Source organism: Cydia splendana, chromosome 21 (genome assembly GCF_910591565.1).
Source record: "Cydia splendana chromosome 21, ilCydSple1.2, whole genome shotgun sequence".
Classification (NCBI taxonomy): Eukaryota; Metazoa; Arthropoda; class Insecta; order Lepidoptera; family Tortricidae; genus Cydia; species Cydia splendana.
Genome location: NC_085980.1, coordinates 2,690,134 through 2,925,755, shown reverse-complemented (window position 1 = coordinate 2,925,755; position 235,622 = coordinate 2,690,134). Strand labels below are relative to the sequence as shown.

The 235,622-nt window shown below is 38.8% G+C and overlaps 8 protein-coding genes across 8 annotated transcripts; 5 read left to right on the top strand and 3 right to left on the bottom strand.

Moving 5' to 3' along the window:
• The first annotated feature begins 25,378 nt into the window (after positions 1–25,378).
• On the top strand, positions 25,379–32,085 carry LOC134801138 (uncharacterized). Its single transcript, XM_063773677.1, has 5 exons — positions 25,379–25,560; positions 28,667–28,876; positions 29,776–29,877; positions 30,586–30,731; positions 31,186–32,085. Exons 1-5 carry the CDS (start codon positions 25,443–25,445, stop codon positions 31,912–31,914), a joined length of 1,305 nt encoding a protein of 434 aa, XP_063629747.1. The 5' UTR covers positions 25,379–25,442; the 3' UTR covers positions 31,915–32,085.
• LOC134801109 (uncharacterized) lies at positions 32,035–90,006 on the bottom strand. The gene is made up of 17 exons (XM_063773637.1): positions 89,857–90,006; positions 80,221–80,507; positions 79,673–79,842; positions 76,251–76,390; positions 75,155–75,323; positions 73,530–73,691; positions 71,098–71,222; positions 70,637–70,713; positions 69,390–69,471; positions 66,465–66,524; positions 64,826–64,905; positions 64,144–64,215; positions 62,917–62,989; positions 53,163–53,292; positions 52,167–52,376; positions 51,210–51,324; positions 32,035–32,213 (listed from the first exon to the last, which is right to left on the bottom strand). The coding sequence occupies exons 2-17, from the start codon at positions 80,505–80,507 to the stop codon at positions 32,093–32,095; spliced, it is 2,073 nt and encodes a 690-aa protein (XP_063629707.1). The 5' UTR covers positions 89,857–90,006; the 3' UTR covers positions 32,035–32,092.
• On the top strand, positions 80,944–100,914 carry LOC134801095 (serine/arginine repetitive matrix protein 2). Its single transcript, XM_063773616.1, has 8 exons — positions 80,944–81,225; positions 90,252–90,439; positions 90,866–92,185; positions 92,260–94,712; positions 98,077–98,208; positions 98,717–98,857; positions 99,677–99,813; positions 100,394–100,914. Exons 2-8 carry the CDS (start codon positions 90,254–90,256, stop codon positions 100,537–100,539), a joined length of 4,515 nt encoding a protein of 1,504 aa, XP_063629686.1. The 5' UTR covers positions 80,944–81,225; positions 90,252–90,253; the 3' UTR covers positions 100,540–100,914.
• Positions 100,915–115,501: 14,587 nt separating this feature from the next.
• LOC134801181 (large neutral amino acids transporter small subunit 1) lies at positions 115,502–164,572 on the bottom strand. Its single transcript, XM_063773728.1, has 13 exons — positions 164,457–164,572; positions 150,902–151,139; positions 143,491–143,634; positions 135,063–135,165; positions 133,955–134,080; positions 123,474–123,567; positions 122,935–123,076; positions 121,254–121,384; positions 120,625–120,793; positions 119,707–119,800; positions 118,925–119,083; positions 116,124–116,179; positions 115,502–115,783 (listed from the first exon to the last, which is right to left on the bottom strand). Coding segments are annotated over exons 1-13 (1,461 nt in total). The 5' UTR covers positions 164,459–164,572; the 3' UTR covers positions 115,502–115,780.
• Positions 164,573–170,662: 6,090 nt separating this feature from the next.
• Positions 170,663–184,818, top strand: LOC134801230 (NADPH-dependent diflavin oxidoreductase 1). The gene is made up of 8 exons (XM_063773762.1): positions 170,663–171,110; positions 171,329–171,618; positions 172,083–172,266; positions 179,576–179,796; positions 180,158–180,283; positions 181,584–181,733; positions 183,953–184,179; positions 184,597–184,818. Exons 1-8 carry the CDS (start codon positions 170,726–170,728, stop codon positions 184,790–184,792), a joined length of 1,779 nt encoding a protein of 592 aa, XP_063629832.1. The 5' UTR covers positions 170,663–170,725; the 3' UTR covers positions 184,793–184,818.
• Positions 172,613–178,522, top strand: LOC134801231 (U3 small nucleolar ribonucleoprotein protein IMP4). Its single transcript, XM_063773763.1, has 6 exons — positions 172,613–172,904; positions 174,981–175,143; positions 175,752–175,884; positions 176,349–176,487; positions 176,934–177,055; positions 178,315–178,522. The coding sequence occupies exons 1-6, from the start codon at positions 172,718–172,720 to the stop codon at positions 178,504–178,506; spliced, it is 936 nt and encodes a 311-aa protein (XP_063629833.1). The 5' UTR covers positions 172,613–172,717; the 3' UTR covers positions 178,507–178,522.
• Positions 184,819–185,545: 727 nt separating the features above from the next.
• Positions 185,546–207,077, bottom strand: LOC134801179 (protein fem-1 homolog A). The gene is made up of 13 exons (XM_063773726.1): positions 206,816–207,077; positions 205,536–205,686; positions 204,281–204,456; positions 203,179–203,296; positions 202,226–202,390; positions 198,088–198,304; positions 197,249–197,328; positions 196,632–196,699; positions 194,924–195,024; positions 194,543–194,662; positions 191,363–191,496; positions 188,502–188,676; positions 185,546–187,729 (listed from the first exon to the last, which is right to left on the bottom strand). The coding sequence occupies exons 1-13, from the start codon at positions 206,980–206,982 to the stop codon at positions 187,416–187,418; spliced, it is 1,986 nt and encodes a 661-aa protein (XP_063629796.1). The 5' UTR covers positions 206,983–207,077; the 3' UTR covers positions 185,546–187,415.
• Positions 207,078–207,583: 506 nt separating this feature from the next.
• Positions 207,584–234,139, top strand: LOC134801074 (uncharacterized). The gene is made up of 8 exons (XM_063773596.1): positions 207,584–207,753; positions 207,828–207,986; positions 208,568–208,759; positions 210,502–210,697; positions 219,986–220,101; positions 221,080–221,365; positions 222,267–222,439; positions 233,678–234,139. The coding sequence occupies exons 1-8, from the start codon at positions 207,658–207,660 to the stop codon at positions 234,080–234,082; spliced, it is 1,623 nt and encodes a 540-aa protein (XP_063629666.1). The 5' UTR covers positions 207,584–207,657; the 3' UTR covers positions 234,083–234,139.
• The last annotated feature ends 1,483 nt before the right edge of the window (positions 234,140–235,622 follow it).

Below are 235,622 nucleotides of genomic sequence, written 5' to 3'. Positions count from 1 at the left end.
ACTCCGTACCGTAAGCACTAGGCAACATTGTTAGTGAGATGATATCGAATCATGCCATAACCACAACGGTGCTATATTAATAAAATACTGGACATTGTCTGAGGTGTGACCTACTGAGACAAATTTCACAGACTTGGCGGTTGCACTAAAATTTAAAGAATGACATTGACTTCCCTTCCCTTCCCTTTCCCTTTAATTCCCTTAAATATTTGTTTAATAATTGTATTTTTAATAATAATTTGGAATTTAGAATAATATGAGATATTTAATAAATACGTTTTTGTTTAAGTACCAATTTTTTTCACAAAGTTTTTTTACATACTTTCCACAAAAAATAAAAATAATGTCAATCGGGACATGTTTCATGCTAAAAGCGGGGTTGCGTCAGGGGGAGAGGATGGGACATTAGTGTGCGTAAAGCACCACACCCAAAGGTATCATACTACATTCATTGAAGCTGGCTATCTGGCTATAATTTGTTTTTCAAAAAACACAATTTGACCGAATCATTTTATTATCTATCGATTATACAGTGTCGTCACCAGGGTAAGTATGTCGGAGCAGCCAAGGTCTTCACAAAAATCTGAACAAAGCCTCTATTGTCAATATCCTAAAGTGCATATCCAGATATTCTCCGTTATATTTAATGGCGACTTTACCGATAAATTGTACTGCAAATCCCTGAAGGCAAAAGCTGTCAATAGTTAACTGTACTCTTGACAAACAGCAACATAACTGTCCATAGGTGGACCTTATGCCTTCTGTAATAAGGTTCACGAACTGTCAGTTAACTGTTCTATTCAACTACACAAAGCCAATGTCAATAATCAATGTCCAGACAAACAATCTCTTAAGAAAATAACTGTCTTCAAGTTTGTTCGGAAAGTGGACCCGTTCTCCGTACAAATATAGTCTCTATTTTCCTCTCTGGACATTGAAAAAAAGGTTTTTACACAATTTCATGCGAATTAACCATATATCTATGTCATTTTGTTATTTTGAATTTTTTTAACTATTGTAGGAATTAGCAGCGAAAAACCAATTGCACACAATTTTGTGGAATTCAATCAATCAATCAATCAATCAATCGTTTATTGATAACAAGCGTTACACGTCATTTAACATTTTCTGTTTAGCACACTTTACATTCCATTAAAGATTACAATTATAAATATAAATATGTCGTCATTCATTTAGAAATTAAATTACATTAAACTAAATTTAAATTATTAGGTATCATTAAATTATAAAATATAAAAATGAATAATGTCACAGGCATTTGGAATATTACGTTAGTCTATTCGATTTATAAATTCATCTACTGAGTAAAAAGCTTTCTCTATTAAGTACTCCTTGAGCTTGGTTATAAATATGGTGTCAGACATTTCAACTAGTTTTAAGTCATTGGGCAGTCATTCGTCCACTATCCTCTTTAAGTCCTGCAACTCATCCGATTTACATTGTAAACGAGACTTTGATTCGTAAAGCATAAAGTCGAAATTTAAATGATCGTAAGAGCTTAAAGTAATAACGAGAAATGTCGAATGTTTACCGACAAAGCTTTATGACAAGTTCCGTTATTCAAAAACTTCTAAGAGCTTAAGCCTAGTGTAACTAGATCTCTCAGTTCATAATAAACATTCATTCAGAGGGTCAGAATTATACTGTTTTTTGTTGGTGGAGTTTACAGACAGCCGCTAAGTGGAAACAACTTATTGGAAACTTTTGTTCGGAGGGCCATCTGCTGACCTCAAAATACCCATACATCTTCAACTATGTCTCTATCCTCCGTGATCCATTCTATAATCTACTCGTCGCGTGGGGCTATTTGTAAATTGTAATATAACAGCAGCAGGGGTGCGAAACTCCTGACTTCGGGCAAACTCGGCTCCGTTCGGCTCAGCATTGCTCCGAGCAATTGTTAGGGTTGACACAGCTTGACGTCCCTTTGCAGGTACGACCACAGATAAGATAATGGCTTGAATTTTGTCAACCCTAAATAGCCGAAAGGGATAGTGCCATACTTTAGAAAGGGACAGCATGATTCGACCCTGAACGGCCGTCAAACTTCGGTTTTGTAGGAAGTTTCCTTTCTGTACGGTAGTACTATTATTTATTCTGTGACAGCAGTAATAAGGGACGTGGTGTGGGTTATCGTTTCATATAAATTCCATATAGGCAAATCATTTTGACAGTTCTAAAAAAGAAACTGATTTGATTAGTTAAGGGGCCCACTGATTAACAGTCCGCCGGACGGTATCGGCATGTCAGTTAGAACAAAATTTTGACAGTTCCGAACAACTGACAGGCCGATACCGTCCGGTGGACTGTTAATCAGTGGGCCCCTTAAAATAGGTAAGTACCCTGTTAATAGAGCGATTGCCCGGTTATCTAGAACCACGATACGAGTTCATCTCACCCAACATACATTTTTCCTAGAGATGCACCGGATATTCGGTTACTATCCGGTATCCGGCCTATCCGGCCAATATTTTAATATACGGCTGGATACCGGATAGAGCCCTACAATCCGGCCGGATACCGGATAGATAACATTGTTGATTTCGGAGTAAACAAATTGAATTTAAGAAACAGTCACAGTCATAATCGTAGTTGTTTATTATTTTAAAACAATTTAAACGTTCCATTGACTTGCACGTGCACTCATTTCCAACCTAAAAATTTGTCCGCTCGAATATTCACTAGGAAACAGGTCAAACCTGCAGAATGCACACCTGAAAAACCGAAATGTAGGTATAGTTTCGCTGGCCGAATATTCGGCGGCCGGATACCGGATATTCGGCCTGAGCATCGGCCGAATATCCGTTATCCAGCCAAACAACTATTCGTTGCATCTCTAATTTTTCCACATTACATTATTTAAAAAAAAATCTTTTTTTTTTGGAAGTCCGTTAAAGCTATGCGACAACTTGTCGCCGACAAGTGTCATTTACCCTGTCTGAGTAATCGATCACTTTCACTAGCGATAGGTACGAGTATAACCGGTCTCCATTAACAATATATTTTGTTATTCTATTGTAAGTAAATAAGTGATAATAGTACATTGTGCAACGTGGGGGGTAAGCGAGATTATGTAAACGAGGTCTATAAGGAGTTAAAGACTCGAGTTTACAATATGCTTACCCCCGGAGTTAGCAACAATGTTTTTCATCACACTTGCGAAGAAAAAACTAAATTTTAAGCGAAATCATTCTTAAATACGGTGACATTTCAAACATTCGTCCGCCATATTGTCTTGTTTTGGCAGGTTAGGATTCGAAGGCACAGACCCACCCGGATTCAGCCATAATCGAAAATTGTGTAAAAATAATTTAAACGGCTATTAAATTAATCAAATTAAATATTTTTAAACATACACATAAAAAATAATTTATAAACGTCAGTATTTTCAATGTAAAACTCAAACTACTTTTTTCGTATAAATTAGTGACATAATTAAAAACAAAGCCATATAACTCACTCGTGAGTTATAGCTTTTTTTTTCAGAATCTATAACTCCCGCGGAAACAATATAGGCCTTTGTCCTTCAGTACACCTGCATGAAATAAGATCTTTTTCGAGCAAGTGTGATGAAAAAGAAGTAAAACTATGTACCTACCCATATAACCATTCCAGTCGCAGAATCACAAAGTGGTAACTAAATGTCAGATGTGTCGTAACAGAGTCCACACAATGTGTCTAGAATTGTTTCGAAACAAAGTGTCGTCGCCGTGTCTACACTTTTCCGTAACAAGGTGTCGACACATTTGTGTGCACTTTGCGTGCGGTTTGCGACTAAATCTGACAGCAAATTTGTGACAGCAAATGTCAATATAAAATACCTCTTGAAAACCAAGGTTTGTCAAACTACTATTAGTGTCTCGTGTGCTCGTAATTCTAGTAAGTCATCATGGGCAATGCAAATGATAATAATCGACCGAAACCAAATAAACACCCAACACCCGTCAACCTTTTACAGAAAAGTTTTTAAAGAAATTCAATAAGCTACTTAGGTCAGGCAACGAATGCTCCAAAAGTTGTAGAGGGAAATGCTCGGAACACAATTTTTGACTCCGTAACTCGGTTTGACAAGTTAGGAGGTGAACATATCAAAAGTCCCCGGCCGTAGCCCTTGAGCGGGGGGGAGAGAGGGGGCTTTGAAGGTCCCATTTTCCGGTTTTTCGATTATATCTCGGAAACTATGCATCTCAGCGACATGGCCACTTATACAAAATGAAAGTTAATTTAATTTGTTATAAGTTTATTCCGACAATTTTTTCGATATGTTGAATAGTTTTTGTGATATCCGCTCTTGAAAGTTTATTTAGGGCTCTCAATTTTATCTTGATATATCTATATCAGTGAAGGTGCTAGGCCGTGTTTGGTATCGTTTTCGTATAAATCTGGGGTGCTGAATCCATTTAAGATATCACATTGACACCATTCCACAAAATAAAAATAAATCTTTTTAGGGTTCCGTACCTCAAAAGGAAAAAACGGAACCCTTATAGGATCACTCGTGCGTCTGTATGTATGTCCGTCTGAATACACAAAATAGTTCTTTACATATAGATGACAGGAAAACCTATTAGAAATGTGCAGTCAAGCGCGAGTCGGACTTAATGTACGGAACCCTTAATACGCGAGTCCGACTCGCACTTGGCCGGTTTTTTTGAAACTCTTCTTGACGCTTAACCGCTGAACCGATTTCGTTGAAATTTGGTATAGAAATAGTTTGCGTCCCGGAACAGGACATAGGATAGATCTTATAACCAAAATCATCTTTTGAAGGTGTGAAAAGTGGCGTGGAAATTTGTACGGGAAATCAATAACCGCTGAACCGATTTATATGAAATTTGGGATGGTCTACATCTTTGATTTAGTTAAAAATGATGAAAAAACATGACTTCAAACCTAAACTTAAACAGTATTCTTCAAGAAGTCAATTCTGAATTCCCCCCTACACCTCATTTCACACCTTTAAAGGATGATTTTTGAGATAACTTATTATATCCTGTCTCGGGACTCAAAATATATGTGTACCAAATTTAAATTAAAACTGTTCAGCAGTTTAAGCGTGAAGAGGAGTTTAAAAGAAAGTATTTTAATAAGTTTATATGTTTTTACTTCGGAATGGTGTCAATGTGATACCTTAACTAAATTTGGTACTGCGAATTTATACGAAAACGATACCAAACATGGCCTCGTAGCTTTACTGTTGTAGAAGTCAAAATAAAATTGAGAGCCCTGAATTCTTATTACTTGGCCAAACTTGTGTAGAAGGAAAAGGTAAAATAAAAGACTTCGGCAGGAATATAAGACACAAATATATATTTTTTTTGCGTTACTATTTCATTCATCAAATATAAACATACCTTGATTATACTATTCTAGTGAGATCCTCATAGATAAACAAAAACATTTACTTAAAAAATTACAAGGTCGAAATGTCACGGAACTTGTGAGAGTAATATGTGAAAAATATAAACTTTTATGACAAAAAAAATCTGGACACAATTTAAGAATCACCCAATTGCGTCGAGGAATCATCTGTATTTTTGCTTGTTTCATTACCTCCTCGCTTCTTTTTTGTCCTTTGTATTCTGTAGCAATTTGTTAGATCTGAAAATAAAGATAACTTGCGTCGTCACGGATGTCGATTTATAGGTTTTAGGGAGTGCAGAATTCGAAAACGATGATCATTTTATAATCCAAGATGGCGGCTACGTATTTTGTCATAAAAGTGGAATCCAAAATAGTCATCATTTTCGAAATCTGCGCCCCCAGAAACCTATAAAACGACATCCATGACGACTTTTATGACATAGTGCATGGCCGCCATCTTGGAATCCAAAATAGTCATCATTTTCGAAATCTGCGCCCCCTAAAACCTATAAAACGATATCCATGACGACTTTTATGACATAGTGCATTGCCGCCATTTTTAAATTGAAAATGTTATCATTTTCGAAATCTGCGCCCCCCAAAACCTATAAAACGACACCCATGACGACTTTTATGACATAGTGCATGGCCGCCATTTTGGATTCCAAAATGGTCATCATTTTCGAAAGCGGGGCCCCCTAAAACCTATAAAACGACACCCATGACGACTTTTATGACATAGTGCATGGCCGCCATTTTGGATTCCAAAATGGTCATCATTTTCAAAATTGGGGCCCCCTAAAACGTATAAAACGACATCCATGACGACTTTTATGACACAGTGCATGGCCGCCATTTCGGATTCCAAAATGATCATTATTTTCGAAATCGGCACTCCCTAAAACCTATATATCGACACCCATCTCGACTTTTATGACAAAGTGTTTTGCTACCATCTGCATGCAAGACATTTCTATTATTTTTACGTACAAAAATGGCCCCCTGTCAACTTTCAATCGAGATTTAATCGAAAATTTATTCGATTAATATTCAGATTAATTCAATTTCAATCTATGTTAGGTCGACTAAACTAATCGCGATTAAAATTTGAGAATTAACTTTTTTTATTCCATTAATTAGTCAAATAAACAGTTAATCGATTAATGCCCATCTCTGGCCACGGCATTTTTACACTTTGAGAATATCTGAAAACAAATCAACACAAGGAGCCATTTTGCAAATCCAGTAACTTTGTTATTACTTTTGACAGCGCGTGTCATGTGTCAACACAGAGTCGACACAAAGTCGAAACATTGCAACTACTTTATGACTGCAATATTTCTCAGCCTTAAACCATATTTATACATCATAATTAACAAGTTTGGTAGTATGTAAAGCGTTATTTCTGTTATTTAAGTATAGTATACGCATCGAAGTACTAAAAATGCTTCAAATAATATAGTTATGAACACAGGCACTGAGAAGTAAACAATTTCATTTCCGGCTAAACTACAACAATGTGGTGGCGCGTTGATTATATTACACTTAGTTTATCAAATCACTCGAGCAGTTTAATTCCCCATAATAATTTAAGTCATATTGTAATATAAATGCAAACAGTATATAATTACGTCTTGTAATCCGTTTAAGAGATGGCGTATTAATGTCACTTATTTTTATTTAAGTATTTTTCCATCTGACAGTTTCCATTTGACAGGAACAAAATGAACGAATGAACGAATGATTTTGGCATAAAGTAGTCGCAAACCCGAAACAATGTGTGCACACGGCGACCACACTTTATGTCACTTTGTGTCATGTGTCGACCCTTCCCCATTTCTGGTAACTGTGTCGACACGGCGACGACTCTGCGACTGGAATTGTGACCGAAACAGACGGTGTCGACACAAGATGTGTCAACACCGCGTCGTAACGGCGACTGGAAATGGTTGTATGGGTACTTACTTACAGACATGTTATAAATAGTTGCATAGTTAAAGGCGAAATGGGTGAAAGTACCGTAAAATGGGGTGAGTAGGTGCAAAACTGACATTCAAACCTCGATAACATTTTATTTTTACATATGCAAACTGAATGGTGTATATAATAAGTGTTCCAGACGTTTGTATTTTAGTTTTTATTTTATTTTGGGTAGTTCCATTTCATAACTTTGACGATAAACAGGAAATCCCTCCTCACCCTGTAGTCTTTCGTATTTGGGGTGAGTTGGGTTTTCATACAAAGGTGCTTTTGGAAGATTGTTTGATCGATTTGTTTTTATTATGAGTATTATTATAGCTCCATTTTAAATTGGAATACATTATTTTTGTAGCAGTAGCCTTAAAATCCCATCTCACCCCCCTTTCATTCCTTCTCTCCCCATTCATAACCCAACTCTCCCCGCGAACTCTACTCACCCCATTTTATGGTACCGTCAGTTATAGGGTAATATGTTGTTTTATTGTTTTTAACCCCTAACGCAAAAAGAGGGATGTTGTTTGTTTGCCGCCAATGTTTGTATATATGTCTGTCTGTAGCATCGTAGCTCTCCAACGAATGGACCGATTTCCGGTTTTTTTTACGTGAAAGCGAGTTTCCTTGCGGTGGTCCTTAACTAACTATGTTTGATAGAAATCGATACAGTAGTTTAAAGAGTACCTATCAGCTGTTTTCCATAATGATGTACCTAATGCATTTTTGGCATAAAATTGTTTTTTTTGGGGAGGGGATTTTTTTATATTTTAAATTTAATAGTTAACCTATCTTGTCATTAGGACTGATGTCACGATCCTCAGCATTGAGGGAACGACTGATGATGATGATGATGATCTTGTCATTATATCATTTTGGCCACGTTACCCGCTTAGCTTCTGCTCCTGACTGTACAACCCATTGTTATATTTTCCAAAAATGTCCACTTCTGTCACTTTCAATCACGACAGTCCTAATATGTTTATAGAAATTATTTCTTATGCATATTTGGTGTCGAGAAAGCGCGGTCATTCTACTTGAGTTGTTACGTCACAAGTTTTTGAGTTGACTGTACCTTGTTATTCTGCTATTGTAAAGACATATAAATCTTCGTCGTTGTAATATGAATCTTCTTCATAACGAAATAGAGTAGATATTCCTTTAAAAACTAATAGTGTCGTCTATTCGCACTGTCGTCACAATATGGGTTTATTTTAGTAGTTTAGCTGTTTTGTTGGACGATGGCGTTTGAATAGGCGAAATGCAAGTTCCGTTTTAGAAATTTAGATAGGTAAGCTTGTAGACAGTATTTTAACTCTAACGACTGATTTGGTAATAAGTTATTACCAATTTACTAATAACCGTTAGGTTAGGTTAGGTTATTACTAATAACCGTTAGGAGACTTGTTTTGAAATTCAATTCAAAAGGAAAAATCCTCGGGCACGATTAGAACTCGCAATTTTAAGATACCGGCCTTAATCACTCTACCAAAGAGAATTTGAAATAGAGAGTTACTGTCATGGTAAATTATGTAGCAGTACATTTACTGCCATCTTTTGACAGAAGATTAAAACTGTTAGAACGCCATTTGACTTTGATCATTATTCTTTACTTATTTTTTATTTTGATTTTTTTATTAATTTACTTTGACAATGCGCCAATGAATATTCTCTTTGGCTCTACTAACTGAGCTACTATTTAGCAAATTTTGACAAATATTATTAATTTACTAGTACTAATAGTGGATATGCGAGCTGTGATGTAGGCTTCGCCAGCATAGCTTAAAATGTATGGCTCCACCATTTTGAAAAGAAACGAAGAATCGATAACAAAAAAATCTCTTTAATCATCGAACCTGCACCCAACATTTCAAGAGAATCGGTTAAGAAAAGCCGCAGACTGCAGAGGAGAACATCGGGACATACGAAAGCATTTTTTGCCCTACCTGAAACAGAGACCTTTGCTAACGCTCAGTCAATTATGTATCTAACCGCTTCATACCCACATTATCCTAGAATTCAAGCCTTTACAGATGACATGACACATCAAATCAAAAGCTGCATAAGTAGAAAGTGCAATTTCACAAAATGCACCAGTCCCGTTTATCGTCCAATTTATCTTGAGCCCTCTTGAACTATCAACACGTCTTGTATTATAGGATTTATAGGTATTGTGGCATAGACCAAGGAATATTAAAACAAGTATAATAGTGTAATACTTTTTCTACTCGGCTCTTCTCATCTTTGAATTAGGATTAAGGGTCGGTTGCACCGAACTGTTTATCATCGTTATAGACTTCGCTAAATTTTATTCTATGGAAAGTTTCATAGTAAACCGCCGCGGCGCGCCGGGTGACGTTGATCAGTCTGTCAAATTCGGATGGTGCAACTGGCACTAAGACTAAGAAATTACTAGCAACCCGCCCCGCCTTCGCACGAGTAAACGCAGGTGAGCCAGCGATGCTAAATAGTGTATATAGTTACTCGAGTGTCGTAGAGACCTATTATTGCATTCGAAAGATTAGGCGATAAGAATAAAAAAGGTAATATAATATATGTATATGTGGAGTTCGTTAGTTAATAACAAGGGTATGTTAATCTGCCGTTGGTCTGCGTCACAGAACACCCGACTAGAAACCTAATATTGGCCATTTTGTTCGCGACGCAAATCACCAAACTGTGAGGCGCGGGAGGGGTGCTCCCGACGTTGCGATTGGTCGTGGCGCGCTGACACGTGTAAGCGTAGGGATGGGACATGTTCATTACTTGCAGTGGTACTTTTTTTTTATTATTATTTTTTTATTTTTTATCTTTCAAATTGTAATATTTGGCTAGACTTATATCGACCAGGATCTGAACCGAAACTCTGAAAACTGATGTAATATTTGAATTTTTAAATACTTAAATTGACCAAACCTTAATTTATATTATTACTATCTGTACATATTATTGTTAATGTTATTTTCTGTTTGACAATGTATAATCATTACTGAATAAAGGAATATGAATAATATGAATATGAATACCAATGGTACCGTAATCTGTTGCGGTAAAATAATTGTTATCAATAAAGTCCACAGATTAATTACTTCAGAATATTCATACAATATAATCATTCATTAGGTACTTTAAAAATGTATCTAAAAATGTTACTTTGCATATTATTAATGAGCTAAGATTGTAAACATAAGAAAAACTGTAACGATTTCGATGAAATTTGCTATATGGGGGTTTACGGAGGCGAGGCGTTTTAACTCTAGGAAAACGCGCATTTTAGATTTTTTATGTTTGCTGTGCAAAGCTCGGTCTCTCAGATATTCACTACAGTAGTACCGTTGAGGCACCACGTCACTGACACAAAGGCAAAAGCCGCTATACACCAATGCATGCATGCTAATGAAAAATACTGTATTATTTTCCTAGTCTAATTCATACTAAACAACCATGCATAATCTATTTAAAGCATCTAAGTACCTACGTTTACGAATAAACCGACGCGACAATTTTGTATATGATCCCAGCACATCTGTAAAATTAGTTTGGTTACGGCAATAACATAAACAAATATAAAATAATATAAATGTGTAATAAATTTCACATTTCGTCGGAGTCCATTTCAGTTCATCATCAGGTCCATCTCGTGACCCAAGACCTTACTGCTCACCTAGAGGATTCTAATAAACCCACACAACATGTGTCTATCACAAACCAACACCGATTTCCCTCGCACTTCTTCAAAGTTCATCATCAGGTCCAGCTCGTGGCCCCCCACCTTACTGCTCACCTAGAGGATTCTAATAAACCCACACAACATGTGTCTATCACAAACCAACACCGAGTTCCCTCGCACTTCTTCAAAGTTCATCATCAGGTCCATCTCGTGCCCCCCCACCGTACTGCTCACCTAGAGGATTCTAACAAACCCACACAACATGTGTCTATCACAAACCATCACCGAGTTCCCTTGCACTTCTTCAAAATTCATCATCAGGTCCATCTCGTGACCTAACTGCTCACCTGGCTTCTTAAAAAAAAATTACATCATTCATTTATTATTAATAAATCAATCATGAATTTCAAAAATACACTTTGGTGGCAAACGCAGCCTATGGAAACTATACTACTAACTAATGGCGCTTGCAACTAAGAGAATGTCACATGGGCGTTGCTCTGAAAACCTGCTAAAATATGATCATTTTCTTATTTTGATGCTACTTCAATAATGGTACTACTAACTAAAAACTAAACTACATACTACATATACCCACTAAGATAAACTACCAACTGCCTAATTAAAACTATAGATTTTACAGATCAATTTTATTTATTCTCAATTAAAAATGAAAGAGAATCACAATTATCTTTTACATTTCTTAAAATGGTACAATATGGTTCGAGCGAAAGCACGAATTTACCGCAATTGACAAAACCATCACCGTCACATCACTAGTTGTTGACGTGAAAGGGATAGCACATTGCATTTTCAAGTTGACGGAAAAGGACGGGCTACTTCACTGCCGCTCAGTACAACCATATTGACCAGTATAAAATGAACCCCGCGGACAAGAAATAATTTTCAACAAAATAGTGATTTTGACTTACCTGTGGAATGTTATTCCATCTGTTTATAACTGGAAGTCTTAGATGACTTGCCACACCATTTCACACTGCAAAATCCCATGATTTGAATAAATTGCGATTTATTTTCGTAAACACGCGCACACTGTTAACAGGTCGTGAATTTGGACGCAACTGATCGGAGCGGCGCGCGTGAAATATTTTATAAGCGCTATTGCTCGCACGAGTGGAGGCCGCGAGTCGTCCTATAAGCTATGTCTATAGGGGTTGGTCTGTGGTCTGCGTTGACATGGCCAGGGTCATACGGAAGGATAGAAAATTAGAAAAGAAAAATTTATTCGAGCGCGTCAGATATTCAAAGGGGATGTTATGAAATGTGGACCCTACAAAAGTGTCTATTTCAATATTCCGCAAGAAAAACCGCCATCTTTATTATCTTAGTTAACTCATATCACTATTGTAAAAAAATAATAGGAAGCGTGCATGAACTATAGGGGGCAGCATAGGAGCCGTCACATTTTTGGCGCGAGGCGTAAATGTGAAGTTTATGCTTCCGATGTTGCCGACAAGATGGCAGAACCTACTAATATGCACAAGAAAACGTACGAAAACGGTAGATGGCAGCACTTGCTTTGGCAATGTACATGTTTATGTTTCCGATTCAGGCCACAAGATGGCAGACCCTCCAACGCGCACGGTCCCTATTAATTACACGTCTTAGTATGCCTTTGCCTATGGTTATTGTTATTGTCAGTAGTGGAGAGCAAAGCTCAATTTGTGCTGGACTAGTTAAAATGCATTGAACTGTACAGTTAGCACTTTCTCTTAGTTGATGGAGGCTGAGTCGATTTGTAACATTGAATGCTTAACAATGTCTACTTTGTAATGTAGTTACTCTAAAAACACTGTGATGTCTTTTGAATACTGTATAGACCAAAGATAATGGAAACACACAGATAGTTCTCTCCTTGTCTTAAAAATGAAACTCGTGAAAATATCGGTAGGTGACGTTACGAGCCTCGTTCAAAACAATAAATTGTTGAAATCGATGAATTATCGTACTTTACTGCAGAAAATCATCATTTTCATTTATTTTTTGCATTATTATGTTAAATTATCGTCACATCATATACGAAATAACAAATTCCCATTTGATAATTTTGAACATCCGCAAAGGATTTCGACTTTAATTTTATCATACCAAAGAGAATAGATAGTATAGAGGGGTCCTGTCATTGTAAATTTTGTAGTCACAGTAAATTTACTGCCATCTATCGACACACCACTAAAACTCAAAATGAAAATGTATAAAACTATCAAAAAATGTATATACTTATATGGATAAATGATTTTATTATTTTTATATGATTTTGACCCATGTTCATTCACTGATACCTATGTGTTATTAAATTAATAATAATTAAATTGTTAAATATAAAACGGTGTCGTCAACGTCACCTAGCCGAGCATAGGCCAAAGGTGTGTGCGCCATCTATCCGAGAATGACTTTTTCTTGTTTTCCGAGGCACGTTTTTTCCTTAGACTTTATTCATCTTATACGGAGTTACATATGTCTTTGATCATACGAAGTCACCGTATTTCCTACGTAAAGGGGCATGCTATTGACAGGCAATTCCAATAGACGGCGCAATAATCATAAATATTTGCGGTTCTAACTTTGGTATAGACAATTAGCAAATTTTCACTCCAACTGCAAGTAAGAAATTAGGTCTATTAAAGAGTTTCACTTTTTCGAATTTTCTATTTTCATGTCATTCGCTCGAATTTTAGTTCCCACTAAGGGGTTGTGCACAAATCACGCGAGGTATTTTCGGCTACTTTTTGACCCCCCCTCCCCCCTGGTGATATTTGGTGAGGTTTTTCGCTACCCCCCCCTCCCCCCACACAACCTCACGTGTATTTTTTTGGAATTTGTTTCATTCGACCTAATCACCTAATTGTATAAAAATTCGAATAAAATTGTATTGTATATAGAAAATCTTGTTTATTTTTCTATTTTCGTTAAATAGACTCGCTATTTTGAAGTGCAGAGTGAAGATTTATGTTTAACGAAACCGAGAAAAAGTATCTACTCATGTGGTAGGTGTTTCTTTTTCATAGTTTCGTTCAGGGATGTTACGGAGCTCCGGTTCCGTTTCCGTTAAGGCGGAACTTCCGTTTGGTATTACACATCCGTTTCTGTTCCGGTTCCGTTATGTTTGAAACGGAAGTTATAACGGATGTCAATGCTTCGTGCGGCGACGGCGTACATCAAAAACAAACAGGTTCATACCAGTCATTCGCTCATCGCCCCGCTTGCCACGTGCTACGCTAATTTGTTGTTTGTTTGTATACTTTGTTTTATTCGTGTTATTAAAATTAAAATCGTATGTGTTCTGTTGTGTACTGACTACTGACTGTATGTAGTGTGTGTGGTGAATGTTAGTGTGTAAAAAAACGCACAATGAAGCCGAAATCAAGTTCGATTTGGAACTATTTTGATGAAGTAAGTGGGGACACGGCTAAGTGTAAACTTTGTCTGAAGGTTTATTCAGTTATAAAAGACCTCGGTATTTGGTTCGACTCAAAGCTCTCCTTTACAGCTCACTACAACTATATAGTCGAAAAAGCATTTAGACTATTAGGATTTATTTTTAGAACCATAAAACCTTTTAAGAATGCCAAAAGTATTTTAATAATTTACCGCGCCCTAATTAGAAGTTCTTTAGAATACTGTTCCGCAGTATGGTCACCGCACTACAACACCCACATAGATCGCATCGAGTCTGTTCAAAGAAAATTTTTACGCCATCTAGTATTTAAATTGCGCCTTTAAAATAAACTACCCACATATAACAATAGACTGCACCATTTCAAAATTAATAGTTTGCAAAATCAAAGACATATTAACGAATTATTACTTCTACATAAAATTATTCACAATAAAATAGATTCTGACCTTATTAGTAACATACAATTCCGGGTGTACCATAAACCATGCCGTAACCCAACTCAGTTTTTAGTTCCAGCTGCTTCAAATAATGTTTCACAACATAGTCCCCTGGCTCGTATATGCACTTCTTATAACAAGATTTGTAATGATGTAGACATTTTTCATTTAAGTTGTAATAGATTTAGAAACAGTGTAACAAAATTATCACATACCTAGTTAAGTACATGATCTCACCTTAATTTTAAGATTGTTAAAGTAATTGTTAAGTATTAAATATTATAATTTCTAATGAATGTTGTGCTTGGTAGTTATTGAAATGTAAATTTAGTACTATAAGTTTAACATAATATTAAGACGCATGTATCCAATTTACATTTTGTTACCTCGCCTTGAAATAAAGAAATAAGAAATAAAGAAATAAGACGGCCGAAAAAAAAAAAAAAAAAAAAAAAAGGGTAAAACGACTACATCATTAAAAAGTCAGGCTCCGATTCTAGTTCCGGTTCCGTTTTCGGTTCCGTTTCCGTTTACGGTTCCGTTTCCGTTTTCGGTTCGTTAAAATAAATTGAAAACATCTGTTTCCGTTTTCGGTTCCGATAAAACCACATCCGTTACATCCCTGGTTTCGTTCCCCCCCTCCCCCAACGTGATCTATCGTGATTTTTTCGTGACCCCACCCCCTATCGAACCTCGCGTGATTTGTGCACAAGTCCTAATGAAAAAATATTATAGGTAGGGCAAAAAAAAATACTAGAGCCGGACCACGCTAAGTTTTCATACTAAGTGCTACCTACGTCAAGTATGGATACATATGCGTTCTTACTGCAAAGTTAGTGCAAAATTAGAGTTAGACCAAGATAAGTCTGCAACGATTTTGGATTTTGGGGCATTTGTACTGCACACCGCAGTCAGAATTTCGCAGAAGTTTGACGTTTAAAATAACACTTGCACTGCGAGTGCTATCAATATCGTTACAGACTTATCTTGGTCTAACTCTAGAGTGGTTAGATAAGTAGAGTCAAGTAAAGTATATATAGTTTGTCAAAGGACTGTTCCATTTCAAACATAGATAGAAAGAATCATACTATCTTTGTCTTACACTAGTACTAGAACCCAAAAGAAAAGGGTGAGTGAATTTTTTTGTTGTTATTTACTGACAAATTTGGTTTTGACCAACTATACAGGGCATAGATTTAATATATAGAGATCCCGTCTCAGCGAGCTGTCACTGTTGCCACTTTTGTTTAGTGTACGATTAACAATGAGGCCCACCTTGCTGTAGCCATGTCGATAAAGTCATATCGATAAACTATCGACATTTCTTGCAATTTTAATTTTACTTCAAAGGTTTAACGATACCTAAAATGAACAAAAACGCTTTTATTCTTTATTGTGGTTATCAGATCACAATTTTATCATCACGCCCCAGCAGGGAACCAAGGGAAAGTTCAGATATTTAATTAAAATACATAAATACCTACAAAAATATTGGTTCCGCAATAATTGAATTATTTTATTACATTATAATATATTCATTATCCATTAGCATTTCAATTATGTTCATGTTTAACGAAGATATTGAAGCATCAATTAATCGCTATTTCGTTCCGCTGTATAGCGTTTATCGATACATAAAATGATTAAAATCGACTTTTCACATCCCTAAAAGAGCACACATATACGCTTTTACGCACACATACACAGTGTAACTAGCCGTAGGACCTATCTATAAATATAAAACATTTAATTAGTAAACAGCCTTTATTATAAAATTGAATTAGTCTTTATTCATATTCCAATATAAATATCAAAGTTAAAACGTTTGAAAACAACGCCATCTGTACACCGCGAAGGGAATTAAGTACATAACAAGTTACGTATTGACGTTGAAGCGTTATCAACAAATCACCTAACGTTCAAGTAGTTGCGTGAGAAATTTCATAGATGGCTTTAAGGTATGATGGAATCATAGTCAATCAAAAGTAAATCTTAAACGTGAGATACAAGGACTACACAGAGAACGTGTCGATTCAGACCATTAGTTCTGAAGTATCAAATGTCCGACATATGAGCGAGTCCGAGATATTTCATCATGCAAAATTAAGTTTTAAGTAAAAGACGTAAGGATTACATTAGGAAATTATAATCTGGATTTATAGGTAATTCATTGACGAATAGGTATAATTCCAAGAACTAATGTCGCCGTTAGGTAGTCCGACTTACGAAGGAGCGCAGGTGTGTTCATATCTCGGACATAATTCTTGGAAGAAATGTCGGGGATAGGTATTTTACGCAGGTGCAGCGCAGGTGGGCTTGTAACTCGGACATAATTCTTGGAGAAAATGTCGGGGATAAGCAGGTGCGACACAGGTGTTGTGTCCGTGATAGCATGTCCGAGATAGGGAAAAATCATATAAATAGGCTGAAGGGAGAGGTCGCGAGTTTAGTTTATCTTCAGCATCCGGACCGACACCTGACTTTGGTTTTCATAAGTGCGTCAAAATTACTGGTGAGTGGAAAAACTCTGTTCATTTTTCTAATTGTTTGGCTTTATCGAGGAAAAGACTATGTCTTGATCTCATAGAGTTAATATTTGGAATTCGTATCTTTGTTTGGCATTGTGGAGACAATGTTTTGTTTCCATATGTTTAAGCTTGGGTATTATTCGAGCGGAGTATTTTCACTTTTGCTATTAATTTTTAATAGGAGTTTTGTAACGAAGGTTTAGGGTCTAGTGAATACTCTGATCGTGCTATCTATCGTTGGCTTTCGGGGACGAAAGTTTTCGGAGAGCTAGAGTTAGAAGATGTGTTATTGTTCGGACAGTGCGGGGTCAATACTTCGTAACGTTGGAACTTAATACATCTGTACTGAGTATTTCATTATCATTCTGGGCCTTCGTGACATAGTGATTAATTTGATTAATTTTAGTTATTTGCTTTAAATATAATGTCTATTATATGACATTATCATTGAGTAATTGAGGTTAATTGTTTGAAAATTGTATCTGAAAACTCCTAGACTATTTTATATGTTTTGAAACCAGATCAGTGTCTAGACAGACAGTTTGTCTAGCCTTTCATCTGTTATCCTAACGGTGACAAACGACAGATGGAAGGAGGTTTTTCCTTTTACCAAGATAAGGGTTGACTTGGCATTGTCTTTTTACCAACACAGACAGTGAAATATCTCTCCCTTCCTGGCCTCCAATGTCCAACTGATAGACTAAAATGAGGGCGTCACGTGCGCGCCGTTGGGAGTAATCTCTGCTCATTTGAAACCTACAGTATTTGGAGACCTTGTATATTAAATATATTTATTTATACCATTCGTAGACACAATAGGGTCATTCTACCCGAGTTGCCTCCCGGACTTTGTGCCAAATGCCTCGGGGGGGAATAATAACACGAGCCTATAGGTTGCATTTTCAGAATCGCTCGCTGAATGAATACAGATTTAATGTAGGGACTACACTTGCGTATATTACAAAGCATTAGGTCGATGGTAAGAACGAACTATGCTTTGAATGTACTAGATCAGGGACAATGGGTAGGGTTAGGGTAGAATCACACACTCATTTTGTTGTTTATTAGGGTTCTTTTTAGGTCTGGACTATAAAATTGATATGGTTGATATATATTTATCTTTAAGGGTTTAAAAATATGGTTTCTTTATCCTAAAAAATGCGTGTTTAAAAGGTAAAGGTTCTACTGTCTAAATCTTCTTATTTTCTAATGTATATGGGGATCATTAACGGTTTTATAAAATTTTATTTCTATTTCTGGTTTTCTGGTGTAGAGGCGAGGTACTGAGTAGTTCAACCTATTTTTCATGGTATTTCATAATCAATACTTAAATATCAAGCTGGGTTTAGGAGTGCAGGCTAGTCTGAGATGGAAGGATCGAAGATTGGTTCTGTTTTAGGGACCCCTTTGGCAGACAAGAGTAGTCCAATGGGAATTTTGAGTGAAATAATGCTCATCTTGATATTTCAGTCTCATAAAACATGTATAGTTAGCAAATAAACTCGGTACTTCGTTTATACATTTAGAGAACTAGGAATTCTGTCTAGATTATCAGCTCTGGGGAATGGGATTAAGGGATTAGCATCCCTAGCTTTTGAATATAAAAAAGATGAGTAATTTCGATGACTGATGAATACTTGGCGCTTCTCTTCGTCGTCATCTAGGTACGCATAGGTTCCGGAGCGTTGGTCATAGCCCGTCTGGCTAAAGAGGTAGGGTAGGTGCTCCGATTGATGTGGTTTTCGGACTAAGAGCTCCCAGACCTGCATCGAAATATAGAGGTGGTAGTCGTTTAGAAGATGATAGTTAAATATAATTATCTTTAAAATACTAGGGAGTAAATGAGCTTACCTCAGGAGTGCTGCCTCTATAGTACCCCGGGAGCTTAATAGGCGTAGCAGGATTTTACCAAAAACATATTTAAATTCATATTATATTTAAATATTTTATCAATAACATTTATACCTCTCCTAGAGATTCGTTGAATATTCTGTGTCTGTGACTCAATTAAAATAATCATTAAATGATTCTTTAATAACATAATAAAACATATCTTCAGTACCATAATCATTTGCTTATAATCTAGGTAAAATAAAGTAAAATTGGAGTCCAAAATATAGTTGTTACTCATTAAAGAATCTAGGGTATCTCGGTTCACTTCAGAGGGGTCCTAACTACTAGACTAGACGATCACGTGGCCAATTATTAGAATAATTAGGGAATTATGTATTTATATATTTAATTTATAAGGGTTAGAGGGTGGAGAGAGTTACAACAGCCTGGGCGCATCTAAAAAGGCAACACTTGATTTGAAGTCCATCTTATCAACAGTACCTATGGTTGTCCTTTTTTGACAAACGGCATTTTTAAAAGAGCGAGGAGAGAGAAATGATACTAGTTGCTGCGCCGTGAAAGAGAACTGAAAACGTTAGGCCCTTGATACAGGGTGATTCATGAGACTTGAGCAGGACTAATCCTGCACACTCAGTAACTGATAATTGATCGATCACCGTCGTATTTAGGAGAAACAACCACACTTTTTCCTATTTTTTAACTTTTTGGATAGGGCAAATTTAATTATCTACAATCATGGTCACCCTACAAGACCTAATTAATAAACATAAAACCTCTTTAACCGTAATGACAGGCATTTTGATTACGAAGAAAATGATCCGAACTGTCAAACTTGATTAAAAGTAACCAGACCGTGACAGTGATGACATTCAATTTGACACAGAATATCGGTAGTTTAGTATTCTAATTTTAGGGTGACCAATGACCATGCATGTCGTAAATAAATGAATAACTTTTTTTTTTCAACACTACTAGAAAATTAACGTTAACCTCACTAATACTGATACGAAGCAGTTGCTTATAATTTACGAAATGCGCAGTGTTAGTCCTGCTCACGTCTCCTGAATCACTACATATTAGAGTAGGTAGAGTTCCTTGAGTCGGACCAAAAAAAGTCTGCAGCGGATTTGATAGCCCACGCAGTGCAAGTGTCATTTATACGTCATAATTTCATAGAAGTTTGACGTTTAAAATGACACTTGCACTGCGTGGGCTATCAAAATCGCTGCAGAGTTTTCTCGGTCTGTGTGAGAACTTCTCCTCTCACACTAAACTAATCACTGAAAACACTGTGTATAACGAAATACTTTAATATCAAATACAACACAATAAAATAATACAATTACAATAAAAACAGCCTCCGCTGACAATATTATTTTCTCGAACAGAGAACCGTCATAACATTCTATTCAAACATCCTTCAAGATTCAAACCAGCCAGTCTGTCAACAATTGCCTAGGCCTCTTTGCTCTAACACTCCTCCTCAATTGTTTTCCCTCAGACATCCTATCCTCATCCAAACTCTCCTGGTTCCTTTCACTCTGACTAACGAACAACCTTTAACACACACCCATCTCTCTACGACAAAAATCATGCTTCTCTCTAACAACGGCTTTTGTCAAGACATCAGCAACCATTCGCTTTGTTTCTAAGTACGCCAGCGAAATTGCACCATTTTCGATTGCTTCTCTAATAAAATGGTAGCGAACATCAACATGCTTAGTCTGCTGATGTTGCACTGGGTTTTGTGCAATTGCCATAGCGGATTGGCTGTCCGTATGTATTGTTATGGGCGACTCCTCTTTTCCCATAATTTCTGTAAGGAACCTTTGAAGGAATATGGCTTCTTTGGCAGCTTCGGATAGGCTCATATATTCAGCCTCAGCTGTTGATAAAGCTATACTCCTTTGTTTGGTACTTTGCCATGAAATGGCTCCCTTTGCCATCATGAAGACATTGCCGGAATATGACTTTCTGTCAACAAGGTTTCCACCATGATCTGCATCGGCAAATCCTCGTATATATCCGTATGTCATGTCCTTGGAGTACTTGAGTCCCATGCTTTTCGTACCTTTAAGATACCTCAGTATTCTCTTTGTAGCAGTCCAGTGAACTTCCTCATAGTAGTTACAAAACTGACTCATAAAATTTACTGAATGTGCTATGTCAGGTCTAGAACACACAGCTATATACATCAGTGATCCTATCAGCTCTCTGTAGGGTATACTCTCATCAGGTGTATATGGCTCTTGTGGTTTCTGAAAACGTTGGCCTGGAACTCCTGGTGTACTAACTGGCTTGCAGTTTTCCATTTTAAACCTACGAAGGACTTTGTCTATGTATTCCTCTTGGTCGATTTGGATATTTCCGTTTTCTTGTTTAATTCGCATTCCAAGAAACAGTTCGGCCTTTCCCAAATCCTTCATCTCAAATTTTGCCTTCAGTCCATCTTTAACATTTTCCATCTCAATCTTGTTGTTATATAGTATCAAGATGTCATCTACATATACAGCTAGGATTATCGTGTCCTTTTCTGTTTTTCTTATATAAACACACGACTCATTTTTACATCGTTTGAAGTTAAGGCTCTCCAGCTCAACGTGTAACTTCAAATTCCAAGATCTTGGTGCTTGCTTAAGTCCATATAGGGATTTCTGGATAAGACACACGTAGTCTTCCTTCCCTTCCTCTTCGAAATGTGGTGGTTGACGCATGAAGACTCTCTCATTAAGACTTCCATTTAGAAACGCGGTTTTTACGTCCATGTGATCAATTTGTAGACCGAGATTAGCCGCTAAAGCTAGAAGAAGTCTCATTGAACTGTGTCGCACTACCGGTGAGAAAGTCTCGTCGTAATCTATGCCTTTTCTCTGGCTAAAGCCGCGTGCAACCAAGCGAGCTTTGTAACGAGTTTTATTCCCCGCCTCCTTTTTGATTCTAAATATCCATTTGGAATCAACAACGTTGCTTGCTTGTTCAGGCTTTACTAGAATCCACGTTCCGTTTGTCTTCAGTGCGTCAAGCTCCTCCTTAATCGCATCTCTCCATTGTTGAGCATCCTTTCTGGATAATGCCTCTTGCACTGTAAGCGGATCATCCACCTCTGATGTCGCTTGGTAGGTTACATAATCAGGTAACTGAACAGGTTTTCTGTCTCTGAGTGGATATCTCCTTTCTTCCACTAAAGGTTCAACTGGTGTATCTCTATTCTCTTCAGCTGGTAAAAGTTCTACTGATATATCTCTATTTTCTTCATCTGATCTCTCTTCAGACGAAGCCCAGTTTTCTTCACAATCAGATATTTCAATATGAGCATCATGACCTCCATCATTTAACTCCAGGTTCTCTACCTGAACCCTTTGCTCTTGCTGAACATTTTGCTGTAGAGTTTCCCGTTGCTGAACATTATCTCTTTGCTGTGGAGTTACCGGTTGCTGTACATGATCTTCTAGGTTAATTGTAACGTGCTGCTTCTTCTCAGGATCATGAGCCCTTGCACCTCCTTCATATTTTTGGCTCTCGAAAAATACTACATTTCGGGCTCTATGCAGCTCTCCATTTGAAGGATCTATCAGCCGGTACCCTTTTGACTCTTCGCAATATCCTACAAATACCAGCTCTTTACTCTTCGGATCCCACTTGGTTCTCTTTTGATCTGGTATGTGCATATATGCCTTGCATCCGAAGACCTTGAGATGACTTAGATCTGTCTTTCGTCCAGTCCACATCTCTTCTGGCGTCATCTCCTTTACCGCTATAGTAGGACTTCTATTTTTTAAGTATACAGCAGTGTTTACTGCTTCGGCCCAAAAACTGACGGGAAGTCCTGCCTCTTGTAACATTGCTCGGCTCTTATCGGCAATCGTCCGATTTGCACGTTCGGCTACACCATTTTGTTCAGGCGTGTATGTAATGGTTAGCTGATGCCTTATGCCATGTTCTTTGAGGTAGGCATCCACTCTCTTGTTTACGTATTCAGTTCCATTGTCAGTTCTTATTACTTTCACTTTCTTTCCTGTTTGCCTCTCTGCTAAATTTATAAACTCTTTTATTTTTTCAAACGCTTCACTTTTAGCTTCAAGAAAATATACGAAAGTTTTTTGCGAGTAGTCATCGATAAAAGTTATATAGTACCTATGACCCCCAATAGACTTAGCACTCATTGGCCCGCTAATGTCCGAATGAATTAGCTCGAGGAGCTCTCCAGCTCTCGTAGCCTGGTTACGTTTAAATGGTTGCCTAGTCTGCTTGCCCATCAAGCAGGCTACGCAGTCTATTTTGTAGTTAGTAATGTTTGAAAAACTCACCCCTGTTGCCATTTTGTCTCTCAATAAAGTCAGGTTACGTACACTCAAGTGCGCCATCCTTTTATGCCAAAGCTCCATCTCGTTTCCAATTGTAGACGCCAGTGCAACTGCCTGCGAGGAACATGTCAGTTTATAAATGCCCCTATCATGCTTTCCGGTTACACATGGGTGCCCATTTATAGAACATTCATCAGCATTATAAATTTGGCAACCTTTTTTATTAAAAACCACAACCTTATTTTTAGTATTGACCATATTGCTCACACTAAGTAAATTTGAAGACAAGTCTGGTACATACATCACATTACTGATACTAATATCAAGTGAACCATCCTCTACAATACCAAACCCTTCTCCAAAAACCTTACCTCCATTCGCGCAACTCACTTCTACCTCTTTGTCAAAGTTCACAAACTTATCCATCCAGTCCTTCCTGAAACTCATATGTCCTGACGCTCCTGAATCTATTATCCACTCGTCTTGATGAGTCTTCTCTCGATCTACACTGCTTAGTGCTGTCGCCATATGATTCCTCTTCGATTGACGTGGATTGTGTGGACAGTCACAAGCTTTATGCGGTCCCTCGCAAATGAAGCATTTGACAGTCCTCTTCTCTTTGGACTCTTTGGACTCTTTGTTCCTCTGAACAAATTTCTTATGAGTGTTGTGATGCTTTGATGAAGTGAGCGCTGAGCTTGAACTAGGCTTGTTACTTGGGCCTGCACTCATTTTGTTCTCATTGAGTTGCAGCAGTTTTGTTTTAACATAGTCCGAAGTTAAGGTTATGTTCGCGCTCTCCAGCGCCAACCTCATAGGCGCATATTCCTCAGGTAGGCCTTGTAGCATGAGTGCTGCTAGTAATTCATCATCGATTTCTTTATCTAAGTCTGCTAGTTGGTTGCTAACTTGCATCAGTTCAGTTATATATTCAGTTATTGAATTAAACATGTTCAATTTTAGGCTCACTAGCCTTGACAACAATCTACATCTATTGTTGATACCTTTATCTTCGTAAGCTGCTTTCAGATTATTCCACGTCTCGTACGCCGTAGTAGCTTTACGCACGTGCACCTTGCACTGACTCTCGATCAGTAAACATATTTTGGTTCGCGCTCTCTGATCGTTTCTCTTTGCCGTAGCATTTGTAGTGTCAGCAACTGCCTCAATATACTGCCACAAATCATCGTGCACCAATATGCACTCCATGTCAAACTTCCAGGTATTCCAGTTATTGTTACCTTGCAATTTCTCTATGCTCGGGAGCCCCGGTCCCGCATTCGACATGTTGGTACTCATTGTGTTGTTACTCGAACGAACGTAGGACGTTTTAGGTAGGTAGTTCTTACCGCCGTATTCCTCTAGATCCAACATAAAATATTTCTCTCTGAGCTTTACACTAGTGTTGTACCTTGTTCATGATTAGATCGATCAGATTTTTGGAAATCGTGCTTCCCATAACCTGTGAGAACTTCTCTTCTCACACTAAACTAATCACTGAAAACACTGTGTATAACGAAATACTTTAATATCAAATACAACACAATAAAATAATACAATTACAATAAAAACAGCCTCCGCTGACAATATTATTTTCTCGAACAGAGAACCGTCATAACATTCTATTCAAACATCCTTCAAGATTCAAACCAGCCAGTCTGTCAACAATTGCCTAGGCCTCTTTGCTCTAACAGTCTGACTCTAAGTAGAATTCCCAGTTAACTGTTAAAAAATGCGAACTCTTTACATTCGCACCTCATTTACATATAATAATACTGGCCTTTAAAAACACTGCACGTTGTCACTCCGAATGTCAAACATTTACGTCAATCACAAACGCAAAAATTGCACATAAACGGAAAATACAAAATCATGTCGGCATTCAATGCCCCCATCCCGCTATCAGATATCGAAGCAGTATTAGCGTGGGTGGATAACTTCAAATTGTCGAGGCCTACAAAGAAGATAAACAGGGATTTCTCTGATGCCGGTTAGTAACATTGAGTTGTTAGGTATTACTTCATATACTTACAGAAGCCATAATACCAGGCCTGCTAGCATGAGTTGCGTTCTCTTGCGCGACTTCAAGTATGGTATTTTCGCGCCGCGCGCGTTTCGCGAAAATGAGGCGCGGAGGGCTGTGTTCAGCGTTGAATAAAAAGTATAAATAATGGAGATATAGTTCTGGAAGTATGGAATGTTTGAATGGAAATATCCTCCTCTTTTATAACACATATTTTTAGGAGTATTATCTCTATTTTTCACCGTTTTCCGTTTCTCGAACAGACTATAAATTCCTTAGCGCCACTTGCACCATTAACCCCGGTTTAGTGGGATTAGCGATTGCAAATCCGTGAACATTTTTCAAATCCGGATTTTCGGATTTTGGTTTGACCGAAATCCGAAGTTCGGATTCAATCCGGATTTTAAGAAAGGAATATGTGGCATAAAGGCAAAGTGAAACAAACAATCAAATTAAGTTGTTTTTAATAAAAATAAAAAACAGAATGCGTACACTGCTACGCCAATAACAAAATCTTTAAAAAACAATAAAAACAAAATACATACGTACACTCCCAAGTAACAAAAGGTTCTATAACTAAGGCATTTTATCACCAAACAGTGATATAGTAGGCCTATAATGGTAACCATTGTGACTGCTTGTACTATAAAGGTTTTTAACAAAGCGTTTTGTTTCTATAAGATTAAAGACCTTTTAAGTACAATAATTAAGCTCTTAGAACGCTTATAGGATCATACAAAAGAATCTTTAAAGTGCTGCACTGTAATAGATATGCAAAAAGCGATTATGGTACTATTTAATACTATAGACGACTTTACTGATGCTTTTATGTACCTATTTTGCACTAATAATGCGTCAAAGTAACTTTTATAGTAGTAGTATTGTAGCAGTATCGTAAACACTATTAGAGGATCAATCTGCACTATAAAAGGACTTTGCACGACCATTACGTAACGTTTTAGCTTTTTAAAAGCTCTCTTAACATCGCTATAAGGCTAGAAGAGTTCTCTAAAAGTCATGAAAGTTTTTCTATAGTGCTATATAGTACCATAAAAGTTACCTGGTACGTTGCTAAATAACTTAAATCGTAACTTAAAAAATGGCTGCTGTTTTCTGCCGTAATATCACATTAGCGGCACGGCTGGAGCCTATGTGTACTATAGCAGCCACAGTTGCAACAAGTCCTTATTTTATTAATTTAAATTTAATTAAAACATGAAAATTATGAGAGCGCATTGTCAAATTTGAAAGCAGCATAATGATTCTATCGATACAATTATTTTCGCATGTACAATGTACCGGCATAGTAACGGTCCACAAATGCTTTTTAGTACATCCTTTTTATTACCTAAATACAAATGTCACTTTAAGAAACAATGGCGAATGAACTTATTTAATATTTTAGGCACCCACGACGCAAGTATGATAAAAAAGATCACGGAATAGTTTACGGTGCAAAATAGCACTATAAACATGTTTCATTGGTTACTTTTATAATTCCAAATTGCGACATAAACGTTGCAGACGGTGTTCTGCCTTTTCGCAGAACTATTTTTGGCGGAATTTCATTTGCAAACCAACATTTCGCCGACGTTTCACTTTGACAACTAACGATTAGCAAATTTTTGTATGGCAACGTTTCAATTGGTAGAATTATTGTAAAGCAGATTATTATAACGCCTCTAAACTTTTGGGAGACTTATCTTTTGTCAAATCTTTCACTTGGTCGAACAACTCTTGGACGAATAACGTTTCGTTGGAGCTACAATTCGCTTTTCATACATTAGGCAAGTTACAAATAAGAAAAAGATACATACCAAACAATCAAAAATGGCCGAGTTGTTGTACTTTTTATAATGTATATTTTAATATTTGAAGCCAGTGGCAGCGAGCGAGCGAAGCGAGCGAGCAAGACCTTCCTGGGCAGAGCCGACTTGGATATGGTTAGGTTAGAAGAATAAGGCGGGAGCTTTGCTCCCGCCTTAGTCTTCGAGGTTATTTTTTTTTTCAACAACCCAAAAAACGTATTTACACAGCAACATTCGGGTCAAATATCTCGGCCATTTTTGATTTTAGAGGAAAGTTTATTAAGAAAAAAGTGATTATTTCAACAAAATCATGTAAATTATTCTAAGTGTTTTGAAACCCCTATGTTTTTCTGTTACTCAAAAAAAAAATTAAAGTCCCAGAAACGGCCCCCCTTTGGTACAGTACAGTGACCAGTGACCAAATGAAACAATTGGTAAACAATAAACAACTAAGTGTATATTATGCCAACTAAAACATTCTACGACATGAAAGATGGCATTTTGAAAATTGGCATTATAAAACACAGATCAAACGTTTAGTTGGTAAGTGTGCGGTTGGCAAATGAAAAAAAAAGATTTGAAAAGTTGGGAAATGAAGTTTTCGGCGAAATAAAAATCCGCCAAACGTGAGTTGGGAAGTGATAATCGGCCATACCATTTTCGGCGATAAATAAGAGAACCGTTGCAGACAGCACTATTTTAGTACTAAAGAGCGTTTCTCGTCACTTTTACATTTCAACCATAGAGCTGATTTATCACCGTGAGAGCCTTTATGTAATGTTTATAGAATAAATCAGTGATAAAACTAGGGCCTATCTGGGGTTTTGTAAACGTTTACAACACCATTATAGTGCTAATCATGAACACTAATTAGCACGCTCCAAAACGTTCTCAGGACTTTTATAGTACCAAATTTTGTTACTTGGGCTGCTACGCCAATAAAAAAAGCGGACGCGGGGCAAGCATACAGGTGCGAGCGAATGCGCGACGCACAATGCCCGGCTGGCAATAGCTCTCCCGCGTTACCGCTTCATGTGCACCGCTTTTTATTTCGCATTAGCATTAATTTTGAGCAAATTAGTACTGGTGGGAAAAAATCCGAAAAACCGGTTTTTTCTTTTCAAAATCCGAATTTTAAAACGGATTTTCAAACGCTCCGAAATCCGGATTTTTGAACTTCGAATAATCCGGATTGCAATCACTAAGTGGGATGGTGCAAGTGGCGCTTAATTATCAAACATTTAACCAAGCCATTTCCTAAACAGTGCTCCTCGCCGAAATCCTCAGCGTGTACTACCCAAAGCTGGTTGAGATGCACAACTACCCTCCCCGCAACAGCCACGCGCTGAAGCTCAACAACTGGATGACGCTCAACAGGAAAGTGTTGAGGAAGCTAAAGCTCAATCTGTGCTGCTCAACGATGGAGCAACTTTCCAATTGCGCGCCGGGAGTTATTGAGCGCGTGCTTATTATGGGTAAATTAAATTCATATTTATTCCTTGATGATGATGATATCGTGCTATCCCTCATCAGGGACATAGGGCTCTCAGAAGGGATTTCCATTTTTCGCGGTCCAGCGCGGCCTCCTCCAACTCCGCCCAGCCGAGGCCAACGGTTGCAGCCTCCTTTTCCAATGTGCGCCTCCAGGTGGTAGGTACGTGGGCGACCTTGCCCTCTTTTTGTTTTCCATCGTATTTCTCGGAAACGTTCGTATTTGTTATGCTACTTCAGTCAACTTCAGTACTTTTTGTACAGAGATTGATTGAAATAGCAAGACACGTTCGTACGATTCCGTGAAAATACGATGGAAAATAATTATGCACTACTTACATCAATAACGTAATGGCACCAGTGACCAGCAGGGAACTCGTCGCTAGTCATTTCATCATTCACCTGTTTTCTTTTCATATCACCTTTTCTTGGAATTTCCTTTTATTTTCTTTGTTTTGAATTGTTTGAAGCCCTGGTGGCCTAGCGGTAACAGCGTGCGACGTTCTATCCGGAGGTTGCAGGCTTAAACCTCGGCTCGTACCAATGAGTTTCTCGGAACTCATGTACGAAATATCATTTGATATTTACCAGTCGCTTTTCGATGAAGGAAAACAATGTGAGGAAACCGGACTAATCCCAAGAAACGCCTAGTTTCCCCTCTGGGTTGGAAGGTCATATGGCAGTCGTTTTCGTAAAAACTATTGCCTACGCTAAATCTCAGGATTAGTTGCCAAGCGGACCCCAGGCTCCCATGAGCCTAGGCAAAAAGCCGGGATAACGCTAGGAAGATGATGTTTTGAATTGTTTGAAGAGTTCCACACCACAAATCTGCCAAGCAGGCCCTACACCAAAGTAACTGAACATTTTCATTTATGGGTTCCAGTTAAAGACAAAATTCGTCGAGACGAAGAACTGAACAAGTCGAAGGAAGGCGAAGGGCCATTGGACAGCGGCGGCAGCTACTATGAGGCCTGTGGCGATGATGGTTAGTCCAACGAGAGTTGAAGAGTTTATCAGGAATGTATAGACCGCCTTTTTACAGACGTAAAGGGGCCCACAGATTACCAGTTCGCCGGACGATATCAGCCTGTCAGTCATTTGGAGATGTCAAATTTTGCGTTTAACTGACAGGCTGATATCGTCCGGCGAACTGGTAATCTGTGGGCCCGTCGCAGTCAGGTGCCAAAGTTGACGTTTATTGACGTGAATTCCCATGTCGTTGTCGCGTCGATAGCTACGTTTATCGTAAGAAAAGAGTTTAAGTTATTCAAAAAACACATCTTACATTCATAGAATTTGAGTCGCGAGTTTTTTATACCATTTAAAAATTGAAGGCCTATTCAAAAAGATGTCAGTATCATTTTTCAAGAGATAAGTTTTTATATTCATCATCATCATCATTCTTCATCTACCTATCCAAAAGTCTTTAATTATACTGTAATCTTACAAGTACTAGGAATTCGTGTTTTTTAGACAATTAGGACAGCAATTAGCGATTTCGATGTAAAAGTTGCCTAGTATGACCCACACTTTTACACAAAGTTTTTTTTATCCTAGCCTACTTTGGTGTCCCACTGCTGAACAAAGGCCTCCCCTCGTTTTCTCCACTCGACCCTGTCATCGGCATTTTTTTTCGGCACAAAGTATATAAACGCTAAACGGTGAAAAAAGTCTGTATTTATTATGTATACAGAACACGTGCTGGTGGTACCAGTGAAGTCCAGGGTGAACGGGGTCCTGGAGACCATTCAGCAGAAGGTGGTCAGCCACGACACATTCCTCGCGCTAAAGCTGGAGCTCAAGGACTTGCAGGAGTGCAACGATGTTCTTAAAAACAAGGTATCATTATTTTCTTCGTCTTATACCTACTTCTTCGCACGGCCTCAGTGGCTTCTCACTGATTTCTTTTTTTTCCTCTTCTGCCTACTTCGCATTAGATATTTTCTTACGTCAATGTTTTTTTAAGTGGCGCTACTTTCTGGCACCCTCTCTCCTTCTTCTCCTTCAATACAATACAATAGTAAAGTGACAAAAAATCGTTGTGGCAATGTCCACATGGATACTAGCTGTCTAAAAATGACTAATTTCTATTTTAGAACCATTTTCCTCGATTTGTAACCAAAGTAAGATCTTACAATGACATTTGCGATAGACTTCATTTCACTAACTCCTTTCCATTTCAGTCTGTACATCTGTCTTACTATCTCGACATGCAATTTCGTTTCATTTCAATGACTAGGAAAAATGCAATTGGTCTCTCTTGTAAATTTTATGTTATAATATTCTTTTCCAGGTGGAACATTTAGACAACTTGATCAAATTAAAAGATCAGCGAATAGATGAACTACAGAAACAGCTGGAGAGGAAACAAACCAGGCGAAAGGAGGTTGAAGCCCTTGTAAACAGCTTATCTATTCCTATTGAATCTTCCCCGCCCTCCCCCAAGATCTCTGATTCAGTGCCTCTTCTGAGCAAGTCAGCGTCACTTAAATTCAATGAATCTAGTAAAATCCCAGATAATAAACCCATAGAAGAGGTTAAATTGATAAAGTCTGAAGATACATCCAAAGATGAAGTCAAATTGATAAAATCTGAAAATAACATATCTCCAAAATATAGTGCAACCAAACCAATGGTGGGCAAAGTTGAATCTGTTAGTAAAATACCTAAGTTGGAAGAGTTTTACTTTAGAGACACGTCTAAAACTAAGACTGATGACAAAAGATCCGAAGAAAGAATATTGAAAGTCGAGTCGATGGATTCTCTTAGAAACACTAGCAATTCGAAACACAGTTTGATGAAATTAAGTACGTTGGATATTAAAGTAGCAGAGTATGAGGTTGATGTCGACAATGTTGAATCAAAAGTGTTCAAGGAGTTTGAAATGCATGAGCAAAGATCAGAAGAATATATGGACGAGTTCAAAGATAGTGTGGAAGATGTTGTGATTACCATTGAGGATAGCATCAAGAAGGAAGTAAAAGAAATAACAAACACATCTGTTGAAGAAAATTATACCTGAATTGAACTTGTCCGTACCTGTGTACTAATTTATTTCATTTGTGATTGCCTTTAGTTTATACAACGTTATTAGTGTTGTTCACATTGTTTCAATTAGGGTTAGAATAATTTATACAGCGTGTTTTATTAGAATTTTAATGTTTGTAATAAAGTTTATAAAAGATAGACATAATGTTTTTTTAACACTGAGGGTTGGGTTGGAACAAGTCTAGCATGCTGGGATGCTTTCTCAGGATGTTCTTTATCTCTTGTACTCTTTGCTTCTTGAATTCGTCTTTGCCTTTTGTTTCTTTACTATACCTGAAAGGATATTCATTTTAGCATTAACCTATCATATTGTGTATGTTGTTAAAAATCTTCGGTTGACACCTCGGTTGTGGTGCACCTACATATAAAACTGAAAATATCGTTAAGAATCCTGACTGAATTTTCAATCATCTTTTTGCATTTTTTAACGAGAATATTTTTTTCTTCTCTATACAGTATATAGTAGAAGAGCCGGCCGCAAAATTTCTAACCGACTTGATACCACGATGAAATGCACAATGGTTTCCCAGAAAAGTTATGCTAAGTCCGAATTCGATAGTCTGCCACGGCGGAACTTGCCGAAAGTACGAAAAAGAAGGCCACTTCCGGTGCGAAAAAAGGGGCTGATTTAACCCATCTGATACCGAGATAGTAGTTATGGCAGCAGTTAGAAATTTACATGTAGACACAGAAAAGCGAAGTCTGCCACTATTTTTTTTGCCGGAAGTGCTTGGCAGACGCTCTCAAAGGTGACCATCGGGACCCCTAAATTAACCCATCTGATACCACCATGAAACCAATGCCAGTCGGTAGGTATGAACTCTCATGTCAGGAATATATAAGTCTGCCAAGGCTTTTCCTGCCGAAACACCATGGCAGACGAGATTATGTAAGCAAGGTCGCCATCGGTTACCCTACACTAACCCATCTGATACCACCATGAAACCAATTCCATTCGGTAGGTATGAACCCCCATTTTAGGAATATATAAGTCTGCCAAGGTTTTTCCTGCCGAAACACCTTGGCAGACGAGATTATAAGCAAGATGACCATCGGTTACCGTACACTAACCCATCTGATACCGCCATGAAACCAATTCCAGTCGGTAGGTATGAACCCTCATTTCATGAATATATAAGTCTGCCAAGGCCTTTCCTGCCGAAACTCCTTGACAGACGAGATTATGTAAGCAACATCCGCATCCGTGGGACCGGTATACGTGATTACTGTAGGCTTATTTATTACTTTATGCTTTTACATATTTGTATATTATTATGTTATTAATGAAATATATTTATAATTTATTAAACCTATACCTAATACATTGGGAATTCATTACCTGCTTACGGCAGTAGTAGGGAGTAGTGGGTGAGTTCTGGCTCACTTAGCCAGGCCAACAGTCCCTCCCCCTTTTTTCCCTTGTTGAGGCCCTGCAACCTTACCTTGAACCCAACCTAATGTCATTGTAGCTCGAATCTAACCTAATCTATTTTTATTGCTTTTAGAAAATATTCTAATAACAATTATCTACTTTTGCAAAGTTAAATGTTGAATTCTTTATTTCGCAAAATGGAATTTTAATGTGACTATAATGTATGTGCAATCTACTTAGAAACTGGGTTTAGAAATATAAAAACACACATTTTATATAGGATAATAAGTTTATTCAAGTAATATTCTGAACATATGAGATATAGTAACATCATTACTTATTCTGTGTACAGTGGAGAAAACATGCAAGTTGACATTTTTCGTTTTAAAATAAAGATAAACTAAACAGTATTTGCCACAAACCGATGTTAAAAAACTTTGCAGTTGTTGGTTGGCATAATACCATCTCTTACAATTTCTCTTCATTAACATTTTATGATACCTTCCTGTTTTTATTTACTTAATTTAATTTTTTACTTTTTATGTGATCGGTACTTCATTTATTTTAGATTTTGGGCTAATATTAGTTTGTTAACCGACTTCCAAATCTCAAAGAAGGAGGTTATCAATTCGGTTGTATGTTTTTTTTATTTTTAATTTTTTTTATGTTTGTTACTCTATATCTCCGTCATTCCTGGACCGATTTTGAAAATTAGTTTTTTGATTGTATGTATATGCATACAGATTGGTTCCGTTTTTGTCAAAACCCAGTTCTGATGATGGGATCCATGAGGAATCGAGGGAACTCCTCAAATTTTAAACGCATACATATAGTGATTTTTGGGTTTTTATCATCAAATTAAGCATACACATTCAAAAAAGTGACATTTGATGAAGTGCAACTGCTGATGATGATCAGAACGGAACTCTTCAACGACGCATAGTTCACGTTTGGCGATTTGTCGTCTTCGTTATGTTTGTTAAGCAAGTCAAGTTTTTAAGCCACATTTTTGTCAAGCTCGAGTTCTGATGATGGGATCCATGAGGAATCGAGGGAACTCCTCAAATATTAAAGGCATGCGTATAGACATTTTTGTATTTTCATCAGAAAATCAAGGATTTTCATTAAAAACTGGCGCATTTGATGAAGTGGAACTGCTGATGATGACCAGAACAGAACTCTTCAACCACGCATAGTTCACGTTTGGCGATTTTTCCTCTTCGTTATGTTTGTTAAGCAAGTCAAGTTTTAAAGCCACATTTTTGTCAAGCTCGAGTTCTAATGATGGGATCCATAAGGAATCGAGGGAACTCCTCAAATATAAAAGGCATAAGTATAGATTTGTTTTCAGCGTTTTAATAACAACACCGAATCTTACATCAAGCGCTCTCCTAAATTCTTTTGGAAATATGTCAAATCTAAACGGGGAGGCTCTAATTACCCTAATTGTTTCAATTTAGGTAGTAATCACTACAACAGTAGCATGGATATCTGTAATGCGTTTAATACATTTTTTGAGTGTTTTTGATACCTCAAACTCCTCTTATAACCTTAACAATAGTTCTATGAGCAGCAATCAGTGCGATGCAATGTCCGGAATCGATGTAACTTGCGAGATCGTGTTAAGTTTCTTAAAGCGACTAGATAAAACTAAGGGACCTGGTTGTGACGGCGTTCCACCTATCTTTTTATCTTCTTGTGCTGAGAGCCTTGCATGCCCACTAACCATTCTATTTCAACGATCTTTAAAGGACTGTATTTTCCCCTCCATCTGGAAAAGGGCCCACATTATTCCTATATATAAAAAAGGTTCAAAGTCCAATATCGAGAATTATCGACCTATCTCTATCCTCAATACCATAGGAAAGCTTTTTGAATCCATAATTTTTAAACAAATTTACCCCCTTGTCTCTTGTGGGATCTCGGATAAACAGCACGGTTTTCTAAAGGGACGTTCTACAGTTTCCAACCTAGCTTGCTTCACGAATCATGTTTTAACAGAAATGGAAGGAGGCGGTCAAGTCGACGTGATATACACAGACTTTGAAAAAGCGTTCGATCGTGTCAACCATGCTATACTTCTCATGAAGCTTGAAGCACTCGGAATTCATGGCGACTTGCTCAGATGGGTCAAATCATACCTCACTAATCGTTCCCAAGCTGTAGTTCTTGGCGGCTATAGGTCTGATTACATTAATATTCCCTCCGGCGTGCCCCAAGGCTCCTCTCTTTTATAATGCTTATATATACGATATTAATACATGTTTTGTAACCGCACGCCATTTATTATATGCAGATGATAAAAAAGTATTCATGCGTGTTAATCAAATCAATCAATCAAAAATATACTTTATTCATGTAGGCCTAGCAACAAGCTCTTATGAATCGTAATTAATCTTAATCTAATTATCAGAGCAATTTATTGATGTTAATATTATTCCATAATAAAATTGGATTATTATACATATCAAATTTAACACTAAGAATTTCACAAAAGAATCGTCAAACATTAAAAAGATTGTATAAAAAAATACTAGTCTAGAATTTCTAGAATAAAATCTAAATGTCAAAAAAAAGCATAAGTAACAAAAGAAGTAGATAGTATTACTTACATCGGAATATCCATTTCCTCATCAATAATCAAATGTACCTAATAAATAAATAATCATTTCGAATAACAATTAATCCCACGTTGTAATATCATTCATGTAGTCTTGTGTGGTATAATAAGCTTTAGAAATAAGTTTACGCTTTACATAATTCTTAAATTTATTAATAGATAATTCAGTAATATTGTTTGGAAGTTTATTATAAAATCTTACACAATTACCCATGAATGATTTTTTAATTTTATGGAGCCGAGTGAAGGGCACTGCGAGCTTATGTTTATTTCTAGTATTAATATTATGAATTTCACAATTTTTCCTAAAATTTACAATATTTTTATGTACATACAGAATATTCTCATAAATGTATTGACAGTGCACTGTCATTATGTCAATTTCCTTAAATTTATCTCTAAGTGAGTCTCTATGGTTCATTTTGTATATTGCTCGAATAGCCCTCTTCTGCAGAACAAAAATGGTATTTATCTCTGAAGCACCGCCCCACAGTAAAATACCATATGCCATAATGCTATGGAAGTAACTAAAATATACTAATCGAGCTGTTTTCACGTCAGTTAACTGACGGATTTTGCTCACTGCAAAAGCTGCAGAGCTCAGTCTATTCGAAAGAGTAGCAATATGGGGACCCCACTGGAGTTTAGAATCTAAAGTTATACCAAGAAAAACTGTACTATCAACTAATTCCAATTCCTCATCCTTCACAATGACACTTGTTTGCACATGCCTTACGTTACTACTAGTGACAAACTTAATACATTTAGTCTTTTTCTCATTTAACAATAAATTATTAACATTGAACCAATTTACTACTTTTGAAATGGCATTGTTTACATCATTGTAAGCTTGTTGCTGTCGTTTGACTTTGAAAATAAGTGAGGTGTCGTCTGCAAACAATACTATATCATGGTGGGTCTTAACAAGGAATGGCAAGTCATTTATGTAGATAAGGAACAGGAAAGGCCCCAATATTGACCCCTGTGGTACACCCATAGAGACCAATGACCCAGGTGATCGCTGTCCATTCACATCGACCCTTTGTATTCTACCATTTAAGTAGGACTTAAGTAAATTCAGTGCCGATCCTCTAACTCCGTAATAATGAAGTTTCCTGATTAATGTTTCATGACAAACACAGTCGAAGGCCTTAGATAAATCACAGAAGACACCTAAAGCATCTCGTGACTCCTCCCAGGCATCGAAAATATGCTTAATTAGCTCAACACCGGCATCGGTTGTTGAGCGACCCCGTGTAAAACCAAACTGCTTATTATGCATCAAATTATTAACGTTAAAATGTCGTACTAATTGAGAAAGAACTAATTTTTCAAAAATCTTGCTAAATGTTGGTAGCACAGATATCGGTCTAAAGTTAGTGGGGTCAGAGCTGCTACCAGATTTAAATAAAGGAATTACTTTACTATGTTTCATTAGATCAGGAAACTCGCCGCAATCAACACTGTTGTTAAATATAACTACCAAGTCAGGCGCTACAATTTCAACTAAGGATTTGACAGCATGGACAGAGACTCCCCAGAGGTCATTAGTTTTTTTGACATTAATTGATTTAAACGCCTTTATTACATCTGAGGTACAAACATGTTCAAAATGAAGGTCTCCACAACACTCTGGAGCGTTATGTTTTAATAATGTAACAGCAGATGAGGGTGATGAATTTAAATCCTTAGTTGTGGATACTGGTACCTCGGTGAAAAATTTTTCAAATTCTGTAGCTACTTCTAAATTGGAATCTATAATTTTGTTATCAATGTTTAGTTTAAGCTCTTTAATTGTGTGTTTAGAGCGACCAGTCTCCACATTTATAACTTTCCAGGTTGCTTTAACAATGTCGGAACTACTTTTTATTTTCTGACTTAAATAATTTCGCTTAGCTATATGACAATCTACTTTAAACTTCTTCGAATACTCCTTCACATGTTCTTTAAATTCATCACTCTGATTAAACCGCCGTTCCTCATATAAGGCATACAGTTCACGTCTTCTTTGATGTAAGTCCGCAGTAGCCCACTCACTAAAAACTGATGCACCACTAACTACGACCGATTTTGAGGTGAATATCGCATTATAATGATCCATAAAAGTGTGAAAGAATGAATTATACATACTATTAGGACTCATATCGGAAGACAAAAAGGGTAGCGCCTGAACTAAACTTAGCTTCATTCTTTCCACGCGGTCCGAGGTTACTGGTACAAAAGTTATTTGTTTTCTCATGGTATTTTTCCTTAATGCCTCAAATACCATTAATTGACCTAAGTGGTCTGATTCTAAATTGCTGATAACTTTTTTAGCAATAGGAAAAATATCTGTGAAAATATTATCTATACAGGTTGCACTAGTAGCAGTCACTCTAGTGGGCTCCATAAACATGTGGTTGAGATTACAAGATTTAAAAAGATTCAATAATCTACAAGACATTGTTGAATTTTCCATAATATTTACATTAAAGTCGCCGCATATAAGCAATTTCTTACTAGAAGATGATATTTTAAGTAGGGCAGATTCCATTATGTTTTCAAATAATTCAAAATTACTTAATGGCGGCCTATACACACAGACAACAATAAATTGCTCTAATTCTACTGCACTTAGTTCTATAGTCCGTTCAACAGACATGGATACAATGTCCTTACGTTCCTTAAATTTTAACTGACTATTTAATATAATTAATGACCCACCATGTATGGAACTAAGTCTGGTGAACGAACTTCCCGCCTGGTGATTATTAAATTGGGGCATTAATTCATTATTATTTAACCAATGTTCAGTAAGACATAAAATATCAATATTAAAATCATTCAAAAAAAGTTCTATCTGTAAATTTTTTCCTCTAATACATTGAATATTTTGATGCACCAGGTGGATATACTTTCCATGTTTGCAGTATTTTTCATTATATTTATTTAAAACTAAATTGCCAGAGACAGAATCTTTTGTCTTAACACCTAGTTTAAATCTATTAAATCATTAGCAGACTGCGAACTCCTGCAAAATGATCTTAATAACCTAGTCGAGTATTACTTCCGTAATAAGATAACAATAAGTGTTAATAAGTGTCAGTGTATAAGTTTTACTCGAAGTCTTAAGCCATTTAATTACTCATACCACTTTAATGGCGTAGCGGTGAACAGAGTCGATGTTGTGCGTGACCTAAGTGTAATTCTAGATTCTAAAATGAGAATGAGAAATCACGTTGACAAAATGATCTTAATAACCTAGTCGAGTATTACTTCCGTAATAAGATAACAATAAGTGTTAATAAGTGTCAGTGTATAAGTTTTACTCGAAGTCTTAAGCCATTTAATTACTCATACCACTTTAATGGCGTAGCGGTGAACAGAGTCGATGTTGTGCGTGACCTAAGTGTAATTCTAGATTCTAAAATGAGAATGAGAAATCACGTTGACTCCATTATTAACAGATCATATCGCAGTTTAGGCTTCGTCATGAGGACCTGTAAACCTTTTCATAGCTTGTCATGTCTAAAAGTCGTATATTACGCATATGTGAGATCCATCCTTGAATATGCATCACCTATCTGGTCAGTTTGTTACGCTGTTCATAAAGACCGCATCGAAAAAATTCAAAAAAAAATTGTAGCTCATTTAAATTTTAAATTTAAGAAACCATCTGCTGGGTACAAAGGTAATTCCCGGGAATATAACCTACTTTCACTTGAAGCTAGGCGCAAATTAGCTGATATGAGTCTACTTTTCGATATAACTAGAAATCGTTTAGACTGCCCTGAATTATTATCTGGTCTAACGTTTCGAGTTCCAAGACGTCGAACTCGACATACAACTCTATTTCATGTTCCCTTCCACTCCACTAACTATGGTTCTAACGCCGTGTTATCACGGATCCCTCACTTGTATAACACTGAATTCTGCACTGCCGATCCTTTTGTAGGTTCTAAAAATAAATTCAAAAAATATATATATTCCATTTTGTTCAAAGAAAATTAACATAAAATCAGTTTCTGTTTTTATTACTATTGTGTTTCTACATTTAACTTCAGTACTGGTACTAATTGCTCCTTAAATAAATACATACATTTTATTACAACATCTCTTTATATCATAAGATCATAATTTTTTTAAGCTATGTGTTCCTGGTTGCCAGGGAAATGCAGTTAGTTGTACGTTCAGGTAGGTGTACTTTTTAGATTCTAACTCCTATAATAATTCTATGAACAATAAACTTTCAGTTTGAATAACTACTACATTATGATGTTTATCTTGATATTTTTGGGAACGTCTGCTGGTGTCTGATTTTCAACTAATGCAATGTCATGGTTTTGTTTTGTATTAGAAGTAGGTATTTTTAACTAGATTACTTATACATTTTACAACCGGTTTATACATTTTACAACCGGTTTATAGTATTTCTAGCGTATCGAGCATTTGTGTGTATTGTACATTCTCATTGTTTTCTTATCTTTGTTATTTTTAATCGTTATATAATGTAACTCAATGGATGACTGTTACTGGCCTTAATTTTATGTAAGCATTAATATGTCTTAGTTATATTTACGGCTGTTGTTATCCTGAATACCAATAAATAAAAAATAAAATATTTGTTTTTTGTATTTTCATCATAAAATCAAGCATTTACATTAAAAACTGTCGCATTTGATGAAGTGGAACTGCTGATGATGACCAGAACAAAACTCTTCAACGACGCATAGTACACGTTTGGTGATTTCTAATTTCGATTTTGACTTGGACTGCGACCCGGACTCGGACCCAGAACCGGACTCATACCCGGATCCGGTTCGGACCCGGACTCGGACCCGGACTTGGAATCGAACTCGGACCCGGACTCGGACTCGGACACGGACTCGGACTCGGACTCGGACTCGGACCCGGACCCGGACTCGGAACCGGACTCGGAACCGGACTCGGACTCGGACCCGGACACGGACTCGGACACGGATTCGGACCCGGACTCGGACTCAGACTCGGACCCGGACTCGGACCCGGACCTTGACCCGGAAAACCACTATAATATATATTATATTATAATTATTATTATTACACGTAAATTTGTTCACGAAGAAACCGTGTACCGACTCTTCATGCCATTATATTTTTAATTTGCTGTTATTCTCTACAAATCGACACTAAAAGTATCAAAATATCAAAATATGGAGTTCCGTTTGAGAAAGAAGCAAAACAATTTTGTCTTTGACAGTAATTGAATTATTGTGTGATTTTGAAAGCTAGACAATTCAAGATTTATATTTTTACTCACAAAGACAACACAGAAATTCAATCTCAAATGTAAACCTTCGAACAATTTCCATACATTGACGACATCACTCAAAATTCTTCTTCAAGTCAGATGCCCGCTGGGGCTGCACCGGAGCACACGTATAATTCTTCAAATAAAAATGACAGCTTGATTTGACATTAAATCATATACGCACACGAGAAAGTATACCAGTAGATAAATTGTATTTCAAAAAATAGGGTACATAAATATCAGCTCGCGTCTCCTTTAAATTTGATTTGCTGTTATTTACGGGTCATAATGGTTGAAAACCTCAGTAAACTATCTTAAAACAATACGATTACAGTCGAATTTAAGTATTATGTTCCTTCAAATCAAAACTCGCTTAAAATGAAAAAAGTTTAAAGACTCATCCTTTACTGATTGGGATTAATTTTCATTTTGCGTCATTTTAAAAACGTATTTGACTTCTGTACGTCAATTAATTTTGATGACAATTGTAATCTTGTAATATATTATAGAACTTTTATCTTAAAATATTGCCTATTAACAGGAAGCGTTATGTAATTCGTATAAGTAATACCTGAAAGTCTTGTACCTAGATCTGTAATACCATGGATTGCGACGAATAAATGATTATGATTATGCCGTTCGTTCCGTCTATATGTATAATGCGTGTACGTGCTGTTCTCTGAAAATCTTCAAGAAAAAATAACGGCTAGACCAGCACGAAGTACTAGCGAGTTTTTACGGCTTTGGAGACCGAGATAAAGCTTACAGGGCAATACCGCTGTGGCCTGGTTATTGTTATGTATACCTATGTATCGAATGTTTTTAAAAAAATTTACTATAAAAAGCAATGTTTTATTTCGATTAGGTCTACATTTTGTGCATATTGTATATCTGAAGTATTTTCGTACTAAACTTGAAACTTTCGTTGAAACTAAATAAAATAATTATTCCTAATATACAGTCACCTGCAATTTATGTTACACAACACACAACGAAGGCCGCAAAAATATCTGACACGATCTTATTTGTAGAACCATAAGAGCATGTCATATATTTTTGCGGCCTTCGAAGAGTAGGTACCGGTCATTATCACCAACTTTGCCCGCATTTAAAAAAAACACGAATTTCTCAAAAAAAAAACAAATCGTAATTACTTTTTTTGCTCAGCACGTCCATTGTGATCAAACGCATCAGTTTATTTGAAGAAAAAATATTTTTATCGTGTTTTTACCCATTTTTTTGCGTTTTAGAGGGTGGGCAAAGATATCCGGAGTTTTCGCCAACATTGCCCACGTCAATTTGGTATTCAAATACAGCTCGTATGATGATGATGTCTAAGGATCACTGGTTTTGGGCAATCCTACCATTCCCTGTTAATAACTTAGCGATAAGTGTAAAAACTTTTAAATAAATTTGCTGGGCAATGTTGCCTACCCGTTTTTGCTCATTTCCATATAAGGCTCGCCTAAGCATTTTACAAAGGCTAGGGTTGTCACTTTTGAGAAAATCTGTTACAATAGTTTAATGGCCAAAAATATGATTTTTGCTGTGTTTTTCATTAGTTAACGGGATAAAACATCTAAGTAAAGGATAATAAGACAAATTAAATACAGTATATATTTATAAACTTACTTTAGTGTACAAACATAACCTTATTTTACATGCGAAGTTGGGTAAATTAGATGAAAGTGACAACCCTAATCCGTTTTTGGTGGTGGGCAATGTTGGTATGGATGCCAAATCACCGGATTACTTTGCCCACCGCTAAAACTCACTAAAAATTACAAATTAAAGATATCTTATTGATACTGTTTTAACACCCCCTGGCACTGATTAAAATAACCGACTTGGTTCCACATTACATCTCAAAACTTTTTGAAGTGAAAATTTCTTTAGCGGCGTGTAATAGTGCCCTTGCGGCCTATTTGCTGAATAAATGTTGAAGTTTGAAGTTTGCATGCCAAGTTTCGTGCTTTCTGCCGGATGGGACAGGATTTAGGATGGGTCAGACCAGGACCGCATTTTTGCAGGTTCATCTTTTATTAGCCAGACTCTACCTCCATACTAAATCGAGCTAAGGAGTCGCACTATAAAGAAATATTGAACATTTTCTTTCAAGTTGATATACAGGGTGTCCATGCATTAGGGTATTTATATTAAATATTCAATAATTTATTCATAAAATCAATACAATTTTACACGTCAATGGTATTTAGAACCAGTATACAAAGTATCATAACAAATTACGATTTTTTTACTTTGGAGCAACCTGTATGTGTTAGTAGCTCCTGAGGTAATAAATAGTATGACTAGATTTTGCCCTGTGCGCGGGGCCCGAGGGCCCCGCGGTCTTCTTGTAGTTTGTTGTTGGTGCTGTTGTTTTTGTTGTAGTAGTAGTAGTAGTAGTTTGTTTTCCAAAGGGAAAAAGAAATAAAGTTGTACTTTTGCTAGGACGAAAAGATCCGCGTTAAAGCACTACATTCCCGCAGCTCGGCCTGGCCTCGCGTGCTTGGGAACTCGTAAGGGACGCTCTGGGCCTTCGGCCCTACTCGGAGCTCGGCCTTCGTCCTTCGCTGGGTTTCGAAGCTCAGCGTCGGGCCTTCGGCCCGCCGCTTCGCTTATTAAAACAGTTGGGAGGGTTGGTTTTGCTTCGGGGCTTAAGCGGGAAGTTGGAGCTTAAACACGACCCAATAGGAAAAGTGTCTTAGACAAGCGAAACGGCGGGCCGAAGGCCGAAGGCCGTAGGCCAACTTCCCCCTCTCGTGTGACGCTTCGGGCCTTCGGCCCTACGCGGAGCTCGGCCTTCGGCCTTCGCGAGCCTCGACGCTTCGCCGTCGGGCCTTCGGCCCGCCGGCTTCGCTTATCAAGACAGTTGACTTTGTAGAACGCTTGGGGGAACTGCATTCACGCAACTCGGCCTTCGGCCTCGCGTTTTGGGAGTCGGGGTGGAGGCTCCGGGCCTTCGGCCCTCCGCCGGGGTCGGCCTTCGGCCTCCCGGCCTGAAGCTCGCCCTTCGGGCTCGCTTAACACACTTTTTGTATAGGATTTTGCTTTGTTCGTCATTCCCGCAGCTCGGCCTTCGGCCTCGCCCAAAATTACTGGGGGTGGGGCACGCTTGGATATTCGGGGTGAAGCTCCGGGCCTGACGGCCCTACGCGGGGTCGGCCTTCGGCCTCCCGGCCTGAAGCTCGCCCTTCGGGCTCGCTTAACCTACTTGGAAATTTGAATTTTGCCCTTGTCGCCCGCCATTTTGGATTTTTCCAAAAATTTTTTTTACATGGTAATGCTGGGCCCCCTAGCTCGCCGCATGCCAAATCTCAGCGCACTCGGACCAACTTGAAAAATTAAAAAAAAAAGTCGGCCATTTTGAATTTTTTTAAATGCAGTTTGCTTTGTTTCGGGGCCCTCTATGACATTTGGTCGAGCACCCCCCACCTACCTCGCACCGTTTGAAAGTTGCCATACAAAATTAAAATGACCATTATTTCCGCCATCTTGGATTTTTTCCAAAAATTTTTTTTTTCATAGGAATCTAGAGGCTTCTATCTCTCGCCATGCCAAATCTCAGCGCGCTCGGACCAACTTGAAAAAATAAAATAAAAAAGTCGGCCCGTTTGAAAATTTTTAAATGCAGTTAGTTTATTTTGTCTCGGGGCCCTCTATGACATTTGGTCGAGCACCTATCTCGCACCGTTTAAAAGTTGCCATACAAAATAAAAGGGGCCATTTTTTCCGCCATCTTGGATTTTTTCGAAAAAATTTTTTCCCATACGAATCTAGAGGACCCCGAGATTCCGTGACCAAAATTTCAGCGCGCTAGGACAAACTTGAAAAAATAAAAAAAAAAAGTCAGCCATTTTGAAAAAAAATGGCGGCGTCAAAAACTGCCAGGGTCCTCTATGACATTTGGTCGAGCACCCTCCACCTACCTCCCACCGTTTGGCCGGGCCGTCGAACATTTTTCTGACCGGAAGCGGTAGGCCAAAAGTCGGAATTTTCTCAAGTCACGAGACCGCCCTCTATACGACCGTACCAAAGTCTAACACCCCACGAACCTCCTTCTGGGAGAACAATCATGTCAATTAATCAGTCGTGTTGCAGCTTTAAATAAGATTAATTATTAATTATTAAATTATTACATTAAATTAAATTAATTAAAACTTTCTTCGACCGTTTTGATTATCTTTTTTATTTATGACATTAATAAGATTCTGACTTTTGACAAATGTCATCATTGCCGCACATTTTCAAACAAATTGTCAAAAGCACTGCCAATGATTAATACAGTATGTTTCTTTTTGTTGTCGATTATTGGAATTAACTTTTGTTTGATAATTTAATGTTTTATCTTTTGTTCTAATTAAAAAGAAATTACCGTTAGAGCATTTCTGAGAAGTAACCCTATGTGGGATTTCAGGGTTTGTCCAATGGCTAAGGTCACCCTGTATTTAAAAACGTAAACGTTAAAGTTTTTGGGATATATGTATAGTAGACTATTAGTAGAAGAGCCGGCCGCAAATTTTCTAACCGACTTGATACCACGATGAAATGCACAATGGTTTCCCATAAAAGTGATGCTAAGACCGAATTCGATAGTCTGCCACGGCGGAACTTGCCGAAAGTACGAAAAAGAAGGCCACTTCCGGTGCGAAAAAAGGGGGCTGATTTAACCCATCTGATACCGAAATAATAGTAATGGCAGCAGTTAGAAATTTACATGTAGACACAGAAAAGCGAAGTCTGCCAGTATTTTTTTTGCCGGAAGTGCTTGGCAGACGCTCTCAAAGGTGGCCACCAGGACCCCTAATTTAACCCATCTGATACCACCATGAAACCAATTCCAGTCGGTAGGTATGAACCCTCATGTCAGGAATATATAAGTCTGCCAAGGCTTTTCCTGCCGAAACACCTTGGCAGACGAGATTATGTGAGCAAGGTAACCATCGGTTACCCTACACTAACCCATCTGATACCACCATGAAACCAATTCCAGTCGGTAGGTATGAACCCCCATTTTAGGAATATATAAGTCTGCCAAGGTTTTTCCTGCCGAAACACCTTGGCAGACGAGATTATAAGCAAGATGACCATCGGTTACCGTACACTAACCCATCTGATACCGCGATGAAACCAATTCCAGTCGGTAGGTATGAACCCTCATTTCAGGAATATATAAGTCTGCCAGGGCTTTTCCTGCCGAAACACCTTGGCAGACGAGATTATGTTAGCAAGGTGTACATCAGTTACCCTATATCAACCCATCTGATACCACCATGAAACCAATTCCTGTCGGTAGGTATGAACCCCCATTTCAGGAATATATAAGTCTGCCAAGGCTTTTCCTGCCGAAACACCTTGGCAGACGAGATTATAAGCAAGATGACTATCGGTTACCGTACATTAACCCATCTGATACCACCATGAAACCAATTCCAGTCGGTAGGTATGAACCCTCATTTCAGGAATATATAAGTCTGCCAAGGCCTTTCCTGCCGAAACACCTTGGCAGACGAGATTATATTAGCAAGATGTACATCAGTTACATGAAACCAATTCCAGTCAGTAGGTATGAACCCGCATTTCAGGAATATATAAGTCTGCCAAGGCTCGGTCTTACCCATCTGATACCTTGTTTGACAAGACCAGTCTGCCAAGTCAAGTCTGCCAAGGCAAGTCTGCCAAGGCCTTGGCATACTTATATATTCCTGAAATGCGGGTTCATACCTACTGTCTGGAATTGGTTTCATGTAACTGATGTACATCTTGCTAACATAATCTCGTCTGCCAAGGTGTTTCGGCAGGAAAGGCCTTGGCAGACTAATATATTCCTGAAATGAGGGTTCATACCTACCGACTGGAATTGGTTTCATGGTGGTATCAGATGGGTTAGTATACGGTAACCGATGGTCATCTTGCTTATAATCTCGTCTGCCAAGGTGTTTCGGCAGGAAAAGCCTTGGCAGACTTATATATTCCTGAAATGGGGGTTCATACCTACCGACAGGAATTGGTTTCATGGTGGTATCAGATAGGTTGATGTAGGGTAACTGATGTGCACCTTGCTAACATAATCTCGTCTGCCAAGGTGTTTCGGCAGGAAAAGCCCTGGCAGACTTATATATTCCTGAAATGAGGGTTCATACCTACCGACTGGAATTGGTTTCATCGCGGTATCAGATGGGTTAGTGTACGGTAACCGATGGTCATCTTGCTTATAATCTCGTCTGCCAAGGTGTTTCGGCAGGAAAAACCATGGCAGACTTATGTATTCCTAAAATGGGGGTTCATACCTACCGACTGGAATTGGTTTCATGGTGGTATCAGATGGGTTAGTGTAGGGTAACCGATGGTTACCTTGCTCACATAATCTCGTCTGCCAAGGTGTTTCGGCAGGAAAAGCCTTGGCAGACTTATATATTCCTGACATGAGGGTTCATATCTACCGACTGGAATTGGTTTCATGGTGGTATCAGATGGGTTAAATTAGGGGTCCTGGTGGCCACCTTTGAGAGCGTCTGCCAAGCACTTCCGGCAAAAAAAATACTGGCAGACTTCGCTTTTCTGTGTCTACATGTAAATTTCTAACTGCTGCCATTACTATTATTTCGGTATCAGATGGGTTAAATCAGCCCCCTTTTTTCGCACCGGAAGTGGCCTTCTTTTTCGTACTTTCGGCAAGTTCCGCCGTGGCAGACTATCGAATTCGGTCTTAGCATCACTTTTATGGGAAACCATTGTGCATTTCATCGTGGTATCAAGTCGGTTAGAAAATTTGCGGCCGGCTCTTCTACTATATTTATACTCCACATTGATACCATAAGAAGTTAATAAAACTGCCTGAAAGTTAGAGAGGACTATGGAGGAGATTACTGTTTACTAGCTTTTGACTTAACTCCTGGCCCCTGTTTCACCAACGTGACAGGTGCGACGAATTGTAAAATCACTGTTGCTGACGTCACAGGCATCCATGAACTACGGTTACCGCTTACCATCGGGCGGGCCGTATTCCTGTTTGCCACCATCATTGTATTATTAAAAAAAAACTTTATGATATCGGAAAAAAAACAGATATTTCTCTTGCTAAGTTTATGACAATTGTCACAGAAACACTGCAATTGTCACGAAATTCCGACATAACTCATTACCTGTCAAGAATTACCTACAATTCTTCTAGATCTTTGACAATTGTCAGAAACTTCACAGGAGAAATATCTGTTTTTTTCCGATATAATGAAGTTTTTTTTAAATAATACAATGATGGTGGCAAACAGGAATACGGCCCGCCCGATGGTAAGTGGTAATCGTAGCCCATGGATGCCTGTGACGTCAGCGATAGTGATTTTACAATTCGACGCACCTGTCACCGATGTGAAATTGGGGCCTGGCCTCTATTTCACTACGGTGTCAGGTGCGACACTTGTCGACATCACAGTTGGTACTGACGTTACAGGCCTCCATAGGCTACGGTAACCGCTTACCATCAGACGGGCGGTGTGCTTGTTTGCCACCAACATGTTAATAAAATAAAAACTCCATTATATCGCCAAATACTAAGTACTTATTTTGCGAAGCTAATGACAATTGTCACAAGAAACACGACAATTGTCGGTAATTCTTGACAGCAAATGAGTTCTGTGTAATACTATATGAGTAAAATGAATATAGGCGTGGAATCGAATGTATTTGCAGCCAACAAAATGCCAATGTTTGTTCAGCTACCTGTTCACCTGTTTAAATTGCTTATTATCAATTTAGATCCGGATTTTAAACCTGGCTGACATCGGATAGCCATTTATATTGATGTCAATGGTGTTGGTGAATATTTTAATTCATTCGGACGAAAACCGGAAGGTTGGTTGGGTATCATAAAATGTTCATGGAGAGAAATTGTAAAGGCCCCAGTACACAATGGGCCATTGCCGGCCACTCCAAGGGACGCAGCCATGCGGTAGAATGAGATAGCAATATCATTTGCTCCCTCTAACGCATAAATGCGTCCCTTGGAATGGCCGGCGATGGCCCATTGTGTACTGGGGCCTTAAGATATGGTATTGTAATCAACAACTGCAAAGTTTTTTTTACATCGGTTTGTGGCAAATACTGTTTAGTTTATCTTTATTTTAAAACGAAAAATGTCAACTTGCATGTTTTCTCCACTGTACACAGAATAAGTAATGATGTTACTATATCTCATATATCCTATTATCCTATATAAAATGTGTGTTTTTATATTTCTAAACCCAGTTTCTAAGTAGATTGCACATACATTATAGTCACATTAAAATTCCATTTTGCGAAATAAAGAATTCAACATTTAACTTTGCAAAAGTAGATAATTGTTATTAGAATATTTTCTAAAAGCAATAAAAATAGATTAGGTTAGATTCGAGCTACAATGACATTAGGTTGGGTTCAAGGTAAGGTTGCAGGGCCTCAACAAGGGAAAAAAGGGGGAGGGACTGTTGGCCTGGCTAAGTGAGCCAGAACTCACCCACTACTCCCTACTACTGCCGTAAGCAGGTAATGAATTCCCAATGTATTAGGTATAGGTTTAATAAATTATAAATATATTTCATTAATAACATAATAATATACAAATATGTAAAAGCATAAAGTAATAAATAAGCCTACAGTAATCACGTATACCGGTCCCACGGATGCGGATGTTGCTTACATAATCTCGTCTGTCAAGTAGTTTTGGCAGGAAAGGCCTTGGCAGACTTAAAAATTTCCGAAATGAGGATTCATACCTACCGACTGGAATTGGTTTCATGGAGGTATCAGATGGGTTAATGTAGGGTAACTGATGTACACCTTGCTAACATAATCTCGTCTGCCAAGGTGTTTCGGCAGGAAAAGCCTTGGCAGACTTATATATTCATGAAATGAGGGTTCATACCTACCGACTGGAATTGGTTTCATGGCGGTATCAGATGGGTTAGTGTACGGTAACCGATGGTCATCTTGCTTATAATCTCGTCTGCCAAGGTGTTTCGGCAGGAAAAACCTTGGCAGACTTATATATTCCTAAAATGGGGGTTCATACCTACCGAATGGAATTGGTTTCATGGTGGTATCAGATGGGTTAGTGTAGGGTAACCGATGGCGACCTTGCTTACATAATCTCGTCTGCCATGGTGTTTCGGCAGGAAAAGCCTTGGCAGACTTATATATTCCTGACATGAGAGTTCATACCTACCGACTGGCATTGGTTTCATGGTGGTATCAGATGGGTTAATTTAGGGGTCCCGATGGTCACCTTTGAGAGCGTCTGCCAAGCACTTCCGGCAAAAAAAATAGTGGCAGACTTCGCTTTTCTGTGTCTACATGTAAATTTCTAACTGCTGCCATAACTACTATCTCGGTATCAGATGGGTTAAATCAGCCCCTTTTTTCGCACCGGAAGTGGCCTTCTTTTTCGTACTTTCGGCAAGTTCCGCCGTGGCAGACTATCGAATTCGGACTTAGCATAACTTTTCTGGGAAACCATTGTGCATTTCATCGTGGTATCAAGTCGGTTAGAAATTTTGCGGCCGGCTCTTCTACCATATAAATAACCGCGATATGAACCCACGATTTTTGACCACACACATATTTAACAATAGTGAGATAGTAACAATGACATATTATTTTACCAGCAAGAGAGGAATTAAGGATTTTTTTCAAATCTTATAGAAAACATCGTTCAACGAAATCAAAGTCAAAGACGACCTTATCGCTAACGAGCGGTCTCTTCCAGGCGAGAAAAAACTACCTTTCGCGTTAGTTACGTTGAACCAAAGTCGAACTATCATAGGGACCATCATTCGACGCTAGATATCTACAAATGTCAGGATGTACCTAGTGCATAATCCCATCGTATTTTCACGAAAACGTACGAACGTGTCTTGTTCATTCAGTTAGTCTTGGTACAAAAAGTACTGACGTTGACTGAAGTAGCATGACGAATACGAACGTTTCCGTGAAAATACGATGGAAAACAATTATGCACTACATCTGTATACTTACGAATGCTTGCTCTCTTGCCCCACTACTTTGAACCGGTCGAACATGATATTCTGGTTGTAGAAGCATTCCTTCGTGATCTCGTCCAGGGCCTCTTTCATCGGGATGAGGTCTTCCACTGGAATAATTGTAAATTATTAACATTAATGAGTAGCGCTGGTGGCCTAGCGGTAAGAGCGTGCGACTTTCAATCCGGAGGTCGAGGGTTCAAACTCCGCCGGCTCGTACCAATGAGTTTTTCGGAACTTACAAATGTATCTACGCAATGTTATTTGATATTTGCCAGTCGCTTTTCGATGAAGGTAAACATCGTGAGGAAACCAGACTAAGATCCCATGAGCCGTGGCAAAATGCCGGGATAACGCGAGGAAGAAGAAGATTAACATTTTTGACAGAATTGTACTGCACATAAGTTTCAAGAAGACAAGGGGCTCTTCTTTGCACGGAGAATGCCTGTCAGCCAATGAAACAGCTGTCCACGTCATACCGAATTGTAAAGGTGAAGCTACACAGGCTCAAATCCTTGATACACCGAGGTCATTTTAGGAAGCCTGCGGAGACACATCAAGAGGGTCCTGCGCTTCTAGATCTAAGCATCCAGCATGGTACCATAACTTCCACCAAATCGTCTAACCATATTCTGGCCAGCCTATTACCCTCATGGCATTTTCGGTTACCACTCCAAAACTTAGTTTCCATCGAACGTTTCCCAATTAAGTGGGTGTCAGTTTTATAGCTGTATTTGCTTCTAAACGAAACTCTAAAGATCCCCGTCGTGCTAGAAGCAAGAGAGGGATAAGGGTCCTTGCAAGTGCAAGGCGGCAGTTCAGTGATCACTTGTATGTCCGTCAACAATGACACGAGGACCCAAAACCGAAGAGTATTGCGAAGATTGACGAGGAAAGAGGACCCCAAAAATGGGATGTGGCTAGACACAGAAAGATTTGCTTCTAAACTAACCTCTAAAAACCCTAGCAGTACTAGACGCAGCAGACGGATAAGGGCCCATGCAACTGCAAAGCGGGAGCCCCGTGATCAGCTCGTCAGAAGTCTGCACGCCAACGCCATTGACCGCTTTTTCGAAATCTGGTTCAGACGCTCTGTCTTCTTCTTCAGGCGCGTGTCTTTTCTGCTTTTGTTCTAAGCGGTGCTTTAGTATTTGCAGTTGTTCTGTGGATGAGAACATTTAGGTATATTTATTATTATTGGGGTGCTGTGGGTCTTTGAGTGCCACTTCGAGTTCGACCAAGCTGTGATCTATTGTGACGGCCCTTTAAAGTTCACTACTAATGCTCGTTGAATCCAGGAAATTCCAGATTCTTTGGGCCGTAATGCTTTGTACCTCATAGGGTTTCAGTATGTGTCGCCCTAGGTAGGTACTTCTTTTTGACATTAGTGGTCCGCAGGAACAGAGAATGTGCAAAGCAGTCTCCTCTGACTCCTGGCAGAACCTGCATGTCGCATCATGTTTTTTTCCTATTTGAAACATGTGTTTGTTCAAAACAACATTTAGAGGTTAAGTTCAGATCGTTGTATTTCCTTTTATAAATTCTTGGTGAACATTATTGAAATAAATGTACACAAAAACTGAGTTCGACGCAGTTTTAGTTGATATAAACTGCAGAACCGCAGCTACAATTATGTTTTTGTCTATTTCTCTGTTAATATTTGATCCAAATAAATTTAATTCTGATATAATAAGACAGTACTTGTTAGAAAAAAGTATAGCTTGGTGAATTTGTACTATTTGTGGTAGTATACCTAGACTAGGCTTAATGATGATGATAAGTACTCGCTAGAAGAACGTGTCTCATACACAGCGAAGGTGTTTTCATAAATCATGCCGACACTTCTCGTCTATCGGTTCTCTTTTTCCTTCTCTCTCTTACTCTATCTCTAACATGCAGATGTCGAACTACTAGTTGACGAATAAAGAATGACCAATTGACCACTCACCAGGAGAACATGTCTCATACTCAGCGAAGGTTTGCTCAAAAAGCATGTAAGGACTCGAACGCATGTAAGCTGGTAATGAACGCATAAAGGAATCCACTTGCATTCGCTGGCATTTGTCTATGGGGCAGATCTGTCAAAAGAAACCATTGAAAGTTAAGTAATGGCATTTGTGGGCATCGGCAATATTTTCAAAGGGTCTCGCGTTTAACACATTTAAGACCCTGGTGAAGCTAGGGCAGATGCAGTTCTATGTTCGTTCTGTTAGCATTAGAAAGAAGGTAAGCGATCTTGACATGTCTTTTAATTGAAAAACGCTTTTTAAAAATCAGTAACTATGAGTGATTCTCAAAATAGTGGCATCTTAACCTGTCATCGAGTTTTTGAATTGAATGTATGTTTATTTGCTCTTTTTCATATGAAACAAAAATGTATCTAGATAAACTAAAACAATGTTTATCGAGGCCAAGTCATTATATTTATTTAAATTTAATACTTATAAAAAAATAAAGAGTAGCACTTTTTACTGTAACCTACTGTCCAAAAGCATCGCTCTTCCAGTTTTAGTTCTTTAGATTTTATAAGCACCAATTTATGTAAATAAAACAATAATAATGTAATGTGTATTAGGGTGGAGCGAAATCCAAAATTCTTGAATATTGCAATGGAACCCCTCTAAAAGGATGTCTAATTTTTTATTATTTAAGGGAAAAAAAATAAAAAAAATATTGGTACTTATATACTTTTAGCCCTCTACTATTCGATTATATTATATATAGCAATATATGTATATTTTTAATAAATTTAATTTATGCTTTTTTTTTATGACAAGTATTATTCATTAAATAACATCTTTTTCTTACAGATATACTCGATTTCTATACTTATTTTTGTTTATAACGTATATTTTTATGACACGGGAAAACCACGTAAATAGTGGTTTTATGGAAAATGCCCTTTAACCCGGATATTGTGCACAAACTGGAGTTTACAACCCATAACAGAATCGTGAAAACTATTTTAAACATGATAAGATAATAAAAAGAATATTAATATAAGTATAATTCGCTCCTTGAGAAACACAGTGTCATTAAGCGAAAAACGTGTTTTTTGGGTACAGAGATTTGAAAATTTCGAAATCTTCAAACGTCTAAAAATGCCGTACTAGTGATAGAAGTAAGTTTTTTTTGCTATGTTTTGTTAGATTTTTAACTAAGCTTGTTAGCCATTAGAGTAAATTGTGTTTGTTTTGTTTAATTTCTAAGATAATTGAATTAAAAGAAAATTGTAATGTCACTTTTCCGTTTATTTTTGTTTAATGTCACTTGACGTCTTCGCAATATTGATTCAATTTCTGGAAAAGTGACACTATATCCAGTTATTTGAAATAACTTAACCTTTATTTCAATGAAAAAGCGCAAATAGCACCATTTTACATTGATGTCAATTAATATTTATTAAAGTAAGCGACTTTCAGTCTCAAAAATTAGCAAATTAGACTATTTTTTCTTTAAAACTAGAATATTCTTAGCTTGTTTTGTTTGGCCAAATTTTTACGATCTAAAATTACCAAAGTAAATAAACAAAGGGGAGGATAATAATTGAGGGATGGGATGTAAGGCTGCAGTACCGTCTTTACCATAAGGGCACACGGGGCCCGTGCCCAGGGCCCCCATCCTCAGGGGGCCCCGAAGGACAGACAGTAACAGTATATTTAATTACCCATAATAAATAGAAGATCATAGCAGAAAAATGTTAGTTTACTTAATTAGCTTTCTTTACTTTCCAAAAGGGCCCCAAATTCTTATGTGCCCAGGGGTCCCAGCATAGTTTAAGACGGCCCTGTGTAAGGGGCCCAAATGCCATGTTACGGATCCCAAACCAGCCTCTCCTGCTCGTGGTCACCCTGTTGAATAACAAACGAGCCTCTGGCGATCCAACAACCCGCACTGGACCAGCATGGTGGGCTTATGGTCCAATCTCATTTGACATCTACGACTCCTCGGTACGGCGCTAAGTGCCCTGTAAAAGTGGTGCTAAGAATCCCCGGGCGGAAGATACCCACAAAAAGATTTTAATGGCCCATGCAAGAAAAAAGAACTCCAACACCTATAAAGGCCGCCCTTTGATTAACGAAGAGCGTCTCACTGATCTGAAACACGGCGTAAAAGAAATTAATGGGGTTGTCAGAAGTTCGACGAGAAGAATGGGCGTACGCAGCATTTTTTAAGGGGTGGGGCAGAAGTAGGGGAGGCTGGGTACGTTGTAGCAGGGTGCGGTTGAAACGGAAATTCTTAGCTTATGGTCAGAGACCAGGGTGGGGCAACTGCCCCACCTTGCCCCACCGTGGGTACGCCTATGACGAGAAGGCGTGAATCGTTTACCATTTTGGAACAGCCTGCGGACAATATGGAGTAGGCTTTGTCGTCACAAAGAAGTGGAAGGACAACATTGTCGGATTATCAAATTACTCCGACAAGGTGGCTGTGTTGACGTTAAGTATATCCCAAAGCCAAAGTCATATAGACCAGGTACATTAAGCCCAATCAAAACCTAGGCATCGACATCATCACATTGCGATGATAAGATTGAAGAATATTACGAGATTATTACTAGTGTCCGACCGAAGGTTCGGTTTCGGTTTCGGTTTCGGCCAGTTTCGGCCAAAAAATCATGTTTCGGCTGTAGTTTCGGTTTCGGCCAAAAAACGGCCGAACCTTTCGGCCGGGCCGAAACTGACGAAATGGTACTTCGGACAAAGACCAAAAGTTGGGAAATAAGTAGGACAACAATATTAATACATATCTACATATACTGATTCATGTATAGTTTGTATAGGTACAGAAAGTAATTGGTTTATTATAAAACACAATTCGGCTAATGAGAGCGCCACTGGACGGTCGACGCAGTCTTAAGAGGCTGTCAATACTTATAACGCGCACACTGTCTAATTGTATCGGAGTGAATGAGATAGCACTGTCGCACGTAGCCGTTGGCCGAGTATCAGCTCGGCCCGAGTCGAACGATGTCTTTTTCGCTCTTATTCAGTCATTTTTCTATCTACCTCTAATGGCAAATTTTAAGCGAGGCTAAAGGCTACGCTCAACTAGGGCCGCAAAGTTGATTTTCTCAATAGTTAATATTTTGCGAAGCTGAACAGCTGACTATTGATTAAAACGAAGAAAAAACCTTAAAAGTGTCCCCAGTACAGTTTTTCATACGAATGCTCGACCTTAGTCTCACTTTTTACCTCAATTTACCATTGGTTTGTGTTCCACATGTCCTCTACTTCAGCTTAGCCTTTGGCCTCGCTGCGCCATGCTCGGCCTGCGGTCTCGCTTTTTAATACAATGGACATTGGTTGGAGTCTGTGCTTAACTACTTATCCTGAAGCCTGAAGCACGGCTTTGACTTCGCATGAAAGTTCGCCTCACTGGGCCACTTCGGACTTTTAGGCCCAGGTGTAGATCGGTACCCGGCCTTGCGATATTGTTAACAAAAAATTTCGCGCTCGCTGCGCTCGCGTTTTTGGTTGGTTTTATGGTTGACCCTGTATCTACATGTTAGCTTGACTGGTGAATGAATAGAGTTAGACCAAGAAGATTCTGCAATGATTTTGGTAGCATACGCAGTGCTACTAGTGCAAATGTTATTTATACGTCATCATTTCATAGAAGTTTTGACGTTTAAAGTAACACTTGCACTGCATGTCTTATCAAAATCGTTGCAGAATTATCTTGGTCTAACTCTAGTAATTTTCTTAAAAAACTGCTTAAGTAACATCAATTTAAAGGACATTGGGTGTTGACAGCCCCATAATATGTGTGTAAAAGCGGTTTTATGAGATTTTTTCAACGATTTTAACAAGTCTACAAAAGTTTCGGTTTCGGTTTCGGTTTCGGCCGAAACTAGAGCCAAAGCCGAACATTCGGTTTCGGTTTCGGTTTCGGCAAAAAAACATGTTTCGGTCGGACACTAATTATTACCCCCTAAATAAATCTAACGACGAAAAGCAGGAAACATGGACCATTGTTCTTGGTGATTTCAATGCTAAAGTCAGATCCAGCACAGATTGAATAAAGCCGACATAGTTGGACCACATATGGCCTTGGCAGCAGAAACGACCGTAGTTCTCGGCCTATTCCATTTGCCTTTGGTCAAAACTTGAGCGTAACTAATTCCTTCTTTCTCAAAAAACCTCAAAGTCGCTGGATCTGGACGTGAAGTCCTGGCGGAATATGACACACGAAATTGACTACTTATATATTTTCGTCAGACAAAAGTTTAATTAGGGATTTATTTAGGTAGGTATTACGTACAATCAATCGGTTTAAATTTAGTTCCGATCACAGACCCGTGAGAGTAGAAATAAAGTTTAAGACTTAAATCCACCGTAAGCAAAATTAATTCATAAATAGGTAAAACACCTAAACAGAGGCACACTCTTATTTGTATCCACGATCAGTTTAACTTTGAATTACGAAGTAATTTTGACACCTTGCAAGAAGACACCACAAATACACATTCAGAAATTCAAATTCAAAATAACAACATTATAAATACATAGTTTAGAAACAGCCAGTAGCAAAATTAAACCAACCCGGAAAAACAATAAAAAACTCACAAGCGACACATTACATTATTGAATGTATATATAGAACTAGCTCTTCTGATGGGGGTACGAACAAGGTACGAATTCTTCGTCATCATCAGTATTAACTTTACTACCTACTAAAAGAGTAGTATTAACTTTATTAAAATAGCTTTAAACTTTGTTGTATTGAATTGCATTGAGACATTTTCTACTGTAACGGGAATGTTACACATACCAACCTATTTCCACAGTTAGTTCAATAGGGCTCCTAATGTGGCTATATCTATCTAATTATAAATAGTCATCTAGTAGGTATCCATAATACAAGTCCATTATGAACCTTATTGAACAAATACAACACAGTGACATTAAACAACGAGTGACATTCATTAACCACACCGTTATAAGCGTTCTGTACCCGTTGTAGTGGCTTTATTTCATTTAAGTACGCCAAGTGTCGCTAGGGTAAACTAAGCTAGGAAATTGACACTACACAGATAATGACGATTGACCTGCTAAAACTCCTGTCAGCTTCTTAAAATCACAATGTCACTTAAAGTAAAAGAACAGTACGTTTTTATTTTTAGTCAGCATTATGGCTTCGAGTTTTAAGCAAAACCGTCATTATAGATATAATGTCACTTTACTTATCTCAAAACGTTAAAAAATGCAAAAGTACAATAGTACAAAAGTACAAAAATGCAAAAGTACAGTAAAAAAATGCAAATATACAAGTGTTCTTAAAGGGAAAAGTACAATATTGCTTTAAATTGAGTTTTGATTTTGATACCATATTATAAGTTCAAAGTGACATAGGGTAAGACCTCCAGTGAATGAACACTTAAGGAATTATCCAAGTTTGAAAAATCATTTCTCAGCATTCATTAATAATTTCAATAATTATCTGCAATTTAATGAATCCTCATTTAATAAATAAGAAAGTAATTTCTGCGATTTTTTACTACTTTCATAGTTTTTGAGTTATAGCAGAATTTATCAAAAAGTATCCAAAAACCTAATGAATGAACATAAAAACTAGTGAATGAACACCGCAAAATCCAGTGAATGAACATCATTTAGATATTTTTAATCAGCTTTAAAAAAACATTTTTAACACTATAAACGTTTCCAGCTCTATTTTAGTAGGTATAGCGAAAGCGTTCATATATTTTTATCCCCTCCATATTGATTACAAATAGATTAGAATGTAATAAAATGATGGTTATTCACCAGAACCTATTACATATTATTAAGAAAAAGAGAATCAATCTTTAAAACAAGACACAATCAGCATTTTCTGATGAAAAAAGTTAGGATTAGCAAATAATGCTTAAAATAATAAACTTGTCATTGCATTGTTCGTGGTTACATTGTTCAAACATAGAATTAGTAGAAATCTTATAAATGAACACCCCAAATGTTGTATTGTTCATACATAGGCATGAAAAATCCAGTAAATGGACTATAGAAATTTTGTTTGTTCCAATATTGGCTGAAAGAATCAGAATCATTTTCTATGCAGGATCACAAAAAACAAGCTCAATACCAATTCGTTTACACATAAATTTAGAAAAAAAATTATATCTAGGAGACACCAGTAAATGAACACACCGTTCATTTACTGGTTTCAGAACATTTGATAAGCCAGTATTGGAACTATAAAAAATGAAGACTTAATCACATAATACGTCGACAAAGTGTACATTTGTAGAAGGTTTAACTCTTAATCTAACCAAATAACCAAACTTTGTACAGGTAAACATTAAATAAGCACTTCATATGTTGCTCCAAAGGTACACTGTTCTTATCTGGGATATAATTTTTGCATACAAAACTTCAAAACCAGAAATACGTAAACTTCAAACGCCAGTCACGTTCAAACTGGTCGAAAATAAATTTAGCAGGGGTTGAAATTGCATAGGAAATAGAGTTGTTAATAAGAAAAAAAATACGACAAGTGGTAGAAATTGCTATATTTCTTATTTTAGACAAAAAACGTGATTTTGTTCATTCACTGGGGGGTGTTCATTCACTGGAGGGTTTACCCTAGTACGTATAGATACACTATTTCTTATGAAAATTGACGTACTTACCATTGAATATCATAGATAACCGTCACTAACCAAAAAATTACAACTTACTTCCCTTTAATGACATTGTTCCCATGAGGCAGGCGCCTATTCCCTCTATTCGCCATAACGACATTAGCGCCCTCTGGTGGTTCTAATAGAGCTAGGGCGATAGGTGTCTTCGTATTGCGTGCGTTACGATTATATGAGCTAGATGGCGTTACTAACTCAAAAACCCCATTTTTTGGATAATGACGTTATGTTTCTCAAGGAGCGATTATATATGCCTAACATACGTGTGAACATGACCCAAAAAGGGCGTAAGCGACGCCGAAGGGCAAAATTTGACGCTAATTTAAACATATAAGTAACCCTTTTTTTGCAGTAAAATGATACTTTTCGTAATCAATAACATCGTTCCTTTGACACAAGAATGTCAAAAAAAAAATAACTTATATATTTTTTTTACACTGTAGCATTTTCCTGGTTTTGCATGAAATTGCTATTTAATATGAAATTTTGAAATTATATTATTTCATAAATATTGAAAAATGCACTAATATTTTGGTAATAACTTATTATACGCTTATTAAGTATTATATAATTTCAATAAAATGTACACATATTAGTGAAATAGTATATTTTAATAATTTATGAAAATTTACCTTTATTAATTTCTTTAGCGGCTGAGTAGAGGGCTAAAAGTAGTGTTGATTTTGAAACTTGATATAATCACTATAATCTACATGACAAACTGCAACTTTTGGTACCAGTTCCACATTGATAATCAAATTTTTATTTTTTTCCATACAACGACGCTCCACCCTAATGTGTATGTGTAATAGTAATGCTATATAATAACATAAACAATACCTTTTAAAATGTACTTTGCACAGGCCTTATATATATATATTTTTACAACAATATTCACGCACGAAGTTTGTCCAAGGATATTTTCTCTGTTAACCTGTACCAACCTGTACATGCGCGGTATTGCATCTGACTCATACACAGAAAAAAATATTTAGATCATAACTACTTATGGCAAAATATTAGGTAAGTATCAAGCTAACCACCGTAGGGTACCATTATGACCCAAGTGTCGTAGTTTCGTAGAGACAAGTGGTTAAAGGCAGAAATCTGGGGTTTTGTAACGGAATGTTAACTTTAACTTGTCTCGATTATTTTACGAATTTGGTATGGGGCCTAATGTAATAATATCATTTTAATATTGTATGAAGGTTTATTCATCTATGCTTAAAGTGAGACATTCGTATTATTATCCGTTCAAGGGAAAAAATAAAAATGAATGTATTTTTTACTGTAACCTGCTTAACTTTAACCTGTGTTCAATGTATAGGTTATTGTATGTCTTGAAAATAACTTCTTCATTTTCCGTTCCCTTTTGAAAATTTGGGGTACTTGAAGTGGTAAAACATATTTTTCATTATTAAAAGTAAAAAAAATACAAAAAAAGAAATTTTCATTAACTTTAACCTGTCGATGCTACTTTCTTGAGAATCACTCCTATTACAGTAGAATCCGCTTATAATGACATCGAAGGGAAGTGACAAAACGTCATACTAAGCGGATGTCATATAAAGCATAGTTGATTAACTTCTTATTTATGTTAATTATTCCAAATTAATTTCAAATTCCTTTTTGACAGATGAGTTTTATTAGCCTATTGTATCAATTATTAACTTGTCACCGAGAATCAAAACTAAAATAACTTAAACGCCACGCACGCACCCCTCCTCGCAGGGAAAGACGTGGGGGCGGCCACGAAAACCGGCAAATGTGTCAGTATAACCGGACATAATTTCATGAAAATAGGATTTATAGGTCATATTAAGCGGTTTGTCACTATAAGCGAAGTCATCTTATTCGAATTTGTCACAAATAATTTTATATGAAAACCAAACTTCGCACAGTAATGACGTCATAATAAGCGGTTGGTCAGTATATGCGGAGTCATAATAAACGGATTCCACGGTTCTCTTATTTATCGCCGAAAATGGTATGGCCGATTATCAGTTCCCAACTCACGTTTGGCGGAATTTTATTTCGCCGAATTTTCATTTCCCAACTTATCAAATTGTTTTTTTTTATTTGCCAACCGCACAGTTACCAACTAAACGTTTGGTCTGTGTTTTATAATGTAAATTTTCAAAATGCCAACTTTCATGTCGTAGAATGTTTTAGTTGGCATAATATACACTTAGTTGTTTTGTCTACCAATTGTTTCATTTGGTCAGACTGTACTGTACCAAAGGGGGGCCGTTTCTGGGACATCATCACTTTTTTCTTAATAAACTTTCCTCTAAAATCAAAAATGGCGGAGATATTTGACACGAAAGTTGGGATATTTGGCCCGAAAGTTGCTGTGTAATTACGTGTTTTGGGTTGTTGAAAAAAAAATAACCTCGAAGACTAAGGCGGGAGCAAAGCTAATCGTTAGTTGTCAATGTGAAATGTCGGTGTGAAATGTTTGTTGGCAAATGAAATTCCGCCAAAAATAGTTCTGCGAAAAGGGATTCCACCTTATGAAAGCAGAAGAATATAGATGATCGTATTAGATTCATAATTGTTACATATTTGCCGTGTCTTATTAAAACGTGTTTTTCAATTAAAAGACACATCAAGACCTACCTTTTTTCTAATAATAAAAAAAACGAACTATCTGTAGTGGGATGGTACAAGTGGCGCTAATTATTATTCTAGTTATGAGTTTAGAAAAATATCTACTTACCTACTGTTGTTCTAGACCCAGCCCAGAGCCCCAGTCTTCACAGATTAACGCTGCGTCTTACGCAAGCGAACAACTCGCGAACGCGACGCGGCGGGCCCAAGGCGTTCGCGTTCGCAACGAGATCGCCCACGTAGAACACTTCTATAGGTATCAAAGGATTGATTCACCCCGCGCCACATCGCTTCGCTTCGCGTTCGCGTGTTGTTCGCCTGCGTAGTACGCTGCGTAAGACATTTGTTCTGACAAAATAGTTCTTCTTAATGCTGGGCGTAATATGCACTTTTTGAACGCATCTTAGAGGGTTTATGATATGTGTGTGGAAAAGAGGGTTAAGTTACTTACTTTTTCATAATGAATTTTATGATCCGTATCTGCCTTGTGAGAGGGTATGACTAGCAGGCTGTCTTGAATGCTGCTGCAAAGGAAAAACAACAGTACTGTAGGCATCAGAAGTAAAGTCACAATTTTGAAATACTAAGAACCATTTTTATAATGAAAATAATTACGATTTTTTAGTTCACAAGAGTTGATTCGGATAGGAGGTACCCACGAACAATACGAACCATATTGTTCTATAGTTCGTTTTTTTTTGCATTAGAAAAAGACTGCGCGATCTTGACGTGTCTTTTAATTGAAAAACGCTTTTTAAAAATCAGTAACTATTACTTATGAAAGCAAAAAGAATGTAAATAATCATATATGATTTATAATTATTACATATTTGCCGTGACTTTTTTTTCAAAAGTGTTTTTCAATAAAAAGACACGTCAAGATTGTTTACCTTTTTTCTAATGCAAAAAGACGAATTAAGTCTATTCGGGTAATTCCGAATGTCGAAAGCTGTCGGATAATTCCGAAAAGAGACTTTTATTATGATGGAATTATGGGTGACTTTCATCTGAATTTCGGAATTATCCGAATTTCGGAATTCGGAATTACCCGAGTAAACCTATATCAAGTACCTTTAGTTTTAGTAGTATCTTTTGTGACAGTCAGCGTGCATGTCATTCCCTTCGCAAACTCCAATATTAAGGCTCCCTTTTCTCTCATTGTGCAAAACGTGCAAGAACCAACCAATAGCATTGGTTGTAATTGTAACCCAGCGCAGCCGAGAAGAGAACCAATGCGATTGGTAGGCAGTGTTGGCCGAAAGTTAATGCGAATTGAAAATGTTGGCCATTAACCATTATAAATTGAACCTTAAACCGTAACGGACGATTACGGACGATTACGGTTTAAGGTTCAATTTATAATGGTTTATGGCCAACATTTTCAATTCGCATTAACTTTCGGCCAACACTGTTGGTAGATAGATTCCTGCACGTCTCTTACTCATAGGAAAGGCAGCGTCTCACTCAGTGGCAAGGCAGCGTAAAACTTGATTACCCCTGTGGTTCTTTGAACTCCATAACCCCTGTGGTTCTTTGAACTCCATACCCCTGTGATTCTTTGAACTCCATAACCCCTGTGGTTCTTTGAACTCCATAACCCCTGTGGTTCTTTGAACTCCATAACCCCTGTGGTTCTTTGAACTCCATACCCCTATGGTTCTTTGAACTCTATACGTACTCTAAACCGTTTTTGGTGACCCCCGTAGGTTCCGCTTCATCGTAGGTCTCGTCAGACAGGCGCTGTTGGTCACTATAAAAAAAAAGATAATCATCAGTTGTCGGCCGTCCGAATAGGGAATATTACGCAAAACTCTGCGTAGAGGGCGTCACTAGCACAATCACAGGGCCTACCGCGAAACACGATAAGTAATCGAAAGTTCGGTTTCTGCCTCTTTATCACCCTTGCCTATTCGATCGATAGAGAGGCAGATAACCTGAGGCACCTGTAAACAAACCGCCTTGATACATCAATGTCGTAGTGAAAACTTGTCAAAAACTGTTTTAAGGCCTAGTATGTATAACTTACTCTATGGTTTACTGTGTTCACTAGTGCTGCACTCTGGCGGCAGAACATTGCAGTAATGCTCCCTATTGATTCCCACGGGCTGGCCTAATTTCGACGACGGTTTCAACGACAAAACAAAATTCAAAAAAACAAATTTCTATGCAGGGGGAGGGGGGTCACTTAACTTTGCAGCTTACTGTACACTCAGCACTCAGCAGCAGAAGTTGCTAAGCGGACGAGGTGTTCAAAATGACCTTGACACGCTCTTATTCTCTTAACAATAAAGTCGCGTCAAGATCTTTTTGAACGGCCCGCTTGGCAACTTCTGCTGTAGACTGTACAAAGTTGACCTTACCGGACTATTGGCTTGAACTCTTTTATATCGTTGGATTTTCCGGGCATGAACTCTTTCGGCAAATACTGCATACTCGACGACTAAAAACAAAACATTAAGAGTAGAGATGCACCGGATATTCGGTTACTATCCGGTATCCGGACAATAATTTAATATCCGGCCGGATACCGGATAGTGACCTATATTCCGGCCGGAGAGTAACATTGCTTGATTTCGGAGTAAACAAATTGGATCTAAGAAACAGTCACGGTCATAATTGTACCCGTTTATTATTTTAAAGCAATTTATACATTCCACTCGCACGCTCACAGCCTCACACTCATTTCGAACCTATTAAAGATGAGTCCGCATGAACCACGCGGACATTAACTACGGTCAAAACCTGAAGAACCGAAATGTAGGTATAATTCCGCCGGCCAAACAACTATCCGTTGCATCTGCATCTAACGTGCACACTAGCGCCACTGCTAAATAATCGTAATTGAGCGTTTTCCAAAAAAAATTACATTTCATTCATTGAATGTCTTCAAAATATTGAATTCTTGGGCTCGTTTTACTCAGAATCATTTGTACATACACGCCTAATACATGATAAAATGTGTCCCAAAATTTTGTATGAAAAAATATTTTTCCAGTGCGTCACGTTCATACAAAGGAAAAAAAAAATCATACAAAAATGTGACGATCTGGAAAGGAAATCTTGGGACACATTTTTCATGTATGAGGCGTGAATGTACAAATGCTTCTGAGTAAAATGAGCCCAAGAAGTCAATATTCTGAAGACATGAATATGAAATGTAAGTACTTTTTTTTTTGGAAAACGCTCAATTAATTAAATTTAACGAAAGATATTTAAAAAAACCGGGCAAGTGCGAGTCGGACTCGCGCACGAAGGGTTCCGTACCATAATACAAAAAAAAAAAAAAAAAAGCAAAAAAAAAAACGGTCACCCATCCAAATACTGACCACTCCCGACGTTGCTTAACTTTGGTCAAAAATCACGTTTGTTGTATGGGAGCCCCATTTAAATCTTTATTTTATTCTGTTTTTAGTATTTGTTGTTATAGCGGCAACAGAAATACATCATCTGTGAAAATTTCAACTGTCTAGCTATCACGGTTCGTGAGATACAGCCTGGTGACAGACGGACGGACGGACGGACGGACGGACGGACGGACGGACGGACGGACGGACGGACGGACGGACGGACGGACAGCGAAGTCTTAGTAATAGGGTCCCGTTTTACCCTTTGGGTACGGAACCCTAAAAAAGGGGGCCGCTACGTACTGTATTTTGTATTTAAGTAACTTTTGAATAGGTACAACAAACTAAGTAGTTTTTATGTTGCTGGATTCGTCAATCTATGCGTCCAAAGTTAAAATACGGTCGTTTTTGTTTTGAGTTCACAGATCGACGAATCCAGCAACATAAAAACTACATAGTTTGATGTGTTCAAAAGATACTTAAATACAAAATATAGTACGTATACGTAGCTGCCCCCTTTTTTAAATATCTTTAGTTAAATTGAAATAATCACGATTATTTAGCAGTGGCGCTAGTGTGCACGTAAAGATTATAACCTATTTAAATAGGTTTTATTCCTAGACCTAAGACGTAAACAACATTGAAAAACACTTACTCTGGTTCTTGCAATACAGATGGACATTTTTTTTACGTCACAGCCGCTCTTCTTTCCTCGCTGAAATTATGAAACAGCTTGAGTAGTTAATAGGTAGGTGGTAGGTTGGCTTAATACTCATAGGTAGGGGGCTGTTCATAAATTACTTACGTCATCTATTTTTGACGATTTTTGATCCCCCCCCCCCCTAAAAATCATGCTTCGAATGACCCCGTTTCCTCCTACGTCATGCTACTATCATCCGATGTCCAGACCCCCCCCCCCCTCAATTTGAAATGACGTAATTTATGAATAGCCCCTAGTGATAACCGATAAAGAGCTTTTGCGTGTGCAGCCCAACAATCGGTATTGGAAATGGTCACATCACTATTATATAGCGCGCCAAGGACCAGGGCTATAACCGCGAAAATCGAAGTTCGCAAATTGCGGGCATTTTTCTCTGTCACTCTAATTACGCCTTCATTGGAGTAAAAGAGAAAGATCCCCGCAATTTGCGAATTTCGGTTTTCGCGGTAGCCCCTCTGACGGTGACAGATGAGCTTCGCCGCAATGGCGGCGCGGCGTCGTAATGGGGCTGCCCGGTTATGTCTGTTTTATTATATTATAGTAGTTTATGTGACTGCTACATAATGAAAGGCATTAAAATACGAGTGTGGGTTTATGAAACGAATGAAATGAGTTTCATAATAGTATCACACGAGTGTTTTAATGCCTAATTATGTACAGTTACATACACTGCTTTATCTACACACATATTATAAACTTTCTATGATATATTCACTAACCTCATATTACAGCCGACATTGGGGCACTTTCCTCTCTGGCGGAACTCGCGGATATGAGATGGCGTCTCCGAAATATCTTTATCGTACATTTTACACGAAACTTTTGTTATAGTTACTTTAAAAACAACAAAACAAATTATTTTTTACTTACAAACTAATTAAAAGATAAACTGTACGTCAAATGGCGGCAAATGAAAACTTTTTTCACGCATGTCACGCATCCGTAGTTTTTTTTAATTCAAAGACAAACTAGAGTCGGGGTCGATTACCATATCGTCCGATACCAACTTACATGCGAGATTTGTCAATATTGTATGCAATTGTCATTTGATTTCGAATAAAACGTCATCTCGACTGATATTAGAATAGGGGTCAAATCAAATTGCTTTTTTTTTCAGAGATGTTCGAAATTTGAATGTCATTACCAAATCGATTTTGATAGAGTAATGAAGCTATTACCACATTTTCACAGATAATAAATTTGCTGTAACAAAACAGTTTATCGTAACGTGGGCCATTATTTACGGATTTTGAAGGCATCATAGAGAGTTTATGATATCTGTGTAGATAAAATCCTTTATTTGATGATGATTGGTGTTTTAGTTTAACAGTAGATAGAAATAAAAATACTTAAAGAAAATCTTACTTTACTCATTTTAGCGCCCATTGTACCCACTTAATTGGGCTTGCGCCGTCGTACCGAACCAAACGCTAATATCTCTCTGTCGAACTTATATTGAAGAGTGATAGAGACATTACCGTTTCGTTCGCTACGGCGAAACCGATTGGCAGAGAGAGAGACATGGAGATTTTTCTAGCACGAACGAGGCGATGTTAGTGACTAGTCACTTAATTCCTTCCGATATTTAGTTCATTCATTCTTGTTCATTTATTTCCAAATGTGGCCTTTGTATATGAAACTTATAAGATAGGTATCGATAAACTAAATATCGGAAGAAAGTCACTAGCGTCGCCGAGCGCTTTCCAAAAAAAATGTACATATCATTCATGTCTTCAAAATATTGACTTCTTGGGCTCATTTTACTCAGAATCATTTGTACCTACATTCACGCCTTATACATGAAAAAATGTGTCCCAAAATTTTGTATGGAAAAATACTTTCCCAGTGCGTCACGTTCCTACAAATAAAAAAAATGTGACGATCTGGAAAGGTAATCTTGGGACACATTCATCATTTCATGTATGAGGCGTGAATGTACAAATGATTCTGAGTAAAATGAGCCCAAGAAGTCAATATTTTGAAGATATGAATGAAATGTAGGTACATTTTTTTTGGAAAACGCTCTGCCTCGTTCGTGCTAGAAAAATATCTATGTCTACCGATTGGCATCTTGGTTAGGTCGGTAGGCCCTCTGATCTTTAAAGAAAAGCAGCTGCTAAAGAGTTTTACAGATGTGCATAATTGTTTTCCATCATATTTTTAGGGTTCCGTACCCAAAGGGTAAAACGGGACCCTATTACTAAGACTCCGCTGTCCGTCCGTCCGTCCGTCCGTCCGTCTGTCCGTCCGTCCGTCTGTCTGTCACCAGGCTGTATCTCACGAACCGTGATAGCTAGACAGTTGAAATTTTCACAGATGATGTATTTCTATTGCCGCTATAACAACAAATACTAAAAACAGAATAAATAAATATTTAAGTGGGGCTCCCATACAACAAACGTGATTTTTGACCGAAGTTAAGCAACGTCGGGCGGGGTCAGTACTTGGATGGGTGACCGTTTTTTTTTTTTGCTTTTTTTTGCATTATGGTACGGAACCCTTCGTGCGCGAGTCCGACTCGCACTTGCCCGGTTTTTTTCGGAAACGTTCGTATTTGTCATGCTACTTCTGTCAACTTCAGTACTTTTTGTACCGAGACTGACTGAAATAGCAAGACACGTTCGTAAGTACGTAACCGTGAAAATACGATGGAAAATAATAAAATTATACACTACATCTATGCCGATGGCGGGAGATCGTGCGAAGGGCTGTGTCCGCCTCTACTACCGATGCGGACGCCTCAACGTGACCACGACCGCTCTGCCAAGAGCGATACGATAGAGAAGAGAAGACATCTATACCGATACAATCAACGTTCGATCGTACAGTGTGAAAAGGCTTTAAGGGTATATAACTTACAATTTTGGTGGAGGAGGCGATCTCCATGGAGTCCCTCGCTGCAAGCAGGTTGGTTTTTGGTGGTAATAAGCCACTTGATGTGCTGAAAACAAAGTGAAAGTGATGAAAAAGCCTTGATGATTATCGGAACTTTAACAATATGACCAGAGAGAATTTAGGTATCTTATCGAGCAATGGCGCCATACCTTTGGTCTTTACTCGTTTATATGGCGACACCTTTTGATATTTAACAAATTTAACACATATCAGAGAAAGAATAAGGATCAAAGTCCTAAAAGGCGTTCTAAAAGGTTTAATGATGTGTCGAAAGATGGCAGTAAATTAACTGTGACTACAAAATTTGCCTTGGCAATACGCCTCTATACTAAATTCTCTTTGACATGACGTTCGTGCTAGGAAAATCTCTAGGTCTACTAGGGCTTCCAAATACTGGACTTCTTTCAATACCGGTATTAATACCGAAACTGTCTTCATCAATACCGCGACCCCGGGATCCCGGTATTGACTATGAATCGCTTAAAATTTTTGAGTTTTATAAAAAAGAGGCTCACTGTAACACCAGATATAAGAATAAGTAGAGAATAAGAATAATTTATTGAGAAAACCTTATTGCTAATGTTACATTATGCGTGAACTTTATGTATGTCCTTACTGTATGTCCTTAGCTTAGGATGTTAAACAATAATCGCCATCTGCAATAATTCTCATTTCACCCTCCATGTTGGCAATCATTTTATCCGCCTTGTTGACTTCACCAGTCACATTTTTAGTTCATGGTTCAACCCATTAAACCAGCCAACTATATTCAAATTTGCCACCAAAAATTCGTTTGCCATACTAGGTACAATGCCTTGCTCATTTCTTTCTACTTTTTGATATAATTTTAAGAACTAATTATATTAATATCATATCCTGAACATCAGAATTCATCACCAAATATTTATGTAACGCATATTATGCACAGATCTTGTTTCAATTAAATTATCTTCTTTAATTAAATGGGCAAGTAATCTTCTTGATATAGCCGAATTTAAAAAAAATATTGGATTTTAAACGGTATAATCGGCACATTTTCCTTGTTTTTGAAAATACCGGGATCCCGGTATTGCATTAAAAAATACCGGTATTGAAAAATGCGTTTAAACAGACGGGATCCCAGTATTTCGGGATCCCGGGATCCCGGTAATGGAAGCCCTAAGGTCTACTAATGAACGTATATTTTACCAAAAAGACAACATTTGACTCACATAATTTTCAGGATGGAACCCATATTACGCATTTCATTGCTGTTGGTGGTCATACGCCGTCCGTCGAATCTGGAAGACTGAAGTAAGAACGTTAAACACGGAGAATATCGTACATTGAACCGCCTGTTCCTATCTCTATCGCACGCGTGTAACCATATTGCTGTCCTGCCCATGGTGCCGGCTATCAGCATCAGTGGCGTAGCTAGGCGTGGGCGAATGGGGCCTTCGCCCACGGTCTCGCCTCGGTCGGCCTCGCAAAGCCAACCTTTTTATACTTACCTTGGGAAAGACACATTGAAAAGGGCCTCGCAGATTGTGGTTTCGCCCACGGCTCGAGTCGTTCTCCGCGACGGCCCGATATTCCCAGTTGTGACTTGTCCCCTGGCAACTGCTTCGGGTATTCATCCTTTATGACCATCTCGTTGGAAACTGGACCTTATCGTAATATAAACAAAGCTTACATCGCTAGAGTCGTTGTCCACGTGGCCTTGGCATTCCCACTTGTCCCCTGGCAAATGCTTCGGGTATTCATCTTTGATGACCTCAGCACGGGGACAGTCGGATTTCAGTAACATCTCGTTGAAAACTGGAAGGAAAGAGTAGTAAAAATAAAATAGAATATTCATTCTTTCATTCATTCATTCGTTCAAAAATCTTACACAAATCGACCTAGCCCCAATATTAGCCCTACAGTAAGCTCAATGAGGCTATTGAGGCTTATAGTGTGGGTACTTGGTTTTGCGAGCCACATTAGGGCATTTCATAATCCGGATAAGAATTGTTGTTGGAGTCGCCATTGCCGGATACGGCAAGGAAGGAAGAGAGAGAGAGAGAGAGAGAGAGACTAGAATAGATGACATAAACAATATAAAAATAGATAAATACCTAATTACATAGAAAACATGATAAAATGTGGCTTGCCCTTAGTTATGGGTTCTTATGCTCATGAACAGTGATCGGAATAGACAGAGTATATTTACCTACACTTGGTAGAACAAAGTCATGAAGTGGAGACTTCCTTGCGATAAAAATTTTTCCGGGACTTCCCGGATTTAAGAATCAGTAAAATAAATAAAATCTCATAATGTATCCCCAATGTACGTAAAATTAAATAGTAACCACAAGACTACAAGTTTGTACTAGTTTACGAGTGATAATATAACATTATTGTATTTATATTATTTCAAACTTGTCCGTCTCTTTTACGCCAATACCAGCTGTGTTTAAGTGAAAGAGATAGAAATAACAGTATTACTATTTACTATGTTAATTGTACTTTCCATTGTTATCGTCTAAAAGACAAAGCAGATGTCGTTATCACTTATCGCTGTTACCTGCAACCCTTTTTATGCATTAAATAGAAAGTTGACATCTGCCGGCCTAGCCAAGGTTACAATAGCTATCGCTTCGACAACGAAAAGCATTATGTCTCTCTATCACTCTTCCATATTAGTGTGACAGTGACAGTTGCGTTTCGATCGCTACGGAGCGTAAGCGATTCGCATCTTGGCTACGCGGCCAGTTTCTTACTATCCCTTGTCGAGTACGTACGGAAGTGTAGATACTGTGTTTTTTGAATATTTGACATTTGCTTGTTTACTGGAATTTCGCCTGCTATACTTGATTACACACGGCCTGTACTCGGACACCGATTTTGCTTTGATTGGATTTGGCGATTACTGGATACTGAAAACACCACGGATACTGCAAAAGTACCAAGTTTCAAGGTGAGATAATGTATTTATTATTTAACATTTTTATCCTTTTCATTGTGTGTATAATCGAAAGTAAGAAAATAAAGGCTGAAATATATGGTCACGAACTATGACTATTGACTTGAGTCACTTGCCTATGTTCATAATTTGGCCGTGTAATGTATTAAACCTACATACATAATACTTACCGTACTGTACCTACATAAATAGACACGTGTAAGCTTGTAACGATTTAAATCAAAAATATATGCGAAAAACACTGGTGTGTACTTGCCAGACTACAACTAAATTTGAGAAAACGGTTGTAAACTGTACTCGGAGTTTGAAGTTTGTACCTTAAAATGGGGTTTTGTGTTATTTGCAAGTTTGCACGTGTTGATTTTGATGGGAATTTGCAGCTTTGCTACACAAAGTTCAGCTCTTCGATTATGCGCGTCTCAAATATTTTTAATATTTGTACAAATATGTTTTGTGCATACTTCCGACCAAAAATCGCTCGTTAGTATGAACATGCGTACGCATGCGTTCAGCGACGACGACGCGTAAGCGTCTTCAAACTAACGAGCGGTTTTTGGTCGGCTAGATTGAGTTGCAATGTTATTTATATTTAGACTTAATAAAATAGTAATAACTTTGTACATAAAGAGAGTTTATTAAAAATAAATTTAGAAGAATCCGTTTATATATTGGTTGTTTTATTTTATGCCTATTTATTGTTTTGAAGCAGTTTGCATTGTTTTTTGTACTATTCAGAACAATATTAATTATTCGGTAAATTCCCGGGACTTTAGTCCCGCAAAAAAATTTTGTCGTAAGGAAGTCTCCACTTTTTATCTATGTTCTACCAAGTGTAGGTAATACTCTGCCTATTTCGATCACTGCTCATGAAGCATGAATAATAAAGAGGGTTCGAACATATAAAACATTTTCCATGCATAGACATGGTGTATCTTAGGGATTCCCGAATTGTTTCGCTTCGAGCCTCAAATGAAAAGATGGCGGGCCGAGTAATATTACCGATACAATAATAGTAGGAATGAGAAATACCTCATGATGTTCTAGGCCAGGCCTTTCTGAAGCTTAGCCTTCGGCCTCGCATGAAAGCGCGTAGATTTTCTTATCATAAAAAACTGGGAAATGTGTTGGAGCACTAGTGTAAGTATTGTAGATATTCTTACCATAATCTTTCCACTTAGGCGGTGCAGACTTCAGAGTTTCATTAGCAGAAGCGACGACCTGCCGGCGCTGCGGGGGTCGGAACTCGGCCATGTCTCCGAACACGACGAACGGTTTGCACGGGGAGTCGAGCAGCTCCCACCACCTCTTATCTTCTTTTACACCTAAATAAAACATTGTAATGGCAGGTGTCCGACCTCTCTACAATAGCCCAGTCTCATTGTCCACCGAAACTTCAATCTATAGACCGGTATCCGTATACCCACTCTTCACTTTTTCTACAATACTTACCTAGTCCCAATGCCTGCTGAGACCAGTTCATGGGTGTCTATTGTTGCGTCTATGAACGGGTTCCAGCAGGCGTTCTACATGACATTAAAGCTCTCCAAGGGGCCTCTGCGTGTTGGATCTATATCCTCGCGTAAGCCTATCAGAGACCGGAATTTCCGGCCCCTGAAATCCAAGGAGAAGCAAAATAATCAAAGTGATGTTAGAATGAATTAAGAATAACAAATAAAACTTTGAATGTATTAATTACTCTTGCCAGTGGCGTACCTACCTAGGCGTGGGCGTGGGTGGGCCTCGCAAAGCCAACCTTTTTATTACCATGGGAAAACACATTGAAAAGGGCCTCGTAGATGTGGTTTTCGCCCACCGCTAGATTGGTATACGCTACGCCACTGTCTCTTGCTTATGGAGTAGGTAGGTATAGCGAGATTTTTAAATTTTATGATGAAACTTATTTGCACAATTCAGAAATTTACAAATGGCTGAGTTCTGAGATGGCAAACTATTAGCGTTTTGGAAATTTGATATGCGAAGGGAGCAGGGCCTACCGCTACCGCGAAAAACGTTCAACGTGTTGCCTCCTTGTCGCACAGGGAGGCAACACGTCGAACGTGGTTTGCGGTAAGCCCTCAGTATACCGGGTGTGGCCTGTAACATGATCAAAAAATTAAACTGTAGGCTGTACTCCTCATACTGACCAACATTTGTTCAGCGACTTTTAAAAATAACTTGTGGTTTGATTTTTAATACACTTTAAAGTTTATTCTAAGACGCAATGTATTGCGAATTTTGTTATGTTTAAGGCGTGACAAGCAACGTCAATCACAATGATATGGCGTGGCGATGGCGTCCATTGAAAATAATATTTATTTTGTATGAAAAATAGGGAGTCTAAATACTTCATAATTTTTAAAAGTTGTAGAACAAAAGTGTCACCGTTTGAGGAGTACAATCTATGTTTTAATTATTTGCTCGTGTTACAGGCCACACCGTGTATACACACTCATTATCTGCCTGTCTCAGGGTCTCTCGATGAGTGTCTACAGCCGACACTTGTAGGTATATAAAATGCGACCCTGACCCCGTAGACAACATGCCAATCGCTATCGCTCCGTAGCGAACGAAATGCAACCGTCACCGTCACACTAATATGGAAGAGCGATAGAGAGACACAAAGCGATTCGATGGCGAAGCGCAAGCGATTGTCACCTTGGCTAGGCCGCCTGGTCTAGGTACACTGGCGTTCAAAAGTGAATGGAGATGTTTCAACCGTAATATTAAGGCATTACGGTCGATATCTATCCATGCACTTTTGAACGCCACTGTACTTGATTCTTACCATCTTCGTCTACCACCGTTTCTTCTTCTCCATCTTCTTCACACGTGCACGGGTCTTCCTCAGGGTCGTCGACGATGGAGGCCTTTGTCCTCAACAGGGCTGGCACGTCAAACACGTACTGGTTGGACTCAGGGGTGCCGCCGGCGAAGTGGTAAACGTATTCTTGGAACTACATTATTAGAGAATAGGTAGTGTCAATTTTATTCTTTTGTGCTGAGCTTTCCGACTGAACATCTGAACGCCAAGGAGGAGTTTTGGCCGAAGAGTGTCAAGTTCCGGCGGTTCCGCGGCAGGCAGGCGGCAGGCTCCTTGACACTGCGGGGTTCCGAACCGCATAGCAAGCAGCCATAATTGTGTGTTTTTAGTTTTAAGATATATTTTATAATAATGTATGCTAGTTTTAAGGTAGGTATTTATCTATCGGTCAGTTGCTTGAAAATAAAGATTTTCATTCATTCCTTCATATGTAGGTATTGTGCGATACTTCTAACAAAGTGTCCGTCGTGTCAGTCGTGTGTGATAAGGTAGGTATTGCGCCGAGCAGGTGATATAGGGAAAGGCCACACACACACAACAACACAACACGGAATAGAATTGTTATGGAAATAAGTAAAAAATCTACGTCCTATCGAATTTCTTAATTATAAAAATTGTCATTAATATTCAAAATTTACTATCTCTCCTCCACAGGACAGGCATTGCCTAGTGTGGAGGTCAGTAAAAACTGTACCCATCTGAATATTCATTTAGAACTAAACATTTTTTATTTATTTATCGTCGATTTTAATCAAAGTGCCTTGTTAATTTTATGATCAATGCAAAAAGTCGTCTATGAGTATTCTGTAAGGCGCTATTAAAGTTAATATACCATTATTTTCTATTATAAGTATTTATATTATATCTATTTATTATACAATCAATGAGCATCGACTATCGACACAAAAGCATTCGTCATTTGTTCTTAACTTTAAATTTGCCCTTATTTCCCACAAAAAGTAAAAAAACAAAAACAAAGTGTATATGTATAAAATGTTGATCCAAAAAATATGTATGGTTGAAACAAATAATTAAATTGATTTTCCCTTCCTCAAAGTACCTCTTTGATGATGCTTTTCATTTTCTGTCGCCACTCGTGGTCCACTCGAGCAGCTGTCTTGTACCCTCGAGACAGGTGGAGTATGAGGCGCTGGCCTTCCGTGAGGATGTCTTGGAGGGTGAGGATGTACTTGGTGTACTCTAGAACAATGGGGGGGGGGGGGGGGTCAGATAAATAAGGGACATTAGCAATGGTCGTGGTTTTGAAGTGAAAACTTCTTTAGCGGCGCTGAGCACTTTTTGAGTGGGGAAAAAATGATAAACTCGAGACAGCGTAACGCGTAACGCGTAACGCGCTGACGTCATGTGTGACGGACAATATTATTCACCAAAGAACTTTAGTCATAACGTATCATAATCAGGCTCCAATTTCACCACGGTGACAGGTGCGACAATTGTAAAACATCACTGTTGCTGACGTCACAGGCATCCATGGGCTACGGTTACCGCTTACCATCGGGCGGGCCGTATTCCTGTTTGCCACCATCATTGTTTTATTTAAAAAAACTTTATTATATCGGAAAAAAACAGATATTTCTCTTGCTATGTTTATGACAATTGTCACAAGAAACACTACAATTGTCACGAAATTCCGACATATAACTCATTACCTGTCAAGAATTACCTACAATTCTTCTAAATCTTGACAATTGTCAGAAACTACGCAAAAGAAATATCTGTTTTATTCCGATATAATAAAGTTTTTTTTAATAATACAATGATGGTGGCAAACAGGAATACGGCCCGCCCGATGGTAAGTGGTAACCGTAGCCCATGGATGCCTGTGACGTCAGCAACAGTGATTTTACAATTGTCGCGCCTGTCACCGTGGTGAAATTGGGGCCTCAATTATTTAAAACTGGACTTTTATATTAAGCAATAAAGCAATGTTCTAATCTTGTACGGGCTGAAATACGAGGATCTCACAGTTACATTACTTTATATCACTCCAATATAATTCAATAAAGCTACATCTTGATGAAATCGCTAATAAAAGTGAACTCTAATACTGGTGAATAAAACTCAAAATATCATGACCAATATTTAGATGCGAGGTCTGCAAGGTAACTTTACAATTTCTATTCGAATTTTAAACAATTAACGCTACAAATTTAAGCTAAAGTTTTTCAATAGAAAGGAGGATGGGTCAATTATACATAGTGCTGCAGACATTTTGGACTAGTCATTGAGTTTTCACTTCTGTCGGCACTCCCGGAGTGCAACCCGTTGTTTTTTATCGTCTGTCACTATGCCTGTCACGATCTAACTAGAGTTACCCAAGCTACTTGGCGGCGATTTTGATAGTCCAGACTCCAGACTCAAGTGTTATTTTAAACGTCAAACTTCTATGAAATAATGATGTTTAACAAATAACACTTGCACAGTCTGGCATATCAAAATCGCTGCCAACTTAGCTTGGTCTAACTCTAAGTTCTAAGTAAGTTAATGCGAAAGGAACGCATGACGCGACCGGCGATAAAAACACGACCATGCTAACGCTGCGGTAATTTCATTCAAAGTCAAAGCATTATTCTAAGGCCTAACATTAGGCTACGGTACTAAGCGCTTAACATCAGGCGGGCCGTATGTTCGTTTGCCACCGACGTAGTATAAAATGTGGCCATAATTAGACAGCTGAAAGTACCTAGATGTTGTTTTGTGGTAACAGACCAAGTTAAGTTAGCAGCGATTTTGATATAGAAGTTTGACGTTTAAAATAAACACTTGCACAGCCTGGGCTATTAAAATCGCTGCCAACTTAGCTTGGTCTAACTTTTATCAACATAAGAACTATCTAAGCTGTAACGACATTTTAAGATCTCTATATGATTAATCCTCGTATGCCTATTAAGAGTAAGGCAACGCACATGTGACACTTCGAGTTAAACAGTGCTAAATGCGCTTTTATGCACTTTGCTTACAAGTGAACAAGTTTACATAATTTTCATCGTGAGTTAATTAATAATTAAATTAAACTAAGCCATTAAATTGAACGTACTTATAGCAAAAAACCTACGAATGAGTCAAGGAAAGTAGAAAAAGCGGCCAAGTGCGAGTCGGACTAAAAAAAACTACTTACTAGATCTCGTTCAAACCAATTTTCGGTGGAAGTTTGCATGGTAATGTAAATCATATATTTTTTTTGTGTTATCATTCTCTTATTTTAGAAGTTACAGGAGGGGGTACACATTTTACCACTTTAGAAGTGTCTCTCGCGCAAACTATTCAGTTTAGAAAAAAAATATATTAGAAACCTCAATGTCATTTTTGAAGACCTATCCATAGATACCCCACACGTATGGGTTCGATGAAAAAAAAATTTTGAGTTTTAGTTCATGGGGAACCCCCAAAATTGATTGTATTGTTTTCTATTTTGTGTGTGAAAATCGTAATGCGGTTCACAGAATACATCTACTTACCAAGTTTCAACAGTATAGTTCTTATAGTTTCGGAAAAAAGTGGCTGTGACATACGGACGGACAGACAGACATGACGAATCCATAAGGGTTCCGTTTTTTGCCATTAGGCTACGGAACCCTAAAAACTTAGTCTGAACTTAGTCATACAACATCAAACCCCTTTATTTAGCTTTTTCGTCACCTTTGTTTTGTTTGTATAGCCAGCCATTTTGCATAGTCAAACAAATTATACAATACTACAAAGGTCAATCACATAAAACCTCATGGCTACATTGCGAAATTCCTGCAAAAAATACGTAGATCTCTATAACACCGTAATAAAGCTTATTTTCGCGTAACAGTATCGCTAGAAAGCGGAGAGCCTACCGCGAATACCGAAGTTCGTAAATTGCAGGCATCTTTCTCTTTGACTCCAATTAAGGCATAATTAGAGTGACAGAGAAAGATGCCCGCATTTTGCGAACTTCGGCTTTCGCGGTAGGCCCCCAGATCATAAAAAAAGGTGGCATTGTCTTGTCTAGCGGCGAACGTCCGACAGCGTCCGTCATCCGACCGGCTAATTTCAGTCCGCTTGTGACCTTTTTGAACGGCTAAAGGCGCTTCACATGTGCTCGCAACTGTCAGATGCACGATAATCTCGCGTGGTGTTTTTTTGGTATGATTTTTCTCAAAACGTGTTTCTTTTTTCGATTCTTAATAATAGTGATCCATATTATTTAACATAATATAATTTTTATTTTACTGCTTGTTGTTCATATCAAAGTACAAGATCTCTTGCAAACATAGAATCCCTTGCAAATTGCAAATGTAGGTAATCAAATAGATACTTGGAATTATCTCCAACTAATTTATTCTATTATTGTTGACACTTTCTTTAATTCAGAGATTGATATTGATAAGGAACTATATAAAAAAAGTCAACGTTGTTATGTTTTGAAACAAAAATAAAATTTATGACTACGTATAGTTTCATTGAAAATGATATTGGATCATTAGTTCCTACCGGAAATAATCCTCATCTTTTCCAATTTCGCTTTCCTTCTTTCTGAGCACATAACATACATCAGACCGGTCAAGTTTTTACATTCTAGCTGTGTTTGTAGAGCTTGAATTTTCTCCTTCCTCTCCCTGTGAGCTTCCCGTAACATGTAACACGAGCGGACTTGTTCATGTCTGTAAGAACACAAACACTTTTGGACACTAAACTGAATATACTGCTACATACGAGATATTTCCGCATGAAATAAAAAATCACATTTTTTTACATTATTGTAAAGTCAGAGGCAAAAATAATATATTGCTATATTTATTATTCATTTGATTGGTATTTGTCAAGACTAAATCTTATCAGAAACTAGAAGATATTAAATTTAGCAGGATTCATTCATTAAATTCATCACTAGACTGCCCAGAAAACCCATTTTTAATATACCGGTCCTTACAAACAATAAGCCTTAAAAGTTTAGTCACTTGAACAATACAATCAACTATCACCTAATCTCAACTTAGCGATAAAAACATGAATAGAATTTCTCTTGTAACGTTACTTACTCCAGCACGAAGTCAAATCGTTCCCTTAGCATACCTAATTGTGTTTTTAATTCATTGTCAAATTCTGCTCTTAATTGAGCTTCTCTTTCAGCAAACAGAGCTTCGAGGTCTGCATCGCCATACTTTGTACCGGTTACGCTACCAGGTTTCCCAGAATAGATAGACTCCGTTTTGAATGAAACATCATCCTTTGAAACGAAAGCACTTGTTTTCTCTTCTCTAATCACCGACAGTCCATCTCCATCGGCGATTGTGACGCTACGTTCCCAAGATGAGCGTCGTGACATCTGAAATAATTATTGTATCAGATTCTTAATTCTTAATTAGTTTTGTTGCATTTTCTCAGATGCTACCATTTTTTTTAAAGTGAAGATTTTTAAATGGTCAGCTTTCCTCAAAACATTAAATAAACATCGCAATGCGACCGACAAAAGTGCTAAAATAAAGGAGAATCCATTACCGGCGGGACTTAAAAAAGCGTCCGGAATATTATAGGTACCTAGATAATGTTTCGCAGTTTATTATTACGCACGTAACAAGGATAGTTTAAACTGTTTACAACAAAAAAAGGTGCTGCTTTTATTTTGACCTGTGCAACTATTCAGAGAATCATTCCAATATCTACCCGGAATAAAACAATGGGTAGCCCAAAGCCCCAAACGACCCAAAGTCATTTTATTAGTGTTAAAGACAACTCTAAGACAAAAAATTACAGCCCTTGTGGTGTTTTCAATGTATGACATGTGTACGTGTGTTGAACCTCTTATCACATATTTTCTTAGTTGTGGCAACACCTAAATTTTGCAGTCGTGAAGTTCGTAACATGTGATGTTTCGTGAAAAGTGTTAATTTTTTACGAAAAACAATTAGTTATAGTGCCAAATCGTGTTTGAAAGTGTAAAGGATATATCAGTGTGAGTGTTTTTGGTGGTGTAATTTGTGATAGAGGCCTAAAAGTCCTCAAGTGCAAATTACATGGATAAAGCCGTCACCTGAGTCCGTAAGGTTAGTACTTTTTTCATCTGTTGTTTGTCCCAAAATAGATTTTTGTGCGGGTCGCAATGATATTTCAGTTTTGTTTGTGTAACGCCTTCATGTGACTTTTCAGTTTTTTCATGAGACCTTGAACTAGAAACCTGTATCAACCTTATTTCGTTATCAAGGTTAGGAGTAGCGCGCGGGCTTTCGTTTCACGCTGGGAATGTTTACATAGATTTCTCCTTATAAACTCTTAAAAACTTAGAAAACCGCTTAAATAAACTTAATTTAGAAATTTGGAGTGGTTTCGTAACGTCCAGTGTGTACCGAGAGCGAAAAAAATCGGACAATCGTGACCTAACCTAGAACGAAATCTGGTGCAGGTTTTTTTGCAACAATTGCTTTCCAGTACCGTTAGTTGATCCGTGCGCGTGTAATTAACAGTTTATCACTTAAGTTGAGCGCAGTTTAACTGTAAACTGCAAGCAATCACGTGATAGTTGGATTGTTTTCACATTTTGACAGTTTGAGTGGACGAGTGCCGCTTATCTGTGTACGCGGTTTTTTCGGCAATTTTTATACGCATATCATGATAAAATGTGTATAGACATCAGAAAAGTGATAAAAAAGCTCCTCTGAAACTTACGAGGGATGTTTCAAATGATTAAGTGTTCAATTGTACAATATTTACATTCACATAACCTTACTTATCTATACATGTGGGTAGAACAAACTTATAGAAAAAATGGATGAGACGGGTTAAAAATAGTGAGGTTAGTAATTAACTAAACAAGACATGTTCATTATCTTATTGTTATTCATATAGTGTATTTTGATTTTTGCATATAAATATAAACCTTGGACATTCGGTTTTTACAAAATTATGGTATTGTTTACAATCATGTTTCAATAACCTAAAATTAGACAAGTATCTCTCTCTCTTCCTTCCTTGCCGTACCCGGCAATGACGAGTCCATCAACATTTCTTATCCGGATTATGAGACACCATAATGTGGCTAGCAAAATCAAACTATAGTCATACTACATTGCATCAATTAACAGAATGTTGAGCTGTAATGCTTCACCAATGCAAATTAAATAAATAAGAGTTATGTTTAAACTCTATTAACAATATTGTTCATGTACAGTTACTACACGATTGTTATGCCATTTAAGGTTCTTGCTAAATTGGAAATTCTACAGTGTAAGTATTGAACAACCAATTTAGCTAGGACCCTAAATGGCGCAAGAATCGCGGAGCGTGATGGTAACAAATGTCATAGTATCTAACAGTTCTTGAGTCGGCTGTACAGTTTTCACTACAGCATTATTAGTGGCGGATTTGCCTCAAGGCCCTGTAGGTTCGGGCCTAGACCTAGAATGGCCAGACCTTAGGGGCGGCAGTCTCTAAGATGGGTGCTGAGAAAGGGGCGGCTATTACTACAGGGCCTGCGGGCTAAAACATTGAGTTCTAGGGATGAATATGAGTTGTTATGTTTGAGTTATAAAACTCAATTTTTTCAAATGAGTATTTAACAATAAGCTTACTAAGGACATTTATGTAACAATTATTTGTAAATCTTTCTACAAATTTATAAAAATATAAACAAAACCAGCATTTCCAACCAAATCAACAATAACGGTAACATACTTTATTGTTTTTTGTGTACAAACAAATGTCATTATCACACACAGTCAGAGTTGACATGTTAATCAATGGAGTTGCATAACCTGGAGCGCTTTTACATAAAAGCTGTTTAAACTAATTAATCTGAAATTCTATTTCTCTCTAAATACTATTCTGATTGTTATAATAGTTGATAAGTGTGTGAGGTGTGTTCAAATTCTGGGGGCATCCTGTATAAATAAATAAATAAATAAAATAAAATAAAATAAAATAGCCTTTTATTTCTTGCAATTATGACATTTTAGAATAGTTTTTAAAGTTAATATTTAGCAAGAACCCCGTCTTCGCAGGTGAAGGCCTCCTCCAGAGTTTTCCACTCATCTCTATCTTGAGCTATTTGCATCCAGTTTTGACCAGCGATATTTTTTATTTCATCTTCCCATCTAGTCACAGGTTTTCCTATACCCCGTTTTCCTAGTGGCCCTTTCCATGACGTCACATTTTTGGTCCAACGCTGGTCCGGTATCCGTGATACATGTCCCGCCCACTTCCATTTCAGTTGTTTGGCGTGTCTAAGCGCGTCTTTGGCCTTTGTTAAGTTTCTTATCTTTGTATGTCTTATTTTTTGGATTTTTTTGATGCCGACCATACTACGCTCCATTCCCCTTTGACAAGTTCTTATTTTGTCTTTGACTTTTTTTGTGAACTTCCATGTTTGGCATCCGTAAGTTAGGCCTGGTAGTAGACACGAGTTCATAATTCTAGTTTTTAAGGTTATGGGCATGTTACTCTTGAAGATTTCTTTCAATTTCCAGTACTTGTTCCACGTGCTTTGTATTCTCCTTTCGATTTCCAGTTCATTATTTTTCTTGTTGAAACTTATTTGCTTGCCGAGGTATATATATATTGTTCAATATAGTTTAAGGGCTTGTTGCCTACTGTTATTGTTTTCTCTGTACTGTTTGTCATTATCATAGTTTTAGCCAGGTTCATTTCAAGTCCTACTTTGAGACTTGCTCTATGTAGAGCTTCCATCATAATTTGAAGTTGCGATCCCGTTTCAGCCAGTACGACGAGGTCGTCTGCAAAACGGAGGTGGCTTAAATATTTGCCTTTTATATTTATACCGTAGTGCTTCCAGTCTAGTTGTCCCATAATTAACTCTAGGATGGCTATAAATATTTTAGGGGATAGAGGATCTCCCTGTCTTACGCCTCTTTTTATGGGGAAACTCGAACCCGTCGTTTCTAGTCTTACTCTACCTGTGCTGTTTTTGTAGAGGCTCTTGAGGAGTGTTCTACTCCTTGGTTCCCAAGAGCTTCCCATATGCTTGTGTGTGAAACCGTATCAAAAGCTTTTTGGTAGTCTACGTAGGCAATGTAGAGCGGTCTCCGTTTCTCTTGGTATTTCTCTATAAGTAGTTCCAGTGTATGTATGTGGTCGGTGGTAGAAAACCCTTTCCGGAAGCCCGCTTGCTCTATAGGTTGGTATGATTCTAGAGTTGGACTTATTCGTTGATTAATAATTATAGAGAAAAGCTTGTACACGGCTGACAGCAAGCTTATCGGTCTGTAGTTGGAAATATCTTTTGGGTCTCCTTTCTTATATATTAAAATAATGTTTGATTCGGTCCATTGAGAGGGTATTTCTGATGTTCTTAGTATTAGGTTAAACAGATTTGCTAGGGGCAGAGCTAATATTGTTTGGCCTGTCTTTAATGCTTCGTTGGTCACTTGGTCTGACCCTGGGCTTTTATCTCTTTTTAGACTGGTTATCGCCTGTATAACTTCTAGTTCTGTGATTTCTTTAACTTCTTGTTTATTTTGTGACTGTATAGGTTCTTGGGTATTATTTTCCATGGCAGACTTTTCACTGTATAGATCTCTGTAGAATCTGGTTGCCACCTCTATGATCTCTGTGCGGTTGTGTAGAGTTTTTCCAGAAGAATTTAGCCCCTCTATCCATGCTTTGCTTGTTGTCAGTTCCTTATAGGCTTTTTTTGTGCTTCCTGACTGCTCTAAGTGTTTTGTTATTGTATTTTGTCTGTGCTTAGCATAGTCAATCCTGATGTATTTATTAATTAGTTTATATAAGGCTGCAAGTTCGTTCTTTTCACTCCGGGATCTGTTTTTTATTTTATGTAGTTCTCTTCTTCGGTTCATTAGTTGTATGGTACGTGGGGATAGTATTTGATTCATTTTCGGTTCGGAATTTGTTGTAAGTGCTTCTCGTAAGCTTTCAGTGATTGTGTTGATGATTATGTTGTACTGAGTTTGTACACTTATATCTTTATGCTGGTTCGGTTGGTTTGCTATATGGGACGTAAGTCGCTCTCTAAATATGTGTACTTCACTTTCTTTCTTTAATGTTGCTATTTGATTGTTCTTGTAGTTTGCTCTACTTTTTTTAATATTTTTAAAGAGTAGTGTTGCTCGTACTGGTCTGTGGTCTGACGGATAGTCGATGTTCAAGACTTCTATATTTTGGAATAAATCTGGGCGGTTGGATAGGATCCTGTATATACACTTTAAAAAGCTATGATTTGGAATCAATCTGTTCTATTAAAATGTAACTGTTGAATAACTAATAGTTTTCTAAAAACCGGCCAAGTGCGAGTCGGACTCGCGCACGAATAGTTCCGTACTAGTTCGCAAAAAACGGCAACAAAATCACGTTTGTTGTATGAGAGCCCCACTTAAATGTTTATTATATTCTGTTTTTAGTATTTGTTGTTATAGCGGCAACAGAAATACATCATCTGTGAAAATTTCAGCTGCCTAGCTATCACGGTTCATGAGATACAGCCTGGTGACAGACAGCAGACAGATGGACAGACAGACAGATGGACAGCGGAGTCTTTCCATCCCGTTTTTACCCACGGGACCCTAAAAATTACTTTCTTATATACCTATTGTGTCCCACTGCTGGGCAAAGGCCGCTCTTCTCCTCCATTTGTTTCTAAGTGTAACAATATTTGTTACGAGTTTGGATATTTTCCATGTAAGATGACAATATAAGTACTTACAAGCTTTTCTTAGTTTGAGGCTTGGTAGATCTGTCTTTTTAAGATTCTCTCTTAAGATATGTATTTATATATGGCTTATTTCTTGATCTGCACAATTATTTTATCATAATAATTTATCAGTTTGTTGTGTTGTTAAACAATGTTTCATCATGTTTGTTTTAGAGTAGTTAGATTATTGTTTATCATTTTAACTGAAATTATCTATCTACTTGTTTACAATAGAAGTCTATTTATTCATATAGGATTCCCAAACAAATGTTTTCTTTATACTAAAGATGGGCCGAATATTCGGTAATTATTCGGTATTCGGCATATTTTTCAATGTTCATGTTCGAACTGCCGAATATTTACCGAATAAACAAATTATTTTTTAAGGGCGTCCGCTATCTGGCGCGGGTGCGCTTCGCAGCCATCATGATACGGTTCCGTGTCTTTTCATAAACATTCCCGGCTGGTCCAAAACACGGGAAACAGGGGAAGGTTCAAAAACGCGTGCGGAGTGCAGATCGCGGACCTATATGAACTTGTTTTCAGGCAGAACCGAATATTCGTATTTGGTATGATCTGAACCGAATATTCGTATTCGGCAAAGTTCATATTCGGCCCATCTCTACTTTATACCTTTTTGAAGTGAAAACTTCTTTAGCGGCGCTGAGCACTTTTTGAGGTGGGAAAAAAATGATAAACTCGATTCGTAACGTAACGTAACGCTGACGTCATGTGTCACGGACGACATAACATTTTATCACTGACTTAATATTAGAAATAGACACACAGAGCGGAACACAAACGTCAACAAAATGTGGGTCAGAATGACATTAGCGGCAAATTTGCATTGATGATAAAAACGCTTACGTAAATTTTGAGTCAAGATAAATGTTTTGTACGGAAAAGAACTTACTGCCGTAAGCATTAAGTGTCAAATTTGTAAACATTACTACCAACACTGTTAAAACTTTAAGTCCGATGGCACTAAACGTAACTTCACCTTTGTATTTACGTCAAACAACGTCAAACGAGAATAATGAACGAATGGAGTCCCTTTGGTACATTTTAATAGGTATTACTGTACAGAAAAACCAAAGTAATAAATTAAACAAATTTAATTTGATCGGGAGTTCAAATAAAATTAATTCATGGTAACAACCCGTGTAAGTTATCATAAAACAAATTTATTTTTAATAACTAAGTATACGTCTTTAAATACTATTTTCCTTGAAATAAATTCAATTTATTAAATAACTGTGTATTTTAGATCTATATAATACTCTTCGCACTTTCGTTCTTTGCAATATAGTGCACGGGGACATTCAGGTCGCTACTGGTACTAGGGTTGCCAGATGGCCGGGATTTAGCGGGATTCTCCCGATTTTTACCATGTGTTCCCGATTCCCGACAAAGTGAAAATTGTCCCGAAAACCAGCTTCACGTTATGAAACAATAATTTCAAGTTCCGAACTGTCGTCGAGCGAGCGAGCGAGCGACTCAAGATCTCAAAGAATGTATACTACTCTAATTTAAAATTCGATCTGGCAACCCTAACTGGTACTGACTGGTCTTTATCAAAAAAATCCTGTGGTCGTCACTGTGTTCAGACAGGTTTAGCATTTACAGTTAGTCGATGTAAGCCCTTATTGGTCGTGTATATGTCGGAAACAGGGAAATGGGCCGAACACACAAGTGCCGTTTTGCCTTGTTTAAAACTGCATCACCCCTATCTCTTGCTATAATAGCAGTCCACTCTGCACGTCGCATAGGTTTTCTTGAAAATCTTGAATTTAAACATAATATTATATCTTATGAATTCCATATAAAAATAAAAAAGTATTGACCTCACATCGACTCATTAGATTTTTGTTCCTTCACATTCCTTCTTTGGGACTAACAAAATAATTTATTCAAAACCATGAAATTACCACCAGATTACATAAATTATGTAATGCTATCCAAAGAACTAACCGAAAGAAATGCATTCCATGCTTTTTCCTTGTTTTATCTTTGTTGTTTTTGCATATTTTCACGACCATTTTACGACATTTATGACAACTTCACATTTGAGCGGTCCATACAAGACTAAACGAAAAAGTAACGCGTGATCTGTTTTAACGTTACTTTTGCGGGGCCATTTTTTGCGGCTGATTGGGTATCCAGTTCTTATTCTATATCAATGCATTTTATTCACCAAAGAACTTTAGTCATAACGTATCATAATCAGGTCAATTATTTAAAACTGGACTTTTATATTAAGCAATAAAGCTCAATGTTCTAATCTTGTACGGGCTGAAATACGAGGATCTCACAGTTACATAACTTTATATCACTCCAATCCAATATAATTCAATAAAGCTACATCTTGATGAAATCGCTAATAAAAGTGAACTCTAGTACTGGTGAATAATACTCAAAATATCATGACCAAATATATTTGGATGCGAGGTCTGCAAGGTAACTTTACAATTTCTATTCCAATTTTAAACAATTAACGCTACAAATTTGAATTTCGAATTTTAAACAAGATCACTGACCAGCAATTTCGGAAGTTTTTCAATAGAAAGGAGGATGGGTCAATTATACATAGTGCTGCAGACATTTTGGACTAGTCATTGAGTTTTCACTTCTGTCGGCACTCCCGGAGTGCAACCCGTTGTTTTTTTTATACTAGTTTTTTTTAACACATTCACTGTAGTATTGGATCAAAAGACTCTTAATTACGAGTTACACTAATTGCCACAGCAAAGGTGTTAATAATGTAATAATTTGCACAAAATTTCTTAAAATTGATAAGTCCAAGAAACAAGGTCTCATTTTGCTTGGCTGCACTATCAGTATAGTTTTACTCATCATAAATGGATATGAAGGATGTTATAAGTAATTCAAGGGATCTATTTCAACAATGAGGTCACCCCCTGATAGATATAGTCTCTTATAATTAAAAAGAGCGTAAGTGACAAATTATTTCAAGCCAAAATAAGAACCTACATTCCTACTTACAGCCTACACCCTACTACACGGAGTATGAGTATGACTCATTTGTATTCAATGTAGGTAATGTTATGCAATAGAAAACACCACGCATGCTCTTTTGTTTTGAAGAGGATAAACAACAATGTAGGTTTATATTAAAGACCGACTTTTACGAATACGAATTATTCAGTTCAGGTGGTTGAAAGAAGGTTGGAAAACTTGTTACAAACCATCCGAAAACACATTAAGAGCCCATCAACGTGAACACTAAAGCCACTGCTAAATGACCGTAGTTATGCAGAAAACGACCAACTAAATTTTTTAATCAATGCAGAAAGCGACCAAAGCTACTGAGTTAGGGTGTAAGTCACTTTGACAAAAATAAAAAGTTGGTCGCTTTTTACAGAACTACGGTCAAATAATCGTGATTATTTAAATTTAACGAAAGATATTTCATAAAGGGGGCCGCTACGTACTGTATTTTGTATTTAAGTACCTTTTGAATACATCAAACTAGTTTTTATGTTGCTGGATTCGTCAATCTATGCGTCCAAAGTTAAAACGGCCGTTTTTGTTTTGAGTTCCTAGATCGACGAATCCAGCAACATAAAAACTAGTCTGATGTATTCAAAAGGTACTTAAACACTTTAGTGGTACAGTACGTAGCGGCCCCCTTTTTGAAATATCTTTCGTTAAATTTAAATAATCACGATTATTTAGCAGTGGCGCTAGTGTGCACGTTGATGGGCTCTTAATTAGCAGTTAGAGAGCTAAAATTGTCCCTAGAAGCAAACTGATTTGTAAAAGGCAAAGGACTCTCAAACAAAATACAATCTGGCAGAGTACCTATCTGATTATTTAGGGCATTATCTATGAAAAGGGACCTACACAAGCTTTGCTTAGTTTGGGGCTTAGTCGATCTGTGTATGAGTGTCCCCAAAATATTTATTTATAAACAAATGCCCTAGTATGGGGTCAACTAAGACATTATTACTTAGAAAATGTGGCTAAACAAACTTATTATCATTATATATGAACCTACCTTTCAAGTGTGAATATTGTTTGAACACACAAAATAAAGCATTACTTGTATTTTTATGTATTTTATAACTTTTTACGATTTTTGCGTTGTGTTTTGATATTTTGTTATGATTGCTATACAGTATGCCAACTGTCTGTCATGATGACTTAAAACCTGCCAGTAATTAATTTGAGGTTTGATCTATAGTCAAGGCATAGTACGATCAACCACATACTTATCAATAGAATTACAACCTTAACACGTAAATTTAAGGTTCAATTTAGACTAGACCTTCAGGAAACGTGATTCATCTGCAAGTGTTTGGGATTTTTGGGATAACCTACTCTCTAACGGCCTGGAAAAGAGATCAATTGGAAAGTAACCTTTAGTTTTAACTGACAATTTCTTCGTTCCAGCGATGGAGTCACATGTTCTGAACACATACCACCAGGCTCGCTACCGCACCATCGGGCACAAGAGGATGGGTTCCACCAGCGACCTCTCCTCGGAGAGCAGTTGCAACCAGAACAGCCCGGAGTACTCGCAGGCCCAGCCGGAGTATGGCAGGAACTATGAGGGGAATGAGGAGTACTGGAGTCAAGCGGTAAGATGCTACTTAAATAATAATCATTTCGCCTTTATACATCCCACTGCTGGCCGCAGCCGCAGGCCTACTCTCATACGCGAGAGGGCTTGGGCTATAGTCCCCAAGCTGGCCTAAGGCAGGTTAGGAACTTCACATACACCTTTTGAATTTCTTTGCTATGTATGCAGGTTTCCTTGCAATGTTTTCCTTCACCGAAAAGCTAGTGGTAAATATTAAATGATATTCCGTACATAATTTCCGAAAAACTACTTTGGTACGAGCCACGATTTCAAATCACGACCACCAGTCACCAGATTCGAATTTTTCCTTTGACAATACCGTCTTACATAAAGATTTAATATGAGGCAACAAGCTAGTTTCCTGTATATCCATGAGTATATCCAGAAAACAAGCTCAATTTTATCATACCCTTATAATTTCCAGGCAAACACAACTCAAACAAGTCAAGACTCCAGTTCAGACGAAGAGGAAAACGTAGAGGTCGTCGAACTCGATAATCACTACGACGAAAATGCCGAAGACACTCTAGTCGAAGGCGACGACTATGACGTCATCCAAGTATATGCCGTCCATCCAGACTTAGACCTCGAAGCGTCCTCTGACGACGAACAACAAGATTACTGTGTAGCTGAAGAAGATAATTCAGAAGAAGAATACGCACAAGATCCCCAATATACAGAAGAAACGCAATACGAATACCAAGAGAATAGAACAGATATATGCCAAGATGGTTTAGATATTAACCTAGATGGTCCAGTAGTTTCAAATGTCGATGAGTATTTTATCAAAGATAAACCTAAACCTATCTTGGATATAAAAGATGAACCTGTAGTTAAAGATGTCGATGAATATTTTATTAAAGATACTAAACCAGTAGCTCAAGTCCCAGATGTTGATGAGTTCTTTATTAAGGAAAAAGAGCCTGAGGATACTAAAACGCAATCTCATATTGTTCAAAGTGTTCCTCAGGCTGAACCTATTGTCAATGCTAAAGAACCAGATCCTATTGCAGAGGTTTCTATAAATGAGTCCGATTTAGATGTCCTTCCAAAAATAGAGGAAATCAAAAGATACCTGCTTGAAGATATTCCTTATAAATTCAAGACTACGCAACGATCATGTTCCGTGCCTCATTCTCCGATGCACCATCTAGCTTGCATGGACATCGACGACGCAAAAACGTGCCTAAGCTTCGAAGATCTGAACCTAGACTTATCTGACTTAGCATTCGACAACGATAAGTACAAATCAGACAGTGGTAATAAAATCGACGACATTCCACGAACTTTAACGGACGAGGATGTAAATAGCTTTTTGATTACCAATAAAACTGAGAAAAATTATGACGATTTCAGCTCTCAAGATATGGAGATAGATAACCCTGTAGACGCAACTATACACGTAGAGAGTCCGCGAACATCGACTCCTATCAAAAAGCCGAACGTCTTAGACTTTTGCATAGAAAAACCAGCCGTCACACCAGTCAAATTTGAACCCAGTGATGTCAAAACGGAAACTGATGATTTCGTCGACGTAGAATCCTGCAACGACGCGGCAATACCGGTGCTCGCGGCTAACAACGTGAAATCCCTTTTAGAACAGTTTGAAGCTAACGAAAAGTTCGCGACCAAACCGAAGAGGCCGAAGGAAGAGCCTAAACCCAAAGCCACTGGCCTGACGAATGGTATGCGTTTGCAGGACGCAGGCGTCCAGCTCAACAAGAACAAGATGCGGCAAATATTGGTGAGTACATACCCTTTCTCCTCTAGGTGAAACTCTGTATACTAGACTATCAGTATCAGTATACTCGTTTGCAGATGCCGCCGAAAGCGGCGCTGCGGCGCTCGCTGAGCCCGCCCGCGGCTCCCGCACCGCCCACACCGCTGGCGCAGCGCTCCGACCACGACTATTGCACCAAAAAGCGCCACAGCCTGCCTACTCTCAAAGGCGGGCAGAGCCTCCTCAAACCCGAGGTCCTCTCCAGCAACAGCCGAATCCTCAACTCCAGGCACCGATCCTGCAAAAACAAAAAAGTCGTCTACCATATGAGCAGCGACGACGAAAGCGACAAGTCTGCCAAAAACAAAAAAAGAGATGACGATGACGATGTGAAAGCTAAAAAATCCACCCTGAAACAACCTATAAAACAGCCGACTCCATCAAATTGTCGGAAAAAACTCTCACCCCCGCATAGTGCTAACGATACTTGTAAAGATAAAGTTAACAGTTCTGTGATGGTTAAAAATGCTTCTAAAGCAAGTGATACTCTCGGTAGTCAAACGAACATTAGCATTAAGTTAACTATTAAAAATAAATCAGAGGTTATACTTAATAACTGTGATGATAAAGGCTATCGGAATGTTAAAGATATTGAAAAGTGTACGTCTAGTGTTAGTAGTAGCGCTGAAACTGTTAAAATACAGGAATTAGATAGCGAGAAAAATAAATGTGTAAATAGTAGTGACAATAAGTGTGCGAGTGTAGAAGTTGAGACCGAAGCCCGTCCGAAAGAGGAGAACTTTTACACGGCGTTGTTTAGCAATAAGCAAGATGTACAGATACCGCAAACCATGGACCTCAAAACCGAAAAGAGACCAATAGACGAGGAACTTAAAGTTATAGTAGATATATCTAACAGAAACGAAATGGAGCAGCCTCAAAAGAAAAAGAAACTAAATCTCCAAGAATACAAGATGCGAAGATCGGTTACCTCAAATAATAGCTCTGCAGCCGTAAGTCCTGAAGCGATATTTCCTGATTTACCCAGCCCATGTCCTTTGGAAAAAGTTGTCATTAATAATGTAAATGTTACACCTCCGAATGAAACAATAAACCCAACTGAACAGAAGAATCCTGAAGCTCCAAAGAAAATCTTTGATCCAATCAGAGAGGCATCTAGGAAAATACTCATGAACACCAAGAAACAAAAAGCTGAGGCTACAAGAAAGAGGGATGAAGATATCGTGATGAGCAAGATACCAAAAGTGGAGAATTTGGAACTGCAACCTCTAATAAGTGACGCTGAAATGCTAAAAATAGTTGGAGGTATGGCACCAGAGGAAGTGCCAGTTACAAAGAATGACAAACCAAAAGCAACTGATTACGAGGAGATAGTACTTGTTAGTGTCGGTACAAATACTGATGAAAACATATTTAGACAAATGGAAAAGACTAAACATAAAGAAGTTAGGAAATCTCAGTCACCTCCATTAGACGCTAAAGCACTAATCAATTTTAAGATCAGAAAGTCCGAGGCAGTTCTCAAGCAAAATGTCTTTGACGCAAAAGCGCATAAAATCAACGCACGAAACGAAAAACGTAGTCCCGATAAAAGTGACAAGAGAAATGGAGACGTCAAAATAGATAAAGAAAGATACAAGGACATAACGGCTGCTTTAAAGAGTGTAGAAAAGCAAGTAGATACTAAAATATCCAGTAATTCTCTATTCGCTTCTATTCAAGATGTTGTACTGAAAAAAGCGCCGGAAGAAACAGCTGAAAAACCAAACCAACAGCCTAAACCAGTTAAAACCTATAAGACTACTATAGTACGCGAATATGATACTAAAGCAGATCATGGAGAAGACAAAATCATCCTACATTTAGGCAAGCATAGGAGAAAACCTGAATCTGCTAGTGTTGTAGTTCAAACTGAGATAGAACAACCAGCTATTGTAGTACAACCGAAAAAGGCAGTTACTAAAGAGAAGAGTCCTGTGCAAAGGAAAAGAAATGACAGTGACATGTCTATGTCAAGCGATGTTAGCCCTTCACGCGACAAAACAGCCAGCGTAGATGTTAACAAATCAAAAGAGACAGCTAAGCGTTCCCGCTCGGTTGAAAAGCGATCTCGCTCAGTCGATAAGCGACCACGCTCAAGCGAGAAACGGTCGCGCTCTAGAGAGAAGCGATCTAGATCTCGCGACCGCTACGATAGATACAGACGGCGATCAATATCTCACAGTCGCAGAAGACGAAGATCACGCAGTAGAAGCGTTAGAAGACGTTCACGCTCCATCGACCGGTACAGGCGACGAAGGCGCGAATCTCCTTACAAGAGAAAACGTACTAGATCCCCCTACCGCAGACGCTCACCGTCCCCGCGTAGAGACTACCGCCGTTCGCGGTCTAGATCCAGATCCAGGCACGACTCAACAAGATCCAAAACCCCAAGGAAAACCCCCCCTCGCGTAGAGAAGAAATGCGACAAATCTTACACTCCTCCTTTAAGAAAACCGACCGTTTCTGAAAGCTCCGATTCTTCCTCTAGGTAAGCATCGGGGTTTAATATATTTTCTGTTGCAGGTATTTTGGAGTTAAAGTTGCTCCATGAGCATTTGCCACATTGAAGTTTGTTTTTGAAATTACTATTTACTTTTGCAGAATTGGTTAGTTTCCATATCAGTTATTTTACAACATGACTACTGAATGCAATATTTAGGAAATGTTTTTCATAAATGATGTTGCTCATTTAAAAACAGCTGTATGAATAAGAAATATTTATTATAGATTTTCTTGATCTAATAATTCTAATAGATCACTTATTTAATGGAAACTGGCCTATTCCCTGCTTGTTAGTACATATTATATTTTGTATATAACAATCGTCCTTACCAATTAATACTAGTGGCTCTGTGAGCTGTAGACCTCGCGAGCAGAGCTTAAAACTGAATAAATGTATGGTTCCGTTGTTTAGAAGAATTTAGAGAATCTAATTTGACCATAAAAACTTAACTATCAATTGCTTACAAAATTCGGGAATTTTTTTAGATATGCGACCTGTAGAGTAGAACATATGGACATACGAAACAATTTTTGGCTAACAGGCCAATTCAAACTTACACTGATATCAGAAAGACATCTAACTGATGTCATTTAGTTATCGTGCATTTCACTCGTTCTTGTCCGTATATGTATTGGCGCAAGCGAGACGCACGATGACTACTAAATAACATGATAAAAATATCATCCCGATGTCAGTGTACGGTCGATGCCCCTTAAGTATCCACGTCGCCATACTAATTGTATAGAAAAGTGGATAGAGTTAGACCAAGAAAAGTCTGCAGAGATTTTGACAGCACACGCAGTGCCAATGTTATTTGTGCCAGTGTCAAAATCTCTGCAGACTTTTCTCGGTCGAGTGTGGCCCATAATTTCCGAAATTCATTTTTTCTTCGAGGCAATTACTCCGTTCTCATATTTTGCGTTGCCCATCATTTCCCGAAATCATTCATTCTCGGTAGCAATTTTATTACTCCGTTCCCATATTTTCCCAATGGTTTTCTTCCGCAATCGCCTATTTTTAATATTTTTAAATTAATCTTTTCCGTATAGTTTTCGTTCTTTTAAATATCAAGGATAATATTTTCTTGTTACTGTATGTTAATAGTGTAGTAATTATATTTGTTTCTTGTAGGTATTTCACATACAACAAATATCAAAAACACTAAAATTAAAACATAATCTAAAAAACTACACGTAAAAAACCAAACGCTGTCAGCCAATAACTCTAACCAAGATAAATAAAGTCTAAGAAAAAAACGTGCCTCGGACGGCCAAGGAAAAGTCATTCTCGAATAGATGGCGCCATTACCTTTGGCCTATTCTCGGCTAGATGGCGTTAACGACACCGTTTGGTATTTAACAATTTTAACACATATCAGTGAAAGAACATGGGTCAGTATGGAACAATAAAAATTAAGAATCATTTATCCGTAAACATATTTTGATTATTTTATACATTTTCAATTTTATTTTAAGTTTTAATCGTGTGTCGATAGATGGCAGTAAATGTACCGTGACTACAAAATTGACAATGACAGGACCCCTCTATACTATCTATTCTTTTTGCTCTAACCTACCTATATCTGGGAGCAGATTCGTTTTTAGGGTCATCAAAAAAAAATATATATATATAAAAAAAAAGGAGAAAATATGGAGATAGAGAATATTTAGTTAGTGAAAAAAAAAAGCCTACTGGTTATTTTAACTACTGGGATCAAAAAGAAAAGGGAATAAATTGCGAAAGGGAAAATTTAGTTTATGAAAAAATGTCCACGAAAAATTAAATAACCGAAGAAATTCCACTGGGAAAAAATGAGAACGGAGTAATTGCCTCGAAGAAAAAATGATTTGCGGAAATTATGGGCCATTTTAGCGAGGCGATCCAAATTATTAAAAGGCTCTAGGATAATGTTAGTTAGACTTTGAGCCCGGGAAAGCGCAACGTACGAGCACCCTACAGCTAGTTCCCTGATCCCAAGGTCGACCACTACCCTAGGCAATGTTAACCCCTGCGATTTATGGATGGTGACCGCCCATGCTAACGTAAGCGGAAATTGACTCCTGGCACAGCCATGCCCTTGAACTTAAACCGCTAAAAAAATGTTCAAACAAAAACTCAAACGAATACGCTTACCTCGCGCTTCGCGCTCGCTTGATCAATCAGCAATACGATGTTTAAGTGCAAAAAATAAATAAAAAAAGTTGCATTTACTGGGGATCGAACCGGGTATAGGCTAACCTATCCCATATCCTTGCTTGTAAGCGTCTTTCCAACTGCGCTATGATAGCATTTAGATGAGCTGACGAAATTTGGTTACTTATTCTCGAGTAAGAATTTAAATATCTAAAGTGTATAGGGGACGTGCATGAACTATAGGGGGCAGCACAGGAGCCGTCAGATCTTTGGCGCGAAGCGTAGATGTGTAGTTTATGATTCCGATGTAGCCCACGAGATGGCAGAACCTACTATGCACAAGGAAACGTACTTACGAGAACGGTAGATGGTAGCACTTGCTTTGGCAATGTACATGTGCACATATGTTTCCGATTCGAATGTTTGGAATGTTTTATGATATCGATACGACTATTTGTTTAGGCGCCAGGTATCACGACTCCGCCATTTTTAAAAATTTCCAAAAACCGGATTGACAAAAAAAAATTATTTAGTCATAAAATTCGGTCACAAAATTTCACGAGAATCGGTTAAGAATTGCGACCTGTAGAGGAGAACATCCGGACATACGAAAGCAAAATGCCCGAGTCAAAACGTAGACCTTCGCTTCGCTTCGGTCAATAAAAATAGGACCCCATTTATTTATCATTAAAAACTAATTGTGGTCACGGAAAGACTGACGTCCCAACAAATGTCAACGGAGATATTAATAAAACACCATCACCACCAAACGTCGGAATTAAAGGTAAAAACAATGAAATTATATCGCGGTAGACCCGTTTGTGTAATTAAATATGTGTACAAAACGCGGGAGTTTAAAGTGTTATATTAAAAACTAATGTTCAGTATACAGCTTTGAGGAAAGGGTTCCAAGTGACTGGGTCTGTCTATAGTTTACGATTCTGCGTTTTTGCCAAGTTTTTACGGTGTTGTAAATAATGTAGGAATTTACAACAGCGACAATAATTGTAAACAAAAAAAATCGAAGTATGTTTATTGTTTCATGTCCTTTTTTTTAAATTAAAACCGGGAGATAGAGCTTTCCATGTTTCTATATCTTTAATTCTCACCTGACACTTGGAACCGTTTCACTGCAGCGCTATCACTACTAGTTTTACATCGATCCCGATTCCCGATTCTACACATCATCATAATAACACTACGTTTTTTTGTTTAGTTCGTCGTCTTCGTCCAGTTCGTCATCCTCGTCGTCGTCCAACCGGTCGAACTCCGTCCGTTCGGGGCGCTCGGGCAGTCCAAGACAAGAGCCTTACAGACGGAATTACAGGAGCTACAGCCCTGATGACAGGTAATTATATTTCGTTTATCTTCGTCTAGTTCGTCAGAGTCGTCCAACTGGTCGAACGCTGCCCGGTCTGGGCTCTACATACGCAAGTACAGAAGCTACCAGCCCTGATGACAGGTAAATATTTAGTTTATCTTCGTCTAGCCGGTCGAACTCTGCTCCGGGCACCACAATACCAAAAAACCCATACAATTATCGAACCAGCTCACAAAATTTTAATTTTACTATTCAGTTAGGTACCATAAAACATGATAATTGATGTCTCATATTTATGACATCAAAGTCATCTTTTTTAGTTGTTAAACTACTTTACATACAGTCAGCAGCAGAAGTTGCTAAGCGGGCGAGGTGTTCAAAATTACCTTGACACGCTCTTATTCTCTTAACAATAAAATCGCGTCAAGATCATTTTGAACACCTCGCCCGCTTAGCAACTTCTGCTGCTGACTGTACACATCATACTATCATTGAACTTTACACACAATTAAAATATTTAAAATTATTGTTGCAGAGAAAGCAACAAGCCAGTGGAAGAGAGACGCATAGTTTTCGTCGGCAAGCTGGAAAAGGACAGCACTAAGGCGACGTTGCGAGCTCAGTTCTCCAAGTTCGGCCATATTATGGAAGTGCGGCTGCATAATAAGGAGGATGGGTGAGTGATATTATATTTTAAACCCCTTATTCATAAACGCGCTACAAACCTCAATTAGCTAATAATCGTTTGTCCTTATCTGTCATTTTGACTTATGTATTTGTGAGAAAGGGATGAAACATAATTTAACTAAATCAGTCCCGTAAAGTTTAATGAATAAGGGGGTTAATGTACACTCAAAATCATGATTATTACTATTACCTATTAGGATTAATTTTGAGTTTTCAGTCTTCTAAGAAATTCTACTACTGTTTTCCGAACCGAGAATCATAAACACCTATGGGTGGTGATCTCTGGGAGTTAAGGCCGTTAAGGGGTTAACGGATGACTCATGTTAGAACGGTCTGGGTCCGGGCCGGGCTACCGACACTTCAATTTCTATGACGGGTGATCGGTGATCACGTGGTACTTTCTATAGATAAAAAATACGGTCGAATTGATAACCTTTTTAGAAGTCGGTTAAAAACGCCTCGGCCCAGACCCGGACCTTTCTAGTGTAAGTAATTTTTTTACAAGATTTTTCTTTGTATTATTTGAGTAAATCGATTAAGCTGATGCCCTCCTTTCTATAAACGCCTACTCTGTCATATCCAAGTCATTTCAATGTGCAAGGGCCGTTGAGCGAAGTTAGGCACTTAACTACATTGTTACGGTCGAATGCCGGCTGTACACACTCGTCGAGAGCCTCTCGCCGAGAGTCTCGGCACCGCTCCGTCCCAATAGGAGAAATGCGAGACTGCACACACTCGATCCCGGCCTGTCTCGGGGTCTCAGACGAGCCGGCATTATTTTTTTTAATTCTGACATTGTGTCGAACAGGACCCGTTACGGCTTCGTGACGTACTCGCGCGGTCGCGACGCGTGGAGTGCGGTGGAGGCCGCCAACCAGTTCCCGCAGTACGACGTCGGCTTCGGAGGCCGCCGCGCGTTCTGCAGGCAGTCCTACGCCGACCTAGGTCAGTGTTAACTTGCACAGTTAACAGCGCCATCTATCTGACCTTTTCTACACTTTATCGAACCCTAGATGGCTTATCGATAATCGATACACCTCCAGTAAGGTACATAGTTCCCTATACAGTCCATAGGTGGCGCTGTAATTAATAATAATTTAGTCTAGCAGATTTGGATTCACTTTCCCAATATACTTCATAGATAGCACACGCTTGTTTTTCTCTGACTCCCTATACGTCAGAATACTTTGTAGGCTAATATACCAATTCGAGTTTTAGTTATTCGATCTGTTTCCGATATAATACTGATCCGAAAGTGACGTTTTTGGTTGAAGAAATGTCACTTTGGACACTGAGAGATCAGTATCATATAGAAAACAGATCGAATAACAAAAACTAGAATTTGCCTGTGAGTGTTGTAATACCTTGATTAGGGCCTCGTATCGGGATCGAGCACGGATCCGCGTACGAGGAAAATATTAGAAAAAAATAATCACGGCACACGAGAACCTAACTAGTACGCCTAGATAACTTTCTTATTTTTAAACCCTTTAAGTACAAATTTGAACTCTATCTCTATCCACAGACGGGCTAGAAGCGGATTACGTCGAGAGCGCGTTCCACGGCGCCCCGACCGCGCACTCGCGCCGCGACGACATGTCCTTCGAGCAGATGTTGTTGGACGTCAAGCAGAAGCTCATCCAGCGCAAGAAGGAGGACGACAAGCCTTGACACTGCCACGGGTAGCCAGGGGACGGGTAACACTCAATATTAGCCATTTTAATCGCGCGACACATCAATATATGCGAAACAAAGTCTACTTATTACAAGCGCTTGTGTCGCGACGACATGTCTGTCTACTGGAAGTTGGGCGACTATATGCCTTGACACTGCCACGGGTAGCCAGGGGACGGGTAACACTCAATATTAGCCATTTCACATCAATATGTCAAAGCTATAGGTCTACTTAGGTGGTTGTGTCGCGACATGTCCTTCGAGCAGATGTTGTTGGACGTCAAGCAGAAGCTCATCCAGCGCAAGAAGGAGGACGACAAGCCTTGACACTGCCACGGGTAGCCAGGGGACGGGTAACACTCAATGTTAGCCATTTTAGTCGCGCGATATATCAATATGTGCGATACATAGTCTACTTATCCTAAGCGCTTGTATCGCGACGACATGTCTGTCTGCTGGATGTTGGGCGACGACAAGCCTTGACACTGCCACGGGTAGCCAGGGGACGGGTAACACTCAATATTAACCACTTAAGTCGCGCGATATATCAATATGTGCGATACATAGTCTATTTATCTCGAGCGCTTGTATCGCGACATGTCTTTTGAACGACATGTCTGTCTACTGGATGTTGGGTGACGATAAGCCTTGACACTGCCACGGGTAGCCAGGGGACGGGTAACACTCAATATTAGCCATCTCACATCAATATGTCAAAGCTATAGGCCTACTTAGGTGGTTGTGTCGCGACATTTCCTTCAAACAGATGCTACTGGATGAATGATAGAAGCTAAGTCAGCGCAAGAAGGACGACGATAGGCCTTGACACTGTCACGGGTAGCCAGGGGACGGGTAACACTCAATATTAGCCATTTTAGTCGCGCGACACATCAATATATGCGAAACATAGTCTACTTATCTCGAGCGCTTGTATCGCGACGTCTTTCGGACGACATATCTGTCTGCTGGAAGTTGTGCGACGTAAGCCTTGACACTGTCACGGGTAGCCAGGGGACGGGTAACACTTAATATTAGCCGGGCCTCTATAGTTTCCTATAAAGTTTTAAGTCATGTCATAATGTATTGTTTGTCCGCATTTTCGTTAGTCATAATTTGGCTTATTCAGAAACGCGTAACTTTTCAGGATTGCCATAAAACAAACCTAACCTATCTATAGGATAACCTTACGAACATCCTGAAAGTTAACGGTTCCGGAATTAGGACTAATGATAATAGGACACACAATACATAATGTCAAACGACAGGACCCATTTCACATCAATAATGTCAAAGCTACAGGTACACTTAGGTGGTTGTATCGCGACATGTCCTTCAAACAGATGCTACTGAATAGTTAATAGAAGCTAATTCAGCGCAAGCGCAAGTCTATTTCCTGTAGTGTTGGTAGGGACTCGAGTATTTTGAGTCTATATTTGAAGAAATCGAACTCGTTTTTACGAGACAGCGCGTAAAATACTTTCCGAGTCTTTTTTAAGCACAACTCAAAAGGACTCGTGCCTCCAAATAAAGTATTTATGACTTATATCTGCCTTCTACTCAATGAGTGTAAGTCGTTACCTGGCTAAAAACCCTGGCTTATAAAAAAAAAAGTGTGTGTGCAATGGCGTCCACTGTCAAACTGACATTGACAGCCCGGTTTTGTGTTCCAATCGTGCAATTGAAAAAGACATTTAAGCGTATCGTGTTAGAGATCATTTTTGCTCACGCCGTACCTACTTATATTTCACAGTAGTTTTCTCTTTAGTTTTAAACGTGTAAATACTAGATTATAGTTTAGTTTTTTTTTGTATATACGTCTTAATCCTGCTACCTCTTTCAGTTAGGTTTTCAGTTTTTTTGTTCGCTCATTAAACAAGGTCTAAGTGCGAATTTATTGTTTAAAAAAAATCCATGAAGGATATCGTTGGAAAATTAAGAAAATATAAAAAATATGCTTACTAATTCGTGTTAATTAAGACCACATGGTAGCACAAAAAATGTTTTGAAAATATATATTAATGTTATTGTTTCATACAAATTGTATGTAAGATGGTGGTACGATTAATATTGTCGTATGAGGCTCTGTTCTCCACTTAAAAAAATATTAAAAAGGGTATGTTAGTTTAGTTTATCATGAACAATAGGTATATCAAAAATAGAAAAATCTGCTTTGATATAAGATCAATAGAAGAACCCATTCGGTTGTGTAAACTTATATAGTATATTAATATTATTTGCTGGTCATATGTATATAGTTTTGACTATTTTATCTCTAAATTTAGATAATCTTAATTATTGATTGGTAAAAATCTGTCAATGATCGGAATCGAACCTTAGACCTATAGTTAAGGATTTTAGAAAAAAGAAAATACACTAGGCTGTAAAATTTTTAAATTATTTGTAACGGGTTACTCACGTATTATTAGGTCGAATAAACGCTCGACATTTCGATCCGTTTCTGAGGATCTTCTTCTGGAGCACCGGCTTTACTGATCGAGCGCGCGAGTAACTCGTTTGAAATGATTTTAATACTATCGAGCCTCAAGGGAGATTTATAGTGTAAACTTGTTTATTGACAGATTTTTACAATTCAAAAATACAGTCATTATAGTAAGTTACCTTGTCATACCAATTTCATTTTAGGTATTCACTTTAATTATTACCCGGCTCCGTCAGAAAAAAGAGGGCATTGTTTGTAGCATTAACGTTAGTAACGTTTTTCTTTATAAAACAAAGGTTTAAATATTTATGATTAGAATGTTTTAAGATTTATCTTGATTTTTTTAAGGCGTATGTATGTAGCATAAGACATAAAGGACAAAATATGTGACATTTTCAACATATGTTATATGGTTGTCTACGTGCTATTATTGACATGGCGTTGATGACACTTTATTACATCATTGACGTGGCGGCGAAAAGGTTAATGATAAATATCTGGGAGATGCTCGGAAAAATACAAAAACTCAAAAAATGCGCGTTTTCCCAGAGATAAGACCTAGCTAGATCGATTTATCGCCCCCGAAAACCCCCAAATTTCATCGAAATCGTTAGAGCCGTTTCCGAGATCCCGAAATATATATATAAATAAACAAGAATTGCTTGTAAAGGTTTTAGATAGATACAAAACATTTGCTCAGGTTTAAACCCAGTTCTATAATAAATTGAGTTGAATTTTATTTGTTTGAAAAGTTTACGAAATAAAATAAATTTAATACTTCTTTATTGGTTAATTAAAAGATTTTAATTTCTTTAATCGCGAATGCCGGCACCGCGAAAATATTTATAGGTGGTTAACATCATTGTCTTGACTCTGAAGATTGGGCTCCTTACGAGTATGTAGGATAGACTACTGAACCCGTGGTAGGCTTTTGCCTCAAACTGTCACATTTATTCGTCCTTTACGTCTTAATCTAATCTATACGCCAAAAAACTGTTTCTTCGCCATAAGCTTCCATTGAGATTGTTAGTGCCAAACTAAAGCGTTCCTAATGTTCCTAATTCTAGGTACAGTTACATACAATTACTAAAGAAATGCACTGAGAATTTTGACAATTTAATTATAACTAACATTTTATGGATTGACTAAAATGGAGGATGGACTTTTGTTTTTCCTTGTAAAAGAAATCAGCAAGCAATGTATCACAGATGTAGTGCATAATCCATCCATCGTATTTTCTCGGAAACGTTCGTATTTGTCATGCTAGTTCAGTCAACCTCAGTACTTTTTGTACCGAGACTGACTGAAATAGCAAGACACGTTCGTATGTTTCCGTGAAAATACGATGGAAAATAATTATGCACTACATCTGTACTTTAACTCAAAACGTCGCATTTACCGACGCGACGTCACAACTGTCACAAGTGATCAACTGATCACAATGTATGAAATACATTGCTGATTGAAAAAAAAATGTATTACGCTCAGTTAAGAAATCTTTCAGGACCGTTTTATAGCACTAAAACCTAGTCTGTACAAAATATTACCTAATATGTCTTCCCCAAGACCAGTAGGTAAGAGTGTATTTTCCGTCATTATTGGTTGTCAAAAGGCGCTATTTTCACATAGCTTCATTTTGAAATCAACCTTATCGACAACCGACAATGTGTTACTTTTTGGTTGAAAATATCACAAATTATGTTTTAGTGGAATTATTTTATTTATTTTTATGTCATATACATCCACCATTTTAGTCAATGCCTAATAATTTAAACTATCCGCAATTCCTAAACTGTGGAACAAATCTAGATGCACTGAACAATAAGAATGACCTAAGTGTAGTTTTCAGAGCTTTTTAAGCTTAGTGCTTAGACTAAGGCTGTATTATACATTGAATGTAACAACTATGAGGTAAGTTATGACTTTTAATGTAAGTGCACATTTAATATCTAGGTTTATGTTAAAATCCGAACAGAATTGACATAATTTCATTATTTAGTTTGATTTATAATACTTATAAAACATGATTTATATCAAGAAATATTTTTAGGAATTGTCCGACACAGATCGACCTAGCCCCAAACGAAGCAAAGCTTATATATCTAATGCAACTTACCCCAATGGTGCAATCGAAGTCACGATAGAGTTAGACCAAGATAAGTCTGCAACGATTTTCATAGCGTACGCAGTGCAAGTGTTATATTATACGTCATAATTCCATAGAAGTTTGACGTTTAAAATAACACTTGCACCGCGTGTGCTATCAAAATCGTTGCAGACTTTTCTTGGTCTAACTCTATAAGTATATTGGATACGTGCGCGACTGTTGCACTCGCTTAGCGGCTATGGAACTGTTATTTGGCAGTTGACAAATGGGGCTATTCATAAATTACGTCATTTCAAATTAGGGGGGAGGGGTCTGGACATCGGATGATGGTAGCATGACGTAGGAGGAAACGGGGTCATTCGAAGCATGGTTTTAGGGGGGGGGGGGGGGGGTAAAAATCGACAAAAATAGATGACTTAATTTATGGACAGCCCCAATGTCATATAAAATTAAAACTTAAGTACACTTTACTTGTTCTTTCTTATTCAAATTCAAAGTTTTTTCTGTCATACATTTCTGTTCGGATTTCCCATACAATATTGAAGGCCTAGTCATCGCGGGCGGGAGGTTCTGTTGTGATCGTATTTATTTATGTACGTACTTTAACTGTAAGTTAAACCTTCCAGTATGGCTGCACTAATGCTGGCTTTCCACCGAGGCTGAGATGAGATATGCGGTAATCAACCTATAGCATTGGCAGTGGGGAGACACTCCTGACTTCGGTCGAACTCGGCTCCGTTCGGCTCAGCATTGCTCCGAGCAATTATTAGGGTTGGCACCACTTGACTTCCCTTTCCGTGCACAACCACAGATAAGATAATCACTTGAATTTTGACAACCCTAAAAGGCCCTGAACCGCTACTATTATTTCTTCTGTGGCATTGGTTGTAATCCAGCCATGAATCTAGTATATAACTGTATCAGGCTTGAAGGGTGGGGGGAAATGACCGAACGGGATAGTCTTAAGCCCCGTCTCCATATCGCGCGGCAAACTATCGAACATTGGCTCGCGAGGCAGTCATGAATCTAGTATATAACTGGATCAGGCGTGAAGGTTGGGGGAAAGTGACCGAACGGGATAGTCTTAAGCCCCGTCTCCATATCGCGCGGCAAACTATCGAACATTGGCTCGCGAGGCAGCCGCGCGCAATGGATACCGGGTTGGCTCGCGAGCCCAATGTTCGATAGTTTGCCGCGCAATATGGAGACAGGGCTTTATGTATCTTTCAGTAGGAGTAGCAGCGAAAGCTATATTATGTTGGTCCTTGTCACAGTCTCACTTTTTTTGTTCCCCACCGTAAATTTAGTATTGATTATGGTGGGCAACAAATAAATTCGACCAATCATAGTGTCGCATTGCGTATGTTTTGTCCGGACGCACGCGTATAGCACATCTCCTATAGATCCTGCCATCTATGAATCCAGCGGAGCGGAGAAGAGATATGGATTTCATCCAATGCTATTGGTTGATTGCCGCATGTCTCATCATCTGCGCCTCAGTGGAAATGCAGCATAAACAATTTATACATGAACATGACAGTTAATTTCTTAGGTTCCAGAATTTCATCAATTATACAGTGTTTTGACTAGCTTACGAAAATAAGAATTTTGAATCTAGTTAAATAATAAATTGGGTTCAATTTCTATTATTAAAAAAAAATAGTTTTTTTGTGGCACATTTCTGTCGTCAAATATAAAATATTTTGCTCGACTTGGCGGGGGCACTGATGTGCCCCCAGATCAATGTAAACTTTATTAAAATTACTCAAAGCCTGGATATTATCAATAATTATGGGTGTAAATTGAGAATACTTATGATATTGGCAGCTTATACGAATATTATTTCGTACTAACAAGAATCACACCCTGTTTACAATAAGTTTTGTTTACAAAATAAAGACTGTTAGTGCTGCCTAAAGTTGTCATGACGTAGCCCAAAGATGGCGTATTAGCGTTTTTCACATTCCTTTTGGCGCCTTAATAAAATATGCATCTCTTTCCATAATAGTGGGAGGGATGAAAAACAAACGACAAGGTGGCGAAGAATGAGACCAAGCTAAGTAGGCAGCGATTTTGATAGCCCAGACGGTGCAAGTGTTAAAGTAAACGTCATAATTTCATAGAGATTTGATGTTTAAAATAACACTTGCACAGCCTGGGCTCAAAATCGTTGCCAACTTATCTTGGTCTGCCTCTATTAATCTTCTACGAATACGGTCAATTTAATTGCATAATATTGGCTTCATATTCATATTTTACCTCATGAGAAGAAAAGTGGTGGACAGCTTGTAATGAAACCTAATGAAAAACGTAACACTACTTCATATTTTGTATGTATGTAGTATTGTGTACGACGGACATTACCCTTGTTTGCCACAACCAAACGAGCGTTTCTTTTATTTTTTGCCATTTTATATATTGTGACCTTTTTTGGCTCTTTTGTGTTATTTCTAGTCAGGATCGCGAGCCCTTTTCATCCTTATAGGAGAAAAAAAGTGTCCTAAAATTTCCATACATTTTTCAAACTTTTCTTTTTGTTACCGCCATACAAAGTGTATGGGGAAATGGTAACACAATAGGGAAAAAACTCTGGGACATTTTTTTATCCCATTAAGATCGAAAGAGCTCGTGATTCTGAGTAGAAATAACACATAAGTGGCAAAAAAGGTCACCATAAATAAAAATGGCATAAAATAAAAGAAACACTCAAACAATGGAAAACGCTATTACGTTAGCAGGAATCAACGAGAGTTTTAACTTATATTAGTAGCATTTAGTTTCCTGTGAAATTTTAGTTTTAGAACAATGTTAACATTATATAAAGTTTTCTCTAATCTAAAAAAAATGACTTATTCGTTATTAAGTTCTATATGTGCATACATTCTCACTATGTCATTTGAAATTGTATCTTATTTCCTAGGTGTTTAAGTGTAAAATAACCTGTCGGTATATATTTTTGCCGTTAAAATTCGAATAATGGATGGAACAAAAAATAACGTTCTATTTATGGAATTGGATAGTGTTTGTAAGATTAAAATGACGTTTCATGGAAACCTACAGGTACCTTTTGATTTTTACATTTTTTGCAACATTATGTGTAACAATATTAGACCAAGAAAAGTCTGCAGCGATTTTCATAGCCCCCGCAGTGAAAGTGTCGTTTTAAACGTCAAACTTCTATGAAATTATGACGTATAAACATCAAAATAGCTGCAGATTTTTCTTGGTCTAACTCTACCTTATTGTTTTTTTTCTCTACTCATAATCAAGAGCTCTTTGGTCGTAATAAGGGAACATTTTTTTTCAGGATTTTTATTTCCATTCCATTACCATTTTTAATAGGCTTTGTATGACAAACACAGAATGGAAGGATCAAAAAATGTATAGAGATTTTGGAACATTTTTTCTCCGTTTAGTAGGTAACGAAAGAGCTCAAGATTCTGAGTAGACGTATTCTCAAATTTGAAAAAAAAATCGTGTATCTGTACAACTTTATATAATGGCCCGACTGACATATCAGGGTGCTTAGTCAAGATGCCAATCGTTCGCGCCGTAGCGAATGATACTGTCTTCTCTCGCGTTTCGTTCGCTACGGAGAGTAAACGATTGGCATCTTGGCTAGGCACCCTGACAGTGGCGTAGGTAGGCGTGGGCGAATGGGACCTTCGCCCACGGCCTAGCACTTAGGGGGGCCTCGCAAAGCCAACCTTTTTATTACCTTGGGAAAACACATTGAAAAGGGCCTCGCTGATGTGGTTTTTGCCCACGGCTAGATTGGTTCACAATACGCCACTGCCCTGACCTCATGTTTAACCTTTTGGACGCCAATGACCGATATATCCGCACCGCAGGTTCAACACCAAAGATCGATTAATCGGTCACAGACCACAGAGCAACATACACCTACGTGCATATGCATAAAGTTCAATTTCAGTTTTGACACTTCCGTGACGTGGCGTCCGAGTAACAGGTTTTGTATTTGACACGGCGTCGAAAAGGTTAAGTTGAATATGATAGCATTAGCATACCATTATTATATTATTCGTACTGGGTTTTCCGGATGAATTGTCAGCACTAGGATTAGGTAACAGGGCTTTTTATATCGAGTGTAGGCGCCATCTTTGATTCTACAGTACACATTTAAGTCCAATGTAATAGTTTAGTACATACTCTACATACATACTATAGTACCAGTGAGAATGTTTTATACATATGTTGTTGAGAATAAAGTATTTTGAACATATTTTTTTGTTTTATTTTGCTTACTAAAGGAAGGGTGAACTGCCCAATGATTGGCACGAAAAGGTAAGATACCCCATCAACTCAACCTAACCTTGACAAAGAAAACCTTTAGATATTTTGGGATCATTATACTATTAAATTAAAAAATGACCCATTACCCAAAACGTGACCCATTTCACTCTTGCTATTTTTTTTCTTATACAAAATTGTGACTATTGATTGCCTAGCATCCTAAGGCCCAGCCATACAAATGAGAAACCCAAAATTTGCCACTGAAATTTGAACCTATAGTGCAGAGAATACAGTTGATTTTTATTTGTTAGAAAATTTAATGATACAAAAGAAATGCAACTCTGTTCCAATTGAATATGGTTTAAATTTCATTGAACTGAAGAAGTATAAGCACTATATGTAGGACCTTGGGGCTTAGGAGACTAGATCGGAGGCTTGAACTTGCTATCTTTCTTTTTTGTGTCAGATTAAATGGGTGCCTAGCCAAGATGCCAATTGTTTGCTCTGTGTACTCTCTCTCACACTCTTATTAGCGCAACAAATACAGTTGCGTTGTTTGCTACAGAGCGTAAACGATTGGCAACTTGGCTACGCACTCAGGTTAAGAGCAGATGACACTGTTTATTACTGAGAAGTAGGTAGTAATATTAAAGACAGTGTAAGCATCTAGTATATAACTGGATCAGGCATGAGGGGTGGGGGGAAAAGACCGAATTCTTATGTTAAGTCTTATGTTGGAGTAGCAATGAAATAGCTATTATTGTTTGTCCTTGTCACAGTCTCACATTGTATTGGGGCAACAAATAAATTTAGCCAATCATAGTGTCGCATTACATATGTTTTGTCCCTCATGGATGCAGGCGTATAGCACATCTATAGGATCCTACCATCTATGGTAAGCATGGTGTTTGTACATGCCAGATCGGAATGAAACTATCGAAAGACACTTGACAAAACACAACATGTTAACTACACAGCAATATGGTTTTAGGAAAGGAAAAAATACTTCAAATGCTGTAATCAATTTAGTAACGGAAGTAATGTTTAATCTAAATAAAGGCTATAAGTGTGGCGGAGTATTTTGTGATCTGACAAAAGCATTCGACTGTGTCGATCACAGGATACTTCTCGACAAACTAGAATATTACGGAGTTCGTGGCTCTGCTCTGAATCTCTTTGAGTCATATTTAACTAACCGCACTCAATATGTGGAAATATCGTATGTAGATTCTGATAGCGTAGCTCGTTCTGAAGAAGCTGTAGTAAAATACGGGGTGCCTCAGGGCTCTGTACTAGGTCCATTATTATTTCTAATTTTCATAAACGATTTACCCCAATCTCTTACCTATGGAACACCTTATCTATACGCTGATGATACCAGTGTCATTTTGAATGCGACCACTACACATGAGTTCAAAGTAATGATCAAAAAATGCTGGGAAGAAATCGAAAATTGGTTTACTGTCAATGGCCTTAGAATCAATCATGAGAAAAGTTATTACACTATATTTCGACGTAGCCCTAAAAGTACCGACTTCGACTGTGATGTACCAATACAGAAGGCCGAATGTATTAAATTTTTAGGGGTAGAACTCGATCCTTATCTGAGATGGAACAACCAGATAGACTCCATATGCAAAAGGCTGGCTAGTGCATGTTACTCCTTAAAATCACTTTCGAAAGTAGCTGATGTAACTATACTTAAAACTGTATACTTTTCCTACTTCGAGAGTATTATCAGATATTGTATAGAAGTATGGGGTAACGGAACGAACATAAACTCTATACTACTCTTGCAAAAAAAGGCACTACGAATTATTGTGGGATCTAAACACATACCAGTCACTCATCGCAATATGTTTATAGACCACAAAATATTTACAATTACGGCATTGTATTTATATCGAATATGCGTTTATATGTATGTCAATCAAAATAATTATAGAAAGGCTGAAGAAACCCATCATTTTAATCTCAGAAACAAATCAAAAATTGTTCAAATTAAATCTAACTTTATCCATTTTAATAACAGCCTTAACAATATCGGAATTAAAATTTTTAATAAATTAAGTACCGACATAAAACAATGTAGTGACCTAAGAACATTTGACATAAAGGTAAGAGATTATTTCATAAATAGACCATTCTACACAATTGACGAATATTTTGCCAACGCACTTGATTAAAATTATTTTAGGAACTGTATTTGTAACTTCGTAGACTTTTTTATTTATTTTTACATCATAACTTGACATTTATACAACATCCGACATTATTTTATACATTTATATTTTTAGCTAGATTTAAGATATTATGACTGTAATAGTTGTAATTATTATATAGTTTGGACTGTAATTTGTAAGTTTTATGTGTGTATGTGTAACTTTAAATTTATTTTATATCGATTTTAATTTTAATGTATTTTCAATGTTTTTCTAATTTTGTGCCAATTAAATTATAAACATAATTGAAATTGTAATGGATAATAATTAATGTAAATATTGTAAATAATTGTATATACCTACTTTGTACCTATAAAACTGTATTTGCATGTACATGTACTTAACGCAAATAAATAAAATACAAAAATACAAAATATACATTTTCAAATTATAATCTATATTTAAATTGACTTATATACACAAAGATAGCTTAAATTTAACGATGCTTCTCTAATATCATCAGATTCTTATGAATAATTAACATTTTTGTAAAAAAAGTCACTGTACAATATTTAAATTCGTCAACACAACATCACCAAATTACAGACAATAACTTCTAACATAGAGAAATACTTTTAGCATGCTTCCAATATTATTTCTTTTTCATCAACTTCAGTAGCATTTTGGTATCATCTATTTGAGTTTTCTGTCTTTTTTTCTGCTTTTCCACCGGTTTTTGCTTGGGCTGTGGCGGTTTTCGTTCGTCCTTCGATACCAGAGACTTGGCAAACCATAGCTGCTTATTTTCTTTTACACTCACGAGGTCGTTGCTCTTAGTGGCCAGTTCTTTTATCATGGACACCTTTTTCTTCTCTGATGTGGGATCTTTTGCCCCCGTTTTCTTTTTGGTGATCTTACCCACAAGTTTGGTTTCAATCTTCTCTCCTTTTGGTGACTTGTTCAAGAGTTTTAATTTGTTCTTCCCCATTTTAACCATATTTGTTTGTTTGCTTTTACTTTATAATCTGGTGAATACAATTTTAAATCTTGAATTAAATAGAAATACTGGTTGCAGTGCTTGCTGTGAGGTCCGCACGTGAAATCGTTGTTTTGGTAAAGTCAACGTGACACTGACAGTGACAGATTACGTTCAAAAATAATAATAAAAAATATGAGACCGTAGTCAAATAATTTTTTTATTATAATTGTATATTCTAACTTACCCATTCTACTTTTTTTAAATAAATAGAATTCAAATTATTTAAGATATTCACTGTGCTTTTTATTACGTGGAAGATATTGCTGTCATTTTGAAACCGAAGTGTTGATTGATTCTGAACGTACCCACAAAGAAAATGAAAAAGTTGCCAGGTAAAGAAAAAAAACCCAGTTTTTTTGATAATCGTCTCTCCACTTTGTTATATACAAAATATTCACATATCAGTACTATCACGAATTATAGTTTGAAGAATGACTAATAAAATACGGGCAAATGTCGACCGGGGTAATACACGGTAGGTAAACGATATAAATGTAAAATAATACTCAAAATGTTTGTTTAACAATTTATTATTGTCATACTGTGTCCATCCTGCGAGTACATCCGATGCAACACATACGGCGACATATAACATTACACTTAGTATAGTAATTGATGTAATCCATAAATGTGAGTGCAGACAGAAAACAAATGCAAGTGTTTACATAGTAACAAGTGAAAATAAATAAGTTTTTTCCGTCTTTACGGGTCAATTTATTTTTATTTTAATCCTTTATTACGACTTTTCGTCTACAGTTTTAAATAAGCGTAGGTACATAAGCAATTTAATTTGTTACAATGTAGTAAGGACACAAAAAATGGTTTTTTATTGAGACAGCTAAAATGCTGCAAAAAACTTGACAAAATAACATAATCCACATTTATACTATGTGTATCTGACGGAAATAAAATCTCACCGTTTAAATTAAAATGAGCAAAAGAAACATTTTCATGTTATACCTATCCTTAACTATCTATTTTAATATATTTAATTAAAAAATACCAACAATTTAAAATTGAGGCAGTATTTTGGAATGTCCCGTATGTTTTTCTTCATTATATACAAAATTACAAACAAAATAATCTATCAATAAGCATAAAAAATATTTAAAAAAATCAATACATGTACTTAATTACTTACACTAAGCTTACAAATAATATTAACACTCGAGGTGAATCTTTGGGAGGCTAATAAAGTAGGCACAGCCAACAAATATTATAACTTGATAAAAATAAAAACATGGCAACGACAATTAAACTTGCAAAAAATGTATCAGAAAGTGACTCCCATATTTTTTGGAAATAATATAGTTAATTGATTTACAACGTACCAGCAACCAAACCAGCAACAGTTTTCATAAATGGGCCCATGATATCGTAATAATTAAGTATTTTTAATATGCATCCAATGAGCGAGCGTCAGATATCTCTATGCTTTGTTGCCCTTAGTAGTATAGGTAGGTAACTGCTACCAACTACAAACCTGTACTTACAGACAGTTGTTAAAAACAGCTCAAATGTTAAACACTGTAATTATAAGTAGTATAAAAGTCTAAAAGTAAGATTTTTTACAGCTTTTGTCCTGTCAGACGCTCCAGGTATTGCTGGAGTGACATGATGGAGGCGAGAGAACTCCGAGTCAACATTAACAAGAAGTAGCGCAGAAGCGAGAAAAGTGGCGCTGTCTTGTGTCTGAGGCCAAGTCTCATTTTGGGTCGCTGAGCCAATGGAGTAAGTTTTGTACAGATGCGGTAGATAAGACGTTAATTTTACGACTTCATAGGTGGTTTTTTTAAAAGGACTGTTTTTAAAGTTTAAAAAAATGCTACCTTATATATTTTAAGCTACAATTTTACTTCCAATTGGAATAGATAAAGCGAGGGAAGATATAATTATGGAAATTTGGTTGTTTCATTGTTTGTCAGTTTCCAACGTTTTAGTCAAAATTTTCCATTTAAACATTCACCCATCCAGTTCGAAGGACCATGAATTCAACACCTATTAATATGTTTTGTCTAAATATGTATTTTACAACTGCCTGTTAGTACCTAATCTCTCAATTATAATTGAGATACATATAAAAGCTACTAGTTATATTACAAATTTATGAAAGTATTGTCATTTTCGAGGTTATAAAATAATAAAGCGTTACAATGAGATTACAGCTCAGTTTGAATCTCAAATTCAAATTGTTCCATGCTCTTTCCATGAAATAGAACACTTCAAAACTCATCGAAACATGAGATGATGGTCCCAATAGGTTTTATGAATAATAAACCATACAAACCTATTTAAGTCCGATTTTTATGTAAGTATATATGTTAAATGTAATACTATTGTAAAATAATGTATACTCATAATGAGATGGTACCTAAAAAGTTAAGACAATCATTAAGTTAGCATATTATGTCATCCTAAATACATGTATTTAAATATGACAACAGTCAACAAGACTTACATTTACATAAACGCTAATACAAAAACACCTCAGATATTTTTATCATTACATCAGTGTTCGTATATTAAAATTTTATAAATATTATAAAAGCACATTTATAGATGGTCAAGCAAATCTTGTCAGTAGAAAAAGGCGCGAAATTCAAATTTTCTATGGGAAGATATCCTTTCGCGCCTACATTTTTCAAATTTGCCGCCTTTTTCTACTGACAAGATCTGCTTGACCCAGTATATATGACCGTTCAAACTATACTCTGGCAAACCCACTTTGTCAGTAAAAAAAGCGTGAAATTCAAATTTTTTATGGAACTCCGACCCTGTAGTCTGACAAAAAAGAGTAAAAATTAAAAAGTGGCAATTTTGTAGTGTCGTCCCTTTCAAAGCAATGTATATAAGAAAACGGGACGACACAACAGTATTGCCACTTTTTAATTTCTACTCTTTCTTGTCAGACTGTACGCCAAAATTTTTCAAATTTGACGTCTTTTTCTACTGACGGAAAATGCTTGCCAAACTCTCCTAACATGAAATAGAACACTGGCAACATTGACTATTTTTTTACACAGACATGACTAAAGTTACCAGAGACAATAAAAACGGCCAATTATAATAATAATAATTATTATTTTTTTATTTGGAAGCCTACGCTATTCGTGATTTTGTTGATTTCGTGGTTTAAATTATTTTTTAATATTACCTACATTTGATAGTTCTTTGATCACTGGAATGCATTGGGAATGGTCGGATATGTGAGCGTGAATCTTACGTCGGTCAGCTGTTCACTGAAAATAAAAAAATAAAAATCAGCATTATCATTAGGTACGAGCTAAATTTGTGCCCGCCCGTGTATGATGCGCCTTAAATTAGGAATCTAAAACGCTTCACACATCTTACTTATACTCTGGCAAACACACTTAGTCAGTAGAAAAAGTTGCGAAATTCAAATTTTCTATGGAAGGACCACCTTTCTAATTTGCCGCCTTTTTCTACTGACGGACGTGGCTTGCCAAACTATAATTCAGTAACTGACGACAGGGACGCAGCTATACCATTTCACGCATTAATGCCTATTTCTGCTTCACTTCTAAGTATTAACGTTGGTTTAAAATAATTAATAAATACCTTCGTCTTCGGTCTAACTGCTAATGTCAGCTTTTGTATAAGATGAGTTGCTGCCGCTGCAAGTAAAACACAACAATGGTTGAATTATGTGTAATATCAACATGGAACCATACATTTTAGGGGGGTTTGGGTGAAGGATTAATGTCTAAGTCAGTGGTGCGCAAAGTTTCTTCATGGGAGGGTGATCTTGGATAGGCCCCCAGCTCACATTCAGCCGGTTCTCGTGAAATCTTGTGAGCAGGTTTGATGATTATACATATAGGGTCGTTGCGTCAGTTTACTGTCCAGTGCCTGAGCGGCTACCGCGAAAACCGAAATTCGCAAATTGCGGGGATCTTTCTCTTTTACTCCAATGAAGGCGTAATAAGAGTGACAGAGAAAAATGCCCGCAATTTGCGAACTTCGATTTTCGCGGTTACAGCCCTGTTTCCGTCCACTTGACGTAGTGATTATATTATCTTTGGTTGCTACAGAATTGCGTATAATTTGAATATATGCCTATATATTCTAGAAATGCGTATAATTTGAATATATACCTGTGTACTTTAATGATACGCAATTTTTTGTAGCAACTGAGCGAAGCGCTGGTGGCCTAGCGGTAAGAGCGTGCGACTTACAATCCGGAGGTCGCGGGTTCAAACCCCGGCTCGTACCAATGAGTTTTTCGGAACTTATGTACGAAATATCATTGATATTTACCAGTTGCTTTTCGGTGAAGGAAAACATCGTGAGGAAACCGGACTAATCCCAATAAGGCTTAGTTTCCCCTCTGGGTTGAAAGGTCAGATGGCAGTCGCTTTCGTAAAAACTAGTGCCTTCGTCAATTCTTGGGATTAGTTGTTAAGCGGACCCCAGGCTCCCATGAGCCGTGGCAAAATGCCGGGATAACGCGAGGAAGAAGGAAGGATTTTTTTGTAGCAACTACGCCAAGTAGACGGAAACAGGCACTGGTCGGTAAACTGACGCAATGACCCTATATGGGTTTTTTCATGCTCGTGCTGTGTACGTGCCAAGGGCGTCACCAGGGCCCAGTTTTATAAAGTTACAAGTATACAGGCGTTTACTGGCAACACTTGCTCCGTTTTTTACAATTTGCGTTTTATAAAAGTACTGTGTTACAATTTTACAGGTTACAGGTACAAGTGCCTGTAGCTCAACCATAGACGAAAATATGGGAGTTTAATAGTTTTAAACTCATAATCGAACAAGCGTTTTATAAAAATATTGTAAATTACAAGTGTAGATTGGTACACTTGTAACAAAAACTGACATACGTCTTGAGTCCTGTAACAGCACAACAGCAGCTACCTTCGAGCAACACGGAAGGGAGGCGGCATTCGCACTATTTCCCCTCTGCCGAGGTACAAGATTAGCGCATCAATCTAATCTAGCGCGGGTAATAAAACTAGTTGCACTTGGATTTTTCACTAGACCGAGTCCAGACGCGCGCGTGAACACTGCTGCACAAAAATGCCTGTTTGCTCGGTTTTTTGTTATAAAAAGAGGTCGGGGACATCAAATTTACAAAAAGAAAGTGTTACATTTCACATGTAATATTTTTTTTTACATATCATACGTTTAATTACATTCAAACACAATTATTATATTTTAGCTTCATGTAATTGTTGGATTTATCGATTTTGCTCGCTCAGTACAAATTGCGGATCGGTCGAGCGACAAATCCGACTTCTCATCTCTCAGAATACAATAACATACTTCAACGAAAATGTGTTAGTGTGCGTGTTGTGACACTTGTCACTCGTCCGTACACAAAAAGAGATCGAGGTTTGCAAGATTTGTCTTTGACGTGTGTCATGTTCTATGTATTTGTGTCGTCATTACAGATTGGATTTTGTATGTAAGTGTGTGAGAAGTGCGACTGTGTGCACCTTTCCCCCCGCGAAAAATGGCAGAAAGATTTGTACGGTGAGATATCGCTTGGGCCCCTCCCTTCCGATGTGTCGGAAGCCGGTGTTGCTCGAAGGCAGCTACTTGTAGTGTCTCAGTGATTCGCTCTTTCGCTCGTAATTCTTAATTTTAATTAAAATTATTCGTATTCTGAGAGATTTTAAACTTTACTCTTTATTGTATTTCACATGTAATCGAGATTGACCGTGGTTCTTTACAACTGTAATTATCTATGTGTGTTTATAAAACACCTGTAGCCGTTCACAGTGCATTACAGGTGCCTGTAGCCTGTACTCTTGTAACCTGTAACTTGTAACTTTATAAAACTGGGCCCAGGAAGTGGCAAGACTGGCAGGAGGGTCAGCTATTCTCTAGGGGTAGAGAATACATCGCCATATCAATCGCCATATCAACTGTCTCCCAGGGCTTTTTGTAGATTCAGTTTTTGGAAATGAACCACGCCATTCTTCCATTTTGCAAAAATGGGGTATAGGCGAGGTATATGTGTCGGCGGCCGTAAAATCAGGCAGATCGTGAAATGCCTAGGCAGATCGTGAAATTCCTAGGCATATTGTGAAACGTCAAAATCATTGTCTCGTTCCCTGAGCCGACGAAGCCCCGCTAAGCGGGGCTCCTATTTCTGGTCAGTTGCCCTTGCCCTTCGGGCATCTAAAACCACTTAACGAACCTATCCTACCTATCTATTGGTTTAACGTAACTACCGTCAAAACATTATACAGGAACATTACGATCAGCCGTCGGCATATAATATAAATGTATAATATAAGTAGGTATAGCCTGTCCGATTTCTAAGATCAAGTTCGCCATATATTTACTATGGCGCACTTGATCTTAGGAAAACGGACAGACTATACAGAGCAATTAGTACTTACTGGTGAGAGACGCCAGGCCCCGCACCTTGGTGCGAGGGTGCAGCAGGAGGAGATAGACAGGGACGGCAGTAAGGATCATGAGACAGCCTATGCCGGTCTCAGCGGGGGACGCTATCGCTGGTACGATCACCACCAAAAGAGTCGCGATTATGTATATTGCTGAAATAAAAAGGAAAGGGCTTTAGAATTGGGATGAAAATAAAAATAAAAAAATTACGTCACATTATTTGCGTTGTTAAAAAAAAGTTTCATGTTTCTACTTATATTACTATAAAATATCACGCCTCATGCCTCCCTACATGCATACCTATTTTGAGCACAGTCATACTAGCTAAGTACCTACCTAGGCCAAGTGAGTAAAGTGCAAGATGTGTCGAACGAAAATGTAAACTTTAAACCCTGTACGGTTACCATCAGTTTGTCACTGACGTAAACGCCGTCGAGAACGTAATTTACTTTCTATACATCTCGCTCGCACTCGCATATTAGTGCAAACGGGATGTATAGAAAGTAAATTACGTTCTCGACGGCGTTTATGTCAGTGAGAAACTGATGGTAACCGTACTGGAGAGATGTCAATGTTTTTTAGCAAACTAGGAGAGCAGCTTTAGGTTTTAAATTTAGAATTGAAGTTTGATTGTCATCGCGGGTTAATCCTTTGAACCCCATTCGGGTTATATTTTTTACATAGGTGTACACCTTTTTAAATAACTAATGTGCCGGAGTCACCACGTAGGTACTCATTGTCAGCCAATAATGGCGTAATGTGTGTGTTTACTTACCAGGAAAGAAGAGGTTGACCTTGATGGGGCGATCAAGTTCGGGCCGCGTCCACCGCAGCACGGGTAGACATACCACCGCTGCACCGATACTCAACTGCAAATAGCACAAATATTACTTCAATGAGGATAAACGTGTGCTAGTATTTTTGGCTTTGGCTGTCGTAAATGCCCAGGAAAATTATGGGAATATTTTTGGCGTCTGGTCTTGGAATATACTAGTGTATATTCAGTATATTAAGGCTCCAGTATACAGTGGTCAAGGATGGTCCATGCCAAGCCATGCTTTGCAATGTGCAACTGTAGGCCTATATCACGCAGATGTTCACACAATGGTGCATATACATATACATACATGCATATACATACAATCAGCGGGTCTCTGATTGATATAAATCTATAAACGGAAAAGTCTCTTCATTGTTCCACGATAATGACATTTTGGCATCATTTTGGGCTATCAACATTTAATCAAGGGGTCAAAAATTCAAGCTGTCAGTGATAAACTAAACAAACAATGGCGACTGTGTGAACACCACAGGCCACGGTATGCCACGATTCCTTTGAAGTGTGCCAAAAAAACCGACAACTTCCCGATTGCCCACCACGGCTGACAACTGGCGGCCAGTCGTCCGCCGTTGTATACCATTGCTCCCTGTACACAATGGCGAGGGCGCGGCATGGCCCATCTTTCACCACTGTGTACTGGGGCCTTTAGAAACTCAAGTCTCACCCAGGTAGCGAAGCCGACGTAGTTGATGAGCACGAAGATGTCGGAGCTCATGAGGTACATCAAGGACAGCAGCGCCACGGCGAGCATGGCAGGCGCCGGAGTAGCGCGGGATGACACCATGGTTAACATCTCTGGCACCTGGCCTTGGACTGTCCTAGTGTATATGTATATAGAAACTCAAGTCTCACCCAGGTAGCGAAGCCGACGTAGTTGATGAGCACGAAGATGTCGGAGCTCATGAGGTACATCAAAGATAGCAGCGCCACGGCGAGCACGGCAGGCGCGGGCGTCGCGCGGGATGACACCATGGTTAACATCTCTGGCATTTGGCCTTGGGCCGCGCCGGCGTAGAACAGGCTGGAAATTTAACAAAGTTTGTAAATAGTTTCCCTTTTTGGTAATTGCGCTCTAGAAGACCAGTTCACCAGTTGATGCAGCCTGGGTGCAATGGTTAATATTTACTTCCAGCGGGTTATACGGATTTATCATTTGTCATCGTGGCCATCAAGGTCTACCAAGAGGGAGAGAGACGCATGACACAATAAACGATAAAAGCACAACCATTTTATTGCGAAAGGGCTTTAGAATCAAGTGATCTGTTATTAGTCATTGATATGACATAAGGAAAGTTTAAATTATGATTAAGTGCCACAGGAAAAATAATATCTTGGCTGAAAAATATGCGCGTTTTTTTTCAAATCAGCACTTTTCACTTTCAGTAGTCTGTATGAAAATATGAGATAGCTACAATGATTGCCAAACTGCACTAAGACGCACTAAAGTAATAAGAAGACAATTCAGTTTCCTCGTAACTCACCGAGAAGAAGTTAGGAGCACGCCGTTGACAGCGCCAAAAGTAGAAGCTGCTACGAACAGCGGAATGGAGAGAGCAAACGCTCCGAACAAGCGCTCAGCGAACATCACAGCTACTGCTGGGGTTCCTAACATCTGCAAAACATTTTTTGGGATTAGTCAGTAGGTCAGTACCATAGTTTACTCGGCTAACTGATCAATCATGTAAAGGCCCCAGTACATAATAGTCAAGGATGGTAAATGAGAAGCCATCGTCATTGTGGGGCAATGGTATACAACGTGTCCCAAAATTCAACGATAAGCTGGCACCAGAAGATGGACCTGCTCATGACTACTCCAGGAAAAATAAATAAATAAAATTGAATAATTGTAGACATAGTCGTTAAAAATACCACTAGGGGTGTCGACTTTAATTTTTTTGTAATGCCATAAATTGAGATATATTTTTTTCTTTTTTTCCTCGAGTAGTCATGAGCAGGTCCATCTTCTGGTGACCTTTTCGTCATACAGTCAGTTTCTGCCATCTTTCTGCTGAAAGGGGCTGGGAAACAATTAACAGATATCTTTACCTAGTTCTTTCTGTCGCGTTCAGCAGAAACTTTCCCACAAAAAGGAAGATAATGAAGTGTATGGTGCACTTTTGGAGCTCGCTGTACCTACCTAATACTCGTAGTATTAAAGAGACCATGAAGGTCGCGTTTTTATGTGTAATGGAGGGTAAAATGATTGCTTACCTACGTGGGAGAGAGCGTGGTGTAGAAAGCGACGTCGATGGTGACCAAAGCGACGGAGATACCGTTAGCGCGCGGCAGGTTCCGGACGGGGTCTTTTAGGTCTTCGATGATGAAGTATATATATAACAAGTATACAGTGTGGAGAGATAAGTCGGGCCCTGGAGGGAAACTACCTTAAATCCTTAAGCTGGCTCATTTTACTTAAAAGAGACATTCCTTTATTTTTAAAAAGAAACAAAACTGCATTCAAATATTTTGTAAAACTCGCTTGCCTCGTCCTCCTCGAACCGACTAAAAATTCCAAAAAATAAACACTCGCAATTTTATTGTACTAGTCGATACAGTTAATGTTAATGATAACATTTCTCCAAGAAACATTAGGTCTTACACTCGTCTGTCGTACAAAATATCCATAAAATCTAATATTTAGTACTCAAGTTTTTATTAGACAAGCCAAATTGAAAAAAAAAAGAAAAAACTTTGAATGCAGTTTTGTTTCTTTTTAAAAATAAAGGAATGTCTCCTTTAAGTAAAATGAGCCAGCTTAAGGATTTAAGGTAGTTTCCCTCCAGGGCCCGACTTATCTTTCCACACTGTTTTGTTGTATATATAACAAGAAAGCAGTCTTTCGAATGCTGATTGGATCTTTTTCTTTTGTTATTTTCTTGCCGGGCACAGTTTGAGACCACTCGAAAGTAGAATGATAGCTTACCTCCGTGGGAGAGAGCGTGGTGTAGAATGCGACATTGGTGAATGTGTACACGACGGTGACCAAAGCGACGGAGATACCGATATGGCGCGCGGCAGGTTCCGGACGGGGTCTTTTAGCTCTTCGATGATAAAGAATAGAGATAACAAGAAAGAAGTCTTTCGAATGCTGATTCGACCTTCTTTTGTTATTTTCTTGCCGGGTACAGTTGGAGACCACTCGAAAGTAGAATGATAGCTTACCTCCGTCGGAGAGAGCGTGGTGTAGAAAGCGACATTGGTGAATGTGTACACGACGGTGACCAAAGCGACGGAGATACCGATGGCGCGCGGCAAGTTACGGACGGGGTCTTTTAGCTCTTCGATGATGAAGTTCAGATAGTTCCTGTAGACAGTGACAGAGATCTAGGTAAAAGAGAAGCATTTCACCACACTTTTGATTTTAAATAAATTACAGAAGTGGACTGGAGCACCTCATCACACTGTCAAAACGCTTCTTTTAGTATTCTGAAAAAGTTAAAAAAGCAAAACTTGTCTGATCTTTTAATGTGTCAAACCGAAACCTTGCTTCTAAGAATTTCTTTTTTTAAAGTAGCGTTTGTAAACAGCATTCTGATGGAATTATATTAGGTACTACTCCGACTTTAATGATGAAATGTACAACGTCATAAGTGATCTTAATCATTTTTAGTCCAAACCCCTTTCTACATCCATTACTATAGGTACATATAACAACAAGTCACATAGCAATTCCAGCCAAGTCATAACATAACATAACCCACCATCCGTTATAAGCGAAGAGTCCAGAGTAAAACGAGAGAAAGATGGATGTGACGTCACTTGACGTCCCCTCGAACGTGAAATGCTGCGTTTGACCTGTAAACAATAATAAATCAGCTTATAAGTATAGGTACTTACCCAAGTAACAAAATTTGGTACCATAAAGGTCCTGAGGACGTTTTGGAGCGTGCTAATTAGTGTTCATGATTAGCACTATAATGGTGTTGTAAACGTTTACGAAACCCCAATTAGGCCCTAGTTTTATCACTGATTTATTCTACATATAAACATTACATAAAGGCTCTCACGGTGATAAAACAGCTCTATGGTTGAAATGTAAAAGTGACGAGAAACGATTTTTAGTACTAAAATAGTGCTATCTGCAACGTTTATGTCGCAATTTGCAATTATAAAAGTAACCAAAACATGCTTATAGTGCTATTTTGCACCGTAAACGATTCCAGTGATCTTATTTATCACACTTGCGTCGTGGGTGTCTAAAATATTAAATATCGGTAAGTTCATTCTCGCCATTGTTTCTTAAAGTGACATTTGTATTTCAGGTAATAAAAAGGACGTACTAAAAACATTCGTGGACCGTTACTATGCCGGTATATTGTACATGCGAAAATAATTGTATCGATAAAATCATTATGATGATTTTAAATTTGACAATGCGCTCTCATAATTTTCATGTTTTAATTAAATTTAAATTAATAACATAAGGACTTGTCCCAACTGTGGCTACTATAGTACACATAGGCTTCAGCCGTGCTGCTAACGTGCTATCATGGCAGAAAACAGCAGCCATATTTTAACAGGTTAGGATTAAGTTATTTAGCAACGTAGCAGGTAACTTTTATGGTACTATATAGCACTATAGAAAAACCTTCATGACTTTTACAGAACTAGCCTTATAGCGATGTTGAGAGAGCTTTTAAAAAGCTAAAACGTTACGTAATGGTCGTGTAAAGCCCTTTTATAGTGCTGGTTGATCCTCTAATAGTGTTTACGATACTGCTACAATACTAGTACTATAAAAGTTATTTTGACGCATTATTAGTGCAAAATAGGTACATAAAAGCGTCAGTAAAGTCGTCTATAGTATTAAATAGTACCATAATCGCTTATTGCATGTCTATTACAGTGCAGCACTTTAAATATTCTTTTGTATGGTGCTATAAGCGTTCTAAGAGCTAAATTATAGAACTAAAATGCTCTTTAATCTTATAGAACCAAAACGCTCTGTTAAAAACCTTTATAGTACAAGCAGTCACAATGGTTACCATTATAGGCCTACTATATCACTGTTTGGTGATAAAATGCCTTAGTTATAGAACCTTTTGTTACTTGGGTAAGCTGTGTTTTTACATCATCGCCCCAAACATTACTACTTATATATTTATGTCAAATCTTGCCGAAACCGAAACCGGAACCCTCACCGAAATTACGGTATCGGTGCAGCCGAAAGGTTCGGCAATTCGTTTCATCAATTTTATTGTTGGATGCCTTAATTGATAGATGCTTGCCTTGATAGGTGAAAATCTCATGAAAATCCGTTCAGTAGTTTTTGAGTCAATCGCGAACATACATACACACAAACAGACCGACGCGGCGGTGGACTTTGTTATATAAGGTGTAGTGATAAGTAAAAACATGCTAAAACTTTTTAAGAAGTGCTTCACAACTTCACTATCACTTATTCCTAATTGGATCGCCGTGTGTAGTCTAGATAAGTAATTGAATTGGCTGTAAGCTCAGCGGTGGCGGAACACAGCAATCTTCTAATAAGACGCGCCAACGCTTTCCGACCGAGATGGATTTGACATTTGAAGTCAGATGACCTCCTTCAAGTCAAAATTCAAGTGTGACTAAATTTAGTAAGTTAGGGTGGTGACAGCGGACATGGCAGGGAACAATCTCACACCTGAGGATGCCGAAGACTGGGCAAAGTGGAGAAGATTGAGCAGGAAAGCGGACCCTGGCGCTAGAGGCTGGGAATATGCTAGGTTGAAGAAGAAGGGTGGTATTCCACCTGTCCAATCTTTCTCCAATGTGCATTGCGTCTCACTCTCTCATCATTAGATAAGCAAAATTTGAGACGCAAATACACATTGGACCAAGTCAAGCCGGGGTTTGGTTCTTTATTCTATAACCAGTTTTCGATTTTTTTCGTCAGATTTTGATAAAAATTGGTAAGTTTGAATAGCTCATTCTGAGCGGAATGAGCACAAAATCCCAATTCGTATGTAATTTTCCGTTTAGAGAAAACTCCATATTTTTTCGTAACTTAAGAGGATTTTTAGGGTTCCGTACCCAAAGGGTAAAACGGGACCCTATTACTAAGACTTCGCTGTCCGTCCGTCCGTCCGTCCGTCCGTCCGTCCGTCCGTCCGTCCGTCCGTCTGTCACCAGGCTGTATCTCACGAACCGTGATAGCTAGACAGTTGAAATTTTCACAGATGATGTATTTCTGTTGCCGCTATAACAACAAATACTAAAAACAGAATAAAATAAAGATTTAAATGGGGCTCCCATACAACAAACGTGATTTTTGACCAAAGTTAAGCAACGTCGGGAGTGGTCAGTACTTGGATGGGTGACCGTTTTTTTTTGCTTTTTTTTCGTTTTTTTTTTGCATTATGGTACGGAACCCTTCGTGCGCGAGTCCGACTCGCACTTGCCCGGTTTTTTTAGGACATACGGTGAAATCGCAATGATACAGAATAGGGAACTCTATCTATTCACCAAATTTATCGAAATCGTGACGAAAAAAAAAACGACAAAAAGATAAAAATCGGTGCGAATAAAATTGCCTTCGCATCATTAATTTACCCTTTTTCATACAGGATATTTATTTAGCAATGTCTATGTAAAGTTCAAAAGAAGAATAAAGTTTAATTACTTTCACTTCTCAACAACACCATTGGATTGGACCGCAAATGAAAAGCAGTAATTGGTGGAAACACTCGTGTCAGAAGCACGGGGTAAACCAATTTGCGGCAAATTGCCCGCTTTATGGCGGGAATATGGAAGTTGGATCCATCTTGCCATTCATTTGATAGGGCGTCGACCGTTTGACAACCTTGTTAACCGACTGACGAGATATTATGGAGGGTATTTTTACAAGATGCTGTGAGATAGGTTAATGGGATGGAAATTTTAATAAAAACTGTTTATTTTCAGGCAACTAATGGCCCTTAGGGGTCGTCCAGAAATCATGTAATCATATTTGACCTATTTTTGACTCTCCCCTCCCCCTTGGTGATATTTGGTGATTTTAACGCAACCCTGCCACAAGATATCACGTGATAATTATGATGTTCTTTATTGGGTAAATACGCATATAAAATAGAGCGAATTATTTGATGTAATTAAATTTTTGAGTAATATTGCTGTTTTTGTCTTTCCCGCTTTGAAAAAAAAAATACACGTTATATCATCTCTGACCCCCCCTCCCCCATCGTGATCGTTCGTGATATTTTTTACCCCCCCCCCTCTAAACGATCACATGATTTCTGAACGACCCCTTAAATAAATAAAAATTATAAATACACATCAAAATATAACCCTAACCCTAAGCCACAGAACCAGTTTTTTATTTATAGGTTATTTTAGTTTACGTTGTAGTTGTATAGTCCGGTGGCCGGCTGCATGAAACAAACCTCATCAAAAAATAGAATATACCTACCCTGTAGAGGTACCTGACATTTAGTAGCTTCCAACGCACTTGGTCGGCCTAGGCTTAACCTGGCAGATTTTGTACAAATGGCAAAAACGTTGGACAAAAATTCATCAAAAAAAACCTCATCGAAAAATAGAATGAAACTTGTATGGTAGGATACCTGACCTTGAGGACAGTAAAAAAAAATTGGTCGGCCTCACCTTAGCCTGGCAGTTTTTGCAGTCCGACCAGATTTATTGGGTCACGTGAGAGCTACAATTTACCTCATCGAAAAATAGAATGAAACAAACGGATTATAATAGCTAAAATAAGCCTGTTGACGTATGTCTTGGTCGGCCTCACCTTAACCTGGCAGTTTTTGCAGTCCGACCAAATTTATAAAAAAATCATCAAAATTTTTTTATCGAAAAATCGTATGAAACTGGTATGGTACGATGGCTGCCTTTGAGGACAGTCAAAAAAAAGTGGTCGGCCAAATCCTGTGTTGGCAGGTTCCTGTGTCCGACCAATTTTGTGGTACCACGTGAGAGCTACAATTTACCTCATCGAAAAATAGAATGAAACAAACGGATTATAATAGCTAAAATAAGCCTGTTGACGTATGTCTTGGTCGGCCTCACCTTAACCTGGCAGTTTTTGCAGTCCGACCAAATTTATAAAAAAATCATCAAAATTTTTTTATAGAAAAATCGTATGAAACTTGTATGGTACGATAGCTGCCTTTGAGGACAGTAAAAAAAAAGTGGTTGGCCAAATCCTGTGTTAGCAGGTTCCTGTGTCCGACCAATTTTGTGGTACCACGTGAGAGCTACAATTTACCTCATCGAAAAATAGAATGTAACAAACGGATTATAATACCTAAAATAAACCTGTTGACGTATGGCTTGGTCGGCCTCACCGTAGCCTGGCAGTTTTTGCAGTCCGACCAAATTTGTGGTACCACGTGACAGCTACAATTTACCTCATCGAAAATAGGATGAAAAAAAAAACGGATTATAATAGCTAAAATAAACCTGTTGACGTATGGCTTGTTACGGACGGCTTTCATAAATTCAATGTGGCAGTGTGCGGCAGAATCCACTTGCATCAAATTTGATGCAACACATTGTGGCTGGACATTAAGAGATGAAATGTATAAGATCAAATGGTTTGAAGGACACATAACGCCTTTGCGAGTCGAAGAAATGTTGTTGTTGTTGTTGTTGTCTGTCCTAGGGCACCCCGGAGGTGCATAGGGCCTCCACAAGATCCTTCCACGCCTTCCTGTCTTGAGCAACCGTCTTGGCCTCGTTCCAGCTCAGTCCTACGGCTGTCAGCTCGTTCTCTACGCTGCGCCTCCAGGTGTGTACAGGGCGTTTGCGGGCTCGCTTCCCGCCCTGAGGCCGCCACTCGAACGCGATACTGGCGTTGTTCGTATCAATCAATCAAGTCGAAGAAATAACAATAGATAAGTCGGAGTCTGGGGAAAGTTCGTCAGACTTCGACTCCGAAGATGATTATGATTAACAGTAATTATTAACAATAAAAGGGTTATTCCCACTAGTTACCACCAAGTTCTTATCAGTAGTAACTACTGGGAATTCTTTTCCCACCTTTTACCACTGGTAACTACTGGGAAAAAAAAATCCTAGTAGTTACCACCAACTTGGTTTGGTGGTACCTACTGGGAATTTTTATTCCCAGTACTTACCACTGGTAAAAGGTGGGAATTTCTTTTCTACAAACCGAGCTTCGAAGGAGAAATGCTACAGTTGATGGAAAAAAGGCTGATTTGATGCAAAGATAATCACTTAATATATGTGAGGTTATCTTGTGTATTTTACCGTTTATTAAAATGTTGGAAGGCTCACGTGCAGTTTTTCCTCTTATATTACAAGTGTTCGATTGAAAACTAAGCTTTGGTGTATACCTGGATCACCTGCATGTACAAGAAGGCGTTTCATATACGCCCGCACATCAGATAGGTACACAACGTCATGATGCGTATGGAATACAGCATGTGTGGCCAAGCCATTATGCCCTAAATTATGTACTACTTCGTTCAAACGTAGCTTACCTGTGTATTTACTCTTTCCAAAATATTTATCTTCCTTAAAATGCAGCCTACACAAACGGTCTTTGTCATTTACCTTAGTTTTTGGTACTCAAAGCTTTTTCTCACCGATTTATGCATATCGGGTCCTTGGGAAAAAAGGGAGATCCTATAGGTATATTTCCACAATTTGTCGCACACTATTGCAGTATTGTGGAGAAAAGAAAACATACAACCGAATTGATAACCTCCTCCTTTGGGATTTGGAAGTCGGTTAAAAAAGGAGAATGTTTACAATTTATTGGAAACAATGTATGTGATTTGACAGTGACAGCAACTCCACTATGGAGGCGCCACCTGGCGTGATAAAATGTCAGTTATGCCTCCTCATTCTATCTGTAGTGGAAAAGTAGGATATACGATTCAAAACTTGTCAAAAATCGATGAAAACCTTTTTATTTTTGACATCTGTGAGACATCATCTCAACGTAAGTGTTACTCTGAAACCACGTCAGTAGTTAGTAAACGTTATTTAGATATTAGATAGATTTATGAATAAAATTTGAACTGAATGTTTTCTTTTTTTTTAAAGCCCTCTAAGACCTCCATGGACTCATTTACTTATGACTTTTTTCAGTTAGCATTATTAAGTTAAGTTCAAGCTGCGAAGAAACCATATTTTCAATATAGAAATTATTATTCTTTATAAATGTGGTCGGACTGCAAAAACTGCCTGGCTAAGGTGAGGCCGACCAAGACATACGTCAACAGGCTTATTTTAGCTATTATAATCCGTTTGTTTCATTCTATTTTTCGATGAGGTAAATTGTAGCTCTCACGTGGTACCACAAAATTGGTCGGACACAGGAACCTGCCAACACAGGATTTGGCCGACAACTTTTTTTTTACTGTCCTCAAAGGCAGCTATTGTACCATACAAGTTTCATACGATTTTGCGATAAAATTTTTTTGATGATTTTTGTATAAATTTGGTCGGACTGCAAAAACTGCCAGGTTAAGGTGAGGCCGACCAAGACATACGTCAACAGGCTTATTTTAGCTATTATAATCCGTTTGTTTCATTCTATTTTTCGATGAGGTAAATTGTAGCTCTCACGTGGTACCACAAAATTGGTCGGACACAGGAACCTGCCAACACAGGATTTGGCCAACCACTTTTTTTTTACTGTCCTCAAAGGCAGCTATCGTACCATACAAGTTTCATACGATTTTTCGATAAAATTTTTTTGATGTTTTTTTTATAAATTTGGTCGGACTGCAAAAACTGCCAGGTTAAGGTGAGGCCGACCAAGACATACGTCAACAGGCTTATTTTAGCTATTATAATCCGTTTGTTTCATTCTATTTTTCAATGAGGTAAAATTGTAGCTCTCACGTGGTACCACAAAATTGGTCGGACACAGGAACCTGCCAACACAGGATTTGGCCGACCACTTTTTTTTTACTGTCCTCAAAGGCAGCTATTGTACCATACAAGTTTCATACGATTTTGCGATAAAAATTTTTTGATGATTTTTGTATAAATTTGGTCGGACTGCAAAAACTGCCAGGTTAAGGTGAGGCCGACCAAGACATACGTCAACAGGCTTATTTTAGCTATTATAATCCGTTTGTTTCATTCTATTTTTCGATGAGGTAAATTGTAGCTCTCACGTGACCCAATAAATCTGGTCGGACTGCAAAAACTGCCAGGCTAAGGTGAGGCCGACCACTTTTTTTTTACTGTCCTCAAGGTCAGGTATACTACCATACAAGTTTCATTCTATTTTTCGATGAGGTTTTTTTTGATGAATTTTTGTCCAACGTTTTTGCCATTTGTACAAAATCTGCCAGGTTAAGCCTAGGCCGACCAAGTGCGTTGGAAGCTACTAAATGTCAGGTACCTCTACAGGGTAGGTATATTCTATTTTTTGATGAGGTTTGTTTCATGCAGCCGGCCACCGGACTAGTAGCTTTATGTAGTTTTTAATTTTAGTATATAATTTTATTTTTTGTTTATATTACATGTTTTTCTTGATATACCGTAAAATGGGGTGAGTAGGGTCAAAACTGAAATTCAAACCTCGATAACATTTTATTTTTACATATGAAAACTGGTGTATATAATAAGTGTTCCGGACGTTTGTATTTTAATTTTAATTTTATTTTGGGTAGTTCCATTTCATAACTTTGACGATAAAGAGGGAAACCCACCTCACCCCGTAGTGCCTAGTATTTGGGGTGAGAGGGGTTTTCATACAAAGGTGATTTTGGAAGATTGTTGGATCGATTTTTTTTTTATTATGCGTATTACTATAGCTCCATTTTAAATTGGAATACATTATTTTTGTAGCAGTAGCCTTAAAATCCCTTCTCACCCCCCTCTCAAACCTTCTCTCCCCATTCAAAATCCACCTCTCCCCGCGAAACCTACTCACCCCGTTTTACGGTACCTAATAAATGTCACTACCCTAAACTAAAAAACACATTATGGCTGCGATTGTACTTAACTTCGCAACCCCGCGGTGTCAGGGAGAATGCCAAATGCTTTGGACTCCATTGGGATATTATAATATTTTAGGATTGTCTAGATTGAAGGAATGGCATTAAAATATTTAAGCGCCAATCGTTAACTTTAATTTCAAGAAAATGTGGTGTGTAGCGTTGTGTGTAGCAAGTTACATTCCAACCAAAATTATTGGAAATAATTTATACTAAACTTTCTACAAAGAAATTCGAATTCAAAATATTTTTATCTGTCTGTAAAGCCTGACCAGGAATATATATGATCACGCGCCATGTTGCGGAATTTCACTGTAACTAATGATCATATATTACTGGTCAGGCTTTACCTACTCATATTGATTTCATATTCTGCCTTTCAAAACAATATATAATCTGTTTGTACGATATACAATTTGTCATAATCCATTTGTTATCCACCATGCGTGAGTGCGTGACCCAAATCATAGTTTTGTACTATTGGTTTAACAACAGTGCCACCTGTTCATACTGTGTTCGGTTATTAGGTATAAGGATACTATTACGTCATTGAATATTTGTTCAGATTGAAACGCGATTTTAGCCTTGGTCCTGTAAAGCAATTTACGTCAGTAGAAAAAAGCGGCAAATTTAAAAAAAATAGACGCGAAGGGTAATCGTCCCATTGAACATTTGAATTTCTCGGCTTTTCCAACTGGCAAAGTTGTTTGACCGGCTATATATTGATTTATGATTTATACGTCTATTATACCGTAGATCTAATACATAGATAATAAAACACCATAAAAAGCGGCCAAGTGCGAGTCGGACTCGCCCATGAAGGGTTCCGTAGCTGCAAGTAACATAATAAAAATGCGGTTTAAATACGATTTATGACGTATAAAAAAAAACTACTTACTAGATCTCGTTAAAACCAATTTTCGGTGGAAGTTTGCATGGTACATCATAATTATATTTTTTTTAGTTTCATCATTCTCTTATTTTAGAAGTTACAGGGGGGGGGGGGGGCACATTTTACCACTTTGGAAGTGTCTCTCATATTAGAAACCGCAATAACATTTTTGAAGACCTATCCATAGATACCCCACACGTACGGATTTGATGAAAAAAATTCAGTTCTAAGTATGGGGAACCCCCAAAATTTATATTTTGTGTGAAAATCTTAATGCGGTACACAAAATACATCTACTTACCAAGTTTCAACAGTATAGTTCTTATAGTTTCGGAAAAAAGTGGATGTGACATACACGGACAGACAGACAGACATGACGAATCCATGAGGGTTCCGTTTTTTGCCATTTGGCTACGGAACCGGAATGTAATTCAGGGTTTATGTTTAGAACATTTAAGTAGGATAGTGCTGCTTAGATGCAGTCTTTTTTTAGAGGAGGGTACTTTCCCAGGTAGCCCGACTATTCGTGTCATAATACCTAATTATAAATAAATAATTAAATATTAGGGGACATCTTACACACATGCACCTAGCCCCAAATTAAGCAAAACTTGTAGGTACCTACTATGGCAGCTCGGACTGACCAGCAGTTCACGAAGGTCAGGAGTGGAAGAATTAACCTCTGCACAGCTGGTAGATGCCGCCTCCGATGATGATGAACAGCGCCAGAAGTTTGGCGTACGTGAATCAGTCCTGCACGCGCTTGGCGGCTCGGACTGACCAGCAGTTTATGAAGGTCAGGAGTGGAAGAACTAACCTCTGCACAGGTGGTAGATGCCACCTCCGATGATGATGAACAGCGTCAGAAGTTTGGCGTACGTGAACTAGTCCTGCACGCGCGTGGCAGCTCGTACTGACCAGCAGTTTATGAAGGTCAAGAGTGGAAGAACTAACCTCTGCACAGCTGGTAGATGCCGCCTCCGATGATGATGAACAGCGCCAGGAGCTTGGCGTACGTGAACTAGTCCAGCACGCTCGTGGCAGCTCGGACTGACCAGCAGTTCACGAAGGTCAGGAGTCGAAGAACTAACCTCTGCAAAGCTGGTGGATGCCGCCTCCGATGATGATGAACAGCGCCAGAAGTTTGGCGTACGTGAACCAGTCCTGCACGCGCATGGCGGCTCGGACTGACCACTGACCAGCAGTTTTAGAAGGTCAGGAGTGGAAGAACTAACCTCTGCACAGCTGGTAGATGCCGCCTCCGATGATGATGAACAGCGCCAGAAGTTTGGCGTACGTAAACCAGTCCTGCACGCGCGTAGCGGCTCGGACTGACCAGCAGTTTATGAAGGTCAGGAGTGGAAGAACTAACCTCTGCACAGCTGGTAGATGCCGCCTCCGATGATGATGAACAGCGCCAGAAGTTTGGCGTACGTGAACCAGTCCTGCACGCGCGTGGCAGCTCGGACTGACCAGCAGTTTATGAAGGTCAGGAGCACTGAAAGGTAAATAGTATTTAAACATAGGTATCTAGGTATACAGGGTGGAATATTCCTAGAGACTGAGCTGAAAGGATAGTGTTATCTAAGTGATCTACAATCGAGTTATTATATTCGTAAAGCTGGATAAAAATTAAAACAAAATCATTAAAATGAAATATTTTTATATCAGTGACAACCCTGCCACTACAAAGTTTTAAACTGACACATGTCACTAACTTCAATTTACATTCGATGCTCGGATCTACTTGCTAGGGTTGAAACATGCAGATGTTTGACAAACTGTGTGTCACAAACGGTTAGAAATATTAACGTGATTAAACAACTCCCCGTTTGCATTAAAGTCCCTCGTTCTGTTCCATTCGATATATTGCAATTAGAATTATATATGTCGCAGTCAAAAGTGTGAACTGGTCAAAAGAACTTTTAACCGACAAAAACAGGCAAAACTGCTTTTGACTGAGCATGTTGGTCAAAAGTAGTTTTACCTGAAAATCATTGGTTAATAGTAATTGTGACTGTTACTATCAGTCAAAAGTACTCCCAGAAATAGGTAGGTTAGGGTTTTTTTTTTTTGCTACGCCCTAAAAACGAAACTGTTTCCAGAGATAGGTAGGTTAGGGTTATTTTTTTTGCTACGACCTAAAAACGAAACTGCTGCCAGAAATAGGTATGATTTTCAGGTAAAACTACTTTTGACCAACATGCTCAGTCAAAAGCAGTTTTGCCTGTTTTTGTCGGTTAAAAGTTCTTTTGACCAGTTCACACTTTTGACTGCAACATATACATATAATCTGGCTAAGAAATATGGTTAGTAAAGAAAGCGCAAAATTCAAACAATGTTTGATTTTAGGGTCTATTGAAGTATCTTAACTAGAGTCTGTGGGGAAAGAGATGAGTCGTAGAATGTATGGGGACATTTCACCACTCTTCTCTTTCCGCACTCTATATTTGAATGTAGAACAGTAGGTATATGCTTACGTATGCAGCAGGCAGCCAGTAGCCTGGTGACTTCCGCTGGAGGCTCGCACTCGGGGAAGATCGGCTTTAACACGTACACACTGAACGTTAGCGCCACTATCGCCTGTCGACAAATGGAATATTCGTTAAATATGTGACGTTCCAAGAGTACCTTTATGGCGGTTGGCGCTTACGTCGTGTAGCATCACAGTATTATTGGCGCGTTGTTAATAATGCATAAGCACCGAGCGCTATATTTAATGTACCTTTACCCGTGGAACGTAGCATAAATGATTTTGCAAAAGCCCAAGATAAGTCTGCACCGACAAGGTGACTCAACGAAAAATTCATATAGAATTTGATCTGAAGCATTTTCTATATACGAATTTAAAAACGTTGGTTCTATTGGTCGGTGGTAAAGTTGGTTCTATCAACAATTCCTCAGTTTTGTAGATTAGATAAAGATGCAAAAAATAAAATAAAATAAAATAAAAATTGATTAGTTGAGCGTAAACCTCTTAATTCATAATTACTACTCACAAATTCATAATCACTAACCAAACAGTTTTTCAATACTTTCTCATTCTCAATTTATAGTAGATGTAATAACAAAATGGCCCCACGTTGGGCGCCATTTTCCAATCTAAGCGCCGCACGGTGGGCTGAAAATCGGCCTCCATAGACATAGAAACCGAAGTCTTAAATTTGAACTTTTTTTTTATTGGAATAGCTTTTGTTAGGTTTTATTATATCCCAAAATTAATCTTAGCTAATTTGGTTGGAAAAATAATTAATAATAATTTTTTTTCAAAATCTTTGTATGGCGCGTATCAGAAAAATCGAGTTTTCAGATGATTTTAAAACCAATTATTCTTGATTTTTCCACATAATTAGAATTTTCCTACGGGATGCACTTCTTTTTTTTAAATCGATATATGTTTTTTATTTTTTTTATTAAATTTTTATATTTTAATACGGTTATACTCGTTATTTTGACTACAAAAAATTTATTTGAGTTTGATCGATCCAATAACTTACGCGTAGTGAATTTTTGTTCTAAGCAAATGTATGGAGCGTACGAGTAAAACGGATTTTTTTTCAAAAATTAAAGGTATACCGTAATATCCTTGCAGATGATTTAAGTACCAATTATTAAGGATATTTTGACATAACGCGAACTTTTCTACCGTATGCACTTATTTAATAAAAAAAATAAAAAATTATTTTTTCATGTTGAAATATCTTTTTTTTTATGTTTCAATCAAATAAATAATAAACATACAAGAGTTACAAGTAGAAAATTGAAAATGAAACCATTACATCCTTTACATTATTACCCTTGTATCCTCTTTATTAAATTATCTTTGTACTTAATGAAACAGTATTTAACAAATGACACATTGACAACTGATGAGTCTAAAATTAATGATCATTAATGAGGTCCGGTTACAATCGTTAGTAGATACTATGAATGCAGTTTAATCATTAAGGTTTTAATCATTATGCTTATAATTAGACGTAAAACTAATTACAATAACAATGATATAGAATGGTTGTGTTCATTAGTACTTGCAATAAATAGGTAAGGGGTACATTTTATATTTTAGTTCATCTTGAGCTTCTTAACCGCTAACTTATACGACCATAAACCATGGACAGTCTTATTACGAACTTGGACTTGTTTGTTATCCTAAAATCTCAAAAATTATACATTGTTCTAAATTTTTCTGTGTTCCGTTGGCTTTTCTTCCATCTGTCAGTAGCAGCTTTCAAGGTGTCACGATCTTCTTCTGATAGGTTAAGGTTTGATTTAGTTAGCACTATTTCAAACAAAGCTTCGTGATTTAAACTAGATCCTTGAGATTTTAGGATAACAAACAAGTCCAAGTTCGTAATAAGACTGTCCATGGTTTATGGTCGTATAAGTTAGCGGTTAAGAAGCTCAAGATGAACTAAAATATAAAATATACCCCTTACCTATTTATTGCAAGTACTAATGAACACAACCATTCTATATCATTGTTATTGTAATTAGTTTTACGTCTAATTATAAGCATAATGATTAAAACCTTAATGATTAAACTGCATTCATAGTATCTACTAACGATTGTAACCGGACCTCATTAATGATCATTAATTTTAGACTCATCAGTTGTCAATGTGTCATTTGTTAAATACTGTTTCATTAAGTACAAAGATAATGTAATAAAGAGGATACAAGGGTAATAATGTAAAGGATGTAATGGTTTTATTTTCAATTTTCTACTTGTAACTCTTGTATGTTTATTATTTATTTGATTAAAACAATGAAAAAAAGATATTTCAGCATGAAAAATTAAGTTTTTTATTTTTTATTAAATAAGTGCATACGGTAGAAAAGTTCGCGTTATGACAAAATATCCTTAATAATTGGTACTTAAATCATCTGCAAGGATATTACGGTATACCTTTAATTTTTGAAAAAAAATCCGTTTTACTCGTACGCTCCAATGTCTGTGAAGTTGGCATATCAAAGTCTAGCAGATCACGTTTTTATTGGAGTTCTATTAGCATGCACCATAGTTCTAGAGTTCCTGATACTTTTTAGCAATAGTTCTGGCGTTTTCACCGTGAAAACCAATACTATGGAATTTCACAAAATGATATGCTAAGTTCACACACTAGCATATCATTTTGTTACAAATGGGATAAAAAAAATATGCTCGCCTCGACACATGGTAACAAAGAGTTCCTGACACAAAAAAGGCATCTTTGAGAACATTTACTACAATTTTTAACTAGATTTTAAATTATATGATATACTAAGTTCACACGTGCTATGCTGATGTAATTTAACAACGCACAGACATATATTTGGTTCCAAACGAAAGCTCTAGCTCTATTGTTTACAGAAATTAGGAGTTCTCGGTTCTAAATCGAGCAAGGAAGTCATAAAAATGTAACTTTCATAAACTTCGAATTAAAAAAATACACGCGTAAATATAAAAATATATTTTTAAAAGTTCTTAGCGTGTTTTGAGTCTAAAATGATAGCTGTGCGTTCTATGTATACAGAACTAGGGAGTGCCTGGCCCTGGCGTGACCTATAAAGTGTAGAAAACCATTATCGTTGAATTTTTCTTATTTTTCAATATATAGACAATTTACAGGTGTGCTATGCTGAAACGTTTTCAGAAGTTTTAGGCTTAAATTTGGTCTTGTATGTTAGCTGTGTGTTCGTAGTATATAAAACAGCGGAGTTCCGGGCATTGGTTCACTTTGAAAGAAAAATAAAAATTAAGTTTGAAATTTCGATTTAGTCTACATAGAGGTATGCTATGCTGAAACGTTTTCAGGAGTTTTAGGCTTGAATTTGGTCTTGTATGATAGCTGTGTGTACGTAGTATATAAAACAGCGGAGTTCCGGGCATTGGTTCACTTTGAAAGAAAAATAAAAAAAACCGGGCAAGTGCGAGTCGGACTCGCGCACGAAGGGTTCCGTACCATAATGCAAAAAAAAAACGAAAAAAAAAAAGCAAAAAAGAAAACGGTCACCCATCCAAGTACTGACCACTCCCGACGTTGCTTAACTTTGGTCAAAAATCACGTTTGTTGTATGGGAGCCCCATTTAAATCTTTATTTTATTCTGTTTTTAGTATTTGTTGTTATAGCGGCAACAGAAATACATCATCTGTGAAAATTTCAACTGTCTAGCTATCACGGTTCGTGAGATACAGCCTGGTGACAGACGGACGGACGGACGGACGGACGGACGGACGGACAGCGAAGTCTTAGTAATAGGGTCCCGTTTTACCCTTTGGGTACGGAACCCTAATTAAGTTTCTAAATTTCGATTTAGTGAATTTACAGGTGTGCTATGCTGAAACGTTTTCAGCAGATGTAGGCTTGCATTTGTTCTTGTATGATAGCTGTGTGTTCGTAGTATACAGGGTGGAAAGGCACGACGATCCTTTCCGGAAATGGGAGATAGTTTAGCCTAAGCTCTATATTTTCTCCATAGAAACTATGTTAATATGGGCAACCGTTTCTAAATTATGACCTTTTAAACATCCACGCAAAAAACTACTTTGTTCTAACCCTAACAGGTGACAGGGTCAATGAACTTACTTGTAAACAATCAGTATTCGACAGGAAATTATGCTAATTTGTTGCCATCTAACCATTTTTAGGTCTGCTTACAGCACGGTAAGAATCATTGCAGGATTTTCGCTTTCTTAGTGGTTCCACTTGTTCAATACTTGAATGAAATAGTTATGTTATTCCTTAATATTAATAATACTAACCACAACATTGTTTACAACGACAGTTCAAATGGTGACATTGACAACCACTCAAAAGTACGCAATCGTCTTATAAATATCTCTGGTTTCCTTGACTGATCAAAAGGTTTTAGTTTCTTAACACGTTTCACAAAATTATTTTCGAATAATTGGAAACTATTTAAAATAATAAAAAATTACATGTAGGTTGTGTTAGTTGCACCAAATGAACTTGCAAAAATGAAATACTAAGAATAAATCAAGAATAAATACTTCTTCAATACCAAACTAACAAACCTTCTTGCGTGGTAGGAAATAGACAAGACGTCTGATGTTTGAAATTAAATTTTCATTGAACTATACTTATTGAATGTCATATTCTTCAAATAAAAATGTTAGATGCTCGTGGCTATTTAAATTTGTGGGGCTGTGTAAAAGATATGGTGTACCAAACCAAACGGAATGTGAAACTGCGGACGAAATGAGACAAAGGCTAATTGGTGCTTTCTGCGGAGGATAAATGACGAAGAGCATACACTATATCGCATGTGCATCGACATACTCGGGTACGGGCTGCGGCGGCATTGTAATACACGGAGGTACATTTGAACACCGTATGCGAAAAGAAGATAGTATTAAATATTGGAAAAAAGTAATTATCTAAGAAAGTAATAAAATTGTTTGTAATATTTTTGCATGCATTTGATTTATTTGACATTTATGCGTCATTCATACATCATTGCGATACTGTCAACGATCGGAAAAAAGTGTAAAGTCCCGAGCTTTCCCGACGGAGATCCTTAATCTAGCCGTCATGTGCACATGCTATAGGGTTATCACCACAGTTAAAAATTTAAGACTTCGGTTTCTATTTCTATGGAGGCCGATTTTCAGCCCACCGTGCGCCGCGAGAAATCCTGAAGCAATTTACTGCAAAGACGGGACAATTGAGGTTTATTCCTAATCCGATTTGTTGCTATACAATGTGTGTGTAGTTACAGTAGTAATGGCCCGCGTCTCGGTAGAAGTCGACTATGTTCATTTACAGGAAAAACGGTACACAAGGATCTCGAACGTTGTTCTTAATTTTCCCCATTTAGGCTATGATTTCCAGACAAATGTCTACTATAAACTTTTTCTAAATTTTTTACCAAATCTGTTCAACTGTTTTATGGCTTCTCTACACGATGGGCCAGCGCCGGCCACTCCAAGGGACGCATTTATGCGTTAGAGCAGCGGTCGGCAACAAGCGGCCCGCGAGCCCCCCCTGGCTATTTTGTATGTAATATCGCCAAACAACAATGTCTGAAAAGTCACACATATTAACAAAAGTGCGGCCCGCGTCAACTTCCTTAACTACTATGTGGCCCTTGGCTGGTAAAAGATTGCCGACCGCTGCGTTAGAGGGAGCAAGTGATATTGCTATCTCATTCTACCGCATGGCTGCGTCCCTTGGAGTGGCCGGCGCTGGGCCATCGTGTAGAGGAGCCATTAAGTTTGTTGCGGAACAAACATCCAAAACAGCTAAAGGTCTAAATATCCAAGTAAAGAAACATTAAGATTAATAAAATTAGACTTACCTATATCGACCGGGATATGAACCGTGATTAAGTACCTTTTGTATTGTTTTCCAGATATTTCGACGCAGTTACATGCATCTTGTTCACGGGTATAAACATATCCTGGTCGATATAAGTCTAGTGAAACTAACCGTGAACCGTGAATCATTCAAAACTGTTATTAAAAAAATTAGTATGACCTATTCGTATTATCTTTACTTCTAAAGTACAAAGTACTGTTTGAAATAGTTTGACTAAAAATTATGTAAAACCAACTGTTATTGGTACCCTTATTGGGTACCATTTTACAATCTAAGCGACGGGAAAATCCTGAACCAATAGACTGCACAATACGCGGGGCAATGAAGTTTTATTGACCCATTATTTCAGGGACATGTTGTAGACATGTGATATAATCGTGAAAAGTAAAGGTATTAGGATATTGCAAACTTTACTTAGCAATAATGTTTTCTGGGTAGGCCAATTTGAACTTACTTGCAGTCAATTATTGCTTCTCGCTAGAACTACAAATACCGTAAAATGGGGTGAGTAGGGTCAAAACTGAAATTCCAACATCGATAACATTTTATTTTTACATATGAAAACTGAATGGTGTATATGTATATAATAAGTGTTCCGGACGTTTGTATTTTAGTTTTTATTTTATTTTGGGTAGTTCCATTTCATAACTTTGACGATAAAGAGGAAAACCCACCTCACCCCGTAATGCCTCGTATTTGGGGTGAGAGGGGTTTTCATACAAGGTGATTTTGGAAGATTGTTGGATCGATTTTTTTTATTATGCGTATTAATATAGCTCCATTTTAAATTGGAATACATTATTTTTGTATCAGTAGCCTTAAAATCCCTTCTCACCCCCCTCTCAAACCTTCTCTCCCCATTCATAACCCCCTACTACTCTCCCCGCGAAACCTACTCATCCCGTATAACGGTATATAAATATAATATAGACAGGTGCAAACAAAGTAATCTGCGAATTAATAACCAATAACACTAATTTAAAATTTCACGATTTTTACTCATTATTATTCACGTAAACTTAATTATACTCGATTAAGTCAATCAATTACATGATTGTTAAAGTTAGGTTGCCGCTATATAAAAACGTAAATTTCAGGCTTTATAAAACAGTTCCTAATACACGCCAAACTAAGAATACAAAAATAACAACAACAACAGAACGTACTAGACACATTGAGTCATGAACAGCATTTTATTTCACGATCGAAGCAGGGTGAGAGAGAATAAACTAGGTAACTGAGCCGATAGGTCGATATCGACACATCAACTTTGCTTGTTATAGTTTGAAAAAGCTGCTTCCTTGGTACTTCACAACTTATTCTAGTTATGATACTTATGATTTTGATAGAACATAATCATATTTAAGTTGTGAATCATTTAAAAATATTTTTCCTTTTCTGATTTGTCGCGGTCGCGGTAATTAGCTCAGACATATTTTTTTGAGAATTACCTAAAATAGACACTCTCCTATTTAATTTCTTTTCGCAATTTTCCTTAGTTCTGGCTGAAGTCTGGATCTAGCTTAGACACAAAGACGGGTAATAAACTAAATATAGTACCACCTACAAACGTCCCAAGCAAGCAAGCAAGCAAATTTACATATTGTGACGATCAGCCCATTCTGTTGTAGGTTTAGCGATGCTTTATCTACTCATAAGAAAAATAAGTACAGTTAAAAATGTTCAGACCATTTTAAGGATTCTGTGCCAAATATATAATTATGTGGGATTTTAAGCGAATATGGATCCATCCATTGTCATCTTGAGCGAATGGGAGGTGATCGGGCGATGAAAAGAGCGTTTGAGGGAAAACCGATAGGACGCCGCCCGGCCGGTCGACCTAGGTATCGATGGGCGGATGTGGTGGACGCTGATCTGCGCGAGCTCCGGGTTGAAAACTGGCGAGAAACGGCACAGGACCGGGATCAGTGGCGAGTAGTCGTGTTGGACGCCAAGACACACTTTGAGAGGAGTAAGTAAGGATTTTTTTGTACCTAAAGCACGGTCTTAATTGTAAATTAATATCGCCCGAAATCAACCCAAACGCGGTTTTGGCCTTTAAAATCCGGAACCTATTTAAATCTGTGCATAAACTTTTTCTTACTTATTCAGTGCTTGCCTTAATTAAAATGAATTGAAATGAGTTTGTTTTGTAAACTATCACACTAAACGTTTGACGATTGTTTGAGCAAGGTCAACACATTAGGGTGATTGGTAACAGTTTGGTCAATGACATGCAAACTTCGTGAAGGTTGTGGTGGTCGTTAAATCTGTTTAGTAAGTAACAGGACAAGGTGGGCATCAGGAGGACACAGTCGCACCTATACCTATGTATCTTCTTCTTCTTCCTCGCGTTATCCCAGATTTTCGCCACGGCTCATGGGGGCCTGGGGTCCGCTTGGCAACTAATCCCAGGACTTGGCGTACACACTAGTTTTTACGAAAGCGACTGCCATCTGACCTTCCAACTTCCAACCCAGAGGGTAAAGTAGACCTTATTTGGATTAGTCTGGTTTCCTCACGATGTTTTTCTTCACCAAAAAGCGACTGATAAATATCAATATACGCGAGGAAGAAGACATATCTTACCTGCGAGCAGGGTCTGACGATCATACATTCGATCCACAGCCGAACGAAAGCCGCGAATGGCCCGAAAGTCTCCATGATGTACGCGTAGTCCGCGCCGCTCTGACGAATCATGGTTCCCAGTTCTGCGTAGCAGTAGGCGCCAATCTAGGGACGAATTAGTTTATTAGTTAGGTACTTACAGGAGTTACAGGAAAAAGGTTTTGTTAACTGTTTGCAAGTTGCAGAATATTCTAAAAGTTTCTGGAAAGTTACACGAGAATTTAAAGCAAATTTCCATTCGGAAAGATTCTTGTAAGAATTTTTCAAAAAAGTAAGGATCAAAATTCATAATACTACAAATCAAAAGTCAAAAATAAGAGTAAAAGTGGGTTTCACGGTTACAGGCCAGACAGACGAAAATGGCGGGACGACCTGGGTGCGTAGCCAACAGTTTACTCATGTCCTTAACTGGTGACTGTTTTATTTAGTTCAGAAACGCGTAACTTTTCAGATAAAACAAACCTAACCTAACCTACGGCGCGATTCGGGAAATGAATTAGAGATTAACTAGATACGATATAGTAAAGATATATTAACTCCACTATTTCATATCTAGTAAATCTCTAATTCATTTCGGGAATCGCGGCGCCAGCCCCATAAGGTACCTTTTGCCGTGGAACGTCACATATCTTTACCATTTCATATCTAGTGAATCTCTAGTTAATTTCCCGAATCGACCCGCTAACCTATCTATAGGATAACCTTACGAAAATCCTGAAAAGTTAACGGTTTCAGTTTTAAGACTAATAAACAATACATTAATTATGACTTGAAACTTTATGTGAAACAAATGGACCCCGACATTTATGATGTCACACCGTGAATAGCCATATAATACTTTTTATTCGATAGTGTCGATAAAAAGTAATAAGTTAACTAAGCTTACGCTTTATTATGTTTCGTTATCAATAATGATTGAAAACGTGTTCCTGCAATGGCGGCTCAGTGACAAATCATGTTATCGGCAGATAGTGGGGTCAACGGTATTGACCGGCAATAAACTTGGAAATAAATATTTTATTTATAACAACATAACATATTGGTGTCAGTCGAGCAACAGTCACTGTATATTCAGTAAACGTCGAGAAACTTAGAAAAAATAATTTTGCGAGGAATGAAAACTAGTTTATAAGACATCATCGTTTATTTTTCTCAAAAAAAATCATAGGATTTTTAATATGTTTGACAGTTAAACTTTTAACAATGTAAGGTAAACGTACTGGTGCTCGACGCGGTCCTAGTACATGTCATCTTGAAATTTAAGTCATTGTCAATAGAGGTGACAGCAAGGTGTCATCTATTGTGCATTAGCATGTCGAGCACTATAGGTACGTTTACCTTATTTTAATGTATTTTGGGGATGATTTTTTTAAGTTACTATATTTTTCTGTGTGTCCCCACCAGTGTCACCACTAAGTCGTACCTATATTATATAGTCCTAACTCAGGTTCCCATTGAAAACTAGCGCCACTGATTGCATATTAACGCATTCTTTACTATGGAACTGTTGCCGCAAGATTTGATTAGTAAATAAAAAATATAGTTACATAATAATATGCAAATTCATATATACTCGTACCATACCTATGGATTTATTATTGCATTTATGCAATGATGCTGATACATTTTTGTTCCCTTTACCTCAAATCGACGATTGGCTTCGTGTGACCCCCGATCTCGTAGCAACTATTCCTTATCGGAGCTCAGAATCAGAAGAGTTAACATATCTCATTTGACCTATATGTAATTATAATTTGTTGCTACTTCAATCATTATCTCAGCTATTTTTTTTTTTTTTGCAGATCATAATGGAAATTTTATTTGGTAAAAACAAAGAAAGAAATAAACAAACATAATAAAACTTAAAAATCTAAAGATAAAAAATTTGGCCCAGATCGCCGTCAACGGGCAAGGTGCCCAGAAGGCTGGCTGTATTTCCCCGCTGTATGGCGATACTAATACGCTGGGCGAAATAGTGGCCAGCTCTCTGGTCACCAGAAGCCTCTATTAGGCGCGCCGACAAGTCTTTGTACAGTCGACGCGCACTTGGCCCCCACGGCCCCAATGTTTCGACACCAAACGCCGCATATATGTAGCTGCTTCCCAGAGCGGCATATTTGCGGCGCTTGAGGCTCTCGGCTGAGGAAGCCGCAGCGCCAGCAGAATCTTTGGTGCTTGGAACATGGGACGGTGCCAGGGTATCAACGCAAGTAGCGTCCCAAACTAGCGGCCGACCCATGCTCCAAGGCACCAGTGTCAATCCGTCGGGCCTCTTGCCATCATCCCTGGCCAGACCGCTGGGCTCGAGGACTGCAGGTACTTTGGCACTAACAAGAGCCCGACGGATGACATCATTTATACTGGCATGGCGGGGGATCCTGCCAGCGCTTCGAACACATGAGAGGCCATGGTGGCCAAGAATGTCCACCGTGGTGCCACATTGACAGCGATGAGGCTGATTGGTAGATGCCCCTACACGTAAGCTAGCTGCTAGGCGGAAGGTAGTGTTGTCTAGAAAAGTCCCAATGATTGGAGAGGGTAGCGCCTGCAGCCACAGCCCTGACTCCCACTCTGCAGTCGCAAGGAGACGAGCTCGGTCTGTCGAACTAGGTGACGTATCTAAAAGGTTTTTCCGTACTAGTTGACAGATCGGCTCGTCCCACTGCCTCTGCGAGCAGGGATTTTCAGGCAGGTCTGTGTTGGGACAGGTTATAGACCAGACGTTCTTGGCCTCGGAGCAGTGTGCGGCCTCCATAGATCCAATAGAAGGATCTAGTATTTTCCCTATAAGGCTTTGAGCACCATGCACCGAGGACAAGAACGCAGGTAAAGATACACAAGAAATTTTGCGGATGCCCAGGCCGCCAAACCTAATGGGCAGGCTAGCCTGGGTCCAAGACCTTTCGTCAAAAGAGATGTTAAAGATGGATGTGAGTGTTTCAACTACTAATGTGTCTAATTTTGAGACCAAATTGGGGTGTTTCCAAAGATGGGTTCCGCGAAGAATATACGTGAATTTTGGAACGAAAAGACAATGCTTAACGATCGAATAGGCTGAATGTAGATTAATTTTAGCACAAATTTAGTATAAATGATGTCATCCGTCGGGCTCTTGTTAGTGCCAAAGTACCTTCAACAGCTATTTTTAAAATATCAAGAATACCTATTAGTAATTTAAAGTTGCTTGAAAAGTTTATGAAAAAGAGAAGATATTTTCGTAAACCCAATTTAACGGCTATGATGTATGTAGTGTTGTATCTTAGCAGTTGATGAGTTAAATTCAAGGGTTATCAATTCGGAATATCAGACTCGCGCACGAAGAGTTCCGTACCACCTACGCAAAAAACGGCAAAAAAATCACGTTTGTTGTATGGGAGCACCACTTAAATATTTATTATATTCTCTTTTTAGTATTTTTTGTTATAGCGGCAACAGAAATACATCATCTGTGAAAATTTCACCTGCCTAGCTATCACGGTTCACGAGATAACAACCTGGTGACAGACAGACAGACAAGCGGAGTCTTAGTAACAGGGTCCCGTTTTTGCCCTTTGGGTACGGAACCCTAAAAATTAAGTAAGACCTATAATTAGCCTTATCCCGAATAAAAGGGTCTCTACTTTACACAAATTTTAATAATTACAAAAATGTTGGAGACAGTTATTTATCATATTTCCGTGCTGTCTTCATAATTTTCAAATAAATCGTGTTTCATTTATTTTCGAAACTGCCTGCATTTTTAATAATACCTAATTATTTCTCAAGACAGCTAGGACAAGCTTAGGTACTCGTCAATGTAATAAGTCCCCAAGGCAATCAATGAGCTTGGAGCTTTCAGCTCGGAGCTTTATCAAAAGCTTTTGCTCAAATTGAAATTGGAAGCGGCTTGGAATTAAAAGTTTACGAACATTGATCTTAGTTGATTGAGAGGGATTTTTTGTCAAGAGCCAGTAGGTATGTACAGTCAACGTCAAATATATGTTTACACTTTTGCACCTTACTCCTTGGTAATAAGGCAAATAATATAAACATATCTTTGACCTTGACTGTACAAAAAGGTCAAATTATGAAGATTATATTTTGTAATGTTAAATGGTTGTTCTGGACGTTTGGGAAGTTTCCGTGGAGCCGAAGTCAACACGTAGAGGCCCTTTTGACACTTTAATTAAAAAAAAGCTTATCGCTATAATTATTTTTTCCGCATCTCTCTGAGTTCCGTACCTTTTACGGAGTAAGATACGTGAGTGACCCGTTTTGATATATTTAATATGACTGGTGTCTAGGTAAGTCATTCAGTCAGAAATTTTCATTCCACGTAGCACGTAAGGGCAGACGTTGAAAAAATACCCTGTATATTTTTAGATTTATACTTTATATGGCTAATAGGTATGTAGGCCTTTGTTTACATTGGCAGTTTACCAATACTTCAATGACGAAATACAGATCCATCACTCGCAACAGGCTTATAAACTGGAACTAACATTACTTGTTACTTAGTCTACAAAGTTCAACCGATAATAGTACATTGTGCAACATGGGGCGTAAGTTGAATATTGCAAACGAGAGTAAGTTAAATCGCGACGGCTTGCGATGTATAGACTCGAGTTTGCAATATTATTACGCCCCATGTTACACACAATGTTTTTCATCACACTTGCGATACAAAAATTAAGTTTAAAGACAAAATACTGTTAACTAGTGGCTCTGTGAGCTGTAGACCTCGCGAGCATAGCTTATTGGGACCGTGCACGATGACAGCGCCACACAGCGGTTTGATCAATCAACAATACAAAAATTTTAATTTATTAAAAAAATACGAAGTTTAAGTGAAAACGGAGCCAAATAGTTCTTAGATAAGCTGACGAAATTTAGCTACTCATTCTCAAGTTAAAATTAGTTAAAATTAAATATCTTAATACCTCCGAAACCAGCGAAATAAATTTTCTGAATTTTTGGCCATTTAATCTATAAACATATTTCAAAAAGAAAAAACTCTTAATGATATCGATACGACTATTTGTTTAGGCGCGAGGTATCACGGCTCCGCCATTTTTAAAAATTTCCAATAACTGGATTGACATAAAAATTTGATTTAATCATAGAATCTGGTCACAAAATTTCACGAGAATCGGTTGAGAAGTGTGACCTGTAGAGGAGAACATCCGGACGGACACCGGACGGACATACGAAAGCAAAATGCCCGAGTCAAAACGTAGACCTTCGCTACGCTTCGGTCAATTATGGCACTAGAAACTTCATAACTCCCTAGGGAAAACGCTTTTTCTATAACTCCCGCTAAACCTGCGTGCAATTCCACATTTACTGAGCGAGTGTGATGAAAATGTACTTATACTACTGTACTGTGCATTAACTATGTTTAGTGTGAAGGGGGAGGCCTATGTTCAGCAGTGGACGTCTTATGGCTGAGATGATGATGATGATGATGATGTTTAGTTTAGTTTAGTTTATTTATCTCAATATACAATTTTCACACGGGTAAAATATACATACATTTCAGCTTGTCTTTAATCAGCTTCCAGATGAATTAAAAATGCTAGATGACATAGAGTTTTTGAGTAGTTTAAAAAAATGGCTTATAAAGAATGAATTCTATTCTCTCAAGGATTTCTTTGAATTATATTCTTCATGAATCATGATACTGTCTACTCTGTATAGATAGATATAGAATTGAATAGAATAATATTTATTTGAAAAAAACCTTGTTAATAATAAATATCAATATCAATAATTCATATATGCTATGTATGTGTATAATAGTTATGTGTTTTTTAGTTTTAAGTTAGTTTTAAAAGTGTCCATTGTATACCCGAGTTGGGTTACCGTTGAAACTCACATGTACATAACACCTCTGTAACACGGTTGTACAATAAAGAACTATCTTATCTTATCTTATCTTGTACTAAGGTAAACGTACTAGTGGTCGCCAATGCTAATGCCAATAAATGACATCTGACACGATGACATGTACTGGGACCGCGTCGAGCACCAGTAAAAACACTTAATGGTAATGTTCAATAATTTTGATAGGGGTTGCTCCCCATGTCCCTTAGTTCTAATAATCTTAAAAATGTAAGATTAGTTCTAAGTTAATTGTATGTTAATTCTATTTTAAAAATAAACAGTTTAAATTTTTTTTTGTACGTTTACCTTACTTCTCGTATGATGATCGTTTTTGTATTTTGTAATAATAAGTACTAGAACCGAACATCACAACATAAAATAAAATTACAATTAAAATTAGACCAAAATAATGCAAATAGTTATATGGAATTACTGCATCTATTTGAATTCTGCAGTAATTTAAATTGTATTTTTTCTCATTTACTCATAATGCATGTTAATTATAAGATGTAATGTTATGAAAAGATGTGTCCCGCCGAGTTTGTTGCCGGTCTCATATTGGGATACCCTCCTCCAATTGAGGGGGGACTTAAATCTTCTCGAGGCAGAGGTGTAGGGTTGGAGCCGGTGTAGCTTTATTTGACGTTCATAAGCGCATTGTAATATGCCTACTTGAATAATAATCTATCTTTATCTTTATTTGATTTCTTATTTTTAATAACGTTAATTACAAGAGTTTTAGTCATGCAGTGATAAAAGTCTGAGCTATTTGGAAATAAAACGTAGCATCTTCTACATTTCGACTAATCGTATTCTAGAAGTACGAAATAGACGCAATAACCCTATAGTTCCATTTATCCCGGTTGACCTTAGATAGGTCTGAAAAGAAACAATTGAATTATAAGGGATATCCCAATTACCTGCACATTAAACCGTGTTTCTCCACATATATTGCATATTAATTACAATCTGATTGGCACAGTCAGTAGGATCTCCAATATTAGTGTTAATAAAATAATGAGTAAGTAATGATTAAGTCCGCCTTTTGTATTATAAGGTTTTTCTATTGTGCAATAAATATTAAAAAAATAAGGGTCCATGGGGTCCCAGCGCGCACAAGTTGTTCGCAGAAGCGAAGCGTCTGGGTGACGTAATTGGGGACCGAAGAGCTGGCGACTACCTCGCACAACGTGATGGGTGACACAGTGAGGAAATGCCGCCAGCATCTTTGGTACAATGCCTCAAGGGCCTATTTTAGATCTAAGCTAGTTTTTAATTTCGTTTAGTAATACCACTGTATATATCTTGTTTGTAAATAAATGATTTATACCTCAATAAATATGTACTCTATAAATACGAGTGAAGTCACTTTTTTTAGGCTCTAATGATGATCTCTAAAATGAATATTACTTTAGAGACTTGACTCGAATAATCAAAATTAGAATATAAAGAAGCGATCTGTATCCCTAATTCACTTTCTTAACCACTTAAATGTCTGATAAAAACTCACCATACTGTAGATTCCAGAGGCCACCCAGACAAGCAGACTAGCGTTCACCGACCCCGTCCCTTTCAGCACCCCGGTTGGAGACACAAAGATGCCACTCCCGATGATGGACCCCACGATAACTGTGCATCCGTTGAGGAGTGACATCTTGGCTTCCAGGGCTCCTGCATCTTTGCCCTCTTCGACTTCTACGTCCGCTTTTAGGTCTTCGCATTCTTCGTCTGTTGCTTTTTTTGGTGACCTGGAGAAGAGAACAACAAACTTAACATTATTTTTATCCTGATGTCTTAAGGTAATCCTAGTTGGTCATAATAATAATAAATAGCTTAACGTAGATAGCAATAAGTAAGTTAATTGTGCCTTAGGGACCTTAGTCGAGATCAGGGCTCAAAACCGGTTTTTTTTTTAATCCCCAAATAGCCCAATAATTTTATGCTCTTTCCGTAGGACTAAATCATGTATTTAGGTAACGACTTGGTATTATCAGATTGGCCCATCAAAAATGAAATAATAAACCAAAGAACGAAAAAGAACGTAATAATACCGGTATTTTTTGTATGAAGAAAAAACCGGTTCCGAGCCTTGGTCGAGATGACAATAGTACAGTCAGCAGCAGAAGTTGCTAAGCGGGCCAGGTGTTCAAAATGATCTTGACACGACTTTATTGTAAAGAGAATAAGAGCGTGTCAAGGTGATTTTGAACGCCTCGTCCGCTTAGCAACTTGTGCTGCTGACTGTACATCGACAAACGCCAAACGGAAAGAAGAACGTATTGGAAGGACAAATGCTACGAAAATTCACGTGACTATTTCCATTGAGTATTTTTTCATAAGGCATTTGACTTATTGGCAGCGATTATCTACCATTGATGATTTGTGTCTAAGTCTGGTGAAAGGTCCCATGCATCCTTATGGCAAGCGATAAAGTGGAACTTTTTGCTTGGAAACGACACATTTTCTCGTACTATAGGAAACGGGTACAGTCAACTGCAATAATATGTTACACAACGAAGGCCGCAAAAATATCTGACACGATCTTATTTGTAGAGCCATAAGAGCGTGTCACATATTTTTACGGCCTTCGAAGAGTAACATATTATTGCAGGTGACGTAAGGTAAATAAAAGACTTTCATATTATATTAATCGTTCATCGCTGTTTGTTTAAACATCCGGCAAAGAAACACTTGCCCTCTCGACAACCATAGACCAAACTGCTTTTATTGCCAGCGGTCGGACCATATCGTACATCAAGGACTAAGAAATAAAAGCCTTTTTGGAACTTTGCTTATGTTTTAAGGATCACGCTAATAAAGATAAAGCCCCCTTCACACTCGTGCGCGAATCGCTGATTTGCGAAATCGACTCCACACTCGCGTTTGAGGCTTCGCGCCGCGATTCGCGCACGAGTGTGGAGCGGGCTTAATAATGTTTAGGTACTGTATCATCGCCCACACTGTTAACTGTACATCGGTGGACCTTTTGTAATAAGGTCCACCAATCTACAGTTGCAGTGTTGCTGTTTGTACCTGATATAGGTCCTGGTCCTATTAATGCGCACGTTAACTGCAGCACCCGCGATCTTTCCCACCATGATCAATAACCTATTTTACCTAAGCCCCCTTAATTAAGACTCAATTATTTAAAAAAATTTTTTTAAAGAAAACATGTAGGTATCAGCATTGCGACACAACGAGGTAATGCCGCCAGCATCATTGGTACAATGCCTCAAGGGCCTATTTTAGATTTAAGCTAGGTACCTATTAATTTAATTTAGTATTTGTACAGTTACTCTAATAGGTACCTCTGAATATATCTATTAAATATGTAAATAAATGGATTTTATTCAGAATCTCTCTCTGGTCGGTCCCTCATTACTGAGGATCGTGGTCACTGGAACCCCTCAAATAAACAATCTGTCTCCATCGGTTGCGGTCCAAAGTAGCCCTCACTACTTGAGGTAGCTTGGAAGAGGCGGTGGCTTCCTTTATTTGGTCAGACCAACGTGTTGGCGATCGGCCTCGTGTTCTCTTGCCTTCGGTATTGCCAACAATCACCAATTTTTCCAGATTGCTACCCTCTCTTCGCATGATGTGACCGAAATATGACAGTATGCGTTGCAGACATAATGGTGGACAGCCGAGTCTTAATGCCAATTATTCAGAATAATAACTCATAATTTAAATTTAAATTTTGGATTGGAGGATTTTAGGATTTAGATACGAGGAGGTCTAATTCATTATTCGGATTCCCTAGAAGACCGACGGGCGCTCTTGGATGCAACTTTTTTGTACAAGTTAGTGAACCACAAAATAGATTGTCCACAACTACTGACATTGCTGAACTTTCGTGCTCCATCTCGTTTCCCCCGTAACGCTATCACCCCTCTTTACGCCCCGCTAAGAAGATCAGTTTCAGGCACTAACTCTCCAATATGCAGGTTATGTAAAATTGCTAATGGTTGCTGTGACAAAGCGGATATGCACTATGACCCACTAAATAAATTTATAATATCTGTCCGAAAATATTTCCTAAAACATAAATAATTAGAAAATAAGTTTAAATTTAGAATTTCTTTAGTTGTTTACTTATATATGTTTTGCATGCGGTGTTTACCTGTAAGTGATTGTGACATCACTCCCTAACATGTATTAGCTTGTACGTTTTAAATGTATCGATGTCAACAATTGTTGGTGAACCTTAATAAAAAAAAAAAAAAAAAAATTATTCAACCATCCGTTATGTTTCTGATGTGGTTTTGATACGACCTTGACGTTTAGCATTCACGAAATAAGCGTGAGCGAACTTCAATGTCGTAGAGTTAGACCAAGAAAAGTCTGCAACGATTTTGATAGCACACGCAGTGCAAGTGCTGTTTTAAACGTCAAGTTTCTATGAAATTATGACATATAAATAACACTTGCACTGCGTATGCTATCAAAATCGCTGCAGACTTTTCTTGGTCTAACTCTATCAAAATTAGATCACAACCATAACAAATTGATAAGGGGCCCACTGATTAACAGTCCGCCGGACGGTATCGGCCTGTCAGTTGTTCGGAACTGTCAAAATTTTGACAAAACTGACAGGCCGATACCGTCCGGCGGACTGTTAATCAGTGAGCCCCTTTAAAACTGAATCGGCCTCCATATTTCCGAATGTTTTATTAATCACTAGGTATCACTTATAAAACAAAGTTCCCCGTCGCGTCTATCTGTTTGTGTGTTTGTTCGCGATAAACTCAAAAACTACTGAACGGATTTTCATGCGGTTTATACCTATCAATAGAGTGATTGAGGAAAGTTTAGGTGTATAATTTGTTAACCCGTGTGAAGCCGGGCGGGTCACTAATAGTGGTAAATAAAAGTGTACCAAGATCAAGGAGTACTGATGTACTGTCAGAAAATATCTAAAATCAAAACATTTGATAAAAATTATTTGATTTGTTCCCAAAAAGTTTTATATAATCCAAATATATCACGCATATTATGATCACTTTTATATGATAAGTTTCTGCCTTCAATGATATATGGGCACAATGAACCTATATCTGACACCAAACAATCACATGACTAACACACACAAGCACACACTTTCACAATGAGTGGTCGACTGAACTAAAGTGCCTCATCCTGTCTTATTTGCAATTGAGACGTAATCTTGTTAAACTATTTTGGTCGCAGATTTAACGACTGCACTTTGGTTGGAATAGGTCTACAGCCTAGTGTAGTCTCACACGAGACGACGCCCAGGACCGCGCAAAGTGGAGGAAAGCGGGCCCTGGCAAAGGCCGGGATAACGCTAGGTAGAAGAAGAAGAGGTCTACAGCCTAGTGTCTAAAACTCTGCTAAAGGCCTTAGTTTTAAGAATTTAATTGAGTAAGTAGACGTTTGAATGCACGCCGCATTTAATGAAAAAACCTACCATTTGAAGCCTGACCAGGAATATATGATCACGAAGTCTGTATCTTTAGGTATTTAAATAAAAGAAAACAATCCCTCAACTGGCTTAAGGAGTCATTTGAGGGTAGATTTTGTTTAATTTTATTTAAATACCTAAAGATACAAAGTATAGTGTGTCTAAAACTCTACTAAAAGCCTTAGTTTTAAGAATTTAATTGAGTAGGTAGACTGACGTTTGAGGGCGTACATTTAATGAAATTACCTGCCATTTAAAGCCTGACCAGGAATATATGATCACGCGCTATGTTGCGGAATTTCACTGGAACTAATTTTTTCATACTCTACACTTGAAAATAACAGCGCCCTCTTGACAATGATCATATATTACTGGTCAGGCTTTAAATACGAACTTTAAATTAAGTTTGTCACGTAAGATTTACCAATTGAGATATCGGCACTACTTTGAAAAAAACTCGTATCTTGTTCTTAATCAAAAGAAAATTAATTATATATCAATTGTCTGTGAAATTTAGGGATAAATTATACTGGCACTACACGACTTTAACCAGTTTGACCTCTAAACTACCTTCTTCGCCCCTACTTAATGACAAAGCTGTCTGCAGGAGCAGATTGTGCCCGAATGTACGTCCTTGAGCGACCCCCTTACAATAGTATTGAGAAGCGACGAATGAGTGCTTCGAATTAAATATGTCCCGTAGATACAAATACATTATGGTGATGTTAACATTGTTTATGACCGTCAAATATAATAATTACATTTTTCACGTTTAAATACATTGTAATATGTAGTGTATAATGTTACTATTAGTGGTCATAACATTGAATTATTATTTATTACATTAGTAGGTATGTCTGTTACATTACTGTCCGTGTCCGTGATAATGTATTACACTACTTATAATAACAACAAAACAAAATATGTCTGCAGAAACAATATATACCTATTAGGTAATTATGTCCGAGAACGCGTCCTTGAGTGACCCCAGATTCGCCGTAGATACTTTTGAAAAGTGAAATGAGCGCTTTGAACTAGAGTAATTTACCTACTTGATACGTGCACAATGAAAATGTATAATTAATTTTTATGCATTATGTTGGCGATACATTATTTATTGCCATCAAATTATATTAAAATCAAATATTGATTTGGTGAAAGGAAAAATGAAAATGAAATTAAATAGAAATAATTTATTTGAAACAACGCAATCTTAAAATTAATACATGTTAAACATGTGACATAGATACTTATTGTTTTATTGTTCCAAAGAGGATATACCACTCAGCCTGTGTCGGCGCACGTAGTGCAACCATCACGCCGATATTCAGTAGACCCTTAAAGACTCTCAGTGAATTTCTTGCTTGCTCTTATTTATTTATTTTGGTACTTACATGCAGAAACCCTTATTTTGCGAAGTGAATATGTAGGTCATACTAAGTAATTTTTACCATTGGACCAACTCTGAAAAGCTGTTTAATACATTTTGCGATTTCGGGATTCATCCCATAACAAAAGTTGCTCAGTATGATATATATATTCACCTCGCAAAATTTAGTTAAGGGTTAAAAAACAGGCCGTGTATAATACACTCCAAAAATAGTAGCAAAAAAAGCGGCCCAAGCATTCGTCCTTGAGGGACCCCAAGCAACGCTTTAGCACTAAGCGAGGTCTTTTGACACAGCGCTTTGAATTGCACTACAAAGGCCTGAGAGAGCTCGGGCTAGTGCGTTCTCATGTACCATTGTTATGTACTAACAAGATTTGGTTCGGGTATATTAAATTGTGGAGTTTTTAAACGCCTTTGACAGGACCACATACCATATAGGAACATTGAGAGAATGTAGTAAAAAATAATTATAAACTGAAATAAATGTATTACTAAGAAAAAAATACCAAGGCCTCCAGTGCCCCAGGCTGGAATTTAATATTACTTCTAATAGTAAAAAGTAATTGTCTAAAATAAATTTTCTACTTCGAGGAATTAAAGTTAATGGTTATTATGTAATTTTTTAAGACACACGAAGTCGCGGGTCATTAAGGTGGTAAATAGGTAGAATACTGAAAGAACACGGACATGTAAAAAAAAACAACGGGTTGCACTCCGGGAGTGCCGGCAGAAGTGAAAACTCAACGACATTGTAACTCAAATTATTAATAACAGCGCCATCTAGTGCAAAATGTCTGCAGCACCATACATATATAATTGAGGTTAACGCCATCTAGCGTTATTTCGTCGCATTACTTGAAACCCCTAAGCACATCAGTGTGAGTACTACAGTTATATTAATACCAGTTTGAGGGAAACTCACTAGATGGCATTTAAATCTAAAAAGAAAAACACAATGACTTTGTCCGTCACGCGTGACGTCACGCAAGCGCCCTGCGCCGCCTAAACGAAACAATAGGCTCAGGCATACATTTTCGCCGCGCGGTAGAAAGAGGGTTACGCCTTATGCCTTACGCCTTACGCTGTCTCGAGTTAACATTTTTTCCCCCCCTCAAAAAGTGCACAGCGCCGCTAAAGAAGTTTTCACTTCTAAAATAGAAGAGTGTCAAAGAGATATATATAATTATCCAAGTTTCGTTATAATAAACATCGTTATTCACATCAAAAACCCCATAATTACATTCCATCGGCAATGCCGAACCTTCATTCCTGTAATCTCGTATTTAGGTCAGATAATAAGGACAGGTCAATAAAAACTCAAGTGAAAGGAAGCTTTCATAATGTGGGACGACATAATAAAAATAATGTTTTAATTAAAATACAATGAATGTGTAATGAAATTGAAAACTGGATTTAAAATAAATAGGATGCGCGGATGTGTATTACTCATCCTATTTATTGTGAAGAAGATTAAAATTCAAATGTTTTGTAATCTCAAAAATCTAACAAAATAAAACAGACAAGTGCGAGTCGGAGTCGCCCACCGAGGGTTCCGTACTTATAGTATTTGTTGTTATAGCGGCAACAGAAATACATCATCTGTGAAAATTTCAACTGTCTAGTGTCTATCACGGTTCATGAGATACAGCCTGGTGACAGACAGACGGACAGACGGACAGTGGAGTCTTAGTAATAGGGTCCCGTTTTTACCCCTTGGGTACGGAACCCTAAAAATGATAATGCCTCTGGTAAAAAACATAGGTACCTACTCCTTATGGTGAATAGTCAAAAATAATAACCAAACTTTGTCAGGATAATCATATTGTCCTTAACGGCTACCATTGGACCCTTTTCACAAAACCATAGCGACAACCTTGACCCATTTGTCCCTTATTGTTGAGTGAGTTTACTCATGTGTAAAATGCTGGAATGGGACTAAAAGTATGACATACTTAAGATGTAAAGAGCCTCTACCATCAGTTTTAACATTGACATAACGCTCACGTCTACGTAATTTACTTTCTGTACATCTCGCTTGCACTATTGCTCGCATATGCGAGTACGAGCGAGATGCATAGAAAGTAAGTTACGTAAACGTGAGCGTTATGTCAATGTCAAAACTGGTGGTAGCCGTACAGGTAAGTACAAACAGCAAAACTCTTAACTGTACATCGGTTGACCTTATGCCTTTTGTAATTAAGTTAACGAACTGTCAGTAACAGTGTGTGTTCGACACTAAAACTAGTTTATAAAAAACCGGGCAAGTGCGAGTCGGACTCGCGCACGAAGGGTTCCGTACCATAATGCAAAAAACGGCAAAAAAAAACGGTCACCCATCCAAATACTGACCCCGCCCGACGTTGCTTAACTTCGGTCAAAAATCACGTTTGTTGTATGGGAGCCCCACCTAAATCTTTATTTTATTCTGTTTTTAGTATTTGTTGTTATAGCGGCAACAGAAATACATCATCTGTGAAAATTTCAACTGTCAAGCTATCACGGTTCGTGAGATACAGCCTGGTGACAGACGGACGGACGGACAGCGGAGTCTTAGTAATAGGGTCCCGTTTTTACCCCTTGGGTACGGAACCCTAAAAATGATTGGCGTAGAAGCCATAGGGCATCTAAATTACAAAAGTCAACTGCAGTTTTTAATAAAATCTGAGTTCTTAACTAACTTAACCAATTAAACATCATAACTATCAACTGGGCATCTATTCTACTGACAATATAATGAGGTACCCATGTCAAACGGTGTCGCTCTATTTGTCCAGTAATTGGGGTGTTTCCCCCCCTGATCCTACACCTTTGTAAAGGCATCTACATATGTTCATACAAATTTCTAGATGCATATTACCTTTCTCTTCTGATAATGTTTGTGTAACTTGTGTTGCTGATGGAGTAACAGGTGTGTTTAAGTTAATAAACGACTTATGGCATTATTTATAAACACATATCAAAGCTATATTTAGGTATAAGTTTTAAATCTTTTAATTTGTAATATCAATCAATCTTAAATAGTTTTAATTGTCTTTTCTTTTTAATTGTCTCTTATTTGACAAGGGCCTCTTGTACCATTCACTAACCCAGGGTTAGGCTGGATGTTCGGAATCCGGAATCCGAATTGGGAATACAGATTCGGAAAGCGGAATTTGGGAATTTTTCATTCGGTTTCCGTACGGAATGACAGGTGTGAACAGGACGTCGCGGGTAAACGGTTTAACCGCTTAACCCCGGGTTAGTGGGACGGTGCACATGCCGCTAAAAACATGTCTAAAAGGCACCTTCACGGTTATTGACTTTCAATTCATTTTTCCAACGTCTCACCTTTTATTCTTAAATGTTTAGTAGATGAGCGTTACCTCACGCTAATACATATTATACTTATTTCTATGGCTATTATTTATTCTTTTTAAAGTTATGTGTGTCAGTGAAGCATTATTACAAAATAATGCTTTATTACAATAATTATTCACATTTTATTTTACGAGGTGTTGGAATAACTTTATTTCAGTTAAAACAAAATAAAATTATATAAAAAACCGGTCAAGTGCGAGTCGGACTCGCGTTCCAAGGGTTCCGTACATAAGTCCGACTCACGCTTGACTGCACATTTCTAATAGGTTTTCCTGTCATCTATAGGTAAAGTACTATTTTGTGTATTTTTTTCAAAATTTTAGGCCCAGTACTTTCGGAGATAAAGGGGGGGGGGGGGCTGGTCGGACAGACAGACAGACGCAGACAGACAGTGATTCTATAAGGGTTTCGTTTTTTCCTTTTGAGGTACGGAACCCTAAAAATGTGTTATTAAAATGCTAAGTCTGAATTGGCATTATTTTTTGGCAGAACAAACAATTATTTTAATTTCCTCCGTTTTGGAAGATGGTTAAAATATAATATACAGTCAAAAAGATTAATATCTAATTCATCAAAATCGATTTAGTAGTAATTCGGATGCTTTGGACACCTGAGCGCATAGCCACGATGCCAATGGTGTGCGCCGTAGTTAACGAAACCGTAATGTGAATAATGTCTCTCTATCACTCTTCCATATTAATGCTACAGTGACAGTTGGGTTTCGTTCGCTATTCGCTACGGCGCGAACTATTGGTATCTTGGCTAGACCCACTGGGGCCAGTTAGCCACCTTTGCTGTTATACTCGCTACTTTATTCATAAATCGCATTCCTGAAAGCCTTACGTCATTGTCCCAAAACTATTCTAGGCAACTGCGAAACTCCATTCTGAAATAATCCTAAAACCTTTGACATAAGGTCACTTTTCTATTACCTCTAACATACGACCTTTGGAGAATAACTCAAAGATTAGGTGATTTGAGCTTTAATAAAAGGTAGTAAAGTCGAGTTTGGGACAACTACAGCTTATGCTCGAGGACAAGACTTCAGAGGGCCTACCGCGAACACCGAAGATCGTAAAATGCTGGCATTTTTCTCTTTTACTCCAATTAAGCCGTAATTAGAGTGACAGAGACGGATACCCGGAATTCGCAAACTTCGGTGTTCGCGGTAGTCCTTCAGGTAAATTCAAACAAGCAAATATAGACTCCAATACAAGGACTTAAGGTACATTTTGGTATGTTTTGGCTTTGATTCCCACCGATCGATGCAACCACGTGGCTGACGAAATATCCGTAGAAATGTCTTAATGAAACCTTTTTAGGTGTGGTTTCCGTAAACTTACTGATCCGTGTTTCACATGCTTAATGTAATTAATTGTAAGTTTGACAGAGTTAATTATTGGATCAAGTACTTAAGCGCCACTTGCGCCATCCCACTAACCCGGCGTTAACCGGTTAAACCGGTAACCCAGTGTTGAAATGTACTGGTAACCATGGTAACACAAGGTTTAACCAGTTAACCTCGGGTTACTCGGGTTAGTGGGAAGGTGCAAATAACCCTTAAGAGTTAATTATTGGATTAAGTACTTAAGTATAGTAATAGTAACCCTAATTATTAAAATAAGTTCAGGTATTTTGGTTAACAGTATAAGTTTTAACATTATTCGAAAATAACATAATTATTCAATCAGTCAATCACCTTACGACCCCACCTCACAACAAACCCCACAATGGTACCTTCATTAAGCGTCATAATATTTCGGCTTAGCCCATCGTTGAGTGGTAGAGAATGCCTTCTGGCATTAGGTCCACCATTTGTACTTTCATGTGTTGTGCAATAATGTTGAAATAACTAAATAATATTAAATACCTATGAGTCAGTAGTTTTAGAAATAAATAGACATTCATAAAAAATATGCTAAATTTAGTAGGTAATGCAATTAGCTCTTATGTGACGTCATCGTAACTTAATTTCTACGAAACTCTTTTGATATGCAATCGGCTACGAGGCGGCTACGAAACGCTACGAGTGCTACGCCGTAGCAGCGTAGCAAAGAAAACTAAATGGTAACAACGGAAGTTGTACAAATTCAGGAGGCCTGATCAATTTTTTTTTACAATCAGTAAGGTCATATTTTTTTTTTATTTGTTAAAAACGTTTTATTTTTCGAGTTAGAGCGTTTTCAGATTGTCCGATCCGATAACGGATGTCGGAAGGCGCCTATAGGCGCGATTCGGGAAATGAATTAGAGATTCACTAGATATGAAATAGTAAAGATATGTGACGTTCCACGGCAAAAGGTACCATTGCCCGGCTGAATATTGGAGCGGCGTTAATAATAGCGTAAGCGCCAGCCGCCATAAGGTACCTTTTGCCGTGGAACGTCACATATCTTTACTATTTCATATCTAGTGAATCTCTAATTCATTTCCCGAATCGCGCCGTATGACCAAAGCAGCTGCAGGAGAGTGCCATTGGCATTAAGTCCGCCGTTTTTGCATTATTGACATAATTTTAACATCGAAATGTAAGATCAAATTCTAATGATGACTTCTACCCTTCTACTGATAACAGTGATAACACAATGAAAAAAAACAATGACGTTCTTATAATTTCAGTACAATTATCATAACATCGAATGTAAAGTTAATTTAAACTTGAACATTAACACATTCAACACCAAGAACCCGACTGTCGGGTACACTGTTCGTAGCGACTACGCGCTACATACGACGAAACCGTGGCTACGCGCTACGAGCGTAACCCGTAGCACTTAGTGGTATTGAATGTGTTAATAACATTATCACTTTTACTAGCAGTAATATTATAGCATATAGGTACCTATAACTGTTGTTATGATATTAAATAACACATTATATCAGTGCGGGGTTATCAGTTATGACTGGGACGCATGTTAGACTGTTAGATATATTATATAATCTGTATTATTATATCTTTGCAATACGTTTATACCAGGCGCTATAGTCTGTGGAAAGAGAAGAGTCGTGGAATGTATGGGGCCCAATACATTCCAAGACTCTTCTCTTTCCGAACAGACTCTACGAAAGCATAGCATGTGGGTCAAAAACTTTTTAACGATAAACAGGCCTATTCGGATTTCGAGATAATCACAAGATCTTGAGACGATTTAGAGATCAACTAGACCTACATTAGATATCGACTAGATGTGACTTGGATATCTAAGTCATAACTTGTCGAAATCGTTCAAGAGGACCTCCAGAATCGCGGAAACGTCAAATTTGACGTATCTATCTTACAAATATCTTTAAATTATCCGTATCGTAACTTGTTGAAGTCTAGTAGAAATCTACTTCATTTTCCGAATCGAGCCGTAAAAGATGGACAAATTAAGTGGTATACGCAAAACAAAAGTTTAATTACTAATTTTAAAATTACTTTAGGTGATGTAATCCAGTTACTAAACCCTTCTTTTATGTTCCTTTAAATTTATCCGTGAGTAAGGTAAACGTACTAGTGCTCGACATGCTAATGCCCAATAGATGACACCTTGCTGTCACCTCTATTGACAATGACTTAAGTTTCAAGTTGACATGTACTGGGACCGCGTCGAGCACCAGTACGTTTACCTTATAGTATTGCATGGGAAACATCATAGAGTCCATCTAACTTAACTTTGCACCGATTTGAATGGAACATAGAAATGTGACATTAATGATGACATTTACACACTTGTCATTATTAATGCCACGTACAGATGTAGTACATAATTGTTTTCCATCGTATTTTCTAGGAAACGTTCGTATTTGTCATGCTACTTCAGTCAATGTCAGTTTTTTTGTACCGAGACTGACTGAAATAGCAAGACATGTTCGTACGTTTCCGAGAAAATACGATGGAAAATAATTATGCACTACTTTACCCTACTTTACTTTAGGTATTTTCAACGTGGGCGAAATCCATAGGTACATAATTCATGTATCAACTTTTTCCATTCGTCATTCTAATAATCCCATTTAAGGGTAGAGTGGACATAGGAGATTAGGAGGGTAATATATGTTCCTTATCTTGCGGGGAGGTGCACCCCTGCAGCGCTCGGGCTGCAAGTTTAAGTGAAAAATCGAATTCATTTGATACATGGCGTTCAAATTGATAGTGAATGGTTGGTAAGTTTGAATATTATTTTAATGGACTTTCTGTGTTTTAAAATAGACCAAGAATATAAATTTATCATCATCATCTTCTTAGCGTTGTCCCAGCATTTTACCATGGTTCACTTAAGTAGCTTAATGGGTATCCGCTCGGTAACCTAACCTCGGAAATTAGTACAGGTAGTTGTTTTTATACAAGCCAGTGCCATCAGACCTTCCAAAATACACCTATAAATTATTTAATGGATTAAAAAAGTGATGTATATTAAATAATAATTATATTATATGTGTTACAGATGCCTAAAAGCTGCTTTGACTTTATATTACTTATTCAATTTTAATCAAATCCAATTAGATTAAAAAATCGCGAGCATGCATCGGCCTTGAAATAAATTACTTATGAAATTTTATTGATATTGATTCACGTGTATTCGGTCACATGTGGTTTTACCTCGTTGTTTTTTTATATTTAAGGAAAACCCGGAATTTACAAAAGCACATGTTTTATCACAGGAAATAAGATAAAAAACTATATTACTTTTAAATGACAATAACTTTTTTTAATTTAGGTATGCGGCTATTAAAAACCAATAAGTCATCCATTAAAAAAAACGCAATCCATAGATTTAGATAATCCGATGAAAAGCTTAAAGAAAATGTCAAAGGTGAAACTGAAAGTAACCGGCGTTAATAAATCTACATAATCCTATTATATAACAAGTATTTTTATCATCTACAATAACAGTAATGAATAAAAAAACTTACATTTTGATTTATCACACACACAGATAATAAAAAGTCACTCCACTGATTTTTCCCGCCTTTTTTTCGGCGCGCGACCAGCCCTACCGAGCTGAATACCAAGACTGACTCGCGCCAAATGTGAGTGGGATGCAAGATCCGTTGCACGTGTGTGTGAGTGAGTAAGGACGAGTATTGAACGCGAAGGGGATGATAGGGTCCAAGATGGATGACGTATTTTTGGTATTGGGGTGCCATGCCGGGCGAAGAGTTAATATTGCATCAGTTTTTGTCGAGAGAAGATTCGGTATCTATTAAATTATTATTGTTATTTTGAAGTACTCCTCTAAATTCATAATAGGTACTTACTTACTGGCTACAAAATAAAATGAGCTAATATTTAACAAAAACAATATAACCTAGATAATATACCTACATCAAGTCATTACTGTCATTAGTATGAAATTGGAATCTTACTATAGTTCGTTTTAGCATTAGAAATAAGGTAATAGTAGATTGTTAACCAAGGGTTGAAAGGCACCCATTTCTGTCGAGGTAGTTTGGCGCTCGAACGCAGTGAGAGCGCCAATAGTCCGAGACGGAAATGGTGCCTTCCACCCGAGTTAAACACTCTACTTTTCATATCGAATGCGAGGAAACCAAACAAGACAAGGCAATTTCGCAAAATCAGTAATTGAAGTACCCAATATACCTACGGCCATGATTTTTTTCCTTAGGACTTTCTTGCAATCGGAGACTTTACATGTGTGAAGATTAATAAACCCTAGCGAAAATCATTCAGATTGCAATATTTACGAAAACACACATTTTTTAACAAACTGCAGTAATTTTAAAATGATTTGTTCATTATAGTGTGAAAATCAGCGGGATTGCCTCATACTTTTTAATTTTATACTTTTTCGTTCTAAAAGCCGCCACAGACTACCGGACCGCACCGCGACCTTGGTACGCCGCACCACGCAATAACATAATAAAACTATTTTAAATATTAAATAACAATGTAATTAATAATATAAGAAATTTTTATCTTGTATTTTATTTTATTTTTATGAATATAGTGCTAAATAACTTTAAAAACCAATTTAATATCGTACAAACGTTTAACTGTGGCTGTATAAGATTCTGCCTTTGCTCATTTACGCAAGTGTAAGGTTTAAAAAAATATTTTTGGTGTATTCCTTTTGGTTCGAGTCTTATGAAATCGAGTAAATAGAATTCAACGAAAGAAATTAAGAATAATTTGTTTTTAACAATTTACTTTCATCATTTTTTATAAAAAAAAAGGGTCAACGTGGGATTAGTAAAATTAAACAATTATCAATTGTTACAGGCGAGGAAATAAAGACACTATTTTTCCATTTTGTTTCCACCCAGTTGTTCGTGGGACGGGGACGCAGAGGAGTACACCACTTTTCTGCGCTAGAGCATAAACGTATCACTTTCTGCGCACCTTTTAGAACAACAACGACCCACTTTCAGAGCATGAGATATGAAAACAATCTTGATGTGTCTTTTAATTGAAAAACACATTTTAAAAATAAGTTACGGCAAATATGTAACAATTATGAATCTAATACGATGTTTTATATTCTTCTGCTTACATAAATAATAGTTATTGATTTTTAAAAAGCGTTTTTCAAATAAAAGACATGTCTAGATCGCTTACTTTCTTACAAGTTCTATTTAATGCAAAAAAAAACGAACTATAGTTCAGCGCATCGCTTTCCGCTAAAGCTACCCGATGATAATAGATTGAATTGGAATCAGAATAAAATTAATCTTTTCACTTCTCATGCTCAAAAAGTGCACCTTTATGTCGTGCGTAGACGACATAAAATCGCATTTTATGCTCTAGAGCATAAAGTAAAATCATCTATTACGACCCTTATTGACTTAGCAATAAAGTCCAAATTCTGCCATACAAACTGCCAGCCCTGCCGGCGCGCCCCCGACCGGCGCTCTCCCGGTCGGCGTGCCCCGCGCCTCCGACCGGCCCAAGAACAATTTTCTTTAGTCTTGAATAAATACGTTAAAATAGTCAATCAGTCAATCAGATAAACGTCAGTCCATACATATGGTTGACATGTGGTTGACCATTGGCCGCCTATTTTCGACAGAGGGGAATGCCTGTTAATGGCGGCTCCATTGTTAATTACTCCGAGACGTAGGTAATCGCCCCATAGTAAATTTGAATTTCGCGCCTTTTCCTACTGACAAAGTTGTTTGACCTTTTAACGTGAAAAAAACCACGAAATAGTATGAATGGACTTGCAATAGGGAATATTAGGCAAAGCTCTGCGTAGGTGGCACCTTTGTGGCACATACAGTAAACAAACCACATTGACACATCACACGTCACGTCACAGAATAAATAATAGTAACTGCCGTACAGAAAGGAAACTTCCTACAAAACCGAAGTTTGACAGCGGTTCAGGGTCGAATCATGCTATCCCATTCTAATATATGGCACTATCCCTTTCGGCTATTTAGGGCTGTCAAAATTCAAGTCATTATCTTATCTGTGGTCGTGCACGCAAAAGGAAGTCAAGTGGTGCCAACCCTAATAATTGCTCGGAGCAATGCTGAGCCGAGCGGAGCCGAGTTTGGCCGAAGTCAGGAGTTTCGCACCCCTGGTCACGTCAATCACATGGCCTACCGCGAAACAAGAAAATCGAAATTTCGTTATCTAATTTCTCTATCACTCTTGCATATTCGAGCGATAAAGAGGCAGATAACTAAATTTCGATTTTTGCGTTTACCGGTAGGCCTTTGTTAACAAACCGCCTTGATGCATCAATGTCTTATGTCTGAAAACTTGTCAAAAAACAGTTTAAGGCACAGTATGCATAAGTTAGTCTATGAATTTACTGACTCGGTAGCAGGCCTGTAGGGCTACCGCCAATACCGAAAATCGTCAATTGCGGGCATTTTTCTCTGTCACTCTAATTACGCCTTCATTGGAGTAAAAGAGTAAGATCCCCGCAATTTGCGAATTTCGGTTTTCGCGGTAGCCCCTCTGTTCACTTCCTAAAGCCCCCTCCAGACTATGCGCGTGAATCGCGGGCGAAGCCGCGAACGCAAGTGTGTAGTCGATTTTCGCAGACAGCGAAATCGACTCCACACTCGCGTTCGCGGCTTCGCCCGCGATTCACGCGCATAGTCTGGAGGGGGCTTAAGAAAGTTATGTCCCCAAATAATTGCACATGTATGCGCCTGAAGCTTCTATGTGTGCTTTGGCCTCCTAGAAAAAGTTGCCAGTAATCAAAATAAAAACATTTTTCTACAGCAACATTGAGCAATGTTGCTGCCAACTGAGATTTAAATTTTCACGAATTTTTTACATTATTAATCATAAAACGGGACTTAAAACACTTAAAGCTGAATTACACGCGATCAAAGAATATAATACTCACTAGGAGAAGAACGGTAACTCCATACAAAAAAATGTCCCCAACCGTTTATACGTTTATACTAGTGGCGCCGTCTTTGTGTACCAATGGAACTAAAGTTGACAACCGGTTTAGCCTGGCGGGTATTGGTAGGTAGTAATTCTGTTGATAAACATATTTGTTATCTTCATATCACGAAATATATGCAAGATGCAAATATTACCCCTTGTTTGTGGTATTATCAATTGATTTAAATAAAAGGCATGTTTATGTTTATAACATTATATATATTATTTATTAAAAAATGTTTTACATATAAAAATATACACTGAAAACTGGCAACTGGCAACTTAATAAAAAAATAGACATTAATAAAGCGCATTCACAAAGTTTTCAGTACCTTTTATACAAATAACATTAGGCATGCCTACCTATTACACTTTACACACAGATACACTACACTTTACATACGGCATTTTACACAGATTTCCAACTTGTATTCATACATTTCTTCACGGTTAATTAATACGCTTTCCAGATGCGTTATGACTCGGTTCCTTCTGAACCCACTAAAGTTGTAAATTTGACTCTGGCTGCTTCAACAGCCGTTGCTCCGCATTTAGCACATTTTCTATGTGCATTGCTGTAATCCATGTAGGTACAGACTTACAGTCTTAAGTGGTACGTAGCGGTACACGTTGTATGTATTATTTAACGAGTTAATAAATAAAATTTTCGTTATGAACTTTAACCACAGCAGTTGGACAGAGTCATTGACAAATATATTTTATTATTATGGTGGGTAGACGTACCTACCCTCCATATATTTTATGAACATTGATAAAGACAGTTGGAAGCAAATATTGATTATAAAACTTAATCGCATGTAATTAAGTTTTAAGCGTTTTAAGTCCCGTTTTATGATTAATATTGTATAAAATTCGTGATAATTTAAATCAGAGTTGGGAGCAATGTTGCTGTAGAAAAATGTTTTTATTTTTATTACTCGCAACTTTTTCCCGGAGGCCAACGCACACATAGAAGATTAAGGCGCACACATGCGCAATTATTTGGGGACATAACTTTCTTAGGAAGTGAACAGGCCTTGCACGCGATTAAGTTTTATAATGAATATTTGCTTCCAACTGTCTTTATCAATATTCATAAAATATATGGAGGGTAGGTACGTCTACCCACCATAATAATAAAATATATTTGTCAATGACTCTGTCCAACTGCTGTGGTTAAAGTTCATAACGAAAATTTTATTTATTAAATCTTTAAATAATAAGTACAACGTAGCGGTACTACCACTTAAGACTCTGTAAGTCTGTACCTACATGGATTACAGCAATGCACGTAGAAAATGTGCTAAATGCGGAGCAACGGCTGTTGAAGATACATATTTTAGTGAAATTCATAGCTTTAGTGGGTTCAGAAGGAACCGCGTCATAACGCATATGGAAAGCGTATTAATTAACCGTGAAGAAATGTATGAATACAAGTTGGAAATCTGTGTAAAATCCCGTGTGTAAAGTGTAGTGTATCTGTGTGTGTAAAGTGTAAGTAATATAGGTAGGCATGCCTATAAAGTTTTCAGTATATTATACTGAAAACTTTGTGAATGCGCTTTATTAACGTCTATTTTTTTATTAAGTTGTCAGGGTTTAATTTTCAGTGTATATTTCTATATGTATAACATTTTTTTAATAAATAAAATAATACAATGTTATAAACATAAATATGCCTTTTATTTAAATCAATTGATAATACCACAAACAAGGGGTAATATTTGCATCTTTTATATATTTCGTGATATGAAGATAACAAATATGTTTATCAACAGAATTACTACCTATACCAATACCCGCCAGGCTAAACCGGTTGTCAACTTTAGTTCCATTGGTACACAATGACGGCGCCACTAGTATAAACGTATAAACGGTTGGGGACATTTTTTTGTATGGAGTTACCGTTCTTCTCCTAGTGAGTATTATATTCTTTGCTCGGTAGTGCTGCACTCTGGCGGCAGAACATTGCAGTAATATCCCCTTTATTTTTTTTAATTTATGTTTTTGAACGAAGGCGGCTGATTACGTCAAATGTCAATGACATCAGTGTTGCCAGTAGTTAAGTAATCTCGTGGATTACTGTATTTATAATTTATGATAATCTAAACAAATTTTCAAGTCAAGTGCTCAGGTACAAATTACAAATAATAACTTAAATATAACGGTATGTCGCAAAATAATTCGTTTTACTTTTAAATAATTTAAATAGAATTGAGGACCAGCAATTTAAGCCACCATAACCCGCCACCGATGCCGCGGTAACATTAACCGAAAAATATAAAAAAAAAACCTTTTTTTTAACCCCGTAAGGCCCACCATCCACCATACAAAGTTTCTCTATTTTTAATTTGAACCTTTTGTATAGTTGATTAGGCTGACTTTCGGTTATTTTAGGAAACAAAGAAACAAAAGAAATGCTACTTTATGTCGTTTTCGAAGGTTCGAATTAGATTGAAACAGAGTGTACATTGCAAATTGGGTTTGGGCCTTAAGCCCCCTCCAGACTATGTACGTGAATCGCGGGCGTAGCCGCGAACGCGAGTGTGGAGTCGATTTCGCTGTCTGCGAAAATCGACGCCACACTCGCGTTCGCGGCTTCGCGCCGCGATTCGCGCACAAGTGTGGAGGGGGCTTTACGCGGTTAAAACCGTTTTCTAAATTTATAATACAGAATTTTTCCTTTGACACCTGGCAGCACTAAATGTCACTTGTTTTGTGTCAGTGTCAACCATGTTTCACGTTCTCATGTTTGTTTTCAGTAGTGAATAGTAATACAATTGAGTTTCATTAAAATTCATAAACAATAGTGAAAATGCCCGAACCACCGCGATTACTCGTCCTCTACGGCACCCAAACTTTCACAGCCCAAGAAATCGCCGAAAGATTATGGCGAACAACCAAAGCATTAGGATTTCGAGGCCCAGTTCAGGCGATGGACGATTACCCCATTCATAAGCTTATTCAAGAAGAATTTGCGCTATTTGTGTGCGCTACAACGGGGAACGGAGACGAGCCGGACGATATGAAGAAGTTTTGGAAGTTTTTATTACGAAAAAACCTGCCTTCAAACTCTTTGGTTAAGCTCAAGTTTGGGGTTCTGGGATTGGGGGATTCGACGTATTCTAAATTCAATTTCGCTGGCAAGAAGCTGCATAAGCGGTTAATGCAGTTAGGGGCCACGCCTTTAGTAGATATTGGTGAGTTAAGTGCTTAAAATATAGGTATGATTTTTGTGAAATAAATGTGAAAAGTTTAAAACAAGATTATTACAAGTACTTAGAGGATAACAATGAGATTTTATATTATCACTGAAACCACGAAGTTTAACATCTATAGGCATGTATAATGATTGCACTTTCATGTCAGGTGATAAAAATTGTTCTACTTAATAAAAAAATATTGTTTTTTTCTTCAGGTCTCTGTGACTACCAACATGACTTAGGCCATGAAGGTGTGATGATTCCATGGTTTAAAAAATATTGTCATGAACTCCAAAACTTTTTTCCTCAACTACAAATAGAAGGTTATGAACTAAAATTCATTCCTCGCTGGAAAGTATCTCTTATAAAAGATACGGCTGTTCTGCCAATAGATAAAGTAACAGAGGATATTTATTTTGCTAAAGGTATAAAGGATAATTTTGTTGATGCTAAGCTTTTGGAGTTAGAAAAAAATATGAGAACCACAGATAAATCACATTTTCAAGTAAGTTTAAAAAAAAAAGTTAATTTTTAAGTCAAGCTAGCATGTTGATAAGAAGAAAAGTAACTGATAACATACACTTATCAATTTCAAGTAGAGTTAGACCAAGATAAGTCTGCAACGATTTTGATAGTACACCCAGTGCAAGTGTTATTTTAAACATCAAACTTCTATTAAATTATGATGTATAAATAACACTTGCACTGTGTGTGCTATCAAAATAATTGCAGACTTATCTTGGTCTAACTCTTCACTTTCAGTGGTGAAAATCCACCAACTCACTACCAATCATGAAATGTTGTAGAACTTAAGGATAGAACTTAAAAATACATTTTTTAAATTCAATCCAATGAGGATGAAAATGTTTAATTATTCCTGGTACTCTTAATTCGTTGCGTTATTGGTTGCAGAAAAAGGTTTTACGTCTTAGATTTTAGCTGGTTTTAATTAAAAATATTTTTTTTTAGGATGTAAGATTACTAACATTTGCCACAGAAAACACCACAACTATAGATTATGAACCGGGTGATGTGTTCAACATTAGGCCTCGTAACGCTAAAGAAGATATAGAAGACCTGTTTGAGATCTTTAAAACACATAATTTGGACATAAAACCTTACTACAGGCTCTTGGTAGAGGAATGCCATGAAGGTAAGAATAATTATTAGTATTATTTATATAAGTAAATACATTTCTAAAATTATTTTTATAATAAATAAAAGTTCAACATATGCTATGCTACTGATTTCTGAACGGAACCTAGCGGTGCGTTTTGTTTCTGCATCATGTTATTAGATCTCTTACAATAACACAACTATCATTTTTGTAATGTTAAATTACTACTTCCATTCGAGGTTCCTTTGATAAATTTATGGAAATGAATGTAGACATATTTTTTATTGTGATATATTTTTGTAAGTCACATTTTTTGCGTATCGTATTTTTTGCCAAAGTTTGTATGCTTAATGCAATATCAAAACGCAAAACGTCAATGTCAAATCAACACGTGCGGGCTGTCACTTTCGCGTTGTAACTTGACCGTGAAAATGCAAGAATTTTAACAAATTTTAATATTTACGAATTTAAATAAAGACAAATTAATATGCTACGAAGGCAGGCGCGTTTGCGCCGCGAGTACTTGTATAGAAAATCAGTGGAAGACAAGCAGAAGAGCATTCAGGCGAAAAAAGATCAGATCAAAAGAAGCTTGGAGGAAAATATTCCGATTCATGGAGATTTGAGGAAGGAAGCGCTCGCTTTACAGAAAAGAATTGATTTTGAGGATAAAGGTATGTTAATTTCGACTTTTTTCTGCTTATTTCTTTGTTTCCAGTTATTATGTTTACTAGTTGTGTGATAAATTGATAATGATAACCTTGTTTTGTGTTTGGTAGCCGAGTTCTTAATTCCATTACTAACCCGTTGTTGAATTATGCACCATTTTGGTTACAAATAATTATCTGCTTATTTAAAAATAATAATTGATAACTAAGAGTGAGTAAGTGATAGTTAGTATTTATGTTTTCTGTGGCATTTAATTACAAATCTAAATATACAAATGAATTGGGGCAAGAATACAATTAACATCCCCCGTTTCTGTTGCCCAGGGCCGTCTTAAACTATGCTGGGGCCCCTGAGCACATAAGAATATGGGCCTCTTTTGGAAAGTAAAGAAAGCTAATTAAACTAATATTTTTCTACTATGATCTATTTATTATGGGTAATCAATACACCTAGATATTTTTCTAGCACGAACGAATTGTTGTAAGTGATTGATAAAATAAAAACATCGACAGTCCTGTTATCGATAAGGAAACGTCACATTGTATGTCAATTATTTACTTTTTTATTGAACAACGTAGGTAAGTAATAAGTAGAGGAATTAAATGAAATGTGTATTACGATTTTGCCTCTTTATCATTTCGACTTCGATGAGTTGGATGACATGTGAATATTTTTAAATAGCTATACTGCATGTTTTCCTCACAGACTTATAATGAAGTACATGCCGCAAGTACAGTGATTTGTACGTCAGCGAACATGCCGAACTCTGAACAAATAAAACGTGACTTCAGTAGAATGTTTTGTAGTAGACACAGAACATTGACTTGATAAATTTCCCCTGCCTTAAATTTTTTTGTGACTCTTTTTTATACTATAATCAAGATAAACAAAAAAGACAATAACACCCTGAAAGTTTCATGTAGGCTGTTCTATATAAGGAACTGTTCATTGGAAATTATAAAAATAAATTGGATCCAAAGTGTATGTAATACATTCAATTTAGATCGGTCACAAAGTCATTCAAGATCGGTGGCACGCGGCGTCTAGGTAGGTAGCCGATATAAGCCTGTGGTTGTATGTACGTCTTGTCATTGAAGTAGTATGTACTTATCGATAACAGGATTGTCGACATTTTAATTGTGGCAAGCACTTAACAAATGTTGTTCCTGCTTGGAAAATATCTAGGTATAGTAATCAAATATACTGTTACTGTCTCTCCTTCGGGGTCCTCTGAGGATGGGGGCCCTGGGCATGAGCCCCGTGTGCCCTTAAAGACAAGTATGATGTTGACGTGTGGTAAAGACGGTACTGCTGTTGCCAAATTATAAAAACTTGTGATTCGTCTAGGATGCAATAGAAAACAATAAGATGAAAATATATTTTATCTGAGTGATATCTTAGGCTACATTTTTATCTGACTAAAAGTAGGAAGTCTTCTATAGAAAAAATGTAATCTGGTTATAGTTGTTTCAAATTTTTTATTTAGTCAAAATATCTATCTATCTATCTAGCCCCTTTGTTCTGAGTTAGAGTATATCTCTAAGCTCAGTGTGCCGCTTGGCAAAGGCCTCCTCTAGCTCTTTCCATTGAGGTCTGTCGTGGGCCACTCTTCTCCAGTTCGGGCCCGCTGTGAGTTTGAGTTCATCCTCCCATCTTGTTCGAGGTCTCCTCTGGCTCCGTGTACAGCCTCTTGGGTACCAATGTCAGTGTGTCTCACTCTCTCATTAAAGCAAAATGTGAGATGCAATAAACATTGGACAAAGAAATTGTACAGGTGGAATACTACCCTTACTTACGTGAGAGATTTAGGGGGAAATAATCAGTAATATTAGAGTTGTAAATTAAATTTTAATATTAAACTCCCTCTTAATGATTAGGCTACCAAATTATTCAGTAATTCTGCTTTTATTCTTAGTTTTTGCTTGTCATCATGGCTAAACTATTACTAAATTATCTACGTACCATTGCCCACACTGTTAACTGTACATTGGTGGACCTTATGCCTTTTGTAATAATGTCCACCGATGTACAGTTAGGAGTGTTACTGTTGGTACATAATTTCATCCCCTTTCAACCTTCAGGTCCTCAAAGAGCAGCAGTCATCGGCAGCTTCAGCGGTGGCGCTAACACACAGAGCTCTCAGGATGACGAGTACCGGTATGCCGGGGTCGAGGACCCTAAGATCATGATCACAACGTCTAGAGAGCCCAGCGCCCGACTCAAGATGTTTGTTAAGGAAATTAGGTGAGTTTGGCTTCTGTATCTCAGGAATTGACTACCCAGATGATACGGTGCAGATGTATTGCATAATTGTTTTCCATCGTATTTTCTCGGAAACGTTCGTATTTGTCATGCTACTTCAGTCAACCTCAGTACTTTTTGTATGGAGACTGACTGAAATAGACACGACACGTTCGTACGTTTCCTTGAAAAAACGATGGAAAATAATCATGCACTACATCTGTAATCAATTTTAATGACAGATTGCTTGGACAAATTAGGGCAAACTGGTATTTATTGTATTTAGTATTTGGATTTAAGAAAAACAAGGTGTACTCGTAACATTTGATAAGTTATTTAGGTAAAACCATAAAAAGATATTTAATGTAGGTACTGCAAAATATTCCTCCTCATCTTAACACTTTCCCGGGTATATATTTTTTTCTTTTTATTTAATCTAGGTATCTCAGGTATACATAGTTGAACATTTTTATATTGTGTTTAGGTTTGCTCAGCCGTCAGCATATCAACAACGTCATGAATTAAATAAAATTAAATTGTCTTAGTCCCGGTACATTTTAGTATGTGTTAAAAACTCGAAATTTTTAAATGGTCTTATCATTTGTTTTCAGATTAATATTTCCAAACAGCCAGCGTATGAACAGAGGTGGTTACGAGATGTCTCAGCTGATACACGCCTGTCGCGCGAATGAGGTTACAGACTTCATAGTGGTCCACGAGCACAGAGGCGTCCCTGACGCTTTAGTAAGTAAAACATAATATCTACTAACTGGTGGCTCTGTGAGCAGTAGGTCTCGTAAAACCACATAGCTTGGCCTTTTTGAAAAATGTACAACAAGTAATTTGACAACACAAAAAAATATGTATAAAATGTCGAACCTGCTCACAAAATTTCACAGAAATCGGTTGAGAAATACAATCTGTTGAGGAAACAACCGGACATACAAGTAAGCATTGATGCCCAAACTGAATGGATACAATTTTTACAGAGATACTTTAAGATCTGGATTAAAAGGGGGGCTACACTGGCGATATGCAATGCTCGCAAATTGCCAGTGTGGCCCCGCTCTAAGACATACAATACTTTTTAAAAGGTGTGCACAGAAATTTCCGAAAGACGTACTTAATACGACCTTCTCTTTCATTTTACAATAAAAGTGATTTATAGATAATCTTGAGTTTTGGATATAGGTAGATTTTTTTCCCAGGTTATATGCCACCTGCCCTATGGACCTACCGTATCTTTTACGCTCTCAGGCGTCGTGATGCGACATGACATACCAGATCTAGGCACCATGTCTGAACAGTACCCACACCTCGTGTTCCACAATTTCAAGACTGATTTGGGTAAGATGTTTCACAGTTTCACATCAGACAACTCTTGGGAGTAGCCCATGGTCAAATTCTGTAAGAATAAGAATTGTTTATTGTCACATATTCAATACAAGTACATAAGAAAATAAAATAAAATTACATAATAGAAGGAAAAAGTAAAACAATTGTTAATTATAAGTACAAATAAAACAACTTAGAATATTTTGGGCAAAGGGTTTCCAGTCTCAGCGTGTGTTGGGCCGAGATGCCCGGCGCTGGTCAGACCGGTCCCAGACTAGGATGGTCGGAGGGTAGCATACTGATATCAATTACAATAACATCTGTGCTCGTAATTGGGTACACTTGACGCTTTGATCATTTAAATAATACAATTAAGATAGTTGTATATTGCAGCAATGGGAACTTATAACATAAAAAATTATAATAACGTATTGTTAACTAACACATTTTTTTCCCAGGTCTGAGGACTATGAGCATTCTGAAATACCTGTTCCCGGTGCCTAAACCGGACTCGAAGCGAGTCGTCACATTCGCTAACAACGACGATTATATCAGCTTCAGACAACACACATACAGAAAGGTGAGATTTTATTATTTAATTATTTTTTCTGTCTAACAGTTTCGTTTTATCACTCATTACCCTATCATTAGTAATTTGTGCAACATCAGAGCAAAGTTGGATTTTGCTGCAAGTCCCGATTTGACTCGAGGCATGAGGTGGAAATATTTTGGTCTCTTCTAGTCTAGTCTAGTCTGGTCTCAGCAGCGATAGCGATACCATAGTCATAGTGTAAAAAAAAAACCGGCCAAGTGCGAGTCGGACTCGCGTTTCTAGGGTTCCGTACATAAGTCCGACTCACGCTTGACTGCACATTTTTTCGGCTATTTTCTTAAATAACTTCGAACCTATGTATTTTAAAATTATAAAAAAAATATGTCCATCTTTGGGTCACTAATTTACATATGTGTACCAAATTTCAACTTAATTGGTCCAGTAGTTTCCGAGAAAATAGGCTGTGACAGACGGACAGACGAACGAGTGATCCTATAAGGGTTCCGTTTTTTCCTTTTGAGGTACGGAACCCTAAAAAGTAACAGTAGTCCGACGGCCTTTGACGTGTACCGTGCTACTAACAATGGCGATGACAGCGATGTATGCAGCTCGGGTGCGCGCGACCCCCCCTTCCATATTTATTGTTTTTTCTATTATTTTTTACACTCTTACCTATATATACATTTTACTCATTATACTCATCAATCTCATATTTAATTACACAAACGGGTCTACCGCGATATAATTTCATTGTTTTTACCTTTAATTCCGACCAGTGTACGGATACTGTGAGTGTTGCGTGTCGTGCCGTGGACAATAAACATTAAACTTTAACGGGTAGCTGCAATTTCTTTGTCTACCCCGAACATTTTTATTAACTAATTTCGGGTAGTTTAGTGGTGTTTTATTAATATCTCCGTTGACATTTGTTGGGACGTCAGTCTTTCCGTGACCACAGCTGGTGCAACTCAGCTGAAACGTCGGAATTAAAGGTAAAAACAATGAAATTATATCGCGGTAGACCCGTTTGTGTAATTAAATATGTGTACAAAACGCGAGAGTTTAAAGTCTCATCAATCTCATCATGACCTGACTGACATTATTATCGTCCCCTGCCTGCTATACGGCCACATCTCAAGATTTATGATAATTGGAGATTAAATCCTAATTCAAAATAATAAAGTTCAGTTTCCTTTAAAAATTTTGGTGCCCAAGTGGGCCGTATTGCAGGCACGAAACGTCATATTCTATTATACATTATACCATTACAATTTTCCTTTTCCCAGTCGGGCAAAGACATCGAGCTGACAGAAGTCGGTCCCCGCTTCCAAATGAAACTGTACGAGATAAAACTCGGCACGCTGGACGCCCTGGACGCCGCCGACACGGAGTGGGCGCTCCGCCCTTACATGAACACCGCGGCTAAAAGGCGCTTCCTAAGTCTGGAAGACGGGTGGAAGGAAGAACAGGAGGATTAATAAATTACTATTAAAATATGTCTGTGTTTTCCTGATGGTTTTCTCATCGATTTGTCGACCAATCAACTGACTGACTTAACAAGACAAAGATGGCGGCGGCAGCTGTCATCCCATAGAGAACTGTCAAACTTATTTTGACAGTTACAGATGTTGTGTTAATTGACATTAAAGGTTTTTCTCTCTCAGTAGTTTCTCTAAAGAGAAACAATTTTCTGTAAAATTAGTACTACTTAAGCTATAATATGGAACAATATGAGATAAAGTTGGGCCAATGACGTATACCTTAGGACTGGCCGTAAGGGCAATAAAAATGGGGCCAGTACAGCGGTGTGAGTTGTGACACCGCTACAACGCGATTGGTTGACGAGCATCAAGCGCGCGATTGGTCGCAACTAGTGTTAGGCTGCACGATTGGCTCGAATTCGTGAGTGACATCGCTGAACTACCATTTTTTGTGCCTGTTTTGTCCTAAGATCTACCGCCGCCACCAGAAGGCGCTTTCTCAGTTTGGAAGGAGGAGCAACAAGATTAACCTTAGTTTCGACGCCGTGTCATACACAAAAGCTGTCACTCGGACGCCACGTCACCGAAGTGTCAAAACTGAAATTGAACTTTATGCATATGCACGTAGGTCTGTGTTGCTCTGTGGTCTGTGACCGATTAATCGATCTTTGGCGTTGAACCTGCGGTGCGGATATATCGGTCATTGGCGTCCAAAAGGTTAACTTATATAATAAATTATAATTAAAAAGAAACGTTTTTATTTGAATTTATTTTTGACTGCATTAAGCCCTTGATAAATTTGATTACGTTCTATTCTATGACAAAGTGCATGCTGCCTGTATTTATTGTGTAAAAGGAAGCCGGAGTTAATTTAAATATTAATAACTACTCAACTGGTTGAAAATTATTAGGTAAGCTGGTGAGAATCGAGTTCTGTGGACGCTCCGCCACTGATGCGTTGCGTCGGTAGCAAAACTAGCAAAGTTATATGACTTCAGAAGTGTCAGATGGTGTCCGCTTATCATTGCGTGGACCGTACGTTTGTTTACCACCGTATTTGTTCCAGACATGCCAGTACCCGATTTCCTAAAGGAACCCCTAACATTATATGAAATAGCAGAACAGTATTGGGACCTGAAGTTTTACCCCACTCAATATGTCTTCTCTCTTCTGGCGCTAGTGTCGGAGGATAAGTTAGAGCGAGACAAATGTATAGAGCTCAGTTCTGCGCAGGGGCAGGAGGATTGGTTGAATTATTGTAGGAGGCCAAAGAGGACCGTTCTTGAGGTAAATTCACAGATAAGGTGTGTTCGCACATTTCCAAGCGTCGGCGTCTAATACTCAACTCTATGGCTGCTGCTCATCGCAACGTTGGCGCAACTGCGCAGCGATGCCATTTTCCATAGCGCAGACTAGTCGCCGACGCTCAAAAGACGCTAGAGTGCCCATAATTACATCATATTATTCATATTAGATTCCTTTTTCGGAATTACCCGAGTAGGTATATAGGTACTTTAGAGTTAGACCAAGAAAAGTCTGCAGCGATTTTGATAGCCCACGCAGTGCAAGTGTTATATTTATACGACGTCAAACCAAACGTCTGACATTCGACGTTTGAACCCATATTGAATCTGTTTATTATTTCCAGGTTCTTCACGATTTCCACAAATCCGCGTCAAAGTTGACCATAGAGATATTATTCGAATTATTCTCACCTATCAAACCTCGGTCTTTCTCCATAGCCAGCAGCTCTCTGCCCTCTGGGGGCCGAAAGGTAAACTAACACGTTCCCTGTGCATGCATCATATGTGTAGCATTTTAGGGTGCATATGATACGTGCATGCACCACTAATGAATGAATGAATGAAAACATTTATTTTCAGGCAACTATTGGCCCATAGATAAATACCTTAAAACTAGCATACATATTATTACAAAATATATCTTAAAACTAAAAACACAATTATGGCTGCGATGCAGTTCGCAACCCCGCAGTGTCAGGGAGCCGGCCGCGGAACCGCCGGAACTTGACACCCTTCGGCCAAAACTCCTCCTTGATGAACTAATGATGCACGACCCCATATAAACTTAAAGCATTGCCAAAATTTACACGTGTGAGCTAGGTCTTTTTTATTTGCATCAAAAGGTTCACAGCCAGTATGTGCATGCAAATAAAAAAGACCTAGCTCACACGTGTAAATTTTGGCAATGCTTTAAGTTTATATGGGGTCGTGCATCATTAGTGCATGCACGTATCATATGTACCCTAAAATGCTACACATATGATGCATGCACAGGGAACGTGCTAATATAACTCTAATAACCTCCTAAGGCCCTCGGTCCTACTTGTAGAACTATTTCTACAAGTCATGAGCAAAGTTGACCATAGATTGTTCGAATTATTCTCACCTATCAAACCTCGGTGCTTCTCCATCGCCAGCAGCTCTCTGCCCTCTGGGGACCGAAAGGTAAACTAATCAATACATATTACAAAACAAAGTCCCCCACCGCGTCTGTTTGTCTATCTGCATGTTCGCGATAAACTCAATAACCGGCCAAGTGCGAGTTGGACTCGCGCACGAAGGGTTCCATACCATTACGCAAAAAACGGCAAAAAATCGCGTTTGTTGTATGGGAGCCACACTTAAATATTTATTTTATTCTGTTTTTAATATTTGTTGTTATAGCCGCAACAGAAATACATTGACTGAAAATTTCAACTATCTAGCTATCACGGTTCGTGAGATACAGCCTGGTGACAGACAGACGGACGGACAGAGGAATCTTAGTAATAGGGACCTGTTTTTACCCTTCGGGTACGGAACCCTAAAAACTACTGAAATTTTTAGGGTTTTGACAACAGGATTTTCACAACAGGGGGCAGCGCCCCCCTCCCCCCGACCCTAGAGAACAAAATTTCTAACTAAATGTATGCCCTTCCCCCTCCCCTTGGGCATAGGCCACATGAACTGCCTCCCCCCAGCCCATCAGCTGCGACGCCCTTGGATGGGCATAGCAAATTAATTAATTTTAAACATGGCGGCCATTTTTTTTCTTGTCAATTTTGTCCACAGCTGGATTTACTAGTAGCGGTAGTGAAGTACTACAGCAAATTGAAGAAGCCCCGTTTGGGTCTAGCCTCCAACTGGCTGAAGGACTTAAGACCGGGAGACAAGGTGTACGGGTGGATTAAAAAAGGGACCATGGTTTTCCCTAACGATACGGTGAGTATATTATTGTAGTTAGTTGCCATGGTTACGTTCCCCTGGACAACTTCTAAAACATTGACTTTATGGTATATAAATTTAACAAACCATTTCCTATGTGTGGTGTATTCCCATTTGTCCCCGCTTTATGTAAGGTGGCGGTCACGTGGGGCGGGGACAAATGAGAATACTCCCATTTTTGTGAGAGTTATAAGCCATTCCTATAATGGGCACAACTTTTATGGCAGTGAGTCTTGCAGTTTTTATTATTACAAGCTTATATTTATTTACGTATGTAGTTATGTTAGTACGACGGGTCAAATCTTGCAAGTTTAATTTGACCCATTTCCCGACTTGTTGAACCGACCAATGAAGCTGAAAATTTGCATACACACGTAAGTCGGATGACAATGCAATATTATGGTACCATCGAGCTGATCTGATGGAGACAGGAGGTGCTCATAGGATTTCTGTGATAAAACAACGCAACCTAAATTGTGTTTGGGGTTTTTGGTTCTTCCTAGATCGTCCCTTTAGGCATAGAGAAAAAAATACATAGAGTCACTGACTTAATATTAGAAATAGACACACAGAGCGGAACAAAAATGTCAACAAAATGTGGATCAGAATGACATTAGCTGCAAATTTGCATTGATGATAAAAACGCTTACGTAAATTTTGAGTCAAGATAAATGTTTTGTACGGAAAAGAACTTACTGTCGTAAGCATTAAGTGTCAAATTTGTAAACATTATTACCAACACTGTTAAAACTTTAAGTCCGATGGCACTAAACGTAACTTCACCTTTGTATTTACGTCAAACAACGTCAAACGAGAATAATGAACGAATGGAGTCCCTTTGGTACATTTTAATAGGTATTACTGTACAGAAAAACCGAAGTAATAAATGAAACAAATTTAATTTGAACTAGTTCAAATAAAATTAATTCATGGTAACAACCCGTGTAAGTTATCATAAAATAAATTTATAAATTTATTATATTTTCCTTGAAATAAATTCAACTTATTAAATAACTGTGTATTTTAAATCTACATAATACTCTTCGCACTTTCGTTCTTTGCAATATAGTGCACGGGGACATTCAGGTCGCTACTGGTACTGATTGGTTATGGTCTTTATCAAAAAAATCCTGTGGTTGTCACTGTGTTCAGACAGGTTTAACATTTACAGTTAGTCGATGTAAGCCCTTATTGGTCGTGTATATGTCGGAAACAGGGAAATGCGCCGAACACACAAGTGCCGTTTTGCCTTGTTTAAAACTGCATCACCCCTATCTCTTGCTATAATAGCAGTCCACTCTGCACGTCGCATAGGTTTTCTTGGAAATCTTGAATTTAAACATAATATTATATCTTACGAATTCCATATAAAAATAAAAAAGTATTGGCCTCACATCGACTCATTAGATTTTTGTTCCTTCACATCCCTTCTTTGGTACTAACAAAATAATTTATTCAAAATCATGAAATTACCACCAGATTACATAAATTATGTAATGCTATCCAAAGAACTAACCGAAAGAAATACATTCCATGCTTTTTCCTCGTTTTATCATTGTTGTTTTTGCATATTTTTACGACCATTTTACGACATTGTTGACAACTTCACATTTGAGCGGTCCATACAAGACTAAACGAAAAAGTAACGCGTGATCTGTTTTAACGTTACTTTTGCGGGGCCATTTTTTGCGGCTGATTGGGTATCCAGTTCTTATTCTATATCAATGCATAGAGTGCACACTCCATTCAGTTTTAGTAGGTACCAAAAGGACTATTATTTCCGTAGTCGACATCTAGCATCGAGTAGCGGAATTATCAGTACTGCTACTTGACAATAGATGTAGCACCGACCGAAAAGTCTAATGCTCAACAATTTTCAGCTAATATTATATATAACCGGATTAACCGGAACTCTATTTTCAACGACCTCTGCTTTTAACATTAGTTGTAAATTGTTGTTCAATACAATTTTCGTGAGTCGCGACACTAGAGAATTCTAATATCAAGTATAATTAATACTAATTAATAATTCCGCTACTCGATGCTTATCGACTGCGAAAATAATAGTCGTACTGGTACCAAAACTGATGTATGGAGTGAGCACTCTATTCTTACTATATTTCTCTATGCTTTAGGTATCTAAAATTAATACTCAGCATGTAAAAGCCTTCATTCCCTTCCTGTTGTTCTATGTTGACATTATTTTCTCATTCCAGTCCACCCCGCTAATCCTAATCGGGCCCGGCACCGGCCTCGCCCCGTTCCGCGCTCTCATACAACACCGGCTCCACCACGACACGGCTGACAAACACACAACCCACCTGTTCTTCGGGTGTCGGTATAGGGGGAAGGACTTCCATTGTAGGGAGGAGATAGAGCGCTGGGCGGGGGAGGGGAGGATCAGTCTGTATTGCGCGTTTTCGAGGGATCAGGAACGGAAAGTGTAAGTTTTTATTTAATTTTTAGGGTTGCTTACCAAAAGGGTAAAAACGGGACCCTATTACTAAGACTCCACTGTCCGTCTGTCTGTCACTAGGGTGTATCTCATGAACCGATAGACAGTCAGTTAAAATTGTCACAGATGATGTATTTCTGTTGCCGCTATAACAAATACTAAAAACAATAAAATAAATATTTAAGTGGGGCTCCCATACAACAAACGTGATTTTTTTTGCGTAATGGTACGGAACCCTTCGTGCGCGAGTCCGACTCGCACATGGCCGGTTTTTTATACAGTCCGGTTACGTGTAGTAACACGTAAGAACCTCGTCCGTTTAATTTATGTGTGCGTTTTCATCATTCAACAAATGTTTTTCTTTTTTCAAATTTCCTTTATTTCAAAAATTGTTCTTATTTTCAGATACGTACAGCACAAAATCGCAGAGCACAGCTCAACGCTCCGCCTTCTAATAATGGACCAAAACGCATACATCTACATCTCGGGCAACGCTAAAAATATGCCTGACAATGTGAGGGAGGCTTTGGGGGAAATAGTGGGGAAAGGGGAGGTGAAGATTTTGGAGGAGGGGGGGAGGTTGCAGGTTGAGACGTGGTGAAAACGATTTGACAATAACTTTCAAACTAGTGGATCCGCCATTTTGCAAGAATCCATAATCTGAAATTCTTATAATTTAAAGCAGCGGTCGGCAACCTTTTGGCAGCCAAGGGCCTCATAGTAGTTAACCAAGTTGACGCGGGCCGCACTTTGTTAATATGCGTGACTTTATCAGACATTGTCGTTTGGTGGTCGTTTGACAATATTACATAAAAAATTGCCAGGGGGGCTCGCGGGCCGCAAGTGCGAGGTACGCGGGCCGCAGCGGCCCGCGGGCCGCTTGTTGCCGACCGCTGATTTAAAGAATCAGCTCATAAAATTTCTCGGGAATCGGTTGAGAATTGAATTGTGCCCTGTAGCCTTGCCACAAGTTTGACGCTGATATATTTGTTAGCGTGTCTTACTTTCTGTGCATCTCGTTCGTACTGGCATATTAGTGCGAGCGAGATGTATAGAAAGTAAGTTACGCAAATGTTAGCGAATGTCAGTGTAAAACTCGTGGTAAGGCTACTGTAGAGAAGAGCCGTTCGTATGTCCATACGAAAGCATTTCTTCTCAAGCTGAAACGGAGACCTTCACTCACGCATCGGTCAAAAAGAAGCGACTTCACAATAATATGACATCATTTATGGTCTTCATGAATAATCGAAGACAAAACGTCTTAGCAGCAGTGTAAATAATAAATATAAATATTTAAGGCACAGAGATAAATATTGTATTTTAATTTTTAATGCATTTATGGAAATAAAACAAATTTTCGAACTAGTAACATGCAGTTTTATTTAATATCATGACAACGGGTAGTGAATAAATTTAGGTGTTTTTATTTCATAGTCTCATACATAGTGTGAAAGCCAATAATTAGGCTTTAAATTTGACAATTGCTCAGTACAAACTTACGGCCCGATTCGAACTTTAAGATACGTTAAATATTACGTCTAGATACGATATGGATTAGATATGTAAGTGGCAAAAATGACGTCTTTTTAAACAAACGCTTTCGACACTGACATATCGTATCTAGACGTAATATTTGACGTATCTTAAAATTCGAATCGGGCCGAGCGTGTGACGGTCACAGTATATGAAATATTCAGTAAATCAACGGTTATACTGCTACAATGTTACATGATACAGTATTACATGATTGGTTATTTTGGTAGGTACAATGATGGACCTAAAGCTCTGGTTTCCTGGGATAGCGGTGCCGTCATATAGCGGCCGTCTCCGTACAAAATACTACTCATTCATATTTAGCCGCATTATTTTGTAGGGAGACGGCACCGCAATTCTAGGAAAACAGAGCTTAAGAGTTACATAGCTCACAGCTAGTTCCAAAATCACCACATTTAAATATATCCGTGGTGGACAAAAGGGGAATTTATACCCGTCTCTGTCCCTACAATAGCAAAATCGAAACACAGGGAGACAGAAGAATTTCGACCGCGGTTGGCTCTTTCCCGATTTGTGAAAACTAGATTAATACTGAAAATATTTCATAGAAGTATTTAGAAAATCTAGTCTTATTCATATTTTTTTTTCTTAATTTTTTTTTATTGTTTTTTTTTATTTAGAAATGATTTTTTTTATTTCCCTTTAGGTACCTATACGATTTCGGAAATTGGATATATTAAATAAATGTGGTGATTTGGGATCAAAGGATCAAACGACGATAAAAATAAATTACATAATTTTTAACCTATAAATAATCGTTATATTTAAAATTTACAATTTGATCAATTTCAGTCTCTTATAACGAGATTTTTTCTAAAATATCACAAATATAGGTACCAATTAACGGTTTTTCAACAATCCTGCCGTTCGCGAATTTTTCTAAAGTTGCATACCTAATACAGTGGTTACATACAAGAATCTTACATATTTTTATTTATACATGTTGATTTGGGTACATAGTCCCAGGAAAGTACATAATACACCGAATATGATACATTACTAATACTTAGTGTTCCTGCAAACGTAAGTTTACCACGTCGGTGGAAAACAAGCATACGGTCCGCTTGATAGTAAGCGGCTACCATAGCTTATGGACGCGTGCAAGTCCAGGGTTATTACATGCGTGTTGCCGACCGAAGTAATGTAAATATAGTGACAACCATGGTATAATAATATACTCCGCCTGGTACTTTATTCCCGTCTTTTCTAGGTCACCTAACTGACACAAGCCTACGTCATCATGCGACAGCGCTATATGATAATATGCGATAGCGCTATATATAGCGGCCATGTTATTGTGACGTAGGCCTGTGTCACTCTGGGAATAGAAGACCATGTTTTATTAGACCATGGTGACAACAGTGTGGCACAGTTGACGTTTATGACACAAAATGGAATTGATTTGGGATTCCGATGTGACTAAATGGAAAACATGACAAAATTGTAACTGAAATGTGACAAAATGGTAGTGTGACAGATCTTGCGAGCAAGAAAAATGAAATTGTGACAAAATAGAATATTTTGCGAAGTAAATAAAAATTGTGAGAAAATATAAATGTTACATAATACTGTGACTAATTTTGAAAGTGACTAAATTGAAATTGTCACAAAACTGAAATGTGACAAATTAGAAATTGTGACAAAACGGAAAAGTGACAAGATGGAACAAACTAAGGGCGATGTAAATCCAAGAACTGCACTAGATGCCTAGGTATCATTGGGGAGTCTAACGCCAAGCCCGGCGCGTGCCTGCACAGAGCCCTAGCGGCCAGACACTTGAGCGTGACGTGCCGCAGCGGGCGCACCTGGCTGCCGGCGTTGAGCGCCAGCAGCTCGCGCGCCGAGTCGCCGAACTTGTTGGGCTGGTCGAGGTGCGCGCCGCCGGCTAGTAGGGCTTCCACTAGCGGCGAGCTGAAGTTGTACGGCAGCACGGCCACGTGCAGGGCCGTGCAGCGGGCCGTGTTGCGCCGCAGCGGGTCCGCTCCTGGAAGAATGAACACTGGTCACGGGCAGGGGCGTGGCTAGGCGAGGGCGTGGGCCGTCGCCCACGGCCTCGCGCCCCGAGGGGGGCCTGGGGTCCCTTTGTTTCCCATAAAGTTTTAAGTCGTAGCGTATTGTTTGTCATATTATCGTTAGTCATAAAACTGAAACCGTAAACTTTTCAGGATTTTCGTAAGGTTATCCTACAGATAGGTTAAGTTAGGTTTGTTTTATGGCAATCCTGAAAAGTGACGCGTTTCTGAACCAAATAAATTATGACTAACGAAAATGCGGGCAAACAAACAATGGAGACCCGGGGAGCCACGCGCGAGGCCCGTTCGGGCACTGTGAAAGAAAATGGCCTCGCTGATGTGATTTCGCCCACGGCTAGATTAGTTCACACTACGCCACTAGTCACGGGCGTTTTAAGAAAACCATATAGACTTGTTACATAACTGAAAAAAATGCAGGTGGACTGTATTAGGAACACAGCCGCAATGGTTTACGTGAAAGGTCGAAAGCTGAGCTTCGCGTAGGGCCGAAGCCTCGAAGCGTCCGAAAGAGACGCGTTTTAGTGTTAACGCAGAGAACAAACAAGTGCCAAAATACGAAGGCCGAACTTCCCGCACATCGACTTTCGGCCTAGCGTAGCTTTTCTCTTAACGCCCCTCTTGCGCCTACATTTTTCAAATTTAAGGTTTAAGGAATATGGATATGAGCGTACAGGCACTTTTACCTGACAAAGTTGACTTGCCAACTGCAATTGATGGTCTTACCTGCACCTAGTAATGCCCTAGCCAGACTCGCGCTAGGGAACAGGGCGCCTGCTTCCTCCCCACAATAAGAGGAACGGATGACTGTCAGGCGAGATACGGAGAGGTGGAGAAGTGTGTCGCAGGTGTGCGCTGAGCGGAGCTGGAGTTCGACTACGCGACGCATTCGACGGTGTGCCTGCGAAAAAAATACTTATAATTTTGTACCGCTACCACAGAATAAATAATAGTACTAGGTACAGAAGGTTCAGTCTGTAACAAAACGCGTCTATTACGACAAATATGACCGCCAGGTGGCGCAAGCTCGAGCAGGCGTCCGTTCCGTAGCGGTGCGCGGCAACTACTACTGCTAGACACCAAAATTGGTGCGGGCCGCATGTACTTGTAGCGACGCGACGAAATCGCGGAGTGAGCCACGCTTGCCGCTATTTAATTCAGCTGACAAATCAGCAGCTAGCATGTTGTGGAAAATTTTCGGTGTCTAGTACAAAAAAAAGTTTTAGAAGGGGTAGTGCCTTTTAAAATTTTATCAATTCAATACGGTTATTTCAGACACAACTGTCCATATACACACACAAAACATGCAACTTAAATTAAAAATAAACAAAGAACTAAAGTAACTTATTTGTGAAATTTATTTATTTAAACAATATAAACAAGAACAGGAATATAAAACTAAAAATAACTACAATTATAATAACCCCGTAACGCCGTAAGCTTGGTAATTAATGTGTAACTGTGAATTAGTTTTTCAAACGTTTGTCTTGTATAGATAAATAAAGTTTAATTTAATACAAAAAAAAAATTATAATAACTAAACCTACCTATCAAAATTTGGTGCCCTCGGGAGGGTGCCCAACACGCAGGCAGCGTTCCCGCTGGATTGCGATTGCAATTATCTGAGCCTTATATTAGTTAATTTAATTTTTGACAAGCAGTAACGTCTGCGTACTATACCGGAGGCCGTGGGTTCAGGTGTCACCCAGGACAGTAATGTTTCCACATTTAAATTTATTCTAAGCTTACCTATATAAGTTGTCATGTAATAGTTATTTGTTTCACTCGGGGGCAAAGTTGTTGTTTAACCGCTCGTGCTAAAATTGATACCCGAGCAAGCGAAAGATTTCAAACTTGAACCACGACCGTAGCGAGTGGTTCGAAAAATGGAATCTTGAGCGTTGCGAGGGTTTCAAAGCACAAAGGTTAAACAATATTTGCCCCCGAGTGAAAGACAACATTTTTTACCACACCAACCCGAAGCAAATATTAAATGTAAAATATCAAACAAAATCAAATCCAAATGAATGTTATTAAATATTTATCATCCAAAATCATCATTTAAAAGTCAATCTACCAGCAAACATAAGAAAACAACTTAAAATTTGCATTTGATTGCTTTGCCTCACATGTGAATAAAATGCAACTTTGCTATCAGTTTTTGAAGTGCAAAGTAAGCCTTTCCGAGCTGGTGTGGTGAAAATGTACTTATATGCGCCCGTTCTTCATGGGTTACTTTATATTGTTTAGGTGCGCGAGGCAGCGTAGCGCGCGGTCGAACGTGTGTCCGCCTGTTTCTTGAACACGGGACGTGGCACGAGCCATTCGCGGGCCTCTGAAAATGAATGTACTCACATGTGCCCGTTCTTCATCGGTAGTGGCAGTGTCGAGCATCAGGTGTAGGAGGTGCGCGAGGCACCGTAGCGCGCGGTCGAACGTGTCCGCTTGTTTCTTGAACACGGGACGTGGCACGAGCCATTCGCGGGCCTCTGAAAATGAATGTACTCACATGTGCCCGTTCTTCATCGGTAGTGGCAGTGTCGAGCATCAGGTGTAGGAGGTGCGCGAGGCACCGTAGCGCGCGGTCGAACGTGTCCGCTTGTTTCTTGAACACGGGACGTGGCACGAGCCATTCGCGGGCCTCTGAAAATGAATGTACTCACATGTGCCCGTTCTTCATCGGTAGTGGCAGTGTCGAGCATCAGGTGTAGGAGGTGCGCGAGGCACCGTAGCGCGCGGTCGAACGTGTCCGCTTGTTTCTTGAACACGGGACGTGGCACGAGCCATTCGCGGGCCTCTGAAAATGAATGTACTCACATGTGCCCGTTCTTCATCGGTAGTGGCAGTGTCGAGCATCAGGTGTAGGAGGTGCGCGAGGCACCGTAGCGCGCGGTCGAACGTGTCCGCTTGTTTCTTGAACACGGGACGTGGCACGAGCCATTCGCGGGCCTCTGAAAATGAATGTACTCACATGTGCCCGTTCTTCATCGGTAGTGGCAGTGTCGAGCATCAGGTGTAGGAGGTGCGCGAGGCACCGTAGCGCGCGGTCGAACGTGTCCGCTTGTTTCTTGAACACGGGACGTGGCACGAGCCATTCGCGGGCCTCTGAAAATGAATGTACTCACATGTGCCCGTTCTTCATCGGTAGTGGCAGTGTCGAGCATCAGGTGTAGGAGGTGCGCGAGGCACCGTAGCGCGCGGTCGAACGTGTCCGCTTGTTTCTTGAACACGGGACGTGGCACGAGCCATTCGCGGGCCTCTGAAAATGAATGTACTCACATGTGCCCGTTCTTCATCGGTAGTGGCAGTGTCGAGCATCAGGTGTAGGAGGTGCGCGAGGCACCGTAGCGCGCGGTCGAACGTGTCCGCTTGTTTCTTGAACACGGGACGTGGCACGAGCCATTCGCGGGCCTCTGAAAATGAATGTACTCACATGTGCCCGTTCTTCATCGGTAGTGGCAGTGTCGAGCATCAGGTGTAGGAGGTGCGCGAGGCACCGTAGCGCGCGGTCGAACGTGTCCGCTTGTTTCTTGAACACGGGACGTGGCACGAGCCATTCGCGGGCCTCTGAAAATGAATGTACTCACATGTGCCCGTTCTTCATCGGTAGTGGCAGTGTCGAGCATCAGGTGTAGGAGGTGCGCGAGGCACCGTAGCGCGCGGTCGAACGTGTCCGCTTGTTTCTTGAACACGGGACGTGGCACGAGCCATTCGCGGGCCTCTGAAAAACGCAACATGTCAGTATGATACATTTCATCCGTGAAAAACCCCAATTTTTATTAATATGTGAATGCACAGGCAGCTTAGCCTTTTGGATGCCAATGACCGATATATCCGCACCGCAGGTCCAACGCCAAAGACGGATAAATCGGTCACAGACCACAGAGCAACATAGACCTACGTGCATATGCATAAAGTTCAATTTCAGTTTTGACACTTCGGTGACGTGGCGTCCGAGTGACAGCTTTTGTGTTTGACACGGCGTCGCAAAGGTTAAAGCTGATACGTGCACATCAATGTCCACTTGTGTTTTGTAGTCTACGAAAGTGTTCATCGAGTTTGTTTTTAAAAGAGTTTATCGAAGGTGCACTGATTTGTGATTTTTAATCTACAGACAGAGTTATGGCGTCATCGTCGTTGCTTCGTTCTTGGTCCGTTTTAAGTATGATTCCCACCGAATGCAGGAAGTCGGCGCGCATTTTACACTTGTACGGCCGCAAGCCGGTCGGCTCCTCGCGGACGCGACCGGCTCCGGTCGGATTCAATCACTTATGCCATACATAATTTATAGGCACATTAATAATGCGCTCCGGCGCGGCCCGACTCCAGCCGGTCGGTGGGAATCGTATCGTCTGTTGACAAAAGATTCTTTGTTTTGCTTTGCCATGAGGCCCATGACTGAATGTCTGATCGTCTGTCTACTGCTTAGGTCACTCAAGCTTAGAACTATGAAAGTACAATTTTTCTATGTACATATATTATGTCGACAAAGAAGCGCTGGTGGCCTAGCGGTAAGAGCGTGCGACTTTCAATCCGAAGGTCGGTCCGGAGGTCGCGGGTTCAAACCCCGGCTCGTACCAATGAGTTTTTCGGAACTTATGTACGAAATATCATTTGATATTTACCAGTTGCTTTTCGGTGAAGGAACGGAAAGGAAGGAAAGGAAAAGGAAGGAAGGAAGAAAGGCACATCGTGAGGAAATCGGACTAATCCCATTAAGTTTACCCTCTGGGTTGGAAGGTCATATGGCAGTCGCTTTCGTAAAAACTACTGTACTAGTGTAACGTCAATTATTGTGATTAGTTGTCAAGCCTCTTTCCCTATGAGTTTATTTTTTCAATTCAGATACAATTTACGACATGTGTCTAAGTTGCCTAGAATAGCATCAACAAATAATGTAACAATAGTTACCAGGTAACGCGTTCACCAGCAGCTCCGCAATGTGTACTACATCTTCATGTGGCTGGGCGGGGAGCGCGCCGCGTGCGTCGAGCAGCAACCGCGTCAGGCACGCTGTGTGGCATGTATCTAAACAATGTAACAATAGTTACCAGGTAACGCGTTCACCAGCAGTTCAGCAATGTGTACCACATCTTCATGTGGCTGGGCGGGGAGCGCGCCGCGTGCGTCGAGCAGCAACCGCGTCAGGGCGCACGCTGTGTGGCATGTATCTAAACAATGTAACAATAGTTACCAGGTAACGCGTTCACCAGCAGCTCGGCAATGTGTACCACATCTTCATGTGGCTGGGCGGGGAGCGCGCCGCGTGCGTCGAGCAGCAACCGCGTCAGGGCGCACGCTGTGTGGCATGTATCTAAACAATGTAACAATAGTTACCAGGTAACGCGTTCACCAGCAGCTCGGCAATGTGTACCACATCTTCATGTGGCTGGGCGGGGAGCGCGCCGCGTGCGTCGAGCAGCAACCGCGTCAGCGCGCACGCTGTGTGGCATGTATCTAAACAATGTAACAATAGTTACCAGGTAACGCGTTCACCAGCAGTTCAGCAATGTGTACCACATCTTCATGTGGCTGGGCGGGGAGCGCGCCGCGTGCGTCGAGCAGCAACCGCGTCAGGGCGCACGCTGTGTGGCATGTATCTAAACAATGTAACAATAGTTACCAGGTAACGCGTTCACCAGCAGCTCGGCAATGTGTACCACGTCTTCATGTGGCTGGGCGGGGAGCGCGCCGCGTGCGTCGAGCAGCAACCGCGTCAGCGCGCACGCTGTGTGGCATGTATCTAAACAATGTAACAATAGTTACCAGGTAACGCGTTCACCAGCAGTTCAGCAATGTGTACCACATCTTCATGTGGCTGGGCGGGGAGCGCGCCGCGTGCGTCGAGCAGCAACCGCGTCAGGGCGCACGCTGTGTGGCATGTATCTAAACAATGTAACAATAGTTACCAGGTAACGCGTTCACCAGCAGCTCGGCAATGTGTACCACATCTTCATGTGGCTGGGCGGGGAGCGCGCCGCGTGCGTCGAGCAGCAACCGCGTCAGGGCGCACGCTGTGTGGCATGTATCTAAACAATGTAACAATAGTTACCAGGTAACGCGTTCACCAGCAGCTCGGCAATGTGTACCACATCTTCATGTGGCTGGGCGGGGAGCGCGCCGCGTGCGTCGAGCAGCAACCGCGTCAGGGCGCACGCTGTGTGGCATGTATCTAAACAATGTAACAATAGTTACCAGGTAACGCGTTCACCAGCAGCTCGGCAATGTGTACCACGTCTTCATGTGGCTGGGCGGGGAGCGCGCCGCGTGCGTCGAGCAGCAACCGCGTCAGCGCGCACGCTGTGTGGCATGTATCTAAACAATGTAACAATAGTTACCAGGTAACGCGTTCACCAGCAGTTCAGCAATGTGTACCACATCTTCATGTGGCTGGGCGGGGAGCGCGCCGCGTGCGTCGAGCAGCAACCGCGTCAGGGCGCACGCTGTGTGGCATGTATCTAAACAATGTAACAATAGTTACCAGGTAACGCGTTCACCAGCAGCTCGGCAATGTGTACCACGTCTTCATGTGGCTGGGCGGGGAGCGCGCCGCGTGCGTCGAGCAGCAACCGCGTCAGCGCGCACGCTGTGTGGCATGTATCTAAACAATGTAACAATAGTTACCAGGTAACGCGTTCACCAGCAGTTCAGCAATGTGTACCACATCTTCATGTGGCTGGGCGGGGAGCGCGCCGCGTGCGTCGAGCAGCAACCGCGTCAGGGCGCACGCTGTGTGGCATGTATCTAAACAATGTAACAATAGTTACCAGGTAACGCGTTCACCAGCAGCTCGGCAATGTGTACCACATCTTCATGTGGCTGGGCGGGGAGCGCGCCGCGTGCGTCGAGCAGCAACCGCGTCAGCGCGCACGCTGTGTGGCATGTATCTAAACAATATGAAGTAACATAATAGTTATTTATTTATTTAAATATGAAACAAACGGTCTTACAAAAAATATTGTTACGGTTTCTTCTCTTAATCTAGACATATAGTTTTCATTTTTTTTAAATACCTAAAGATTACAGACTATACGTTGTTTTACCGGCTATAAATAACTGAGTTTTAGCTTAGCCAGCCAGTCACGAGCATGTACGCTTTACAATTTTCCTAAATCCTCATATAATTTAATGAACTACGAGTATCTTACCAGGGTACAGAATAGAATCCTTTTCGAGCCGTATCTCGAGCGCCCAAGTCCATAAGTCGATGCAGCGCTGGTAACGGAAAGAGTCTGCGTACGATGCTCCACTATAAAAAATATGGAAGAATTAGAAGAAAATTGACATTTCTTTATTATGATAAAAACTAGTGACCAGCCCCGGCTTCGCACGGGTACCTAAACCTTAACAAATGATACTAAACCTCAAGAATCGCTCTATTGATACGTGAAAACCGCATGAAAATCCGTTCAGTAGTTTTGGAGTTTATCACGAACATACATACACACAAACAGACAGACGCGGCGGGGGACTTTGTTTTATAAGGTGTAGTGATAGAAAACATAAACTATGGATGGAACTAAAAATTACAATATATATTATGGAGTAACTTATTTTAATATTACGAGTTTGACGTGGCTGGGGAAATCCCTCCATAGGTATAGCCTATCCGAAATCTAAGATAAATTTCGCCATAGATTTACTATGGCGTACTCGATCTTAGAAAAGTGGGCAGACTATATCGCAAAAAAAGTATTTTTATGAATTTCCAGACTATTTCACTGTTCTCTTTAAATGATGTTTCTCATAAGCCAATAGACTAATTAGAAATCCCCATTGCAATGACATATTACGGAAACCATAAGTTTCTACGAATTCTAAATAAATATCCAAGAATTTTTTATTTATCAGAATAAAAGCAATACATAATATTTTAATTTTTGAAGAAGGGTCAACTTGGCAGAACACAGAACAAGATGGCAGGATATAGTGCTAAAGGACATGAGTGAGTGCAAGTTATCCGAGGACGATGTCGTGGACAGGGCGAAGTGGAGAAGGTTACCCAGGAAAGCTGACCCCACTACCATGGGGGATAGATAGCTAGGAAGAGAGAGAGAAGAAGGGTCAACTTCTTTATGTTCTTACTAGTGATGTACCGACTATTGATTTGGCCGACTAGCCGACTAATCGGCGCTCGAATGGCCGATTAGTCGGCTAGTCGGCCAGATCATTAGTTTCGTATAAGTTCAGGTGAAAAACAATAGTTTTGCTCCTTTGGTTGCGGTATTCATCATATTAGCTTGGCTAAAAGGTGTTCTTTACACGTTCAAAGACCTATCACAAGAATCCTCGTTCAATTTCTGTCTTTTATTTTGCGATACTGAGCAGACCGTCAGTAGGTACAGTTTGTAGGAGGTATTTCCAAGGCTCTATTTCCCATACGTAGTCGCCAGTTAAGTACCTATCCCCTGTGGTCAGCGTCTTTACGAGCAACGTGCCCTGTCTGTCTCTAAATTTTGCAATAATATACCTAAATAGTTCCCCATAAAAAACTGTATAGTAATAAAATTATTTAACTATCAAACTTGCCCATGAAATTACACGAGAATGAGTTGAGATCGACCTGTAGAGGAAAACACCAGCCCACCAACATACGATAACGATCAAACGGTCAATTATATGAAAAAAAAGTTTTCGTATGCACCCTAAATAGGTATTTTAGTAAAATAGACATAAAACATATGGTAAATATTGACTGTTGATTTTTTTTTCTTCTGTTATTCTTTCACTAATTAAGTGCCGACTAATCGGCCATTTTTGCCGACTAGTCGCCGACTAATCGCCGACTACAAATGTGGCCGGATAATCGGCTTTCCCGACTAGTCGGCGACTAGTCGGTACATCCCTAGTTCTTACCGGTACATGAGTCGAAAGACGTGTTCTTTGTGTTCCTTGCCCAACACGCGGCAGCACACCAGCAGGGCCTGATGATAGGTTTATAGATCAACATATGTTTAGGTATCTTAGTGCCACTATAGTTCGTTTTTTTTGCATTAGAAATAAGGTAAGTAAACAATCTTGATGTGTCTTTTTATTGAAAAACGCGTTTTAAAAATAAGTCACGGCAAATATGTAACAATTAAGAAAGAAAGAAAGAAAAATACGAACTATAGGAAGAAAGCCTGATTCAATAGGATTCAATATTCAAATTAGGTATTCTTTCTTCTAGCAACATTTTTGAATCGTCGATTACAAACATAATTTTAAGATTTGGTATGCATGAAGGTACAAATAAGTAGAAGTGGACACAAAATGACTTCGTTTTTAGAAAAACATAACTGTCAATGAATAACACATCTTCATTTCAGTACAATTAGAAGTTATAGTAGGTATGCATATTTTTCATGCTATCTTCTAGAGAGGAAATTACTTTCAATATGTGTTAAGGATGGTAGCCTTAGGCCTTACTAAGGTTATTTTCCATGATTTTCAACATAAGAATCTGTATAACTGCCATAAATAGTTTAACCAACCTGTATGCGCAGAGTGTCGGCGTCGGCCGCGCACGCTTCTAGTTCTGCCATAGTGCGCCATTCGCGCATATATAGCAGGGCTTTACGCGGCTCCTAGAAAAAATAAAAAGCTAAACTCTAGTATTAACTCAGAGGGTGAATTAATATTATTCGATGAATTTCTTGTCGTCCTTAAAATAAATTCTTCTTCTTCTTCCTCGACTCCTCATGACTGAGGGTCGCGACCACATGAGGTCGTTATTTTCGCACCAAGGTTTCCATTCTGCAAGATTTTCCGCCTTCCTAATAATAGGCGCCTGTGTAGATCCCTGGCAGGCCTTCTTTACAGTGTCCACCCAGCGGGTTGGTGGATAAATGAAAATGGAGAGATGGATAAATTAAAGTGGAAAATAAATTAGTACCTTTGAAAATGCAACGCAACATGGCAAAGGCTAAATATAATTTTATGAGGGTATGTCATTCTTTCTATATGATCAACTATTTCTTACTGATATTCAGGTACTTTAGGCACGTATTGTCCCGTAGCGTGCCTCAGAGCAGTGGCTCGTCGCCAAGCAGCAAGACAGGCAGACACATCGTTGAATTCGTCCAATTGAGTAGCTCCTAACAACTCATATACTTTAACTAGACACAGGGGGCTAGGTTAACCTTTTTCTAGTATTTTTGTTGGTATTTATTTACCTGCTCAGGTACTTTAGGCACGTATTGTCCCGTGGCATACCTCAGAGCAGTGGCTCGTCGCCAAGCCGCCAGACAGGCCGACACATCGTTGAATTCGTCCAGTTGAGTGGCTCCTAACAATTCATCTACGTAAACTAGACATAGGGGACTGGGTTTACCTTTTTCTAGTATTTTTTGTCGGTATTTATTTACCTGTTCAGGTACTTTAGGCACGTATTGTCCCGTAGCGTGCCTCAGAGCAGTGGCTCGTCGCCAAGCAGCCAGACAGGCGGATACATCGTTGAATTCGTCCAATTGTGTGGCTCCTAACAATTCGTATGCGTCGGCGAGACGGGAGGGGCCGTAGCGGACGCGCGCCGCTAACAGTGCCACCACCTGGTGAGAGGGTATAGTTATCGACTGTTTAAAGAACCTGGAAAATATGGAATAAGATAAACATTTATAGCCTCAAAAGACCCCGCAGCAAACATAGGGAAAAAGTAGTTTCAGTCAAATTCTTTCCTAAAATCGATACCTTGTGATTGTGACACAGACAGACAGTTGCTGATGTTATAATTTTCAAAAAATAAGTATGCTGCATATATTTTGTATGAAACAACTAAATTGATTATTTCTAAATTCTGAGAGAGTAGTGCCCATACAAAAAATATATCGAGAATCATGAATCTACATCATACTAAGATTTTGTGAGATTTGACTGAAACCACTTTTTCCTTATGTTTACTGCGGGGTCCTTTTCTTGCAATTCTACATTTAGAAAACAGTTTACTTGTACCTGTCAAAATGCCCAGCCTAATCAGTTGAAAGTAGAGTTATATGAGAAAACTATTTTTATAAGTTGTAGAACACTACACAATGGGGTGAAAATGGGGCTGGCCGGTCGAAGTATTAAGCAGATGGCGCCATCATAGCTTGCCCTGTCAATCCCTAGAATTGTGTCAAATTTTTGTTTTTTTAATGCCCTTGTAGGCAACTCACATAACGTGATTACGTAATTATTATTATTACAAGTAATATTATGTAATCATTTATACATTTATATATAACATAAACATGCACACACACTGACATCTTGCCGTGTCGGATGACGTACGCACGCCGGTCGTGCTGTGGAAACCCGGCCACGGAACTGGTTTATGTTGTTGTCGAGTGCGCCCGCGCTGCACTCACGCCAGCCAGTCATGATTCGGCCTTTGTTTTATGACTTGCTGTCGCTTGATATTAATTTGTATTTTTTGCTTTCGCGCTTGTGTTATTTGTTATTTGTGTTTGCTTAAAAACTGTGCTTTCGCTGTGTACTATTCTAACAGACTTTCTTCCTCCTTCATGTGAACTTTTTGTGTTGTATTTGTGAAATATAAAAACTGTCAAAACATCTGGATTTTTACTGCTACACTAACCGGACGATATAAGTAGAAGGTAATAGAAGACACTATAATTCTACAACTGGTGACCCTGAGCAAGAACATTTATTGATAATATGGCTGGTGGAGATGACAAAACCGTCACCGGCGGTAATGGCGGCGAGCAAGCGCAACAAAATAACGGAAGATCCCGGTCCCGTTCGCGCGGAAGACGCGACCAGCGTAGCCCCACCCGCTCGTCTACTAGCCGATCCATGTCAAACTACAGACGAATTCCAGTATGTTGGTATCATCATAAGTATGGTAGCCAAGCGAAGCAATGCATTAAACCATGTGACTACGCAGCGGGAAACGGGCAGGGCAGTCGATAATGGCGACGAACGATTGCCGTATTGCACCTGGTCGCCTCTTCATCACCGACCGCAGATCGAAGGTACAGTTCCTCGTGGACACTGGAAGCGACTTATGTGTTTTTCCACGATCTGCCCTTCGCGGCCGTCGACCGAAGACTGATTACCAGCTGTGCGCGGCTAATGGCACACCAATAGAGACTTATGGTTACGTGCAGTTCAATTTAGATTTTGGTCTCCGTCGCGATTTGGTATGGCGATTTGTGGTTGCCGACGTCACAAAAGCAATAATAGGTGTTGATTTTCTCTTTTATTATAGCTTAATTGTAGATGTCCGTCATAAACGGCTTTTAGATCAAACTACTAATATTTCAACTACAGCATGTATCAGTTTATCACATGCTGCAATTTCGAGTGTCAAAATCATGACCGGTGATAGCAAATTTCATGCAATTCTTTCTGAATTTCCGGAAATTACACGGCCGTCGGGCGTACCTCAACCTAACAACACTGTACACAAAACCGTACACCACATCAGAACGACACCCGGTCCCCCAGTGTCCTCTGCTCCCCGCAGGCTAGCTCCAGACAAACACAAAATCGCTAAAGCTGAGTTTGACGCGATGCTAGCAAATGGCACAGCACGTTTATCCGATAGCCCCTGGTCATCTCCGTTACACAAAAAAAAAAAAAAAAAAATACAAATTAATATCAAGCGACAGCAAGTCATAAAACAAAGGCCGAATCATGACTGGCTGGCGTGAGTGCAGCGCGGGCGCACTCGACAACAACATAAACCAGTTCCGTGGCCGGGTTTCCACAGCACGACCGGCGTGCGTACGTCATCCGACACGGCAAGATGTCAGTGTGTGTGCATGTTTATGTTATATATAAATGTATAAATAATTACATAATATTACTTGTAATAATAATAATTACGTAATCACGTTATGTGAGTTGCCTACACCCTGGATGCCAGCTCTTTAAGCCAAATCTCATAGAAAAAGGGGCAAGCTATGATGGCGCCATCTATGCAAACCTTTGACAGTTGCCAACCCCATTGGGTTGAAAGTTTTCAACTGTTTTTACGCGGACACAGACAGACACAGGGGGAGGTTAGTTAAAGATAGCGAAATAAAAAGTATATATGATGCGTATAGCGCTTTATCGTCCACCTTAGAGCATTTAGTAACTGGAGATGTCATCGCTGTCATTTTACGAAACAGTCTGCCGATTTTTGCGGGGGAGGGGACGTCAAATGTATTGCTATTTCTACATGAGTAGCCATGTTAGTCCATACAAAAGTTTGCACAATTGTGCAAGTTTTTCGGCAGAGGGGTAAGCTCTTAATGGCCACTCCAGTTATTAAATGCTCTAAGTCGTCCACGGAAGCAGAATATATGCCAGTAGGTTATTTACACTGATTATCTCTAAGATAGCAAGTGTCCTTCGTACATGATTCAAGTGAAGGACGATTACCTTTATAGGTGACCAGGGTAATCTTGTAAGGTCATCTAATCCTCTACGAATAACCATTATTCTATTGTTTACTTTACTTGATTAGTAATCTTCTGAACTAATCAAAGTAGCATTATCGTTCAGCGAAGCAGAGTACATGGCGATGAAATATCAGTCATATGAAAGGTAATGTATATTAAATTGGGTTATTTGGTTAAATATTAAAATAGGTGTTGCTTACGCAATGCCAACCATCATGTTAACATTAAGATTGTCATTTTCTTTAAGACTGTCCCCTATTAGGTAACTCACATTTATAGACGGGTCTAACGCGAAATTTATTCAATTAGGTACCTTTATTTACCGACGTTTCGACACAGTCCACCACCAGTGAAACCTGTGTCGGAACGTCGGTAAATAAAGGTAATTGAATAAATTTCGCGTTAGAGCCGTCTATAAATGTGAATTAATGTTTTCAAATCGCGAAAGTTTTAAATATTATAGATTGGCCCCTGTTTGGTTTGTTAGTATATTTTACCTGACTAGCTCCCTTCAGAGCTGTAGTTCGCAGTGCACGGATCGACACCTCTAGCTAGAAGTAGACGCTCAGTGGCTGGACAGTGCCCTTGGATCGCATTTGACCTTGTCGTCTACAGAAGTAGAGTAAATGGCGCGATCATCTGACACTATACATTTTGTCCTCTCTTTAGAGGGTCATGAACATATAAATATTAGTATTTTATACCTGACTAGCTCCTTTTAAAGCAGCAGTGCGTAGAGCAAGGTTTTAAGGAAATATACTGTAAAAGCATTACAATTGGTGCCGTGACCACGATACTTTTACGACAATGAGGAAATAACGAACAAGATATGACAACTATACTGACTATTTTTTACCTGACTAGCTACAATTCAGGGCAGCGGTGCGTAGAGCACCGTCACCGGCTCGAGAAGTAAGGACATCACCTCTACCGAACAGTAGACGCGCTGTATCTAGATAGCACCCTATGATCTCACCTGACTGGCTTCAGTTAAAGCAATAACTGCAACCTTATCGTCTGCAGAATATATGTCGATATCTGACACTAATAATGTCCCCTGTTTGGTTTGTTAGTATATTTTACCTGACTAGCTCCCTTCAGAGCGGCAGTACGTAACGCATCGTCACCGGCTCGAGAAGTAAGGCGCGGGTCGGCGCCTCTTGCTAGCAGTAGACGCGCAGTTTCTAAGCGGTGCTCTTGGATCGCGTAGTGCAGGGCGGTTTTGTGTTGCATGTCTGTTGCATCGACCTGAGAGAAAATCAGCATAGTTAGTTTCATCATCTCCTCCTATCTGATTTCGGCCACAGCGACTGCGTTCTACCGCTGAGAGCGTCGCCGGTGCGCTCTCAGGTGACTGACATCAAACAAATAACCGACCACACTCACTGCAAGTCAGCACCCCTCCGACATAATTGTAAAGTATGCCCACAGGTGGTCTGGCCTTTAGCTTGTCGCGCTTAGCGCCTAGCTTCAAACTGACGCACCTGCGTATTCACAATATGCCTCCAACTATTATAGAATAGTAGCTTATGGAGAGTATGGGGTTGCTCAGAAAGAATTTCTTTTTTATAATAGATAAAATCGTGACATGGCAAACTTAAGTACTTAGTGATTTTTAGTTCATTTGAATATTTAAACAGTTTGTGCAAAATATAGCTTTAACTTTTTTGCAAGATGTTAGAATATCTCCCTTATAAAATTATACCAAATCGGAAAATATCTCGTCTAAAAATGTCGACTGATATCCATTCTTTGACAGTTCCCGAGGCGGGATATGGGGTTTTGCGAACTAATTAATGACATTTTTATCATGACACCTGGCTCACTCCGCGATTTAGTCGCTTTGCAACAGGTAGCCACAAGTACATCCGTCCCACACCAATTTTGGTGGCTAGCCATAAGCCGCGCGTAGCGCTGTCGCCACCTAGCGGTCATATCTGTCCTAATCGTAACAGACGCGTTTTGTTAGAGAGTGGATCTTCTGTACCTAGTACTATTATTTATTCTGTGATCATGGCAAACTTTGCAATGCTCACCTCAGCTCCATGGTCTATGAGATACGTGCAAAGCCGCAACGATTGTACAGAATTAATGAGACACGTCCCGCCATTGTGATTCGGCCGGTGTATGTCGGCACCGCGTTCCACTAAGAATCTGTAACAATAATTATTGAGTAAAATCTTTGAACAGTCGACGTCTAAAATATGTTTACACTTTTGCATCTTACTCCTTAGTCCTTTGCAATAAGGCGTAAATTGTAAACATAATCTTTGACGTCGAATGAACATTTTGAAGACTAGGAAAAATTATTAAAACTAGGATGGAATTATTCTCACCTTTATAACTTGTTTTTAGGGTTCCGTATCCAAAGGGTAAAACGGGACCCTATTACTAAGACTTCGCTATCCGTCCGTCCGTCCGTCCGTCCGTCTGTCTGTCACCAGGCTGTATCTCACGAACCGTGATCGCTAGACAGTTGAAATTTTCACAGATGATGTATTTCTGTTGCCGCTATAACAACAAATACTAAAAACAGAATAAAATAAAGATTTAAATGGGGCTCCCATACAACAAACGTGATTTTTGACCAAAGTTAAGCAACGTCGGGCGTGGTCAGTACTTGGATGGGTGACCGTTTTTTTTGCATTTTTTTTTGTTTTTTTTTTGTATTATGGTACGGAACCCTACGTGCGCGAGTCCGACTCGCACTTGCCCGGTTTTTTTATTTGCACTAGTTGAGTAAAGAGATAAATTTAATTAAGTTTGTCTCTGAATTGTGTCGCTTAGCTTCAAACTCCGGTAAATGCATTCGATCCTCTCAGCAAATATCTACCCTATTGCCTTTTCTCAGTACCAAAATCGCATAATCTGACAGACTCTTAACTATATGGCGGGGTATCTGACAGCCATTGATCCTCACATCATGGGCTCTTTTTACAGCAATCATTGCAACCTTACCATTCACAAAAGCAGAGTATACATAGAGTCTGTGCTGAAAGAGAAGAGTCGTGGAATGTATTGGGTCTAATACATTCTCGACTCTTCTCTTTCCGAACAGACTCTATGAGGCTATCATTTCACACTATGAAAACTATAAAAGTATAAATGTAACATTTGGTTTGTTTTAGCTTGCCGTACTTGACTATGTCGAGGTGCGTCATGAAGCAGGCGCTCCGGACGGGGGTAGACCCAGAGTCCGAGCCAGCATCAAGTTTAGCGCCGGCGTCGGCCAAAGCCCGGAGCACGGGCAGGTGCCCGGCGACCGCGGCGCACCAGAGCGCTGTCACGCAGTGGACTGAGCGCTCGTCTGGGACCTGGGAATGAAGCAAGTGAAAGAAATTACATTAAAATTGTGTCATTGAAAATTTTTTTCTGCCCTCCGGCCTGGAAAGCGTCAACTTTTGGCCTGCTGCGCTTGCAGGCTCTGTTGAACCGACAAATAGTATACACACCTCTGCCCGGGGGCCAGTAAATAAAAAAGCCTCAGATCACATATATACGGACAATAACTACATAAGATCTATATTGAATTTTGTCAAATAAGCGTGCGGAAATGTTGTCGTATAATAATAGGCCGCGAAATACCGCGTTGCGCTCGCTTTTGATGCGCCGGTAATGGATGTTCGTATAACATTGATGGTCTAGGCCGGCAACGTGACCTTGAACGCGCGTCACGCACCGCATCCTAAATTTAACTTTTAGCTTATTTATTTATTTTATTTAATCTTTATTGCACAAGGAAAATACAAATGTACAAAAGGCGGGCTTAATGCTACAAGGCTTTCTCTACCAGTCAACCTTCGGGCAAAGCAGATAACTTGTAGGCGGTGCAACAATACAATACAATACAACATGTTGTGATTACAAACAAAGTAGGTACTTTTACTAATGAAATGAGGAGATCCGTAGACGAACTAAAGTCACCGACATAGCCCACCGGATTAGCAAGCTGAAGTGGCAATGGGCAGGCCACATTGGACGCAGAGAAGATGGCCGATGGGGTCGAAAAGTGCTCGAGTGGAGACCACGGACTAGCAAGCGCAGCGTAGGACGTCCACCCACAAGATGGACAGACGATCTTGTTAAGGTCGCCGGAAGACGCTGGATGCGGGTCGCTTCCAACCGGCACGTATGGAGGTCCAAGGGGGAGGCCTATGTTCAGCAGTGGACGTCTTATGGCTGAGATGATGATGATGATGAGGTACTTTTACACAACAGGTACAACAGGTAGGTTTTTTTATTTATTTTTATTAGGTTTAGGTTCTATTTCCACGTATTATTTGAGAAGAGCACTATAGAAAGTTAATAATAGGATTTTCTGGTCCTAGTCGGTCGGCCGCGGACCTATAGAATGATATGATGATGATGACAGATGATTGTGGCTTACCCTCACCTCGTAAACGCCGCGCTGCTCCAGATCCGCGTTGCACACGTGGACGAGATACTCCACTGCCTCCAGGTTGCCGCGCCGGCAGGCTATGAAGAGGGGAGCGCAGCCGTCGCGAGTACGGGAGCAGAGGAGGCGCCGGTCATCGGGGGATAGTCTGCATGGTTGTGGAAAAATCTTGTTTGAAAAACAACCTTTTGCTTTTGTTTCCAGTCACATTTTATTTCAGAAAAAAATAATTTGGTTTTTGCTGTCACTTGTGATTTTGAAAGTGTCCACTATCCTCTTTAAGGTGGTTCAATCTCCATACAAAAAAAGAATTGCGTTTTATCAAGTCATATAATATTTAGAAGATTCGAAAGTAGATAGATGTGCACATATTTATGTAGTAAGTGTGTGTAATGACTTACTAAAATGCAATTGTTTTTTGTATGGAGACCGAACCACCTTAAGGGACTGTTCTAAAAGGCACATATTGTTAAAGCCCATATCACACTTGTGGATCATTAGGCATACTTAATTCATATTAAGATGATCTTTTTTTTACCTTTTTATTTATTGATTTCTTCAAAGATTATTATTTACAAAGTAGGCTAAATGTTTTTTGTTTAAGTAGAATGAGTTGGTTTTCTGTTATTCATATGAGATTCTTTTGAAGCCCTTTTGGAGCCCTCTAATAGACTGTTGCGGGTTGATTTTCATTCAATGTAAATTTTTGTTACATGTTATTTTTAGGTCTAAATGGGATTTATTTATTATTATTTATTTATTTTCAATCATGTGCGGCTCACAGCGGAAACCAAACGCCAGAACATGGAAAAAACATGTCAATTGACAAACATACAGATTAATATTTTACAAATACACAAGACAAGTAAAAAGACACAGACAAGTAAACAAAAAAGAAACAATTCAAAATCATTAAACATAATAATATCTACATTTTATATTCTGGCATATCTCCCAACAGCTTTAGTCTAGGAACGTCCGATAAAAACAATTAAATATTGGGATATTTTTGAGTACAATAAGCCTTACAGGATATAGCAGATCTTACTATACCGGTTTATGACAGTTATTTATACTATAATTCAAGATAGCATAGATTTTATTCATAGCTACATATTACAAATTATATATGCGATAGTTTGTGATAGAGTATACTTACACAGGATATGAATCTTTTACATTCCTTACTCATGACAAAAATAACTAAGTATACCATATTGATGCATAGTTAATATCGGGTAGATATATATTAAATTAATTTTATGGACGGTAGTTACCTTTCAAGTGCTGTTCTCAGCCGTGCCGAGAGCCTTGCGCCCGGCGCAGAGTGTTTGACCTCCTGCATAAGATCATTGTAAAGGACCCCGTACGTATCCGAAGCTTTCCAAGCCGTCAGCCTCACTATATCGCTGACACACTCCGTCTCCGTCTCCTCGTCCCACATGATTATGTTTAACTATTCTTTCTGATACGATGAGAAAAAATGCGAAATGATTCGAGTTCAAAACAAATAGGAAATCAATCAATCACAACACAAAGGAGTCATTTGACATTTGTGCAAAAGTTATTTTCACGTTTTGGCAATCCGTTTCGCATTTTTTTGCTTTTCTTGTAAGAATGAACCTTTTCTAATTAGTAGCCCAAATAGTATATTATTAACAGGAATCATTTAATACTTAGTCAACTGCCTATTATTTTATTCTAAAATATGAATTGTTTGTAAAATGAAATACAGACACTATAATAGAAAAAATACATTAAAACCACGTGAAATGAACTGATTGATCGGTGTATGAATAGATAGGAATAAAAAGCGTTCCGTTTATTCTTATGTAATTTACGACCCGGTTTTAAATATCTGTACACCTTTTGCATAACCGTGAAATTTCATTGAATTCCTAGTTGATTTGAATTTAATTGCTTTTTATAATTGCTCCATCTTTGCTCAATAATTCATTTAATGTAACTGCATCTTATGATGCGAATTGAGAACTAAACGCTTTTTTTACTGTTTCCACATGTCACATTGACATTTCAAACAGCGGGCGATGAATGTGAAACGAAATTCCTGAAAGAATAATTTTATTTATTTGTTTTATAAACAATTCAGTTACATGTTATGTTAATACGGTCACCAAACATGAGCAGCCACGAAGACGATGATCTAGACGACGACTTGCCGTGCGTGTCTCTAAGCCGAACAACAAGTGGAAAGGTACGTTTAATGTTTAACTTTTACCTTACATTTTTTCACGACGTAAAAAGTTGACCCAGAGTTCTCCTGTTTAGAGTGAGTTGGAGATGCCTCCAGCGTCGCAGTTGGCGTCGTTGCGAGCTCGCGAGGACGCGGCGGAGCGCGCGTTGCAAGATTTACATGAAAACAATGATCCACTTCTGGTCAGCCTTTCTAGAAGTACTAGCCAGAGCTCGGCTAGTGAGGAGGGCGAGGTATGATACTTTGTAAAACATTGCTTTTTTTTATCTATTTTTTGAATGGGGTTTTCTTACAAGCTTTTATTTAACTTGCCCTGTCAGTATGTTAGTTTAGATTTCCGATTGAGCTGAAATTTTGCATACATAATGTAAATCGAATGACAATGCAATATGATGACACGGAGCTGATCTAATGATGGAGACAGCAGAAGGCCACGGGAACTCTGTGATAAAACAATGCAAACTAATTGTGTTTGGGGTTGTTAGAATTGTCTGGATTAGTATTAGTTGCCTGTAGAAATGGTCAGCGATAAAAGCCTGTACGAAATATGAAAATTTGCCAGAGACTTATTTTTGGCTCCAATTCATCATCATCATCATCATCATCATCTCAGCCATAAGACGTCCACTGCTGAACATTGGCCTCCCCCTTGGACCTCCATACGTGCCGGTTGGAAGCGACCCGCATCCAGCGTCTTCTTTTGGCTCCAATTAGATTACATAAATATCAATTTCTCTCCATTTCATGACAATTCTCAAAATTGTCACATGTCCGTCTTATAGAGTTTACACAGTATTTATTTCGTATTTCACAGGCAGCATTATCAGCGGCAGTATCGGCACTGCAAGTAGCAGAAACTCCGCCCGACACCCGAGGAATGTGCGCGGAGCGCTTACAGCTACTGACGGCTATGAGGGATCATTTCCCGGAGGATAGGGAGTTTCTTGATAGTTATATAAAGATGATGAAGGACAAACCGGAGGCGGTGGATGGTGTCACTGAACATGTGAGTTAATTCATCATTAATCTATTTAACCCTTTGACCGCCGTTGGCATGTATACAAGACAATGATAGAATGATACACTGGCGCCGCTGTCTTGTATACAAGACACAAATTCAACCGCACGGTAAATGTGGAAAACATATCAATTGTAAATTTACACTCATGTTAATGTTTTAGATCTTTGTTTTTAATAAAAATTGCATTTAAAGCAGCTATATAAATCCATTCTTTTATAATGAGGCTATCAAAAAAAATTGCTCCATATTTCAAAGTTTTTCATGTCATATTAAATATATGTTCAATGTTTTTCATGTCCCTCGTCGCCGTTGTCTTGTATACAAGACAGCTAGGGATGGGAATGTTAACTCGATATGAGAATATTCAAAATAAATATCAAATCACAAATCCAGATTTATTTAAGCATTTGAACACTTGTTAAATGCCAATTGGTGGTAACCAGTAACTAGAATACGTAAAACGAGAGAGAGACAGGCATAACTATAGCTGAAGGTCAGGGAGCTTGTTCAGCTGTTGATAGTAGAGTAAATCTGTCCTTGTGGTCTATTTGCAGAACAAAAAATTCATTTTGAGATGATAGTGTAGTGGGGAGTGATACCCTGCAGTGACCGCTTTGCACAAGAATGGTACAGGCGGATGCTCGGACTAGTCAGTGTCACCTAACTATGAGAATCTTATATATTTGAAATTGACGAAAAATTGTCATGATAGGGAGGATGTAATACGGGAACTGAGAAGGTCATCTAAGGAACATGTCCAATGTGAAACATGCATTCCCGAACATTTCAGATCCCCACCCTTTTCCATTATTTTTCTTCGCTCATTGGCAATTCAATTAAGCCACGTGTAATTTTCCCCTTCAATGCGTCGTGGGTTTCCTTCGACACCCTTTTGAGGGGGTGTGAGCGGCCTCTTCCGCCTTCCGGCTGCGGAAGCTGTATCCAATACCCTTCAATGCAGTTCCGGTACTTACATTTATATTATCGACACACGATGCGCGGCTCTAACGTTACGCTTATAAAGTTTACGTATCGACAAGCGCTTACGCCGTTGACCTAGAGACTATTATTACTTAATCCGCGCGGAAACAGTCCTTGTCGGTCTGCACTGCGGGCAGTCCATGCGCGCCGTTGTCTTGTATAAAAGACTTCTCGTACAGCCTAGTGTGGTGATATTGCGTCATGAATCGATATTGTTTAGTGGTTGTTTTTAATGATAAATACCTTTATTGTTAACATTGTCGTGTGTAAAAAATATGTTAATTTTTGGCATTTTCGACATAAATTAAAGTTGGTTAAGAACAAAGCCAAATTGACAAGATTTTTACCATAAATTGTAAATATCGATATCACTGTTTGCAATCCCTAAACTTTTTATTAGTTGTTTACTTAAAATTTACTCTGGCGTGTGTTACTTAACCTTGGAGTAGAGCTACCCCACACTAGCGTCTCTTGAGTGTCGGCGTCTAGTCAACTCTATGGTTGCTGCTCGACGCAACGTTGGCGCAACTGCGCAGCAACGCCATTTTCCATAGTGTTGATTAGACGCAGACATTCGAAAGACTATTGTGGGGTGACTCTTAAATTTATGCTAGGATGAAAATTGATAGGGTTTGTCTATGGATTAACTACTTTGGTTGACAAATAGTTTACATTATTTCATTAATATGGAATAAATTATAGTTATATGTAATTTTCCAAAAAGACACTTTCCTCACTATCGTCAGATCCTGCAAGGCATATCCTCAGCGCTAATATCGGGGCGCACCCCCAACATGCCCGGCGCGGCGGGCTGGCTGCTCGCCGCGGCGCTGAGCGCGGCGCGGGCGCTGCGGGCGCGGCGCGCGCTGCACGCCGTGCTGGACCACGCTAGCGCCGCGCACGTGCACAAGCTGGCTACTGCTGCTAGTGCGGCTATAAAAGGTTACCCAGCTTACAAGAATATTTATATTTATTACAAATCCACAATATACAGCGTTACAATCGAAACCAAATCACTGTACACATCAGATTAAAGAATACGTAATGTATTTACACAATTTAGGAAAATCAGATCACGATCAACTTTCGTCCATCATCTCACAGCACCACAGACACATCTGATACACAACCATCCATCGACTTGCAAACATATCACATTCTGGTGCCCATGACAGAAGCGAGTTCGACAGCCTTAGAGCCCACACAGCTGATGAGTTTTTATGTGCTATAGTGCGTATAAATAGTTGGTTCTGCCAAAAGGTTGTGACTTCGCGGTTTCAGGAGATTTTTGGGCACAAATGGAAATGACGTATTCATGAAATCCCTGTAAATTAACCCCTTATTCATAAAACTATACGGGCCTGATTTAATTAAATTATGTTTTAATTAGTGTCCGACCGAAACATGTTTTTTGCCGAAACCGAAACCGAAACCGAATGTTCGGCTTTGGCTCTAGTTTCGGCCGAAACCGAAACTTTTGTAGACTTGTTATAATCGTTGAAAAAATCTCATAAAACCGCTTTTACACACATATTATGGGGCTGTCAACACCCAATGTCCTTGAAATTGATATTACTTAAGCAGTTTTTTAAGAAAATTACTAGAGTTAGACCAAGATAATTCTGCAACGATTTTGATAAGACATGCAGTGCAAGTGTTACTTTAAACGTCAAAACTTCTATGAAATGATGACGTATAAATAACATTTGCACTAGTAGCACTGCGTATGCTATCAAAATCATTGCAGAATCTTCTTGGTCTAACTCTATTCATTCACCAGTCAAGCTAACATGTAGATACAGGGTCAACCAAAAAAGCAACCAAAAACGCAAGCGCAGCAAACGCGAAATTTTTTGTTAACAATATCGCAAGGCCGGGTACCGATCTACACCTGGGCCTAAAAGTCCGAAGTGCCCCAGTGAGGCGAACTTTCATGCGAAGTCAAAGCCGTGCTTCAGGCTTCAGGATAAGTAGTTAAGCACAGACTCCAACCAATGTCCATTGTATTAAAAAGCGCGACCGCAGGCCGAGCATGGCGCAGCGAGGCCAAAGGCTAAGCTGAAGTAGAGGACATGTGGAGCACAAACCAATGGTAGATTGAGGTAAAAAGTAAGGCTAAGGTCGAGCATTCGTATGAAAAACTGTACTGGGGACACTTTTAAGGGTTTTTTCTTCGTTTTAATTAATAGTCAGCTGTTCAGCTTTGAAAAATATTAACTATTGAGAAAATCAACTTTGCGGCCCTAGTTGAGCGTAGCCTTTAGCCTCGCTTAAAATTTGCTATTAGAGGTAGATAGAAAAATGACTGAATAAGAGCGAAAAAGACATCGTTCGACTCGGGCCGAGCTGATACTCGGCCAACGGCTACGTGCGACAGTGCTATATCATTCACTCCGATACAATTAGACAGTGTGCGCGTTATAAGTATTGACAGCCTCTTAAGACTGCGTCGACCGTCCAGTGGCGCTCTCATTAGTGGAATTGTGTTTTATAATAAACCAATTAATTTCTGTATCTATACATGAATCAGTATATGTAGATATGTATTAATATTGTTGTCCTACTTATTCCCCAACTTTTGGTCTTTGTCCGAAGTACCATTTCGTAAGTTTCGGCCCGGCCGAAAGATTCGGCCGTTTTTTGGCCGAAACCGAAACTACAGCCGAATCATGATTTTTTGGCCGAAACTGGCCGAAACCGAAACCGAACCTTCGGTCGGACACTAGTTTTAATCCTTTCTTACATGTACACAGGTAAGTTGAAATGACATATACGATTCATAACTAATTCAGGCCGCAGTTTATGAATAACGCCATTGTGTGCAAGCATTTCCGCCTGAAGATTTCCGAAATTCAACGAATAAAATAATAATTAGGTGATAGCCGGAGTGCAGGCAGACCGAAAAGGAGATGGCGGGACGACTTGGGCGTATTTTGTCTGGATTGGCGGGAAACTACAAAAGACAGGGTTGAGTGGAGGGAGCGAGGGGAGGCCTTTGCCCAGCAGTGGGACACTTCATCATCATCATTTATTTATTTATTGACAACTTACATTAACAGGTATACCAAACATGTAAGTTATAAACATAACAAATTATTGTATTACTATATAATATATACATGACTAATACCTAATACTACACTATGACGGTATAGTCGTAGGTGTGGAGATCGACTCCAAGTACCGAGTTGCGGTGGCTAGGAGTCTCGGTTCCTCCTGTGAGAATATGTCCGTCAGGGGGTCGAATAGAAGAATATTATTTATGTGATTCAGTGCTACACACAGAGGGCTAGTGACTAAAGTTACTGTGTTGGTGCTGGGAATTATAAAAAGAGGTGTGGGGCGGGGTCGAAGAGTAGTTCTCACAAATGGCGTAGGTACTTTAAAAGTCACATATTGAAGTAACCACGGATTTGTGATTGAACCACGTATTAATCTAATGAAGTATTTTATGACTGCAAGTTGTCTCCGTATCTCAAGACTTTGATGACCGACCATTCCTAACACAAACTGCGTAGGATACATGTAGGGATAGTAACCATACTGTTTCCAGTACAAGTATCTAACAAACGATTTCTGAACCTTTTCAATGAGAAGTACGTATTTTTTTTCGTGTGGACACCAGACAATATAGTTACTTTCCAACAGGCTACGTACAAAGGCATTATATAATAGAGTAATGACGTGGTGGTTATGAAAATATTTGGATTGACGTACTACGAAACCAAGAGCTTTTCGCGATTTTTTACAAATTCGAACTACATTTTTATTAAAAGTTATTTTAGTGTCACAGCATGTACCCAGGTCACGAATAGAGTTTACATTTTGTAGGATTTGGCCGTTTAATGTGTAGGATCTATCAATTGTCTGAGATGTTCTTGAATATGTCATAACTGCGCATTTACTTGAGTTAAGGTGTAAGCTATTAATGGCACCCCATCGATATACGCTATCGATATCCGTTTGGAGCTTACCTACATCACATGGATTTTGTATGGGCATAGCGAGCTTAACGTCGTCAGCAAACATCAATATCATGGAATGTCTTATATATTCTGGAAGGTCGTTAATTGTTATTAAAAATAGTAAAGGTCCAAGACTGCTACCTTGACCAATGCCCGAAGTGACGGAGTACGTTTCTGATTTAGCTGTATTGTACACAATATATTGCTCGCGTCCAGATTGATAATTGGCGAAAAATGTTAATAATGATTCAGAAAAACCACACCTGGCCATTTTCTGCAATAAAACATCACAGTCTATCCTATCAAAGGCCTTTCGGAAATCTAAATATATTACATCCACTTGCTTTTTTTCGTCTAACTGGTGGGTAGTGTATGTTACAAGGTTAAGAAGATTGGATGTGGTAGACCTATTTGGTAAAAATCCATGTTGTGAGTCAGTGAACCACCCCCGTAACTGCTGATATATTTTTTTGTATAGAACAGTTTCAAACACCTTGCCGAACACAGAAAGGACTGCTATCGGCCTGTAGTTATTGAAATCAGATTTAGAGCCACTTTTGTGAGTCGGGAGGACTTTTGATATTTTCCAGAGCAAGGGATAAGTATTGGTTTTGATGGACAGATTAAAAATGTATGACAATGGCTTTATAAAAGCTTCGCAACAATCGCGCACTACATATTGTGGAATAAAGTCTGGGCCCTGAGTATTCTTAGGAGCTAGTCGTTTTATGGCTACACGTATATCGTTGTCGTCAATGTGGTCGATTGATATGAGTTGATGGGAGGTATCCCAGTGTTTAATAGCAGTGTGAATATCTAATGCAGGAGGATCAGGTAGGAATACACTACTGAAATAATTCGAAAATTCTTTTGCTACTTGATCTGAAGTCATGTCGCCAAATATGGCTTGTTCATTGTTTTTTCTATGTTGTTTTACGTAAGACCAAAATGACTTAACGTCTCGTTTAATGTTTAATTGTATACGTCTATTGTATATTTCAAAATCCCTTTCTTAATGTATTTTTGCTTGACGTCTATAGTATATAAAAAAGCCATAATCTAATTGATTGTTATTCAGTTTATACCGCTTATGGTACTGATTTTTTAATTTATTTAATTTAATAGTTTCTGGTGTGAACCATACTGGATATCGGGCCTGAGGTATTTTATGCATTTTAAATGGCACAGAAGAAGCGATATTTTGATTAAGTGTGTTGTAGAACGTGGAAACTGCATCATTAATTTCATTATTAGAATAGGTATCATTCCAGCAAGTGTTAGCTATTTGGGCATACAAAAGATGGAAATTTGCTTTGCTGAAATTTCTTTGGGGTGTAGTGGCTTCATTGGTGAATTGTGGTTGAGTAGTGATAGGGGTTTGTTTGGTGCTAATCTGTAACGTTATTTCTAATGGAACATGGTGGACTTCCTTGGAAACGATACCCTCACAAGTGGACACCGATGCTCCAGCCACAGCCTCATTAACCAATACTAAATCTAACATTCTACCGAGATCATTGAACACTGTATTTTTTTGCTGTAGATTGCATTCTGCTATAAACATTTGAAATTCAGTATTTACCGATGGGCTCGCGGAATGTAAGTTAAAATCTCCTAATATAATTACTGGTAAATTCGAATTATTAATTAATCTTCTTATACAATCAAAAATCGAATAATGTCTGACATCAGTCACTTTAGGCGCTAAATAAACAACACAGCAAATAAATTGAATGCGATCTCTAGTGACTATCGCACAAACTATTTCGTCATCTTTGCTCGGCTTACAATCGAGCCGCGAGGCGGAATAGGGCGCTCGCGCTGCGAGCAGCACGCCGCCGCCCCGCCCCCCGGCTCGGTCGCAGCGCAGTACACTGTATGTCGATGGGAACACCTCGGAGTCGAACACGCTCTCATCTAGACGGGTTTCAGTAAGTGCTATAAGACTACCCCCATTTATTGTTTCTAAAATATTTCTTATTTCAGTTCGCCTGGATTTTAAGCCCCTTACATTTTGATACAGAATTTGGCCAACTGATTTTGTTTTGTAACCCATAAGTATTTTTTTATTTGATTTATTATGCTTATGCTTACCGCTCAAAATTATATTACGTCCGAAAAAACGTTTTATTGTTATTACAATCTTGTGGCAAGTGAGAGCTATTACTGCACTCAGAAGCGACAGCTGGTTGGTTGCGAGTATTACATATGAAATCTTTCAGGCTAACGAAGACACTCTTAATACCATATTTTGTAATCTTGCCCGAGTACCCAGAGAACATATCAGTGGTTAGGTCCCGGTTTGTGTCGAAGATATATGCATAATTATTAGTTTGTATGTCCATTGTTAATAGGTTGTTAAACATTTCTACTTTGTAATTATATATGAGAGCTCCGCAAATATATGTAGGAACACATAATAGTTAGGGAGGCGAATAGGGGAAATTTCGGCAATACTCGAGCGTGGCAGTTTAAGATATGAGAGATACCTTAGACCTAATAGAACAACCTTGTAAAGTATTTAGCTCTATATGTAGTGACGCGCGCCTAGGATAGACGATCAGATTAGTAAAAAAAAAATGGATAGTCTGAAATACTCGAGCGCCTCAGATTAAGATATTGGGGGTTGATTTTAGTGTTTAAAGACTAAATTTAACTAATCTGACGATAAGTCCTTGACGCCGCCGAGTTATAGGGTCGCGAACTTGTAAAAAAAAAACGTTAATCCGGCATTCTCGAGCGCGATTTTTTTATTTTTTATTTTGAAGAATATAATCTAAAACTTACTAAAAATACAAAATCTGCCGATTTCCGCATGACCGGAAGTGTGGAGGAGCCATTTCGTCTTCCTAAGAACGCGTTGCGGCATATAAGTCGCGAACGATACATTTTACAAAAAAAAAGTTTAAATAAACAAAAAAGGTAATTTTATTGTCATTCTTAAATTCCCCGTTTTATCAAGGAGAAAGAAAGGAAAAAAAAGAAACCAAAAAACCTTTTTCGGTCAGATTAAGAGAACCCACCAACATTTTTGTCAGATTAAAAAAATATGCTTTCAGGATACCGAGATCCGAGATAAACCTCCCCTATGAAAATCTGACGCGCTCGAGTATTTCAAAAAAACTTTTTTTTTTTGCATTTTCAAAAATTCATCGTAACTTATCGTCACGCCGAAATCGTCAGTTTTTAGGGTTCCGTACCTCAAAAGGAAAAAACGGAACCCTTATAGGATCACTCGTGCGTCTGTCTGTCTGTCTGTCTGTCTGTCTGTCCGTCTGTCTGTCTGTCCGTCTGTCACAGCCGATTTTCTCCGGAACTACTGGACCAATCAAGTTGAAATTTGGTACACATATGTAAGTTTGTGACCCAAATATGGACATGTAACGTAAACAAATGAATTTTAAACATGGGGGCCACTTTTGGGGGGTAAATGAAAAAATGAAAAAAAATAATTTTTCAAACTATATTATGTTACATATCAAATGAAAGAGCTTATTGTAAGGATCTCAAATATATATATTTTTATAATTTTCGAATAAACAGTTTAGAAGTTATTCAAGAAAATAGGCAAAAAATGACCATTCCCCCCCCCTTATCTCCGAAACTACTAAGTCTTAAATTTTTAAAAAAATACATAAAATAGGTCTATACCTATAGATGACAGGAAAACCTATTAGAAATGTACAGTCAAGCGTGAGTCGGACTTAATTACAGTTTTTGATCCGACCCCTACGGATTTTTTAAAGAGATTTCACTAACGTTTCACATAAAAAATACATTGTTAACAGTGCCGGATTACTTAGAGTAGTAGTTTTCTTAGAGTAATTGGTGATAATTTTCTGATAAGATAATCATTTTAAATATTTAACGGTCTTACCTACTTACGAGTAATTGTAAGGTCAAATTAAAAATAATGTTTAAAAAAATATGTTAAATTGAGAGCTAGCTCAAAGTTTTTTGTACTCGTCGACTTTAATGGTTGAATTAATAAAGACTTTGTAACCAATAAGCAAAACAAGCACGTGCTTACGGCACCACGTTCAGGGAGGGCACCAAAATGCCAGGTTGAAAAAGGTGAACAAATTTTAAAATTAGGGACAGACACATCGTTTTTACCACACGATTTTTTTAGCTGTCCAAAAGCTAATTTGCAAAAATAATGGCGCGTAATTCTTTGGGAAACAATCGGTAGCAGTAGAAGAGTCGTGATTACATGCATAGATTCGATTTCAACCCACTCTTTTGCGGTTCGGCGTTAGGTCTTATGCGAGGCCTTCTGCCTTACGGCAAAGTTGATCTTCTGCCTTAATTACACTTGGGCGTGGATCCAAATCCAAGCTTTCCTCTTTCGCAGCTGGGCCTACTGCCTTTCTCACACTTCGCCAATTCAATTCCAAGCTCTCTGCTTTCTTGCATATTTTATGCATGAAAACAACCTCGCTGAGACCCTTAAATATCGAGCCCTATGCGAAGCTAGGCTGATAGAAAACTGTCCCATCCCTTCTCTGTATGAAATCCTGGATTCGCGCCTGGTTGGGACTAAAACTAAAATTGCGTTTTTATATCGAAAAATTTTCGCGCTCGCTTCGCTCGCGTTTTCAATTACTTTATAAGGTATGATAAAGGTGACATTCGGGTGGCGACTGCAGCAACATTACTCTGTTGCAAAGTTACTGCTGCAGTACTGTCAACTTCCGTGATAAAATGATGTGACTGATTTCCATACTAAAAGTAAAAATGTACAACTGTCTATCATATTGCGTTTTTATATCGAAAAATTTCCGCGCTCGCTTCGCTCGCGTTTCTATTACTTTCTACGCTATGATAAAGGTGACATTCGGGTGGCGACTGCACCAGCATTAGGTACTCTGTTGCAACATTACTGCTGCGGCACTGTCAATTTTCGTGATAAAATGATGTGACTGATTTCCATTCTCAGCTGTAATGCGGCAATGAACTTCTCTCAATTTACCAAAAAATCAATGTAATCTTGATGACCCTAGGGAGAGGGGGCACCTAGAAATGCTTAGGGCATCAAAATATCTTAATCCGGCACTGATTGTTAAAAATTGTGTAATATACGGAACCCTTGGAACGCGAGTCTGACTCGCACTTGGCCGGTTTTTTTTTTTTAAAGGAAGCTTCCTTGGGGCCTACTTAACACCCCTTCCGAAAATCTGACGCGCTCGAGTAAATTTTTTTTTTTTGCATTTTTGACTACTTTATATGCCTACCCCCACCACGCAAACCGGCAGATTAGTATACCGTTGTTATCAGAGGCACTCGGGGCATACTTAGTATGAATATCTGACGCGCTCGAGAATGCCCAAGTAACTGTTTTTTTTAACATTTTTGAAAAACCGTACACGCCAAACCCACCGCTAAAATGGTTTTTGCCATACGAGCTTTTCTTTTCGAAATTATTTTATCTTTCGATTTTGATAGGTCTCGACGGCGCCGTTGAATTACGCCATTTAGCTACCTCGCCTCCCTAACTATAATATTTTATTTGTGTGTGTTATTTTTTGCAGTTTCTCTCTTATATAATTTACTAAGATACCGTTATCATATTTGGTTATATCACTCTCACTCAAAAAAATAATACAATAGTCATTATTTTGAATTTTCGCCATGTTATTTCCGCCTCTTGATGACGGGGTAGTCAATGGGTAAATCAAATTTACTTTTTAGTATCTGAGGTATAAAAACATAGCTTAACCCATTAACCGCCATAGGCATCAACTGACGCACGCAGCCACAACTCAATATTACCATTATTAACCTTCATGCATTCCGATAAAATTCAAATTGTCGTTCCGCGCACAATAGACCGCTTTCCCACTGACGTCCTGTTTTTTGCGGGTACGGTTTCTTGCAGGATCCCGTTTTAGTAGTATAGGTACCAATATAGTAAGTTTCACACGAAGATTCTGTTTGCGGGATCCTGCATACATACTACAGAAAACTGGATACTGCAAAAAACCGTACCCGCAAAAAACTGGACGTCAGTGGGAAACAGCTCACAGGCGTGGCGTTCAATGGGTTAATGCAGCGGTCAGCAACCTTTTAGCAGCTAAGGGCCACATAGTAGTTAACGAAGTTGACGCAGGCCGCACTTTGATCATGTTTAAGACTAAGACTGTATCAGACATTTGTCAATATTACATACAAAATAGCCAGGGAGGCACACGGGCCGCAAGCGAGAGGTTCGCGGGCCGCCTGTTGCCGATCGCTGGGTTAATATTTTTTTTTTGCCTGGATATAGACGCGGATCAACTACTGGCAGCTTACGACGCTGTACGGACTGGAACAAGACGCGGAGCAGATCAACTAGCATCTATCCTACTCGCTCACGCCATGGCAAGGGTTTTAGCTCAAAAGGTGCATATTTTTGATAGAAAACAGTTCTTTATGGTTATACGTACACCTTAATCGTTAACCGAAAAACATAATAATATCACCATCCTGAAAGTTCCACAGATTATCGACCCCATTTCTATGAACCGTAGATTATGAGTCCAATCATAGTCCTCATAAAGATGTACTGGCTTGTATATAACTTAACAAAACATTGTGTGTGACAGGGACAACATAATAAAACACTACCATACCATACCATATATATGTACCATATGTTCTTGTGAATAAATGACAATTCAATTCAATTCAATTCACTATCAACACTATCATTTTGTCCCCGTTATACACAATGTTTTATAATAGCTTTAGTGAAGTGTGGGACAACCATTATATTTAATAGGTATAATTTAAATATTATACCTAAATGTTTCATATTCAACGGCCTCCTAGCCTAGTCGGTAGGGACCCTGTCTACGAAGCAGGGGGCCCCGGGTTCGAATCCTGGTAAGGGCATTTATTTGTTAATCACTAATATTTGTTCCTGAGTTATGGATGTTTTCTATGTATATAAGTATTTGTATATTATATAATTATATCGTCGTCTAGTACCCACAACACAAGCCTTATTTGAGCTTACTGTGGGACTAGGTCGATCTGTGTAAAATTGTCCTATAAGAAAAAAAAAACCGGACAAGTGCGAGTCGGACTCGCCCACCGAGGGTTCCGTACTTTTTAGTATTTGTTGTTATAGCGGCAACAGAAATACATCATCTGTGAAAATTTCAACTGTCTAGCTATCACGGTTCGTGAGATACAGCCTGGTGACAGACAGACGGACGGACGGACAGCGGAGTCTTAGTAATAGGGTCCCGTTTTACCCTTTGGGTACGGAAGCCTAAAAACAATGCTGTTCCACATTTTTCGGATATGCATACCGATTCTATGAGAAGGCGTAAGATAATACTACATTTTATAAAACTGTGACTTATATTATTGCAGGATAAATCGCCGTCCGAATCCGACCCACCTTCCCCTCTATCCTCAGAATCTGTTACATTGGTGCGAGCCACCTGGAGGAAGTTACCAACTCGTTCACAACTCACACTGTTGCGGTGCGTTGGACGCGCGCTCGCTTCTGCGGGGGACACAGGGGAAAAGGGAGACATAGACAAGCCGGACATAGGAGGCAAAGGGGATGTGACGGGAAAAGAAGTCTCGGGGGATACTGTGGTTGAAGATACGGGAGATAAAATGGACACTGAAGAAGATAACGGTGTTAAAACAGGTATACTAATGTGGTTTATTTTTATTTTTATTTATTTGGCTCACAAAACAAGTTACAGACATTTACAGGAATTACATTAACAAGCTTACAGTTCCGATCGGACTATAACTCCAAACATGTGTGGACAGAAGGATAGGAACATTCAGTTAAAATATGACGCTAGAGGGATGAGATGTCAAGAAAAATTATATAAACAGTAGTAAGATTTACACATAGGTACTAAATTGAGTTATCTACTAATTAATTAAATAAAAATAAAAATAAAAAAATAAAATAAGCCTTTATTGCTGTGTAACATAATAATAATATAAGTATTAAGTTGCACTATGTTTCTTTTATACTACACTATATATTATATATCTAATTCCTTAACTAAGTGAATCGGCAACCGGTTTTCGCTTCTTCCTTTTTACAGCTTGTCTTTCGACATAGGCCTCCTCTAAACCTTTCCATTTAATCCTGTCTTTTGCAGCTCGTCTCCATGTAGGGCCAGCTATCTTTCTTATGTCGTCTTCATAAGAAAGATAGCTGGAATTAATTAAGACTGGGTCTAAAAACTAAACATCTTTATCTAAGTATCGTGTGTCACCTACTCGATAATGTTGTTTTTTTTTTGGGTATTTTATCTTACAAAAATACAGAACGATCAGCGAAATCAAGCCAACCAAAAACTTTACAAAGAGTTTTAAATTATAGGTTTTAGTATTCATTACCTATTGATTTTGCCTTTACTGTATCATTTTATTCTAATGTGCGGAAAATTTAAAAATATAGGAGCATAGGTTCAAAGCCCTATACAAATTTTGGATTTCACGCCTTTTTTTACTTACCAAATGGTTAATTAGACTTTACTACCCGAATTTGGTTACTGCCTTGTTAAATACATGTATTTCTTTTCTAGAGGATTCAGATGACAAAGAAAACAGGCTCCCTAAAACAGAACCCAGTGACATGGATAGTACACACAAGACCAATACTGAATGTAAAATAGAGAAAGAAGGAGGAGCGGCGTTGCTGGCGGCGATCGGGCAGCCCCTGCCGCGGGCCGCAGCCTTCGATATCAATAGACAACAGGTACCTACAATCCCTTTATTAGGGCTCCGTACCCAATGGGTAAAAACGGGACCCTATTACTAGGACTCTCAGTTTGGCAGTCCTATAGTACACACAAGTGTTAGCTTCATATAATTAATAACATATTATTTACATCCATTTGGTACTTTATTAGTAATAATCTGATTTATTTAGTAAAATAAGTAAGTGTAATGATTAAACCAAGACTGACAGTTGGCACGTCGACCAATCAGGGAGCTGCTAAAGTGGTGGCGCGGCATTCTGATTGGCCGACAGTGATGACGCGTAAAGTAGCGGGAATAGTGGCCACGCGGCCTTTAGTCAGTCCTGATTTAACCACCAACAGTAAAGGAGATTGAAGGAGAAAGTACTAATCTGCGAATTAAATTATTTTATTAAAGCTTCTGCTTAAATATCGTAAAGCAATTGTTCTATGCTTGCATTGGTGAGTTAAGTGTGAGGATACATTTGATATTGTGATAATAAACAGTAAGTACTTAAACCAATATTATCTTTCATTTGTTTATCTAAATTACATACCTTTGGCTAGCTTGTTAGCTTATAACCCTAAAGTCAGCCTCCTGCATCTACATCTCAGCCACTATTAGAGTGATAAATAAATACATTTTTTTTTCTTTTTCTGCTTTGTGCTTTTGTTTTCGTTAAACCGCTACGTCCACTACCTACGTTCTGAATTATAAATTTTGCTTTTGAAAAGATTACTAGAAAATTAACAAAGGTATGTAGTTCTTGTTAAGGAATCACGTTCATACATACAAATGAGTTACTGTAAGTGGTAATTAAACCAAAACTAGGTACACCTAGGTTACCACTGAGATAGCATCAGTATGTATTTTGCTGCGATATGCTTACAGTACTTGTATTAATTTGGAAAAGAGTTGAATAGTGTGTGCTAGTTTAAAATTAATTGTAATACTACCCTATTTATTTTAAACGACGAAACAACTTAAAATCTAGAGGTCCTATCACAATCATTGTAGCATTTTTCTGCTATGTTAATGTGTAATTATTGATAAAGAGTATATCATATATATTCAAGTTCACGTCAGCTGTGATTTTCGCGAATAACTTGAACGTTCCAGGTCGCTATGATTACTGGATCTCAGAGCCGGGTGCTGTATACCCCCACGAGTCCTACGAGAGAGGCTTCGAGGCACCAACGGTCGCGCAGCAGAGCCAGGCAGCGGACGAGCAGCCGGGCGCCGCGGCGGTCGCGCAGCCGCACCAGTCGGCGTTCGCGGGGGCGTATCAGCCGCTGCTCTCCGGACGAAGACCAGCGTCGGCGAGGCGAGAGGCGCAGCCGACGCTCGAGCAGTCAACGGTCGCGCAGCCGTCGGGCGCGGAATCTACGGACGCGCAGCCGGGACACCGGCACTCAGCAGAGCCACGTGAGCGGCAACCGTCGGACGCGGAACCAACGGACGCGCAGCCGGGACCCCGGCACTCAGCAGAGCCACGTGAGCGGCAGCCTTGACGCGGCTGCTCCGGGGCCATCGAGGCACCGCTCGCGTAGCCGGACACGTCGGTCACGGAGCCGGCGCAGCCGCCGATCGCGCCGCTCAACTCCTCGACGTAGCAACTCGAGTGGACACAGGGCATGCAGTCGTGGCGAGCGAAGAACCAAGGATACGGGTGAGCCATTGAGTAATACTAATATTGCAGACCTAGTATCAGCTTTAAAGACATTTAGTAGTCCTAATGTTGGTTTAGATAAATTATCTATGAATAATACGATACCTGAATTCGACCCAGGAAAAAAAGAACAGACTATGACAATGTGGCTGCATAAGGTAAACGAATGCGCCAGCATCTACAACTGGACAGAAAAGCAGATTGTGCACTTTGCATTGCCAAAATTAAAAGGTATTGCACAGAGGTGGTACGAGAGTCTCCCGTCTGTTCTCTTTTCGTGGGTCGAGTGGCAGGAAAATCTTTTATTAGCTTTTCCATCCGAGGAGAATTATGGCACTATGCTCACCGACATGTTAGCTAAAAGGGCCCGATTCTCCGACTCTTTGGAGGAATATTACTATGAGAAGGTAGCGTTAATAAGTAGATGTGATATTTTCGGCAAGCGTGCGGTGGAGTGCATTTTACACGGCATCGATGATCGTTCCGTAAGGTTAGGTGCGGAAGCAGCACAATATGACGATCCTAATAAATTGCTACCGTATCTGCGCAATGCTAGAAACACAAAACCGAATATAGAACGTAAATTTCCCAGAAACTTACCCTCAAGGACTCAGGATGGTCAGGTACGCGTAAATCAAAGGCCTTTGCGGTGTTCTAATTGTAAGAAAGATGGTCATATTACCTCCCAATGTACGCTACCGTTAAAGAAATGTGGTAGGTGTTCGAGAGTAGGCCATGAAACCGAACAGTGCTATGCAAAGCTGCCTAATGAAAAGATAGCAATGCGCGTTGCTGAGAGCAATATTTCGAGTACTTCATCTATAGTTCCAACGTCTGTAAAGCCCCCTGTTCAAAAACCAAATGATAAATATTTTAAAACGGCCTTGGTAAATGGTATACCGATTGATTGCTTTGTTGATTTAGGCAGCGAAATTTCGATGATCAATCTTTCACAGTTTATAAAGCTGTTTAATATTAAAGATGATTTAGAAATCAATTTAACTCGTGATTTTCCGGTACTTAACGGATTTGGAAATGGGGCAGTACAAACGTTGGGAAGACGCAACGTTCAGATTACATTGGATGGTGTGGCAGCTAATGTAGACTTACTAGTTGTCCCCGATAGTAGCAGTCCTTTCAAGTTGATAATTGGGCAGACGTACACAGAACAACCTCATATCCTTATGATTAAAACTAGTACAAATTTACAAATCGTTCAGGTTGATCAATTAGGTAGTGCGAATAATAATTCTAGTAGTCATGTAAATGTAGCTCGGGTTGATCCATCAGCTATTGTGAATAACAACAATAGCAGTCATTTAGATGAAGTTCAAGTTGATCAGTTAGCTACTGTGCATAATAAAATCAGACTACTTTGCGATAGTGATGTCCAGATCTCAGGCCCGACCGTCATTACGGTACGCACTGACCCGGTTTATGAAGGCGACGTTTTTATAGAAGGAGGGTTAAGAGTAAACAATGGAGTAAATTATTCTATATCGTCCGGCGTATTTCGAGTTGGTGTTGGAGGGGTAGGTCAAATTATGGCAGATTGCCCTGCTCCTAATACTTGTTCGTTAGTCAAAGATGCCTTGGTTGCACGTGGCCGGATAGCTCAGGAAGAGACCAGTGTACATGTTTTGAATATTAGGACCCGGAATGTAGAGAAGGGCTCTGGTATATCAAACTGCGATTTAAGATGTGGTGAAGATCTCAATTCTCAGGATAGAAACCAACTTATAAATTTGCTGAATGAATATAGAACCAGCTTTGCTTTCGATTTGTCAGAACTGGGTATCACGTCAGTAGGGCATATGTCCATACAGCTACAAGATGATGACCCCGTTGTTTATAGACCTTATAGGTTAGCTGCATCGGAGAAGGAAAAGGTAAGGGACATGATCTCAGAGCTGTTGGATAATGATATTATTCGTCCTTCTACGTCACCCTATGCCAGCCCAGTCGTTATTGTTAGGAAGAAAACTGGGGAACTACGCCTATGTATCGATTTTAGAGCTCTTAACAAAAAGACGGTGAAGGAAAACTACCCTATGCCCCTCATCGACGATCAACTTGATGTTTTGGCGGGTAACCAGTTTTATACCACCTTAGACTTAGCGTCAGGGTACTATCAAATACCCATACGCGAGGAAGACAGGTATAAGACTGGGTTCGTAACACCCGACGGGCATTACGAATTTAATCGGATGCCCTTCGGTCTCGCCAATGCGCCTGCAACGTTTCAGCGTATTATGAACCAGGTCCTGGGCTCGGCCCGTCATAAGGAAGCCTTAGCCTATCTAGATGACGTTATTATACCATCAAAGGATATTGCTGAGGGAATGTCAAGGTTAAAGTCGGTTTTAGACTTGTTTCGTAACGCGGGCCTTACTCTAAAACTCTCGAAGTGTTTCTTTTTTGGTCGTACAGTGGATTATCTTGGCTTCGAAGTATCTGAAAATGGGATACGTCCAGGGTCAAAGAAGATAGAGGCAGTGGAACGCTTCCCAGTTCCTGAAAACCAGCATAATGTTCGGCAATTTTTAGGTCTTGCGAGTTTTTTCCGGCGGTTTGTACCTCACTTTTCTGTCATAGCCAAACCCTTGACACAGTTGTTGAGAAATGACGTCAAATGGTTCTGGGGACCAGAACAAGAGAAGGCCTTTAGAACCCTTCAACGTGAGTTAGCGCAAAAGCCAACCTTGGCGTTGTACGACCCTAAGGCAAGCACCGAGTTACACACTGACGCTTGCAAAATAGGCGTCGCTGGTATTTTGCTCCAAAGAAATAGGGATGGTATCCTTAAGCCTGTGGCGTATTTCAGTAGGCAAACCACCCCAGAAGAGCAAAATTATTCGTCCTATGATCTTGAAACGCTCGCCGTAGTGGCCTCTTTGCATAAATTTAGAGTATACTTGGTAGGAATTGTTTTTAAGATCGTTACAGACTGTAACTCGCTTAGAGCTACCTTTCAAAAAAGAGACATGCTGCCTCGCGTTGCTAGATGGTGGGAGCAAATGCAGGAGTACAATTTCAACATCGAGTATAGGCCTGGCAAAGTAATGTCTCACGTGGATGCGCTTAGCCGCAACCCTGTCCCTGATTCGTCACCGTTAGTTAGCGATTCACATAACGTTTTTAATATAGTAAATTCGGATTGGCTAGCTACCGTTCAGAATGCAGACAGTGAGGTTCAGAGAATAATTGGCATCCTAAATGACCCTGAGTTAGATAATGTCATTGATATTAAATCCAACTACAAAATTAAGAATAACAAGTTATTTCGAGTAACTCCCGATGGCGACCGATGGGTAGTTCCGAAAGGTGTGCGTTGGCAAGTAGTTAGGCAGAATCACGATGACATAGGACACTTCAGCGTAGACAAAACCCTAGAAAAGATCAGAGCTTCTTATTGGTTCCCCAAGATGCGTGGTTTTGTCACAAAATATGTCAAATCTTGTCTCGAATGCGCTTACTCTAAGTCAGGCGGAGGTAAAAAGCCGGGATATCTGCATCCAATTCAGAAGATCGATACTCCGTTCGATACGCTACATGCCGATCACGTTGGACCATTTGTTAGGAGTAAAAGGGGTAACGTCTACATACTGGTCATAATAGATTCGTTTACAAAATACATATATTTGAAACCTGTCAGAAATACCAAATCTCAAACATCTATTAATACTTTTCGCGAGTACTTTGGAATTTTCGGTGTTCCTCGCCGAATTATTACCGATCGTGGCACTTCGTTCACTAGCGAATCTTTTAAGAAATTCTTAAGTGAGAAGAATATTAAGCATGTATTAAATGCCGTTTCCACACCCAGGGCCAACGGACAAGTGGAACGTTATAATAAGACTTTGTTGGACGCTCTGACTGCGAAATGCATTGGATCAGCCGAAAACAAATGGGACGACCACTTGCCCGATGTCCAATGGGGACTTAATAATACGTACAATAAAGGTATTAATCGTACACCGGCGGAGGCACTATTCGGTATAAGGTTAATAGGGTCCAGTGAGAGTCGTATTCTGACAGAGCTGACTGACGACATCACTAGCACAAACTGTCAAGATGTAGATAAGATCAGGGAGGATATAAATTCGCATATAGAGGCGTCACAGGAATCCCAAAAATTATATTATGACGCAAAACGTTGTAATCCTAAGAAATACGAGGTTGGGGATTTAGTCCGCGTTGAAAGACAAGTTCAAGCTACCGGGAGTAGTAAGAAACTTATACCTAAATTCCAGGGCCCATATAGAATAACTAAAGTGTTTGATTATGATAGGTACCAAATTGAGGACACCCCTATGACGAAAAAGGGTTCCAAAAATTATTCCACAGTAGTAGCCGTTGATAAAATCAGACCTTGGTTGAATTATGTGAGGCCTCACGATATCTCGTCCGGAGAAGATGATGAAGTTGATGACCAGACTTAGAATGATTAATTTACGAATACTAAAACTGATTTAGGGTTCTTCGCAGATTTTATTGCATATATGTATATATAATCATAAATATACAGTCCAGGATTTATTAAATTATTTTATGTTGATAATGATATTTCTTTTCCAGTAAGCATAGGCCATGAAATAATGCCTATTAATATATAAACCCAGGCCATGAAATAATGCCTATTAATATATAAATCCAGGCCATGAAATAATGCCTATTAATATATAAATCCAGGCCATGAAATAATGCCTGTTAATATATAAATCCAGGCCATGAAATAACGCCTGTTCATATGTACTTTACAGGCCATGAAATAATGCCTGCTAGGATAAGACTAGTATAGTTTTTCTTGTTTGCCTGTATTGGCTATTAAATAATGTTTGATCACCGATAGATAAGATAAGGCCATGAAATAATGCCTTTTATGTATAAAACTTTAACTACCTATGTATTAACTAAAATACCTTTGATGTGCTATTAACTACTGTTTATTTCATTAACTTGTGCTGTATAATTAGTCGTTGTTAATATCCATCTGTTACAATGATTTACTTTAATATCGTATAGCCTGTTACTTATTAATTGATCGATTATATTTAGTCAGTAACATTTATTGTTTCATATATCATTTTAGATTTACGAGGTCGTTGCATCAATTTGGATGGCCGACTGTTAGCTTCATATAATTAATAACATATTATTTACATCCATTTGGTACTTTATTAGTAATAATCTGATTTATTTAGTAAAATAAGTAAGTGTAATGATTAAACCAAGACTGACAGTTGGCACGTCGACCAATCAGGGAGCTGCTAAAGTGGTGGCGCGGCATTCTGATTGGCCGACAGTGATGACGCGTAAAGTAGCGGGAATAGTGGCCACGCGGCCTTTAGTCAGTCCTGATTTAACCACCAACAGTAAAGGAGATTGAAGGAGAAAGTACTAATCTGCGAATTAAATTATTTTATTAAAGCTTCTGCTTAAATATCGTAAAGCAATTGTTCTATGCTTGCATTGGTGAGTTAAGTGTGAGGATACATTTGATATTGTGATAATAAACAGTAAGTACTTAAACCAATATTATCTTTCATTTGTTTATCTAAATTACATACCTTTGGCTAGCTTGTTAGCTTATAACCCTAAAGTCAGCCTCCTGCATCTACACAAGACCAATACTGAATGTAAAATAGAGAAAGAAGGAGGAGCGGCGTTGCTGGCGGCGATCGGTCAGCCCCTTCCGCGAGCCGCAGCCTTCGATATCAATAGACAACAGGTACCTACAATCCCTTTATTAGGGCTCCGTACCCAATGGGTAAAAACGGGACCTTATTACTAAGACTCGCAGTTTGGCAGTCCTATAGTACACACAAGACCAATACTGAATGTAAAATAGAGAAAGAAGGCGGAGCGGCGTTGCTGGCGGCGATCGGTCAGCCCCTGCCGCGGGCCGCAGCCTTCGATATCAATAGACAACAGGTACCTACAATCCCTTTATTAGGGCTCCGTACCCAATGGGTAAAAACGGGACCCTATTACTAGGACTCTCAGTTTGGCAGTCCTATAGTACACACAAGACCAATACTGAATGTAAAATAGAGAAAGAAGGAGGAGCGGCGTTGCTGGCGGCGATCGGTCAGCCCCTTCCGCGGGCCGCAGCCTTCGATATCAATAGACAACAGGTACCTACAATCCCTTTATTAGGGCTCCGTACCCAATGGGTAAAAACGGGACCTTATTACTAAGACTCTCAGTTTGGCAGTCCTATAGTACACACAAGACCAATACTGAATGTAAAATAGAGAAAGAAGGCGGAGCGGCGTTGCTGGCGGCGATCGGTCAGCCCCTTCCGCGGGCCGCAGCCTTCGATATCAATAGACAACAGGTACCTACAATCCCTTTATTAGGGCTCCGTACCCAATGGGTAAAAACGGGACCTTATTACTAAGACTCTCAGTTTGGCAGTCCTATAGTACACACAAGACCAATACTGAATGTAAAATAGAGAAAGAAGGCGGAGCGGCGTTGCTGGCGGCGATCGGTCAGCCCCTGTCGCGGGCTTCAGCCTTCGACATTAACAGACAACAGGTACCTACAATCCCTTTATTAGGGGTCCGTACCCAATGGGTAAAACGGGACCCTATTACTAAGACTCCTCTGTCCGTCTGTCTGTCTGTCTGCCTGTCTGTCTGTCCGTCTGTCATCAGACTGTATGTCATGAACCGTTATTAATAATATAATTTTCGCAGATGACGTATTTCTGCTGCCGCTATAACAACAAATCATCATCATCTCAGCCATAAGACGTCCACTGCTGAACATAGGCCTCCCCCTTGGACCTCCATACGTGCCGGTTGGAAGCGACCCGCATCCAGCGTCTTCCGGCGACCTTAACAAGATCGTCTGTCCATCTTGTGGGTGGACGTCCTACGCTGCGCTTGCTAGTCCGTGGTCTCCACTCGAGCACTTTTCGACCCCGTCGGCCATCTTCTCTGCGTGCAATGTGGCCTGCCCATTGCCACTTCAGCTTGCTAATCCGGTGGGCAATGTCGGTGACTTTAGTTCGTCTACGGATCTCCTCATTTCTGATTCGATCACGTAGAGAAACTCCGAGCATAGCCCTCTCCATAGCTCGTTGAGCGACTTTGAGTTTTGAGATGAGGCCGATAGTGAAAGACCACGTTTCGGAGCCGTAAGTCATCACTGGTAACACACATTGATTAAAGACTTTCGTCTTGAGGCACTGAGGTATGTCGGACGAAAAGACATTACGTAGTTTCCCGAACGCTGCCCAACCGAGTTGGATTCGGCGGTTGACCTCTTTCTCGAAGTTGGACCTACCTAATTGGACTACTTGTCCTAGGTAGATGTACGAGTCAACAACTTCGAGTACCGAGTTCCCAACAGAGACTGGGATGGGCACAACATTGGCATTTGACATAAGTTTCGTCTTGTCCATGTTCATTTTCAAGCCCACCCGTTGTGAAACTCTGTTGAGGTCATCGAGCATCATGCTGAGTTCCTCCATCGACTTTGCCATGACTACGATATCGTCGGCAAACCGAAGGTGAGTGATGTATTCGCCGTTGATGTTGATGCCAAGTCCTTCCCATTCCAGGAGCTTGAAGGCGTCTTCCATTACGGCAGTAAACAGTTTCGGAGAGATAACGTCTCCCTGCCTTACGCCTCTTCGCAATGGAATCGCCCTCGTGCTCTGCTCCTGTACTCGGACCGACATGGTGGCGTTACTATACAAACACTTCAACACTTCGATGTACCGATAGTCAATATGGCATCGCTGAAGAGACTCAAGCACCACCCATGTTTCCACCGAATCGAAGGCTTTCTCATAGTCCACAAACGCTAAGCATAATGGCAAGTTATACTCTTCGGTCTTCTGTATAACTTGCCGCAGCGTATGGATGTGGTCTATGGTACTATAGCCTTTTCGGAAACCGGCTTGTTCGGGAGGCTGGAAGTCATCAAGTCTGTGTTCGAGACGGTTCGTGATGACCCTTGAAAACAGCTTATAGACATGGCTCAGAAGCGTGATGGGTCTGTAGTTCTTCAATAGGTTGTTATCACCTTTTTTAAAGAACAGCACCACCTCGCCTCTATTCCATGTTTCAGGCGTTAGGCCCTCGGACAAGACGGAATTAAAGAGCTTCTGGAGGACTTTAAGTACCGGTGTTCCGTCCGCTCTCAGAAGCTCTGAAGTGATTCCGTCTTTGCCCGGCGCCTTGTTGTTCTTAAGCTGCTTCAGGGCCATCCTAATCTCGTACAGACTGATGTCCGGGATATCTTCGGTATAATGTCGGGACAGCTTGGCTCTTGGATCTCCTACCAAGCTGTCAACCGGCTTTGCGATCGAAGTGTATAACTGTCCATAGAACCTCTCGATCTCACCTAAAACCTCCGCTTTGCTCGACGCTATGCTGCCATCTTCCCGTTTCAGCTTTGTCAGCTGGCTTTGCCCAATAGACTTGTCCTTTGCGAACACTTTGGAGCCTTGGTTTCGCTCAATAGTCTCTTTAATACGGTTAGTATTACAGAGACGCAGATCATGTCGCAAGGACTTAGATATACGTCTATTGAGCTGCCTATATGACTCCGCGTCATCGGGAGACTGCAACTGTAGCGAGCGTCGTTCAGCCATGAGGTTTAAGGTTTGCTCGGTCAATTTCTGAGGTCTATCTTTACGGCGGGGTCTAAAAAACTTAGACCCTACTGTGTGGACAGTTTCCACTAGCCCGTCGTTGATTTCGTCCACTGAAGCCAAGTTCTCTAGGCAAGCAAAGCGGTTAGAGAGCTCGAGTTGAAAGCTTTCGGGGTTTTGAACATGGGCTCGAGTAGGTCGGAGCGTAGACTTCATCAGGCTGGACCTTTCAAGTTTAATATTGATATTCAGTGTGCCTCTTACGATTCGGTGATCACTACCGGTCTTTACCCTGTTGATCACAGAGAAATCACTGAATATCCTTTTCTTGTCGGTCATGATGAAGTCTATCTCGTTTCTCGTGGAACCGTCAGGACTCATCCAGGTCCATTTCCTGTGCGGCGGCTTCTGGAAGAAAGAGTTCATCATGAAGAGTTCCTCTCTCTCCAGAAAGTCGGCCAGCCTCTGACCCCTAGGGTTCCGTTGCCCATACCCAAATTGCCCCACTCTCAACTCATCCCCGCTTCTCTTGCCCAACTTTGCGTTGAAGTAGTAGTATAACAACAAATACTTAAAGCAAAATAAAATAAATATTTAAGTGGGGCTCCCATACAACAAACGTGGCAACAAAAATATACCATCTGTGAAAATTTCAACTGTCTAGCTATATACGGTTCATGAGATACAGACAGACAGGACAGTGGAGTCTTAGTAATAGGGTACCTATCACGGTTTATGACATACAGTCTGATGACAGACGGACAGACAGACAGGCAGACAGACAGACAGACAGACAGACAGACGGACAGAGGAGTCTTAGTAATAGGGTCCCGTTTTTACCCTTCGGGTACGGAACCCTAACAAAAAACAACTAGTCCATAACTACTCTGCTTCGCTCGTTCGCTTATATCGCACTCGGTCGCGAATTTAATATTGAATATCTAGATTTATAAAGTAATTTATTATTATTACAGGTATTAACAAACGTATCAAAACTTCAACTAATATTCCGCAAAAGATTTATAAGCGATCCAGAAGACTACCCATTAGATGCCGCACTAAACTGCTCACAGAACTCACTAGACGAATCCATAGATGCCACACCCACAAAAACAGAGCTAAAAATACAAATACCGATGAGACTGGTCACACCTATGAAACTGCACTTCCCAATAACATCAAAAAAGACACAGCCAATTTTAAAAACACCTGAAAATCCAGGGACGATAAAAAAGATAGCGAAGGGACAGAAGAAAATGGATGAGTTTTTTAAACCTCAAGTAAAAGTGTTAGAAGAAGAAAAGGAACGTTCGCCTGAACCGAAGAGGATTAAAAGGCAGAGGCCGGAACGAAAATGTGCTAAGAGTGGGAAGAGCTAGCCTACCTACATTTATTTAATTTATAGATGCACCGGATATTCGGTTACTATCCGGTATCCGGCCTATCCGGCCAAAATTTTAATATCTGGCCGGATACCGGATGGTAACTTTGCTTGATTTCGGAGTAAACAAAATTGAAATAAGAAACAGTCACGGTCATAATCGTACTCTTTTATTATTTGGAAACAATTTAAACATTACACTCTCTTTCACGCGCACTCATTTCGTACCTAGAAATGAGTCCGCGCGAACGTTCACTACGAAACAGGTCAAAACCTGCATAATGCGCACCTGAAGAACCGAAATGTAGGTATAGTTCTGCCGGCCAAATATTCGGTGGCCGGATACCGAATATTCGGCCGATGGTCAGGCCGAATATCCGGTATCCGGCCAAACAACTATCCGTTGCAGCTCTAGTTATTTAGTTATAAATACCAGACGGTCTAGCATGAGTTGCGTTCTCGCGCGCGACTCCATTCATCAAGCGCGACTTCAAGTATAGACTCGCGCGCGAGATCGCAACTTATGCTAGACCGCCAGGCGTGGCTCACTCCGTGATTTCGTCGCGTCGCTGCAAGTACATGCGGCCCGCACCAGTTTTGGTGTCTAGCAGTAGTGGTTGCCGCGCACCGCTACGGAACAGGCGCCTGCTCGCGCTTGCGCCACCTTGCGGTCATATCTGTCGTAAAAGACGCGTTTTGTTAGAGAGTGAACCTTCTGTACCTTAGTACTATTATTTATTCTGTGGTTATACAGTAATTTTGATATGTCTAAAGGGCATTCTACAAAAGTTCCACATTCTCGGAGACGTGACGCATATGACAGCTACCTCAATGAAATGAAAATGAAAATATTTATTTTCAGGCAACTATTGGCCCATAGATAAATACCTACTTTAAAACTAGCATACATATTATTATAAAATATATCTTAAAACTAAAAACACACAATTATGGCTGCGATGCAGTTCGCAACCCCGCAGTGTCAGGGAGCCGGCCGCGGAACCGCCGGACCTTGACACTCTTCGGCCAAAACTTCTCCTTGGTGAAGGTCGCTAGAACCTACAAAAAACTGTATCATAGATGTAGTGCATAATTGTTTTCCATCGTACTTTCTCGGAAACGTTCGTATTTGTCATGCTACTTCAGTCATCCTCAGTACTTTTTGTACCGAGACTGACTGAAATAGCAAGACACGTTCGTACGTTTCCGTGAAAATACGTCAACTATGCACAACATCTATACATACCATTGAATTTAAAGCTATAGTACATTGTAGGAGAGGATGGAAAACCGCAAAAAGATGGACGAGTCGTTTGAGGGCCGACACGTTAGTGGAGGCCCTCAAATAATACGAGTCCATCTTTAGCGTTTCCGGCCGAGGCATTACATAGTGCTTTTCACGACTACTGCGAGGAAATAAGAAAACATTTGCATAACTATAAGTACTTGCCCGCGATTTCTCAAGTAGCAAATTACTAGCCACTGCCTGTGCTGTCTCTTGAATTTCGGTAGGCGTCAGTGTAAGAATATCATTTTCT

Coding starts and splice junctions, on each gene's coding strand:
- LOC134801138 (XM_063773677.1), top strand. CDS start 25,443: ATGTCGGCATTCAATGCCCCCATCCCGCTATCAGATATCGAAGCAGTA. Junction 28,877..29,775: donor TGAGCGCGTGCTTATTATGG/GTAAATTAAATT, acceptor TATGGGTTCCAG/TTAAAGACAAAATTCGTCGA. Junction 29,878..30,585: donor TGAGGCCTGTGGCGATGATG/GTTAGTCCAACG, acceptor TTATGTATACAG/AACACGTGCTGGTGGTACCA.
- LOC134801230 (XM_063773762.1), top strand. CDS start 170,726: ATGCCCGAACCACCGCGATTACTCGTCCTCTACGGCACCCAAACTTTC. Junction 172,267..179,575: donor GGTAGAGGAATGCCATGAAG/GTAAGAATAATT, acceptor TATTTGTTCCAG/ACATGCCAGTACCCGATTTC. Junction 184,180..184,596: donor AGGGATCAGGAACGGAAAGT/GTAAGTTTTTAT, acceptor TCTTATTTTCAG/ATACGTACAGCACAAAATCG.
- LOC134801181 (XM_063773728.1), bottom strand. Junction 123,568..133,954: donor CATCTACCAGCTGTGCAGAG/GTTAGTTCTTCC, acceptor TATTGTTTACAG/GTCAAACGCAGCATTTCACG. Junction 116,180..118,924: donor GGGCCTGGCGTCTCTCACCA/GTAAGTACTAAT, acceptor TTTTACTTGCAG/CGGCAGCAACTCATCTTATA.
- LOC134801095 (XM_063773616.1), top strand. CDS start 90,254: ATGGAGTCACATGTTCTGAACACATACCACCAGGCTCGCTACCGCACC. Junction 98,858..99,676: donor CTGCATAATAAGGAGGATGG/GTGAGTGATATT, acceptor TGTGTCGAACAG/GACCCGTTACGGCTTCGTGA. Junction 99,814..100,393: donor GCAGTCCTACGCCGACCTAG/GTCAGTGTTAAC, acceptor CTCTATCCACAG/ACGGGCTAGAAGCGGATTAC.
- LOC134801179 (XM_063773726.1), bottom strand. CDS start 206,982: ATGTGGGACGAGGAGACGGAGACGGAGTGTGTCAGCGATATAGTGAGG. Junction 202,391..203,178: donor TCATAGACCATGGAGCTGAG/GTGAGCATTGCA, acceptor ATTTTCTCTCAG/GTCGATGCAACAGACATGCA. Junction 187,730..188,501: donor TAGGGCATTACTAGGTGCAG/GTAAGACCATCA, acceptor TCATTCTTCCAG/GAGCGGACCCGCTGCGGCGC.
- LOC134801074 (XM_063773596.1), top strand. CDS start 207,658: ATGTTAATACGGTCACCAAACATGAGCAGCCACGAAGACGATGATCTA. Junction 207,754..207,827: donor GCCGAACAACAAGTGGAAAG/GTACGTTTAATG, acceptor TCTCCTGTTTAG/AGTGAGTTGGAGATGCCTCC. Junction 221,366..222,266: donor AGATAACGGTGTTAAAACAG/GTATACTAATGT, acceptor TTTCTTTTCTAG/AGGATTCAGATGACAAAGAA.
- LOC134801231 (XM_063773763.1), top strand. CDS start 172,718: ATGCTACGAAGGCAGGCGCGTTTGCGCCGCGAGTACTTGTATAGAAAA. Junction 175,885..176,348: donor GAGGCGTCCCTGACGCTTTA/GTAAGTAAAACA, acceptor TTTTTTTCCCAG/GTTATATGCCACCTGCCCTA. Junction 176,488..176,933: donor CAATTTCAAGACTGATTTGG/GTAAGATGTTTC, acceptor TTTTTTTCCCAG/GTCTGAGGACTATGAGCATT.
- LOC134801109 (XM_063773637.1), bottom strand. CDS start 80,507: ATGTCACGACGCTCATCTTGGGAACGTAGCGTCACAATCGCCGATGGA. Junction 75,324..76,250: donor TGAAAAGCATCATCAAAGAG/GTACTTTGAGGA, acceptor CTAATAATGTAG/TTCCAAGAATACGTTTACCA. Junction 51,325..52,166: donor TACTGCTAGGGTTTTTAGAG/GTTAGTTTAGAA, acceptor CAATTATTCCAG/TGGAAGACCTCATCCCGATG.